The sequence below is a fragment of the Aricia agestis genome, chromosome 11, assembly GCF_905147365.1.
Source record: "Aricia agestis chromosome 11, ilAriAges1.1, whole genome shotgun sequence".
Lineage (NCBI taxonomy): Eukaryota > Metazoa > Arthropoda > Insecta > Lepidoptera > Lycaenidae > Aricia > Aricia agestis.
Window position 1 is genome coordinate 6,716,368 of NC_056416.1, and position 241,589 is coordinate 6,957,956.

At 37.5% G+C, this 241,589-nt stretch overlaps 3 protein-coding genes across 7 annotated transcripts; all 3 read right to left on the reverse strand.

The window, feature by feature from the left end:
- Positions 1–8,258: 8,258 nt before the first annotated feature.
- On the reverse strand, positions 8,259–63,406 carry LOC121731795 (partitioning defective 3 homolog). 4 transcript variants are annotated; one of them, XM_042121424.1, is made up of 20 exons: positions 63,251–63,406; positions 49,372–49,572; positions 44,042–44,182; positions 41,250–41,398; positions 40,237–40,359; positions 39,762–39,853; positions 39,126–39,310; positions 38,472–38,675; positions 37,916–38,167; positions 35,963–36,138; positions 35,193–35,344; positions 34,481–34,946; positions 33,422–33,573; positions 25,906–26,028; positions 23,113–23,236; positions 22,412–22,567; positions 22,003–22,102; positions 21,508–21,575; positions 19,038–19,124; positions 8,259–9,601 (listed from the first exon to the last, which is right to left on the reverse strand). In XM_042121424.1, exons 1-20 carry the CDS (start codon positions 63,368–63,370, stop codon positions 9,475–9,477), a joined length of 3,198 nt encoding a protein of 1,065 aa, XP_041977358.1. In that variant the 5' UTR covers positions 63,371–63,406; the 3' UTR covers positions 8,259–9,474. The 4 variants fall into 4 exon arrangements, with proteins under 4 accessions (XP_041977358.1, XP_041977360.1, XP_041977356.1 ...); XM_042121426.1 differs by having other exon boundaries at positions 8,259–9,598; positions 19,038–19,133; XM_042121422.1 differs by having other exon boundaries at positions 19,038–19,133.
- A 30,530-nt stretch (positions 63,407–93,936) lies between these two features.
- LOC121731867 lies at positions 93,937–95,556 on the reverse strand. The gene is made up of 2 exons (XM_042121540.1): positions 94,987–95,556; positions 93,937–94,011 (listed from the first exon to the last, which is right to left on the reverse strand). Exons 1-2 carry the CDS (start codon positions 95,554–95,556, stop codon positions 93,937–93,939), a joined length of 645 nt encoding a protein of 214 aa, XP_041977474.1.
- A 3,675-nt stretch (positions 95,557–99,231) lies between these two features.
- LOC121731794 (Ca(2+)/calmodulin-responsive adenylate cyclase-like) lies at positions 99,232–238,356 on the reverse strand. 2 transcript variants are annotated; one of them, XM_042121420.1, is made up of 23 exons: positions 238,068–238,356; positions 204,580–204,848; positions 203,933–204,265; positions 175,004–175,153; positions 172,779–172,897; positions 135,766–135,877; positions 132,404–132,531; positions 113,136–113,294; positions 112,569–112,713; positions 111,687–111,860; positions 110,248–110,436; positions 108,240–108,425; positions 107,662–107,940; positions 107,043–107,338; positions 106,443–106,602; positions 105,646–105,729; positions 103,849–103,995; positions 102,953–103,166; positions 101,389–102,631; positions 101,018–101,284; positions 100,737–100,818; positions 100,289–100,599; positions 99,232–99,614 (listed from the first exon to the last, which is right to left on the reverse strand). In XM_042121420.1, the coding sequence occupies exons 2-23, from the start codon at positions 204,793–204,795 to the stop codon at positions 99,524–99,526; spliced, it is 5,085 nt and encodes a 1,694-aa protein (XP_041977354.1). In that variant the 5' UTR covers positions 204,796–204,848; positions 238,068–238,356; the 3' UTR covers positions 99,232–99,523. The 2 variants fall into 2 exon arrangements, with proteins under 2 accessions (XP_041977354.1, XP_041977355.1); XM_042121421.1 differs by lacking the exon at positions 110,248–110,436.
- Between the last annotated feature and the right edge of the window lie 3,233 nt (positions 238,357–241,589).

A 241,589-nucleotide genomic window follows, 5' to 3' on the forward strand; every position in this document is an offset into this window, starting at 1 on the left:
GTTGCAAAAATTAAAAAATGCATTACTTCCGTTAATGCATTGGCGTTTCATTGCTCTTTTTTTAATGGAATAAAAACTAAATTCTCATTAATGATGAGTAAGTTCTGCTTGCCTGTATTGCATTGTAGAGCAAGAAACTAAAGATTCAGGAGGACAATAGGAGCTGGCTGGCTGTCCAGATGTCACCAGGTACCTATTATTAAAACTAACTGGCTACAGTCTACACAGAACTGTTATGCCTTGATCACACCTACCGAGTAGGGTGGCGACTGGCGAGACGGTGCTCTTAGCCGAGCACTCGGTATGCATAAACATACCATAATACATATATAACACCTGATGATGATTTTATCGAAACCGGTCGTGTAAAACCTAATTGTTAATTATTAAAAGTGGAAAAAGTGCATGAAAAGTGTATATTATTACTGTGAAACATGAATTTCCACCAAGAAGTTACGGTATATTCAATATCACATATATAACACAATTACAATTACAATTACAACATATATAAGTGCTACGCCGAGCGCTCGGCCTAGCAAGTAGCAACAGGCCAAGACAATTACTCGAAACCCGTTCTATTTACTAGTGCCGGTATAAATAGTCAGTACTTAAGATGCGACCCGGTCTCGAGGCGCGGTTCGGCTCTGTGATTGGTCCAAATTTTGACAGCCAACCAATCACAGAGCCTGAACCGTGTCTTGAGACCGAGATGCATCTTGAGTACTGACTATTTATACCGGCCTAAGTGTGCACTCGGCGCCGGTGTGTACACTGAAATATTCGTTTACACTTTACGTCATAAAACATAAAAATTGGCCAGGAAATGGGATTATGACATTATAATGAAATTAATTCCGATCCTGTAATTAGCCTCCGTTGTCCTTGGACCTTGCACTAAATTGTCTCGCCAGTCGCCACAATAATCAAGAAAAACGTGTTTACAGTACTCGGCTACAGCACTGTTTCGGCCGAGTTACATTTTACTGTCTCGCCACTCTACTCGGTAGATGTGAACAAGGCATTGTTGGTATAAAACTACCACCTAACTTCACTAAAGAAAACAATAACTTGTAGTTTTGCGTTTGTGTACTATGTAGGTACTCACTCGCCGTCGTCCTTGAATACTGACCACTAGAGTTGGGGTAAAAGGAAATCTTAACCTGGGTGCTGCTATAGTACCTACATACCATCTTTCTCTAATAAAAACCATAGGAAAATTAATTAAACTTACCAGCTGTTCGACCCGACAAGTAAAACTCTACTACTTACTTCTACTTACTCCGTAATATTCCTCTAAAACTCTACTACTTACTCCTACTGACTCCGTTACCTTCCTTTAAAACTCTACTACTTCGTAATATTCCCTTAGGCTAATCGTTCGCTCCCCACAATGGCGGCTGAAATTTTCCGTGTAGTTCTCGTAAACTCGCGTTAGACATGCGAGACCTTGCCCTCCGAGATAAGTGCTACATGACACGACTGTTGTCGAGAGCTGGGAAATATAAATTACTGTCGCATATTTTTTTCCCTTTTTCGTGACTATTTCAACTTTTCTCTGGTCAGAGAGAAAAGTTGAGTTAGGATGGCCGCTCATTTGCGTATTATCTGCATAAAACTACTTAAAAAAGTTGAGATACTATTTCAAGTGGATTCATATTATATATTATGTCATGTAGAGTTTTTCGAAATCCGGAAAAATATTTACTTAACACTAACTAACAAAAAGCTTAGATGTTTCCTTATTAGTCACAACTCACAACAGCTCACAGTTGTCAGCACCTACATAAAAAAGCCTCTGCTACTTTTGTCAAGCAACAGGGTCTCAGAACCGCGTCATTGGGGTTTTCTGGAAACATCTGACTTGAGTCTTGACTGATGACAGAACGATAACAATTTCACAGTGTGTGGTTTCGTTGAAAGGAAAAATACACCACTTACGTACTGCTGGAAAAAACCACACTGATGTATAAATTAAATTAATATTATGATGTTCGAGGTAGAAAATAATACAATCAAATACATAATACTTTTTATTTATTTAGGTACAGATGGCCGATCAATATGATTGCAATTCGCAACGTAACTAAACATTATACAAATTAATTGCTATTTACACTTTAGTCAAATGTTAACAATCGCAATAAAAAAATAATTCTAGCATTTGTTCAATAAACATTCTGGATGTCAAATCACGCACTTGAGAGGGTAGAGACTACAAACATTAATTTAACAAGACTTCTGCAGTAGTCTCAATCCCTTTCTTCAAGTTAGCGCGTATCGGTCAAAATATCTTGAGACTGACGACTAATGACGCCATCACTCATCGAGTCTCAAGATATTTAGACCAGGGCCTCTATCATGAGCTCTTAAATCCATTCACTTTACGTCGTTATACAGTCAGATAAGGACGTAAAAAGAATGGATTTAAGAGCTCATGATAGAGGCCCAGGTTGTACATTTAGATACTTTAGATATTACAGCTGGGTGCTATTTACAACAACTTACTACTAACAACGGCCATTGGCCCTATATGCCTCAACGTATCACATAAGTGAAACTTGTATTCTAGTATGTATAGTTGAATTCTAGACGAACATAATCAGTCCTTACAACATGTCTAACGCTACACTAACTTGTATAATAATACAATTTAAAGCTTTCTTTTATGGACTTATAGTTAAATTACAATGCTCATTACTGGTGTTAACATGTTACAATATAATATTAATAAGTTCACACGATTCGTCGCGTCAGGGTCTGAACTGACCTTTCTGAGTTCAACTCCTGAGTCTAAAATGGCTGCTTTCGGCAATTCATAAATTAAAACACTGTCTTATAAAATTTCAATCTTGAAGTTACCTATTATAATATTTTCATAAAATTATACTTCATCTTATGAATGGTGTTTCATATTACGAATCGAGTAGGTATGGCAAAAGCGGCCATTTTAGACCTGCAGATTTTCAACCCCCCGTCCATAAAACGTCGGACGGGCGTTGAAAATGTCAGAGTTAACACTCGCCGCTGCACTGAAACTACGGACATTAACGAATGTCCGTTATAAAATGTAACAAGCAGCAACATTTTAAACTGCACTTCATTATTACATATTTGATTTTAAAACTTTTGTAAAATAAGTAATTCAATTTTCTTACAAGACATTCAATATTTTTTGAAAATATGTGTAACGTATATAGTTTAATAAAATACATATTTTTTAGTTATGAGAATATTGAAAATGTAAACAATAAACATTAAACATATTCGGTCCTACTACAAAAGATTTAAACACCTGTTGAACAGTTGATTAGAAAAAAAATCAGTCGTATATTGGTCTCAAAACAACTGTTCAATAGATGTTTAGATCTTTTGTGGTAAGACCGATTATTTTTAAATAAATTAACATAGACAACTATTGGCCGCAATCAGAGGCATTAAGTAACCATTAAACTTTAATTTAATGAAGAGTTTGTCAGATAATATTATATGGGGCTTATGTCAAAATCTTCATTCAATTACAGTTAAGTAATTACTGTCTTACCACAAAAGATTTAAACATCTATTGAACAGTTGTGTTGAGACCATTTTGTACTGAATTTTTTTCTAATCAACTGTTCAACAGGTGTTTAAATCTTTTGTGGTAAGACCGTTAATATTCGTCTGAGTACATGCTAACAGTGTTCTTAGTTTCGATGACAAACTATACTATAGTTTACTTCGAGCTTGTAACACAACGGAAAGCTTTTAGGTCATGGGAAATATACAAGCGCAAACTATGTATATTATAAACATTGATAAATTGAGACAAGAGTCTCAAATATGTTTTAACCAATCTAATGAAATAATGAATTTATGAATAGGAGATCGCATTTTAATATTAATTTAATATAATGTAGAGTAGGTATAGATTACTCTATACATCAGACCACATAATATACTTTGTGTTTGATCTTAGATAGTAAGTTTGTAGTTATATTTTTCTAGCATGCCCTAGAAGCTTTAGCGTTTTTTACAAATTAATTAAAACGTCTTATCCGTATACAACAACAAATATTTCTACATCTTTTAATTTTTTTTTAAAACAGCCTAAATATTCTAAATATTAGATGCGAATGTAAATATTGGAATGTTCTGTAATGAAAAATCTCATAAAACTTAATACTCGTTTGGAAAATTATTAATTGTGAATATATTTGACACAGTTAAAGTTGAAATAAAACGGGACGGAATAAAAAGTAAAAACTGAAATAAGTGAAAGAGCATGGGGAATTTTAGTATGAAGCCTGGTATACGTACAAATTCAGATATAAGAAAGTCAGTATACAGATAACCAGTCACACTACAAAGAAACAACTCTTAGTTATGACCACGGAATATATAAGTGTTATATATTCCGTGGTTATGACGTATATAGAAAAAATTCCAATACGTCACTGTATTGTTGTGACGTATTGGATTTTTTTACGTTTAGGCATTAAAAGATATTTTAATGTATTTATGTAGTGTATATTAAATTAGAAAATCCCTGACGTATCCACCATCTAAATTCTAAAACATAAGTATGGATCATTAAGTGACTATTTTGATCAGCTATAAAAATTCCTTTACTATCGAACTTTAAACGGTACCTTTTATGATTTGCTTAGAATTATTATAGCTTTCCTAGGCTTTCCTTAAACTTTATGGTTATAGGTAAATAAGGTAAATAGCCAACGATTAAAGAATGTAGTACAAGTAAATAGACAATAATAATATTACACGGTACGTTGAATGTACCATAATCTCCTTCAAATTCATAACCTCAGCGTAGTGTCAAGAGCTGTGACCTCATTTGCATGACATATATAAATAAAGCATCTGTATATTGAACTTATCAAACGGTAAGGTAACAACTTGACCACTTGTGAAATATAATGTACAACAAATAAAAAAAACAAACGTTTTTTTATTTGTTTGATGAATGTTTCGTAAAAAATGGTAGCTCTGAGATTAAGCTTTAAGTAGTTTGAATGAATAACTTAGCTATGCGCGATTTACCAGCGTTTAAAAGAAAAAGTAAGTCGTATCTACATACTTTCATGCCTACCTAGCATACGCCAACGAGATATCTCACTCTCGAGATAATTAAATTTTGACATTATGAGACGAGTAGTTACTCGTCTCAAAAACAAACTTAAGGTCCGTTCCGATCTTTACCGCGGCTAATCGCGACCGACAATAATTCAATTAAAATGCCACTTTATGACAGACTATAATAATAGACCGTATGTCATAAAGTAGGATATTATTTGAATTTTTAACACTATAGTCTGTCATAAAGTGGCATTTTAATTGAATTTTTCGGAACAAAAAAAGATCGGAACTTAACCTTAAGTTTATCTCCACAGTTTGTCTACTCTATACTTTCGCATTTCTACTGGTGGCCGTGCTAGCCCACCTGCTGGACCCGGGCCGAGAATTTTTACTATGGTTTTAGGTGAGATTGCGCTCACTGCTCAGAGCGAATTTTTGTTATTCTTCTATTAAAGATGATTTAAATATGATTTCTACCAAATATAAAATCAAAGTTTGTATATAATAATACTTCTTAACGCGAGCGAAGCCGCGGGCAAAAGCTCGTCATTGTATATACTTAATACGAACTTGACAAGTTATTAAAAATATATTAAAACTTAGCAAATCGAATATCTGCGCAGATTATAAAACTAAATAATGTTGAAATTTCAAAAGCCGTACCAACCTTCATTAATTCCAAGAAATAGGCATGAAAACCTTTTTTGCGAAAATAACGTACTTACTTAAAATTTTTATTCACATCACATTATGTAAGTATCTTTTAAAATATTATGTTTCATTACGATTTTATCCCCATACGATTAGCTCGGCATGCGCGTAAATAATTTATTTATTTATTTATTTATTTATTTAAAGATACACCAACAACATATTGTGACAACATTAATAACTTAAAAACTAATACATTTTTGTTTTAAACTAACACAATAGTTATTTACAGGCGTATGCAACTGTTTTAGAAGTATTTGCTCCTTTCATAAGTTATATAGTTATATAATAATAATAAGTTATACTTGACTTTATTACCTAATGTAGTACCTACTAACTTTATAATTTAACATGTAATAAATAACTCAGAAATGAGATAAGTTAATAGTTACTAACATGATCATAGCCATTTAAATTGTGTGCAACGGCGGAACATACTATATGTAATAATTTTAATCGTTCAAATGAGATGAACTTAATTACTTGTCCACTGCACTAATTATTGTGAAGCAACTATATTGCATAAGATTCATTGTTTGCTTTATTCCAAGTTTAACCAGGCATTTAGTTATTTTGCGGGCTCCACACTCGCGGCGCGAAAGCCCGCGAAGGCCGCGAACCGCGAGTGTGGAGGGTTTTGCGGCTTCGCGTTCTCCGTCCGCTGTCGTGTCGTCCGCGAAGCGCGAACGCGAACATAATATTTTACACTCGCTTTTATTCGCTATCGCACACAATGTTAGAGCAGCAGCAACAGTGACGTCAACGTCCATTTTACTCAAATGCGCGAATGTAAATGCGAAGATTTCGAGTGTAGAGGGCCGTATTTGTTCGCGTTGTGTTCACGGTGCGTTGCATCCGTGAATCAAGGCAGCAATTCGGGCCGCGAGTGTGGAGCCCGCATTTAACAAACCATTTTAGTTTAAATGAAATGATATTATTCTCTACCTCTATGTTTTCAACTTGGGAAATTAGTAATTACCCTATTTTTTCAAACTAAAGCTAGCAGTTCTGTCAGCATTTCCAACATATTTTCTTTGAAACATCTAATGTAATTTAAATGAAATCTTCGTAATATACATTAATAATTAAGCTTCATACAGCCTGACTTGTGAGACATGATCAATACTTAAGTACTCAGTACTCGATTCTCATTATAATTATGTAATAAAATTAATAAAATTTAGTTAATTTTTGACCAAATTTCCCTATAATTAAATGAATCAATGGACATAAGTAAATTACTATGCGGCCGGCGCGGTGGCGTTTGCCCTTCTCGCACGCGGTGTCCATGCGTTGGGTAAATAATTATATAACTTTAAGCTACATTTACTCAGTGATCAATTGATATTATTTTTTAATATTTTTTTATCAACTAATATAACAGACAAATATCACGGCCTCGAGTATTGAACATGTCTGTCAGCCAGTCATGCTGTACAAATGATCAGTATGTCATGGTATGTCGGTGCTTCACGGCCACAATATATTGTAGCCTTCAGTTAGTTAGTACAATGTAGAAGTTTCATACATTGTTATAGTGAAGTTTCAATAATAGTTTGCTGCGCCACTCGCCAGTCGAGTTCCTACAGGCTACAAGTTACATCGGTATGTTATGAACTAAACAATGTTGGTTCTAATACAACTTGTACTTACTAATTTACACATTAGGTATTTTCACTATTTTAAAGAATTTTAAGTCATTCATAGAATTCTATGCCTGATACACTAGAAAAATCGCTTGATAGAAAAGTCAAAACTTTATTAGTAAGGAATCGTTCTTCCGAAATGATATTTAAATAAACTTTTAGTAAAGACATTGAGAACTTTGTAGCTCAAAATCTATAATCTTAATTGGTAAATGTGGGTATAGTTATGGATATGACAGAGCAATATAAAAGTGGCACACCGGAACTAATATTGAACCATGTAATAATCGCTAAACGAAACAAAAATATGACCAAAAGCTTTAAAATACGAGGCTCAGTTAGGAAACTTGCCGTTCTTTATTGTGACACACTAATTATTGCCGTCTGTTGGGTAACAATAATAATAAATCATTTAAGCTCTAGGATCTATGATCTAGGATCTAGATAAACCCAGGAAGTGCAGCGGCCAGTCACGAACTGGAGCAAAACAAAGCTTAGACTACATTAGTGTTATCTCAGAATTAATGTTCAGTTTAATAGAATAAAGCCTGCAGAATTATTGTGTATTTTATCTCTAACTTTATGCCCAACCCAAAAATTCAAATTTTTCATTTATAATTCTTGTAATCAAAACAATAACGTAACGTAGTTCAGCCTGCCTAGCATACGCCAACGAGATATCTCACTCTACATGTTTTTTCGATGTTTGATGGTTTGTCTCTTCATCTCTATTGACCCTAGCATGACAAACATTTTTCTCGCGTGGATCTATCACCGAAATAACACATTTTTATATAGAGTTTTGTCGAGATAATATCGAGATTTTGATTATCTCGAGAGTGAGATATCTCCTTGGTGTATGTTAGGCAGGCATAAGCTTATTATTCCTTGTTCAGAAATATTTTAGAAACTTTTTTTTTTCAGAAAAATACTTAAGTCACAGGTAATCAATATAATAAACTCACATAGGCAGCATAATAAAAGCTGTTGTTATACATAAGTTTCAATTATACAGTACCGAATATGTTGTTATCGCTTTAGAATTTCAAATTAGCTCGACGTTCGGAACGCTACCACAGAATATATTGACGCTATTCGAATGTTACATATACATACATTCAAACAATGCGAATATGATACATATTTAACGATTCTGTTAATTTATTACATAAATATATTATAATTGCATCGTAATAGATCGTAATAAAACTAATGAACAATTATAGCTGTCCGTAATTTACAATTATTACTTATAAGTAATGCTTTTGTTAACAATGCTAGCCTGAGGCTCTAGAAATATTAACTACTGCTTCGCTTACTAGATTTGACCAGCTCAATATTAGGTTACAATTTTGTAAGCTGATATAATCTACCTAAAGAGTAGTTTTTATTACATTCCTACTTATTTTAATAAATAAAATATTATAATTATTCGTCTTTTCTAAAAAACTGTTAGTCTTAAGTGCATTAATGGCTTAATCTCACTTCAGGGACTTTCTAAAAGTCATTTTATAACTTAACCGATCAGTTAAGTAGATTTTATTAATTCTGAACTTTATTACTAAATCTCTTTTTCAATTTCTGAAATCAAAACGTTTCTGAAGTCACTAATAGATCATAGTCTATTGCATATTGGAATTCAGAAACACATACTTCATAAAATTTTAGAAACAGCGACAAATATAGCAGTTTCTGAATTATTTACCGACCACTTTCTGAGTCTGAGAGATCAGTCACATAACCTGTTCCTGAACAGTCAGTAATAACTAATAGCGCAAGAGCCTGCTTATTTTTCAATCACTCTCTGAACATACAGTAACATAAATTGTTCCTGAACGATAGTGCAAGAGCCTGCTTATTTTTCAATCACTTTCTGAAAACACAGTCGCATAACCTGTTACTGAACTATCAGTGGTAGTTCGGATTTCGAAAGCTTGGGTTTCGAACTGTCAGTGCTTTTTACCGATTACTTCCTGAACATGCACATAACCTGTTACTTAACAGTGAATAACTTTCTGAACATACATATCTTGTTTCTGTATCAGTGGTAGTGCGAGAGCTTGCCGGGTCGTCGCGGCGGCGCAGTGTCGTAGTCGTAATAGTTGGACTGCGTTCGGGCGTCCCTACACGATCGCTGTGAATGATAGCCCGAACCGGCTCGACGGCTGCTGAGGACAAAAAGAATATTAGAAAAGTGTTAGTGTCTAAACACACTAGGCTGATTTATGCCGGCGTAATTTCCGCCGCAAATGTCAAACGCATACAAAACGCGACGTAATAGTGTGTCACCCCTCGTATTCGGCCCGTATCTTGTATGCAATTTAAACGCGGCGGAATTTACGTCGGCGTAATTCAGCCTAGTGTGTTTAGAGCCTTAGGCTTCTTAACTAGTGGAAATACTAATGGCTGTCTAGGGTTAAAATAGAATATTTTTCGCCTTACTATTAAAAAAAATCCACACCGAATACAGACGATACAAAAGTTACAATTACTAGCTGTTATTCATCAAAAACATTTGCTCTCGTCTAACAAGCTGCGTAGCCAAAAGGAAAGTTTGTTGTATGTGCAGTGTAGATATTTTTATAAGTTAGAGGGATTGTATGAAGGTTATAGGTATGTATACAGGATGTAACAAAACTAAGTGATAATACTTTAAGTGTGTATGGGTCCCTTGTACAGAGTTCACGGTGAAAGTAGCAGCGCTGAAAGAGTAACTTTTTTGTTTACTTTTGTATGGAAAAATCCTCGCCCATACAAATCACAATTTTTTTTTCTCTTTTAGTGCTGCTACTTTCACATTGAACTCTATACAAGGGACACATATACACCCCAAAGTATTATTACTTAGTTTTGTTACACCTAGCCTGGCCTTGTACCATGAAACTGCCCTTGTACCATGAAACTGTTTTGAGACTCAAACAATCGGACGAGAGTGCCGCGTCCAGCGGGGCTAAAATGGTCGCTTTGAAGAGTCATGATATGAATCATAATATGATTCATTTTTCTAAAATTGCAAAATGCAACTCTGCAGGGCTAAAATGGTCACATTTAGCAATTCCTCTCAATCAATTCAGCAAAATGAATTGTCAAAACTGTCAAACTGACAAATGTCAAATCAGTACAAATTACTAGACATGAATTGCAAGCAGAGTTGCATTTTACTATTTAATAAAAATTAATCATATTATGATTCAAATCATGATTCTCCAAAGCGACCATTTTAGCCCCGCTGCTTGCAATTCATTTCTGTATTTTTGTACTGATACTGATTTGAAATTTGTCAGTTTGACAGTTTTGACAATTCATTTGCTGAATTGATTGAGAGGAATTGCTAAATGTGGCCATTTTAGCCCTGCTGCTCTAACAACGTCATTTCACGTTTGTTAGAGCAGGACGCGGCATTCTCGTCCGATTGTTTGAGTCGCAAAACAGTTTTATGGTACTTGAAGGCCTACTGTTTTGAGACTCGGACGAGAATGCCGCGTCCTACTCTAACAAACGTGAAATGACGTTGTTAGAGCAGGACACGGCACTCTCGTCCGATTGTTTGAGTCTCAAAACAGTTTCATAGTAGGCATTCAGTATATGGGCGGTTGTGAATAATAATGCGTATTTACTTTATGTAGGAAAATAATGATTTCGATGGAGGTCATTCACCGTTATGTCAGGATTTTTTTTAGATTTCAACCATGCACTATGCAAATAGGTTTGCTGGTGAATATTCTAAGAATTAAGTTTTCAATATTATTATTAATAAGGGTGCCTTTTTTAATGTAAATTCTAGGTTGAATGATATGCGTCTTTCTAGATATTTTCTCTGTCGGACAATTATAGTCGAATGAGTTCGTAGAAATATTATAATTTATAGTTATTATATATACTTAGATAGATAACTTTATCTAGGAACTATTTGTAGGTGCAAAAGAACGTCTAGGTACCAAAACATTAGACAGAATTCGAGAACAGCGGGGCTAAAACGGTCGCTTTGGAGAATCATATTATGATTTACTTTTAAAAAATCACTAGAAAATGGTCACTCTGGTTGCAATTCATGTCTAGTAATTTGTACTAATTTCACATTCGTCAGTTTTAATGTTTTGACGATTCAGTTTCTGAATTGATTTTAGAGGAATTGCAAAATGCGACCATTTTAGTTCCTCAGGTATCTATTACGTAATAAATAATTTTGCAATATTAGCAAAAAGTAAGTTTAAAATTATGTCTTAAAACTTTAATCTTCTTAAGAATTATTTGCATATTTTAATGTGATTTTGATGTTGCAAAAAGTGTAAGTTATTTTTTTGGTTGAAGATAAACGATTTTCTTAATCGCCTCTGTATCGTCTTAATGCATGCATATTACGTTTTTATTGCAAAATTTTTTATCATACCAACAGTTTCGTTTATTTTTCCAAAAATTAACCTCGAAAAAAAATAACTTAAAGACAGCGTTTAACCTCACCATACAGCGTAACAAGTATTTTTTATGTCACAATAAAAACAATACTTGTATTTACCTATTTAGTAACAAAAATAATCTGCAAAACATTATGTTATACCTTTAGATTCCTATACAGGATTTTGGTACTTACTAATTTTGGAAGAATGAAATTTTGTGATCTTATAAACTTACTTACACCATAGAGTAATAAATATACTGGTTTCTGCTTACATATAATATATATGCCACCAATCGGCTTCTGCTATTATAATGCTCGAGTATGAAAGTTGTGATATAATAAATAATAACCACAGAATAGATAATAGTACAAGTTTTACTCCAAATCGAGTAATAATTACTGTGTGGATCGCGAAACTCACAGCTCGAAGGCTCGCATCGAGCCGGCTCGATAAAATTAAATATACTAGAGATCGCCCAATGGTCGAAATTCGACCTTAGTTTCAACGACATTAGGACTACTACCTACATTTTGTAAAAAAATATTGACTTTATCATATTAAGTATATTTTTTTCAACTCTCGTCTCTGGGACTCAGCTGATCTCAGACTGGCCGTGTAAGCATTGTCTAATAGTATCTAAGATTCAATAAAAATACTATTCTTAATTCATTTTCAATTTGTCAACTTGTTGTCAGCAGACTTCAACCATAAATAAAAGAGTATAATTCCTATGTACAGGTTTGTCACTCAAAAATCTGTCATCTTCTTGAGTGTACGTGAGCAATGATGATGTAGTGTGTGTAATGTTTTATTTGTTAAAAAAATGTAAGTATAATAAATTTCATTCACCTACGTTTCCGCATTTTTCGTCAAAAGGGATACAAAGTTTTTCGCTTGCGTATTAATATATAGATTTAGAATAAAACTATCGAGCAATGCTGAATGTGTGGAAAAAGCCCGAGCCGCGGGTTGTGCTCGACGTTAACCGTTGTGAGTACTTAGCCATTAGGTTAACTTAAATAGATATACTTAAACTAATATGTAGTACGACATACTAGGACAGAGATTTAAATGTTGCTAAATACTTGAAAATGTTGCTAGAGTTCATTATAATTAGCAGCTTATAACGGTGCAAATACCCCCCTGTCGGTCAAGGTGCAACTAGAGATGAAGCAAGGATGACAAGCAGCATTCAGATTTATTTTACCTTTGATTTTCTACAAAAATAGTCTATTACGTTAAAATAAGATGCTGGGAGAGGCGATTAACTCTAAGGGCCTGTTTCACCACTTCCTGATAAGTGATGGCTATCCACCACTTAACTTGACAGATAGAGTATGGAGATTCTGTCAAAAAAGTTGTGAGTAGCCTATTCGGCACTTTATCAGAAAGTGGTGAAACAGGCCCTAAATTGACTAAAAGTTACCTACCAGACACGTGAGTCTTCACGCGACCAATTAGAAGCAGGAAACGAAACGTTAATAGTTTAATTATACATAAACAATAGTAATTATAAAGCGTAGTGTAAATGCGCTGTACAAATAGATGTTTGTGTAATGAGGTTACCTACTTAATATAAGAAGGATTTTTATAGTACATAAAAACTTAATAGTAGGTTAGTATAGTCTGTCAAGAAAGTCATGACAGGCGGGAATATTTTTAATTTAAGTAAATAAAAATATGAGAACTTTACTAATTCGAGATAAAAATATGCAAGGTGACAATATTTAAAATGTAATAAGCGTTCTCTGTGAAAATACAAACAAAATACACCTTTTAAGCGTGATTACGTTTAGAAAATTTTCCCGCATGTCATGACTTTCTTGACAGGCTATAGGTAGTCTTATTTCATATTTCACCACTTTCTGATAAAGTGCCGAATAGTCTATTCACAACTTTTTTGACAGATTCTCATACTCTATCTACAAGTTAAGTGGTGGATAGCATATCCGGCACTTATCAGGAAGTGGTGAAACAGGCCCTTAATAAAATTATTTTTTTAATTAATTTTTTAAAGAATTTGACATATAATATCTGGAACTTGTAGCTAAATCTTCATTAAATTAAAGTTAAATAATCATTTAATCTCTTTCGAGTGCGACCTTTAGAGAACATATTTTATTAATGAATACTAGCTAGAGTATTAGTTTGTAGTTTAAAATACGTTATTAATACATCATTTTATTTTGCTTTTTACAGTTATTTTAGTAATAATATTGAGTAGTTTTATCGATTGCAAGCAATGTTTTGCAACCAGCAATATTGCTTATATTGCAGATGTTGATTTTATGAAACGCTTGCCTGCAATTGCTCAGTAAAACAAACTATGCACAATAAAGCACAATTTACTGTACCATTAGTACGATAGCGGTGATTACTGCTTTATGATTGTATATTATGACTTATGAGTAGCGTTTAACTTTAACCTAGTGACTTCTGCTGTTTACGACTTAACTACCAGGGTTCTCTAGCACAATTGAACACAAATAAAATTGTATTTTTCCGTTGTAATAAACTGTAATATGGAAGGCATTATTAGGGGACTTTAAACGACACATATAGGCAATATTGAGGCAATAGCGATCAAAATAAATATAAAACCATAGTCCCTATAGTGTATTTGTGTGTGTGTGAATGTATGAGTGCTGTGTGAATAATATATTAAATTATATTATGTGTGTCTAAGAAAGTGAATTTATGAGCTTGTATCAAAAGCAATTCTCTAAAGCAGGGGTTCCCAATCTTTTCCAGCCTGCGGCGCAGTTACACATCACAATATAATTTTGTCACGGCGCCCTACTTTACCTAGCTATTAGAAAAAAATACACAAATTTATCGATCTAGTTAGGTTAAACAGGTAAATAGTAATAAACAAAATATATTGAATCATCGTTTTGGATAATGATGGAAGATTGACCCGTGGGATCGACTCATCGACCCGCGGGCCACGGCGCACCAGGGCGCCGCGGCGCGGCGCTTACTTTGGCACTTTGGGAACCCCTGCCCTAAAGTGCGGTCGCAAATCATGTCGAATTTCGTACACTGACTCATCACCTATGTATCGCTCCTACGAAACACGAGCTTTGAAATATTTTGAAAATTTTCTCTCATAACATTGAATGTTTAAACCATTTATCCATTAATGTATTCAAATTTATTACTATGTGCACTCTGCTCGATAATACAACGAGACGGCTGACACTAAATTAATTTTCTCATTACGATGCTAATATATTCCCTGCGGACAGGATAATTATTTTCAAATTCAAATTCAAATTCAAATATTTTATTTGCCAGAATATGGTACAAAAAAGATGTTAATAATAATAAATAAGCACAAACATATTCTGCCATACACGGCGTGCAAATATTTAAATATAGATAATACATAATAGCTTGGATTACAATAATTAATTAAAACAGTAAGATTGAAATAAATTAGATACAGTAAATAACATTTTATAAATTCATTAATAACATTTTATAGATTCAATAATTAAATTTTATAACTTTAATAATTACATTTTATAACTTTAATAATTATTACATTTTATGAATTTATTAATTACATTTTTTTTTAATTCTTTATCATTAATATATTCATTTACAGAATAATAGCATTTTTTTATCAATAGTTGAAATAATTGTTTCTTAAATATTCTTGGGTTATTGTTTTTTATTACGTCAGGTAAAAGGTTATAAATTTTAATTCCCATACAGAAAGCATTTTTTTTGAATACGTCTAGCCTTTGTGTAGGTACACATAATTTATTTTTGTGTCTTAAAGATCTGCTTGTGTTGTCCGACTTTTGGTCGAAAAGGTGAATGTGATTCTTAATAAATACATTTATTTCGTATAAGTACATACATGGAAGGGGCAGACAATTAAGTTTTTTAAAGAGCGGTCTACAGCTTTCTGTATAATTTGCACCAGATATAGCACGTATACATTTTTTTTGGGCGACAAATACTTTTTCGCAATCTGTTGAGTTGCCCCAGAGGATAATGCCATATCTTAGCACGGATGCAACATAGCCATGATATGCTAGCAACGCCGATTCTTGAGTGCTCACGTTTCGTAGTCGGTTTAATACAAATACGAATCGGTCTAATTTTAAGCAGGTTGCTTCAATGTGGTTTTTCCAATTAAAATATTTGTCAATATTTACTCCTAAGAATACTGTATTGTCTACAAATTTTACAATTTTACCATCCAATACAATATTTAGATTCATGGATTTTCTATTATAAGTTTGATATTCCATTATATTAGTTTTGTCAATATTGATTATGAGGTCATGTTTTTCTAGCCATTTTTTTGTCAAATTAAGAGTGTTATTAATTTCATTTTCGAATGTCAAAGTATTATTAATTTTGTCTTTAATTATTATAGTAATGTCATCAGCGAATAAAATAGAGTCATGGGGTATACTTATTGGGAAATTATTTATATAGAAAAGAAACAGTTGAGGCCCTACGATACTTCCTTGGGGAATTCCAAAATCGATTACGATGTATTTTGATCTGTAGGTCTTTTTGAAGAACCCATTCTTTTTTTTTATTATTTTAGTTATTACTACGCGTTGTGAACGATTACGTAGGTAAGAGGCAATCCAGCTTAAAGCGTTACCTCGTATACCATATTTTGATAGCTTATCGAGGAGTATTTTATGATTTACACGGTCAAATGCTTTTGACATGTCAAGAAAAATAGAGACTACTCGATTTCCTTGACTCAAGCTTTCCGTAACTGTTTTTGTTAAATTGAAACATGCTAGGTTTGTTGAGCAATTTTTTCGAAAGCCATATTGTTGAGGAGTTATAATATTATATTTTGCTATAAATGCTTCAATTTGTTGGTAAATGGCTTTTTCGAAAATTTTTGAGATGACAGGTATTAATGTAATCGGCCTATAATTGTTCATGTTGTCTCTATTGCCCTTTTTGAAGAGCGGTTTTACAATACAGTACTTTAATCTTGTGGGAAAAACGCCTTCTTCAAATGATTGATTAATTATGTGCGACAGTGGTAGCGCTATAAATTTTGCAATTTTCTTTAATATATTTGTATTAATGTCGTCGTATCCAGTAGATTTTGTATTTTTTAAAGATAAAATTATATTGTGAATGTCAAGAGGAGTTGTCGGTCGTAAGAAAATTGTATTAATATTATTACTAATTGTATTATCATGTCCGTTACTATTATTATTATCATTATTATTATTTTGTAATATGTCAGTATTTTTATTAAGTCGCGTAAAAAAATTGTTAAATTGTTCTGCTATTAGTGTAGGATTCGTGATACTTTCATTATTTTCATCTAGTATCGTGTTTATTTCTGATAGAGCTCTATTGTTTGTCATTGTTTGTTTAATCACATTCCATGAAGCTTTGCATTTGTTAGTAGAATTTTTTATGTACTTTATGTTATCAATTTTCCTAGATTTATGCATGCAATTTTTAAGAATTTTAGAATAGTTTTTGTACATTTTTTTATCATTTTTATTCTTATTTGACATTTTGTATTTAATGTATAAAGACCTCTTTTTTACGCAACATTTCTTTATTCGCCGGGACATTTTGTTTTCAAGGATGGCAACACAGCGATTAACTATAATATAATTACATACTTTATTTACACAAACGGAGAATTTCTGTAATTGGATTTTTAATTGAGAAAATTAAATTTTATTGCGTTTAATTGCAAACTTGTTGATACTAGTTTTTAATTTAAAACGATTAATGTTTTTTACAAATTAAATAAAAACGCACACGTCTGATCGTCTGACAGAATCACGACTGCGACAACTTTACTCGTTAGAGAATTTAATCTTGGAACTGCCAGCATCTTATACCTACACATATTTACGTATCTTATATACACTTGCAGATAGACTAACGGCCGTTCCCAATATTTGATCTATCTCTGGTTTTTCCCTACTAGAGATAGGAATAGCTCACATTAGACATAAGAGACATATATTTTATGTCAATTGTGAGCTATTCCTATCTCTAGTAGGGCAAAACCAGAGATAGATCAAATATTGGGAACGGCCGTAAGACCTCTCCATTTTGTGACCAACCATTAGTCCACGTGTTAGTTTGTTTAGGGTAATAAACTTATTAATAGCTATATACTGTAAGTATTTCGATTTAGACTTTCGTGATGAGCAAAATTCGTCCTGGTCTTAATATCCTAAGATCCGACCATAAAATCCTGCATGAATTGTTTTTTTCGATCAAATATATTTTAAAATAATCTTTAGAACGTATAGAATGGATTAATGTTGGGTTGCCTCTAATTGAGCAAAATGAAAGCCCGTAATACAAACTGGCGTGTATTCAATAGAAAAATAAGAACTAAGTAATGACATTGAGGAATGACAGGACACTACGCATAAAAATAAAAACGCCTGTTAAATAAAAATAGCAATCTTGCGGGTTCTCGACGTCCTCAAATTTTGCCAGGCATAATAATTGTAGGCCTGAACATTTGTCTTAAACAAAAGTGATGGCAACCCCAGTTTGCGGCTATCGTGCAACTGGCAACCATAGATATTCGTGCACAAAATGCATAAAACTTTAATTTTGTATCAAAATTATTAAAAAAATCGATGCTTCAATTTTGATGAAGAACTATGTCTGTTTACGGGCTGGCAACCCTAGGTTGCGGCCGACTTAGAGCTGGCAACTATTTATACCTTATTTTGTCTCGTCATTTTCTTTCAAATGATGTAAAATTTACTGAAAAAAATATTCATACAAATTATGCATTTATCTCATGAACATTAAACTTAATTTGAGGTACTTGCGGCTACTTTTGACAAGGCAACCCAACATTAATCCATTCTATACGTTCTAAAGATTATTTTAAAATATATTTGATCGAAAAAAACGATTCCTGCAGGATTTTACGGTCGGATCCAATACTATAATAAACAAAGACTATTTTCGATCATCACTGGTTTGGTCGGATGCCTCGACATACCGGGTGGCAAGTACAATTTTATACATTGATATTTCCCAACTTATCACTTTTGTTTGTCGTTGTTTCGTTGCCACTTTAAATATGCGATTGTGATATTTGCGCTATTTATTATAAAGGCAAGTAGTGGTACGTCAATAGATAATTTTGTATTTCTTTGTGACCACTGACTGACCACACTATAGCCAGTGAAAGAGACAGCCAATAAGTAATATTCACCTCTCCTCCTCAGCTTTGGCGCGCTGCGCGTCGACCTGCCGCCGCATCTGCCCGATCTGCACCTCGCTCAGCTTCTCCCGCCGCGCGCTGTAACCACTGACACATGTTTAATAACTGCATTCAGGAAGTATAATTGCCGAGGTGAGCGAATGTTAAGCCTGGGTTGATATAATATGTTACTAGCTATCCGATGAAAATGACATTTTCTAGAAATGATTCCTAGCTAGATTGATTTATCGCCCCCGAAACCCCTATATACTAAATTTCATGAAAATCGTTGGAGCCGATTCCGAGACTCCATATATATATATATATATATATATATATATATATATATATATATATAAGTGTTCCTTGTAGAGAGTTCACTGTGAAAGTCCTCGTGCCTGCACGCTCACAAGTTCGCGCACGCCTAATGTGGGGGACGCCTAAATAGACCCACAAGACAACAATATAATATGTTTAACGCAATGTTGACTTTTATCCAAATCAGCGTGAACCTTAGGCCTTCTTGGAGGGATCTTATTTCAACAATTTAAGTAAGCCATAACCAATAATAATTACTTATCAAATTATCAAAACCCAAAAATATCATGTGAAGCTTTAACGATACCTAGCAAGAGTTATTATTTATAGTTATATGATCCAACAGTGATATAACGACAAAAATAATTGGCTATTATACGAATGTAGTCGCGCTAATGAGCTTCATTACAAACTACGATCATTCATGATTACAACACTGTTAATGCTATTGTTGCTATGTAATAGCTAGTTAGCAGTACCAAAAAGATGTTGACAATTGATATACAATCTGCCAAGAAATAGTAGACGCAGTAGAGCTTGTCTAATTCGAAAATTTCGAAATGACCCGCCGCACCACTTCGCTAGTTGATAATATATAAATGAAAAATGTTGTACTGTGAATACGAGGGAGGGTCGCGTCATTTTAAGTTAGACAAGCTCTACATTTAAACATAATTTCGCTCAAAATGTGTTTTTTTTCTCCTTGCATTTCCACAAAGAACGCTTAAACACTTTAAATATTATCACCTTGCACATTTTTATCTCGATTTAATAGGTTTTCATATTTTTTATGTGATTTCAAAATTGTGTACAGCGTGTACGCTTTTTTGACAAGCTATAGTATAGTAGGAATCCCAATTCTACTATAGCAGTGCCTCTTTAGACCGACGGAGTTTAACTTTAAACTTTCGGGGTTCGGATTTAAGAGGTACTGCTGTACCAACCAAGGAACAAAGCTGTAAGTATTAAAATAGTTGTATCGGTGTCATCACTAATTAGCACTCCCTTTAGTAGTTAAGTAATTACTAATTAGTTACAGTATTCCCTGGAGTAGTTAGGGTAAGTAGTAGGGAGTAGTCCTTTCACTGACATTATTATACTCCGTTTACGATCCAATCTAATCTACACGTGTGCAAACTGCAAACAGTACCCCGATTATGATATTTTATTTCCACGTTAACACAGCTTCGATGTAGTCTGTATTCTAATTAACCATCAAAATAGTATACGACAAACGATTGATCATTAGCTCTGACCAATCAGAACACCATTAACTTAAGTTTAACATTTTGTGCGGAGTGGAACAGCGAGGATGACCCATCCTCCGTTCCGCTCCGCCGGCGTAGGACGGGAGTGCGGAGGCGTCGTTACGCGAACCTCCAAACATCCCCCTAATCCGGGGCTCCGGGCAAGGATGGGAACCTGCCCGGCTTAGCTAGTCCCGGCGCCGAGGGGAACGCTTCAGTTTGCCGAAGCGTTCCCTTATTTTGGTGAAAGTCCGGTCTCCTATGAGGTAGACCGGCCGTGGAGGGAGTCCTGTGTTATACAGAGCCAGGACGTTCCTCCGTATACGGCTAAAGACAAACCGCAGGTAGTTTTAGTAGTTAGGTAAGCTCGGCGCTTCTCGCCGGGAGTCCCACATACCCCCGGGGTGCTTCAGCTGAACTGAGTCACACCCCCAACCCGGGGCACCCATAAAGGGTTTCCCCTGCGCATCAAAAAAAAGGTTTAACATTTCGTGAGAATATTATTGTAGTTTTTTTAAACCAAATCTGCATCGAAACCATAAGCGTTTTAATTATGGATAGCAAAATCAGGGTACAAGTGTAATTACCATAAAGTTAACATACCTAGCGAGGCAATGAGTTTCTAAAATACTAGAGTAGCAATGTCTTACAAAAGATTCTCAGAAATGCGTAACCACTTTTTTGTTCAAAAGACAATGTCAAGTCATATATTCGTTATGTCATTATGTATGTGAGATATGCCTGCAGGCATCTTCGAAGTGGCAACGCGTTGCTACCGTAAACTTCCAATCTAGTTACGTTAGTAACATAGAATATCATTGTAGCGAGGTATATTAACTTTATGGTAATTACTAATTACTAATACATAATAACTAACTAATATAATAATAATTAATAAGTAATAAATAGGTACTCACTTGAGGTTGTGTTGTATCTCCTCGTAGTTGACGTAGTGTCCGGTCGGCCCCCAGGCGCTGTCCAAGGCCTGAGTGATTGTTATTAATTAATTTCTTTCATATTGGTAACTGTATCTATTGTTTGTATTATGTCGTGTTCGACAAATAAGCAGGGAAAATGTACTTTGGATCAAATTCACGCTGCACGTTTTCATTTTCGTATTTTGATGTAAAACAACATAATGTTATGTCCTTATTATTTGTTTAATTTTGTTTGGTTAAATGTTGTTGTGGTAAATACTGTAAAGTAGTAGTTACCTATTACATAGTAGGAAAATAAAATTATAAGTACTTACATCAACATTAGTTTTACGTCGAAATACAAAATATACAAAAAAGGTCAGTAGTAAAACAAAATGAAATATCTTTAAATCGTACATTCGAAACATAAATATTAAAAGTTTCAGCCAATATGTCCGTTCCTTTTCTTGTAATAATGTTGTAATATTATGTTACCTGCGGCGCGTGCGAGGGGGCGGTGCGTGCGCTGCGCCGCTCCGGCGGGCGCGCCAAGCGTTCTGTACGCTCGCTGCGCTCGCTTCTTCTACTTTCCTCTCTAGACAAACAATAACAACATTTTTAAATATTATAATAATTTAAATAATAAAACAGATCTACGTTAACTGACTACAAGGATAGTGGTAAGTAATAGCCAATAGGACCTACAAGGCTTTTAGTATGACCGTTTTTAAAGCGACCATATTGTTAACCGTTAGATATTCGCCAGGCAGCAGACGATGTTATCGACCCGCCAAATCATCTACGTAGAACTTAATAGTAATCTACGATAAGATTTTTGTACATAATGTTGTAATGAAGAAAAAAATAGTTTTACTAATTGATCAAGTAAAAGTAATTTACTTACCTCAAATTATGTTCCCTTTCCGAGCTCTCTGCTAACCGCTCGTCTATTCTGCTATGCCTCTCTAGCGCCTCCCTCGATAACGATTTCTCTGAGGACCGCCCCGGCGTCGATCGTCCGCATATTTCAGTGTCAGTCTTTTTGTGGGGCTTGCCGATTCTGAACAGAGAAGATATTTTATTAAGTATAGTTTCATAAAACTGCAGTAACATTTTACAAAGTCCCAAGAATATCGCTAAATGTAGATTCTAAAATTTATTTATATTCTAAAATAATGTAGATTCTAAAATCTATTTATATAGATTCTACAAGTTAGCGCTAAGTGTATCTACATACTCGTTGCGTACCTACGAATAAACGAAACGAACAACACAGAAAAGACATTATCTCGTGTTGTGGATGAAATCTTGAAATGATTTTGAAATATACTATCGTTAGGCCGCGTTTCCACTGACGCGGAGCGGAGCTTAGCGGTGCCGAATTGACCAATCACCATGCTCGAAATCTTCGCTCCTCTTCGCTCATTATGCTGGAATAGCACGATTGGTCAATTCGGGCACCGCTAAGCTCCGCTCCGCGTCAGTGGAAACGCACCCTATAATGACATCCTGTTAACTTTGTATGCAAGTAGCAAACAGCTCATTTAACAAATCTTTTTGAATTAAACCATGGAGGAATTATACATGGTCCATGACTAAACTTACCTAAACATAGTGGAGAGTGATTTCAGCAAGGAAGGCTTCTTGTGCGAGAGTGAGGACTGCTGCGGCGAACCCCGCACGAGTGTGTCCGGCGCCGCGCTGTCGTCCGTCAGCCAGTGCTTCAGAGCTGCAGAGTATTGGTACAGTTAGTATCAGATTGGAAGAGTTAAATATTGTACAGTATGTACAATGGCTGGGCGGGCGGGCTATAACTGAACACTACTATACTCTGGTCTCTGGTGACGGCTGGTTAAGAAGTGAGCGACAGCTCTCCCGTCTGGCGACCATCCCTTCCCAGCCCCACCATTGGTAGGCGTATCCATCTTCATTTATCAATACTTACACTACAAATATTATAACCTTTGTATACAGTGTGTAACAAAAATAAGTGATAATACTTTAGGGTGTGTACGTGTTCCTTGTAGAGAGTTCACTGTGAAAGTAGCAGCGCTGAAAGACGAAATTTTTTTTTCACTTTTGTATGGGCAAGGGCCCGAGCGTCACGAGTTTCCCCATACAAAAATGAAAAAAATTTTTGGTCTTTCGGCGCTGCTACTTTCACAGTGAACTCTCTACAAGGAACATGTACACACCCTAAAGTATTATCACTTATTTTTGTTACACCCTGTATAGAGAAGTTGATTAAGGTAGATGGCAGACCTATGTGATTTAGTCGCGGTATGTCAAATCCAGCCAACAGATCACAACTAAGGGTCAATCAGAACCGCAACGCGACGAGGCGAGGCGCGGCGCGACATAAAATATGGATTTGACAGATTTCAAATGCATGAGACGTCTTGCGAATCTGTCAAATCCATATAAATTTAGAAATGCATATCTACGCGTCGCGTTGCGGTCTGAATCAACCCTAACACTAGACATAGACAGTAGACACATAGGCCCGTCATCGCCTATGAATCAATTTCCTCGATGGTACAAAACTCTAAACTAAGTTGTCTATTGTAGCGGACCAAAAAGCGCAATATCCTGGATCGAGCTACCGAAATTTCTGCAAGACTTATGCGACGTCTAAAATGGCGATAGTCGGCCTGACCGACTATACAACCTCACTCGATCAGGAGATCTCCCTTAGTGGCATGTCCTCTAACAGTGTTAATTGATATATTTAGTTCTTAGTACTTACTTACTATAGTTTGTGCGTTTTATGATGATATGCGTGACACATTATAATTGACAATAGTAGGGAAGTTACCTAACAAAAATTAATCGATAGTTTAAAAATATCGAATCACTTCGTAAAGGAATTGCAATCGAAATTATCGATTTCGTACTGACATTACAGTGGTGCCGGCGATTTAAGATGGCCGCCCTTTTTTATCGATTTGATTTCGATTCAACAGAGTCAATCTCTATTGACATAAGTTCCGTTTAATGCATATGACATTTTTTAAATATTTTCGTAACAATAATTTTATACTCCTATTTCACAGTTAATATTTATAATTTTTTTTAATAAGTTAGCATTTAGCATCTTTTCATTTTTATTCATTTACAATTATTATGGGAAACATTTGTTTTTGTAGATGGAATATAAATTATTACATTTTGATTTTTTTTGTTTTCTTGTAAAAAAACCCGTAGCAAGGAACATGAAAACTGTCACCCATATCATCTTATGGTGCCTTCTCACGGCGCGTATTATCGCAAGCCGCGCCGCGCCCGCTCGAGCCACGCGCCGTGTGAAGGGGTGGCTCGGGCTGGCTCGAGCAGGCGCGTTTAATATCACGCGCCAGCTCGAGCCACGCGCCCGAAGAAAGTGGTGGCGTGGTTGCGTTCTCACGGCGTGTGCTACCACGAGCCGCGCCGCGCCCGCTCGAGCCACGCGCCATGTGAAGGGGTGGCGCGGCGCGGCTCGTGCAGGCGCGTCCCGATCCGATTAAAGTCGGTAACTTCAAAGGCGCGGCTTGAGCAAACAGGCGAGCACGAGCCACCCCTTCTCACGGCGCGTGATATCACAAGCCGCGCCACGCCGACAAAAATTCAAGTAAAATGAAACTTTATTAACACGAAAATAGATATCATTTTGCTCTAAGTCACTATGTTAAATAAGTAAATTTTAATGAAATGCAACTTTATTCACTAGGCAACTAGGTTGCATTTCAATCTATGCCGCTATTGCTCAAAACCTTCCCAGTTCCCCGTGATGCTATACTACTTTTATAATTCACAATAATAATTATTATTATGTTTCCACTCGTACTGGTGGAAGAATGACGCTTCTGTTCGAGCACAACATCACGAAATCCGTCTGTACGGCTACCCTGGGACTAAAATCGCTCTGGCATGATAATTCTACAACACCAAGAGTGAGTGTGAATGGAAATAACTTCATACTAGTTAATCACCTTATACCTTTATCAAATATCTTCGTGCTAGCTACAGCGCGATGTAGCCGCCAAGCAGCGGCATCTGTTATCAAAATAAAGGAATTAAACTTAATATAATAAAATTAGCGGCATAGATTGAAATGCAACCTAGTTGCCTAGTGAATAAAGTTGCATTTCATTAAAATTTACTTATTTAACGTAGTGACTTAGAACAAAATGATATCTATTATCGTGTTAATAAAGTTTAATTTTACTTGAATGTTTGTCAGCGTGGCGCGGCTTGTGATATAACGCGCCGTGAGAAGGGGTGGCTCGTGCTCGCCTGTGGCTCGTGCTCGCTCGTAATAGCTGGCTCGGCGCGGCGCGGCTTGTGATATCACACGCCGTGAGAAGCCAGCCTTAGAACGCACAAACTATAAACTGTCAATAAAGTATTGCATAAACTTACGTGGATGAGCCCGTGCGTATATGGGTTCGTTGCGTGGGTTCCTCTGTTTCTCCTGTATGGCAGTCTGTAGAGATTCCAAGCTAGACGATTTCCGCATACCCAATGACGGACCAACTTGCAGTGCTACAAATAAAATTTAAAAATATATTAGTATTCAAGAAATTTTTAGTAAGTATAGTAATTTGTAAATAAAAGTTCAGACAGTAATCGGAGATTTTGAAAATCGTAATATTGTTTTTAAACTTGCACTACTGTCTTATGTGTATACGAGCTTTTGCCCGCGGCTTCTCTCGCGTTAAGAAGTATTATTATATACAAACTTTCAACCCCTATTTTAACCCCTTGGGGGTGGAATTGATCAAAATCCTTACTTAGCGGATGCCTACGTCATAACATCTACCTGCATGCCAAATTTCAGCCCGATCCGTCCAGTGGTTTGGGCTGTGCGTTGATAGATCACCATGTCAGTCAGTCACCTTTGAGTTTTATATATATTATATAGATTAATATTATATTATACAGTAGAGCAGCCATTCTCAAGGGGCTCCGCGAGCGATACAATCTTTTATTTAAATCTTTACGTGGTAGAGCCATGCTTCGGCACGAATGGGCCGGCTCGACCGGTGAAATACCACGGGCTCACTGAAAACCGGCGTGAAACAGCGCTTGCGCTGTGTTTCGCCGAGTGAGTGAGTTTACCGGAGGCCCAATCCCCTACCCTATTCCCTTCCCTACCCTCCCCTATTCCCTTCACTTCCCTACCCTCCCCTATTACCCTATTCCCTCTTAAAAGGCCGGCAACGCACTTGCAGCTCTTCTGATGCTGCGAGTGTCCATGGGCGACGGAAGTTGCTTACCATCAGGTGACCCGTTTGCTCGTTTGTTAGAAATGTGATTAGACAACAGCACAGAGACAATTTTTTTAAAGACAAAACTGTTAAAAAATATGTAAATTGTTTATGGTAACATCAAATAAGCAAACTAGTATAATCTGTATTTTTTTGTTACTTTTCCGGTCTCTGTACAATCCGCGTTTGCAATAAAGAAGTGCGTTCAACTTTCACAGAAATACGTTGTTTTATTAGGTTATGGGCTCAGTATACGCTTATTAGGGATTAATTCAGTTAATTCAATGAGTAGTTTAGCTAGCATAGAAAAAAGCATCAAGTTTTGCATAAAAATTGTGTTTTGTATAAAACGTGAAAAATTTTGCAAGATGGCTTCGACCGCGTTCCTGACTAACGTGCCAAAGTTAAAAGGGCGCGATAATTATCATGAATGGGCGTTTGCAGCAGAGAACCTGTTAGTCTTGGAAGGTACAGCTAACTACATAAAGCAGGAATGTGCCGAAGACGCAGCTGCAGAAGATGCAAAAGCAAAAGCCAAGTTAATTTTGACGATCGACCCGTCATTATACGTCCACATCAAGGACGCTTCAACTACAAAGAATTTGTGGCAGAAATTACAAACTATGTTCGACGACTCCGGATTCTCGCGAAGGATTACTTTATTACGAAATTTAATATCAATTCGTCTAGACAACTGCGACTCAATGACGAATTATGTGACGCAAATCATGGAAACCGCTCAGAAACTGTCCGGAACTGGTTTTTCTGTTAATGACGAGTGGATTGGGTGCTTAATGCTAGCGGGATTGCCGGAAAAATACTTCCCAATGATCATGGCGATAGAACATTCGGGAATCGCCATTACAGGTGACGTAGTGAAGACAAAGTTGATTGACCTTGCAGCCAATGACGATTCCGAGCAAGGAAATGCTTTTTTGAGCAGAGGGCAGCACAATCGACAAAAGGTTGGCAGCAGTGCCAAAAATGACAGCTCAAATAATCATGGCGGCGGATTGTCAATGTCAGAGTCAGGACCAACGAAGAAAAACATAAAATGTTATCGTTGCAAACAGTTTGGGCATTACAAGTCTCAATGTAAACAAACAGATAAGCAAGTGAAGAAAACGAATGCTTTTTCTGCAATCTTCTTGAGTGGGAGGAATTATCAAAAACAAGACTTTTACTTGGACAGCGGCGCAAGCGCTCATATGACGCCAAATGAAAATATGATACAGAATGCATCATATTCACCGATTATCAAGGAAGTTATGGCAGCTAATCAAAATGTCATTCCAGTATTATGTTCGGGTGATGTCAATATCATAAGTACAACTCCAAGTTGCAAATATGACATAACATTAAAAGATATCTTGTGTGTTCCTGATCTCACAACCAACTTGATTTCCATAAGTCAGCTGATCAAGAATGGAAACCACGTAAAATTCAAGGAGAATTGCTGTTATGTTTACAATAGAAACAAAAGGCTGGTGGCCGTAGCAAACCAAGAAAATGGTGTTTATAAGCTGGCAGTGGAACATAAACATTGTCTGTTTTCTCCTACTTCAACAGTTAGTAGTGAAGTGTGGCATAGGAGATTAGGCCACTTGAATATAAACGACCAGAATAAAATGAAAGATGGTGCAGTTACGGGAATATCATACACAGATAAGTCAGTAATCAACAAAAGTACATGTACAGTATGCTGTGAAGGAAAGCAGTCACGCCTGCCATTTGGTCACACTGGTACGAGGAGCAGTGAACCCCTGGATATAATACATGCCGATGTCTGCGGCCCTATGGAGTCTACTTCAATTGGTGGATCCAGGTATTTCCTAGTTTTTGTTGACGACTTTACCCGAATGGCCTTTGTTTATTTTCTTAAAGCAAAGAGTGAAGTTTTGAAACATTTTAAAGAGTTTAAAAGCATGGTAGAAAATCAACAAGATAGAAATATTAAAGTATTCAGGACAGATAATGGCTTAGAATTTTGTAGTAATGATTTCGAAAATTATTTAAAACAATTTGGCATTGTTCACCAGAAAACTAATGCTTATACACCTGAACAAAATGGCATGAGTGAACGGATTAATAGAACAATTGTAGAAAGAGCTCGTTGCTTATTATTTGATGCAGGATTAGATAAGAGGTTTTGGGCAGAGGCAACAAATACTGCCGTATATCTTAGAAATAGGTCCGTTGCATCTGGATTAAATGATAAAACTCCGTATGAGCTCTGGACAAATAAAAAGCCAGATTTAAGTCACGTCCGCATATTTGGCAGTGAGGCGATGGTACACGTGCCGAAAGAGAAACGGCTTAAGTGGGATACTAAGTCAAAGAAACATATTTTAGTTGGATTTTCGGAAAATGTTAAAGGCTATCGTCTTTATGATCCAATAAAAGGATGTATTGTCACTAGTAGAGATGTAATCATACATGAAAATATTAAAACAAATGAGACAGATAAAGTAGTTGTGTCAGTGCCAGTTGGGGATATTGATTCGGAGAAGTCAGAAAATCCTGATGCCGAAGAAGTGAAGGATGAACTTATTTTGAGTCCCTTGAGTATAGAGTCTTCGGAATCCGACTATTTTAATGCAAATACTGATTTAGATTCATCATTACAGCAATCTGATGACGATCAGACAGACAAGAAAACAGAACTGTCCCCAGTACGAGTAAAGCGACTCAGAAAGCAGCCAGATCGATATGGATGGATCGCACAGTCTAATCCAAATGTCTCTGAAGATCCTGTCAGTCTCCGTGAAGCTTTGGAGAGGCCAGAAAAGGACAAGTGGATAGAGGCAATCGAGGAGGAGCTGCAGGCTTTTGAAGAAAATGATGCATGGACACCTGTAAGTGAATTACCTAGTGATAAAACATTAGTACAGTGCAAGTGGGTATTTAAAACAAAATTAAATAGTGATAATAGTTTACGCTATAGAGCACGTTTAGTGGCTAAAGGTTTCACACAGAGGCCTGGTATTGATTACGAAGAGACTTTCTCACCAGTGGTCAGACATTCTACCTTGAAACTATTGTTTGCACTCTCTGTTCAGTTAAATTTAGATGTCACGCACTTAGATGTTAAAACAGCTTTCTTAAATGGTTTTCTTAAGGAGGACATTTATATGGTTAAACCTGTTATTAATTGTGATTCAAATAAGAATCAGATTGTTAAATTAAACAAAGCAATTTATGGTTTAAAGCAATCATCTAGATCATGGTATGAGAGAGTAGAGCAATGTTTATGTGAGTTACATTTCAAAAAGTGTGATAGAGAGCCATGTGTTTTTACAAAATTGAATAATGAGGTTAAAATTGTAATAGCGTTATATGTTGATGATTTTTATATTTATTCCAATAATCAAATAGAGACTGATAAGTTAATTTCTGTATTAAGCTCTAAGTTTAAGATTAAGAATTTGGGTCAGGTTCAACAATGTTTAGGTATGAGAGTTAAAATTGATAAAGTGTCAAATGTAATTACCTTGGATCAGGAACAGTATATAGACCATTTATTAAGAAAATTTAATATGTTAGACTGTAAAGTTGCTAGTACTCCTATGGAATGTAAATTAGATATTAATAAGTCAGAATACTGTGATCAAGAAATTCCATATCAACAGTTGATTGGAAGTTTGATGTTTTTGTCTGTTCTTACAAGACCTGACATATCCTATAGTGTCAGTTTTCTTAGTCAATTCAATAAGTGTCATACAAAAATTCATTGGAATTATGCAAAAAGAATTCTTAAGTATCTTAAGAAAACTAAGAATTTTTGTTTAAAATATGTTAAAGATACAGCTGGTTTTGTTGGCTATGTTGATGCTGATTGGGCAAGTAATACTGTAGATCGTAGATCGTATACAGGTTATTGTTTTGTATTGGCGGGATCAGCTATATCCTGGGAGAGCCGGAAACAAAGAACTGTGGCATTGTCATCCATGGAGGCCGAGTATATGGCTATAGCTGAGGCCTGTAGGGAAGCAATATATTTAAGATCTTTATTATATGAACTTACTGGTAATCTTTGTACTATAACAATGTATAATGACAGTCAAAGTGCTCAGAAGTTAGTGGCAAATTATGGGTGTAATAAGAAAAGTAAACACATAGATATAAGACATCATTTTATTAAAGATGCAGTCAGTAATAATATTATCAATTTGGAATATTTGCCAACAACAGATATGCCGGCTGATGTACTTACCAAATCATTAAATTCTGTCCGACATAATAAATGTATTATGGGTTTGGGACTTGTGTCTAGAGACAGTGATTAAGTTTAAGTTAAATATTGTTATTTCTTTAAAGGATGTTTGTTTATTTGCTGTAGTTGGGGTGTTAAAAAATATGTAAATTGTTTATGGTAACATCAAATAAGCAAACTAGTATAATCTGTATTTTTTTGTTACTTTTCCGGTCTCTGTACAATCCGCGTTTGCAATAAAGAAGTGCGTTCAACTTTCACAGAAATACGTTGTTTTATTAAAAACATTATTATTTTGCGGGTACTTCAAAAATGTTACTTCTTAAACGGGTTCTGCCCTCAAAGAAGTTTGAGAACCGCTGCAGTAGAGTAACGCAGTGTTGTCATCAAACTCCATGCATTAGAATAAGTTTTGTTTTTGTGTGATACTGCTTTAAAGTTTTTCGAAATCACTATATTAATTCAGCATGATTTCGATTCGGATTTAGTATGAAAAATGAAGGTAGGTAAGTATATTATTCTAATGACATTGCTCTCTAAAGTTACTCGAAACCTTACTTGATAGTGATTAACCTTACTTGATATAATTGGTGTGTGTACCCGATTCTATCACACTAAAGTACCTATCATTAGTCATAATTTTTACGAACTAGACTAAATCTTCATTGTTAAGCTTCGGCCAAACCTGCGCGTCAGTAACGAGCGTCTGCAACTCAAAACTGGCGTGCACACCTGCGCGACTACGGTCCGAACCGTAGATTATTCCCGTTCTTATCAAAAAACTAGAAAACAAAGGTATACGGGGAAGGCCCCTAGATTTGATGTCTGACTATCTTCAAGAGCGAAAGCAAAGGATAAAGATTGGTGAGGTCGTTAGTGAGGACGAGGATATTTGCTATGGGGTCTACAAGGCAGCGTACTCGGTCCAACCTTGTTCCTCGTCTACATTGACGACCTCTGCCGACTCGAACTCAACAACGCCAAAATCTTCTCCTATGCAGATGATACTGCTATTGTTTTCACTGGCAAATCATGGGAAGAAGTTAAACAAAAGGCTGAAGCTGGGCTCAGACTAATATCCGAATGGCTCAATAACAATATTCTTACCCTCAATGTTACTAAAACCAACTTTATGACTTTTACAAAGTACAATAACACACAGCCCCCCACTAACTACAGTGTAAAAATTCACTCATGCAATCGTAATGCTCCTGTATGCCCCTGTCCTGAAATCAATAAAGTTAAGACAACCAAGTACTTGGGCATAATGATTGATCAGCGACTGTCATGGCATGCACAAATAGAACTGCTGGCGGGTAGAGTTAGGAAACTTACCTGGATATTTAAAGGTTTGAGACATTCCGCTACGAAACCTCTACTAAACCCAATTTATACTTCCCTAGCAGAATCAGTTATAAGCTACTGTATAACTGTTTGGGGGGGAGCCATAAAAAGTAAATTAATAGAAGTGGAAAGAGCACAAAGGTCTCTCATTAAAGTAATGTACTCTAAACCATACAGATATCCAACTCACCTGCTTTATACTGAATCAAAATTGCTAACGATCAGAAAATTATATACTTTACACACAGTCTTAAAAGTCCATAAACATTTAAATTATAATAATAGCAAAACAACACAGCGAAGAAATAAAAAAATATCGATAAAGTCACAGTAAGATCCAACTTTGCTGCAAGACAATATACATCACAAGCCACCCACATTTACAACCTAATTAATAAAAACAGAACATTTATGGTTTAAGCAAATATAAATTGAAACAGACCCTAAATAAATGGCTACTACACTTAAGCTACGACGAAACGGAAGCACTGTTTGATAGGTTATGTTAGGTTTTCCTTATCCAAAATGAAATTGTTTTTACCCAGCATGAATTTGGCTTAAATATTTACATTCACATATTATACCGAACATCGTCACACACAACACAGACACACGCACATCACCCACACTCACAACATACATACACACAACACACACACACACAACACACATACACACAACACACATACACACAATACAGACAACACTCACACCCACATTTCACCAACAGAAGTACATACGCGCTCGCTTTCCGAATAGCTATTAAGATATTAGTAATTATAATAAATAAATAAATAAAAAAAAAAAAAATAGTAAACTTTTATACGTCCATGAGTAAACTCTATATTTCTCTTTGTAATAATTACTAGCCTCACTTTTATTGTTTTCGGCAGAGCGAGATTCCCCTAACACAGGTAACTTTACTTAAAAGGGGGTCTCAAACACTGTTATTATATTGTATTTTAAGTTCGTGAATTTTTGTATTATTTTTTTTTTGTATTATTCTCGCTCTGCCGACGCGAACGTCTCGCGTTGCAGACGCTCCCGCTTCGCAGTCGCTTTGGTCGCGTAGGTTTCGTCGAAGCCTAAAGCAATTTGACAATGCACTCACCATGCTCAGCCTTAAGCTCCTTGATCTTCTTGTAAGTGCCGGTAGCGCGCGCGTCGAGCGCCGCGTGCCGCTTCTCCGACATCGAGCGGCGGCCGACGGCGTCGCGGCTGAACCCGTGACCGCTCTCGCTGCCTGACTCGCCCGCGCTGCCTCTGTATACGGGGGACATGTTGTAGAAGGTAATGCAAGGATTAAGGTGTTGAGTTAAGGTGAGACTGCAGTACGCACTAAATGTACTATCAGAGAAGTTGATTCATAAGCAGATGGCGGAGTGCAGGCGGTCACGTTGTGTCAAACCGACCAATTGACGTAGGTCCGTCAACTGTCTAGGAATCAATGTATTCTATGGTGCAATTTCATGCAAAGTACGAAATTGTACGAAGCATATGCGAAATCAGAACTACGCGACTTCACTTCAGTACTGCGGGACGGAAACGTATGCAGCCTAGTGAGTAGTGTGGTTGCACCTTTAGGATCGTCAGTTTATTTTTAAATACATATACGAAAAATTTGGCAAACAACCTACATAATAACTTACATAATAGTGTTACGGATACGTCGTGCCATCTAGCGTCAAACCAGCGAAACTTATCGAGGGAACACAGACAACATAAATCCCCTACTCAATACTAGATGGCGTTAGTTGTATGTGCTTTCTAGAAAAGTCCAACACTTGTTTACGCTAATCATTCAAGAAAGGAATGTTCTCGAATATTCTGAGATTCGATCCGGCCCATATAAATAATCGCAGGCAGACAGGCCGGTAATTCAGTTCGATACGAGCTATCATCAAGGTGACTTCGAAGTGATAAACAAGTGTTCAAAAAGTGATTCTAGTGGAACCTACGACTTGGCTACGACCTAGGACAGTGATAGTGCTTAAGTTTTTGGACTTAGTGCTTAGTGTGACCGTTGTGCTAGTGAAAAGTCTTCAAGAGAGTCAGCAGGTCTTTCTCTTCGAATCCATCGAACCCTAGCACGTAACAATATTATGTATAGTACACACATTAAATATTGTAGCTAAACTTCCTAGGTTATGCTAAAAAATGGAATACCCACCGTGTGACGTAATCCTCCTCAATGATCACGTGATGGTGTGGGGGGGAGCGCGCGTGCGCACGACGTTCGCTCGGCGCGAGCGGCACGTGCGGCTGCGTCGCCATATAATAGCTCTCGTTACGAAGCCCCGTCAGTCTGTCTATCACCGGATTCCACCCATCCAGTCGACTCCACTCGAAACTGTCTCTTTTACTATCGTGGTTGGAATCGTCTCTCTCGAGGTATCCCTTACAATCGTCCGACTGGTTTGACGCCCAACTGCCGTTGCTGTTGACGGTGACGACAGTCGCATGCTTCTGTCGCTCTTCAATCTTCTCGTATTTGGGGTACTCGGGTTTGTTCTCTTTATCGCCGTTGTATATGATCGTGTTGAAGTTCTGCGAGTTGCTGTTCTCGTTCGAGTTTGTTGTGTCGTTCCCGTTTGGCGGCGTATCGTCCTTCCACCTCGCTAGGTTATCCATGCTGTCTGTAAACGAGACAAAAAATATACATACATTAAAATAGAAAATAGCATGAATGAAGAAGTTAATTTGTATGGCATCAAAAGAGCGCTCGCCACAACGTCACGTTACTAAATTTTTGTATTATTTATTATCTTGTAGGTAATAAAACATAATACAAAAATTTAGTTACTTATTATCTTAAAAATACTGTAAAGCTTACAACTTACAAGCCACATTTACCATGTTCTGTCACTCCAACTCTTTCTTACCTGTTCTCCTGGCGACTGTGAGGGATATACTCCCGTGCACGTTGGGTCGGGAGTGCAGCAGGGCTCGTCGCAGCGTCTCCATGGCTTCGGCGTTCGACTGACCCACTAGCGACACTCCGTTCACGCTCAGCAACTGGTCGTTAGTGTGCAATCTGTAACAAGCAAACGTTTGTAACGTAATTAACCTGAAAATACTTTTTTTTTCATTTAGGTATAAACGTAAACAAAGCTCCACCAATCTTAATGTTAAAAAAATAACTGCGCACTAATATTATAATTGTACTACAATGGCATCTTCATTCAGTCAAGTTTCAATGTTTTGTTTATCATTTTGAAATATAGGGTATACTGTACCTATAATGTAGCAAATAATATTACAGCCAAGGCTGAAAGCGCCTTCTAAAAACTCCAAGCGTACTATAATATAACAAATAAGTATGCCCTTTTTTCCGCCGCGCGCCGTAATGAGCTAACACACCATTAGCTATGTCCACACTGTGCACTTTCATCTTCAATTTTCGTCATCAACTTTCATATTAGCGCATTCAATAGTTGAATGCGTCAAGGAACGCAACGCCAATATTGTCATTTTTGAAGTTTTGGATACGGTCAGAGAGCATGCGCCGCGGGCACGTTCGCTGTTGACTGCGCTATAACGCATGCCCTTGACGAACAGAAAAAGCCACAGTGTGGACAAATCTATTAAAATGTTAGACAGGGGAGTGTAAACCTAATTAAGTTTTTGTCGATGAAATAGCACATAACCATACCTTCCGTCCCTCGAAGCGGCGCCACCGTGTAGGACCGACTTGATGAAGATGCCCAGATCATGGGGTTCGGGACCGACGGTGACCTTGCCCTTCACGCTTATCCCCAGTCCGGCCTTCTCCGAGTCGTGCACCGGCACGTCAAGCCGGAGAATCTGCCGGTTCCTTAGACTTAGTAGCTGCAGAATAAAAGGTATATTAAGGAGGCGACCTATGACAGAAAAAAATCGGTTTTCACCCGCGCATTTCATATCCCCCGCACTCGCCCAACGCATTCAAAATGTCACCGCGGCTATTTTGTGTAATTATTCTCGTAATCACTTTTTGTACGAACGTAGTATAACTAAATTTATCAGATAAAATTTTGAGAAGTTCGAGTCACATTTTCAATCTGTACTTTGAGAATCAAATTAATACTTTTTGCCATAAACACTAGTAATACTTTATGATATGTTTATTTATCGAAATCGAAGAGGCTCTGACACTACTGGATCGATTCTGCTGTAGTTGTTACAAAAATAATATTATAACTTTATTTAATATAATCTACTAGCCACGTCTTCGTCCACGTCCGAATTTGGTTAGTTTTTGTGTGTATTTGCGTACAATATATTAACCTTTGTCAGATTAAAATATACAAAATTCTCATGTCACAATGTTTGTAAGCGAACTGCTCAACCGATTCAATGAAATTTTGCATACATACATTCGTTAGGCTTGAGGATAATTTTTTATCTGCTTTTTGATATAATATATTATTGATACTAGAAATAATTTATGTGGTAAACTGACGTTTGCCGGATCATCTAGTCAAATATGTATAGAAAATTCTCGGGTCACAGTGTTTGCGCGAACTCATCCAAAACGGTTCAACCGATTATAATGCTATGTACATTCGTTAGGCCTGACAATAAGATTTTATTTACTTTTTATATTGATAGTATAAAAAATAATAATTGGCAAAACAATGTTTTCCGGGTCAGCTAGTTTCCTCCTTTTAGCTCCTCTCGATTTCTCATGAATTGCACCATCAGATCACCACTTTTGGTAACATGTTACGAAATTCGGACTACATCTTATACAATAACAAAAGAATTTTGCAAATCCGTCAACTAACGGCGGAGCGCCATGGTATCACCAAAATCGTCTCTGATGCTGGTGCTGATTAAAAACCCAGCTCAAATTTCATCTCGATATACTAGTAAAATCACGTGTTCGGGAATGTCAAAGATTTTGTGTAGTCTGCCGTCCAGCTGATATTTTCAAGAAGGACATCCATACACTGCCACTGCGTTCGCAAAGGTGAATTGATTGCACGAGTGATTAGGTACTTTGAATAACAGAAATAAGTGAGTTCGAAATAATCAGCCAAGTGTGAGTCAGACTCGCGTACGAAGGGTTCCGTACGGTTATAGATCTAAAAATAGCCCAAAAAATGTAATTTTTGTATGGGAGCCCCCTTAAATATTAATTTTACTATCCATTATTAAAGTACAAATAAAATTAAGGATTTAGTAAAAATTTCAATCGCTATAGCTATAGCAATTATTGATATCAAAAAAAATATTATTTCATTATTTTTTAAAGTTGTTTTGGCGGGGGTTTTTTTAAAAACATTACTTATTAACTGTGTACTAATTACACATTTAATAATTAACTGTGGGCAAAAGCTCGTTACTAATAACAATTAGTAACGAGCTTTTGCCCACGGCTTCGCTCGCGTTAAGAAGTATTATTATATTAAACAAACTTTCATCCCCTATTTTACCCCCTCAGGGGGAGAATTTTTAAAAATCCTTTCTTAGCGGATGCCTGCGTCATAACACCTACCTGCATGCCAAATTTCAGCCCGATCCGTCGATTGGTTTGGGTTGTGCGTTGATAGATCACTATGACAATCAGTCAGTCACCTTTGAGTTTTATATATATAGATTCGGTTAATATATAAGTACTTACAGATCTTGAAGACGAATTTAGCGCGTCGTTTGAGTTGGAATTAGAGTTGTTCAGGCTTTGGTCCTTCAAGAGATCGTCTTTCGAAGAACTCTTGGGTATCCGACCTCGTATGGAGCTATTCGCGCTTTGGTTGATTGCATTCACCATGTTCGAAACTCGGCCGTTCTCAGTTTTGTTCTCCGTTTGAACTGGCATCTCAGATCCTATGGCTTTTTCGTTATATTTCTTTGGACTAGGCTGTGGTTCCACTCTCTGTAATGAAAATAATTCGCTTAGTGCGTGCCGGGGATGGCCGATACCACGTAGGTAAGTACTAAATACTTACAATATTCGTCGTACCTAATCTTTATCGGAACGCGTCGGTGAATAATTTAATTTAATTTTCCATTTTTGCAGAATAACAAAGATTACAAACTACGTTGCCAACGGTCCTAGTCTGTCTCGTTTTGTCATGGAAATGACAAAAAAAAGCATCCGAAAGCCATTGAGATTGTGGTCGTTCTGTACAGCGACTCATTATTATTGGCTATATTAATTCGCACGTAAATGTACGTACCTGCGTACGCGTGGCGTTTTGCGGGTGCGTAGCTAGCGCGGGGTGAGGGGCGGGGCGCTCGACGACGATATCTACCGCGGCGCGAGGGGGCGTGTTCCGGAGCAGAGCCACCACCTGCTGCTGCGCCAGACCCGCCACCGCCGCGCCACCCACTGACACGAGCCGGTCCCCGGCGCGCAGACGACCGTCCGTCACAGCTGCACCCTGGAATACGAATTATGTATATTATTACTACATAGTAAAGGGTCAAAAAAACGGATTTCAGACAGTAAAAACTATCCCCGCCAGCGGTGTAACTGCACCAAAATTATTGCAAGTGCGCTATGCGTCTGGCGTCTAAATCATTTACAAACACCTATGTATCTTAAAAAATGTGGTGTTTTTTTTATTTTACTGGCTACTTCTAACGCATAATTTGCGTGCGCACGATTCAACGGATATAAAACACTGAGCACGATTCTACGGTTGCTAAATGTCTATACCATCATACTATACCAGGTTTCTGGCTTAGCATAGCCACAATATAAAAGCATAAGAACAGAAACATTATCAGATTTATAGCTTATCTGTCTCTCTCTTCTGTATGTCATCTACTCCATTGTAGATTTTTTTATGTTGTTTGGCAAGCAGGTCTAACTACATCTTTGTACACACCTTGGGCAATATATTCTTGATGTATATAGGACAGTGTCCACCGGTGGGGTTGTCTCGTGTGGTGATGGTGAAGCCCAGCCCTTTGTCGCCCTTCACCAGGGTCACGGAGACGGTCTGCGTGGCCGGCTTGCTGCTGGGACTCACTGGGATCTCCACTCCGGAGACCGCGCGCTCGCTGTTGCCACCTGGACGTGGAAATTGAAAAGATAATACTTAGTTGAAAGAAATACCCGATTGTGATTGACTTTTTATTTTTATATTTTAATTAAAACATTATAAATCGTTCATGTAAAGCAGTTAATTAGCGACTATGACGAGTGTATATTACTTTGACACACTCTACAACGTGAACGACTTGTGGGATTTTAGCTACTTTTTGTGTGTTTGGGATTTGAGTTATTAATCGTCGAGAGTATGGCATCTAATAAGCATCTAATTAAAGCAATGAAGTTTTTATTTTTAACTAATACTTCCTTTCTGATAAAGTGCCGGAAAGCCTATTTAAGCACAACTTATTTGACAGATTCTTCATACTCTTATCTGTCAAGACGGTAAGTGCAGGTGGATAGCCTATTCGACACTTATCAGGAAGTGGTGAAACAGGCCACACGCAGACAAACAGGAGATGGTATGTACCTTCAGGTAGTAAGTCCAACGGCCGCTCCTGGACGGGATGTACGCTGGCCACGTTGTTCACTCCCGACACCCATCTTAGCATCTCCTCCACCCTGTTACACAAATACTGACTCAGCAAAAACCACAACAATAATTGTTACACAAATCATCTAATCGTTGACAATTACTAGCCCCATCGGATATCCATGTATACAAAAGTTATACAGCGATATATACAACTACAATGTTTAGTCAGACAGACTAGGATAAAATATTGTTTGACTATGTATGTATAGTCAATATTGTATACACAGCGTGAATCTATTTATTAATAGGGATAGAGTTTAGTCCGAAAAAACAAGGAAAGTCAATTTTATGCAGTACTATTCAAATGTCATTATTGGCCTCAAAGAGAATATACAATGACAATTAATATTCATTCAAATAACTTAACAATAATTATATGGCAATAAATAATATTAATATCGCAAGTCACCTATGGTTTTGGTCGACGCTGGGGGGCGTGTCCTGTCCCAGAGGCTCCCTGCGAGCGTCCCGCGGGAGACTCTTGCTGCCGTAACTCTGTACACGTTCCGCTGCGTCCAGCCACACACCACTTCTGGAAATATTTATTATTTTCACACATAAATATAAAAATTGAAACAGAATAAAGTCATCGCACATGGAAATGGTGCTACATTACATAACAGGAAAAGAAGACGTGTGCCTAGGGAGGCAAGAGCACCGGATAAAATTGTAAAATAAAGCATTATAGGGGCGAAAATGGCATGTTTGCCTAGCCGCCCTAGGCTAGCTCGCTAGCTCTTTATATAACCTCATCCACCTCTAATACCATATAGAGCAGTTGCAGCTGCAATAACAATGTTTACATAGCCGTGCTCCCTTTAATCTTTACGCCTTTTGCTCCCTAAATACGTACAGTAGTAAGGCTAGCGTGTCACGACTCACACACTTAATTCAAATATTTTGTATTGGTATTGCAACAATCTGTCTTAAGAGGGCGACTAACCCCAAAAATTAAATATCGTCCTTCTCTCTTCACACTCACGCCCGTCTTTCATATGCCAGGTGAAAAAGAACAACGCGGATTCATCGCCAAATTAGTTTTTTCTCAATAACTCGATAAATATACAACATTTTAAAAATCCGCTAGGTCGATCTCTCAATGATAGAATTTTATACAATGTGTTAAAATATTAACTTAGTTCAATACACGGTTATGGCAATAAATGAAAATTAGATGCATCTTTGTGATTTGTTCTATCGAAAAAATTTTAAGATATCGTGTTTTTGCTCAGATCGAATTCTCGGAAATATAATGTAGTATCTAATTTTAGAAAATGAAACAATTCGGAGCTTATTTTCAAGTATAAAAATGAATTATAAAATCGACACTTTAGAGTTAGTCGCCTCTGTTGTTGAGCGTTTGCCCTTTGTTTTACTGTTCTGCTTTTGCCCATCTAGAAGATTTATCTATTTAATATTTACCCCGGTCCGGAGAACTGCATGGAAAGTCTGTTGGAGTGTCGCTGGAAGTGCGGCGCGGGGGCGGGGTCGGGGCGCGCGTCCGGCTTGTGCGGCGCGCGGTCCTCGCGGCACACCACCGCGGCCGACCACCGCTTCGTTTGCTCGGATGCCTGCAATTGGTCATAGAACTCATAGAATTAAAGATAAAAGAGTTGCGGGTGTCATCTAGTATACAATTTCTAACGTAGAATTTATACATCTAAATTGGCTTCGTTTCTCCCAAAATCTAAACAGCTTCAGAGGGCTAAATGTAATTTTTTGTCTGTTTTCACCGTGAGCACGTTTAGGACAATAGGGAACATTAAGCAAAGGTCGGAGCAGAGGGCGTTACTAGCACGTCATACAAATCCGACATGTTGCACACGTCATATCAGAATATTGACAGACACGTTGTCAAACGACGAACAAAACTCTTTGTTTACTGTCTATGCTGGTGCTGTCTCTAGCGTTAAAATGCTGCATTAATAACATATTCCTATTTGCATGGCGTTGAATAACTTTAAAGTTACTTTTGTTTGCCACTAGAGGCGCTGTTTCAATACCATAAAACTATTGTAATTCGGCACTCGACAGCCAACTCCATACAAATTGTCGTTAAAGCCTTGTTGAGCTCTATGGTTATGGTTAAATATGGCGTCCATTTTTGACTTTAACATTAATATTTTGCATTGTAGTTAAAGTTATAGTTAAAGTTACAGTTATAGTTAAAGTAAGTTGGTGCAACCCACCCGCCCTAATTACTTAAATTTTGTAATTAACTCAACATTTTGCCATAAGCCCCATACAAATTACAATGTCTGTCAAACTCTTCATTTGAGGCGGGGATTAATCTCAATCAAAAACGATAACCTTGCACACAACCAAAGACCAAGCGTATACGCATCGCAATAAGATTCATTTTAGCTTAGCATAAAACTGTAACAACAAGGGCGGATCTTCTCTATTTTTCATGTTTTTTTTAAATATCTTTGGAAATAAATATTAAGAAACAAAATTGTTCGGTTAAAGAAATTTTAATATACATTTACTAACAATTTATTCAAATAAAATGTATAATAATCCTGGTTAATACTTATATTTCGATGAAATAGAGTTTTTTCGGAGGTGAGTTTGTAAATTAATTACAGCCAAAGTTTTATTAAAATGTTTACGGTTTAAGGTATTTTAAATATTGTGCTTTATATCTCATATTTTTTAACACTTCGTTATTATATTGGAACTAGGTAAACCGGGAGTCATGGAATAACAAATTGGGGTTTATCCTCGCCTTAATTGAAGGTAATCATAATTAAAATATGTCTCTGAGTACGGCGGTTAGTATAAAATATATAATCAAAGTACTTATAAAATATTTGGAGTGTACTTTAAGTGTACGTGGCGAAAAAAGGAACTAACGCTGTCATCATACAAAAACGCCAATTTTGACAGTTCTCCTGTGCCAGCAGTGCCCCCGCCCACGTTAATTTAAAGCCTTGTCGGACCAGCAACGTCTTCTGTCAAATTCTGTGGTCAAAGTAAAGATTAAGGTTAAATTAGCCTTAACTATAACCATAACTTTAACTTTAACGGTTAACCACGCCTCTGGTGCAACCCACCCTTAATGTTCCACTCTGATTGCGGCAGTTAATGCCTTATCACACTGGCGATTAGCGAGCGATTTGAAAGCGACGCGACTGCGCAGCGCACACGCCGCGATTGCGCGACGTGCACGTCGCGACAGCGCAGCGTCGTCGTGGCGTGGCGTGGACGCCATTTTGTACACTCGTCTACAAAGAATATTATTATATATAGTAGATACGTCTAGGGAGTGACGTCAGAATCCATTTTGCTGCTGAGTGTCCAAAACGTTGAAGGCAAGCTGCGTGCACGCCGCACATTATCTTGTAATTGTGTATTACAAGATAATTTCGAATCTACGATTCTTATGACCGTCAAACAACGAACATATTTAAACGTTAATTAACAATTATACATGTAGGACGCGACTGCCGTCCCACACACCACAGGTGTATTGTTGAGTCACAAGTTCAAACAGTCAATAGTTCATTACCAAATTAGTATTCTTTCCTCTCTCTTACATCAGACAGCACTTTCAAGGTCATGTTTAATCTGAAGTTGGTTCTACTAGATACGCAGCTTGAATGCTTGCAAGTTACAATGGCAATGCAACAGTCGAAAATTATAGAATGTCAATAAAAATGTTATAAACGAAATTTTTATTTGGGAAGTTTCTGAATATTGCTGTCACAAGTCGCAACTCGCATGAAATGTAATCACTAATCAGCCTACTTGAAGTCTACATAAAGGCGCATTATGGACCTGCGTCCTACACATTTGAGGATTAAGGGCACTCTAGTTGCACTTACAGAGCACTTATCTCGCTTTAGACTCCGGTAAGATTACCACCGTTCAATCCTGCACTAACTAATGTAGAGTGTAGACTAATGTAGGTATCTCTGATAGTAGGGAAGTTGATTCTCATTTCTTAGGCATGAGATGGGGGACCTACGTAATTTGGTCGCGTTACGTCAAACCCAGCCGACAGTCTACAATTAACATTGAATTGACATGATCCGACCAAATGACGTGGATCTGTCAACTGCCTATGAATCGATTTCCTTGATGGTGCTAATTACTAAGCATGTTTACACACGGCGTCGCAGCGGCAGCGTTTTTCGACACAAGGAAGAGTAATGGAGCGGCACCGCCGCGCCGCGTTGTATGTGAAAACAGCCTAAGGTAGATTCTCTTACATCGTCATGCAGCGTCAGGGGCAGGTTGTCCTGATGCAGAGTAGGCTCGCTGCCGCGTCGCACCTGGAGCCCACCTCCACCGTCTGCGCCGGCGCCCACTTCGACACATGAATCCGCCACTGTGCCCACGCCGCCACCGCCCTGGAAACAACAGACAAAATATATTTAACATTTCTGTATGATATTATGCGAGAAGGGATAACTATAACTTTAACTTTAACTACAATGCAAAATGTCAGATCTTTGGTTAAAGTAAAAAATGGACGCCAAATGCACGTGGCGAAAAAAGGAACTAACGCTGTCATCATACAAAATCGCCATTTTTGACAGTTCTCCTTTACCATCAGCGCCCCCGCCCACGTTCATTTAAAGCCTTGTCGGACCAGCAACGTCTTCTGTCAAATTCTGTGGTCAAGGTTAAGGTTAAAGTTAAATTAGCCCTAACTATAACCATAACTTTAACTTTAACCACGCCTCTGGTGCAACCCAACTTAATAGGATAGAATAGAAATCCTATTTCAGTACAAATTAATGAGCTATAATCCTTTAGATAAACTACCTAGCGATCTTTCCTAATGGACAAGTTCTAGTTCCCAGCTTATATAAATTTATACCTGCATAACTTATCGATTTATTGTATTACTTTTTAACCGCATTTAATCGTGACTGTGTTATGGTTGTATTACTTTGTAACTGCAATTTGTCGATAGTCATTTTATACCGTTACTTAGCATAATATCGAAGGCTACAGAAATTTACATTTTCCAGAGTAGGTACTTCTAATCTTTCCTGGTTGCTATTTTGCAAAAAAGCAAGCCAACATGAGTCTACACTCTACGTATACTATCTATGTAACATATTATTATAATAATTATTAAAAAAATATCTATATTCAACACGTACGTTACGCTTTACGCCTAGCTGAGTATCTAGGTCTAAAATGATAAAATCTTCAGACTAACTATAAAATATATAAACTATTATGTAGTACTGGAGACCTATTTAATAGTTTCAACTTGGAACACAAATTATTATCATTAAATTATAGCAAAAGAATATTAATTTTACTAGAATATGTAGCTCGCAACGTCGCGTCGTTATAATAATATGCTGAAATTCTTTTAGCGCGCTACAATATTTTCCGGGATAAAAACTATGTTTTATCCTTTTCCGAGAATCAAAGTATGCCATACAAAAGTTCATCCAAATTGAATCAGCAGTTGAAGCGTGAAGTGGTACCCCCTTCCCCCTTATAGACCTCACGTAATTTGTGGACGCCCGCTAACAGACGAACAAATAAACAAAATGTTAAGCAGCCTCTACACGTTGGCCGTGTTTGCCGAACAGAAGGGGATGGCGCTATACCAGAAAGAAAGACGCAAATAATTCAATCTCTTTTTTAGTATAGCGCCGTCCTCTTCTGTTCGGCAAACACGGCCAACGTGTAGAGGCTGCTTAAACATACTTACGCTTTTATAACATGACCCATGGCATGATTATGATTTTGATGATGATGATAAAATAAATTGATGTGTTGGCTTATGCTTTCAGTTCTTTAAACAACGCCGAAATCCCCGAACCCGTCTAATCTATAAGGATTCAAAAGTTCTGTTGAGTACCTTCGGATCCAGGGTATAACCTGATGCGAAATCTTACTTTTTGGTAGCATTTACCTCGAATGCTTCAGAAAAAATTTTAATCACTATATGTTTCCATACAAATTTCAAGGAGTCGATTTCTCCAGGATCCCATCATCAGATCACCGCTTTTGTGAACATGGTACCAAATTTGAGTTAAACCCTATACAACACAAAAAGAATTTTGAAAATCGGATCACAAACGGCTGAGTTATCGTTGAACATAAAAAAAAAAGATACAGCCGAACGTATAACTTCCTCCTATTTGGAAGTCGGTAAAAATTCGTGAAATCTTGAAGGATATGTACCCTTAATTGCCGCTAGGGGACCACTTAGCTTTAGGAGGCAGTTGGTAAAAACAGGCATTAGTCACGTTAAATTATAATTTGTAACAGCCAAGGACGATAACATAATATCTATAATCCTATTAGCCTCATTTTACTACAATAATAATAAAACCCTACTTAGTGTCCACTTACGTATGAAGAAGTGTGTGGCTCAAGCAATGCAGGGCTATAGCAAGGAACGCGGAAATATTTTGCATGATCTGCACATGAAAAAACTAAACAGGTCTGCGCGCGAATCGCGATGGGTGCCGAAAATGCTGGCGCCACTGGACAAGCAAAGTCGAGACACGAGTCACAACTTCACAGTAGTTTTTGGATATCTGTGACGATAATCCAGACGATGTTTTTTCTCGCCTTATTACTGTCGATGAAACCTGGATTCGACAGTACGATCCGGAGTCGAAACAGGAGTCAATGCAGTGGATAGAAAAGGGAGAAAAGCCGCCACGGAATTTCAAATAGGAAAGATCGGCGTCCAAACTCATGGCCACTGTTTTTTGGGATTGTGAAGGTATTTTGTTTATTGATCTTCCGAAAAATACTACGATGAACGGAGATTACTATGCCGTATTGTTGACATAGTTACGTCAAGTGGTTGTTGAGAAACGGAGAGGCAAACTGACAAAAAGAGTTCTGTTTTTGCAAAGCAACGCGCTCGTCCACACTGTGCGAGTTGCAACTTGCAAGGCGTGCCCTCACAGTGACAGGATTCGAGGAAATCAACCACCCGCCCTACAGTCCTGACCTGGCCCTAATTTATTTTTTCAAATTTGAAAAAGACCTACGGGGACGGAGATTTTCCAATGACGAAGAAATGAAGATGGCCGTAGATGAACATTTTGAAGACAAAAACGGCGAATATTTTTTCAAGCTCTTTACAATAAATATGTAAGAACTAAGAAGTGCATTGAAATTTGAAATACAAGGAGACAGGAGACTATATTGAAATATTTGTTTTGTACATTTTTATCAGCCTTTTAATACCTTAACCTTAGGCTCAAAACTTTTCAGTCGCCCTAGTATGTTAGCTCTAATCTTCATATTAAAATGTTAAATATTTTAAGACAAATATAACACGGAACCCTAAAAATGACAAAACAGCTGATTAGTCATTACTCATTAGCTACACTACAGTGCTTGGCGCTTGCAATATTTTACTAAGGAGCTAATAAAGGGAGGCAGTGAGGAGGCACCTACAAATTTTCCTATTTCTTTTCAATTCTAATTTCTTGTTAGGTAAGTATATAAATGAACCGAATTTTATTATTTCTTATTGTTTAAAACTAACACAAAGTATTAAAATCATATCGAACTTTTTTACAACTGTCGAAAAGGTACAAAAATGAATTTAAGTAGCAAAAAATGTTTAATAATTAATTTGGTACGTACCACTTTCATAAAACAAGAGATTCCAGCACAACACAACCCCATTTTCGGTTTAGATTTAATTGGAACAAACGCACGTTTCTCACTTGAAAACATAACTTGAAATGAAAAAGTCTGAAAAAATTTCAAGGGATTTCGATTGTTTCGACTTGCACCTTTTGCAAGTTTCGACAAGTTTGAATTTTGGAACGGCCGGTTTTTTTTTTTTAATATTTGCAATAGCCACTGGTTTATCTCTGGAGTGCTATCAGATTTTTGTTGACTATGAATAATTCTAAATATTATAATATAATGATTGCCTTTTATATAGTCCGTCAAGAAAGTGAAGAAATTAAAAAGTGGCAACATCTAAATCATAAAAAGTGTCATCCCTTTTTTCTCAGATTGATTTGAAAGGGATGACACTACGATGTTGCCACTTTTTTAATTTCTTCACTTTCTTGACGGACTATACTTAATAATATTATGTGGGTACTTACTTATTATAAAAAATATTACCTGAGTTTTTGACCAACTTGATTTCAATATGGAATTAGTAATTTTTTTAGTAAAGTTTACCAATTAGGAAATCAAAATGTTGATGACCTTTATGAGGGTTCCGTACGCACTACAAGGGTAGAACTGAAGCCCTTGAACAAAGGTTCCCAAACTTATTTTGTCTACTTACTTTATGTTTTAGCGCCCCCCACTGTTACAACTTAAATTGCATCCAGATGAAATTAAATTAAAAATCACCCCGCACGGCCCAAGCCACTACACAACACCCCCATTTTTTTCTGGGTCCCACACCCTTTAGACCTGCAGCGCCCACAAGGGGGCGTTATCGCCCACTTTGGGAAAGACTACCCAAGAATGTCTGTCTCTCTGTCTGCCACCAAGCTGTGCCTTGTGCCGTGAATCGTGATAGTTTTGCTTGGAGTCCAAATAAACAGGTAACATAAATTACGTCAAAATGCACATATTGCATTGCATTGCACCTAGATTTTCTCCCATAACCCCACATATAAAATATGTCGTGGTCCGTGGAAATGCAGCCGTTACTGCCGGAATACCGACATATCATAATATACAAGACTAGCGGTCCGCCCCGGCTTCGCACGGGTGGACATTGATTTTTAAATAACTTTTTTTCAATCTTTATTTCTTAGTCAATCTTTATGTTAAGCAGAATATAAAAATGGTTTACACTAAACGTAATGAACTAATGAAGCACTATAATATTATCCCATCAATGAAGCGGCACCCGGCTGTCGCATAACTATTATATTATAAATCTATTGTGTCTGCGATTCCCATGATCGAGGTAATAATAATTAATATTTACGTGGACTCTCCGGGCGAGCACACCCGCGCGGCGCGCCTTGACGACGCGCGACGCCCAATTCGCAACATGCAGCAGAAATGGTAATATTTTAATTTCGCCATAACATTAAAACCAAACGTCCAATTTTAATCATTCGAAGACTAAATATTATCTACATTAACTGTTTTTAGTAATGAAATAATTTATTTTGATAAGAATTAATGCCATGATTAAAATAAAGGCATTTAAATGTAGTCCAAAAACATTTCAAGATTTTTTTATAAAAAAATGGTTATTGTGCCTCACTCAACATAGATAGGTATAGTGTGTCGCGGACTTTTTTGTATATATTTAAAAGATCTACAATTACTTAGAACATTTTATGGTTCTATCTTTTATAGTTTAGGCAGCGTACGCGAAAAAAGTAACATTTCTGGTTGATTTTTTACACCTTGCGTCCGAAAATCCCAAATATCTTACGGAACCCTATTTTTTTCCAAAATACAATTTAGCCTATGTTCAGCAGAATTAATGTAGGATTCCAATGGTAAAATAATCTTTCAAATCGGTCCAGTAGTTTCGGAGCCTATTCAAGACAAACAAACAATCAAATCTTTCCTCTTTATAATAGTAGTATAGATAGTCTAGTAAACTCACTCGGAACATATCGGGCGAGGCGGTGCCGGCGGAAGACCCGCTGGCGCCGTCAGCCTGCGCCGCTCGCGGCTGGGGCTGGTTGCTGCACTCCGCGGTGAGGGTCTCCCGGTCGTCGGCGACGTCGCACACCCTGTCGTCCGGGTCGAGAATGCCACCGCCGCTGGCGCGCAACGCCCGAACGCCGATCCATGTCTCCGGACCCTGGAATCGAGGAGAATTGTGTTATTTTCGGGTTATGTATAAACTAGGTGAAGAGAGAATAACAATGTTGAGTTGTTACTTTTGTAAAATTATCAAAATAATATGATTCGAAATTTTTAATCTTCTAATTTCGAATTATGTTGGCTACTATTACAATTACTGCTTTCGATGTTGTTTTACTTTAAAATTACAATATTGTTATTTGTTGTTCGTTTACGAGTTACGACCTCGCGGTGAACGTGAGAACTGAAAAAGGAACGACAGGCATCTTTGGACGTTTGAACTACTCACACGGAGGAAGCGCAAGGGCGTTTCCGGTCGTAGTTTATGGAACTTATTTCAAGTAATTAGTTGACTAATGAACATGTTTTAGTGACATCAAGTTGCGAATCACAAAAACCTTGCACGATAACTCTAAGATAGCAAGGTTCATTGGAAGTAGATTTGCCAGAAACAAACAATGCTAGAGCAACGTGCGAATTCTCCGATTGGCAGGTTCTACTAAAAAAAACTGGAACTCCAACCCAGTACATTCCCACGTAAATACAGCCACAATGTAATATACTTGGTTACAGTAGTACCTACTAGAATATTATGCTAGACTGCTCGAAAGTCGAATCAGATGCACACACTACCCGCTAGTGTGTGCATCTGATTCGACTTTCGAGCATCGTGAATACAAATTTTATGTAATTTGAAGTAAAAAATCAAAACTTTAGGTCACAAAGCACTTAACATACTGTGTATATTATAGAGTATTATAGAGTATCTGTGCATGTTTACAGGGATACGACTGAGCAGAATAAGATGTTGTGAGATAATATCAGTGGGAGCCCCAAAGAAAGATTCTTCCAACCGAGGGAGGTGCTATGCTCGATCAAACCGAACACCACTGTAGTTACTTCAAATGTGTCGATTAAACTTCGATAGCTAACTTCGACTGAATATTATGCGCTGTTTGGTTCCCTATACTCTACTGTATGATATATTTACTGTGGTACTGTTTTCAGTCTATTCATGAGTATTCCTTTATCAGCCAAGCCTGTCGTGCAATAGATAAAAACCAGTTTGTTCAGTCTGGTTCATTACTCACGATTGTTTAATTGTCGTCTATTGAGTGGTAAATGGAACGGATCATTATTCATACAAGTTCAATGGGTATTCTATGATTTAGTTAAACCAAATACTAATAGCATGGGAGATATTGCAAGGATTCCTATCGTTATTATAGCGATTTCCAAAACTTATATTTCCTACTAAGTACTATTATCACATTATAATATGTAAATTGTAACACGCAGATAAACTTTAACTGGGAGCCTCGTTCCGAACTCAATAAATCCAGGGCACCTAGTTAATTTCTGCGTTTTATACTATAAAGTATTATGACTTAGATTTGTTACACCCTGTATTTGACGACCTCTGTGGCTCAGTGGTGAGCGCGTTGGTAGCTCAAGCCGGGGGTCGCGTCGACGGAACAAAAAGTTTTCAAAGTTCCTGGGTCATGGATGTGTATTAAATATGTGTATCATATACTAAAAATCTTAAATATATGTATACTTAGTATAAAAGTATTAAATATATTTCCGTTGTCTGGTACCTGTAACACAAGTCCTTCAGGTACTTACCACGGGGCCAGACTGACGTGGTGTGAAGCGTCCATAGATATAGATATATAGATATAATCATATTTTTAATTTCATTTTTCTTTAATCAGTGACTACAAAAGTTCCTTTAGCAGTTGCAACTGCTAAAGGAACTTTTGATGTTTCAACACTAGAAAGTATCATCTTAACGTTTTATAAGAGCTTTTTTCTGTGTTTTTAAATGTTCTTTCTCTGTATTACAAATAAAGTCTCATACCCAAGTAACCGATCTTCTCTCCCGTTCTTGCGCTGCTAGCTTGGCCCGCTTTTTGTGACGAGGGGGTGGAACCGGCCTATCAATGTCCATAGTCCATCACAGATTACACACTTTTCGATTGCATTTTAACTTCTTTTTATGTCAAAAGAAATAAAAGCTTAATTAGATAATTCCTTAAAGCAAACGAAATTTGTTCCTAATTCCTATTTGTTGAGCCAAAGGCTAAAAACTCAAAGTAAGGTTTTGGAAAGTGTATGTTTACAAATGATTCATTGATTGCGTCATTAATTTAATCCTTATATTTCATCAAGGTAACTTGATTATTTGCATTTTGAGATCAATGACCCAAAAGATTTTTTACTTTTTTTGGTTAAACTCCTAGGATTTAAAAAAAGTCTACATAATATTAAGATTTTAAGGATGCACCTAAGACATAATATTATGATTCATCCATTGCGTCATTAATTTAATCCTTATACTTCATCAAAGTAATTTGATTATTTGCATTTTGAGATCAACGACCCAAAACATTTTTTACTCCTAGGATTTTAAAAAAACTAGTCTACATAAGGTTTTAAAAATGCACCTAAGTACTAAAGCAGCTATAAGGGCACCTAACGTAAATTCGATAACTTTTGTAATGAAGTTAGAGTTAAAAATGTATGCAATTCGTTATTTGGCAACGCAAATTTATTTAGCGACGCCATATTATTATTATGTTAAATCCCATAAAGTTTATACTTCCAACTTCCCTGTCCAAATTATCGAATGGAAGTTTACTTAGTGCTCTGATCCATTTTACAGACAAACATTGGCTACAAGTATAGGTCACCGGATAAGGCCTTGGCCTTCACAACCAAACGTGGAACCAGATGGTACCATTAAGGATCTGATTCATTCACTTTTTCTCTCGGATCATGTTATTGAACATGCAATCGTGCGATCAAGTGGTCAAGGTAAAGCATTGTTGCAGCTCGATCTATTATATCATGACATCAACATTATATAAACATTGATTGATACTTAAATAATTATTATTACTCAGAGTTTAGACGATGGCTCAAAATTTTGTTGCCATGAGTCCTAACAATTTATTTCAAACCTATAGACATAAAGGTAAAAAGGTAGACTTGCTATAAGGCATTATAATACCAGTCTATCTTTGGGCGTTACGGGAACAAAATTGTATAGAACTACATTGAGCAAACCAAAAAAAATTGCAATTAAAAAAAAAAGAATTTAATATTAATCTTTACTGTTCTTGTTATATAAAATAATTATAATATTGTATATATATGACGTAAAGTACATAAACGCAAGTTAACTAACTTTTAACCGTGTTAAATTATCTTCAAAGTAATAAATGTAAAAGGAACGCCGAATAGTTAATTTTTGTTACGTTTAGGCGATAATGCTTCATGATTATTAATTATTTACCTATTATTCGTTTATCCATAATTCAGTAGCTTTCGTTTATTCTTTGCATTAGCAATGATTAAGTCGTAACAGAAGTGATGTTTGCATTTAAATATGTTAAACAATTGGTCTGTTATCATTTATCAACGTGATATTATGTCGCTGTCCATATACCGACGGATATGCGTCTGGTTTCAGTCATACAACTCATACAACCGACGTCAAACTGTCATACACACTTCCCGAGCCATATTTTAAGTCTAATCAGACAGTTTTTGGTTCGATTCATCAGAATTCAGATCACAATCTTGCCTTGCCTTTGATTTTTAAAAGCCTTGATTTTTAAAGAACCAAGGATTGAAGGATAAGATCTTATGAAATTGTTGTGATCCAAATATTATGTCCTATGTCGTCCTAGTAAGGTTCTAACTTCTTCTGATATAGTATCTAATTAACTCCAATCATACAAAATTGTCTTGTGATTATGTATCATGAACATGATATATTTGATAGTTTTTGCTCTAGTTACTAGCTATTATTTACACATTATTCTTGAAAACTTCTACTATTATTATAGTGATTTTTGCTTAATGACGAAAACTACAATTTAAGATTCTCATCCATACAAATTTTTTAAATGAGAAAGTGTCCGTCTGTACTCTGTATGTTACCTCTTCACGCCCAAAACGCTGAACCGATTTTGCTGAAATTTTGTATGGATATACTTTAAATCCCGAGAAAGGACATACTAATATGACTACTAGGCCTTGATATCATCTTTGGAGGTTAGACCATTTCAAAAACTACTTGTCTAGTATATTCAAGGTGGCTGCTTCATATGCAAATATTAGCATGCAAAACGCCTTTTACTGGTTTATGCAAAAACAATACACGGCTACATAGACCGATTCCCTTCAATGAGTTTACTTTTAAATGTTTTCAAGCAATTTTTTCAAAGTGCAGTGACCATGAAATGGAAAATATTTTTTTTTATTCAGATTTTCACTGCTTATAGCCATTTTTCTGTGTTTGTTGCAAAACAAAATTCGATTCGATATTTAAATTTTAAATTCTAGAACGTGATTTCAACAAGTTAACTTGATAAGATTTTAACGAGTTTAGAATTTGTGGGCGTATTTACGATTTTGCACTATTTTCACCAAGGTAAACGTGTATTTTACTAAAACACTTCACTCCACGATTTCACTGGAACTAGTTACACGTAACGCACCGCGCCGCGCCAACGCGATAACACAACTGAAGTCTGAAGTTAGAACACAATCAAATGCTCATCCAACGCATTTCGTAGGTACCTGTACCGCGATTCTGCTACCTACGTTAATACAGCTTCGATATGAATTCGATGCGGTCTCTGAAAAACTAGTAGAGTAGGGCTTGTCTAACTTAAAATGACGCGCCCCTCCCTTATATTCACAGTACCAAAATTTCATTTAAATATCAATTACTATTCTAAGCTCTACAAAATTAATGCATGATAATGTCGAACGAATTCTCTAAAACTCCAAAAAATAATCGATTGACGGTTGTTTGGCGATTATGAGAAAAATGGGTCTCTTTCTAAAGTAAGCCACAGGAGCTTTGGCTCGCGAGTTGCACCACAGGCTACAGTTAAAGTTATGCTCACTGCAAGTGCAACAGTAGATTTTGGAAGGAATTTTACTTATTATCCGAACGAATTCTCTAAAACTCCAAAAAATAATCGATTGACGGTTGTTTGGCGATTATGAGAAAAATGGGTCTCTAAGTAAGCCACAGGAGCTTTGGCTCGCGAGTTGCACCACAGGCTACAGCTAAAGTTATGCTCACTGCAAGTGCAACAGTAGATTTTGGAAGGAATTTTACTTATAGCCTTGTTGCCATAGGCCACGGCCTCAAAATAAGGTGCTATCCCTTTCGGAATAGCCCCTTATTTTGCTGTTTAACACCCGGACTGGGTTGCAGCTGTTTGTTGGATTGAAGATAGCAAAATCAGGGTGCTGTTTACAATATTATATGCATCATTATATTGGCGTTAGCATGGCGATTGAGTTGCAGTTATGACGTTCGATAAACAGTTTCGTGAAGGTGTGCGGTGAACGTTATGGCCTATGGCAAAGTTCATCTGGGACAGGTTGCTCAAGGCGTGGCCGATCTCCAATGTTATTTGCTCATTATTTAGCAACTTAGCCAATAGTAGTCAATTTGTTATTTGAACAGACAGGCTAGTTTTGCATACAAAAATTTCTACGTATTATACTGCGGAAAGTTTCCAAAGTTTTAAAATTAACTAACAAAATAATAATATACTTAGTATGTAAGTACACATTAAAACGTTTTTAGTTATGTTTATAAATTGAAACGTTTACAGATCCTACTTTTAGTTTTAAAAAAGTAAGTTTACATAATGCTGTATACGGGCGCTGGGTGTCCACAATGTTAACAAAACTCGGAAACTTTTACAATATGTTTTACCTCTCTTTAAAAAAGTAAAAGATATTTATCGCAAAAATATTCAAAAATCCTTAAATCCAACGGTTTAAGATAAGGCGTGAGAAAAAAGGTTATCAGATAAACTTATCAAACTGCTCGTAGACTTGAAATGTAAATATTGGAATCGGGTCATGCTGATTGATGCTAACAGGAGAGTTTGAGAAGAGTGCGTATTGCCTATTGAAAAAAAAGTGAAGTTATGACTTAACTTCTGCTATCTACAGCTGTTCTCAAACATTTTTGGTGGCAGAACCCTTTAAGAAGTGAGATTTTTGAAGAAGTGAGCAGTTTGACTGCCAAGTCACAGTACAAAGAACCAATAAGCTTCCACTTCGGAGTGGTAAAAAGTAAACGCAATTTATTTTCTTGTTTAGTAGCTACTAGATGACACCCGCAACTCCGTTGCGCCAAAACTCGTTTATCGAGCGGGAACCGTACATTTTTCCGGGATAAAATCTATCCTACGTCCTTTCTCGGGACTCAAAGTATCTCCATGCCAAAGTTCAGCAAAATTGGTTCAGCGGTTTGAGCGTGAAAAGGTAACAGACAGACAGACAGACGGACAGACAGACAGACAGACAGACACACTTTCGCATTTATAATATTAGTATGGATTTAACATAAAAATTAATAATAATAATAATAATAATACTTAATAAAAATTTTATTCAAACATAAATACAATACACTGCACACACTAAAGCAAACAATAACCCAAAAGAAAAAATAAAACAAACAACAAACTACAAAAAAAAAAAAATATGGCATCATTAGGCAGTGCATTGTATAATGCCGAAAAGGATACCCACTCAGGTGTATTACCACGGCGCAGAACACTGCACCGCGGTACCTGATCTTCCGTGGTTCCTATACATATTACGCCTGACGCACGACAGATTCAACATAAATAATAATAATAATAATATATAATAATACTATACATAATATAATAATACAATAAAATAATAAAACATCATTTATAATACTTAAATAAGAGTACGGTAGCTGCTATTTACGATACAGCACGGCATAAAACCCGCACCTGTGACAACGACATTCCAGCTTCAGGAGATAAGTGCCTATTTCCCGCGCTTCAGTGCCTGAAACGAAGTTGTACGGGGAGCACGCGCGCAGGTATTACCACACTTTTACTTATGTTGTTATATCGTAGTAGAATCAATTTAACATCAAAACTATGTTTATTATTTTAAAAACCGTCGCAATATAATCAAAATTTCAATTTCTACAATGGTAACCTGACATAAATTATAAGCAAAAAACTTTTGAAAAAAAAGCTTTTATTTAAATATACTTTAAAAAGAAGAAAATAATTTTCCCCTCAAAAATCCTAACTATTAAGTTATAACCTCAATATATTATACAATTTGCATGATAATAAAAGCTTGTCGCGAGACTTAACAATCTGTTAATATTTAATTACTTTAATAAAATAAAATATATAATATCAGTTTATAATAGTATTATTAACGAATCACGCGTCAAGCTTTTATTATCATGCAAATTGTATAATATATTGAGGTTATAACTTAATAGTTAGATTTTTTGAGGGGAAAATTATTTTCTTCTTTTAAAGTAAGTATATTTAAATAAAAGCTTTTTTTCAAAAGTTTTTTGCTTATAATTTATTTTTTGTTTTTTAGTTAAATCTCTGACTAGATTTCTTAAGTCTGCTTGATTGTAGTTTGTTTTGTTTCAAGAATTTGTTAAAACCTGAATCGTATTTAATTTTACGACAAAAAAATTAAATATCACTTAACAAAAATGACCGGATTCAACCAACAAGACACGACACGACACGACACGACACGAAACGACACGACACGACACGACACGAAACGACACGACACGACACGACACGACACGACACGACACGACACGACACGACACGACACGACACGACACGACACGACACGACACGACACGACCCGACCCGACCCGACCCGACCACACCCGATCTGACCAGCCACGACACGACACGACACGACACGACACGACACGACACGACACGACACGACACGTCACACGACACGACACGACACGTCACGTCACGTCACGACTCACATCATGTTACGATACGAAACGATACGACACGACACTGCACGACTGGACACGACATGACTTTTCAATTTACTCTTAATGAGCCTTTTTGTTTGATACCCATATTGCAGAAGTGCTTTAAAAATAACTATATTCCCCTATCTTGGATGAGCCGCCATATTGGATGTAGAATGGCATTACATTAGTTTCCGAGTTACTCTCAATGAGCCCTTTTTTTGATACCCATATTGCAGAAGTGCATTAAAAATAACTATACCTTGAATGAAACGCCATATTGGATGTAGAATGACATTACATTCGTTTCGAAGTTACTCTCAGAGTATCAATGAGCCCTTTCATTTGATACCCATATTGCAGAAGTGCATTAAAAATAACTATACCTCTATCTTGGATGAGCCGCCATATTGGATGTAGTATGACATTACATTCGTTTTCGAGTTACTCTCAAAAAGCCCTTTCATTTAATGCCCATATTGTAGAACTGCATAGAAAATAACTATTTCGCCATCTTGGATGGTCGGCCATATTGGATTTAGAGTGATGTCACATACAATATCATGTATTGTCATCCAAACTAAACGTGCCTGCAAAATTTCAGCTTGATCGGTTAAATATATCTACTTCAGAATTGAGTTCCAAGTTTTCACCCGAACATACATACTTACATACATACAGAGCAAGTTAAATAAAAGCTTTTAATAAAAGTTACAATTTTAATACTTGGTGAATTTACAGCAAATTATATCAATATTTGGCTTGAGTTTAGCTAAGTGTAACCGTATCTCCTCGCTCAGTAATATTTAATCTGCTAATATACTTAGGTAATATTGTCTGCCTATATTCATAGGAGAAGTCAAGTCGGGTCACCTAATTTCTAAGAAAAATGGGGGTCCACGAGTCGTTAACGGGGGGTTAACGACTCGTGGACCCCCATTTTTCTTCGACGCAAGCGTAGACCCCTGTCGGGCCACCCACCCACCTGGACCACTTTGGGAATCAATGATCTAGTTGTTGACCAAACAAAACTTTAAAAATATACATTTTATAATATCTAATTATCTAGTATCTACAATTATTAGGCATAGGTGTGGTTCTTTTTAGGGTGAGTTGAGAGGAAAACTATTAAGTCCAAGGATTAAGAAGTTAGGACACACACGTAACCATATCATTAGTCTATTTATTAAAACTTTAAATATTTACAATTACAGCTTTTACATAAAAAACCAGAGAATTTTTAATATAGTCGCGTTTAAAAGCATTATTCAACAAGCTATTGTACTTGACCAACAGGAAATGCAACAATACAACACCGCCGCGCCGCGCCGCGCCGGTCAGCGGTCACCGCTCGCCATTAGACTACATGTTTATTATAGGCACCTTTAAGAGGATACACCAGGGGCGAGAGAAATTGAAAATAGGTATTTGAAAATGTATTGCTGCCTCACCAATCTCAAGTCTCCCACGGCAGAGCGCGATAGAGACAACACGACAAAAGTTCTAAGAAAAGAACAGAAAATCTTCGATTCGTTGTCCGCTGATTCCTTCTCCAAAACTTAACCGATTTAAGTACTTTTCCATTAAGAATTAAAGCAAGGCTTGAGCTGTGTTCCTATGTTTTATTTTTTTTGTATTTATATTTTAGCCAGTTTTGTTTTCTGGGTGTTTGAACACAGAGGAAAATCTGGCCATTTTTTTGGGTTTTTGGACGTTCTTATCTTTTTTAATAATAAAATTATGAAAAAAAAGAAAACATAGGGACATGCTAATAGTGGCCATAGACATTCAGGAAAAAAATCATAACTCTAGCGGCATTATCCAGGGAGGAAACAGGGGACAGCGTTTGTATGGAAAATCGGTGGTGTGGACTCCTCTTAACACTATGGAAACCTAACACATTACAACCAGCCTGTTCGTCGGATCAGTTAAAAACCTTTACTTTTCTGTTTTCACAGTTCTAAGGAACAGGCGCGGTCGCCTTTTTAGAGGGGGTCACTCACTATAATAAAAAATTATTGGCAAAAATTTCCTTTTATTATTTGGCAAGATTTTGAGATTTTTCAATTTGACCTTAGATTTTGGGGGGGGGGGGGGCATGTCCCCTGTGACCCCCCTTCGGACCGCGCCTGCTAAGGAATACTATAAAAACCTACTCCTATACTTGATTATACTTATTTGCAAAACTTAACTTTTCAAAGAAATGTTGAATGTTGACAAGCAATAAGGTTGATGTTCAACGTAGCCAAAGCCATAGCCACTGCACAACGAATATTCTGGTCACTGGATATTCAAATCAATTTTCCTAATGGTACCACTTTAGTACCATCTAACTTTTACTGTGTTACTTATAAACTGAGTGTAGAAATTATACTCAGAATTTTGACTGGATGACGCCCGCAACTCCGTTGCGCCAAAATTCGTTTATCGAGCGAGAACCGTACATTTTTTCGGGATAAAAAGTATTCTATGTCCTCCCCTAGAACTCAAAGTATATCCTTACCAAATTTCGGCTAAATCGGTTCAGCGGTTTGGGCGTGAAGAGGTAATAGACAGCTGTCAGCTGCTGTTTCATAAAAATTATTTGTTGGCACTTGGCTACTCTTCCATCCCCAAGTATGTAACCTAACTTCGGGGAGTAAGTTTAACTTCCCAGTTCCCACCAATAAAATACATAAACCAAATAGACGAATCACGAAATCGCTATCATCAGTTTATCGCCAGAATTAGTCAACAGAGTTATCGTGAAAGGAATGTTAGATTAGCGCCAACTCCAAGGTTGGTCACTGGATGGTGGTTACTGTTAAACCGGCGTTATTATAATTAACCGACAGTTACACACCGTAACATGACTTTCTACCGCCAAGGCTGGTTCAGATGGTAGGAGTCTACAGATTGCATGAAAATTTCGACCAAACCACTCACTCGGTCTTGTAGAAAGGAATATTAGTACATCTTGATTGTTGACTTGCTTAAATACATAAATAAAATGCAAAACCTAGTTATCACCGTATAATACCACAAAAACAATGTAATTTTTCGCAATAAAAATTAGCGTGTTAATTCGGGCCTGCTTAATTTGTGTGAATCTAATGGAATGTGATGTAATGTCAGTGTGATTAAGTATTGTGATTTAAAAACTCAATCACAATTGACACTTGAACACAGGACCTTGGCAACAATTTGCAATATTGCATTGTATCACGAAATTTCGTAACATCCAGGCCATAGCTGTTAGCTACCCGGTACTAGCAAATGCTAGGCTAAATAGCCTATGAACTTCGCTTGAACTTGAAGCCGTAGGGCCAGGGCAGTGCGTTGCCCTGGTCGCGTGCTGTAACCACTGCAACGTCATAATTGCTGCAACCATACCGATTTAATCAACGACTTTCTAATCTCCAACAATGGTCCCGAGAAAGTCAGATTACGATATATCTTAAGCTGCAATCTGGTAAAACCAATAAGAGCTTTTTACTTATGATAATTATTACCTAATCAGGATTACCCAATATACTTCACTCTACAGAACATGGACTTTGTTTATTTCTTTGCTTCCAGTGCTAAATATCCCAACATCCAAAAACTGGCTGCAAAGGCAGGCTGTAAAGGATTGATAGTTGATCCTCACTATGTTACACCTTCTTTAACCTAATGTGCCCATCACACATTCCCACTATATATCCTTTGTCGCCAGGATCGACAGCGGTATCCAACCACGAAAACCCTTTGATATAATATTATGAACTCAGAGAGCCCGAAGGACATGCTAAAACTTGCATGCATATTATCACGTTATATATGTACATAATATTATATTTCGATTGTATGTCTCCTGTCCTGACTACATTCTGGCTCCTGCCTAAACTAACTTCTGACTCTTGACTCCTTACATAGTCCTGACACCAGCAAAATTCAGTCTTCACTTCTCATGTCTTCACGATGTGTCATTCGTGTTGGCGTTTAGTACTGATCAGATAGTTATACATGGCCTACGGTGGTACATATTACGGTCACACCACTTTGTACAAGTTTTTGCACTTATCCACGCTTAACTTCTAAAGGCTTTTTCATACACATTAAGTTATTTATCTGTTAGGTTTCAAACGTTTTAATTTTTAGCTCAGGCGCGGAAGTTGGACCACCAGTGGTCACTCAATTACGATGGCTCGTTACGATCCCTTATTTTTCTGCCAACTGGGCATTTAGGCTGAAAAAATCAGAAACCTTATTGCCATTCTGAGAAGTTTACTCGAATAATAACTTACAATATAGCAACAAGTAAGTGTAAGTACTCACATACGGTTTTGCTCGATCGAGCAATCATGTAGAGTAAAAACCACGGCTCGGGCTTTCGTACACACATTCAGCATTGCTCGATAGTTTTACTACTTTTTTATCTTAAGGAAATTAGCTGCGAATAATAAAAACTAGTGTCAAAAAAAATGTCAATCCGGCTCGATTCGAGCCTTCAAACTGGCTCGATGCGAGCCTTCGAGCTGTGAGTTTTGCGGTCTACACGGTGGTTTTTGCTCGATTTCGAGTAAAACTATCGAGCAAAACCGTATGTGAGTACTTAGCATAGTAAGTATTACACTTTTGAAAGTTGACGTCAGCAAGTCGCAACTCCGTTCGTCAAAATAAGTTAATCACGCGGGAACGGGAAATGGGAAATACTATTTCCAGGATGAAAAGTATCCTATGTCCTTTCCCAGGACTCAAAAATTTCAGAAATATCGGTTTGGGCGTGATGAGGTAGACACATAGACACACACTTTCGCATTTATAATATTAGTAAGGATACCAATTACAATTCTGCATGAGACAGAATTGCGAGGGAACTTTTCTACACGCGTTATGCATTTTGATCGTGGGACGTTCATGTAAGAGTTATTTAATCGCATTTGCCAGCTAGGCATAAAAACAGTATTACCTACTTAGTTCCTAGCCTGCTATCAGACGGAAATTACCGGTACCGTTAGATTCTTACTCGACATTATAGATTTCGTGTCAGGTTTACCTTACGGTTAGTGTAGCTGTTAAATAATGGGATTTTAATGATCCGTAATATAATTGCTTTAATGTACAAAACAGTAGGTAGCGATTTAAAAGTGAAAATTAACTGTTTTTTGGTATAGCTTACCAAGCTATTCCAAGTTGACTGTGCGAAGTAACATTATGATATTATGTGATAAAACCTTATTCATCGATATAAAGTTTTACTTATTTGCTTCTTATCAGATAATAAGAAAGGTTTTATGCTGATTTCGGCTAGATCCCCATCTACTATGCATGACGCTGTAAATATTATGCATCTTGAATATCTTCGATAATCGATTTGACGTGGGAGAGCCATGCTTCGGCACGAATGGGCCGGCTCGACCGGAGAAATACCACGGGCTCACAGAAAACCGGCGTGAAACAGCGCTTGCGCTGTGTTTCACCGAGTGAGTGAGTTTACCGGAGGCCCAATCCCCTACCCTTTTCCTTTCCCTACCCTCTCCTATTTCCTTCCCTCCCCTCCCCTATTTCCTTCCCTACCCTCCCCTATTACCCTATTCCCTCTTAAAAGGCCGGCAACGCACCTGCAGCTCTTCTGATGCTGCGAGTGTCCATGGGCAACGGAAGTTGCTTTCCATCAGGTGACCCGTTTGCTCGTTTGCCCCCTTATTTCATTAAAAAAAACGCAAATACAGGTGACATAAACAATAAACTCTAGTAATTGAGCAATTTTATCAACACTGTCCTTATATCAATTCACAAATCCCATAAATTATTAGCATCTTATTTCGCTGTAAAAACTACCGACAGCAATTTGTCTGGTTTCTCAAGAACTCACCGTTTCAGTGTACTTCTCCTGTATACCCCTCTGCAGCTTCTGCACGGGGTACGTCTGCCGCCATCCGAACAGCCTCACCAGCTTATCCGCCACGTCCTCGCACCGGGGAGTGTCTTTCATCCTCCACACGAGCACTCTCAATCACTCATGTTTCACTAAAACTAGCACAGTCGCACGTTACGAAACAATTGACCGCGCGTCTGGCTGCCGTGGCGAAAATTTTCGTATTAACTTCGGCTTTGCTATCGTTATCTACGCCCCACCTCTGTTTTAATTAATAGCTATCAGCTGAAACGTGTGTTTTGTGGAAATTCGGAGCGCCGCGCTGACGCGATACGAATTTGTACAAACATGGAAAAAGTCCTGCTGACTGCTGAGTCAATAAGTACAAGTCGATATTCGAATACCTACAAAATTCGGTAAATGTGGTAAGTAATCGTTTTTGTTTGAGTACGTTTATTTTAAATTTTAGTTCGGGCCTTAAAGGCCCATTTTGGGTTAGCATCCATTGGAACCACTAATAATTCTGCCTGCTGAATGCTCTCTAATGCGCACAGGTGCGTAGTGTTTCGTGCTCAAAACGATACCATTGGACGATCTGCGTGTATGGTCCAATGGTATTGTCTCATAGCACGAAGCTTCGTACGATAGACGCATGTGCGGCCGCGGCATAAGATGATAATTACTAATTTACTATTACGTAAATGGTCAATTATAATTTATACATATAGAGATGTTTTAGTTATTACGGTGTTTTAACCCAGTAACACTCGTATTTTATTATGATGAGTCGCAACAAAATAGTATTTGGTCTCCCACGGCCTGAGTTATGTGATGGTATGGAAGTGTTTTGGTTGTAACTTGTACGCAACTGAATCACCGGAAATTAAATCATCTACAACTCTTACTTTTAATTGCTGTAGTCTAAGAATAGATGAGCTCTACCACAGAATAGATAATATAGTCTCTACGTAAGAATTGACTTCGCTGCAAAGTCATTGCAATAGGAATTTAAACATTGGAATGTATAGGTTACTAAAACACTTTAAAGTTTAAAGTGTCTAGACTACTTAAATGTTTTTATAATGGTTGTGGCCCAGAGTCCAAACACTGTCTTTTTGGTCCGAAATGAGTAAGTAACTAATTACTTATGCCGTTTCTTTTCGAATGTACCAAAACGAATGCAATAGATAATGAAAATTAACGCTTATTACTATGCGAATAAATAACAATCCGTGAGCTAAAATCTGAGCAAAAACCACATCGGTATCGGATACGTTAGATCAGACAATTGGCAATCGAGAGGTTGGAAACCATTGTTAGTGACGAGGTTAGCGGAATATGTCGGTGTAAAAACAGTTGGCATTGACGGGCTGTGGCAATTATAACAGTAATGATCTAATTAAAATTATTGTATTTTACTGTTTATTTCGCTAGATTAGATAAAGTTGCCTTGTCACCCCTAATTTAACCACGACTTGCTTTTTAAAGCTCATCCAAGCTTTTTGACAGGACATGATCTGCTGATGATGCCCAGCAATATCAGTTCAGCGGTTTGGGCGTAAAGAGGTAAAATACAGACAGACAGACAGACTAATCAATCTCTATTTAACCCCCGACAAAAAAAGAGGGGTTTTATAAGTTTGATTAATAGTTGGAAACCATAAAACTCCACCAACTATGAACTATCTTTGTAATTACATTTAGATCAAAATAAAACAATCGGCCAAGTGCGAGTCGGACTCGCGCACGAAGGGTTCCGTACCGCTATAGAGCAAAAAATCCCAAAAAAATTGCGTTTATTGTATGGGAGCCCCCGATAAATATTAACTTTATTTTATTTTTAGTATTTGTTGTTATAGCGGCAACATAAATTCTGAAATACACAATCTATGAAAACTTCAGAAGTCTAGCTATAGCTGTTTTTGAGATACAGCCTGGAGATAGACGGACAGACGGATAGACATCAAAGTCTCAGTAATAGGGTCCCGTTTTTACCCTTTGGGTACGGAACCCTAATAAAAAGGAAGTATACGTAAACTCCAGAGTAACTGAAGATAAATTATAATGCTGATGCTGGATCAGATCGGGGTATCTAGATCTGTGCCAGCCCAGTTATTATGTTAGTAGCTGAAAAACTAACTGACACTAATGATGTTAATATAACGGGCATCTCAAACAAAGACGTAACAAGGTTAAAAGAACACTCAATTACCTGAAGATCTGTGAAGAAAAATAATAGAAGAATAGAAGAAGAGTAGAAGAATATGAGGTACCTATATTAGGAGAAATGTTACTGATAGCAAGCAAGATTTAACTTTAAAAAATATTTTTTAGTATTTGAATAACTATTTATTTATATATTTTTTAGTGTTTTACTATATTTTTTAGTGTTTAAATAATATTTTGTAGTAAATTTTTACGCAGGAACCTAGGTAATTACTATTTTAAGCTGAAAAATAACTCGAACATGTTAAATAATTTCGTATGAGAAAATGATTTTGGTATTACGTATACGTATGAGAATTTCGATGGCACCCGGCCACTTAAGCTTTAATATTACATTGGCGAGTTTTACGGAAAAGCTTATTATATTATGTCATAAAAATATTAGTAAATTATAGTAAAAGCTTTTTTTTTTTATGAGATAAGGGGGCAAACGAGCAAACGGGTCACCTGATGGAAAGCAACTCCCGTCGCCCATGGACACTCGCAGCATCAGAAGAGCTGCAGGTGCGTTGCCGGCCTTTTAAGAGGGAATAGGGAAGGGTAGGGATGGGAAGGGAAGGGAAGGGAATAGGGTAGGGTAGGGAATAGGGGATTGGGCCTCCGGTAAACTCACTCACTCGGCGAAACACAGCGCAAGCGCTGTTTCACGCCGGTTTTCTGTGAGAACGTGGTATTTCTCCGGTCGAGCCGGCCCATTCGTGCCGAAGCATGGCTCTCCCAGCTCTGGTAAAAGTAATCATTCAAACTCTCTGAGTGCTCCCGATGCCAGGAGACGTCAATAAGACTTTACTTGCTATACAGTAGGAAGTAATTCGTACTTATTAAGAATTGTTTGACTACAACTACGTTCAGAATAATATAGTGTTGAGGAAAAACGGTAAACCATAGACTACAGTGATTTATTATGACAATAGAATGAATTTAATAAATATGCTTAGAAAGCGATGCAATGTCACAAAAGGAGTGAAAGTAAAAAACAGATATTCGGTAGAAGTTACAATGTTAAAGTTAAAATGGAATCTAATAATGGGTACATTATTCCAATCCAGCGCTGGATTGCTACTGGGTTATTATTGGAATAATATATACCAGCACTGGAATGCACTGGAATGCAATTTTGGATTGGATCACTGGATTGGAACAATGTAAGCCGGCCGCTTCTATCTATCGCTTTTGTCGAAACCTCCAAATCAAGTAAAGTCATGGTACGTTGAGCAGAATTTATATATTTTCGAAAACAACATTACCAGTACTTATAAAATCAAAATCAAAATTGTTTTATTTCTGAATAAATTTAAAATAAATGTTTTCAGAATGTCCTACATGATGCCTACCACCGGTTTGGGAACTAACCCGAGAAGAACCGGCGTAAGAAACTCGCACGGGGCCCACTTTTTTACCAAAAAAAGTGAGAAAAAAATTAATCTTTTAAACACAATAAAGTTTACAATTTTGTAACTAAATATTATGTACAATATCCACATACATAATTGTAAGTCCTATAATAATGAAGAAGTAGCCCTGCAAGAAGCCATCCTACTCCCAAGGAGTTATAGATTTATTATTAAATAATTTAATTTGAATTTTAAGATTTGGTCTAATCACGAGTTTTTTTTTTGGCTGAGTTAGAAAATTATCAGAACTCTACCTATTATTTATATAGAGTTCTGGTTGGCACATTCATATTGACGCTGCAGCCTGCAGAGTAAAAGTAAATCTTAGTAAGTACATAGTACGGTACACAACTACAAATTACAATACCACAGTTTAGTAAACAGTTACTTAAATACGAAGTTAATAATATATATTATGTACTACAATACGCTATCAATCGTACTCTATGGTACAGACTTTCTTATGAGCTCAGTAATTTCCATTACAATCGGTTAAATTGGGATGAAAAAGCTGAAAAACTTCAGTTTAAAATGTAAAATATTTTATCTAAGCTGCGTTCTCAACCTTGTACGCTGTCGCTACACGAGCGCGACGGCAGACATTCGCACGGTAAATTGGCACACAGAATTCCAAATGGGTTTATCACAGCACAAAATTCACAAAATAATCGAGATAGAGGCAGTCTGATAACAGATTGAGCAGTTCAATACACGATTTGGTTATCTTTGTAAACAAACGAGAGGCTACGCGGCGAACCTGGCTAGGTTACTGCGCGGGCGCCGGTCGATGCGAGCGCGGGGGGCGGGGCGCGGCGGGCGGCGGCCCCCGCGCTCCCCGCCCCTCTGTCAACAATCACACCACCTGTACACACAGATACAGCCTTATTACGATAAAGTTATGCTCACATTATCTTCAAATTTACGGATCATTCATATGGAGAGGATTAAGAAAGAAAGAATAGATGGGTTAAAACTTTTGAGGGCTTAGCCAGAAAAATTGTTACCGTCCTAGTTCATCAACTACATGAGTTATGATTTATGAATAACGCCCTAGGAACTATACAAGATAAAAAACTAAATGTTAATAAAGAAGGACTTGACTTTAGAAAAAATAACTTGAAGCAAAAACATACTATAACATTGTTAATGAAGGCTGACGTCTACAGAATTGTGATAAGCGTACTTGAAGCAAGACCTTCAAGATAAGAGTATTTTTGTAACCGCGGTAATGAGTTACACAAAATTAGGATTTAAGATAACTCATGTTATACACTACAGAGTGTTTAACATGAGTTACAGACAATAATTATTACACCATAATCTTTAAATGTTACTAAATGCTAAATAAAATTGAATAATTTCTTATGTTTTACTGTCTTTTCAAAATTTTTAAAAGTCCATTTGTAAGAAGAAAAATCGGCCATGTGCGAGTCGGACTCGCGCATGAAGGGTTCCGTACCGTTATAGAGAAAAATAGGCCAAAAGTTGAGAACCCCCCTTAAATTTTTATTTTATTTTAATATTATTAATTATAAAAGTACACAATATATAATTGAGGATTCTGTGAAAATTTCAACTGTCTGCCTGCATAGCTAGCACAAGCACGTAGACAAACGAAAGAAACTAAATTTTGACAGTTTTACCGGAAAAACACTGGAGAAAAAGTTTCTTTCGTATCTCGATATCTTCCGCTTTTGAAAATCTATAAGTCAAGCATGACGAACCGCTTATGACATTTAGTTTCTTGATTCTTTTTTTATTTTTATTATGGCACTCAGGCGCGGTCGCAGCCTGAAATTTTGGGGGGGTTTTTTATCTGCGCCCTCGGACGTTTCTGGGTTCACAGCAGCTGTCTAAGGTCGGACGAAGTGGTGGCTAGGGGATAGCTAGATATTTCCTTTTATTATTTAGCAAGATTTTGAGATTTTTCAATTTTACCTTAGATTTTGGGGGTGGTCATGTCCCCTGTGACCCCCCCCCTTCGGACCGCACCTCATGGCACTTGGCTATAAAACCATGGCTAGTGTCGAGTAAATGGCAGCAAATTAAAAAAAATCGATGTATAGCAACCCTGTCTATAGCCGGAATTATAGTTTTGATCTACAAACTACGAATAATAAAGTTACTTAGTTTTTATTTTTCGTATTTCGTAGATCAAAACTATAATTCCGGCTATAGACAGGGTTGCTGCACGTCGATTTTTTGAATTTGCCGCCATTTACTCGACACTGGCCATGGTTTTATAGCCGAGGTGCCATAATTAAAAAAAAAAAGAACCAAGACACTAAATGTCAAAAAAAAAATTGCCGTTGCTTTGATTGTTGCTATGGAAAGAGTTTCTTGTCTTTGTCCACTGAAACTCAAGTCGATGGGTGGTGCCATGCTCGGGAATAAGATATGTAGACATGGGAAAGAAACTGCCATTACTTTCTTCCGAAGAATCGACTGGGAAACCCCGTGCTAGCTACGCTGGTGTCATTATTATCGAGCAAAAAAGGCCACAAAAATCACGTTTGTTGTATGGGAGCCCCCCTTAAATATTAATTTTATTTTGTTTTCAGTATTTGTTGTTATAGCGGCAACAGATATACATTACACAATCTGTGAAAAATTCACAACTCTAGCTATAGCGGTTTTTGAGATACAGCCTGGAGACTGACAGACGGACAGACAACGTCCCGTTTTTACCCTTTGGGTCCCGTTTTTTCCCTTTGGGTACGGGACCCTAAAAAAATGTTTAAGAGACAAACAGAGACAGAGAAGTACTCGGCAGTAGCTGCTGCGAAAAAAACGTTTTTCTCTTTCTCCATTTACCCCAGGGCCCAGACTGTACTCCAATCACTGGAATCTAATCTGCGAGTAGAAGACCCACTTTTTATACCGTTCAGAAAAACAATATAAGACACTATTTAAAAAAAATTACATGGAGAAATGCTTTGCACATCCCCGGCGGATCGGGGACGTCGGCCGGGTATGTGGGACAGTCTCACTGGGATTTCACGCAAGTACCCACTAAAGCCCCATAATGCTCCACTCCCTGCTTAGGCATAGTTACGGGCAAGGCACAATTAACCTAGAAAATATCTCTTGCATTTTTTTTTTTTTTTTATGAAATGAGGGGGCAAACGAGCAAACGGCTCACCTGATGGAAAGCAACTTCCGTCGCCCATGGACACTCGCAGCATCAGAAGAGCTGCAGGTGCGTTGCCGGCCTTCTAAGGGGTAATAGGGGAGGGTAGGGAAGGGAATAGGGGAGGGTACGGGAGGAAATAGGGGAGGGTAGGGAAAGGTAAAGGGTAGGGGATTGGGCCTCCGGTAAACTCACTTACTCGACGAAACACAGCGGAAGCGCTGTTTCACGCCGGTTTTCTGTGAGGACGTGGTATCTCTCCGGTCGAGCCGGCCCATTCGTGCCGAAGCATGGCTCTCCCACGTCAGACGTCAGTTGCATAATATTTGCGTACATTTTTACTGGGTAATGGACATGCTTGTTTTTGCGCACACTTTTAAAGCTTCGAATAGACCCTTTGTGGTTGCCACAAGGTCCCTGTCACTCAGAGGTAAAACTCCGTACGTCGTTAAAAGGGTGTGCAGGATCCGGCAAGGGTCATTGGCGTCGCGTCGGGTGGCGTCGGGCAGCGGAGCAGAACGTGTGCACCGCCGGAACACGACACCCGACCCGATCAAGGACACGAGCTACTTTCTAATGGGGATCACCATCCCATGGAAGTGTGATCCCGTTCATTAATTGGACAGTTTTTTAACCGACTCCAAAAAGGGAGGTTATCAATTCGACACAATATTATTGTAGACCGAAGTTCCTTAGTAAATTATGTTTGGCCTGATGAAAAATAAACCTTAATTATAATCACTTTTAGGTACCACATATACTAAATAATGAGATGAAGTATTAGACAATATAATTAAGGTCAAGTAAGTTGATTGTGGATAAGATTTAAGAACTAACGAGGCATCTTTGAAGGTTCATCACAATAAATTGTACAAGACTACGTACAGCGCCATCTACATGAAACAGACTGAACTACTTGCTAGGTCAGACAGTCAACGCACAAGTTAGCAAACAGTGAGTCACATTAGTTTACTCGATAGATGTAGCTGTCAGTTAAAAACTTAAAACCTAGATCCAATAATTTCCCGGGTCTTTTTAAAAATTAAGTAGAAAATTAGCAATAATAAATAATTTATGTAGGTAAGAGTCCAAACTGATCGACAGAAGATATTGTCACTGAGCCAAATCCCCTTCATTTTGGATTTTGGATATCGAATTGACGAAGGTATCTTGAATTAAACTTGGGCCGGTCCATAATATTAGACCAATTAGTTTTTTAATGTAATATTAAATATATATAATAAACCCACCAAAACATTTCATGTAAAATGTTGCCAAGACGACCACATAAGATTTGCCCTGTGAAAAAGATATCAGATCTCATGTAGAGCCAAGCTTCTGAATCTACACGGCCTAGCTCTACCGACCCTAACTTCAACAAATTCTACATAATATTATATCAGTAAATGTATGTTATTTAATACATATTTAGTTTCTGATCTGAAGTAACGAAACAGCCAAGCCTGATATATGTGGAATTTGTTGAAGTTAGGGCCGCAGATATCATAATATTAACCGATTAAATACAAATAGGAGAGCTACAATAGGTAATTGATTCAAATCAGGAATCCTCCGAAGTGCTGGGACCTGGGTAGGTATCATGCTACACGCTGGCCTACTATTTGTTAATTCGATAATAGAATTACAACTGTGTCGAAGTTCAATACTCCTCTGTTAAACTGTTCAAATAACTAGACATACTCCTCTGTAACTGTTCAAATAACTAGTCATATTTAAGATAATTCTAAGTCTTTAATCCTAAACAATTAACTTAAACCTTTACCCTTATAAAAAATATTTTAAGCATTCGCTAATCCATGTGGCTATAAATGTCTTTTCGGTTGCTTTTACAATGTATCAGACAAGACAACAAAAGGTCTGGTATAAACTGGGTTCCTTTTGGGAGATTTTCTATTTGATTTTTACGAATTATTGCTGACGTATGCCGTGTCGAATAATTAGTAAGGACTAACGACCCTAGTTACTCTCTATAGGGTTCAGTGGGCACACGGCCATGGTCTGTCTCACAATCGAGGGCTTTTTTCAAGGGTGATGGAACGTTTAATTAAAGTCATAGGCTGTCTCAACTAGTGTCTGCGCTAGTCTGGGTTAAAATTATTATATTATTATGTCATCTCCATAGTTCTTAGTGTTTATGAAAGAGAGCAAATTAGAATTTTAACAAATGATAATTTCTGGGGTTAAAGTAAGACTAAATTGAATCGAGCAATCTAATAAAGCAAAAACATGTTGAAGAAACGCCTGGACAAAGTCCATAGCAATGTTGCATCTCAACATTCTCAACATAATCATCATCATAATAAAATTATACGCGAACGAAAAACTTTATAACCCTTTTTACGAAAAATGGGGAAACGTAGGTGCATGAAATTTTGCACAGTTATAGTTTATATGGAGAAGGAGTGCATCGAACTAATATTATTTTGAAATTATGCTTTTATCATACATTTTTTTAACAAATAAAACATTACACACACTATACATACGAATTATACTCTTTTATTTATGGTTGAAGTCTGTTGACAACAAGTTGACAAATTGAAAATGGATTATAGTTTTTTTTTTATTGAATCTAAGATACTATTAGACAATTCTTACACGGCCAGTCTGAGATCAGCTACGTCCAAAAGACAAGAGTTGAAAAAAAAATTATAAAGTCAATATTTTTTTTTAAATATAGGTAGTAGTCCTAATGTCGTTGAAACTAAGGTCGAATTTCGACCATTGGGCGATCTCTAGTCTATATATATAAAAATGGATTTTCAAATGTGTTAGTCGCGCTAAAACTCGAAAACGGCTGGACGGATTGGGCTGATTTTAGTCTTAAAATATTCGTAGAAGTCCAGGGAAGGTTTTAAAGTGACACGAAGTTCACCGGGACAGCTAGTATTTTATAAATACGTTAACAAGTACAGAATATTTTTAATTTGTTTGCATCGAATAAAAATTTTATTATAAAATCCTAAGGAATAATACCGATTTCGTAAAAGTTTAGTACAGATGTGACTTGAGATTGCATTACATTCCTTTGAGTTCTCAACATTTAAAGTACATTAGCAAGTTTTGTATTACAACTTGCAAGCAAAATATACAAGTTATATTAAGTACTTAATTGAGTAGGTGTTTAATGCAGAACATGTAAATTTTAGTACCAAAGTTTTAGCATTTCTGTACCTACTATAGCTACCTAGAAATGTTGACATTTAATCAAAGCATTTTCACGCTCGCTCATTTACATTAAAGCTTGAACTGGATCCTGTATCTACTTGTAACGGTGAACGTAAATAAAACAGTTTTTGTCCTAAACCTTATTAGGAATTAAACGTAGGAGAAAAACTCGGCAGCCTCACCCTCCATCAAACGAGGCTTAGAGCTTAGTTTAGCTCCATATTCGGCAGAGTAGTTACTATAAATTCCACTTTTTTGTAGTTGTATAAAACACAAGTCTCTAAGCACGTGTTTTTTTAGTAAGTAAGCGAAACAAAAGACCAATAAAAGGCCACGAAAAAATCGGAGAATGTTCCGGGAAAAGATAAATATAGGAATCTCATGGCAAATTTGGATGGGAGATTTTCAAAAAATATTCTTAATCATTAGATTTTTTTTTCATTTGCTCATGTATCACACACCGAATCAGCCGCTATAAGGAAAAAAAGTATCAAACATTTTGCTGCAATTTCTCCAGTATTGGTAGCGACTAGCGTCAGTTTCTTTTTTCTATTTTTTGCCATCAGATTCTGGTAGACCTATAATTATTGCTTCTTTAAAACTTAGCGATACCGCTGCTGGGCTATTAGATTATCTGAAAGTTGCCTTGCACATTTTTATAGCTCTCTTTTATAGATTTCAAATCGTATCGAATGTAGACTATGCATGTCAATCGTATAGACGTATCAACGCTTTGTTTTTTAATTACCTACCTTGGAAAATGTTTTCTCGTTCACATAGAAACTGATTTTCTCAATACAACAATAGCGATTGCTCTCTATCAACCTAGAATATCGCTAACAAAAAGTAAAACATGTTTTTATGCGTTAAACTTTCAAGAGCAAAGTTTCATGGTCATTCGAATGTTTTTACTTTTTAAATATTAACTCGGACATCTTTGGAAATATTTTTTGTCTCTTCAGCTCTACAATATGTAAAAAAGTTAATCTTATATCTTTAAACGAGCAATTCTTGTATATATATAGGGGGTTTCGGAGGCGATAAATCGATCTAGCTTGGAATCATTTTTAGAAAATGTCATTTTCATCGAATACCGAGCAAAGCTCGGTCAAATAGCTAGTATGACTAAAACAAAAAAACCAAATAGGTTTTTAGGGTTCCGTACCCAAAGGGTAAAAACGAGACCCTATTACTAAGACTTCGATGTCTGTCCGTCTGTCTGTATTTGTTTCTCCAGGCTGTATCTCAAGAACCGCTATAGCTAGACTTCTGAAATTTTCACAGATTATGTATTTCTGTTGCCGCTATACCAACAAATACTAAAAACAAAATAAATTAAATATTTAAGGGGGGCTCCCATACAACAAACGTGATTTTTTTAGCCTTTTTTGCTCGATATCAATAATGGCAACAGATAGGTACTTGATATTTTCACAAAACCCCTAATTATATGTCTACTTCAGTAATTAATAATAATATTAAACTAAAATAAAAAGTTAAGGGGGGCTCCCTTATAAAAAACACAATTTTTGGTCTATTTTTCCCTATAACGGTACGGAACCCTTCGTGCGCGAGTCCGACTCGCACTTGGCCGATTATTTTACTCGATATCAATAACAACAATACATAGGCACTTGAAATGTTCACGAAATACTCAGTTTTATTTTACTTTACTTTCGCTCTATTGTGGTACGGAACCCTTCGTGCGCGAGTCCATCTCGCACTTGGCTGATTTTTAATTTAGCAAAGATAACATACAAATGCCACACATAAAACAAAAAACCCAAATAGCTTTTTGTTAAATTAACTGTAGTGTCATAATATTTTTGTACAAAAACATAACCGGAATTTATACAATGGCACATACCTAACAATATAATATGTACAATGAAACTGGTCATTATAGTGACTAAAGCTCCAGGTCATTGAACTGTGCAGAAATTCAACGCCAAGAACAATATCTAAATCAAGGTCATGTTATTTAATTGTTAATTGTTATGTTTAGAAGACGCTTGAGCAGTGAGCTATTAAGAAGAAAACTTTTTTTTTTTTAAACACAGCGGAAGCGCTGTTTCACGCCGGTTTTCTGTGAGGACGTGGTATCTCTCCGGTCGAGCCGGCCCATTCGTGCCGAAGCATGGCTCTCCCACGTCAAACATGGCTCTCCCACGTCATAACATTTGCAATTTTATATTTCATTTCGATTTCAAAAGTAAATCATAATATTTCAACCAATCATCATCCAATCATCATGACCAATCATCCAGTCCTTAGTCCTTAACCCACGCTAAAATCTAAAGAACTCTGAGAAACATATTATTATGTCCAGCGTTTTTGAGTTTTGGCGCCAGATAAAGCGAAGAAGTACAGCAGTAGTTTAGGCTTTGGATTAACACAGATAGACGCTATTTTTTTCCCGAAATGTAATGTTCCTGTAGGTTATCTAACTAGCTTAGGATCATCGCCATAAGAAACTAGTTTTATATGTCGATGCTTAGGACTATACTGTTGCTCTACCATGAGTTTAAAGCTATAGTATTTATCGATACTCGATAAGTACCGACTACGTAATTTTTTAGTATGGCGATTTTAGTTCCGCAAGTAACCGCTAGAGGCGCTGTAAAATTTGCCATACTAAACGGTAGTCAGTATCGAGTATCGAAAAATACTATAACTTTAAACTCATGGCAGAGCTACAGTATTATCCTAAGCACCGACATATAAAACTAGTAGCAAACTACAATTAATAGCAAAGGTGTTCCACCTTTGCTATTATTAAGAGTCAGACCTATAAGAAAACTAAGTGATAATACTATAGGGTGTATATAATGTGTTCCTTTTCGAGAGTTCACTGTGAAAGTAGCAGCGCTGAAAGACCAATTGTTTTTCATTTTTGTATGGGCAAGCGTCCCAACCACGGAGCTATAATACAAAGGTCCCAACTCCCAGCGTCACGAGTTTCCACGTACAAAAGTTAAAAAAATTGCTCTTATACAGTGTGTAAAAAAAACGTAGTTTTGTTGCACACTGTATAAGAGCAATTTTTTTTGTATATCCATCAAAACCCCTTGGAAAGTTGCGCAAGAGGCCGTTACGCGCATTCCACCCTCGCGAACGGAAGCGCGCAGAAAAGCCAAAGTGAGTAATGTTCGGTTATTTCAACGGGGAACCAACGGACAGTGACGACATTGGAAATCGAGAGTGTTTTCTATTCAATATAACTATTAACTACTTACTTTTGCAAATATAAGATATATTATATACCTACATATTTAACTTGATTTGCTTACAAATGCTGCTACCGAAAACAATAGTGTTGCCCGTCTATCAAGCGACTTTTCCAACGTAGGTATTTGACAGGGACAAAACGTAGTGTAAGGTTTAAATATTTTTAAAATTACTCTTTATGACGAATGTATTTATGAATAAACAAACTGCATAACATAAAACAACTTTGTCCGCGATCTTGAGTGTTATGACTTATGAGTTATGACTTATAAGTGCCTAACCTAACTCAAGAAACAAAAGTAAAACATTATTTAATTAATTACTTAACATACTAAAAACTTTACTTATACAAGCGCTAAGATATCTGACATAACCGAATCGGTTAGTTCGGCCACGTTTAACATTGGAATTCGCTTAACCTTAATTTTGCGCAACAAACGAGTTTCCTTTATCGGACAAAACTGGGTTACGCGTCTGATATCCACAATCAATAAGCGTGGTACATATAATGTAAATAATATGTTTAGTACAATATTGTAATCGTCATCATCATTATCGCTTTGCAAGCCTCGACAGTCTACTGCTGTGCTACTGCTTAAATAGTTTGTAAGCAGAAAAGTAATTTTATATTCAAAGTAAAAATATCATCTCATGCATACAGCATGGCCCATGACCCCATTGGTCAGCGCTCTTGTCAGCGCAAGCTTGTCCATTTGTATGGGATTTTTTTTTATTTTATGAAGTATAAAAAGAGATTTTGAGTTGATCCGAAGTTCCGAACTAACCTAAAATCTCAGAATTTAGAGATTTTGAGTTACTTCTAAATCTAACTCAAAACCTCTTCCATACTCTCTTACCGATGGAATCTCTCTATTTACGGTCGTGTAGTGGAAATACCACAATCGAGTAATTTCTCGTAGATTATCTCGGTAATATGTCTATTGTGATCGTGATGGTGGCACATGAAGCGATAAGAGGAAAGCTCGCTACAATTAAGGTCTAATGAAAGCTGAACATGTGACCGGTAGCCTGTGGGTCAGAGCGCGAACAATGGGTCGTGGGTCTTTCAATCTTTAGGGTTGTCAGGAGGTCTACTCTCCCTGCGTCTTGCAAATATTTGTTTAAGCCACGTGTCCGAGTTTAACATTTTAACCACCCCAAAAAGTGTTTTCACTTGACAGATGCAATGATTCCTATACAGTAAATACTAATCCTGGGTCAAATTTTAATAATCGGCCAAGTGCGAGTCGGACTCGCGCACGAAGGGTTCCGTACCGTTATAGAGGAAAAATGGGCGAAAAATTGTGTTTTTGAATGGGGGCCATTAATATTTTATTTTATTTTAATATCATTCTTAAATACATATTGAAGTACACATAATATAATTAAGGTCTTTGTGCCTAGCTGTTGCCATTATTGATATCGAGCAAAAATGGCCAAAAAAATCACGTTTGTTGTATGGGGGTAAAGGGGGCTTTAAATATTAATTTTATTTTGTTTTTAGTATTTGTTGTTATAGCGGCAACAGATATACACAATCTGTGAAAATTTCAGAAGTGTAGCTATAGCGGTTCTTGAGATACCGCCTGGAGACAGACAGACAGACGGACAGACAGACATCGAAGTCTCATGAATAGGGTCCTGTTTCCACCCTTTGGGTACGGAACCCTAAAAATGATATACTTACGATTATTTTATTGCTTTTAACGAGTTTCCTTTATTAATTTTAATGAGCCGAATAATTAATGTGCTATCTAATACATAACACTAAATCGAAACACGATCCAAATTGCCGTTTCCGGTCAGTGAAACATGTAATACCTAGTAAATGGTAATACTAAACATAATATTATATCAAACAATGTACTAAAACTGGGACAAGTCATCAAAATGATGATTGGATGCGACTTCTATCAACGCGCAACACCTCCATATTCTGCTGATTAAGTGATTACAGTATTGTACCGCACTTGGCCGATTTTTTACCATAAACTGTCAAGGTTTAAAGGGAACCACAGGGTTTCGAGTGCGTAGTAACAAGGGACACCCCTATAGAATTTCGCAATGTTTTCAAACCATGCATTGTGGCAAGCCGTTTATGTGAAACATGGTGTTATTGTTGTACGTAGACTAAACATACCGAAAAACGCACATTTTCGTGTCACCTTATCTTTTATCTTCATTTTTATCCAATCTTTAAATCAATCTTGTTTTTATTATGCACTGTGATTTTGTTTATTTTTATACATTTGAGACAGAGACATAGAGTATAATGATTCTTTCTTATTTTAGGTGTGGTAGTTGGTACCAGAATCCTTACATATTTAGTTTTGCTAGTCATCTTGATCACCCGTCTTTGGTTACGATAGTAAAGGAGAGTAGGTACTCCTGTGTACTACGCAAACACTTGTCCACTACAAAAAACTCCTGTTTATAATAAACCGCCACCGAAACCATTGTGGAAGGCATAGTTTCAAGTGCAGCAGTAAACAGCTACTAGTAGTACTAAATAAATAATTAACATAGACTGGCATTTATAAAACATGTCCATTCGCAATGATTTCAAAACGAGCAAAGTTTAATGAACGAATGATTCAGACGTTGCTCACTTAACACGTGACTCCACAAACAAGTTTCATTTAATCCAAATTGGACCACGTTGCAGACATTTTTGCAACTAGTCTATGAAAACACACAAATATAGAGTAAATTCTAAATCATGCGTTTGGTGTTTTAGGCGTTATTGCGTAATTCAGATGAGACATGATGTAGCAAGATGAGCTATGATGCAATATTGTATCGCAAAAGTGCTGATCATAGAGTAACTTATATATATAATAGGTATCGTAGGTAGTGCTGATCCAGATCCAAGGTTCAGTCATATTATTGTATCAAATCAGAACTTAATACATGCGTCGGAAATCACAAACGTAAGAACATACGAATTAACAGGAAATAATTTACAGTAAACAATAAACGTAAGTTTAGTCATAAGACCTATTAATATTGGTTTTGGCCGCACCTGAGTGCGGATAGAAGTCCTTGCTCTGAAGCAAAGACTTCTAGTTATTTAAACTCAGTTTAAATACCTTAAACTTAGTTTAAATAGCTAATAATTTGACTTAGGGACGAACATTAATTACTTAACTGTAATTAAATGATGATTTTGACATAAACCCCATACATTATAATATTAAACTTCCGTCGCCCATGGACACTCGCAGCATCAGAAGACCTGCAGGTGCGTTGCCGGCCTTTTAAGAGGAAATAGGGTAATAGGGGAGGGTAGGGATGGGAAGGGAAGGGAATAGGGTAAGGTAGGGAAGGGAATAGGGTAGGGGATTGGGCCTCCGGTAAACTCACTCACTCGGCGAATCACAGCGCAAGCGCTGTTTCACGCCGGTTTTCTGTGAGAACGTGGTATTTCTCCGGTCGAGCCGGCCCATTCGTGCCGAAGCATGGCTCTCCCACGTCTGAATTCTGCTGTTCGTCTTCCCATCAACTTACAATAGTAGGTCGCTAACACTCAGACTAATAATGAGAGGTCAGACGTCTTGATCAATTAGACCTAATAAAAGAGTTTCAAATTAAACCAACTTTTTATTAAGTGTCTCAAGTGGCTCGTTATAATTAAACTAGTGATATTTAGCAATACTCGATCATTTTTAGAAAACTTGTGTTAGAGAATAATAAAAGTCTTGAATTATACATATATTTATTCGAGCAGAGTTTCACCTTACATGTCTCAAAGTTAATTAGAGAATGAATCAATCAATGCAATATGGCTGGCTTTTATACCATTTTACACAAGAGAAATGAACTTCCGTTGACAATTCAAATATAGCAAAATCATAAAGAAATACATTAAAATTAAGAATGGCTAAGAATAAGTTAAGTACATAATTCTAAATATTAATTAATGTACTTCTCATATTTTAGATAATATGAGAAGAGGAAGTTATAACGGAAGTAAATAATCCTCCCACCCATTTATAACTAACTAATTGTCAAAATCAAGTACCTTACTTATTAATATTATATATATATATATATATATATATATATATATATATATATATATATATATATATATATATATATATATATATATATATATATAATATTATATATAATAAAATTATATATAATATCATGTAGCTTGTCCATTGACATCCGCTAACACTTGTTAAGTATTAAAAACTTCAATACAGTTTATGTATAAAAAAATTCGGGACAAAAATCAAATTTTATGTCCATATCGAGTGCCCAAGCCCCAAACTTGAATGAACATTAAAAAATTAAGTTAATAGTTGCTTGTTAATCTAACAATGTAAAATTTAAGCTTGCTTTCATCTGCTAACAAGCTCAAAAATTGTATATAAATAGTAAAAATGTACAACATACTATAATGATTCGCATTACGATCTACCCACACTCTTGTAATCATGACACTGGCATTTGCAGCTGGCACACCTAGATTCCTTCGTTCGCCGAGAACAATGTAGCAAGTTTGACTTCAACTACGTACGTATGTTCTATAGGTACCTCAAATTATTCCAATCACAGCTTATTGAAAAAAAGAAATAGAACAATAGCAAGGAAAAATCGAAACTATTTTTTTCATAAATACTATTGGATAAGGTATGTATTTGCAAAGAAACAATTAACAAAGCACGAGAGAGATGTACAAAAAAAGTCAATCAAAAGCTTTTGTAAGTGAAGAAGACAAGCTCTACAAAGCTTATAATATGCCGTACGGGGTTCAAAACCTACCTGGCAAGTTTTTATTATTTTTAACCTTCGTATTATTAGAAGGGATACTAAGAAAGCGAGGTTTATATGAATCGATACGTAGCTGTAGGTCCACCACAGGTGGCAAATTTTGATGGCAGATTTTCAAAAAATGTTTTATTCCAATTACCCCGGTAAAGTCCTTTAATTAGATTAAAAATTACCCCGGTATTGCTAGAGTCCATTTAATTTATCACTTTTTGCCTACAGATTCTGGTAGATCATTGGATAAATTTTTATATTCGCATGTTTCACACACAGAATAAGCCGCTATAAGGAAAAAAAGGATGAAAATGTTTTATTCCAATTACCCCGGTATTGCTAGAGTCAATTATATTCTCACTTTTTGCCTACAGATTCTGGTAGACCTATAACCAAAAATAATAAGCAAAATGGATGTCGCCGAAATCAGAGTATTTTGGAATGTCATCTAGTAAAAACTAATTTAAAAAAAGCTCAAGCTAAATCCATCTAGTTCTCGCCGTTCAGGCAGCAGAGCGAACCAATTTAATAATTTTTATTATACAAAGATACTCGATTAAGAGGAAGGGAAAAAACGATTAAGGACGGTCATGTTTTCCGAAAGATAATATCTCTAAATATACGTAACCCTCGTCGGGTAAAAAAAAAAAATTAGACCGGAAAACTAAAACACTGGACAACTCCTATCATAAATTCAAAACGCGTGCCGTTGCCGAAGCATGATTCCCTTTCCGTGCTTTTGACATTTTTGTAAACTTTAAACAAAAATTTAACTTCCCTTAGCATGCAGGTGGAACGAACGGAGGGCTGCTCCCGGCGGATGTGACGTCACAGACAGTGCCCACTTGTGGACGTTCCCACGCACGTGTGCTAAGGATGAAGTTCAAGGGGCACATGCTCCAGAGTCAAGACTATGTTTAATGTTTATCAAGCAATTGAATCCGTGCATATTATGTATAGTTAATCAGAGTTATAGTTAATCATAATAATATATTTTTAGGTACAAGTTGGTTAGGAGTCAGGACATATTTTGGTCTTCAAAATGTCGACGGTAACGTCGTGTTGACATAACTGGTTTCTATGATATAATGGAGGTAATGAATTAGGATTTATTGTATGGAGCTAGCGAAGGCATGTAGACATTACTTGAATCTTTCAACAATCATTCGCAATCATCCAACAATTTTGCAACCAACTTCTTTAGACTTTTAGATATGGACTCTAGACCTCTAGAACCAAGAACATGTGTAATTTCCAGCGAGTGGTGAAGATAAATAAACTAAGTTGAACATCTAAACAGAGTCATTATGCCCCTCCTCCTTATACCTGCTTCGTGGCAGGTGTGTTTTTATAGCCTATCCAGGTAGCCGAGTAAAAATAGAAGACTGTAATAATACTCATCTGTTCAACTTCCGTTGGCACTTGGGCCTGTTATATAATTAATTCTGGTTGTTTTTTCCGTCTCAAAATAGTTTGATTTAAATTTTAATATGTATGTTTGTCCGCTATATTGCCAGAGAATATTGTAGAACCTACATATGTGGAAGGAGTTTTTGTAGAATTGACTACAATATTTGTCCTATTAGAGGAGTTATTACTTATCAACGTTTCTGATGAAGACAACCTTTTCTAAAGAATCAACCAAGAATGGAAACTAGCATTATGCTGCATTGTTTGGCCTTAACTTTTTGTATAATTTGTTCATATTCTCCGTTTGATTCCTGGCGACTTGTCTATAATAGTAACAATACCCTTTGTTTCACTCCAGGTTGTACTAGCTATTGACTTACCTACTTGGAAATTCCCAGGTGCCTAATCATCTTAGCCGACTTTATGTAGAAAGAACATGTTTTGTTAATGTACTGTTACAAATGTTTTTACAGTAAGTATAACAAATACTATGTAATTATGCTTCATCAAAATTGCCTTTTCCTCTCGTTCGACAAACAGAAGTACCGTAAGATGAAAATGACTATCTTTTGTGAAGTACTATGGTCAAAAGCACAAGACGATTCGCAAAACTTTATAATATTATGGTATTGAGGTATTTCCACGTTCAGCAATCATGAGTAACCATGATTGGGAAGCTGTCTAGTGTCTATAGCATGCACAATCGGCATGGGCAATTGCCCATGATCTAAACTGTAATCAACTAATTACAGAAGAATATGACCCGCTATGTTCGTAACCATAATTTATTTAAATCATAATGAAAGGAATTATTAATTATTTTAATAAGGTAAAATGTAAATAATATTTTGTTTTAATAATGAACAAACTACAATACCTTGACTCAATTTAAACATATTTTATAAAGGATATCCGGTAAGTACAACAGATAATTGGAATGACCCCACTGATATTCTGATCGCCTCCTACAAGTCACATTAATCCATAGTAATATTATAAAAGCGAATGTGTGTCTGTTTGTTACCTCTTTACGCCCAAACCGCTGAACCGATTTTGCTGAAATTTGGTATGAAGAATGAATCTGATATAATGTAAGTACTTTAATCTCGAGGAAAGACAATATCTTGAAATTGTTGAATTAAGTAAATTAGCATTGTGTAGTTTGGTCAAATATATAATAAGTTACTCATTAGCAAGAAGTTATAAACTTCGGTTAATAACGAAATAACGAAACATAATATTTACTTTAAGACTATATCAAAATATAACATTCGTTCAGATCATAAATATGGCGGTAACTGGTAAAGATTACTTCCCAGATTCCATCAGCCACAGCCATAAAATGTTATTCCAAAAAGTGAAATAGGCGAGTTGCTTTGTAACAGAAACCATTGGGCAATAAATTCTAACATAAACTTTAAGTTTAATGGCGATTTTACGAAGTCAACCGCTATAAATTGTGGTCAGCTAAAATTCCTGTAGACCAGCCGACTGCAGATTCACGATTTCCGTTCGACTCCGATTCGAAAATTTTAAGTGGATCATTGGTCAACACTTCGGCGAGCGTTTACTAGATTCCTGAGACTTTCCGAATCCGAGTCGAATTCAGCATCTTGAATCAGGGTCTTGATCTCGTAAGCCTGATTATATTATGTTACAAAATGAATGACGGGCAACTGCCTTAGAGATATTTTTGCACTTAGAGATATTTAATAACTGCTAAAACTTTAATTTGTTTAGGGGCTGTTTCACCACTTTCTGATAATTCGAATGGGCGAATTGGCTATTCACAACTTGGCTAAGTAATCAATAAAATATGTCTCTGAGTAGTGTGTGCGTCTACAAATCTGCATAGTTCTGTATGTCTATAGTATACTTTTGCACATCACCGTTTACTGGATTTATTACTTCAAAGTAATAAGGCCCCCTTTGTGTACATGTCTGATTTATCACTTATTATTGTTGTTTATATTTAAGTTTTATTGTAATTTTTGTGCACAATAAAGTGTATTTGTTTGTTTGTTTGTATGCCAATGTGAAGTTTTCTCCTAAACACCTCGTCCTACAGAAACTGTAGAAGCAGACGCTAAGATAATTTCTATTTGTTTACAATACTATAATATAATTTAGTAAAAAATCATTAGCCTTTTCTTAGATCCTTCCTTAATTATTGAGTCCTCCAGAAGGCATCATTACATACGAAGTTTGATATTACCCACGTAAAAATAAAATAGTATTTTCAGATTTGACTGTCATAGTTACCTGATCAATCAAAGTTACCCTGATTGATTGTATTCATTATTATTAATTAATTATTATTATTATCATCAACATTTTTTATTGAAGCAACTTTTCCATTCTTAATTACTAGGCTCAGTAAAACACGGTAAAAGAGAAATCTATAATAACAGTATCGGTAACGACTAACGAACATACTCGTGAAGACTATCATGGCCATTGCCTATTGACAGTGTTGCCAGCATGGGGGCTTTACCCCATATTTGAGAGGAAGGTAGAAAAGCTCTATACTCAAACCCCCTTACTAATAAACGCTGTATAAGCTTTGAATAGTTATACAGTGTTTTGTCTTCTTCAATCCAATTAAAAATATCACTTGTGTGACAGGAACAAAACACTGTATAACTATTCAAAGCTTATACAACGTTTATTAGTAAGGGGGTATTATAGGTCTATATAGTCAATAATTTTATCTGTTTACTGTTATTATTCAACTCTTTTTAAATTTTAATCATGTATCGTACAAACTATGGCCAACTTAAGAAAAAAAAAACTTTCAGAAACACACTTAGATTATGCTACTAATGGCAGTCCACTTTAAAAAATTTGCTTATTATACATTACTTTATAAATTCCAGTCTTCTAACATAAAATCAAGGGGGTATTTAAAAATTTAGGGGGAAATATTTTAAACAATTGGCAACACTACATATTGATTACTTAAAGGTGATACGCGCATAAATAAATAGATGCGTAGCTGAATGCTGATGTCCGTGAGCTCACTGACTCATACAATTAATTCCCGCACCGAATCACGACTATTATTTGAATTCAACCGTGAATTAGTAATAAAAAAAACTAGGAGCATTATTATCTATGTGAGCAAATAGAGTAGCCATTTGGACGCTATCAATGGAAAAGGCAATAATGAAGTAAGGAAATTTTTTACTGAGGTCACACTTTATTCAGATGTATGTATATACGTGGGAGAGCCATGCCTCAGCACGAACGGGCCGGCTCGACCGGAGAAATAGCACGTTCTCACAGAAAACCGGCGTGAAACAGCGCTTGCGCTGTGTTTCGCCGAGTGAGTGAGTTTACCGGAGGCCCAATCCCCTACCCTATTCCCTTCCCTACCCTCCCCTATTCCCTTCCCTTCCCTACTCTCCCCTATTACCCTATTCCCTCTTAAAAGGCCGGCAACGCACATGCAGCTCTTCTGATGCTGCGAGTGTCCATGGGCGACGGAAGTTGCTTTCCATCAGGTGACCCTTTTGCTCGTTTGCCCCCTTATTGCATTAAAAAAAAACCTATATCGCGGGTTTCCCGGAAACAAGAACAATTTGACACACTTTCAGTAGAAATCCTAAGCTAACAGGATAAAGGCATATAAATCATTGTGTAGTTACTAGTTATGTAGTTAGCCAATTCCAAGTAGCGAGTACATAGATGGTACATAGACGTACATGGTAAGAGCCACGTGCGCATGAGTAAGTCCTACGCAAACTATGACGAACTCGCAAAACAAAAGTGCTTTATTAATTTGAGTAACATTTGTTTGGGCATAAACATTGATTCTTATGACTTTACTCTGAATAACTTTTAGTCTAGAGCTAGACTTAAACAATTAAGTACTTGAGTATTTTTAGATAACTATCATTTCTGTTTAACTACAATCAGTTTTAATATCTTAGATATAATATAATATTTATTAACATAATATAATTTTAAGTTACAACATTGTATACTTACCTTATTTTAAAAAAATAATTTTTTTCTTACTTTTTTTGGTAAAAAAGTGGACCACGTGCGAGTTTCTTACGCCGGTTCTTCTCGCCGGGTTAGTTCCCGAACCGGTGGTAGGCATTATGTCGACTTTCAGAGAAGATTTGCAAAAAATTATTTTGAATAAAAAAAATTGTGTTTGAGTTTTTATGTACAAACAAATTGGTACATGTAATACCTAAATAATTCCGAAGTCTCAGTTCTCTACACCACAGAATATTGTGAAAAATTCTTATCCTAATTTTAATGATGGCAATAACTCACTTAATGTGTTCAAATGTCGTCAATTACAAACCCAAACGATTACTTAAACAGACATAAAGAACACTTACTTATCAACTGGCCTAGTGACCTTATTAGTAGACATTTGATAAGATACGCTTAAAATAAAATACTTAGTGACTACCTAAACTTGTTACATTTAAATCATGTTATTAAAGTGTGCATTATAATTTATACTTAATATCCTTGAGGAGCAAAACCTGAAAAAGATATTTCATAACTCTCCTATAAGTCAGGACTCAGGGGTAAGTAGAGATCATTACCCACTAAAAACCACTCGTGATCAAACTAAAAACTATAGTCTATAAGAGAGCTCTAGGGATCTTCTAGGGATCTTTAATACTTTTTTAACGTTGTTAGTGGCGGCCGAAAAGGAAGATCTTCCGACCGAGCGAGATAGCATGCTCGGTCAGGCCGAAGCCCACTGACGTCATTTCAGACGTTGTATATATCTTGCCGTTCTCCGAAACTTCGATAGCGCGATGCAGGAATGTTAGGCGAATTGTGGGTACCGCCACATCACTCCCCCCCGAAGACTTGTGGTATTCTTCGATGCGCTTGTGTTGTCAGGTGTGGGCCGAAGCTACGCGTGCAATGACCAGGAGAGGGACCCCGTGCTCTGCTTGCTGACCGGTCGTTGTAGCCTATGGCTGCCCCGTTCAAGCCAGACACAGGTTCGACCGGCGCGGACCTCCAACGCGGCTTATGGTCGAGGCGACCCGGTTGTGCTTGATGTCTGCTGACGTGGTGCGGAGGGGCGGGGAGTGTTGATGATGATTGATGTCCAGAAGGATGCGTGTTCTTGTCGGTGGTCACCAATTTAACGTTGTTAGTGGCGGCCGAAAAGGAAGATCTTCCGACCGAGCGAGATAGCATGCTCGGTCAGGCCGAAGCCCACTGACGTCATTTCAGACGTTGTATATATCTTGCCGTTCTCCGAAACTTCGATAGCGCGATGCAGGAATGTTAGGCGAATTGTGGGTACCGCCACACTTTAAACTAGGTACCTACACCCCAATAATATTCATTTATAACTTGCGCAAAATATATGTTTGAACTCCAATATAACCTCCTGTTTTTTGGAAGTCGGTTAAAAAGAACACTTATCCTGCAATAAATTATGGTGACCATGCAGCATCTGTTTTTAATTAAAGCTGTAATTGGATCTTCACAGTCCCATTTATCCACTTGAAACATAAACCATGTGGTCATGGGACTAACACTTTACATGTTACATGATACATTCCTAGTCCTGTTCTATTCTATGGTAATATACTGCAAAAAATGGCAACGAAAAAATAATATACCTGCTAAAGACCTTTTGCTTTTACATATTAGTTAAATATTTTTTTACTTATATTATACAGTGTTTAAATTGCAATCATTAGAAACTAGGTTAAGTACTACTGTAATACTTATTATACCTTAATGGATTTAAGCTATTTCTATTCTTCAGTATTATCCCAACTATAGCCTAGAATCTAGAATAAGGCTTCAGACTTGAAGTAGTCTCTAGGGCTCTATCAAGCATATCGTAGAAGGCAGCTCAACTTGACACCAGGGTTAGGCACCTCTTGGTCAAGGTTTGGTAACATGATGAGCAGCAGAAGTAGGCTTACCACGATCAAAAATATCAAAAATATTTCTAATAGATGACGACCGCACAACCCGACGGCGACCGACGGCGCAACGGAGGAGTTGCCTCCGTTGCGCCGAAAATTTTAAAAAAAGTTTATCGCGTGGGAACGGTTTATTTATCCGGAATGAAAAGTATTATATGTCCTTTACCGGGACCCAAAGTATTTCCATACCGAATTTCAGCAAAATCGGATTAGCGGTTTGAGCTAGAAGAGAGACAACAGTGCCAACAGACAGAGAGCTGAGAGACACACTTTCGCATTTATTATATTAGTATAGAAGTGTGGATGTTTACTGGTTATTTGTTGCTATCTTCTCTTTATAATCTTTATAATAGCTCAAAAGTGACTGACTGACTGGCATAGTGATCTATCAACGCACAGCCCAAACTACTGGACGGATCGGGCTGAAATTTGGCATGCAGACGTAAATGTTATGAGTTATGAACTTATGACGTTGGCATACGCTAAGAAAGGATGTTGATAATTCCACGCCTAAGGCAATAAAATAGGGGATGAAAGATTCTTCTTAACGCGAGCGAAGCCGCGGGCAAAAGCTAGTCCACAATAAAAATCAATTTGCCTTTGTCTCGTCTATGTTACTAGAGTTTCAAGCTACGAATGCTAATCACAGAATGTGATATTATTATTATGGATGCCACGAGCTATCTTGTTTCTCTAACGTATACTTAATACGTCGAGATGGACGCCGCGTTATGGATGTCTCGTATTTTTCTTGGAACCGGTCCACGGAGATATGCATACAAGAGTACAATAGACTATAGAGCCAACTGACTCGCATACCTGTACCTCTACGGTCGATACTGGCAACCTTATGATTATTGTGATAAGGTCGATAATGTCCACCGTTTATCGGCGAAGGTAAATCAAGGGACCCATTGTTTAAAATTAAAATTTAACAGTTTTAAAACATCACGCCTCGATTCTATAGGGTCACGCTTCGTCGATTTAAAATTTTGAACGGAAACCTTTACCTTTTACCTACCTACTTTTCATCAAGAACGTAAGTTTTACTATTACTTTGAAAAATAAACCTGTAGGGATTTTTTTAACATCCCACCACATCCTAAATAATGTCACATTAACAATTCCCAACTTATAAAAGTTTGGCACTTCTACGGGTTCTACCTTCTGTAATATTTTAACAGTCGCACTCAGTAACATTAATTAATGATTACTTAACTTTAATTTTGTGTTTTTTTTAATAAAGCTCTTTTGTTATAACAGTGTACATAAAACAACATTATTATATTTAATTTATAATCATTAATCAACCACGTTGATCTCATTTTCCTTGTGGCCTGTTTCCATAGTGGTAGCAATTAGCATTAATGTACTAGATGCAAATTATATTATTGTTAGTTGTTACGTAATTTCACGACACGTTCTCAATTTAAATCTATTATGCATATTGCATACGGCTTATGATATTAAATTTGTACCCCTATTCTAATAGATCAAGGTTTCTCAAAGTGGGGTGGGGCGACGGCAGGGGGTTCGGGACAAGATCCCCTGCCGTCGCCCAGGAGTCATTATTAGAAATGTCAGTAGATGAAACTCTTCAGGCTGATTTCAAAATTATGTCTATCAAGATTTGGCAGCTAGACGGGCAGAGTATTTCAAAGTTCGAACTCTCACACAAAGCGGTGAATTTCCTTTTACCCTTTGCTACAAGTTACAACATTGAACATAGTACTACAATACTACAATACATAAGATACTTATGTGAGAGTGGATTTCATTATGGTTCGTAAGGGGTTCGCCGTCGCCTGGAAATTTTTAACAAGGGTTCGTGGAGCCGAACCGAAAGTTTGAGAAACCCTGTAACTACATCTAGGAAGAATTTAAAATTACTTTAGAAGTTTAGACCTTAGTTCAGATATTATGTAAGTATAATCTAAGTTTCAAAGTTTTAAAGAAATGAAGCACAAAAACGTCCTAGGTCTACCTATATCTATAATCTAGGTATCTAGTGTTAGAGTTTAGATCATCTATTAAGAGCTCGTTTGCAATCGCTCGACCTTTGACTATGCAGTTGAGAGGTTTAACTCGATGATGCAGAAACTCAAGAAAAAACCTTCGTGTTATTTTTAGTTTTAAACTATATTTTTTTATACTGCGTTTCGATTATTTTAATCTACGTGAAAGCTAAGGATTGCAACTCGACAGAATTATTGACGATATTTAAATTAATTGGTATCATTATAGCCGCTAATACTGAGCTGTATTCTACAATTAAGATCAAAAATTATTTTAAGTTTTAAACATAATGATTTAAAATGATAATATATGATAGTATTTAACTTTGATTGAGTTTTTTAGTCGTTAATCATTTTATCAGCTGCGTCATATTTCCCCGAAATTTCAAATTGTTTTTTTTTTGCGAATGTAATAAATTAAGTTAGAATAAACTGCGGGCACCCAATCTAAACTACTGCAAGATCTAACAACACTACAAATCGATTTCGCGCTAAATTAATTGATTGTGTAACGATATATGCATGCTTTCACACGATTAAAGTGAGCATGATCGTAATAAAATGTTATACCATCTTACTGAATCCTGCTATACACTTTGTACTATAAAGTATAATTAAATAACATTACATTGAGTATTCGTAAAATAACATCCGACACGAACTGTAACAGTACAAAATTGTGAGAAAGTCTTTAGATAATAAGCAGCAACTGTAATAGGTAACCGATTTTGATAAGGTAACGGTGGAATAATTTTCTCTGGCACAGTGGCAAGGTGACCGAGATAATACTTAATTACGAATTTGTTAAGACCATCTCTAAATGTTCGCGCTCACTTTGTCGGCGCGTGCCTAGGCTTGCCGGGGCGGATCGGGGCTCAGCGAATCTCGGGATCAACAGAAATTATTGAAATAAAAAGCCGTCTGTAACCCTATTACCATGCCGTACAAAGATAGTTCGTAATGTGTCGGCACTAAATGTATTCTGTTGACGTAAATAGACAGTCACATGTTGTCGTAAAAAGTAAAAAGAAAAAAAAAAATGAAAACTAAAATCTGCACCCCTTGGAAATTATTTCTGCCGGCGCCCATGTCTGCTGCTGCATGTTTTACCATGATTGTCAGTTGTCACCATAATTTGCGATGCGGTTAATAGTATGTAATAGTATATTCGACGTCGAATTCGGGCAATCATAGCAGAATACTATGGCCACTGGCCTTCTGCAAGTTACACGTACATGTGTATCTCCTTTAATAGTGATTCTATATTATTAAGAGGATACACCAGGGGCTAGAGAAAAAGTCTCCCTTACCTCAAGCCTAACCGCAGAACGCGATAGAAACAACTGCAGAAAATCCAGAAAATCAACGATTCATTGTCCCCTGATTCCTTCTCCAAAACTTAACCGATTTAAGTACTTTTTTCATTAAATATTAAAAAAGGGCTTGAGCTGTGTTACTATGTTTTGCTTTTTTTTGTATAATCTATCCAAATCTGTTTTTTGGACGTTTGAACACAGCGGAAAATCTGGCCATTTTTTTGGGTTTTTGAATATGATAATATCTTATTTAATAATTAAATTATGAAAAAAAAAAGAAAACATAGGGATAGATAACAACTCTACTAGTATTATCCAGGGAGGAAACATGCGACAACGTTTGTATGGAAAAAAGGGCGGTGTGGAATCCTCTTAAGGTTGGCTGACACACATTTACTTCACGCCTAGTACGCTAATATACGTATTCCAAAGGCAAATTCAGTCAACATAATGACTCCTTGTTTTTGTGATCCAGTTCTTAATACAGCGCGTCATCGCGAAAGTGGTAAGTTGCGACAGTCTTCACGATCGGTACCACATTCCGCAGCGAAATGATCGTTAGATACGCAAAAACCAGACGTGATACCACTTGCCAGTCTAGGCATTAGTGGAGTTTACCGGCTTCGCCTTCTAATTATAGCGATGAAACTTGAGTAACTTAATGCCTAGGCAGCCGGCTAATGGCTTGTTTCCACACATTTTCTACATAAAGTTAGGACTTAGTTATTAAGTAGTTTGTTCCGATTTATTGTGACCTTAATGTAAACAAAACAGTGAATAACGTGCCATTTTTTTCTCCAAAAGGAATAGATTTTGTAGCATTTTAAACACCAGTAAGTACTGATGTTTGTTTACATTTTGATCAAAATCAATTAAAAAGTAAAGTTAAAAAAGTGAACATTCGCTGGCGCTAGAACTCTTATGAAATCATGGCGAAATAAGCGTGAAAGCAAATAATAATTATGAATCAGATTCAGCTTGCTGAATCATGAAGCCAGAGTAGTTTTGCAGCTTTGCTACTATGCCGATAGGCGAGATTACAATATCACCCGAAACTGCTTGTTGCTCAAAATACCCAAAAGTACAGAGACGTGGTCACTAATAGTGTTTAATTATTGTACTAATTTTTTAAAATCATGTGAACAATTTTTTTGTTTATTAAACTATGGGTATACCGTATACGGTCTTTATAATATATATTGCATTATCTATGGTATACGGCATACACCCACTGCCCAAATCATTATTCTGTGGGCAAGTAAGGATTGTTTACATGGTTAACTCGCTCATTGTCATTAGTCATTGCTAAGATTGTACTTACCTCATACCTATAATAACAAACAGGCTGCAGGAGTTACATCAGGCACCTCGTTTGGAAACTACGGAAGCAGGTCCAAGTTATGGATACTGAAGTGGTGTAGGCTGTAGTTTTGAAAAAACGCGCGCGATTAGCGTACGTTGATAGGAAGGTATTTAAAAAAAACGACGACTAACCTGCCCGGTAGCTTTTTTGTATCGGTGAGTTGCCTCTCTCACGAGGTCCCGAACTAGGAGGTCACCGGCGCCGCAAGGGACCAGCACTCGCACAGATCCAAAACACACCGTCACTTTCATATTGCCACTATACATGCTACGGTCAACATCTGAGTACCACGGCAACCTTACGGCTCATCACTGAACTTTTGCAACATTTCTGTTTGGAAACCGATAAGCACAACACTATTTAACGCACATGGTAAAAACGAGCCGGAATCGAAGTGCACAAAGCGACGTTTGACTAAAACGAACAAAAACACTGGCCGGCCCGGTCGATCTCATGTCGTCGAGCGGGACACGTAGTTTTCACTGTGTTTGTGATGCACGAAATATTTAAATACACCCACAGTCGATCGACACAAGACACATTTCGATAAGATTACGCGGAATTACGCGCGTAGTTTGCGCGGCGACGTCAACGGTCGCCACAACTTGTATGAATAAAAATTCGTTCGGTTGACGGTTGTGGCGGGGACCGGGGCGCGCCGCGGGGAGGTGCGGGGGGCTCGACCGGTTCCCGCAGCCAATGGGCGGCCGCGTCACCGCAGGCAGCTGTGGCCTGCAGTGGCGGCGCGGTGGCCGGTGGCCCGCGCTTGATAACGCGCGCCGCATACCTGCGGAGTGCCGGGTTCGAATCCTCGAAATCTTGATGTCAGTTACAAAACACAAATTGATGACACAATGGCATTATAAGACTTGTGCGCAACTAAAACCAGCATGTTATTACGCAACAAACTTTTTAACTTACTACTTAACTATAATAGTCCGAGAGACTACTGATTTTCATATTAATATAATATAATATACTAGCTGTCCCGGTGAACTTCGTGTCACTTAACAACCTTCCCTGGACTTCTACGAATATTTTAAGACTAAAATTAGCCCAATCCGTTCAGCCGTTCTCGAGTTTTGCGCTTAGCAACACATTCAGCGACTCATTTTTATATTATAGATTATCAAAATAATAGGTACCTACTTACCGCCGTACTTAGAGACATTTAAATTCGATTAACCTTCAATTGGAGAGTTTGACAGATAATGTATGGGGCTTATGTCAAAATTTTGAATTAATTACATTTACTTAACTAATTAATGTTCCACTCTGAGTGCGGCAGTAAGTCATTAGTCATTGCCAATAGAAAATAACAAAGAAAATATTACCACACTTTCCTTATTATAGGACTAGTCTTTGGATTATCATTCAAAATTCCGACACTGGCACTGGGGAGGCTAAGGTTTGAAATTCAATATTGTCATGCCAACCGACGCGATGCGACGCGACAACATAGTAGAGTGCAGTATGGATGTACTCTTTCGTTTTCTCTACATAGCGTTTTAAAATGATCATAGTTTAGAGGACCGGTTGGTCTCTCTAAGAGTTCACTAGAGGTCGGAGGAGTAAAGAGTAAAACTCGATTTACTGTGGTGAACTGAAGTGCTTTATTCAACAATCTGTGCGGTTTATATACAAAATTTTTACATTATTATTATTATTACGAAACTGTACAGAACTGAAAAGATTAATTTTGATTGGCTAACAACATTAGAAAAGGACATACAGAAAGGGATATGCTATTTACATTATTTACAGTTGACTGCTCGATGATCTTGTCGGCTAGCGCAGCTTGTTCGTCGAGTGTGGTCTTCGACTGGAAAGTTTCACTGACGGCCAGGACGGAGCGAATATTTGTCGGGAGGAGATTGGCCCACATCAGCTGTAGGGTGGAATCGGGGACCTTGTTGCGAGCCAGGTTTCGCATACGTCTGAGTAATTGTGATGGTTTCTGGTCTCCCAATTCCATGTTTGACAGCAGCGTTTGAAATTGCCGGCTGTCAGATTCTTCATATGCGGAGATGAGCCGGTCTTTGAGGGCTTGGTATTCGTTTGTCTCTGGCGGGTTGTACAGTAGGTCGGCGATTTGTTCGATATCTTCTTTCTCCAGACGAGCGATGACCATTTGGGAGAGCTGGCTTTGGTTTTTCTGTAGGCTGCTGGTGGCTGCCTCGAAGGTGACGAACCAGAGCCTGGGTTTGTCTCTCCAGAATGGCGGAATTCGCATCGAAAGTGCGATGCCGGCGATTTCCTGCGATGACGGTGACGTCGCCGGGTTGCTGGTGAGTGCCGAGGTTTCGGGCAGGGATTCGCCTCTGGGTTCCATTTTTCTTCAGTGGTATTTCGGGCAGCGATTTGTGGTGGTGCAGCGTTTCGTCGAGCAGCGTTTCGCCGGCAGAAGTTTGTTGTGCAGAGATTCTTCGGGCAGAGTAGCAGAGTTTCTTCCAGTAGAGTTTCTTCTAGCAGAGGTTGCTTGTTGTCCTTCGGGGTCACCAGTTTAGAGGACCGGTTGGTCTCTCTAAGAGTTCACTAGAGGTCGGAGGAGTAAAGAGTAAAACTCGATTTACTGTGGTGAACTGAAGTGCTTTATTCAACAATCTGTGCGGTTTATATACAAAATTTTTACATTATTATTATTATTACGAAACTGTACAGAACTGAAAAGATTAATTTTGATTGGCTAACAACATTAGAAAAGGACATACAGAAAGGGATACAAAATATTTACAGAAACAAGAAAGAGAAAAAAATTGAATAAGAACTATTTACAAGGTAATTATGATTGCCGCGCGAGAAACTGGACGCACCGCGGCTCGCGGCGCTGGCATCGCCCGAGTATAAATATGGGCTCTCGCGGGCCGCGAATTCAGTCCGCGCGCGCATTCCATACCGACGATGTCTCGCTGCCGGTTGCCGCCGTGCCGGTAATAATTATAGTAGTGCCGCCATTTTGTGAAGATGGAAGCTCTGCAAACGCCATGAAGACCGTAGCCACGCTGCGAAGATCCCTCGCTCGACGTAACCTCGATGTGAAGACGCGTAGTGTTGTTGCGAAGAATTCTTATTAGAAAAATGCCTTTTTCAAGGCCGGTTCATGTCCGGTATTATTACACGGACAGCTGTTTCTCTCGTCATTGCGAACGTACGTTCTTTGCAGAGCGATTTTCTTCTGTGTTTCAACTTCTATAACGAACGTATACAAAGACGGCGTGCGTTCTTTTCAGAGCGCGTTGTTTTCTTTGTTTCAATCGGCGAACGAACGTAGGTACTGCTACAATAGTTTAGATTTAGTTAAGAATTAAGATTAAGTATGTATTTTCAAAAGTATGATCATAGTTTAGATTTAGTTAAGAATTAAGATTATGTATAGTTTTCAAAAGTTCGGTAGCCTCGTACCATACCAATTACATACGTCATTCAGTATCCAGTGGTCTGCGATATTCATTACTTTTCTATGACTCGCCATAGTCAGTATGATCGTATATTTAATATAATTTTATTTTATTTTTAAATCAGTCACTGGGCAAAATAATGCAGAGAATTTAGAATGGCTAATTCAAGATTCTTAGAGCCCAAAGGAGCCCAATCCCCAGCTCCCTGCTTCATGTGCATTATGATAAAATTTGAAACCGAGTACCTATATAATAGGTACGACGCCCGACTATTATATTTGTATGCGAAAAACGATGTTGTAACCGACAACGCGTACCTGACTGGAAAACTGATGTCTTAGTCACTATTGATTATTAAGTCAAAAACTTAGTGAACTGTAACATAATTATTATTAGGTAACTAGCAAAGTCGACGTTAAAAATGTTATAGGTAGCATAAAATATAATATTCTGCGACAAATTTTAGGAATTAAAAAACAAAAATTGAATTTTCTGTAATTCGAGAAACCTCAATTATTTTATAAGAACGAGCGAAAAATATAATACCAAATAAAACCACTCAATGGGTCATATAAACCAGTTTAATTTCATGTCATTAATATTGCTTAATTCCATAAAGAAATAAATAGAAATTACAAATAACACTAATTCCATAAATGGTTATCTACAAAAATAATGATGCATAAGAATATACATATTTGGTTATTACAAAATTTTAAATGTTTATGCTATTAAGTATTAATGTTAAAGAAAAAAAAAATCATTAAATTCAGGAACTGGGCTTTTATCCTAGAGCATATTGGTATACATAAATGAAAATGCCAATAACATACCTACGTAGTCGTTTATTTTATAAGGGTAACCAAGTTTTTAAAAACTTCTATTAAATACCTTAAAAACTCGAAAAACTTTAAATCGATAATGGTGCCTATATTAATAACTTTCAGGATATTCAAGTATCTACAGTAACAGAAAAAACTGCTAATTTTTTTTAACCAGCCAGGAGCCATTTAAATAACTTCAAATAAACAGATTAACAGACACAAATCTATACAATAACAATACTAATAAAAAACGGGAAAAAAGTAACTAGGTATTTTCGAATTATTTTCTAATGGTATTCAGATCTTTAGTCGAAAACTCTAATTTAATTTATAAGTACATTTTATAAGCACGAGTTCTATAAAAGATAACTTGTTGTAAAAATTATAAATATGTTAAATAGGAAAAATATTAAAAAATTGTTATAAAAATAATAACGTAAATCATGATTGCAGTAAATAAATTTTGGCACGGTACATATCATATTAAAAACGTTACAGAAAAAAATTACTAAAATATAATTATAGTACATCTTCACAGCATGATACTACCTAAGAATATTATAGCAGTAAACGACCGATTAACAATATTTACAAAGATTAACAATTGCCTAAATATATCAGGGGAGAGGTATCACTATTTACAAGTTTAGCGTTCGCATGCTCTGTAATGTCAAATGAAAGTCACGAATGCTAAGAGCCCGCAAATCAAGTGCTTGATACAAGCAACACTTATGTCATGAACGGAATCGGCCGCAAACGAAGCAAACTTAGTACCCCCCTACCTCCCGTTTCACTTATCAATCACAGTAGTAATTTCATAAGCTGCTTTCAGTTTCGACTTACACTAAAATGACACGAATTGACATAAATTAAGTTATCATAGAAAACTCTAATGAGAATATTCTACAACAAATATTCGATACTGATTTGTGTGGGTTGTACTTTTGGTATCACTACTTTTAATGCAAGGCTACATAGGGACCGCGACTGCGTCTAAGCAGCGCTTCTAGATATGAACACTTTCTAATCGAGTTATAATCATTAAAATGGTGTTTCAGTATATATACCGATGTAGTTTAGGCACACGGATGATACGTTTAAACTTCAAAATGGCACTATTCTAAATTTAAACATTGACTAGAAATTACAGATTCGCAAAATCAGATGACCGAGTCCACGTGAACAATACGATCGAAACGACGAGAAAACAGTATCGAAAGTTGTAGCAATAATATCATAACCCCTAAATAAACATCGAAATGCAATTATAATACATTTTAATACGTCGAAAGTTAAGTGCTCGAATACAAAAGTTCGAGGTAAATAAGGCTCAGGGACCGGCCCCTACTAAACCACCGAAGGTTACACATATTGGTCGCTCGAAATCGAAATACCTAATCACAAGAAACACCGAATAACTTACCAGAGCACCTTATAATTGTTACAGAGATCATCGCGTATCCTAGACGATTGAGCCATCAGATGGCAATGTACATACTACATATACACAGCGTCTATAGGTACATATTGATACAAGTGCAGTCGACGTCCGAACACCTCTTAGACTATATTTGCAGCATTTCGGCGTATTATTATTATTATCGTCATCTCGTACGCAAGATGATACAGATTGATTGTGTATCTAATCGCAGTGTGATTGTGTATCTAAAGGTCAATTCAGACCGCAAAGCGCCGCGTAGATGCATTTCTTAATTTGTAATGAATTGACAGACTTCAATTGCGTGAGACGTCATGCAAATCTGTCAAATCCATACAAATTTCGAAATGCATATCTAAGCGTCGGGTTGCGGTCTGAATTGACCCTAATGCCACAATAAAATAGGCGAACATTTAGTAATATGTATCTGCTGTTCTATTTGACAGCAGATATTGTTCAATATTCGCTGTCAAATTGCCGTCGCAAAATACATATAACATAACCTGCCGTTAACCAACAGCGATCCGCGCCGAAATGTTACTAACCAATACATCATCAGGGTTACAAGCGTCGACTGCACCCGACCGATTACATAGCAGCACCACAAATGAATGTACAGGGTTTGGAGTATTAGAGAGTCTAGACGTCGCTCTCGGCGTCGGTGACGTGCGCCGGCTGGCCGAAGTTGCGGGTGATGGACTCGCTCACGGTACGGATATTCGCCAGGTACCTACACAATTACGGTTTATTATTAATGACATACATTATAATGGTGTTTAAATATAGGCATTGGTAAATCTTTTCCAGCATCAGTGAAATTTTGCAGTTTATTTTTATCCAGGCCTCTTTAATCTTCTGAAGATAATGAATCCCACCGAAAACATTTCATGTAAAATGTTGCCAAGACGGTTGTCTTGGCAACATTTTACATGAAATGTTTTCGGTGGGATTCAGAAGGTTTGCCTTGTGAAAAAGATATAAAATATCATTTAGAGCCAAGCCTCTGAATCTACACGGCCTAACTATACCGACCCTAACTATTCAGCAAGTTCTACATATCAGTAAATATGTATGGTTTCACCGTCTCGCTACCGTCGTGGAGGTGATGCGAAGGTTTCGGATCTGAAGTATTAGAGCTATTCAATTTATTGACACAAATTATTGACATCATATCCTGGGAATATGAACTATCTGGTACATTGGAAACCAACTCTATGAGGGTACAAAAAAAACGACGAAACACTTCAAGAAAAGGTAGATAGTGCCCTTGCGCTTCGCTTGGCTCGTCTTAGCGGGTCCACTACCGTGCCCCCAGATAATGGACAGTGGCGGGTTCTCCTCAAGGCATTCCCTGGCACCTTAAGAACTATGCTACAGGTTTAATTTTCTTTTTTAGCTATTTACCTATGCGCAGGCTCGTCCGAGTCGTATATCGCGCTAAGCGACTCCAGCGACACCAATGCTTCGGAGTCCAAAAGTCGCGACGACGCGCGCGACGACAAATCGTCCCGATCGAAGTAGCACGAGTTGACGTCGCTCAGGGCTGCCTCCGCGTCCGTTAGCCCCGCCTCGTTCAACATAGACACGTTCTCTAAAGCCGGGTCGTCCGTTGTGTACCCTGTGCTCTCCGGTTGGCAGCCCTCGCCTTCGCCCTCCGAGCAGGACGAACTCCACTCCGATTGGCTCTCCCCGTAAGCCTCCCGGTGGTTTGTCACCTGGGAAAATAGATAAGTAAGACAGTTTAAAAATACGTTTAACTGATTTGCCACTTCATTTTGATAATTTTATTGTCTCCTATTAAAAAATATATCTTATAATGTCAAATGTAATTTTTATTTAATTCTTTACGTACCCGGTTTTGAAGCCTCTCGTGGATATCCTTTTCGATCTTCTCTTTGGTAAGTGATGCCTCCGTTTTCCTCTGATTCTGTCTACTGTAAATCATATAAATATTCAAAATTAATAAGACATTTATAAAAAAGAAAATTTCAAATGTAAGTACTTAATAATTTTATTGCACAACGATAAATGTGTATTATAAGAGTGCTTTATATAAGTTACTTAAGTTTCTATCATTTTATTATTTCGTTCAAGACGTGTAACAAGATTTTAGTTATTAGTTTTTGTCCTTACCTCGAATCCTTTTCGGAGGTGTGCGTCGGCGACGGCAGCTCCACTACGACATCCGTCGGCAGCACGCCGGGGAAGTCCGCGGGCGGGTCACGTGGGTCTCGAGTGTCACGCGGGTCACGTGGGTCGCGGGTGTCACGTGGGTCGGCGGGTCGCGCGGGACTGATCTCCTGGCGGGCGAGCTGCGCGATGGCGGCCAGCCCCACCGCGTGCAGCGGGCTGGAGTTGTTGTTGCTGTTGCGGCTCGCCTCCAGCAGCGAGTTTTGAGCTCTGTCGACGTAGTTAGTTGATATGATCATTCGGACCTCAAAACTTATAATTGAACTTTATAATGAAACGTATTATAAAACAATATAATATATTATTTTACACACCTGAGTTCCAATTTTAAGTCCTTTCTCTCAGTTTTGGGTGAATTCATCACGATGAGGTTCTGGTCGTCGAGCAGCCGCTGGATCTCCCTCTCGAAGGGCGGCACGCAGGCGACGTCGGCGGGGCTGCGGCGGGAGAACGCCTCGCGCCCGTCGCGGCCCAGCAGCTTGAGGTCGGCCGGCCGCCCACCCGAGCTGGAGAACGAGCCCGCCCGCCGCCCGCCGCGCCGGTCCGTCTGGCTGCACCCGTCCCGCTTCACGGCCGCCTGCAGCACGCCGATGATGCTCCGCTGCAGCTTCTCGTCCTCCTTCGGGAAGTCGCCGTCGAGCAGCTCGTCCTCGAGCGCCGCCTTCCTCGCCTCGCGCTTCGCGTACAGTTCGTCGATCATGTCCGGGGTGGGCTTCGCCCCTCGGATGGGCGGGTAGTCGTACGAGTTCCCCCGGCGGGCGGGCGGCGGGCGGGGCGCGGGGCGCGGCGGCGACGGGGAGGCGTCGGTCGTGCGCGAGTAGCTCTCGTCCGACGAGCTGAGTGACGGCGACCGCGTGAGAGAGCTGAGCTCGTCGGCGGACGAGTGCACGCGCGGGCTGCGCGCTAGCGGCAGGCTCTCGCTGGAGCGCGGACGTGGCAGGCGCGCGGGGGGGCGGCGCTTCTGCGCGACCGGCGGGCGGGGCTCCTGCGGGCGAGGCCAGGGCGGCACGAGCGCGCGCGGCGGCGGCCAGCGCGGGCTCGGCCCGATGCCGTGCGGCGGGGGCGGCGGGGGGGTGTCGTCGTCCACCCCCCGTCGGCCCCGGCCGCCCCTGTGGTTGCCGTTCTGGTGGCCGTTGGGGAGGAGGGGCTCGTTCTCGCCAGCGACGGACGCCTCCCGCAGAGGGGGCAGGCGGGAGGTCTGCGCCGCCCGTCGCGCCGAGTTCTGCAGCATGGCGAGCGGCGTGGCGACCCCGCCGTACGCGGAGGGCGGGTTGGACGGGCCGTCGAGGCCACCCGGCGGGTCGCCGGCGGAGGGCGCGCGGTCGGTGAGGAAGTACGTCGTCATCTCACCCTTCCCCTTGACCTTGACCTTGCCGCGGCAAACGAAGGTGTAGGACATGTCCTTGAGCACCTGGTAGACCTCCTCGGTGACCTGGGTGTGGTTGGGCAGGCCGGTGGAGTCCATGCGCGAGGCGACGTTGACGGTGTTGCCCCAGATGTCGTACTGCGGCTTGCGCGCGCCGATCACGCCCGCCACCACGGGACCCACGTTTATACCTAAAAGAAAACAGAAAAATTTTAGGATGTATGTACCTACATAATTTTAACAAAAAAAATCACCTTCATACAGTATCACCTTCCAGATCATAATTAATAAGCCCGTTTAAAATGTCCTCTTTCCAACAAAAAAAGAATCATCAAAATCGGTTCACAAACATCGACGTTATCTGCGAACGAACATAAAAAAGCGATATACGAACGAATTGAGAAACCTCCTTTTTGAAGTCGGTTTAAAATACATATAAATCACATTTTGTACTTACACGGTCTGCATTCAACAAATAAATTATATTCCATTCTATTCTAAATGTATCTTACCAACTCTGAGCATGAAGTTGTTGTATGAGTTGTCGTTGATGTCCTTGAGTTTGTCCCGCATGGCGAAAACGAACTCGACGAGCGTGGCCATGTGACGCCGCGTGCTGGCGTCGTCGGACATCTTTTTGTCGGGTATGAGCCCGACGGCCGCCATGTACGTCGATCCGACGGTCTTGATCTTGTCGATCGCGCTGAAACGCTCCTCGCCGAGTAGCTGAAAAATGAAAGGTTAACGTTGAGTATAACAGAGTAATCACCGTGTTGCGAAAAATGTAAAAGTATTTTTGAATGTTCCTGTGCCAAGAGCCTGCCTTTTAAGAAATTAAGGTGACCGCACATTTATAAGCACGCACGCACTCGTCCGCACCGTACGCACCGCATTTCGTGTACTATGCATGCAATGCGTTTGACGCGTACGGTGTTGACAAATGTGCGATCAGATGTAGCCTGTAATGTGATAAAGTGTAAAACGCCCTTGGAGTGTGTTTCATTTAACAGTGTTTCATAATTTTGACGTGGGAGAGCCATGCTTCAGCTCGAATGGGCCGGAGTCGACCGGAGAAATACCACAGAAAACAGAAAACCGGCGTGAAACAGCGCTTGCGCTGTGTTTCACCGAGTGAGTTTACCGGTGGCCCAATCCCCTACCCTTTTCCCTTCCCTACCCTCTCCTATTTCCTTCCTTACCCTCCCCTATTCCCTTCCCTACCCTCCCCTATTACCCTATTCCCTCTTATAAGGCCGACAACGCACCTGCAGCTTCTGATGCTGCGAGTGTCCATGGGCGACGGAAGTTGCTTTCCATCAGGTGACCCGTTTGCTCGTTTGCCCCCTTATTTCATTCAAAAGACACAGGTCTCCAAACACTCTTTTGTTACATAGAAACTGAGACTCACCTCATCAAAGTCAGCTATGATCTCGTTGAGCAGCCGCAGACACTCCATGCCCTGGTTGTTGCCGTCCAGCTCCATGTAGAACTCGTGGTAGTTGGTGATGGACGCGAACACCACGCCCGCGCGCCCGTACGACTGGTGGTACAGCTCCTGCCAACCGCGCCGCTGTAGTGGCCGTGCCAGACCGTGCCAGATATGCCAGGTACGCCGGACCGTGCCAGACACGCCAAACGCACGCCAGACGCAAGCGAAAGCCATGCAAATGAGGATCGATGACAGACTTTTATTGGTTGAATATGGACACAATGTTTTTGTTCTAAGAGTTTATTCCTTGTTTAACCCCTTAATTTTTTATTTTCAACCCTCATCAATATTGAGCACGGGGGTTGAAAATTCAGGGGTTGAATACGGAATGAACGGTGCTTCGTATGTTGATAGTATAATGAATGTATAAGTCTGTCACGAAATCCTGTACCATGTGCCGTGCAACACACAAGCCGCTGTGATGTTGGTGAAATGGACAAGTGAATGATGAATTTATGAGAAAATGGCAGTGATGGTTAGTGAGTTTGAGAATGAGTTATTTATGTGAAAATGGCAGATTAACACCAGACTTTTTGTACAGCACCTTACATTAAATCTACACAGGTGCATATTTATTTAATAAATAAGTTAAGTTTAAATTATTTAGATTTTTTAAGATTTAAACTATCGACATTAATCTGCTATATAAGGCTTCTTAGACGAACGGCACTTGTCGACGGCACGCGTCGACGGCAGTCGCTGGATTTTTTTTAATGTTTTTTTTTTACGATACATGCCGCCGAATGCCGTCGACGCGTGCCGTCAACTAGTGCCGTTTGTCTGTAAGCGCTTTAACGTTCCCCTATAATTTGTCTGCATTTTGCACGAAGCTTGAAAGCGATATAATATCTATTATTTTCTCTTGCTAATAAGTCAAAGCGGACCTGCGAGGTATTTAAACGTCGCTTCATTGATTTCTTATATCCTCAAAATGTACTAAATCTTCGCAAGCAGAGCATTTGTCTTTATTATCTGTTAGCTTAAAGCAGTGTAATGTTTGAAATGGCAATGCGAGTTAATGCAATGAAAGCAGTATTGAGCGGAGACACCAAATTGAAAAGAAATTTATACATTGATATTAAAAACTAGTTGTTACTAAGGCTGGTATAAATAGTCAGTACTCAAGATACTACCCGGTCTCAAGACGCGGTTCGGCTCTGTGATTGGTCCAAATTTTGACAGCCAATCAATCACAGAGCCTGAACCGTGTCTTGAAACCGAGATGAATCTTGAGTACTTACTATTTATACCGGCCTAGGTGTGCATCCATTTACAACTCTTATAATAATCGTTTCTTTATTTATTAGAGCAACAAACTTTTTGATGTAACAATGTGCCTGAGGCAAATAACGCAGCGCGTTACAATTTCCAAAAATGTTATTAACTTTTCGTGATTGTCTGCTTTATGTACTATCAGAGAATTTAATTCATAGACAGATTGTGGACCTACATAATTTTGTACCGTTATGACAGTTCATTCATGAGTAATATTGAATTGACATAACTCGACCAAATTATGCATGCAAATCGCCATCTGCATATTATGAATCAATTTCTTTGATTGTACATTGTACAGAGCATAATATACTGAACTCTGCACGTTACATAGGTGAAAGTCCAATATGTCTATATTATAAAACTTATTTCGATAGAGATAGAGCTAGCATCTTGGTCTGTCAATGTATAAATCTCCTTTAGCTGGATGCCGAGTATTACCATGTTGGTCCGGAACTGATTGTCGAGGAAGTGCGTCGCCACGTGCGCCGGCAGTAGGTTGAATAGGATACGACGGTTGGACGCCTGGAATTGACAAGTTTTACGTTGTGTAATGTAATTGGCGACGTTATAAAATGGAATTGGGTAGGTAAGTCATAAAATACAATTGGCACATATTTTAAAATGGAATCGGCGACGATATAACATGGAATTGGCTGAGTTATTACACGGAATTGACTACGTTACAGAATGGAATCGGCAACTTCAAAAAAAAGTCATAACGCTGGAAAATATTCTCCGTCGTAAACCAAGAGTGGACGATTCCTACCAAAGGACGTATAAGCGAGTCACTTACACTTAGCGGGCTCCTAGACGAGCAATTTTATCGCGCAATATCATGTATTGCGTAATATTATTGACCGTCTAGGGTTGATATTCAACATCGCGCGTCTTCAATCTAATTGTTAAATAAACTGTTCAATAAATATGAAGCGTGATATTGCACAAAACAATTGATCGTCTAAAGGGCGGGCTTAAGCACTTATTCATCAATATCTCTCGGAGGCCCAATCCCCTACCCTATTCCCTTCCCTACCCTCCCCTATTACCCTATTCCCTCGTAAAAGGCCGGCAACACACCTGCAGCTCTTCTGATGCTGCGAGTGTCCATGGGCGACGGAAGTTGCTTTCCATCAGGTGACCCGTTTGCTCGTTTGCCCCCCTTATTTCATAAAAAAAAATATATAGACGGAAAAAAGCCCGAACGTTTTGCTAATTCATAGACATTTTATCTCTACCTGCAGCGCGTCCATGTCCCTCTTCTCCTCTCCGGCCTGCAGCTGCCAGAGGAAGTCGAGTCTGGCGGTCCACTCCGTCTGGCGCGCGTGCAGCAGCACCGCCAGCCCCAAAGCCGCCGTCCACGCGCACGCCACGTACGCTGACCCTATCGCACCCGGCCTGGGAGAAAGAGAGAAAATATTCTTTTTTCAAACAAGTAAAATACTCGTAACCAAAACTGTTTTGGATAAGTTCATAACCGTCTGTTTTCCAAATAAAAAAAAAATTGAATGAAATTAAATAATATCGAAAGATACACTTTCTAAGATGGCGACGTTACCTCTGAACTTTGGCTTTTTGTAAGACTGGTGCCAAAAAAAACTTATGCTCAAAAACTCATACTGTCTACTACGTACGACAAGGTTATAAGCTCGTTTGCCTGATACTTAAATCGTTAGTATCTCATCACTCTGTTTTTAATTTCAAGATACCTAAGTAATACCTCGATCGTGGGAATCGCAGACACATTAATAGATTTTCAATTGTTATGCGACAGCCGGCTGCCTTTGGGGATTGATGGGTTAATTAACTAAACTCAAGCTATATTATAAACAACTTACTCAGACATTAAATCGTAGCAGTCAAACAGCTCCTTGTGGTAAGCGAGGATGACGGCTACGTAGCCCGCTGTCATCGCAGCTAGCAGCACTCCCTTCACTAGTATCGGCAGTCGCAGGAACACTGCCACTGCCAGCATCGCCAGGCAGCAGCCGAGAGGTATGTAGAGGGGGACAGGACAGGCCCTATGGTCTGCAGCCCCCCATAAGGCTGACAGTTCAGTTCGAGACCGTATAGCGGCTAGCGTTGTTACATTCTCTGTTAAATTCCGACACACGTCGATCTCTCGACATGTTATCTGGAAATGGACAATTGATGGGATTGGAAAAAAACATTTATTATAGTTCTCGATTATGATTCAGGTTTTATAATATGGAATAGATTTAAATCGTGAATATTTCTGCATCTAAAATACTGTTTCTTTTTCAATGTTTTATGAACGACTATAGTACGGTTTTCGAAAGAGGGTTTAACGCTGACAGATAGAAAATGTACTTCCACCCGGCCCCCATTGCCACAGCTTAATGACGACACACGCCACAAGGCTATCTGCATAGCCCAACTCCACTAACCCTGCTTATAGTTTAAAATTAAATCGTTAATTAAGTATCATTTACTCACCACATTAACTTGTCCAACGGCGTAACCGAGTACGATAGTGAAAGTTGTAATGGCGTTCCTCAGCGCGAACGGGCGGGACACGTCGCACGGTATCAGCCGCAGTCTAGCTGCTAAAGTCAGCGCTAACACCGCTGCAGACCACGCGAAGGCCGTCACGAAGAGAAGTAAGAGAATAGTGGTTCTCGGCAATATAGCCGCTTGCAGCGCCCCCGACGCTGTTAGCGCGCAGAGGGCAGCGCTCAGCGAGCCAGCCCATCCACCGTCAGTTGATGCTCGGTACTGTAAGCGACATTTACAGAAAAGTTACTGTACTGTGTCTGATTTAGGTGCATTTAAATCTGACCTAAGAGATGCTGAAGCATTGGTCAGTTTCTAGCTGTACTTTGTCAATAAACATTTCATTTTATGTCAATGAATCATTGGCGTACAGAGTTGATTTTATGTACTTAATAGGAGACCCAATAACCAAATTTTGATGTTAGTTACCAGGGTCAGTGTTGGTATTCATACATTCATTCCGAAAATCAGATACTTCTAGTTTTCACACTTTTATATTCACTATTCTAGATTTTTCATACCTGTGCCTCCTTCTCAGCATCTTTGAAGCATAGCGTCAGGAGATGGACATGCGTGGCCTTCTCCCGGTGCACGGAGCGGGCGTCAATGGCCTGCGCCAGGTACTTGTTCACGCGGTTAGTCGGCTGGTGGTAAACAGAAGAGTGACGCTTTTTCAACGGCCGCTTGCTCTTTTCCGTCACCTTATTCTGTAGAAACGACACCAAGTTAGAGAAGGAATTGGAAAGATCTAGCAGGACGAGGGTCGTGAAGGACCGGGTACACAGAAGGTCCATGCTGCGTGCTCCAATGTAACCTCAGACTGACCTTTGGAAAAAATATTCCGGAATCCGAAGCAGCATCACAGTATTAGAACAGCAGTAAAAGTAGATTATGGACTTCCTTGATCTTATGTACACATTTCAAAAGATTTTTAAATCAACTTGTAAAATATTAAAGAAAATTTTATCTAATTTACATACAACATCGTAACTTATATTAGTAGATGCACATAAAGTTATCTTAGTAAAGGAGAAAAGGAACGCATGCACACATCCAACATGCCATGCCGAGGGCGCTATGAGGAAGACAGTAAAACACAATTCGGTGCGGTCGCTTTATTCTCAAACAGAATCTCATAAACAGTACAACTAAGGTTACATCTCGAAGGGGAATAGACCGTCAGTGTGTAGGTTCACTCGATGTTTACTCGACGCTAGGATCGTGCGTACCGCGGGTGCGTCGCGAGCCTACACTGGGGTAGTGTCACCCGGTGTGAAAATGGAATAAAACACATTAACAACATTTCTGTCAGCGCTTACTGTTTCGGTTTCGAGTATTTGTTGTGGAACTAATGTCCAAGAGCAGAACATCTGAAAACAACGAGCACGACCCATTAATTGCCATACCAATAGGGACGAGACTTCCCGTACGGGACCCAATTTTGAACACCAAAGGAAACATCTAGTCGGAAGTAACCTAAACACCGACATTCAAGTGCGGCTAATCGTGAGGGTGCTCCTAGTGCGCCGTGAGCTGTGAGCCGTGAGCCGTGAGCCGTGAAAGCCGGTCTGTGCTGGAAGGAAGCTGAGCGAATTCAAAAATCAGAAAAGCAGCGTATTAGATCGAATTCCGAGCTACTCTAAAGCGTTTAGTGACGTGTTCGAAACGTTTTGCGTTTTCGACGATTCAGAAGCGAAAAGATATTAATCGCGAAAAAACTTGAAAATAAAAACTATTACTTCACGCCACGCGATAAAGTGGGTAAAGGATGATTTATCTGTTATTCTAAAAACATTTAAATGCAAATAATTTTAAGACAAAAAAGGCCAACAAAAGAAGCAATTTTCGGTGTATTTATGGTCTCTAAACGTACTTTTTGTACTGTATTGTTTTTGTAACAAAAATTCATAAGACCTTAATTTAAATATACATTACAGTGATCGTTATCTTTAGACATATCTAAATTGCATACCTACTACCACCAAAAGTAGTATTCTTAAACATTTAAAACTTATTTATTTATTTAGAGAGATTACTTGTTTGTTGAGAGATTGGAAACGGAATTTTCCTCTCTATGAGAACAACAATTTGGTATGATAATAATCATCCTTTACATCCACTATCTAAGTCATTATGCACCCCAAACGTAACTCACAGCTGCTGTTTCTCATTATCAAACTGTGTGGATAAAACAAGGCACAAACTGATGTGTACTTTCACGAACAATCTACAATGTTTATTGTAAGCATATTGTTTTCGGAGTTGTGCCTTGAATTTATCTATGGACTATTCATTACCACTTGCGAGTTCCAGCAAGTCATAATCAATAACCATATTGGGACGACATTTCTACCACTTTACCAATATAATCTGCCAAGTCGCTTTGACACGAGGAATTCATCATTTACCACAATTTAGCCGATGTGACTCGGCAAAATAGAATTACTATTAAGAGCCACAAAAATTTGGTAGCAAGGTACAAATATCGTCGGATGTGTCGTGTGTTGTAATGATCGTGCGTTGCTGGACCGTGTGGGTGCGCAGCGCGTGGTGTTGCATGACGGCGTCGAAGGTGTGGTGGTGCGGGGCGGAGGCGGGGTGTGCGGGGTGCGCGGGGTCGCGCAGCGCAGCGCTCACGTCCTCGCCGCGCAGCGCAGCGAGCCGCAGCGCCTCGGCCGAGCCCGGCTCCGCGTGCAGCGCGCGCCGCAGGTCCAGCACCTGCACACACCGCGCGTGGCCGAAACTCATCCGGGGACTCGGTATTTGGGTCGAAACTCATGGACTCGGTACCGCGAGTGGATAAACTCATTCAGAAATGTGTTACCGCTAGTGGCCGAAACCCATCCGCAACTTGATACCGCGAATCCGGGGAATACATACCGCGTGATTACCCAAAACTTATCGTTTGCGTTAATGATAGCCGATAGAGACTTTCACACAATTTGTACTATGTAACCGATTCACCATTTTCAAATCCTGCCGCAGTGTTTCACCGATTGCCCTCTTCAGGGGTGAGTAATTGCCTAACTCTCATCGCAATTTGCCAATTTCATCCGGGGTTAAATTTGAAACGGACGGCATACCTTTAGTCAAAATCCTAAATGTGACTCTCGAATGACTCTACATCTAAAGTAACTACAGCTATGTTTATTATAAATTGCTCCTACCTACATCATTCATAATAAAATATGTTATCAAATAATAATATAAAATATTAATTTAGATTAAACTACTTTGCCAAAGAATTATTACGCTTAAAAGTAGGAAAATTATATTTCACCATCACATTTTCTATTTAGAATTTTGTTTACTCAAAGAGTTTTCCGTTTAAATCGTTGACAAATCCCTCTAGGCGTAATAATTCAACGTAGATAGATACTTGGAGCTAAAATAAGTTATTTCTAAATGTCATGGGCAAATCTACGGGACTTCAAAAATTGTTGCCTGTGGCAAATGCTGCGTTTAGTACCACTTCGTCGGGGCAGTTATTACATTAAATACTATGTGTATTTACATAAACAATGGGCACTTATTACAAATATTATTACGTTAAACGGAATGTATTTACAAAGTAACATTCATAATATAAAAGAAAATGGCTTACCTTGCTTTAACGACGTTTATATAGAAGATAGAGAGTAGAGACACAAGAAAATAATTCGACAAAGCGATTCTAATTCTTGTCTATTTCTTCTAGCTGTATACTAACTTAGCAGTATACCAGTGGTTTATCTGTGCAGGTAAACTGGTGTATGTTGGAAACGGCGCTGGTTCCCATACTAGTTCATACATACACAGTATATTATCTGTGCAGGCAAACTGGTTGGGTATATCGAAATAGCTTTAGGACACTCATGTTTTTGTCTTTTAGTCCAATAACTTGTGTTCAAAGTCACACTTTATTTGACATAACATCATCATAGCGATCTAATACTAACATTAAATTATCGTTCAACTACAATTTATACCTTTCTGGCGGCATTCGCTTTGAGTTCCTGTGGCGAGGCGGCCATGTTGGAAAAGGGTACGTCAACGTTGAACTTGATGGAGTGCAGAAGCTGGACGACGACGTTGGAGACGTTCTTGAAGGAGAGCTTGCGACGCGACGCCGAGCCCAGACCCACGCCAGAAGGCAGGCACATCTGAAAACGGTATTTTTGTTAGAAAAAGTTAAGGAAGACGGTGAAAGCGGCGTGGCTGCTACACACATACTCTAATCAGCAATTCTAAAAAAAAAAACTGAAACATTGAGTGTAACGTACGTTTCGGAAATTACTTAACTGCCGCACTCAGAGCGGAACATTAATTACTTAAATGTAATTAATTAAATTTTTTTACATAAGCCTCATACATTATCTGTCAAACTCTCCATTAAATTGAAGGTTAATCGTAATTAAATGTCTCTGAGTACGGCGGTTAGAGTCTTACAATTTACCAAATTGAAATTTAGCAGTTTATTTTTCTATCAAGCCCATAAACTAATGAAATTCTTTATATTATTATCATAGATTATTATCATTGACTAAAACTATATACTGGCTAAAAAGCAAAATTCTTGTCTTTCAGTCTTCTTAAATGGCGTCTTATTAAATGTTGTGTTAATGTTTTAAGTTAATTTAACAGTAGGCTTTACCTTTATTATTCGTAGGCTTTACCAGAGTGTTACAATCTGTAATCACATAATTAGCGAGACGAGCTTTTGATAGTCTGCTCAATCATCTATGAACGTCCAACATAGGTAAAACCAGTAATTTTTCTATCGCCATTTACAACTGTATTATAACGAGTACATCTAGTAAAATCACACTTTCCCATAACGACCGGAACTTCGCCATACAAGGTCAACTCACTTTTCTCCGTCTGGGCGGCGGTATGATGAAATATGTCTGTATGGAGTGGTCGCGCAGGTACGCGTTGCGGCTGGCTCCGTGCCCCGACTCCACCTCGTATGCGCCTCCCAGACACTCCAGCGTCGCTTGAGTAATGTGGACACGTCTGGAATTACCAGAAGAAACATCAGACCAAATGAACTATTCCAAATACCAGACTAGAAACTAAACGAGCGCTCAACCAGTTTTAAAGAAAAGTTTGGTGGAAATTACAAACAAAGAAAGACGCACAAGTTCCAATTCTTATGTCGCGAGTCGCAAAGATCGCAGACTATCTCGCGCGCACAAACATGTTGTTGGCAAAAGTGAGTCTCGAGCCGTATGTTCTTTTCGTACATGCTCAGGCTCACCTGGATTTACAGTTTTGACACCTGGATTCTAAAACTGTTGTACTTACCCCGGCTCTCCTCCTGCCTCCATTTTGTTAGCAAAGGTGACATCGCGTGCTGTAGAAACTGGATTTACAGTTGTTACAGTCTACCTAGATTCTTCTTCCTTTAGAGCTTCTTTTTCTCTTAGAGAACTTACCCCGGCTCTCCTCCCGCCTCCATGTTGTTGGCGAGGGTGACGTCGTTGGACCAGACGTCGTACTGCCACTTGCGGAGGCCCAGCACCCCGCACAGCACGCGCCCCGTGTGGATGCCCACGCGCATGTTCAGCTGCACGTCCGTCGCCTCCACCACAGACCTGGAATAAGAATATTTTTACGTAAAGGGGTAAATCATTAGATACTAATAAATATATAGCTCCAAATTTACAATCCAATATTAATCATATTATACATTTAAAAAGCGCTATTTTCTGTTACTTGTTTACGAAATTCGAAGAGGAACAAAACTGGGGAGCACCAGCATCTTCTCATAGGGTGATAACTGATAACCCTCAAATGCTTAAAAACTAAAAAAATATAATGTGTACTGTAATACTAGTCCATTGAAATGTTACAATTTTAGGACCGAATATTGCATTTATTAGAGGACACAATTTTATTTTTGGGATATGTTGGGGGGGGGGGGGGGGGGTCAATAGAAGCTTAATCACAAGTTTGTGTAAGAAAAAAAGTGAAACATTTTTAAAAGGTTTATTATCACTGTTTAACTTTGTTTAATACATTGGATATATATATGGATGAAGACGTTATCATGAGTGACATGACTAAGAAATAAGGTTCGAATATTATTATAATAAATAAGGTATCATTTTAAAATACATATGATTATGATAGTTATTCCAAATGTACAGAGATAAAATATTTTACTCAGCACAAGAAAGAATTTATGTCGGAAATAAAATATCTCTTATCATAAATTCATTGTTCTTCGTATCTTAACAGTGGTTGGTAATACTAAAAATTGTAATTATAATTGAGAAACTGGCAACTGCATGTAGACAATAAATCATAAAGATGCACTGTAAAATATAATGTACTGGTAATGTGATCATAATTTAAACATCGTTATGATGATCAAAATAATCGGCCAAGTGCGAGTCGGACTCGCGCAAGGGTTCCGTACCATTAAAGAGCAAAATTAGGCCAAAAATAGTGCTTTTTTTGGAAAAGGACTTTGAGCAAAAATTCATGTACCTACCTGTTGTGTACCTAAGGTACACATTTTTGACAAGTACCGTATTGTATAACATGTTTTTTGACGGAGTTACTTTTCCTTAGTTTTTATTATTCGTAGACTCCAACTTATTCTACTGTCAGTGTAATACTGTGGTCCGAATGATAAATTACAGCCACAACTCACGGAACTAATAAACACAGACACAGAGATGTTTCCCAGCATTCACTAGCTAAATTTATAGCAAGGTAAAGTATATTTGTTTTGATACGTTAAAACCGAAGTATTCGGTTAGTTTAATATACATTCGGAAAAACAGTTTTATTTATTTGTGTTTCAAAGTATATATTTTCTCTGCGCTGAAAAAGCGCGTTTAGCCCGGCCGCACATTGTCGGAATTCTGATCAGAAACAGTTGAATTTCGCCGGACCGCCACCCCGCACACTATCCGAAATATCCTTCCGGCGAGTTCGAGCTCACTCGGTTCAGTACAAAATGTAAGAGACAGCGCGGACGTTCAACTGTTTCTGATCAGAAATTTCGGAAAATGTGCGGCCGGGCTTAATTAGGTAGGTACGCAAAAGTCTTAGGCTGCGTTTCCACCAGAGATGTGTTGCGAGGAATGTGCTTTTGAGAACCAATAGAATAGCTTCATTGACGTGAGGGGCTCAGCGCCGCGATGCTATTGGATCTTAATAACTTAAGGCCCTTTCAACGTAGGGCTACAATAGATAGATAGATAGACCATAATGGTTATGGTTATCTATTGTAGCCCTACGTTGAAAGAGCCTAAGGCTGCGTTTCCACCAGAGATGTGTTGCGAGGAATGAAAGAATGAGATGGCATGGCAAGATGGCAAACATGGTTATTAGCTTTGTCCACATTGTGCCTTTTTTTGTTCAACAAGGGCATGCGTTATAACTTATAGCGCAGTCAACAGCAAAGGTGTGGCATACCCGTGGTGCGCGTCAAAATCCACCCGCGTTGAAGGAAAAGTGTCATAGCGCGAGCTATGATTTCAACGCGCGTTACGGGCATGCGTCACGTTCGCTGTTGACAGCGATATAAGGCGGCATGCCTTATGAACTTGATGAACAGAAAAAGGCACAATGTGGACAAAGCTATTGATTAACCACGTTTGCCATCTTGATTATTCTTAACTTGACATAATCCGATCAAATTAAGGACTGTCATCTGCGTATGAATCAATTTATTTGATAGTTTCAAAATATATTTATAAGTAAACTACCGACACCACAAATCAGCCTTACCATTTTTGTGCAATCTAAATTTTTACAGAACATTTAATTTTACAGAAAATAATTTATATATACATGGGCGTACCCAGGTTCTGAGCCAGGGGGGGGGGCAAACTACCCAGGTTCTGGTGGCAGGGGGAGGCAAATTACCCAGGTTCTGGGCCAGGGACGGGGGCAAATCAGATTTTTCATTTATCAAAAATTATTAATTTTTTATTCTATATAAACACCTATGTATAGAATAAAAAATTAATAATTTTTTTTTTTTTTTTTTTTTAAATGGCCCCTATCTGGGACCTCTTGTTTCCCCTATACATAATACAGGACAATTATTACATGATTTTGCCTGGTTACATTATGTATGATTATTTTTAATTACTATTAATTTTTTACGTCTATTTTAAATACATCTCTTATACATTAATTTCAATACTAAACAGGTCTATCTGTGTTATTACGTTATACATACTTTATCTATTTACGCTAGGTATCTATATTTATTTAACTTCTTCATCTATTTCTTTCGTACTTACATTTTTCTATCTTATTCATGAGAATAGTCGTTCCCTGTTTGTTATTACATCATTACATTTCTTACTTCGATGGATGTTACAATAATAGACACAGCCTCACACGTGTATCCGATTCGACGTTGATTTATTACATTATAATTTTTACTAAATTACAATATCATACCGTAAGTGATTTCCATTTTGAGTAGTGCCGATTATATTTCATCACGCCTTATATGCCGATAAAATAAACTAAATTATATATGTTACAAACAATATTAAATAATGCTATTTTTAGTTGTAAAAATATTGTATTGCAAACAAATGGCAAAAATTCGTTTTCTTAATTTTTAATTTCTATAGATAAAAGTACTAGATAATATACTTAGTAGGGACGTCAACATGATCCAGCCATCCCCCTTCCCCCCCCCCCCCCCCCTCTGTACGCCCATGTATACATACATACTAGTAACCGATTCTCATACGTAAACTACCAAAACTAGAATTCTTTCAGCTTTTTGGTGGAATCATAATATTCTCTAAACTACGATAAAGTTATCATTCGTATATTAAAATAAGTTTGACCTATTTAAAATAATTGATGTGCACTAACTTCTGAGGTAAGTTTGCAGATGCTACTTGAAAACGGCTGCAATCCTCCGAGTTTCAAACTCTTTAGTGCTGCAGAGGTAAAACTTAGCCAGATTACAACTTTGCTGAACACAGCAGTATTGTAAATGATGGCATAATGACGAGACATTATCTGTCTACAATCTGTTATGTTATAATATGTATATTTTTAATAAGCATATAATTTAATTATTTTGTAACAAATAGAAAACCTGTAAGTACTGCAGTAAACATACACTTACAAGTTTTGTATTTTGAGCTGGCCGCGCGCCGCCGGCATCCTAATTCCTAAGCTTAAAAATTAAAAAAGCAGGACATATTAGGTATGTATATAGCTTATTTTATCTGCTTCACTTACTACGTCACGTCTCAACTTTTAAGTAAGCAATCAAAGGAGTGCAGCATTAGACCATGAACAATATTTACTTGTTGAAGCAGCATACACGAACATAGCTCCTGATTTACCTTGTAATAATATGACTGTATTCTGTGCTTGCGCTAAAGAGCAGTGGTGATTGTTTAAAAATAAATTGTTTATTTAAATGTTAGCGCTCCGTTAAACGTGTTTATTTATTTAAACACACATCTCTATCAACTTCACTACTAGTCTAGTGTTTAAATAAACGCTAGACTTTCCAAAACCGATCATGTGTTTGACTTATGATAATATATTCAAGTACCTACTTTTTTGCGATCTACGAGTATAATAACCACAGCAAAGTGACAGCTGTCAAAATACATCAGCTGCTTGTGTTAAACGCTGTCCTAATTTCTTTACAGTCGGCTAGGCATTGAATAAACTAGATTGTTGAATTAATTATTGTCTGAAATATTTTTCACATTCGAATAATACAATCATCATCATCATCATCGTTGGGTTAACGCCAAGTTGTCGGGCTGGATTCTTTGGCCAATGAAATCCTAGTTTATCCTCTTCAATATAAACAAAGTTAGGTTTCGTTTACCACAACGTGCCACATCCTTCCTTTAAAGCTGAAATTGTTTTAGACTTGGTGACATCATAGTTTTTAAACTTTCAAACCTAGAGGTTTAAAACATCTGCCTTCGTCAATTCATATTTTGAAACACAATATTTTTAAATTTGGATCTAAAAGTGTAAACTATCTTTAAACAAACCTTAAAGGTAAACAGTACATTGCATACTTCTAAATATAACTTAAAATATAACAAATCATAATATTAACAGAGGATATTACGTGATCGTTGAAATGTGATAGAGCTCCCTGAACCATATCTAAGAGGCTTAGAACGTTGGCTATACTGTTAAGACCTATATTGTAGTCTATTACAATAAATGATAATAATGTATTACAATATCTAACTCAAAACGTATATTATTATAATTTCAAGAAGTAAGATCACAAATATAGTACTGGAGCTTTAGAACATTTTTTTTTATTACTATCAAGCCAAAAAATTTGCTATGAATAAAAAAAAATGTTATAGGGCTCCCTGACTCTACCTTCACCATCGTTTTCATTTTTGCCTTCTGATTTCTAAGTATTAAATAATTATTTTCAACAAATAAAACCTAGTACAAATTATGTCGGAAAAAATTGAAACTGTAGGCAAATACGAGGTTCATTAAAACGGAAACGAACAAAATGTCGGTGCAGCTCTACACACTAGTGAGTGTCGCAGCCTCGCTATTATATAATTAAACATTTCAAGGGTTTGTCGCTATTTTCATAAAAATAAACTAGCCAAGTGCGTTGTTGTCGCATGGAGTTCCATAAACATTGCTGAAGATTTCAGAATGTGACAAGTTACAAATGTCGGTAGATTTTCATCGCTCAAATAAATTTTTTTGGAATCTTACTTATGGTTTATAAATGACTTCCAAGAAGCCTCAAATACCCGTTATTGATTTTTCGTAGTAAAAGGGAAGAAATAATATATAAATTATGTATTTGAATACTTACAGATATACATAAATTACTTGGCTACCATTTGGCTATCACAATATGTTTTTATTATTATAGACGCTTCTAAAATTATTTGTAAACAAACATCTCAATTTCAAAACTGCTCTGACCCAATTTCATTTATTTGTAATTCATTTAAAATTTACCACAATTTTAGTGTAGAGAATTGAAAACATCGATAAAATACATTGGGCTAAGACGTGTTTGTTTTTACTTTGTATGTTAATTTGTTTTAAACAAAACATTGACCGTGAGTCCGTGACCATCTGTAAACACGGTAATAATGTATGCACCTGCATCGCCCAATGTTTTAGCTCACAAACGGACTTATTTAATCTTTAAAAAAGTGACAAAAGTTTTTTTAAAACGTTCGAATTTAAAAATCTTAAAGCCCTGCACTCGAGTTTGGGTTAGGTTAGAAACAAAATTGAATCGTAAAATATCAATTTTGAACCAATTTTGTTTTATATTATCAACAAAACGGTGGTTAGGAAATGCACATATTTTTTAACTTTGCTTTGTTGTTAGCTCGTACGTTAGTGATTAAACTAGCCCTGATGGATGGAGCCATAGTTACGTACACGGAGCTCATACTAAGTAGTTATGTTGGATCCATTACACATAATAAACTGAGTCGAGTTCTTGGTTAAAGTTGTATGAAGGCAACTCTCCACCTTGGATGATGACGATAATAACCAAAATTGCCACCATGTTTGCGAAACATGTGCATTGGATTGCCACCATGTTTGCAAAACATGTGCATGGATTGCCACCATGTTTGCGAAACATGTGCATGGATTGCCACCATGTTTGCGAAACATGTGCATGGATTGCCACCATGTTTGCGAAACATGTGCATGGATTTCAGCAAATAATAATCATAGTCGAATATAATATGCCTCTCTATACTGTACTCGGCGAAACATGGCGGTAGCGGTCGTTGACTCCCTGTCAAAAACTTGTCATTTTCTATACAAAGCCGCGATTTACAACATCTGACACTTCACTGTCAATCGCGGTTTATATAGAAAACGGCAAGCTTTTGACAGAGAGTCAATGACCGCTACCGCCATGTTTCGCCGAGTGTAGTATAGACATTCATTATCGCTTCTATCGGTTAGACTACTCGTAACATAGAGCGTACATAACTGAGATATTCTAGACGCGTATTATGTTCGTTACTTGCAGTTATATTGAAATCTTACGAACTAGTATTTTTCATACTGGCCTACTATTTATAATTTATACTGTGGTCGAGTTGCAGCCACTTGCTTTAAGTGCTAGGTTGATCGTATTAATTGCATAGTGCCTATTTACTATACATATATTTACTTCAAATTCGAAATCCATACTAATATTATTTAAAAGCCTGTCTGACTATTTGTTACCTCTTCACGCTTAAGCTGATTCTAATGAAAATTCGTGTAGATACTTTCAGTCTCGGAAAAATGTGGGAGAGCCATGCTTCGGCACGAATGGGCCGGCTCGACCGGAGAAATACCACGTTCTCACAGAAATCGGCGTGAAACAGCGCTTGCGCTGTGTTTCGCCGAGTGAGTGAGTTTATCGGAGGCCCAATCCCCTACCCTAATCCCTTTCCTACCCTCCCCTATTCCCTTCCCTTCCCATCCCTACCCTCCCCTAGTACCCTATTCCCTCTCAAAAGGCCGGCAACGCACCTACAGCTCTTATGATGCTGCGAGTGTCCATGGGCGACGGAAGTTGCTTTCCATCAGGTGACCCGTTTGCTCGTTTGCCCCTTATTTCATAAAGAAAAAAAACTAGTTTTTAACTCGGAAAAAAGGTAAAGCTTAAACTTTTATGACACATTTAATATTTGTAAAAATTACTATCGGAAAACAACTTTAGTAACTGATAGATGTACTTAACGTACAGAAAACTTATCTCGTCAGTATTAAATGAATCTTCTATCGTGAGACTTACGAAACAAGGTTTGAATTATTAAATAGTAGTTTTGAGCGGGAGCTAGGTAGTATGCTTGGGAATGATGAGGAAAATTCCAAATGTAAATTAATGTCGAGGGAAATCTTCACATCATCAAAGAACGAGAGTTTTTTACTACTTGTAAAAAGAAATTAAGTGTCATTTTTATCCGCCACGGGCCACGGCGCGACGCTAAAGAATCCATCAAAAAAATCTCGTCAATAGCCATGTCCACACTATGCAATTTCATCTTCAATTTTCGTCATCAACTTTCATATTGGCGCATTCAATAATTGAATGCGTCAAGGAACGCAACGCCAATATTGTCATTTTTGAAGTTTTAGATACGGTCAGGGGGCATGCGTCGCGGTCATGCCTCACGTTCGCTGTTGACTGTGCTATAACGCAAGCCCTTGACGAACAGAAAAAGGCACAGTGTGGACAAAGCTATTGAACTTTAAATAAACTTCCATAGTCCATACTATCCATACCTACTAATATTATAAATGCGAAAGTGTTACCTTTTTACGCCTAAACGACTGAAACGACTTTTCTGGGTATCAAGAATGAAAATACTTTGAATTCCGGGAAAGGCTATGTCCTTTTTATCCCGGAAAAATGTACGGTCTTCGAGCGATTAAGGAATTTTGGCGCAGCGGAGTTGCGGGCGTCATCTAGTTTAAGATCATAATCGTTAAACCATCTGCCCTAGTAGACGAGTGGCAAACGTTTATCGTAAACGCTAACAAAATGTATGCGATTGACATACTTCGCTAGCGAATATTAATGTCAAATTCCATACATTTAGTGGCGTTGGCGTTTTCGATAATCGCTTGCCGCTTGTCTAGGCCCTCTTATCTGGGGTGTCTGAAATGTAAAATCGAGACGTCCAAGATAAATTATATTTCAGATTTGCGGTCGACGCTGGATTGCGGCTGCACTACCGACTGTTTCGGTGAAGCTGTTATTAATTTAAACGAGACGAACTTGTATATTACTTTATAATAATCGATTTCATGGCGAGAGCTTCAAGTATTTACTTGAAATAAATATACTTACCTAAATAATGACGAAGAAAAAACGATTAAGTCTGATAACAGTAAAATCTCTAATAATTATATTAATATATTAATTATAAAGTAATTATATTGAATACATTAATATAATAACATTTTTTTTCCTTTGCACTCCTAGCGAGTAGCGACGCGCTGTCTCCCAGGTTTATCTAATTAAAAATGTTAGATCGAGTATTATAGAGACGTAGCATAAAGGCAGAGTTTATACTCAAAGGGACATAATATTAACAACATAGGTAACGTTATTCCAAAATTTAATAAACACTTCTCCCTTTACTACGTTTTGGCTTTTAATTAAAGTTGAGAAGTTCAAAACTCAAAAAATTGATTTCAACTGTTTTACAGTATACCTATTTCAGTTGTGTATTGTAAGTTTTTGTATTTATAAAGCTTTTACTATGTAGCGTAGGAGTAGCCGAATTTTCGGTAAAAACGCTCGAGTGACGACGAATGTAGCGTAAAATATTTGAACCTTGTAATATTTGGGAGTTAACTGGACTATTACATACAGGAATCACCTCGCCATATGCTGCAGATGAGTTTTCAGACAGAGTCCTTTTTTGTATGAATAGCGAACACTCGCGTGAAAGACCTTTGAATTAGTTTAGTTTGTGAAAATGTGTATTATGTACATGAACAGATGGTCCATTTAGTTATTTCAATTTGACAACAGAAACTCTGAATTTCCAAACAAATAACAATTTAAAGTAATATGTGACTCGTACGGACCGTAGTAAATATTTTAATTCTTTTCCAGACTAATGGCACACGTTTTAACACGCACACTCACGTGTTGTAGGAAAAACCCGTGTTCCTCGTCACGTTTCTACCCCAGCATGGACGGACATCTGCCCCAAATGACACAAAATACTCGTAGGTAATTAAATTGTTTTGATGAGGTAATGGCAAATTAAAATATTGAACTTATATAATTATTATGTTTTGTTTTGATAAGGTAATGGCAAATTAAAATGTTGAACTTACATTATGTTTTAACGCGACTGTGTTAGAAGAATAGTTATGTTTTTTCTTCTAATGTTTGCGCTCTTGCAGACTTGGGTCCTTGTCGAGTTTGATAGGTATCATTAGGTTGTCATTGCCGTCAGAGTGGTATTTACTGGATAATCACGGTCTGGTTTTTGTGGTTAGTTTTTTTTGTTTATTACATCCATGTTCGAAATTATATGAATACTTTACGTTCCAATTCTGTTCGACAGACTATTATAAAGTTATATTCTTTTGTAATTAAAACTTCAATACTTGCAGATTAATATCGAAGAAGTTGCATAGCCAATTCCTTGATGCCGGCAGGCCGCAGGACCCCCATTCCCCGCAAGATGCTTAAGAGGATTCCACACCGCCGTTTTTCCATACAAACGCTCTCCCCTGTTTCCTCCCTGGATAAGGCCGGTAGAGTTATGATTTTTTTCCTGAATATCTATGGCCACTATTAGCATGTCCCTATGTTTTCTTTTTTTCATAATTTTATTAATAAAAAAGATAAGGACGTCCAAAAACCCAAAAAAATGGCCAGATTTTCCTCTGTGTTCAAACACCCAGAAAACAAAACTGGCTAAAATATACAAAAAAAATAAAACATAGGAACACAGCTCAAGCCTTGCTTTAATTCTTAATGAAAAAAGTACTTAAATCGGTTAAGTTTTGGAGAAGGAATCAGCGGACAACGAATCGAAGATTTTCTGTTCTTTTATTAGAACTTTTGTCGTGTTGTCTTTATCGCGCTCTGCGGTGGGAGACTTGAGATTGGTGAGACAGCAATACATTTTCAAATACCTATTTTCAATTTCTCTCGCCCCTGGTGTATCCTCTTAAGGGCTCATTTTCATTAGTCGTTAACTCGTACGATATACTTACAGCATACGGGGAGTCTATGACAACGAATGGCGCATGTCTATTGGTCATGGCATGATCTCCCGCACCCCGCATGCGGGCCCTATCGAAGAAAGGTATTTTCTCGGCGAAAAAAAGGTCTCCTCAAAATATTGGAAAACGGGAGACACTTCAACAACCGCAAACGTTGGACTACGTGTTACCATGTGCACGTGCTCATTTTACGGCGCTGCTAAGGGATTTTCTTCGTACGCCTCGATATCACGACGGTCGTAGACCTAGTTTAGCTAGCGCGGTAATGCGATAAGCTATCGCCACGTCAACCTGTGGCTATTGTTTGTTTTAGTTTACCTACAAATAAACACTAGAAGTTGCCCACAAATTCGTGCACGATGAAATTCTTTCTTCGCATGACCTTTGAATACTTCTAAGGGATAGATAGCTTCCACACCAGTTTCGTGACGGTGGCCAGTTTCATTGAAACCAGGCCAGCTACGCAGGAGTAATTTTATAGTGCCCAAGTGTGTGTGTAGTACACAAGAGCACTCTCTATTCCTTTACTCTCATAACCCAGTGGGACGGAAGACCGACACGAGCGGCGAGAGATCAGGCGCAGGGCCGACTTTTTACATGCCCATCCGACGCATGGATCATCTTACTTGTCAGACAATCAGGTGATCAGCCTGCATTGTCCTAACCAAACTTGGAAATAACATGTTTCCAACGCGGGAGTCGAACCCACGACCTCCGAGTCAAGAGCCACGCTATACCACTAGACCACGGAGGCTAGTACTCAGTATACTCATTCAGCGCCCAAACCATTATCGTGTGATAATATACGATCAAAATCCTTTCAGTAAACAATAGTATTATGTATTACTACTAGAAGATGACGCCTGCATCTCCGTTCTACCAAACCCGTTTATGTCGCGGGTACCGTGAATTTTTCCGGGATATTTAAAAGTATCCTATGTCCTTTGCCCATACGAGAATTCAGCAAAATCGGTTTAGCGGTTTTTTTAATGAAATAAGCAAACGGGTCATCTGATGGAAAGCAACTTCTGTCGCCCAGGGACACTCGCAGCATCAGAAGAGCTGCAGGTGCGTTGCCGGCCTTTTAAGAGGGAATAGGGTAATAGGAGAGGGTATGGATGGGAAGGGAAGGGAATAGGGTAGGGGATTGGGCCTCCTAAACTCACTCACTCGGCGAAACACAGCGCAAGCGCTGTTTCACGCCGGTTTTCTGTGAGAACGTGGTATTTCTCCGGTCGAATAGGTCCATTCGTGCCGAAGCATGGCTCTCCCACTTTTGGGGGTGAAGAGGTAACACACATACAGAGTGCAGACATACATTCCCATTTATAATATTAGTATAGATGCCATGTATTGTGAAGATAAAGTAGGATTAACGTGAAGAGCTAATTAAGTGGTAACTCTGCGACGTCTCCAGCGAGTAACTCTGCAACTTTTATTAAAACGAACTGCATAAATTGCAACACTGTCTGTCTGCCTCTGATTATAATGAGACTACAAATTCGCTACGAAAGTAAGATTTATGCCTTTCTGAGGTTTCTGACAAAATCCCTTCTTCTTTATTTGGAGAATATCTTGGAGAAATCGGTCTCACAGACATTTTTACCTAATAAACTTCGGACTGGGAAACCGAGCATAAGACTAATTTTGTTACAGTGGTGATATCACATTTTTTATCGATTTGAGTTAAAATGTAGAATATTTTACATTTTAAAAATGCGATGCATAATATTAAAAAAAAAACCTTAAAGTTACTAAGTAATTGGTAACTTTTCTAGGCAATCTATAAGAATATCACTGCCTAGTGGCTAGTTATGTAATGAAAAATCGAGAAAAATCGATATGTGCAATCGTACAGTCACCCCCGAGCCAGCAGCCACTCACTCGCATGACCCAGAAAGCCATAACCTCAACTTTTAATATAATATGCAGCTGGGAGAAGGAAATTTTCATTTAACACCAACACGCGGAGCTTAAAATTTTATTCCATCTTTATTGGTGCAATCTCAGACCGATTAAAAGTATGGAGTACAGACAGACCGTTTAGCCAAGACGTTTTCTTTATTGCTTTGTAGAAATCAAACCGATCAAAATGTATGAAATTGACTTAAGTGGAAGCTGACGTTCGACTCGTGGAACGTCAATTTCATACATTTTTTTTATGACATAAGGGGGCAAACGAGCAAACGGGTCACCTCATGGAAAGCAACTTCCGTCGCCCATGGACACTCGCAACATCAGAAGAGCTGCAGGTGCGTTGCCGGCCTTTTCAGAGGGAAGAGGGGAGGGTAAGGAAGGGAATAGGGAAGGGTAGGGAAGGGAATAGGGTAGGGGATTGGGCCTCCGGTGAACTCACTCGGCGAAACACAGCGCAAGCGCTGTTTCACGCCGGTTTTCTGTGGGCCCGTGGTATTTCTCCGGTCGAGCCGGCCCATTCGAAGCATGGCTCTACCACTTGAATATAATATTTTGGGACTCGTGTTGTAGATTGAATTATTTAAGCATGTAAAGTGTCAATGATTTCTACTGTACTCGCGCTATCTCGTCTATTAATAACCGCGTCAAGATGTCACTCATGTGACAGGTACATACATTTAAGTGCCCATTATCAGACGTTAATTGACGTACAAGACAGGCGAATAGTGTCGTATGCATAAACTTATGTCGTATGTTTAGCTGCCGAATAAAGTTCATACTGTACGGCGGTGCCGCAGTAAGATGATTTGGACGACTCTTTATAAGGTATATTAGGATTTAAATCAACATTTAACATTAATCATTTAACATTATGAAAATTTCGACGGCGAAGTTTAAGCATTTCAGAGCTATCGCTCAGTGACATGTCCTATGCCTAATCATTCATCATTTTGTTTTAAACTACCGTTATAATTTATCAAATGCATTTTGACTAAGCTTCCAGTGACCTCGCAGTTTGCTTGCCTCGTATTATATTAGCGTAGCCTACGGTGCCTATCTACAAGGTGTAACAAAACATTGTGATAATTATTTAAGGTGTGTTTGTGTCCCTTATACAAAATTCACTATGAAAGTAGCAGCGCTGACAGAGCAAATTTTTTTTGTAACATGGGCATTGGGCAAGCGCTCCAGCGTCATGATTTTTCCCTACAAAAGTATCATTACATGGACAGACATTTTCGAAAACATCCTATACAGTAAGACTATTGTGATTGGCCATCATATTAATATGGAATCAAATCGAGTTATCGTCGTGGTAGTCTAGTAGCGCCTTAACAATACGACAGACAGCATTACAAATCGACAGATACTATCAATAATTTATTGGTCTTGATATTAATAATTATGCCAACTACACAAGATTTATTTACTTTCTTATGTACATTTGTTTATACTTTATGTACTTGTATATGTAATAGACATATTTAAGAGCAGTTTATCAGTTTTTTTTATATCTATGGACGCTTCACACCACGTCAGTCTGGCCCCGTGCTAAGTACCTGAAGGACTTGTGTTACAGGTACCAGACAACGGAAATATTATATTTAATTTTATAATATACATATATTTAAGATTTTTATTATATGATGCACATATTTAATACACATCCAAGACTCAGGAACTTTTTGAAAACTTTATGTTCCGTCGGCGAGATTCGAACCCGCGACCCCCGGCTTGAGCTACCAACAGCCCACCAACTGAGCCACGGAGGTCGTCAAAGTCAGTCAGTTGAAAACATAATTACTTAGGTAAGTTATTCTAAAGATAAGCAAAACTTGAGCCTAAAGATACAGACGTACAAGGATTTTAACTAAACAAAGAAAGATAACTAGCCTTTGAGAGCTGCAACAATAGCATATAAAATAGCAACTTCTAAACGTGGCACAACTAGATTTTGATCTCAACCTGATTCATAATACAATATTCAACTAGGATTGGAAAACCCTCGTAACAGCCAATAGCTTTGTCCACACTGTGCCTTTTTCTGTTGGTCAAGGGCATGCGTTATAGCGCAGTCAACATCGAACGTGAGGCATGCCCGCGACGCATGCCCTCTGACCGTATCCAAAACTTTCCCTTTGTTATTAAAAATGACAGTTGGCGTTGCGTTCGTTGACGCATTCAATTATTGAATGCGCCAAAACGACAGTTGAATGAAAGAAGATGACGAAAATTGAAGATGAAAGTGCATAGTGTGGACATAGATAGCTAAAGCGCCAGCTGCTGCTTGCGTTGACCAATAGCAACGCGGTAAGTTTTCGAAATTTCAATGGGGCTGGCATACCATGTATGGCAAAAGCCCTTTTTTAAAAGGTTTCGAATCCGAATCGACTGGAAATAATCGTAATAAAATCGTAATAGGCCCCGTGCTAAGTACCTGAAGGACTTGTGTTACAGGTACCAGACAACGGAAATATTATATTTAATTTTATAATATACATATATTTAAGATTTTTATTATATGATGCACATATTTAATACACATCCAAGACCCAGGAACTTTTTGAAAAACTTTATGTTCCGTCGGCGAGATTCGAACCCGCGACCCCCGGCTTGAGCTACCAACAGCCCACCAACTGAGCCACGGAGGTCGTCAAAGTCAGTCAGTTGAAAACATAATTACTTAGGTAAGTTATTCTAAAGATAAGCAAAACTTGAGCCTAAAGATACAGACGTACAAGGATTTTAACTAAACAAAGAAAGATAACTAGCCTTTGAGAGCTGCAACAATAGCATATAAAATAGCAACTTCTAAACGTGGCACAACTAGATTTTGATCTCAACCTGATTCATAATACAATATTCAACTAGGATTGGAAAACCCTCGTAACAGCCAATAGCTTTGTCCACACTGTGCCTTTTTCTGTTGGTCAAGGGCATGCGTTATAGCGCAGTCAACATCGAACGTGAGGCATGCCCGCGACGCATGCCCTCTGACCGTATCCAAAACTTTCCCTTTGTTATTAAAAATGACAGTTGGCGTTGCGTTCGTTGACGCATTCAATTATTGAATGCGCCAAAACGACAGTTGAATGAAAGAAGATGACGAAAATTGAAGATGAAAGTGCATAGTGTGGACATAGATAGCTAAAGCGCCAGCTGCTGCTTGCGTTGACCAATAGCAACGCGGTAAGTTTTCGAAATTTCAATGGGGCTGGCATACCATGTATGGCAAAAGCCCTTTTTTAAAAGGTTTCGAATCCGAATCGACTGGAAATAATCGTAAAGGTTTGTTATAAAATGTTCAATGGGGATTGTCCATTTTTTTTAATTTTGCTCATTACAAAAACATTTCGAGGAATAAGGTCAGTGATCGTTTTTCTGTATATAAACGAAAAAATACCCATTAGTTACTTATATTTTTGAACAAATATGTTTAACCTTTGTTTGACCTTCAATGGCGTTAAATTAGCAATAAATTCGACCAACATTACGTTTCGAACTTTTGGTAGGCTTCTCGTATCAGCTTTCACATAATAAGAACTTGCATTTGACGAACCAGCCATTATAAATAAGATTGAAAGGAAAAAAACAAACTGCAGAGGTCAATTATTGGCCGCCGATGATGACGTCAGAGCGAGACTTTAAAAATTTATTGAGAAAAAACTAGCCAATGAATTTCAAAATTATTTAATTTATATTCTTAAAATACCCTATTTTAACGAAAAAAAATATAAAAAGTACATGTGATTTTTTTTTGGACAATGCCCATTATCCACTTCATCTACTTAACTACCTCTTCGATTCTGTAATATAAATATTGATTTAATCATGTTATTAAACACTATAGTAATTTCTATGTAGAGTTTCACAAAACTTTGCAAAGCTTTGTGCATTGCAGCTTCGAGAAGCGTTTGAGATATTATTAAAGCTTTTCTGCAAAGTCATTTAACTCATAAGCGGTTTAGGAGAATTGCGCATTATTTTTGCATCTCTCTCGAGGTCTACCGGTAATTTAATAATATAAATTGCAGATTAGTAATATACCTGATTAAAAAATTATTGCACAGTATGTATGTAATATGTATCTTGTAGTATTTTCTTGAAGGTTTGCAGGTCGCATCGGTCCGGAAATACTGCTGGTGACAGTTCATTCCAGAGTTTTACAGTGCGCGGCAGAAAGTTACGCGAAAAACGCATTTTAAGCACAGCATAACCTTTACGTCAGTATCACTCGATTCCTACTCTGGATCAGAACTGTATAATCAGCACTTATTTTTAGCTAGAATAGGGTAATTTACAATTTAGTCCATAACGTAGCGAGTGGAATTTTTTTTTCGTAAAACGTATTTCCAGGCATCGTTGATTGGATTTGGCGCTGGCTGACGCACATCGAGTTATCACACATTCAACTGCAGTTAGACATTAACTACATTAGCTTGTTACGCTCAAACTGGAATATATGCTGTAATCAAATTGTTTATTCCGATATGTGGAAACGCAATTTAAAAAAATTAAATCTATATATAACATGAGAAATAACACAATCTTTAATGAACTACACCCTCGTGTGCAATGATATTCTATGTTGCTCGTGTGTTATCCCTGGGGATGCTGCGATAGCAATACTAATTTTGTTAATTATAGTACCCACTGGCCACTACAGACGTGCGCGTTTTCTGCCCGGGCGGATTTATCACGCGTAGCGCGTTTACCTAGACGCTATAGCATGTTGAGTGTCTATGCTAAATAGGGAACATGCAAATATAATATTTATGAAAATTTTGCAAGGTTAATATTTTATAAAACATTGTTTTTTTTTTTACAAAAATTACGAATTAAAAGTAACTAAAAACGGAACGGATTTCAAAACACCAATCAGCGTTCAGTGACGTCACACATGCTATCCCCGCGTGCCATTTAGCGTTAAAAACGATCAAAATGCTTCCATTTTTACGCGGGGCATGGCAACTTTTTGAGAGGTACGATCAGGTGGGGCCATTGTCAATAATTGTCAAACAGTAGTGACGTAATACAGTCTTTAGATCCGTTTTGGCGCCAAAATTTAAATTCACAATTTTAAACCGCATTTTTTGCAGTAAATTCCAGTGTTTTCATTTTTTTAATTTACTTGTGGTCTATTCTACATGGAGTTCATTAAAATACACACAAAAATAACAATATCGCATCTTCCCTATAATTGCATCTAGATTCTATACAGTATACACTCAAGACAGTATGAGCATTGAGCAATATTATGGTTATGGTATTCAAGGCGTGTATGACGTAGTAGGCCTCACGTAGCTCGCGCTACGATCAGCTACGAACTTTCGTAGCACTTGTAACTGAAATTACAAGGGTCTACGAATTTCCTACCGTTCCTACGCTTTTATGATATTTTCTTCCGCTTATTTAGTCCGCTTGATAAAGTCTTAATTAAATTCTTTATTGAAATCGGTTGAAATTAATTCCAGTTTAGACGGACAAACTAACCCGAAGTTTGCTTACGAGCACTTAACTCTTATCGATAGGTACTAACAACGTTACTACGGTATCTCAACGTTGTTTTTTTTTTAACTTTTATTTATCAATAAAAATTACAAAAACAATGTTATACGGCGCAATATAAGCTTAAAAGTACAAAAATAATCTTTTACCCATTTAAATTGAGAGCGCAAATTACAATATTTCGATTAAAAGACTAACAATTGAACGAACATCAAACAATGGCGTACGTCGGATACGTTTTTCGATTTAAATGCAAAATTGAGCTCTCAGGTGTAATAAAAGCGTTAAATGTGCAGGTGTCATTAGCGAACTGGTCCCAAACGCGGTGACGAGGTGAGCTCGACTCAACTCGAGTGAACCACAACATGTTCAAACGCACCCAAATGAAATGAAAACATTTTATATACAAAATTCATCACTTAAGTATCTGAAAAGTAATTAAACTTTTTATAGCATGTTGATAGATAGATAGAGAGAACTTTTTGTATGTTAAATTTGGATATAGTAACGTGAACAGCGGGGCTAAAATGGTCGCTTTGTAGAAACATAATATGAATCGTAGTATGATTCATTTTCTTAAAATTGCAAAATGGTCACTCTGCTTGCAATTCATGTCTACAGATCGACAAGGCTTTATATTATAAACGTGGCGAAAAAAGGAACTAACGCTGTCATCATACAAAAACCTCATTTTTGACAGTTCTCCTTTAAGGTGGACTTTCAAAGTGAGCGTCAGTGACGCCGCGACTGTAAAAATGTATGTAAGTGACGTAAGTGACGTCACAGTTGCCGCGTAAGCGTCACTGCGCTCGACCTCAAACCATACATTTTTCACAGTCGCGGCGTCACTGACGCTATAGACGCTCGCTTTGAAAGGCTACCTTTACGTGCGGCGCCCCCGCTCACGTTCATAAAAAGCCTTGTCGATCTGTAGTAATTCGTACTAATTTGACTTTTGTCAGTTTGACAATTTTAACAATTCATTTGCTGAATTTATTGAGAGGAATAATTGCTAAATGCGACCATTTTAGGCCCGCAGAATAACATCTGAATTCTGAACCTTATACCACAACGCTAGCCCGGAGTTAGAATTATCGTATTACAAATAAAGTGAAGAGAGGTATATTATTCATCTATGATTGCTCATGATCGACGTCGATTGTACAGACAGCTTCGTAATCATGGTAGCAATCATAGTTATAGGGAAGATTTTCCGAACGAGCGAGGTAACTTATGCTCGGCCAGGTCGATGCCGCTAACATAATTGGAAATCCATTTTTATGTATTACTAGCAGTCCGGGTGAACTTCGTGTCACTTTAAAACCTTCCCTGGGCTTTTACGAATATTTTAAGCCTAAAATCAGCCCAAACCGCGTTCAGCCGTTTTCGAGTTTTAGCGCGACTAACACATTTGAAAATTCATTTTTAGATACCGATGCACTCAGAAAACTTCAATGCGAGATGCAGGTTTGTAGCGCTAGTTATACCACCAAATTCATCCATATTGCGTCTGTTTCACATGGAGAGATAAGCCAAGCAGTGTTGTGGTACTCACGCTATGGCGTCGATCATGTCGAGGCCCATCTCGACGGTGCACCGCGCGTGGTCGGAGCGCGGCTCCGGCAGACCGGAGACGCAGTAGTAGCAGTCGCCCAGGATCTTGATGCGGAGGCAGTGGTTGTCCTGCACAGGGGAACGCACAGGATAATATTACATACATACAAGTAACCAATAGCTAGTTATAAAGTCTAGACTCTAGACTAAGCAGGCAAGAGTCAATCGTTGTGTTGTTAGTCAATAATAAAAATATCGTTTGTCAAATTTTCGTGCCGTCTCTTTCATTAAGACGACGAACCAACATGTCATTTAGGTAATTCACGATACACATCTATTTAAGTTCGGTTGCCGCAGGGCCCGATCTAGGGGGGGGGGGGGGGGGGGGGGCGAGCCGGGCATTTGCCCAGAGCGGCAAAAATGAGGGGCGGCGAAATTGACTTATTCCTATCTTCCGACCTAGCCATCCACCACTTAAGTTTGAGAATTTTACCAGCTAACCTACCTTAAGTTTGCTAGTGGAAATAATATTTGAGTATTTTGCTTAAATATTTCTCCCATTTTCCCCTAGCAAATATGTTTCCTGTATATGTAATGGGCGGCGAAAATGATCTTTGCCTGGAGCGGCTAAATGGCTAGATCGGATCCTGTCGGTTGGTTTAAGTTTTGAGTTAAGCCCAATATAATGTGATGTGCAGTACATTACATGGTCCACCTTTGGACCAATTTATAAAATGCCGAGTTTAGTATCTGCGGGGCTAAAATGGTCGCATTTAGCAATTCCTCTCAATCAATTAAGCAAATGAACTGTCAAAACTGTCAAACTGACAATTAATGTTAAATTAGTACGAATTACTGGATCGACAAGGCTTTTTACGAACGTGACGGGGGCGCTGCAGGTAAAGGAGAACTGTCATAAAATGACGTTTTTGTATGATGGCAGCGTTAGTTCCTTTTTTCGCCACGTTCATATAATGCCTTGTCGATCTGTTGACATGAATTGCAAGCAGAGTGACGATTTTGCAATTTTAAGAAAATGAATCATATTATGATTCTACAAAGCGACCATTTTGGCCCCTCTGGTCTTCAAGCGTATTTATGATGACGAAATAGAAAAGTCCGTGAATTAACGGCATGAAAATAACCGGAATTACAGCGAAATACGTCTGAGTTATTCTGAACTAAACAAAGGTTTAAATCAGACCTGCCGAGAGACACAATACCTTCGGTTGTCTTTTCTATTTTCTTCCAATCTTTATTAAATCCCTTCTCAACTTCATCTTTTCCCTTTTGTTGAACTTTCATAAAACTGTAACAGCTAAGCCACTATGCCAGGAAAAAATATTGCGATCCAAATATTTGACGTATTTGTCAGGCTTTTATTTAATGTTGGCTTTATCCCAAAGTTTGTTTGCGTGGGAATTCGTTATTGCGCAATTTCTTCAACACACGAGCTCGACATGACGAATAGTATTAAACTTGTTTTTGTATCCCTCGGGAACAGGATAAAAGGTTATAACCCTGCTATCCCTAATAGTGTGTCCATTACCCGAAATGATCAGAAAGGTCGCATCCAATCAGGAACTAAGTTGATCAACACAGCAAAGAGTCCCCAATACCCCCCGAACAGAAATAGGTTTTCCAGGCTTTAGCCTGTCACCAAAATTCATCACCGAATATTGGGCGCTCAAATTCCAGGAACCCCGATCTCTGTGTGAATACGCCACCGTAATAAGGACACGAAAACGGAAGGACGGGAAAATATGAAGCGAGCAATTTACGAAGCAAATTATGATGGCGGCCCTTTCCAGAAAACGCCCCATGTTTTATTATTTATCACGAAAGAGAACAATACATATAAACTGTATTTTTATGAGTTGTTTTCTTTTAACATTGCGTAATTAATAAGTTTAATATTTGAAATTGAAAAAATAATGTGAAAGCCTGAAAACATATTGGCAATTGGTATTGCCAGGGTAAAAAAATATAATATTCCAGACTGATAAACCTTAGCTTTGTAACACGGTCGAGGGGAAAAATTCGATAAAAGTTTTTCACGCTCAGTGATAATAGGGTAGGGTCAGCTGGCTAATACTGGAATAAAAGCTCGCGTATCGAAATAAAACATTTCTGCTTTATATATCCGTCACGGATGATAACAGATCAAAAGAATACTGCTGGCGAGAAATATGAAGCAATTTTGTCCGAAAAAAGATAGATATCGTTTCACATCTAAAGGTTGAAAGTCGAAACTGTCTCCGCAGTTTGCTTTGATTTGTTTTGAATTATTTTTATTTACAAGACGTATCAAGTATATTATTATTTATTACTTTATTTGCCCTACTGGTCACTGGTATGCTACTTATACAGATCAGTTTATGTTTTGAATTTTTTATAACTCAATTGCAAATGCCCTGTCGTGTTATTTGTATTGAATTGTAATTAGTGGTATAATAGTTTGCCCCTTTTATATCACTGTATATTATGTAAAAAAAATCTATCCGTACTTTTAATATAAATGTGAAAGTCTGTCTGTTAACTCTTCACGCCCAAATCGATAGCCGATTTTGCTGGGTGTGGACTATGGACTGTGGAGATTTTCGGGGAGTGCTCTGAGGAATTGTTCGGAATCATACCACCTGCAACTTTTCGCTATCGTCCCACGCGAAAAACATACCATCCTCATCACCTTGATGAGTGGCAGTCTTCCACAGTGCGTTTTTCGCGTAACTTTCTGCCGCGCACTGTAAAACTCTGGAATGAACTGTCACCAGCAGTATTTCCGGACCGATACGACCTGCAAACCTTCAAGAAAAGAGCGTATTCCCTCTTAAAAGGCCGGCAACATACCTGCAGCTCTTCTGATGTTGTGAGTGTTCATGGGCGACGGTAGTTGCTTACCATCAGGTGACCCGTTTGCTCGTTTGTCCCCTTATTTAATTTTTAAAAAAAAGATACTTTGAGTTCCGGTAATAGGAGATTATCCCGGAAAAATGTACGGTTCCCGCGCGAAATACGAAATTTGGTGCTACGGAGCGTCATCTAGTATTATTATAGGTTGTTTTCCCGCAGCAGAACGATTTACCTATAGTAGTACACTAGTACTAGATCGAATCATGCAAGTTATTTTTTGAAAATAAAAAATATTTTCTATGACGTACTATGGCAACTTTATGCCGATAGGCGCGAGCGGCTATGACGCGGCCTAATTTTATTTATATTTTGAATAAAAAAATACTTCACAAATCTCAATAGATTTGTGAAGTATAAGTAAGTAAGTACTACTAAGATAGAATCATTTTACTGCGGGAAAACAACCATTAAAATTTCACCCAGTATAGCTTAAATACAGCTCGTACTCACATTAGCGAGCTGGTCGAACCGGCCGAACAACTCGTTGAGCAGCCGCACCAGCTCCTGCGCGCTGCACTGCGACGCCAGCACCGTGAAGCCCACGATGTCCGCGAACAGGATGCTGGAACAATCACACAGGTCAGAAAGGATGATAAGACGCACAGGCGGGAAAGGATGGTGAAACAAACGCTCAGGTGACGAAATCCTGAATGCTAGGTAGAGCGACGTGCTGATAGTGTAGGTAACCGAACTAAGTTACTAATATGGACTGCAAATGAGGACAGAGGACTACTAAACATGAAGTTGTTTTGTGTAAAGATGTCGCAATAGAATAGGTATTATATGCCTAATGTTTTATCAAACAAAATATCAAGCTCTAATAATCAACAATAGTTGCACACTTGAACAGCCACAAACGTTCACTCTTACACTTTACGTACAAATAAGAAGCATTTTATTAACATTTAAATGCCATAAACTGCTCCTTTTATGAAAGCCTGTTAAAAAATCCGTGTTGACAACGTTTGAGGAACATCCCTGTTTATAAATTTTCAATAAACTGAGGAGACGTGTAGAATATCTTAAACTGTTTCTAATTACTTAAGTGTGTTTGAAACAAGTAACATTAGAGGTCAGGGATCGATGCCGAGGAGGCTTTACAAGTTTACAGGGTCTCTACTTAGGTTAAGTAGAGACCCTGTAAAGCCTTCTCTTCTCCACTACAACTTAGTGAACTCGAGTAAATGCAACCCTAAGTACCAACTGTGATTGGCCGTACAAGATGTTGTGGCTTTATTTGAGTAAAGTTTACAGTTTTTACAGGTTAGAAATGTTATAAAATTTCTGTTTCACTTCTGGATTTGTTGATCCCAAAAAAGCTTAAAATGGACTAATGTGAATAAATTGCTCACAACTTTGTTGCGCAAAAATCCGTATATCCTACGGGAACCGTATATTTTTCTGGCATAAAACTTCCGGGATCTCACTCAAAGCATCCCCATACCCAAGACCAGGGGTCACTAATTAGTTTCGCTCGGAGTCCGTTTCAAGACATGAAATGACCTTCGCGGTCCACACATTTTATATAAAAAAATGTAATAATCAATGGCAATTATGGAAATTACAAAGGTATTTTTTAGATATTAATGAGAAAAGTAACCATTTTTGTAGCTAATTATCACCCTGAAGTTTGAAGTGAACGACTGGTGCAAGCTATAGATATTGACATTAAATCCTGGAGATGTTGAAGTTCTTAGATGAACGAAGATCATCTTCGAACATGCTTGGTCCGCACACAATGGGTCGGCGGTCCGGATGCGGACCGCGGTCTGCCATTTGGTGACCCCTGCCCAAGACACTTAGTTCAGCGGTAGCGAAAGTGATGTGGCGGTATATCCACGTGCCATAATCCTGCATCGCGCTATCGAAGTTTTCTAACTTCGGCAGCTGAAATCAATTACGTGGGCTTCGGCCTGACCGAGTATAGCACCTCGCTCGGTCGGAAGATCTTCCTTTGCGGCCACTACGCCTATTCCCACAGTCACAAACTGACAGACACATTATCCCATTTATAATATAATAGGTGTAACATATAGATAACTAGATACAGTGTATATGAGAGTGAATACGATTAACATAATAATTAATGAGCAATTGACTGCTGTATTCATATTCTAATGCTTTCCTGTATATAAAACAATGGACATCGATATAAAACAAACGATCCGGCGGTGTAAAGTGCACGGGGGCACGCGAACCGGCCATGTTGGGACCATTACCACTATTGTGCAACGGCTATTACATACAAATGGGTTTCTAGCTTAGGGCATGTCTACATTGACACTAAAGTCGCCTAAAGGTTTAGTAGGGAGCTTTGCGTTGTGCCGAAAAAGAACTATGCTGCCAATATGACGGACCCACTTTACAAACATTGCACGAGAAAATCGGTCCGTACAATTTGCAACAGTCCTTACAATTATTCTTTAGAGCAATGAAGACGTGGGCTCAGTGATTTGGGTTTAAAATTCTTCTTCAAAGTATGAAATATTCATCAAAATGTGATAAAAATGTCTGAGTCCTGACCAGTACAAGGGTATGAATGCGCACTGAGTCACGTTTACGCACCGTTTCACCTGGAATTGGTGACACAAATGTGGACAGGCCCTTACCGCCGATTACCGTTGGTTTTCCCTTGAATTGTCTGTCACTGAAGCCCTACGGCCCACCTGTGACTCATTTTAGGGTTAACCAATAAACGTTAAGAATTACTCCCCAGTGGATAGGCTTACGACTCATCGATTTCTTTTGGCCCTGTATTCTTTTAGTTTTAGTAAGGTTTAACCCTTTATATTATCTTGACATAACCTATTCTAATTTTTTGGTGCTCCCTTACTCTTTTAGTTATATATAATCTATATATATATATATATATATATATATATATATATATATATATATATATATATATATATATATATATATATATATATATATATATAAAAGAAAGTCGTGTTTGTTACAACACTTATAACTCGAGAACGGCTGGACCGATTGCCATGGTTTTTGATTTGTTGGATTTGTTTCCGTCCCGAATAGCAGAATACATCTTAAAAACAATGAAAACTCGATATGTGTAATGATTAATGAATACTTTATCATTTTAATAGATGCTGATTTGTTTATTACATGTCAAACATTTGTTGTCCAATTCTGTCAAATAGTGTAACAACTATTTTTTGGAGCTTATGGCCTGGTTGCTGAGACCTTTAGCCCGGCCGCACACAAATTTACCGGCGAAAATTACCAGCAGAGTCACCGGGAATTTTTATAATTTTGTAATTTAGAAGACAAGACTTATTTTATTACTTATTGATTATGTTTATTTTTATGAAGCATTTTTAAAATAGGTTTTGATGATTATTGCGCACATGTTGCCTCCCCCGGGAGTGTATTTATTTTTTGTAAAATGTCTACAAAGTTCAGGTACTGTTATATTTGTTTGTTTTAGACATTAATTTTCGAAATTTTTTTATTAACCGAAAATAATACCTAAGATTGCCATTATCTATCTATCTATCTATCTACCTGAAGGACTTGTATTACGGGCACCAGACAACGGAAATATATTTAATACTTTTATACTATACATATATTTAAGATTTTTATTATAACACATATTTAATACACATCCATGACCCAGGAACTATGAAAACTTTTTGTTCCGTCGGCGAGATTCGAACCCACGACCCCCGGCTTGAGCTACCAATAGCCCACCAACTGAGCCACAGAGGTCGGTATTCTTTTAGTTATGTTATTTGTTTAAGTTTCAACCCTTTATTTTAGACAATATCCTGATCTTTCCCTCGACGAAGTATACTTTTGTTTAAGTTAAAAATACACAATAGAAAATATATTTTCTAGATAAAAGCGGAGCACGATATAAAATTACAGTATAATATAGTTGATGTTATTTAAATGGAATCTATTGTTAAGATATTGATGTTTTGTGTGACGCTGAGGAAATTCTTATGAACGAAAGCGCTAGTCCTCACAATGTTATATAATTAGCTTCACAATAGAGATTTTCCGAGCGTATCTATCGTGGAATTTTGCCGTTATTTTATTCAATAACGGACACGGCAAAAGAATTTTTATATGGATGATTGAATAATATTTTGCCGACCCAGCATTTTAAAGCTTAAAGACACAGAGATGAAACCGACATGACGTGTTTTAACTTCTATTTATATGACTTCTCTTGTTCATCTCTAAGGGCGTTCGCTGCGTTAAGCGTGCGCCCAAGGTCAGAGACAAAAACAATATGTCAAGAGGCAAAGCGTCATAGTAATACAAAATGGAAATATGTAGCTGCACAATTGACATTCAAATGCATTACTTTTAGGCATCGCCAAGCCGAATTCCCTTAGTTCAGTAGGCCAAGCTTAACTATCTTATTGTTTACGAAAACTATTCTAACTACACTCACTATCTCAAACAACAACAAAGTCAAACACTTGTATTGACAGTGATTTATTCCTTGCCCTATAAATTTTAAATTGGTTTTATCATATGTAGATACCCCATTTATTGAAATTTTGTGTACATATATTCGTGTTAACAATATTATTATTCATATTAGAATTCATTGGAGAAGGTCTCTGAATGGGGTAGATGTAACTTAGTCCAATTCAACCCCACCAAGACACAAGTCTGCGCGTTCACCACTAAAAAGTCACCAATGGTCGTTTATCCTCGTTTCGAGGGCACATCTTTAACCATCTCCCCTAGCATTGAGGTACTTGGCGTCAACATATCGAGCGAAGTCCAGTTCCGATATCATCTTGAGGGTAAGACCAAATTAGCCTCGAAGAAGCTTGGCGTTCTTAACAGAGCGAGACAGTACTTCAGTCCGGATCAACGCCTACAACTCTACAAGGCGCAGGTTCGGCCTCATATGGAATATTGTTCTCATCTCTGGGTAGGGGCGCCAAAATACCAACTGCTCCCTCTGGATCATATCCAACGAAGGGCTGCTCGAATTGTTGACTGCCATAGTGTTTCAAACAGCTTGGACCCCCTGGAATTACGCCGAGATGTAGCTTCACTCTGCATCCTCTATCGGTTGTATCACGGGGAGTGCTCTGAGGAATTGTTAGGAATCATACCACCTGCAACTTTTCGATATCGTCCCACGCGAAAAACATACCATCCTCATTACCTTGATGAGTGGCAGTCTTCCACAGTGCGTTTTTCGCGTAACTTTCTGCCGCGCACTGTAAAACTCTGGAATGAACTGTCACCAGCAGTTTTTCCGGACCGATACGACCTGCAAACCTTCAAGAAAAGAGCGTATTCCCTCTTAAAAGGCCGGCAACGCACCTGCAACTCTTCTGATGTTGCGAGTGTCCATGGGCGACGGTAGTTGCTTACCATCAGGTGACCCGTTTGCTCGTTTGCCCCCTAATTTAATTAAAAAAAAAATTGATTGTGATGTTTCTACTACAATTTGTGTTTATGTTTGTTTTAGGTCAATCAACTCTTGTAAATATGTAATTTTGTTATGTAACCGTACACTCTTCTTACTTCACCAGACCTTCATTTCATAGAGCAAAGACAGCAGCAAAGTCTTTCAAGCCACTCTGACATTGGCAACTCACTGAGTCGGCCATTTGTAAAGAAGAAGAAGAACAAGACAGTGATTTAGTATTCGGGGAGATGGTGTACTTTCCAGCTGTGTTTCCGGGTAGACGTCACGTCTCAACTCTAATAACTTCCTTTCCCCAACAAAAAGGGTACGGACGTGCCACAAATTTTCCCCCCTAATTTTACTTTAAGTAGCCACTTAATTATCTATTAATTTAATATCAAATTATTTTTATTTTGATATACGTGCTTCAAATAAAAAGATCCAAAACTGTTTATATTTTTGTTCGAACACAGGCGGTGTTCAAACTATAATATTATAGCCTGTGCTTACCGCTGTTCATAGTTTATTTAGATATACGAGTACCACAATGTTGAGAGTTGTGCAAAACTTTCTTTATTGCATAAATAAATAATAATCCTACGAATAATAAAATAATCATAAAATATACAATGATTCTCATAAGAAACTGACAACTCAAAGCAATAATCACAAAACTAAGCAATCTGTTTTCAGCAATGTTCGCAAGTCACCCAAAGATGCTGCATACTATATTATGATGCGTTATAAAGCTCAAAAATACATTATGTATGTATCTCCTTATACAGGACAATCTGTAAAATAAAATCAAAAAAATTCTATCATCACTAAATTGGTTAACATTAATTAGAAATTACAATAAATGTTTTTTTCTTGGTAGAAGAAACGCTTTATTAACGAATTTCCGTTTGTCTCGTCAGGCAGGAAGACACGATAGAGGAAATTGGAGAGGTTTATGCACGAAGTTTTTCCGACCGAATAAACCCGGAAAAGTGGTCTTTACATGACAAAGGACAACATTGATTGACAGAAGGTTTGTTGGGAAAGGGAATAACCTCAAAACTAGGAATAAATTTATTGGATGACTTTGTGATACAAATTACAGACGAAAAGCTTGTAAAGTTTTCTTGCGTTATTTTTCCTAGAAATTTTGTGTTGTTGTTGTTCGTAAGATAAACGTTAAAAGAATAAGTAGTCGAGTTTAGACATAATATAAGCATTTAGCTTAATATTATGTTTTTATCTTCTTTCTAATAGATATAATTCATCTACATACATAGCACATTCCGATATTACTATTAGCTAATATTAAATTGACAGTAGCTAATGAACGATTTGCCTTATTATTCACTGTTCTTTATGTCCATTATTCTAAGTCATTTTATCATAATAATAATAATAATAATAATTACTTATTATAGAAAGAGAAGGGGAATAATGTTTAGAAAAACTGCTAGGTGTGCAATTAATACATTTGGGACTGTGTTAGTAGTAGTTATTATATAAAATGTTTTTGCTTATGCAAAGACGTATTTAAAAAAACACGTATTTTGTATTACTACTAGAAGAATGCGTGTTTTTTGGCTATTCGGTGTTGAGGTGTAGTTTTTACATAGATGTAACTTTTCGTAGTATAAACGTTTCGTTTGTATTAATCGTGTAAACATCCTGCGTTCTAAAAATTAACCGACTTCAAATAATCGGCCAAGTGCGAGTCGGACTCGTGCACGAAGGGTTCCGTACCGTTATATAGCGAAAATAAGGAAAAAATTGTGTTTTTTGTTTGGGAGCCCCTCTTAATTATTTATTTTATTTTAATTTTATTTTTTCATATTAAAGTACACATATAATTGAGGATTTTGTGAAAATTGCAAGTGTCTATCTATACTAATATTATAAATGCGAAAGTATCTCTGTCTGTCTGTCTGTCTCGCTTTCACGCCAAAACTACTGAACCGATTGCACTGAAATTTTGTACACAGTTATTCTAGAGTCTGAGAAAGGACATAGGCTACATTTTGATGTGGGAAAATATCTTATTTCCATGACAATATCGATGAAAATTTATTCGCATTGCGCGTGGCCAGCGCTCATCCTGGGGGTCCTGGGTTCGAGTCCCGCAGGCGGAACAAAAAGTTTTCAATGTTCCTGGGTCTTGGTTCTGTATTAAAATAATATTTCAAAAATCTTAAATATATTTTATGTATAATATTATAAAAATCCAGAAATATATCGATGCAATGAACATTTTAGTTCTAATACGATTCAACAGATGGCGTTTTAGTTTTTACATTGTAACATAGAACTAATCATACTTATTAGTTATTATGTTTTTGTTTATAGTTTTTAATACGTTAGAATATTATGTTTAATAATATTATCACTTGGTATAATAATAATCAATCTATCTTATCTTATAGAACTCCTACTGCATTTCTAAGGAGTTCGAGTGTACCGTGTTGGCCTATATTCCATCCAGAAAATATATCAATGCAATCAACATTTTAATTCTAATACTTATATGAAAACAGATGGCGTTTTATTTTTTACTTCATTATTGTAACAGAACTAATCATACCTACTTTATTATATAATATTGTTTTTATTCATAACTAGCTGTTGCCCGCGACTTCGTCCGCGTGGACTTTAGTTTATAGTGCGCGGTGTCAACAAAATTTGTGTCAAATTTAAAAACTTTTTAAAACCCTGGTAAGTGGTACCCCTCTTAGGGCCGCGCTACACCGGAATGGCAGCGCTGAAAGTGCTCGCCTCGCCGCTGCCATTCCGGTGTAGCGCGGCCCTTAATTAATCAAAATACCCAAAAATTGCTGTGCAGTGTGCACATAATCTATACTAATATTATAAATGCGAAAGTATCTCTGTCTGTCTGTCTGTCTGTCAGTCTCGCTTTCACGCCAAACGCCAAAACTACCGAACCGATTGTAATAAAATGTTGTATACAGACAGTCTAAAGCCTAAGAAAGGACATTTGCTACTTTTTTACTGGAAAAAAGGGTTGTAAGGGTCGTAAATTTGTTCAAAAAATTCATAATAGATGGCGCCGTGCGGCTTCTACATCGCGCTGACGCTTGCTCAAAAGTCTTTCTATAAGAGGTGGTATCATCTTACATTTAAGTCTCGATTTTTTTCGATTGTTATATCTATTCTACGGTATTAAATAACTCAGTACCTACTTTATCTGTGCAGGCAGTGACGTAACCTTAAGACCAAATTTCACCAACGACTGTTAAAGTTAATGCTCGAATTAGTATCACGTTAGCTATTTCGTTTTTCATATGAATGAAAGAGAAGACAGGACATTTTAACAAGCAAGGGCTAAACCTTTCAATGATAAATAGTTTATGGGTATAGTTGTGTAATTGGGGGGCTAAATAAGCTTTAAAATTTGGCATAAAATATAAAGTTTAATATAAAAAAATGAAGTACTTATTGTGTGTACACTGCACAGCTGTATTGATTTAAGGGGTACCAGGGTTTTTTTATAAAAGCTTTTGACACAAATTTTGTTGACATCGCGCGCTATAAACTGAAGTCCACGCGGACGAAGTCGCGGGCAACAGCTAGTAATCTATATGTTGCCATTATGGATAACGAGCCAAAAAGACCAAAAAATAACGTTTGTTGTATGGGAGCCTTTTTAAAATATTAACTTTTTTAAAAAGGCTCCCATACAATTTGTTGCTATAGCGGCACCAGAAATACATAATCTGTGAAAATTTCAGAAGTCTAGCTATAGCGGTTCTTGAGTTACAGCCTGGAGACAGATAGACGGACAGTCATCGAAGACTCAGTAATGGGGTCCCATTTTTACCCTTTGGGTACGGAACCCTAAAAATCACGATGTTATAATATGTTCGGCTGTATTTTTTTTAATTTATACCTAGCCATTTAGGAACTGAATTGCCAAACCTTCAAATTAATAGTTAATGATGCTTTGACGTAGGTAGTAACCTAAGTAGTGAGCACACTGAGACGGGCCGTGCCGGGGCTCAGCTTGCCTTGGCTCATCGCAATAATCCGCCTCCATACAATTTGTATGGAAGCGGATGATTTTTATGGCGATGAGCCCCGGCACGCTGAGCCCCGGCACGGCCCGTCTCAGTGTGCTCACTCCTTTACTAGACATTATTAACATTACTTCAGCTGTAATAAAAAGTTTGTTTACGCAATTATATGTATTCAGCAGTGGCGAAGGGTGAATATTTTCGGAAGGGAAGCCGGAGTATAAAATCTACTTACCAAAATGCTCAGCACTGATGTAGGTACATATTATGTTCGAGTTTGAAGTTTGATAATGATGCCTTAAAAAAGTCAAAATAAAAAGTTTACTCTATCTGAATTAATGCCGTTTCCGAACTACACGATTACGTATGACACACAAATCACAATAATTATAAATTAATTTAATTCATGACACACTTCTAACACTAAAACAAATAAAATTCGACAAAACAAAACTGAAAACAAACAACAAGTTGTTTACACAGTTGTTTCGCAGTTATCCGCCATATTATATCAAACTAAAAAACCAGCAAAATAAAAATGTATTACGCGCCTATCATTTAATTAATACCACTATAGGGATTCCTAATAAAGTCGTATTACAAAAAATCCTACCAAATAAAATGTGTTACGCGCCAGCAAGAGTATTATGCCGCTACATTCATTCTTAATTCGTATCATAACAATTTTACGTCATGACTCATCTTTCTCGCTTGCACCTGTGCGTTGCTAATTAACCTTTCTCCGTAGTAAGCCCATTTTGATCGGCTTATTTCTGAGTATTATTGGCGCGTGCTAGAACGAGACAGAACATGACGATCAGTTCACAGGAATGAAAAGGACAGATGCTTACTATGAAATATTGTTCTATGGAGAAGTAACCCGCTAATCTAATTTATCGGCATGTTCTGCGCTTGCACAATTTTGTAGGCGCGTTATTAAGGCCCGCTTATTCCAAATTCACGTTTCTAGAATGAGTTTTTTTTAAAGAAAGCGTCATTTAAAAAAACTGAAAAATATATACATGTATAGATGCATCTTTTAACTAGTGCTTTCATTGGATAGAAACACAATACAGATAATTTTGTTCGATAGAAAAAAATTCCGAAACAACATCGATTTTAAAAGCATTTTGAGTTTTATAGGACTTACAGGCACCCAATCGAAAAATAATTTGGACAGTTCGATTACTAATAAAATTTTACAGGGCACTCATTGGATAGATGTTTAGTTTTATTATTTTTCGATTCAATATCAACGAAAAATACGGTTTACGCGCACCACGCCTGAATCCACGTCGCATCAGTGTCCTGTCGGACGTCATCGATGTCGGACCTGTGCCAATTTTGCTCGTCACTACATTGTCGCCGCTGATTATTATTATTGCCTCTGTGTATTATATTGTAAAATAGTTTGTATAGATAGGAATTAAGGTTATTGTAAATTTAATTGGTGAATTAATATATTTGAAATGGCAAATAAAAAAAATAAAATCAAGAAGACAAGGCTGTCGGAACTCAAGAAGCTCCGAAAGCACTTTGCGTAAGTACCTATTTATTCTATACAATGTATCAAAAATTGTATAGTATACATTTTTTGATAAGTACCTTTGTTACCTTTTCGACGATCGATAATAATATTATAATTATTATTACTAATATAAAAACCAAGATCATAATAGTATTGTAATATTATAAAATTATTTCAATTCATTTTAGTGCTGTGAGACAGCGAACACAGAGAGGAATTTTTGCCAAACAACCCAACGATGATGATGGACAAGTCTCGTAAGTACCAAGACAGTCAGTACATACCAAAATATTAGCCATTTCAAGTACTATAGCATAGGAATTTCAGCTGATGAACCTTACATAATTATATTATAATAATGTATTGTAAATAAGATAATACAAATAAATAATTTTCCAAATTTTCAATCTAATCTACTCTAAGATGTCACATTATTTAAATAACAGCGATTGTTATATTCTATATGTAGATATTTATAGACATATGCAATAAAGCAAAGAAAATACTATTATAATTTCCCTCAAAGCACAGAATATATAATAGTACTCCGTACTCAAAGTGACACAGACCACAGTCTAAGAATAGCAGTAGGACTAACTAAACTTTTTTATATTTTATTATATTGTGGTTTCTGATTTTTGTTTTAGATGCAAAAATACAGAAGATGTAAGTAGAATATTTGAAAATGAAGATGTTATTAACATAAACGGAAGTAAAGATGTAAATAGAACAAACGAAGATGCATTTTCGTCGTTATCGTAAGTACCTACATAGATAAAATATGACAGCTAGTCTATCTATACAATTATAAAGTTGTTATTTGGATGTTAAATGTTTGTTTGTCGGTTTGTTTGTCTGTTTTTTAGGGTTCCGTACCCAAGGGGTAAAAAAAGAATAGCAGTAGGACTAACTAAACTTATTATTAGGTATATTATGGTTTCTGATTTTTGTTTTAGATGCAAAAACACAGAAGATGTAAGTAGAATATTTGAAAATGAAGATGTTATTAACATATACGGAAGTAAAGATGTAAATAGAACAAACGAAGATGCATTTTCGCCGTTATCGTAAGTACATACATTATAAAGTTGTTATTTGGATGTTTGTTTGTTTGTCGGTTTGTTTGTCTGTTTTTTAGGGTTCCGTACCCAAAGGGTAAAAAAAGAATAGCAGTAGGACTAACTAAACTTATTATTATATTATAATATTATGGTTTCTGATTTTTGTTTTAGATGCAAAAACACAGAAGATGTAAGTAGAATATTTGAAAATGAAGATGGTATTAACATAAACGGAAGTAAAGATGTAAATAGAACAAAAGAAGATGCATTTTCGCCGTTATCGTAAGTACATACACAGATATTAATATGACAGCTAGTCTATCTATACAATTATAAAGTTGTTATTTGGGTGTTTGTTTGTTTGTCGGTTTGTTTGTCTGTTTTTCTGTTTTTTAGGGTTCTTTTCTTAGCGAAAAAATCCTTTCTTAGCGAATGCCCACGTTATAACATCTACCTGCATGCCAAATTTCAGGCCGATCCGTCCAGTGGTTTGGGCTGTGCGTTGATAGATCACCATGTCAGTCAGTCACCTTTGAGTTTTATATATATTATAGTTATATACAAATTTTCATCCCCTATTTGAAACCCTTGGGGTAGGAATTTATCATAATCCTTTCTTAGCGAATGCCTACGTTATAACATCTACCTGCATGCCAAATTTTAGGCCGATCCGTCCAGTGGTTTGGGCTGTGCGTTGATAGATCACCATGTCAGTCAGTCACCCTTGAGTTTTATATATATAGAAGATTATGTATATATTGTTTCAGCCAGTATGAAAATGATGATTATTCGTTAGTCATAGAACTTGAAAAGCAAGACGATGACTTTCAGCCTGTCTCAGGACGACGGATTGTCGACATAAATTATGTTTTAGAACAGCTTCAAGAGAAAGGACGTCATAATGGCTTATTTAACTGTGACAAAAACAACTTTCAATTGATAAGTGAAAAAAGAACAGGGCTGATATCAACCTTTAAATTTAAGTGCAACTTTTGCAAACATATTTGTTGTATTGATTCGGAAAATATAAACGATAATGAAAAGGTCAATTTGAATATAGCTGCAACTAGTGGTATAATAGCGACTGGTATTGGATTGTCTCAGTTTGATGAATTGTGTGCAGCTATGGACATTCCCGTATTCAGCCCAAACTATTATTCTAAATTACAATCTGAAGTTTTAGAGAAATGGGAAAAGGTTGCAAGTACCTGTATGGAAGTTGCTGCACAAAAAGAGAAGGAGATTGCCATAGCGGAAGGGCGAACTAAGAATGGCTACGCTTTAGTGGATGTCTACACTGATGGTTCATGGTGCGCTAGATCATACGGTTCTAATTACACAGCTTCATCGGGAACTGCAGCTATAATTGGTAGAAAAACTGGCCAAATTCTGTATATTGGAGTAAAAAATAAATATTGTCTTGTCTGTGCCCGAGCTGAACACAAAAATATTACACCAGCGGAACATAAGTGCTTTAAAAACTTCAAGGGTTCTTCCAGCTCCATGGAAACTCAAATATTGGTCGAAGGATTCAAATTATCTATGCAGACGTACGGCATTATATACCACCGTATGATAGGAGACGGAGATGCATCAACGCATTTAAATATTCTTAAGGCTAACCCTTACAAATCGCAAAACATAACAGTTGAAAAAATTGAGTGCCGAAACCACATATTGAGAAATTTTTGTAAGAAACTGCGGGCTCTATCAACTGATACGAAGTATCAGTTAGCGCATCGAAAGACCCTGACTAATATTAAAATCATGACAATGCGTAAAGTGATAGTTAAATCGATAGTACATCATCACGCATCAGACAACAGGACACGGGATGGTGCCATAACATGTCTGCACAATGACATTGTGAACTCCGTGTCTCATGCTTTTGGTGATCACAAAATGTGTCAACCGCATTACTGCGACAAGGATAAGAATAGTAACAGAGAGTTCAAAACTATTCAGAATTCTATGTTCTTTTTCAGATTAAATGCAATAGTGTCACATGTTGCAAGAAAATCACGCAGTTTGATTGAAAATGTAGACACGAATAGGGTAGAAAGTTTTAATAATGTTATTGCCAAATTTATAGGGGGAAAACGAACAAATCTTGCTTTGAAAGGTGGATATCAAGGTAGATGTTCTGCAGCTGCTGTGTCATTTAACACAATGTCTGCTATTTCTACTGTTCAAAAAGCTTTTACAGAAAAAAGTCCTAGAGGAAGGGTTAAAGAGATTGAAAGAAGAAGAACATTAAAAAGAAAATTAAATTTCGAACGTCCAGTAAAAAAATTTAGAAAACTTAAAGAATCCAATCAGCAACATGATTATGGAGTGGCAAGCTCAGCACCAGATATGTCCCAAAATGAATTTGCTGCAGCCAAAGAAGAATTTTTAACAAATCTAAAACGACTTACTGCTGACAGACATTGCATAGAAAGAGCTACGGTGTTGCAACGGGACTGTAGTGAGTGGCTAGAAATAAGAAAAAATCTTATCACTGCTTCTAATTTTGGCCAGATTTGTAAGAGGAAAAGTACTTTAGATACTGCACCTTTAGTAAAAAATATTTTGTATAAAAAAAATTTGGCAAATGTTGCGTCTATTTGTTACGGAATAGAACACGAACGCCAAGCCCTTCAGCAGCTTCAAGAACAAGAAAATGTAAAGATTGACCCTTGTGGATTATTCATCGATAAAAATCACCCATTCATTGGAGCTACTCCTGACGGCCTGATAGACGATAATATATTGGTGGAAATAAAATGTCCCTTCAGTGCCTCAAAAAAAGGTTTATCCAATTTGTTCAAAGAAAACAAGATTGAAATTTTAAAATATGACAAAAAAACGGGCACCAGCTTAGTTAATAAAAAAAGTAATTGGTATTACCAAATACAGGGACAACTTCACGTTACGGAGAGGCAAGAATGTCTTCTTGGAATCTGGGGAGGGGAAAGCGAACCGCTATTGACGTTACGAATAGAAAAAGACGACGATTTTTGGAAGGCGAAAATGGAACCAACACTTGTTAAATTTTATATGAAGTGCTTACTACCTGAAATTGTTGACAGCAGGCACTCAAGAGGAATGCCTATAAGAAATTTGACGTTAGAAGAAAATTCTAACACAGGTCCTTCTAACACAGGTCCATCATCGTCTCAGCCACAGCCAAATCTAAATGCTGGGCCCAAGAAAAGTCTAATTAATTTTGAACAATTTTAGCACATATTATGTAAAATATAATATTTTCGATTACTTTTTATTTTTTTCTTATTACCCTTAAATCTTTATACACAACTAATTCAATTTCCTATAAATTTGTTTCTAGTATAAGCAGGTATTTATGAAATGGTTACTTACAAAATATGCTTTTAGAGCTCCTTTACTTCCAATTTCCTTTTATATGTTTTATAATATACTAGTTGTCCCGGCAAATGTTTTTGTTTTGCCATATAAAGTATTTAGCCCTAAATCTTTGAGTTTTTCATATAATATCATTGCCCTGAATATTATTTTATTGAAGTGACTAAATAATTAGTATGTCACACAGAAATAAATCAAGATAGAGCGGCTAAGCGGGTGGAGTACGCGTGTTTTAATCTTGCACAAGTGTGCAAGATTCGTTGAGCATTCATTCAGTCAGCGCGCACTTCCGACATGATTACACTGGAGCGGTTGTGTAAAAATGCCTCATTGTGTAGTGTCTAATTGTAAAAACAGAAGTACGAAAGTCAATTGGCCAAAAGGAGGTATTTCTTTCCATGTAAGTTACTTGTTCTTACTAGAACCAAAGCAAAAATTTCAACTCTCTAGCTATTATCATTCTTGAGTTACAGCCTGGAGACAGACGGACAGACATCGAAGTCTCAGTAATAGGGTCCCGTTTTACCCTTTGGGTACGGAACCCTAAAAAGTACCCAGTAGCCGATTCTCAGACCCACTGAATATGCAATATATAAAATTTGGTTAAAATCAGTAAAGTCGTTTCGGAGGAGTACGCTATCTAACATTGTGACACGAGAATTTTATATAATATTATAAGATTTTAATTTCAATTTTAAATGTATTTACAATTATTAGTTTAATACAATAGCTCAGACTAAAGTAGGTAATGTTTAAAATAAATAATGTTATTTATTACACTTATATTATTATATTATTATGGGGTTATGAATTATGATTTGTATTTACTCTTTCACTTTTCATTAATGTAATAATAATACCATAGAAAAACTTAATCAATTACGCATTACTGATAAATTGAAAGAAATCACAATTTTATACTGAAGTATTTACTCTGTGACATCTGATAGCCGGCTCCCGGGGTCAAGTAAGTTCATCGGCGCTGCGTCCGCGCGATGTATTTTACGCGCGAAATCAAACAGCGCTAAACACTGGCGCGGCGGAATAATATGCCCTTAATTCAAACTATTTCAAGTGAGTGGAAAATTTATTGCATATAAAAAAATTGTAGGCGTTTTAAGTGAATTCAAAGTTTTTTTTTAAATACGTAAAATATTTATTAGATAAAAATGTCGTTGGCCCAAATATTCGGTTTTTCTAAGGGAAGCCGACGGGAATCGGGTTATATGGACTCTTCGCCACTGGTATTCAGTAATCTTCAAACCATATTAATGCCATAATTGGATGAGGGGATTTAATAGATTACGTATTAATTGTTGTGGATTATGGATATACTTCGTTACAAAAAAAGTAGCTAATGCTAAAAGTAGCTAAATCTTATACGTGGGAGAGCCATGCTTCGGCACGAATGGGTCGGCTCGACCAGAGAAATACCACGTTCTCACAGAAAACCGGCGTGAAACAGCGCTAGCGCTGCGTTTCGCCGAGTGAGTGAGTTTACCGGAGGCCCAATCCCCTACCCTATTCCCTTCCCTACCCTCCCCAATTCCCTTCCCATCCCTACCCTCCCCTATTACCCTATTCCCTCTTAAAAGGCCGGCAACGCACCTGCAGCTCTTCTGATGCTGCGAGTGTCCATGGGCGACGGAAGTTGCTTTCCATCAGGTGACCCGTTTGCTCGTTTGCCCCCTTATTTCATAAAAAAAAAAGATAATAATATGTTTGTGACGAACAGAAGATATATTAGTTAGTTACCTTACTCTGCTTTTTCTAAGCGTTTTATCGCAAGGATACAAAATCCATACTTCAATATTAGTATGGATTATACTCCATACTAATATTACACATAATATCAGCTAGTCTCTGATTACACTTAAATGCAAAGTGTGTCTGTCTGTCTGTTATAGTCCGTGCAATCCACGAAGACGCGCCCCACCACTTTTTGGGTGAGCATTTTTCCCTTTGACCGTGACCTTTTTCTTAATTGGTCTATATTTTATTTTAGTGTGAGCGTGCACTCATAGGTAATTGTACCGATAACACTCAAACATTGGCGAAAGCTTGCACACATATACTATTTTAACGATTAGGAGGAGTAGTGGGGCGCGTCTTCGTGGATTGCGCGGACTATTCCTCTTCACGCCCATTATACCACTGAACTGTGAACAAATTTTTCTGAAAGGTATAGAGATACTCTGAGTCGGAAAAGAACTAGGATACTTTCATCCCGGAAAAATGATGGTTCCTGCGCGTTTAACTAATTTTGGTGCAACGGAGTTACGGGCGTCATCTACTACAAATATGCGACCTATTAAATAATAGGTGGTAGGTACAGATCTATTTGATTTTATTTATTTATTTATCTACAGTACTGAAACACACTTCTGATCAGGTCACAGTCATAATAATCTGAAGCATTTGAATTCTGAACACAATCGCGTCTCGCGACGCGTAGATGCATTTCTTTTGTACTGGATTGACAGATTTCGTGAGCGTTGCTAGACGTCTTGCAAATCTGTCAAAACCATACAAATTTAGAAATGCATCTACGCGTCACGTTGCGGTCTGAATTGACCCTTCGTTTTCTGTTTAATATGCATTTTGATTGTAAGAGACAAGAGTGTTAACTGACCTTTGCTCATGATCTGGGCCATGACCTGTCTTGTTTTTGAGGTCATTGTCAAGTTAGAGTTCCAAATTACACTAGTGTTAACGAATCTTTCATCTCACCGTTTTCTTGTCGATAACAATATTTTTCACTTCCTTGAAAATTTTATATTTTGTGTTTCAAAATAGAATTTTAAATACAGAGACGAAAATGACAGCAACGAATGTGGAAGCCTGGGATTCAACGATGCCGTACCTAAAGCGATTAGCAAGTCGTGTTGGTAAAGCAATTTTGTCGATAGCTCATAACTATAACATTACTAAATAGTAAATACACTTAGTGCTTGTTATAATAGTTAATCAAATTTGCATCAAACATTTTCACTAATTGAAACACGAAATGGTATAAAAAAGTGGCGCACAATTAAACAAATGGACGCACCATTAGGTGTATATGTATGTCCGGTAACACAATATTCCCTAATTGAATTTTCAACGGCTGTTTACTTTGAAATATTAACGAGGGCCGGAGCTTTAAAACTAATTCCACGCCCGTGACACATGGCCTTTTAATCCCGTTTTGCTGTTTTCGAATTATGTACTATTAGGTTACTGTGGTCCCTGGATGTTACGATGTTACAATCGGAAATCGAGGTTTCATTGAAAACTGAAGGTATTTCAGAGCTGTGGGGCTAAAATGGTCACATTTAGCAATTCCTCCCAATCAATTCAGCAAATGAATTGTCAAAACTGTCAAACTGACAAATGTCAAATCACTACAAAAATACAGAAATGAATTGCAAGCAGAGTTGCATTTTGCGATTTTAGAAAAATGAATCACGTTATGATTCATATCATGATTCTTCAAAGCGACCATTTTAGCCCCGCTGATGTTTAGAAAGAATTTCGTTTTTTACGGACAAAGCTTTTCTAATCTAAAAATGTATAGGTTATTTAGATAAGGAGTTTAGCCTCAACGCAATAATCAGAATACAACCTGAAAAATTAATTTTAACAGTCTACAGATTCTGACCTGTAGATATGAATTTTGTAAAGAGATAAATAAATGGTTCTCTTAAATACGAGTTATTAAATATTTATTAAACATAGCTATATAAACTGGAAGGGTTGAAAAAAAAAGGAAGAATGATGATTTTATACCTAATCTTACTGATGCTTTGTAAAGTCGGATTATCTTCGATAACTATTAATAGTATTGCTACAAGATGATGTGGATACAGCTAACAAAATAATCCAAAGCTTAAACAAAAGTTAAAACTTTAAACAACGTTCAAACTTTACTCGCGAGGCTCGGACCACACACGAGAATTTACTAAACATTCGATGATTAATGATTGATCATTAACTAAACTAACATACATAAATAACTACTAGACACAGCATACCTATACCGCTATGCATTTTAAATTATAGCTTCACTGTTGAAACACTAAGTCATTAATAGATATGTAAGTTAAATAATAATTTTCATGAAAATTAATTAATAAAAAGTTTCGCTACTACTATACGAAAATAAACTTAAAACAAAATTCCGCCATACTTGATGAAAGTAATTAATTCTTTGAAAATCGTTGACAGCATGCATCATCAGATCTGTTTTCAATTAAATTTGAAAAGCCGTGAAGTGGCGGCGACAGGGTGTTACCCCGCATATAAATGTTATATACATAACGCGCGGCAAAGGTGAATGAACAGCATAATATTGTTGTTTGAGAGCATGTTCCGCTTGCTACAGAGTACTGAGTTGCACGTGACAGGGCCATGAAACACGGCAATATGGCGACAAAACGCGCGAATAGATGCGACCAAAAACTCTAAATAGATGGTCACTATAAGGGAGATCGCAGACGACAGACTTTTTGTGCGATCGAGTCTGCGGCGCCCATACAGTCGGCATGGTGGCGTTCCATATTGTTTGAAATATATGTTTTCTAATAATAGTAGTTATTTTCGTTGTGTGTTGTATTCGATCTATGTAGAGTTCCTAGACAGACATTAAATTTGAAAACTCAAGCTCTTTTGGACCAATGTTCAAAACTGCTTACAGCTGTGCAGTGTGCGCTAATCTAGAGATTAGCGGTAACGGTAGACCGTTCTTTATTGAGATCACGAGTTACTGTAGATAAAGTAATCTTAACGGTATTGCAAACGACTGGTATAAAAGCTTTGATAGCTCGCACACTTTTGATATTTGACATTCGATAACTTTACAATTACATAGCTGTTAATATGTCTACTGTGCAGTTTGAAGTTTCTAAATTTGTCAGGAGTTTATCGACTCAACAGCATTGTTGATTTGTTAAAATTTTGACGTAAGTCAATTAAAAGTGATATATTGTACTCGGCGAAACATGGCGATAGCGGTTATTGACTCCCTGTCAAAAACTTGTCATTTTCTATATATACCGTGATAGACAATAAAGTGTCAGGTGTTCCTAGTCCATTGTCAATCGCGGTTTATATAGAAAATGATAAGTTTTTAGACAGGGAGTCAATGACCGCTACCGCCATGTTTCGCCGAGTACAGTATAGATAGAAAAATTCCGTTAAAAACCCTCAGAGGTGCGCTTGCTGACTCCTATAGCGTTTATTCGCGCGGCTAGTCGCTTATGGTTCGTGGCCTCCTGTAATTTTATTCAAGCCGGTGCACGCGCGAGTTTTAATCTAATAACCGAGTACAAACCGCCACGCTTTCCGCTCGCTTCAATGGTTCATGTTACAAATGCGACGTATACAACTTTTATATTATGGAAAAAATATTACATAATATATCCAGTGCTGGTCGTTGGAGTTATACACTAAAAAAACTCAGACCTAAAGGTATTCACCGAAATAAAATTATAAAAGTTTTTATAACAATAGGTATCATATCTTTTACAATGCCTCCGTGGTATAGTGGTTTAGGGCGTGGCTCTTGACTCGGAGGCCGTGGGTTCGTTGATAACATGCTATTTCTATGTTTGGTTAGGACAATGCAGGCCGACTAAGGCTGTTCAGTACTCAAGATGCATCTCGGTTTCAAGACACAGCTCAGGCTCTGTGATTAATAATAATAATATCTATGGACGCTTCACACCACGACAGTCTGGCCCCGTGCTAAGTACCTAAAGGACTTGTGTTACAGGTACCAGACAACGGAAATATATTTAATACTATTATATATACTATTATACTATACATACATTTAAGATTTTTATTATATCATACACATATTTAATACACATCCAGACCCGGGAACATTGAAAATTTTGTTCCGTCGGCGGGATTCGAACCCGTCTTGTCTATTTAATGCGCACACAGCTTTGTGGTCTCGGGTTTCAATGAAACCGGCCACCGTCACCGAAACCGGTGTGGTGTATTATTTTAATATCCTGTACTTATACCAGGAGATGCAGCAAAACTGGTTAACTTAAAACGTGCAATGCCCATACTAATTACTATCTTTTTTTTATTATGAAATATGGGGGCAAACGAGCAAACGGGTCACCTGATGGAAAGCAACTTCCGTCGCCCATAGACACTCGCAGCATTAGAAGAGCTGCAGGTGCGTTGCCGGCCTTTCACGAGGGAATAGGGTAATAGAGGAGGGTAGGGATGGGAAGGGAAGGGAAAAGGGGAGGATCGGGAAGGGAATTGGGCCTCCGGTAGACTCACTCACTCGGCGAAACACAGCGCAAGCGCTGTTTCACGCCGGTTTTTTGTGAGAACGTGGTATTTATCCGGTCGAGCCGGCCCATTCGTGCCGAAGCATGGCTCTCCCACGTATATCTATTTATTATAATTTATTTACCGATAATAATCATGATTATTATAAAGGTGTTGTTAAATGTTTTATCCAAAGTATCTTTATTTAGTTTTTTTCAAGGCCTTAATAATAATTAGTACCAATACACACGACAATAGAAGTGTTTATACATCTCCACCTAAAACTGGTTGTTATTAGCTTAAATTAGCAAAAAATATTTAAATACAATTTAGCAATATAATACTAGAATATAATTCTCATTTCCCACACGGTTTGTATTAGGATTAGGATTAAATTGTTCGAAATATTTATAATACCGCAAAACTGAAATAACATCTCAGTGTATGGAATAAATCATTCCACTATGAATAAAAACTTCCCAGACAGGAGAATCGAAAGAATTCTATATTATTCTTTTTCAGTGTCGCGTTGAGGTTATGAGCATTTTTAATACATACAATATACAGGTCAAAATCATAACCCACCTTTTTGCTTCGCCATAGTCGGGTTAAAATAGATACTAAATTAAGACGTTTGTGGACAAACTGGGTTATTAACAAATTAAAATTGATCGTTTTTAGGGTCCCGTACCCAAAGGGTAAAAACGGGACCCTATTTAGATTAAGACTTCGTTGTCTGTCCGTTTGTTCTGTCTATCTCCAAGCTGTAACTCAAGAACGGTCATTAGAGTGTTGAAATTTTCACCGCTTTTTCTGTTGCCGCTTTAACAACAAATCTTAAAATCAAAATAAAATTAATATTTAAGGGGGGCTCCCATACAATAAACGTGATTTTTGGCCTTTTTTGCTCTATATCAATAATGACAACAGGTAGGTACCTACTTGAATTTTTCTCAAAGTCATTAATTATATGTGAACTTTAATATTTAATAATAATTTTAAAATAAAATATTAAGGGGGGCTCCTATACAAAAAATACAAATTTTGGCCTCATTTTGCTCTATAATGGTTGGAAGCCTTCGTGCGCGAGTCCGACTCGCACTTGGCCGTTTTTTTGCATAAATTGAGGCTTTAGTACCAGGAAAATTATTCGAAATACTTAAAAAAAATGAATTTTATGTATAGCTAGATGATGATGTAGCTACTCGTTACCCTTAGGGATCATTCAACAATTACGTGATCACCAGAAGAGGGGGTCTTACGTCATCATCATTTTATATAACCTAAATTAACTAAATATTTACGTCCAATTTTGAAGTCTATTATTAATATTATATTATAGATTTAACTAGTCCTGTCACATTTTTAAAAATGACACACCCTCTTCCCAAAAGGTCATTTAAGACTAGTTTTAATTATTCGTAGTTTAAGACCCATAGAAACCCATACGTGTCAGTGCTAATTAAAACAGAAAACATTCTACGCACGGACGTAGATTGTTGAACGATCCCATATGTTATAAAATATTAGTTATCAACTTTAGACACTCATATCTTCAAATATTAATATGAGTAAACAAAAATACCCATACCCAATCATAATATTGGCGCTTATTTAGTTAGGAATTAGAAAACATGTATTTTACTTTTGTTATGGCTTGATAAACAACTTGAGAAAATAATTATTAATTATTGATGTTTTCGTCTGGCTGTCGAAGTTTTTCCTAGTCGATAAACTAATGTTTCGAGTATAGTTTTCGTTTGGAATAACACGTTGATACTTTGCTTGGCTGTTTAGTGTTTACATGATTTCACGTTACGTCACGAGATTTTCTAGTTTTTACAATATTTTTGTTTATTCCTCTTTATCTTTACTAATATTATGAAGCGGAAGAGTTTGTTTGTTTGAACGCCGTAATCTCAGGAACTACTGGTCCCATTTGAAAAATTATTTCAGTGTTAGATAGCCCATTTATCAAGGAAGGCTATAGGTTATATTTTATCACACTTAGACTAATAGAAGCGAAGAAATAGAGGAAAATGTGGCAAAAATATTATTTGAAATTCCTTATTATCTTAGGAAGTACTAGAGCAATTTTTATGTTATTTGGCATTGGCACACATGAAGAATAGACCACGTGAAGGGACATTGGCTATTTTTTGCGGAAAAATGTACGGTTTCCGTGAAATTCCTAAATTACGCGGGCGAAGCCGCGCGGATCATCAAGTTTGTACTAAAAATGTACCTATCTAACACCGAAAGAATTCCCTAATCACCTCTTTCATGTGTGCACACACAGAAATAAAGTTATCACGCCTTTGAGAGTGTGCTCCAGCTCACACACATGGAAAGGAAATATGTATCTAATAACAGTCATGCTGGATTTATATTTTTTATGAGTCTAGGCCGCTTTATTTCCGCCGATCCATGTACGAAATCTGCCGCCTCCCAGGATGCTGCCGCTCCTAGGCAGCGGCCTATACGGCCTATTTATAAAGTGCTGGAAAATTTAAAATAAATATTAGTACTCGAGCGAAAGAGCAAAGTAGCGATAGGCTGGCTGTAATTCAAGACTAGGATATACAAAAGTGAGTGGCCAGCCTAACACTCGAGTACTCAGAGTTGGTATTTATTTATACTGTAATCGCGAATGTAAAGCAGACCACGGATTCGGATTCACATTACCCTGAATTGAGAACATCAATCAATATAATATATTTGTTCGCGTATCATTTACCTGGCTGGCTAATATAATACTCCCCGCACCGATTTCCTTTCGAGGAGCACCGGACAGTATTCTCGTATTATCAGGGTTCAAGTGAGACGAGAGAGAAGTGAAAAGTGGTAGAAGTGAGAAAGCATAAGTTTTGCTTGTGTCTTCTGGAATTTATCTACCTGTATGTACTATTAGAGATATCGATTCCTAGGCAAATGGGGGACCTACGTAGTTTGATCCCGTTACGTCTAACGTAGCCGTCAGATCACAACTTATTCTTTGTTCAAACCTACGCGACCAGGTGACTGCGAAGCGGAGCGTCAAGTTGTCAAATGTGTGTTTTGTATACAAAAAACACATTTGACAACTTGACGCTCCGTCACTGACGCGTAGGTTTGTTCTAAAGGTAAGACCGCACTAGGCGTAACTGAACTGCAGCGGAACTGCGCGACACGACGCGTCAAAATATTCTTTGTATGAAATTATATGAGTTCTATTTGATGTAATTAAATGATAATATTTTTTTATCAAAAGAAATGATTTTTTGTTGTTCTCAATTAAGCCAGATTAAGCTATGAACCAAACAAATGCTTACAAAATTTTACACTGTCATGTCAATTTTTGTCTTGTGAGTTGTGACTAGTAGGTTGTGAGTTGTGACTATCGCCCCGTGTTTTGGGCTATAAAACTAATAATATTATGTATGTTTAATGTTTATTATTACTATCTATTTGATCGAGCTTTGCGCGGTATTCGATAAAACACGAATAAAATGACATTTTCTAAAAATGATTCCTAGCTAGATCGATTTATCGCCCCCGAACCCCCCTGTACACTAAATTTCATGAAAATTATGATGAGCCGAAAAGCATCTATACGGCGTGCGCGATTAACTTGTCTATTGGCAACTTATTTTGAGATAAGTTTCATAATGTATTTTTTAATAAAAAATAAGAGGGAATAGGGTAATACCCTCCACGGGTAGGGAAGGGAATAGGTTAGGGGTTAGGGAATTTGGCCTCCGGTAAACTCAATCACTCGGCGAAACACAGCGCAAGCGCTGTTTCACGCCGGTTTTCTGTGAGAACGTGGTATTTATCCGGTCGAGCCGGCCCATTCGTGCCGAAGCATGGCTCTCCCACGTATGTATGTTATCTGTTGGAGCGGCCAGTACCGGATGGGGTTTTGAGTGACGCTGTCTAACTGACGATGGACATTTTGATAGGTGACAACCACCATCTGAAAAATGCCGAGATTGTTAAGAATGTCGGGAAGTACGGTGGATGCTCCCAAACCCATCGGCTCCAAATCTGACGATATCTGGTTAATCATAGCTTTATTTCAGCACCTAATGTACGCCCACAATCATGGAGGATGAATGCAATGTTATTCCACAGTCATTGAATCAGTTTAATACCGCTCGACGATCCGATATATATATATATATATATATATATATATATATATATATATATATCGGTAGTAAAAAGGAACTTCATCGGAAAAGCTTTAAAAAAGTCTTCGTACCAGTAACAAGCGTTTAAAGGCCACGCATACACAATTTGACTAGTTCCCAAAACACTTCGAGTTGTAGTGGAACAAAAGCCATGAATCAACTTCTAAAATAAACTGACAGAAGCTATTAAATGGTATGGTACAAGTGACGCAAACTTGGCCTTGTCACAGCTCAGTTTCTGTGCACGCTGAAAAAACTAAGGCCATGTTTATTTGTGTTCTCTATATTTTAGATCTCTTTGTCACCAACCAACGTAAAAATATGTAATGAGTATGGCACTGTTTTTCAACCTGGGGTCGCGAATCTTCTGGAGGTCGCCAGTGGTCAACGAACTTTTTCAGTATAAAATTAATAATAAAGTTAAAAAAATTATACATTAAGTAGGGTAATTTCAACAAAAGGATATAATATCATATCCTCATAAACATACTTGATAAAAACGTTTACGTACCTTAGCGAAATCGGTATCAATCTATCTACCTTATATCCTAATTACTAATTAGCAATTTGAATTTATTTGACTTCTGAAAAAACCTATTAACGCACTTTTAGTTTTTGTTTCTAGGCAAACGCGGATTTATTCTGAAACCCAATTCTCGTATTTAATTTAGGCCTTCAAATCATCATTTACATGTACCAGAAAACATTAAGGCACCTATTTGGAACAGATAACAATCTTCCAAGTGCGAGTTAGGATCGCGCACGAAGGGTCCCGTACCATTATTATAGAGGAAATAACCAAAAATTATGTTTTTGTATGGGAGCCCCTTTACACCTCCATCGTGGGTATCGCAGACTACGAGCGTGCGAGAGATGACGAGCCAAAAATGACAAAATATCACGTTTGTTGTATGGGAGCCCCTCCTCCCCTAAATATTAAATTTATTTTGTTTTCAGTCTTATTTGTTGTTATAGCGGCGCTAGAAATACACATTCTGTGATAATTTCAGTAGTCTAGCTATAGCGGTTCTTGACATACAGCCTGGAGATAGACAGACAGACAGACAGACGGACAGACATTGAAGTCTCAGTAATAGGGTCCGTTTTTACCCTTTGGGTATGGAACCCTAAAAAAAAAGATGGCGCCATTTCATATCCGGCCATCAAGTTGTCAACCGTCATTTATTTATGACGAGCCATTTTGGGCACCCACGTACAGAATAGATAGCGTGCCATACAATAATTAAGTGAGATTTATTACGATATTAATTAATTTCGATCTAAATGCAACGGTCCTTGTGTACGAGTAGTGAGGACTTCTAAAAATAAACGCTCCAAACGTTTTGGTCGTTTCAATGTGATTTCGATTTCGGACTTAAAATCATGTTGAACTACTTAGATGACGCCCTTTGCGCCAAAATTATTATTCCGGAATAAAAATTATCCTATGTCCTCTTCCAGGTCTCTGTCTGATACCAGAGTTCTATCTGTTACCTCTTCACGCTCAGACAGACAGACACACTTTCGCATTTATTATTATAAATGCGAAAGTGTGTGTGTGTGTGAATTAGAATGAATGAAACCTTGCAATTCGTACAAGTTACGAAGTCGTACGAAACTGATAAAACATTTAAAAATATAATTACTATAAAAGTATCTTCTTATAGATGGCCTAATTATGAGATTTCGGATTATTAGATGCGGATTCAGAAACTTTAAGTGCGATCATTGGTCAATGCGCGGCGAGTGACTTATTGGATGTAAAGTTGAAATGAGGTAAAGTTTCCGAATCCGAGTCGAATTGCGCATCGTGAATCAGGTCTTTCCTTTTAGCCAAGACCTCTTTATCGCTTCATTATAGAATCGCTGATCAAAATGTATGGAATTGACATTACACGAGTCGAACGTCAACTTCATAATATCTAATAGACTAGCACGAGTCGCATGAGTACCGAAAACTATTCCACCTCAATTTTTTTTATGCGATCCTCTTCAAATTGCCCTCCTGATGATATAAATGCATGTTGCCTGGGCGCAACCCGGTGCCATATTGTTTAAACAAACATTGCTGAAACAATTGCAAGGAATTGTTATTTTTCAACCGAACAATTTTTTTACCACGGACTAAAAAGTGCGTCACGGACTATCCGTGACGCACTTTTTAGTCCGTGGAAATAGAACCTATGCAATTGCCAAATTATATGCAGTAACGCACACGTCTGCGCTGCGCGTCGTGTGCGTTACTGCATATAGGTTCTATTTCCACGGACTAAAAAGTGCGTCACGGATAGTCTGTCGTATGCGCTGCGCCGATTTTTATGTTTCAAAAAACTTGAATTTGTAAAAACTGAGTTTGTTATGTTTTACATAATATATAACTTAATATTAAAATATTGGTTACTATCAATTTGCAGCAAAAAACGCATTTTTTTTCAATTATTTTGCTTAATCTTGAAAATCCCGAAAATCTTGATTCGCGACCATCTTGGTCGCGAATCAAGATTTTCGGAATTTTCAATCTCGGTCGATCTCGACCCGAATCTCAACAAGATCTCGAACTGACCAATCTTGGTTCAGAAAAGAAACGCCAAGATCTTGAGTAGTCAATCTTGGCCCAAGATTGCATTCCCTATGTCAATTCCATTCCATTTTGATCGGTGATTCTATAACGAAGCGATAAAGAAAACGTCTTGGCTAAAGGGCTAAGTCTGAATTTATAAAAGTGTATGTTTATATGTTTGGTAGCCAGCCATTAGATTACTTATTAGTTATTACTCAGGTAATAAGTAATAATACAAAATGTACATTACAAATTACATCATTGTGCAGTAATACAATAAATCATTACTGCGGAACTTTCAGCGAATCAATTCACAATCGAGCAATTAATTACATAATATAAATTGTCTGTCAAACTGTTTGTACAACGTCGCACTTAATAACGGTATATTGTCTATATTGGCCTTGTACCAACAAAACTTCATATTTAATGATTTGATTAAATTACTAATCAACACTTATCAATTTATTAGACGCCAATGCGCCATACACGAGTATTTAGTAAGTTAATTACAGAAAATGATGAAGAACATTGAGTAAAGTACTCATAGCTCTTCCTCATCTGAAATATCTACTGTAATTCAAACTTAAAAACTCAACTACGAAGAAAGTATATACGTGGGAGAGCCATGCTTCGGCACGAATGGGCCGGCTCGACCGGATAAATACCACGTTTTCACAGAAAACCGGCGTGAAACAGCGCTTGCGCTGTGTTTCGCCGAGTGAGTGAGTTTACCGGAGGCCCAATCCCCTACCCTATTCCCTTTCCTACCCTCCCCTATTCCCTTCCCTTCCCTACCCTCCCCTATTACCCTATTCCCTCTTAAAAGGCCGGCAACGCACATGCAGCTCTTCTGATGCTGCGAGTGTCCATGGGCGACGGAAGTTGCTTTCCATCAGGTGACTCGTTTGCTCGTTTGCCCCCTTATTTCATAAAAAAAAACGTATTACATACTTTGTTATACATATTTAATTAAAAACTGCCTACTTGTGACTAAGCAGCAGTCGAGTATACAGAGTACCATAATATTATACAAATTATATAGCCGAAGAGAAAGCTCCACCTTTTTAATGTCGGTTAAAAAATAGGATCGAGCTTCCCTCGCCGAGTTACAATGCCCAGGCAATTGTACTTCCACTAGTAACCTCTTTAAAATGTAAATAATAATAAACAATCAAGAACGTGTGCTATTTCCACTGTATTATTGGAGTCAACAGCCGCGTCGCAGCGCTGCCAATTGCAGACGTCAACACTGACTTCTCCTATAGGACCGTATGTCAAAGATATAAAGATCAATTTTCTGTTAACGAGGGGGAAAATGAGTCTTGTTAGATGCGCTGAATTGGCTGTGGCCTAATCAACACAAGCGATGTGCATTTTGTATCTACTGTCTAGACTCTAGAATACGACAATGCACTAATTGTCTATGGTCATCTCAATGCTTAAAATTGAAATAAAAAAACTTAAAGCAAAATTAAGTTTTTAAATATGTAAATAACTCGAATCCTACTTTGTAGCTACAGAACTCTAGATGCTTCAGGTAGAGCAATTTTTTGTCTGCCAAATTGTCTCTACAAAATACAAATTCCACGTTTTTGGAATCTAGTAAGTAGGAGGGTCCTTCCCGTTTCATACCACAAATTTTTCATACCGCGGTATGAAACAGCAAAGTACTGTTTTTGAATTGCTTGTTTCATACAAAAAAGGTCTTCGCTGTCCGAAACAGCAAAGACCTTTTTTGAATTAGTCGATTCGTACCGCAGAGCAGATTTTAGTACAGTCAAGCTCAAAATATCTATTACATATTAAGTATATAAATTATTTAATTTTATTTTATTATTAATTATTATTATTTATTACATATTATTATTTTATTTGATTATTTAAATTAAATAAATTCATCTCAGAGAAACCAAATACATATTGGGCTATTTATGGATGGTATATGATAAGACTCTAAGTATTATTGTGCTTTATTAAAAAAACCTGATGATGTGAAAATTCAAAAAGATCAACACATTCAATTGAAATAAATCAAAGAATATGAAACGAGCAAATGGGTCACCAGATGGAAAGCAGCTTCCGTCGCCCATGGACACTCGCAACATCAGAAGAGCTGCAGTTGCGTTGCCATCCTTTTAAGAGGGAATAGGGTAATAGGGCAGGGGGGAGTTGGGAAGAGAATAGGGTAGGGGATTGGGCGGTGGGCCTCCTGTAAACTCACTCACTCGGCGAAACTGTTCCACGCCGGTTTTCTGTGAGCCCGTGGTATTTCTCCGATCGAGCCCGCCCATTTGTGCCGAAGCATGGCTCTCCTACGTCACAACCATTCAAAATTAAAAAAAAACTAGGGGTACTACGGAACCCTACCTATATTGCGCGTGGCCCGACACGCACTTGGCCGATTTTTTTATTTGTATTTTCTGAACTATCTATTTTCATAAAAAAAATCAATGCACACTATGAGGGCACTTTTGAGATTGACAGCTCAGAGACCATAAGTACATTTATATTCTTTTTGATAATTTAAAATTAATTATATAGAGTTTAATTTTAAAGTTATATGTGTAATCAAGCTGTGATTTTATTGTTAGAAGTCTGATAGTATATAATATATTTTTTGATTTTGAAAGAAATGACATTTCTTTATACAAAATATTTTTTTATTTCTTCCTGTTACCACTTTTCTATACGTCAGTATAAATAAGTGATTAGACTAAAAATATTTAATAAAATTCATGGTACGAATCCACCCATACCAAAAAAGAATTCGTCGTTTAATACCACTCCAAGCACCACGGTACGGTACAATTCAAAAACAGTACTTCGCTGTTTCATACCGCGGTATAAAAAATAAGTGGTATGAAACGGGAAGGACCCGTAGTAGTCTTTGATTAAAGGTTCTCAATCACTGACCTCCATTATATAGGTACAGCGTACTTGTATAATGGAGGTCAGTGTTCTCAATTCATAATATCATACATATTTACAAACAACAAAACGCTAAATGAAAGTTAGAAATATTTCACAAAAAGATAAAATTAGCATTGCTGCTTAACAAAATTAGGAGACGTTCAGAGTAAAATCTTGCCTACAATTTTGCCTACAACTTGCTATTAAAACGGTGCGACAGAAATTTAAAATGGCGATAATATAATGTGCACGGTCGTTAATAAACTCGTCAGCAAATGAACTGCGAACGATTTACCGATCGCAATCAGTTGACAAGTAATTAACTGCAGGATATATGAGCTTTAAACGAGGATTAGCAGTATCAATATGACAAAGTTGACCGATTTCCTCATGATGACGATAAATATGAGAGCTAAATCTCGCAGGGTTGCCAGGGTTACCTTACCATGTAGTCTTATTCCAAAGTCATACTCCTAAAATTATTTTAGAAATTGTCACAAACTAACTTAGTTTAATGCACGGTTATGGCAATTTGTAAGTGTATGAAAAATTCGTAAAAATTAGATGCATCTTTGTAATTTTTTTCTATCGAGAAAATTTTAAGATACCGTGTTTTCGCTAGGTCGGATCTTTGGAAATATAATGACGTAATATTTATGTTTAGAAAATGAAACAATTCGGGGCTTATTACCAAGTACAAAAATGAATTATAAAATCGACAATTTAGGGTTAGTCACCCCCTTAATATTTTAATACTGAGACAAAACTTGATGGTCTGACCGATTGTGACATTTGGTCGAAAATAACTCACTTGAATTTAAATTTAGAAGGGTACTTAATAATTCAAATCTTATTGGGCAACAAACGTGACTAAACTCACGTGGTGTCTGAGATAACACAACTGTTTACGGGTCAACTTCGAACTAATTGTTTTATCAATACCCAAATACATTTAATAGGCATGAATCGTAATAATTTTAGAACTGTCTAAACATAATAGCTGGTTTATTGGTTTTTATTTTTGTTATTATAAATAACTTCGCCATCGAAAAAAAAAAAAACAGATCAACATCGGTCCACCCCTTTGGATGCTACGATGCATAAACCTATGATGCTTAAGACCAACAAAGAGTGCGAGAGAGAAGAAAATCCTTTATGGAATTATAACAAGATGAAAAGAGAGAGGCAGTCTAATAAAAATTGTAACCACTTTTATTTGACAGGTCGTCAAAAGTCGTCAGTCGTTTTTATGCCCTTTCGGTATTTCCAATATATTGTTCAATGTGTTTGTTATTTCTTATAAATATTATTATATTTAAAAATGTTGACTTGTGCTGTAATTGTTTGCAGTGTAAATCATAAGAATAATCCTGAAAAATACACATTTCACAGGTAATTAATCTTCATGTCCTAATTGCTACGATGTGTTTATTTTCGCTCTATTCTGTCTTTAGTTCTCTATTTCAAATAAAATATTATGAATCCTCCCTTTTACTTTCATATTTTGCGTAACTAAAGGTACTATTGTTCTTATATTACACAAATTTTGAAGAACATTTTTTCATCAAATTTTTTTACATATACGCTAGTGCTTGAATCAAATTTATCGATATGCTTATCGATATTTTACAATAACATAAAACTAAAATTAAAAATCATTTATCTTTATATTTATCACCTTAAGCCCGGTCGCACATTATCCGAAATTTCTGATCAGAAAAATTCGGACGCCCAGCGGAACGCCCTCTGTTCATACATTTTGTTGTAGACCCATCATACTAAAAGAATTTCTGACGTGTCAAAATGTACGAGCGGGGCGGGGCGTCCGAATTTTAGTGATCACAAATTCGGATAGTGTGCGGCCGGACAAAAAGGACATATTATCTTATTTTAACTAATAGTATATTATAATATAGCTAATATAATATAACTACTATAATATAGAGTGACTCTAAAACTAGAGGAAGGTTTATATTTATATATCATAATCATTTGTTTTACAGATTCCCTCAAGATCCTCTAATAAGAGGAAAATGGCTGAAGTTAATTGGGCGTGTTGGTTGGAATCCCAAGAAAAATTCAACAATATGTAGCAAACATTTCATTGAAAATTTTTAAAGAATAAGTAGAATAAATACTATTTTGGTTAAAGGAGCTATCCCAACTTTATTTGTGCCAGTAAGTTTGACATACTGTTGCACTTGTTACTGAAGCAATTATTAAAAATAAGCAATTATAAGCAATTATTGCTTTTTAGTTCATTTAAGATTATACTTAAATGATCCTTATTCTGTACTCAATCTTCATAATTTTGAAGTCGGTACCAGTCCTAAGTATATAAGTTGCAGTTATACCTATTCTGTCAGAGAACTGGCGATTAGGTTAACTGGTACCGATTGCAAAATAATGAAGATTGAGAACAGAATTAATACTGAGTACAGAAAAGGAATTGTCATTACCTTGGAAGTCGGTTTTAATTTTTTGTTAAAAAAATGATAAATTTACTCTTTTTAGCTGTCGTTTTCTATACCTACAGTTGGTGTTTTAAAAAATCAAAATCAAAATTGCTTTATTTCTGAACAAATCTAAAATAAAATATATTTTCAGAATACATGGTGCCTACGACCGGTTCGGGAACTAAGCCGACGAGAAGAACCGGCGTAAGAAACTCGCACGGGGCCCACTTTTTACCAAAAAAAGTGAGAAAAAAAATAATCTTTTAAAATAAAATTTACAATGCTGTAACTAAAAATTATACAATGTAAACATAGATAGATACATAATAATTGTAAGGCATGTAGAAGTAGCCTTGCAAGCAGTAATTCAGCATTCCCAAGATGTGTCATCGTTTATGAAATCATTGACCTTAAGGCTTTGGCACAAAACGTTCTTTGACTACTTTTTTAAATTTATTAATCGAAAGATTTTGAACGTTTTCTGGGACCATAATATGTTCCCATTTGAATATCATGGAGTCACCTCGATTTCTCATGGTTTCCATCACCAGACCACCACTTTTGTGAACATGATACCTACTCGGAACAATACAATGTACAACAAAAGAAAAAATTTGAAAATCGGTTCATAAACGGCGGAGTAATCGTTGAACATACATAAAAAATATATCCAGAGCCGAACGTCTAGACTCCTCCTGTTTGGAAGTCGGTTAAAAATAATTGTAATAAAAAATATTATGATAATAAGAATAAAATATAATATACTAGTATAGTGTGTTGTTTACTTTCAATGTAAGGACTGATTTACCAGATAGATTTTACCTGAGTAATAAATAAGTAACTTTATAATGTGTTATGTGTATATTATTTACCCCTATAAGAACCTCATGTCATAACATATCCGACGATTGAAAAATCATTTCAAAAGAAAATGTGTATCTACTTTTCAATCGTCACCTTTTTTTGCCAATTAAAATTTATGATACCTAATTTGAAATACAAATCTGTCAAAGTTGCATATTATTTATTTCTTATAGAAACTCAGGTAAAATAACTCGAACGGACTATACTATCGATAGCAAAATACTATACTATCGATAGTAAAATATACATCACTAGCACACGCACACATCGACAGATCGAAAATGGTCACGCATTTTCGGGTTGTCAGGTGGTCTTTACGACAGTATATATTAAGTCTATGCTACGATGCCACGGACAGATACACACACAGACAAACAGACAGACACACACGTCAAACTTATAACACCCCTCTTTTTGTCGTAGGTTAAAAATTTGCGACTACTTAGATTATTCTTAAGTTGATATAATTACTAAGTACCCCATGCCTGTATGGGCTGTATCCACTGACCTCTATAATACACTAGACAGGCGATCGCTATTAATAAAATGTTCCTATTTGAAAGTCGCCATATTGGCGCTGATTGCTATGTGAAAGCAGTAGTGAGTGTACTTGGAAGTTGGAACTACTATTTTGCAAATGGCGGTTGTAATTAGTTTCACAGTACGCTCACCGCGGCGCTTCAAATCGGCACAAAAAATAGCCGTCATTTTGTACGGCATAGCCTGTCCCGTGTATTATAGAGGTCAGCTGTGGCTGTATCCCTTTCGAATCGTACACTTCTTCGCGAGAAAATAGCCCTGGCTTTTATCATAATATGTGTGTGTATTTTTTGTGTTAAAAATGAATATCTTTACAAACATGTAAGTACAGAATTTTGCATTTCTAATATCAATAAGATTCTCTTTGATCCTTCTGTCCTTATTTCTTTGCTGCTTGTAAAGATTTTTTTAACCTTTTATTTTAATGAACTCCTTCATATTTATAAATGAAAAATATTTTTAAATTTTGCTAGTCTCGCTAAACTGGAGAACCGCTGAACCTATTTGGCAGGTCTTGAAATGTTTTCGGAAGTCCAGGGAAGGTTTATATTAGAAGGAAAGTGATACAAAGTTCACCGAGTCATCTAGTCACATAATATATTTTTATCAAACACGTTCTATACTGTACTCGGCGAAACATGGCGGTACCGGTCATTGACTCCCGGTCAAAAACTTGTCACTTTCTAGTTTCTATATAAACCATAAGAATAATATACCTAGCGGAATAGAGCAACAATCTCGAGCTGGCAAACGAAACCGAAATTGGTTTCATTTGTGTGTAAAAATATGTGTACGTATACACTTAAACAAGCATTATTGAACATGATTTCTATGAGATTAAATCGTCAACGTGCGGCACGTGCCGACTGGACGTCAAAAACAGAGTGCTGCTGTCATGCATCACACGTTTCTTTTTACTACGCAGTTTTACTGATAGTGACATCTCGCTTGGTCAGGCCTTTGTTTCTTTATTCCGCTAGGTATATTAACTTCATGCTTTGTATAGAAAATTGCAAGTTTTTGACAGGGAGTTAATGACCGCTACCGCCATGTTTCGCCGAGTACAGTATAGGTAACGTTTACGTCAAGCAAGAACAATAAGCTGTAAAATATCTCGCGATACGCAGATTAGGTTCCGTTGTAAAGTAATACAAGCTAACAAATATCATATTTAATACATAATTAAACATGAAAATTAATATTACAGTTAAATATAACTGACGGGCTTGGATTTCTGCCATCGAGTTAAATATTTAACTTGTATTGTAGGAGCACTGATGACAATTTATTATCGTTGGCTAAACTACCTTAAACGTTACCACTGGTGTTCGTAACTTTTACCTCCTCATTTTTTAGTGAACTAGACAACCATTATAGTAAAAAAAAATGTATTTTTCTTTAGTGTCTCGTGTTTAGGAAATATGCATTATAAGAACGTGACAAAAAAACTAGGACCCAACCGACCGTTCCGATTGCGGCAAGTAAACGCGACTGACAAATAAAATAAAATGGCACTTATTACGTAGAACATAGGTCTCATTTTGCTCTACGTCATTACAACGCTAGACTAGCCTAGAAAGATCGGAAAGACACCTTTACAGTCAAGGGCTGGCTGCAATCTCTATTCATTAACGATAAAATATATGCATTTAGCATATTTACGTGTACTATCTATCCTTGCAAGACGTTGCCAGTTTGGCCGATGATCAAACAATCCACTAAACAAACAAGATAATGTAATCAATTTGTAATGCCTAAATAGCCGAGCAATTGTTAACTTATTTTGGTACGATCGAGCTCAAAACCAAATGCTCGGGTCGGCAAAAACTCGAGCGCTGCGCTGGTACATTTAGTTTATGAAACGTTGTAGGGACAAATGGTATTAATACATAGTCCTAAAATAACAAAAAGGCCTGTTTCACAATCGCTTTATACTAAGTGACGATCAACTTAACCGACATTTTTGTCTTTAATAACGTCGAACTGCAAATTCCGGATTGACTATTTGTTCGTCTGCATTCGTCTCTTATTAGGCTAAGAGTTGAGACACTGGCAACAACAGTTTTAAAATCTTGCAGTAGCAAGTACATTTTGCACTCTGCCTATGGCCTACCTTATCTGCTTATTACCAAAAAAAATTTAAAAATCGTCTAAGCAAAAAGGCATTATAACAGCATAATTGAAATGTCGAGATGGCCCCAAACAATACCGTAGTAGATCATTTTTGGCCACCCTTTTTTGCTTCGATGCTATGTCCATTTTATAGATACATCTAAGTGCCTCCAAATGTTACATGCTACTCACCTAACTTGTTCGTGTTTCTGTATGTAGATCTTGTGGAATTGGCCCTCGACAGGTGATATAATGTCGTTCTTCATTTCCATAGCGACGTGTTGGGGCAGCACTGATAGCAGTAACCTTTCCTGTGAAAAAGACAATTTCTTAGTACAACGACGCACTAAGGAATTCGACCCAACGAATAAGAGTCCTCTTGCGGCCCAATCTCCTAGGATTTCATCTACATGTTCTTAGGACCTAAAGACTTTGGTGACCGCATTCTACACTCAGCGAAAGAAAGCGGCTGAATAAAACTTATAATATTGAGGTACCTATGATATATTTATATACCTATAACATACCTATGTATAGATATAGAGAGAGTAAAATACGCTAGACATTATGCTGCGTGTTGGTATTTAAGCTACCATAAAAGGTATTAAGTACTTTCTTCATAGACCAGCCTTTCCCAAAGTGAGCGATAACTTGCTGAAGGTCTACAGGGGGGCCGGGCGGTGTGGGACCCAGAAAAAAAAATTGGGGGCGTTGTGAAGAGGCTTGGAGGGTAATTTATTTCATCTGAATGCATTTTAAATTGAAACAAGGGGGCGCTAAAACATAATCTTTCTTCAAAGTGGGCAGTAGACAAAATAAGTTTGGGAACCCCTGGTATAGACAGAGACAGATTCACAACGAAATCTGTAATTTTGTCAGTGTTTCTATTCGCATTTCTGCTTTGGCCATGCGAAGTCTGCAGTCATAAATAAAAAAAGTCCAAGACATATCTGGTACCTGATGAATATTTCATCAGAGTCTAGGCCTTAGAAGTCCATAAACCGATATCGTGTAAACAACAGTTGTCATGAATATGTTACAGTCTTCTGGGACTATCAGATCTGTGATTGCGGAGATCTCAGATGGCTGTATTCCAACAACCTAAGCGGATATTCATAGAATTTCATTGAAAACGGGTAGAGTTTGGATGTTTTTGTGATAATTTAATAATACGTCATAGTTACTTCTATTTATCTATCTATACTTATAAAATTACATGTCCTGACTGACTGACTGACTGACTGATTCATCATCGCTGAGCAAAAACTGTAAAAGTTACAGCCACGAAATTTGGTGAGTAGGGTTGTTTTATTAAGTAGACACCCACTAAGGAAGGAATTTTGAAAATTTTACCCCGAAGGGGGTAAAATAAGGGTTGAAAGTTTTAATGAAAGTCCGTCATTTCTTGAGTTAGAAACATGAAACTTTATTTTTGGGTTACTGATTAAAAATGATTGGATACGTGTTTAAGCGTTTCTGAAAATTCTACCCCCAAGGGGGTGAAATAGGGGTTGAAAGTTTAAATGAAAGTCCGTCATTTCTTAAGTTAGAAACATGAAAGTTTATTTTTGGACTGCTTATTAAAAATGAATGGATAGGTATTTAAGCGTTTTTAGAAATTCTACCCCCAAGGGGGTGAAATTGGAGTTGAAAGTTTGAATGAAAGTCCGTCATTTTTTGAGTTAGAAACATGAAACTTTATTTTTGTGCTACTGATTAAAAATGAATGGATACGTATTTAAGTGTTTCTGGTAATTCTACCCCCAAGGGGGTGAAATTGGGGTAGAAAGTATCAATGAAAGTCCGTCATTTCTTGAGTAAGAAACATGAAAGTTTATTGACGTTTGCGTTTGACGTTTGCTTAAATAGGGTCCGTTTTTACCCTTTGTATAAGGAACCACAAAAACAAAAAGGAGAAAACTATCCATCTTTGTTATTATACTATGTTAACGCGGATGAAGTCGCGGGCAACAGCTAGTATATATATAAAACTCAAAGGTGAGTGACTGACTGACATGGGGATCTATCAACGCACAGCCCAAACTACTGGACCGATCGGGCTGAAATTTTGCATGCAGGTAGATGTAGGTATCCGCTAAGAAAGGATTTTGATCAATTCTACCTCCAAGGGGTTAAAATAGGGGATGAAAGTTTGTATATAATAATAACGCTTAACGCGAGCGAAGCCGCGGGCAAAAGCTCGTTTACGAAATAAGGTGCTTCTGATGATCAAGGTTAAGTAAACATGTAACCAAGTTAATGTTAATTTGGAGTGGGCTATTGAGGAAGACTTGTTGCATGTGGTGTAAGGCTGCCTATTCCAATTTTGAATAGCTCTTGCAAAACGTATCGCATCACCTCGTTAAGTCGTCACGTTGCATTTTCGACTGACACTTGGTTAATTACTTAGTACTTACCAATTTCTCATTCTCATCCTCCATATCCAATCTGGCAGCGATACAGTTCCTGGTGTCGAGAAAGGCACGGCGCTGGGCTGTCTCCATGAGCGAGTGCATCAGCGCGCCCACGATGTTCACGCACACGAATACCACCACGTTGGCTACCATCTGGGGACGATGTGCAAGGTTAGTGAGGGTCAAAGGTTTAGGGTCAAATGATTGTTGTCTTGTGTAGTACTGCTATATAGCGGTCTACTAAAAGTAGACTATTCTCTTGGCGTTTGGCACAATGTTTTTACACTTTGGCCATTATTCGACTGGAACCCTTTACATGATATCCCGATTCAAGAAAGAGGCTTTTCTGGAGAGTTTCGCGCTTGTATTCAATCCAGTCTAGAAAACTATTTTTCAACGCGCAACAGCCACCAATAAGTATGTACTTATATATAGTATAGGTATTAGGTACCTACATTTGACATGTACTTGTGATAGCACGTTATTAAAATTATGTTTGTTATACTATGAATATTATGTTTATTCTTCATTAAAAATAGTAACCCTTAAAAAATTAAAATATTACCCTAAAATGTAGAGTTCCTAAAAGAACGTGGTGATTAATTAGCGCTTTCCCCAAAATCGAAGGCCCTATGTGGTCATTATAATTGAAAATCATTGAATCTCTGAATTGAATTAATTTCGTTGTCCTTTAAATGCCTGTCTGCCTTTTATACGCAGCTTCAGTCCGTTCAAAATTATTCTACCTCGGGGTGTCTTTGAGAGTAGTCTTTATATCGTTGGCATAAAGCTTACTCAGAGGTAACTCGGAACTTGTAGTAAAGAGCAAATGAAGCCCTTTTCCATAGTCACGAATACCTTGACATTTCACGATTTTCTTTGTGATTTTACTGTTTATCCTGTTAAAGTATAATTTATTTATTATTTTATTACTATCCTTTAGAATTATATTCAGGTTATTCTCATAACAGAATATTAGATTATATTGTGAATAGACGATGCGGTCGTGTCAGCCATTTACAACTCAAGAACAACTGGACGGATTTCAATGATATTTGGCACGCAGATATTTTGTAATTTAGATTGAAATTTAGTCCACTTCTGTCTCGGTTTAGTTCCCGTGCAGTGGGACAAAACATCATGCAAATGAAATCTATTCTAGATATTAATATATTGATGTTCAACTATTATATTGGCAGCACATCCAATAGCTATGTCCACACTGTGCACTTTCGTCTTCAATATTCGTCATCTTCTTTCATTCAACTTTCGTTTTGGCGCATTCAGTAATTGAATGCGTCAATGAACGCAACGCCAAAATCGTCATGTTGTTCAGTTGCAGTGTCTGTTAGATGTGCGACGAGAACATTTTACAGGGTGGAAATATGTGCGGCTTATTTGGTCATAAGAAATTCCAGAAAAAAAGAACAAAGCGAAAGTTTTAGATACGGTCACAACTCACAGCGCATGCGTCGCTGGCATGCCTCACGTGCGCTGTTGATTGCGCTATAAGCATGCCCTTGATAACAGAAAAAGGTAAAGTGTGGACACAGTTGGACATGATTGTCCATATAAGACCATAGTCCATACGGAACATTGCTTTTACTTTCCAATTCTATACATTTCCGAAAGTGTGTCCATCAGGTATCTATTCTCACTTAAATACCTTCTATTGAGCAATTTGAGTGTAGTATTAATAGAGATTTATACGTGGGAGAGCCATGCTTCTGCACGAATGGGCCGGCTCGACCGGATAAATACCACGTTCTCACAGAAAACCGGCGTGAAACAGCGCTTGCGCTGTGTTTCGCCGAGTGAGTAAGTTTACCGGAGGCCTTATGTTTTTCACGCAACATAAGGCTTTCTAACCTAACTCACGTACAAAATCTAGTGTCCACATAAAAAAATCATTTATAAATGGAAGCCTGTAAAAGGTAGCTTGGCTGAGAGATTGATTCGGACACTGGTAAGCCTCTTAGCGCCGGCCAGGGTCAGGTCTGATTTATCGGAGCTCAGATTACCAGACATTGATGGCTGGACATGAATTATTCAGGTTTTATCGCGTTATGGACGATAAATAATAGAGACAAATTGTCCATCAGAATATAGAGCTTAAATGATCAATCATCCATCAAATCTAAGATAAGTAATACAAACAATTTGATTGAAATCTTTGTTGAGAGCTCGGAGTAGAATTTATAAATAATAGACGTTCCGCCCGGCTTCGCCCGCGAAAATTAGATATTTCACAGACAAATTAGTCCACGAAAAATAGCGTATGATCCTTCACGTGGTCTACTTCTTATCTGTGCCAAATAACATAAAAATGCTCCAGTAGTTCGTGTAAAAGGCTCTTTCAAATAATTTCCCCCCGTTTTTTTCCACATTTTCCTCTATTTGTTCGCTCCTATTAGTCTTAGCGTAATAAAATATAGCCTATAGCCTTCCTCGATCAATGGGATCGAATTTTACAAATCGGACCAGTAGTTCCTGAAATTAGCGCGTTCAAACAAACAAACAAATTAGTAAAGACTATACGCCCGCAACTCAGTTGCCCCAAAATTCGTTTATTGCGCGGTAACTGTATAATTTTTCGGGAAAAAAATCCTATGTCCTTTCTCGAAACTCAAAGTATGTTCATACTAAATTTCATACAAAATGGTTCGGCGGTAAGGGCGTGATGTGGTAACAGATAGACAGACACATTTCCGCATTCATTAGTATGGATAGTAAACGATTTGATTGAAATATTTGCCAAGGACTCAGCGTAGAATTTATAAATAATAGATTAATAATAAAATAAAAATTTTAAAATTCTTGAGCATAATAATGATTACGTGGGTCACACTGAAAGTGTTTAGAACTAGCCAGTTAGAAACATTACTAATGAAAACTTTGTTTGAATTACAATTTTAGAACTCTTTGGTAACATAATCTGGTATATTACATTTATTTGTCATTTATTTTGGTGAATTGGCGGCAAATCTAAAACTCTTGTTACACGTGAAAATGAACTTAACGCGAGAAGATTTTCAGTTAATGATTTTTTATGACTTTCGTTGTGGGCTTACTCAATAACAAAGCTTTGATAGGCTGCTATTACCATTTCATAATGAAGCCCCATCTCGTGTCACTATTTACAATTGGTTTAACGAGTTTAAACGTGGACGTAGCAATCTCATTGATGATCCGCGTGCGGGACGTCCTTTAATAGCGACTACTGAAGTTAAGAGGATACAACAGGGGCTAGAGAAATGAAAAAAAAGTACGTGTAATATCTATAGCTGTCTCTCTACCTCAAGCCTATACCGCAGAACGCGATAGAGACAACTGCAGAAAATCCAGAAAATCAACGATTCGTTGTCCCCTGATTCCTTCTCCAAAACTTAACCGATTTAAGTACTTTTTTCATTAAAGATTAAAAAAAGGCTTGAGCTGTGTTCCTATGTTTTGCTTTTTTTGTATAATCTAGCCAAATCTGTTTTCTGGACGTTTGAACACAGCGGAAAATCTGGCCATTTTTTTGGGTTTTTGAACTTATATCTTATTTATCTTATTTAATAATTAAATTATGAAAAAAAAGAAAACATAGGGACATTGTATTAGTGGCCGTAGATATTCAGGAAAAAAATTATAACTCTACTAGCATTATCCAGGGAGGAAACAGGGGACAACGTTTGTATGGAAAAAAGGGCGGTGTGGAATCCTCTTAATATTAGTGTTGTGCGACGCATGATAGAGGGAGATAAAAGAGTGACCTACCAGCAGATACGGGCAAGCCTAGGCATTGCTATGAGTCAAGTTCAACAAAACCAAAAGACAATCAGCTCAAGGGGTGTTTCCTTTCGAGGTTTGGCCATCTAAGGTAAAGAAAGGAAGAAGTCAAGGCAAAAAGATGATTGCCTCATTCTTTGGTCGGAAATGTAATTTTGCGACAGTTGTGCTAGAAGATGAAAGGACAATTACTGCAGAATGGTATGTCAATCGCTGTATGCCTGTCGTCTTGGAAAAATTTTGACAGCAGCGCCCTCGAAGCAGGACACTCCTTCACCACAACAATGCTTCAGCGCACTCCGCGAGACGGACTGTTGAATATTTGACTATAGCACCTGTTGAGATATTGAGTCATACGCCATATAGTCCTGGCCTGGCGCCCTGCGGCTTTAATTTACTCTCAAGAAATAAAGTTAAATTCGAGGTACTCGCTTTACGAGCCCTGAAGATGCGATAAAAGCGTACGAAAATGCCACAGAAGAGGAAGACTGGGCCCACTGATTTTTTCGGGCCTCTCTACACATCGAATGCGACGATGTGTAGAGAGGAACGGAGATTACTTCTAAATACAACAAAAGTATTACCAACTTTCTACATTAACCCGTTTTTCATTTTCTAAACATTTTCAGTGTTACCTAGGTATATGTATAAATAGCAGTAATAATTAATAATGGATAATATTGACGAGGAAGCTAACAATACTGTCGAGATCTCTTGTTTATTAAGGTGACGCCGCGTTAAAGTAAATAACCGTGTTGGATATGTTTTAGATTGCTCTCATATAAAACAAGCAATGGAACAGCAAAAAATGAAAAGGGCGTAAGCGACAAAATGGTTTTTGTCGCGTAATTTAAAAACCATAAATACATTTCATTTAAGCTATGGGCAAATTAAAGTGTATGCTTGAACCAATCTATGTACAAATTTTGGAAGCTTAAATTACTCTCCTTTGTTGGCATTTTTCTGTGTTATAAAATTGACCAATCGTGTTATGCTATGGCCTATGGGACATGATGAATACTGACAATGAACTTTAATTTCTTAGCTTTAGTCATTGCTGAGAAAAATCGATATCGCTACTGCCAAATTATCAAGGCGTCGCCTTAAGCCTGATGTCTTAATTAATAAGCTTTAATTTATGATATTTCCACGTTTTCGCTCATGCTTTGTATAAAATAATATTAGTATGTCTTGAAGTTGCGAAAAAAGTGTTCTAAGCTATGAAAACTGTTACTTAGAAAAAAATTTAATCAATATAATTACCTACTTCAATTTTTGTCAAAGATAAGGCAATATTTTTAGTGAAGTTAATCCATCATTTCCTTGCAAAATTCAGTTATCTAACACTCTAGTCTAGTCTGAAGCGATAGGCACAGATAACACGAATTATTAGAAAAGACATACATAAAGCTCTCGGGAGCTTTTTCACTCGTCAAAGCGTCGCTTAACTTTGAGTTAGGATTTTATTTTCAACGTACGCTGTATAGTTTGAGCACGTACGCACGCTTCTGTGTTAATTTTTACGACCATGTTTTTACAAAAACCACACGAGGGTAGGTACCCACAGTGCAGTATTTGAATGTGATTTTTTTTACATAATGCAAGTAAAAAGATAGTCGCCGCTCACGATCTTAAAGTCGACATTTACTATTCTTTCGCTCACACTCACTCAACTAAACACAACACAAACGTCGTTTTACGCTGGTTTTGATGAGGCTGTAGACTGTGGTCACCCGGGCTTAACATTAATCCGGCGTATCATTATTTCTTAATCAAGCCAAATCTTACATTTCCCACTTTTATCTACAAGGTAATTCTTCAACAACGATACCTTTAAATGGACTAAATGAATCATAAAATAAAACGTTCAACATATTTTCCGTGTTAATAACGTTATAACTCCTGCTCCGCGCAGTTTACATTGAATTAAGTCGCAGTATTAAGTCAACATTTAATTTGGTTATTCGGGTTAATCCTCGCAGGATTTGAGTAACCCAGTTCTCGGAGTTGGCAGGTTGAAATGATATGCGCTGGGCGGGCGGTTTCCTGACGCTGCACTGATGCGGCGCCGGAACTGCCGGTGCCTCCGGGATACGATTACCGAATACAGAGTGGCATATGACGTTTCATAGTTTCGACATCATCATCATCATATAGTTTCATTTTTTATATATAATATAAGGGGGCAAACGAGCAAACGGGTCACCTGATGGAAAACAACTACCGTCGCCCATGAACACTAGCAACATTAGAAGAGATGCGTTGCCGGCCTTTCCCTCGATCGCGGTTGCCGGTGTCCTTATGGGGGTTGAGAGGTTAAGAGGGAATACGTTCTCTTCTTGAAGGATCACACTCTCTTCTTGAAGAATCACCTTGAGCGTTATAATAATGGAAATAATGACAATATTACGTTTTCAAAGTAGTTTTGGTCATAGCTTCAACCTTCTTAATAGTTAGGCACTCAAATATCTTGTTTTTTAAGAAGATTATTTGGCAGCACTTCAGTTTTTAAGTGCTCTTCAACAATATTAGTTAAAACTTTTTAATTTGTTATACTTTGAAATTTGGATAATAGACATTGTAAAGGAATTCATCAGCATCATCATGGTTGCTACAAGACATTTCATGTAGATAATACAAATGCAAACGGTATCAAAGTATCTTAGCTATATGTACTAAATATTGACTTTGTTTTTTAATATTTTTGGGCTATATTATGTAAATATTTTCATATAGTGGAGTGCTGTGCACTGTAAAGTTCTTCGATTTGTTCCAAAATTATTTTGTCAGCCCGCTAATATACTTCCTAATACATTTTAATTACTAAAATGCATTAGCGGAATAATCTTCGTTACGTTCCGAAGCATTTGAAACAATTACAAGTCTATTTGGCAACATATTACATCGCTTCTCGGATATCGGATAACTTCGTTCGTACAAGCCGCGGGCGATTTTGTTTCAGTGGTTTGTGGAACACAATATTTTTCCACTTTATCAATTTGTACAAAGCTTTGACGGGAGGAAAGACACGTTAATTGCATTCTGGTCTCGATAATAACGAGCTGGAACTCTTGAATTAGTGACGATAAGGTCGGTGTCACACTGCTCCAATTATTATTATAATAGCAACCGCAACTCCGTTGGTCCAAAATCCGTTTGTACTATTATCTATTCTGTGGTATCGTGCAGGAACCATCAATTTTTCTGCAACAAGTTATTGTGTCCTTTGACCTTTCCCGTCCCTCCATACTTTTATTCTAAATCGGTTCGGATGTTTAAGCGTGAAAGGTAACATACATATAGACAGACACATGAATTTATAATATTAGTTAAGATTGCTATCCTAACAATAATTCGCATAAGAACTCTCGGACGGAAACGAAGACGGCTTTTTTTTTCGAGTTCCCAGCATGGTTCTCGTAGAAAAAGTTGTTCATTTTGACGGGCTCATTTGATGGTTTTAAGGATAACGGTGTTAACCCTAACAACCTGTATAACTCGACATAGTATCAAAATAACATTTAAACGGAACCCGCGCCTACAATCCGCGCTCAGTTTTCAAGCTAATGAATAAAAATAATCGGATTTAGGTAACCTTTTAGCTACGCTAAAATATTCAAAAGCTTCCTGCATATTGATTGATAAATTAATGTACGAAACAGGATGTGCATCATGCAGTCTGTTTTCGATCGCAATTCAATCAAAATGCAATTTAGTTTCAAGTGCAGTACGCGTCTATTTACGGCAAAACAATTTGTATTGTGCAGTGCGAGCATTGCGAATGCCGCGGTAACGAAACTTTGTTTAATCGGAAATACTTTGTCACTAGCTGTCCCGGTGAACTTCGTGTCACTTTAAAACCTTCCCTGGACTTTTACGAATATTTTGAGACTAAAATTAGCCCAATCCGTTCAGCCGTTTTCGAGTTTTAGCGTTACTAACACAATAGATTCGAAACATATAGCATGTCGAGATAAAAAGTGCGACTAGGAAACTGCCTTTTGTGCGTTGGGGAAATGCGTTTACGCATTCCCGGCAGTCTGGGCAGGGCTACCGGGGTACGTGGGACCCCTTGTAGGCGGAGGGCCGCGCCCGGGCATACCCACTAGAAACCCCAACCTGTGTTCCTGCTCTTCCACGGGATACGCGGAAATCACATCCACGACGACATGGAAACTGCCTATGGCACTTTTGGGGCCATCCTAACATTTGGTTCTACATAACTTTTCTTGTTGATTTCTTTGCAAAAATGACGTGATGCCACATTTCTGTAAGTTTAGAAAACTAAGGAAAACTGATTTTAAAGTAAAACACAAATCTAGTAACATTCAAATAAACATTTTTTTTGGCAATTGCCAAAAAAACATGGTTATTTTTCCAACGAAATCGGCTAACCTAAATTATTAGACGTTTTCCTTCTAAATTGCGGTATATTTGATTGTAAATGTAAACAATCATTGCTCCCGGTTCTGTTGGCTAAATTACATCCGTCTATACAAAGTTATCAAAGAATGTAATCAAAGTTTAACCGTCTGAGCGGTGATTAAAACGTTTCTTTGTGGCCGCGAATTTGTGCGTAAGATAACGTTTAATGAGAAAGGTGGATCCGGTAGTTCAAAGGCGACTTTTATTTTTGAATCAGTTACTTATTAAGCATTAAATTTAAATGGGATTTAAACTGCCCAATGATTTTGTATTTGAGCAAAAGTTTGTTTATATGAATAATTTTTTTTAAATGAGATTTGACAAATCATTAAGTGCATGGCGCTTGGGTTGCTCAAGGTATATCAAATTTCATCTATTGCAAATTTTTGGTCGATTAGTTTTGTCTAGGTTGAACGTCATACCGGCGAATCGTCCGGCAGTAGGTACATGTATCTTGCGACAGCTATGCAACAGCCGACTTCGACAGCAGATAATATGCTGTTGCATTGCTGTCGCAAAAATATCCTGCAGAGTGCGGATATCCAGTAGAACGTGGAATATTATGTTGCGCGTGTAGGTTTGCCAGGTGATATGGAAAATGATTATTTATACCATTCCGTCGGCGGCGACCCGTGCTCGTATGTAAATAGAATGTCCTTTACCACCACCTCATTAACTTTCCCTGATCCCTATAATAAAACTAGGTTATTGGAGCTTACAGCTGGCCAGGTATATAACATTGGAAATTGGATTTTTCCCGCGATTTAGTGTCGGGAAACACGTTTATGTTATACATCTCATACCATTGGGCATTGAAGTTTTTTTTTTAATGCAATAAGGGGACAATCGAGCAAACGGGTCACCTGATGGAAAGCAACTTCCGTCGCCCATGGACACTCGCAGCATCAGAAGAGCTGCAGGTGCGTTGCCGGCCTTTTAAGAGGGAATAGGGGAGGGTAGGGAAGGGAATAGGGTAGGGGATAGGGCCTCCGGTAAACTCACTCACTCGGCGAAACACATTAGACAGCGCAAGCGCTGTTTCACACCGGTTTTCTGTGAGAAGGTGGTATTTCTCCGGTCGAGCCGGCCCATTCGTGCCGAAACATGGCTCTCCCCCGTATATTATGTTACAAGTTATTTTAAATGCGAAATAATTAATTTAAAACCACCGGAAAACTAGTTGTTTACAATCCATCTCTTAGTCATATTACAATCTCGCGGTGTTTACAATCGTACGGTGACATATACAATGATTAAATAAATCTCAATTTCATTTGAGTCAATCGTCTTCCGGGATCGTTATACTTATTAGAAAACACAGCAAAATTTGACAGCCCGCTCTTATTATGCTTAAAGTGTGAAGAGGTAAGGCAGATACACAGACTGTCGCATTCGTAATATTATCATTTAAGTATTTAAATAAGAAAGGGTGTGTTTTTAAAGTCGTTATGAAGTAAAAAACATAATCAAATAGAACCATCACAATTTATGTACATAGAAACAAACAAAACGTTGCAGGTATAATAAACATTTCGTCGGCTCTCGCAAAACTGACTTTTATGTGGTTTTATGTTAGCATCGTAATAATTTTGGCGAGAGCGAAGTACTTAATCATAAAATCTAGCTTCATTTCCACACCCGGTGATTCCAGTCAGACACGCTCCACTTCACAGATATTACTAAAATGAGTAAATATTGGCGGCGCGGTACGCATATTATAACGCAGATTACAAAGCTGCATCAGATATTTTTGATACTTACTACTATTTTTACCATAAACAATTTAAGCTGAAGATAATTTTGATAAAAAATATAATTTTAGGATAGTTGCGAAGTGAGCATATAGATGTATTTTAGTAAATCATACTTTTGTACCTATTAATACTTTAAACTTCAGTATTTTACAAATAAATTCGTCCTTGTAAGCAATTAACACTAGCTATAAAAGTTTCCTTATCCAATTATAAAGGTGACGATATTTTATTATGATTTATTCGTTTATGTTTGTGTTTACATATCGAAGGTAATTCACACGAAGCACTGTCAAGGGCAGGGGAGCCGAAGGTTACGCGCCCCTGGCCTTCTGTCACGCCATAAGCGATTTATACACCTATTATCAATATCAAGGATATTTCCTTCATATAGTGGAGTGCAATTTCTATAATCGGAACCCATTATAACGCGGTGAAATATAGATAGGAAACCTACCCCATGGTTTATGGTTAGTAGTCATCCTATTATTGGAACCTTAATCTACTCTTTCAAAATGCCATAACATACTTAAATTTGCTTTAGCGTAGAGCTTATGGTAAGTTCAAATACAGAGTAAGTCCAGTTTACTTGAATTATTCGGATTTCGGACTTACCCAAAGTAATCGAAGTATATCACATTCAATCAATCATCAATCTTAAAGGCTTTATTTCCCGAATGCAATATTCAGAACATAAAGAAATACAATAGGAATACAAAGTATTCAAAACTCCAATCCGCTCGATACGTGAATATGAAATGTTTCATCTTAGTGATTGAAGTTCAAAGACTGCATCAAAGCCAAGCGCTAGTTCATTCGTTCTTTATTTTACATTTCCTTTGAATCGCTCCTGCTCTTTTGCTGAAAGGAACTTTACAAGTCGTTATTCCGTGTGTATAATACACAATGGCGGCGCTTGAACCTCAATTAAGGTGTATAAAGCTATCAAAATATTCGCCCCACTTCCACAGTTTCACCTTTATTGCAAAAGTTCGCAAAAAGAATTTAATTACTGAAATGAATGGTTATTTTTTGAAATATGGAGCAGGATAATGGGTGAATTCCTCACATACTTTGGCACAATAAAATTCGTATTTGCGTACGGGAGTCGTGATTTGTGAAATGTCAAAAATGAAAAAGATACTCTGGGTCTCGTAAAGATACAACAGGTTTACAAAATAAATTCTGCTCAAGAACAACTGCGTCTTTGTTCAACTACAGTAATGACCTTTAACGTGATTTGACTCTCTCTCTTCCCCCCCCCCCCCCCCTATTAAACTGATAGATGTGTAGCAACGGCTAATCTGTGGTAGCAACCTATTCCTTTATATTCTCCTTTCAAAATGTTTTTCATATTAATTTCACTTCAACAGCACCCGAAGCAATTTTATTAGGGAGCCGTCTGAAATGTTTTGTTCAATCACATCCCGACAATTATAATAACTTATTTTCCCTGGAGGGTAGGATTCCGAAAATAATAATATCGTTCCAGCTCCATCGAATCCGGGAACTTACCCGGGATGGGGATTTCTGTCATGAATATTAAATTGACTCCAAGAAAACATTTTTATTCTCTCTATTAGATATACAAATTATTATTTATGAGTGTAGTTTGTTTGCTAAGCCAAATTGCTATTAATCGAAAATTTGTTTACCTATATGATGTAGCGTGTTTTGCCAAATATATAAAGTATTTTTAAACCACCAAAAACTTTTTGTATTTCTACAGCTCCGTATAGAAAATAGGACGTAATAAATTTTCAAAAAATGGGAACTGAACAACAGATTGACGGACATGTTTTGTTAGATTATGCGTCAGCTTCTGACCTTGGTCGTTGGGCGGCGAACAGTCCACCCAGCAACCACAGAGATCTAGGGTTGGAAATCATCTTTCGTTTTCCTAGGAATACCGTGGAAGACTATAGTTGATTAAAAAAATATACGTATATTAATTTGAAGTGTTTTAAAGTTTAAACATACAATATTTTGGTATCTTCTATCCCAAAGTTACTTATACCAATTACCATAATATGATAATATTTAGGCTGGATTTATTAGCGCTATATAAGCGCGCTTTGGTTTGGTTATGTTGCGGTGTAGCCGCCGTACCGCGCGTTCGGGCGGACGCATATAAATCCACCCATTTTTGGCTACTCTACATTTCATCCTACACCTCATTTCAGTCAAAATAGTATTTTTAGGGTTCCGTACCCAAAGGGTAAAAACGGGACCCTATTGCTGAGACTTCGATGTCTGTCCGTCTGTCTGTCTCCAGGCTGTATCTCAAGAACCGCTAAAGGTAGACTTCTGAAATTTTCACAGATTGTGTATTTCTGGTGCCGCTATAACAACAAATAAGTACTAAAAACAAAATAAACTTAATATTTAAGGGGGGCTCCCATACAATAAACGTGATTTTTTTACCTTTTTGGCTCGTAATCTACAAAGTCAACATGCAGATACTTGAAATATTCACAAAATCCTCCCTTAATATAAATAATTAATTAAGGGGGGCTCCCATACAAAAAAACTATTTTTGCCCTACCTTCGCTCTGTACGGAACCCTTCGTGCGCGAGTCCGACTCGCACTTGGCCGATTTGTTTTATTTAATATCCTGGTGAATCCTGTCTGAATTTTTGTCAACCCTGGACAACATTGTCATGGTAATGGGCGGCGAAATGTATAATTTTGTGGGGCGCGACAACTGGAACAAAGCTTGTTTATTCTATTGTTATAGTGTCATATTATACATTCTATCTTTTATTTACTTTTATGGGCCTCACGTTTACGTTATTATAAAGTGTCGAATTAAATAATTGTAAACATTTTAGTTTTACGTGAAGGGCGAGGTTTCCCCTATTGGGATTACTGCTAGGTAATTTAATAATTAAACTGTTCTAGTTTAAAACAATCTACAACGGTTTTCAAAGTTCGCATGCTACGTCACAATTTATCTGATGGTAGGTTCCCATTGGGATTTGTACTGACGTGTTACATATAATATAATTTGATAATATTTAACCGTTCACTTGCACCAGCCAGGGTTATTGATAGCTCTGAATTAAGTATTATGGGATTTCATGCGTTTCTCTTATATAAATGAAAAGGCATGAAATTTTGACACAGACTCGACTTTAATTGGAATTATTACGCAAAGGTCGGAGCAGAGGGCGTTACTAGCACATACAAATCCGACATGTTGCACACGTCATATCAGAATATTGACAGAAACTTTGTCAAACGTCGAACATAACTTTTTGTTTACTGTCTATACTAGTGCTGTCTCTAGCGTGAAAACTTGAAGCAAGTAAATTTTAGTTTAAGGTTAATCTAAAATATTTAAATAATGTTTTTGAAGTTGGCGTGTTGCGCCCTGTATGATGTATCTGATGGCGCACACTCATCGATCAAACTTTATCGTGCTTTATCCGACCATCTTTTCAGTTTCAAATTATTTTACTTCTTAGTTTCTATTATGACCTTTAGGGCCTTATCACACTGGCGATTAGCGAGCGATTTGAAAGCGACGCCATTGCGCAGCGCTCACGCCGCGATGACGTCGCGATTGCGCGGCGTGCACGCAGCTTGCCTTCGGCGTTTTGGACACTCAGCAGCAAAATGGGTTCTGACGTCACTCCCTAGACGAGTGTACAAAATGACTTCCACGCCACGCCGCGACGACGCTGCGCTGTTGCGACGTGCACGTCAGTCATCAGTCACGTGCAGTCGTCGGCATAAGGTCCTTTTAGAGGAGTACGTAATGCATTAAAAAGTAAAATCCCTCCTTACAACACACACGGGAAAAGTAACTTTTTTTTTTGATGCGCAGGGGAAACCCGTCATGGGTGCCCCGGGTTGGAGATGTGCCTCAGTTAGCTGAAGCACCCCGGGGGTATGTGGGACACTTACCCTCTAAAACCACCTACGGTTTGCCTTCAGCCGTACACGTAGGGATGTCCTGGATCTGTCTAACACAGGACTCCCTCCACGACCGGCCGATCTACCTTAAAAGGGACCGGACTTCCACCAAAGTAAGGGAATGCTCCAGCAAACTGAAGCGTTCCCCTCGGTGCCGGAACTAGCTAAGCCGGGCAAGTTCCCATCCTTGCCCGGAGCCCCGGATTAGGCGGAAGTTTGGAGGTTCGCGTAACGACGCCTTCGCACTCCCGTCCTACGCCGGCGGAGCGTAACGGAGGATGGGTCATCCTCTCTGTTTCGCTCCGCGGCCTCTTTCTTCGAAAGGACGGTTTCGCAGAAAGAGACCGCCGCCTGCCAGGCCTCATCGCTCTCGAGCATGCAGCGAACCATGCTCGAGAGCGAGGGGCCCCTCCCAAGCACCGCCATGAGATCATGGCGCTGCACGGCCCAACGATCGCACACCTCGAGGGTGTGCTGGGCCGTGTCCTCATGGCAGGCTGGCTTAGGCTCCCTCCTGGCGACCTTACATAAGTACGCACCGAAACATCCGTGTCCGGTGAGTACCTGTGTAAGGCGGAAGGGGTTTTCTCTTGGGACGCATCCACGCCACAAGAACAGGACGCAAAGCCTGAGCAGTACGTTTACCGTACTGGTCCTCACCCCACCTCCTCAACAGCCACTGCTCTCCTAGCCTTCGGACCCGCCGGAGCTCCGCCCATTGTAGGCCTTCACCCCGCGACCTGCTCTCTGAAGCAAGGAGGTGCAACTCGGCGAAGACCCTTGCAACTAGCTCCCACGGCGGGTCTCCCACCAGGGCAGTAGCTGCCGCCCAGGAGACCATACGGGGTACCTGATGACCCTCACCACTATGACCCGCTGCGCACTTCGCAGCTGGGCCTTATTACGAGCGGTGAGGGAATCCGCCCAAATTGGGGCACCGCACATGGCTTTACTCCGACAGGCTTCGCTGGGCCCTCCTATATTAGGCAGCGGCCCAGCGCTGACGCCGCCCTCACGATCTTCGGTCCCAGCTGTTGGAAGTGTGGGCCGAAGGTCCACCTCCCATCCAGGATGAGCCCAAGACATTTAAGCGTCGGACTCATCCTGACCTCCGTCTCTCCGATAAGGAGTCGAGCTCTGGGTGGAGGACGGGAAAAGTAACTAACTCTAAACTCTAAGGGTAGGGCCAAACAAACGTATTTTTGTGAGTCGTGTGTCGCAGAATTTCGGTCGCGTAAATATTTTTTCTCACCTCCGGGCGGAAAACGTCGACTTTCTTCCCGCTGCGCTTACCGATGTTGCCGTTTTCCGCCTCAATTACATTTTTTATTTTCCTGCCCTAGGTGCGTAATGTACTATTTCATACAAATCATGACTCACTAGTCACAAAATTACGCTCGTGTGAATGAAGTAGGAATTTTCTATATTACCGTTGGAATGCAGAATACGTTAATGTGCACATTACCTAGGTAATCTGCAGACTTCCTGATACCATCCGTAAAGTGTGAAATTTTTAAATAAAAAAAGCTCATATTTGCACTTTACCTAACTAGTTTGCATTTTCTTGCTTTGCAAGTCCTAAAAACTTTGAGTTAAGCTTGTCGACCCAATGCTAAGTACTCACATACGGTTTTGCTCAATCGAGCAATCACGTAGAGGAAAACCCACGGCTTGGGCTTTCATACACACATTCAGCATTACTCGATAGTTTCACTCCAAAATCCAAATCGAAGGAAATTAGATATATTTAATTCCATCGAGCCGGCTCGATGCGAGCCTTCAAGCTGTGAGTTTTGCGGTCCACAGTCCACACGGTGGTTTTTGCTCGATTTGGAGTAAAACTATCGAGTACAACCGTATGTGAGTACTCAGCAATAAGACTCTTGCTGTTTTGATAGTTCTTTTTCTAGTTGATACGATCTGTTATATTTTATTAGTGGAGTACTATTTTCTCTAAAATTTAATAATCTTTTCCTTTTTTTATGTCCAAAAAATTATATTAAATAATTCTCTACAACTAAATAATATGTTTTATTCACACAAGAACCTGTTTTATGTAATTTATTGAAAACAGAATAAACTTTTTGCACTTTAACTGACTCACCCAGATAATCAGCTGCAGAAAACCTTGTTAATCTGCAGTCTAACTGGTTTACGCACATACACGGTAACATAATTATATATTAGTGATAACTGCGAAGCGGGAGCGTCAATACAAAACACACATTTGACAAGTTGTCAAATGTGTGTTTTGTATTGACGCTCCCGCTTCGCAGTCGCGTGGTCGCGTAGGTTTGGCCTAAGCCTTATAATGCAAAAAAATCTAGAACGTTCTCAGAGTAAATCGCCGACTTTTCTGTAGAGCCAGCCAGCGCAGCCTTAAAAAATTTAACTTCTAACTACTTAAGTACTATCAGATAACGTTTAAATACACGTGAGCTTTCAAGAAAAACTTTGAGAAACAGCGTCGGCGGAAGTTACGTAAAAGTTCTAACTTAAGGGTTTCCGTGCAACGTGTTCGACTGTTCCAGGAGCTTTCAGGTTAAGAGCTTTATGGCTCTAGCTCATGATTAAAACTTCGGTGATTCAATCTGATTCTAGTTTCTTGGAAATGGTTAACAGCTTTAGAAGTAGAATAAAGGCTGTATATAAATCCAGGATATAAATTAGTTATCTCGCTGTGTAGCGGCCAAAGCGCATAATATAAAATCCAGCCTTAAGAGGATACACCAAGGGCTATAGAAAAGAAAAGCAAGTATTTGCAATATCTATTGCTGTCTCTCTAACCTCAAGCCTCCCCCCGCAGAGCGCGATAGCGACAACTGCAGCTTGAATTGAAAATTCTAATAAAAGAACAGAAAATCAACGATTCGTTGTCCCCTGACTTCTCCAAAACCAGTGGCAAGACCTAAATTTTATGTGGACAAGATATATCTTGCGAGGCCTAAAATATATTTTGCGAGGCCCCTTGATGGATGACGAAAGAGGACGGATTTGTTGAGAGTACTTACGAAACTTTTATACACAAACTTTCATTAATAGTTTTTTTATGAATATTAATTGAGTATCAAAACTTGTAAATCTTTAAAAAAACCTTGTGCCACAAGGTTTTTTTGGGCAAAGCAAAGCAAGGGAACCTCGCACCCCTTGGACCACAAGGTTTGTGGTCCAAGGGGTGCGAGGCCCCACAGACCGCGAGGCTGTGGGCGGTCGCCCACACCGCCCACGCCTTACGCCGCCTCTGTCCACAACTTAACCGATTTAAGGACTTTTTTCATTAAATATTAAAGCAAGGCTTGAGCTGTGTTCCTATGTCTTATTTTTTTTTTGTATAATCTAGCAAAATTTATTTTCTGGATGTTTGAACACAGCGGAAAATCTGGCCATTTTTTGGGTTTTTTAACGTTTTCCTCCTTTAAACTTATTATATTATAAAATACGTAAGTAATTTTTAAATTAGTAGATAATATGGTCCCTTTGACTTAGAAACTAAGCAAGCTTTCAATAAGTTATCGCAGTAGCAGTAAGTGCAAGATCGACTTTCGACAAAATGTTACTCCAGTTTGGTCGAATCCGCCACGTATAGCTCCTGTCTCTACCTATTAAATAAACCTTAGATCAGTAAAAAATTGTAAACAGTTTATTGTTAATAGCAGTATATATCTCACCAAACCCTCTTACCAAGATCAAAGTTTAATTTAAGACAAGTGACAGAATTTAATGGCAATTAAGACCGGTCATGGTGCGGTCCATCATTCTTATTAAACGTCATATTGTTCCATTAGTCTAAATAGCTTATCACGTAGCTTATCACTCACATAGATTGTTTAAATGGAAACTAGCCCATTATATATTTTTTATCGTGTGGCACTCGGGGCGTGCCGCGGTAAAGCTATTGAATAGCATTTTTAGGGTTTCGTATTTATCAACTTATTCAATTAAAAAAATGTTAGGTTTTTTTCGTTACGGAATTTTCTAAACTCCGCACCAAATACGGATATTAGGTACCATGTACGTGGGTATTATAGGTTTTTAATAACTAGCTGTAGGGGAGCCCAGCTCAAAGCGGCCATAGGAGGCAAAGCGGCCAACCTTAATATTTCGGTTATTTATAAAGGCAGAGCAACGTTGCTGCTCTGGCGCATAGTGAACATCCCGCCCAGCCTCGCTCCATGATGCGGTAGCGGTTGGGGAAGGAGCGAGCTTGTAGCGCCAAAAATATTGGAATTGCACGTTTTATTAAAAAAATTCAAGATAAATTCTTCCTGTTTTAATTATTTTCTTGTATATTTGAATGCTTCTATATTTCCGGTGTCGTTGCTTATCTATTTAGCTTTATCTATGTTGTTTTTATTCTGGGATATGATAAAAAATGCGAAAGAAAATTATGTTTACAACAGAACGGTTGCCAAAGGGCAAAGCGGCCAATAGGCCGCTAAGCTAAATGATAGTTTTTATATGATAATTACTTAAAACTATTATTAGATGGTGAACAAACTTATCAAAAGAAAACTATCCAGGGGTCATGGGAAGAGACTACGATGGCGCGAGCTATTAAATAATATGTTCAAAAAATCAGGGTTCAGTCAAATTAGTAGAAAACAAACATGGTCATACTTTAAGGAGACATTTAAAAACAGGAATATATCGATAAAACAAAGTTTTATTGATATATTTTGACTATTTTTATTTTAGAAGAGTTGATTATTTTTTATAAAAAATATTGTGATTGTTGGAAGATAAACTCCTGTCAAAAAACCTCAGAAACCGATAGAAACCGATCAGGCAGAAGCGATATAAGTAGCAGTGTACAGAATTATTTTTGATAAATACCTATTTTTGAACATTTTTAGCATTTATAGTATAAAAAATATATTTATTTAATAGAAAAAAATACCATTTCGTGTGAACATTTGGGCTGGCCATGTTGCCCTTACCACTATGGCCGCTTTAGGCGGAACCTCGGGCAAAGCGGTTTTTTGACAGGTTGTCGTAATATGTGAATCATGAGCTAAATTTGGCTCAATATGAATCACACATAGCAGAAATATAATAAATGCACTATCTAGTAGCACATTTTTTATTTTTAAATATATAATATTTCGTCTTTTTTTCAAATTGAAAGTTAAGGTGGCCACTTTGAGCTGACCTCCCCTAGGTATCTCTCTCTCTGTAGCTAAATCGAGCTATATCTCTAAATGAAATTATATCTATGTCATCAGAGCGTGCATTTTTCAACAGCCTTGTTGTAGTGTTTCGTATTTCTATCTAATCTATCTATCTTCGAACTTCAGGAAATGCTCCAGAGTCTAGGCGATGGTCGTAAAGTTCTATACGTAGATACGTAGGTATAATATATCCTTTTAAAATCTGAATAGAAGAAATTGCAATTTGTACTTGCCAATTGTTTACATTTATCCCGAATACCTTTGACAGGCTTTTTGGGAGCAATTGTTGAGCTTATAAAGCTGACGATTGTCCGAAAGCTCGACCCCAATTTTCCGAGCTTCCGCCGCTTCGTGCAGTTACAAAAACCCGGAAAAGGAAATTTACTTACATCGCTGATAAAACGAAGGCTATCTATATACAAACTCTAGGCATTTAGGACTTTCAGATACCAGCTTGCTTAGCACGGGGATTGAAATTTGTTTCCGATCTTCGTAGACAAAATATAACTATATTTTTTTTGATAAAAGATCCTACGTTTAAGTAAATAAGGTCGTAGATTCATTGTCAATGTTATTTTATTTTGAAGTGCATTTTGTGAACTGTTTTTATTACCCATTGTTTAGCGTGGGAAAATTGATAATTCCACCCTCAAAGAATCTACATCGCCAAAGTGCTAGACAAATTGTGTAACATTTTATAAAATGTTTATAAATCCGAGCTCGCAAAACAATAGGTCGTAAAAGTTGCTCGAAAAACTTACATAAAAAATGATTATTGTTGCCGATGAATCTACCACCTTATTTACTTTCAATCAGGAACTATTTTCCAAGAAACTATAGTTATTTCTTGTTTTTATCTATTTCTTCTAGATCGACAATCCCCGTGCTAGGACAGCAGGTACAGGTACCTACCCTCTAGTTTTCCACGTTATCTGAAATTACTAAATTTTCAAAGATACGTGCAGAAGTTGTCAGGAGACCAATTTTACGTATTTTAATATTCAAGATTGTCCTTTTGAAATTATATTTGTTTTATAATTTAAATGAGATTATCTTGAACGTTTGAGTCAAATAAATTCAAATAATTCTGTGCCGCAACGCGACGCGTAGATGCATTTCGAAATTTTTATGGATTTGACAGATTTCAATTGTGTGAGACGTTGTGCAGAAATCTGTGGTCAAATCCATACATTCAGAAATGACCCTCAGGCATCGCAAGCTACCTGTTGCTAGGCGATTACGCTATTAGACATTTTTAAACGACACTTGACCTTGAATAAATAATAAAATTATGTCACAAAATAATAATTGTAAGTAATAAATAATAATCCATAAATTAAGCGATAAATTAATACTACTAAGCTCACGCTATTTTTGTAACGTTACTATCATACACTACAGTCCACACCAGCGGTCGGCAACCTTTCGGCAAGCAAGGGCCACAAGGTGGTAAAACAAGCTAATAGCGGGCCGCAGGCCTTATACTCGTATTAACCGCAGAAGCCCAATTATATACCTACTCATAATGAGGGCTTTTCTAGAAAGTTTTTACTACAAAGTGACACAAACAGCTACGTTTTTAAGTTGTAATAACTACTAGCAATATTAGAAAACATTTTTATACTTACTTAAACTTATTCATTCATTCATTCATTCACGGGCCGCAAGTTAAACGTTCGCGGGCCGCGTGTTGTCGACCGCTGGTCAACACTGTTAATTTGCTATTTATACATTTCTATTATCAGCAGTATGGAATTTTAGCTAAATATATGGCGCACTTGCCGGGGTGGCGCACTTTGCCAATTATTAACAAAATAAAAAATAATAAAAATTGGCCAATGCGAGTCAGACTCCGCGAGGAGGTTTCCGTACCGTTATAGAGCAAAAATAGACCAAAAATGATGTTTTTTGTATGTAAAAGTATACTTCAATAATTAATAATAATAAAATAAAATAAAAAATTAAGGGGGGCTCTTAATTTTTTATTTTATTTTAATATTATGATTAATTTTTGAAGTAGACATATAACTAATTGTAATGATAAACTCATTGTAGTTTTTGCGGCAAGATTTCTTGTATTTTGTAATATTATTGTATACAGTATTGAACAAAATAAATATATAATAAATAAAAATAACTAAGTGCATACCAACCTACCCTAATCAACACTTTTACAAGTTTAAAGATATAAGATAATAGTATTAATTCTTATTATTTGGAAATGCAATAAAAGATAATGAATAGACTCAATACCGCTGGATATTTGTGTCAGAGCCGAGCCATAAATTAGTCTCACCGAATTGCTTATGTAGTCATAAAAGTCAAATACACCGAGACAATAGATATATTACGACAAAAACTTGACTCGTTACTTAATCACCGGTTGTAACAGCCGATCATTAAAGATAAAAGATAATAAAAACGTTTTACTATCGCCATTTCTTTGGGAACAATGGTAATTACAAAATATTGTGCTATTGATTGCGCTAGGTTCTTGAGGGGTGGAAATTGAAGGCTGTAATTAGAAATGCCTAGAAATTGTATTGTGCGTTTCAGAGATTATCAATTATTATCATATAACTTACAAACCTTGACTACAAGGTGCTTCAATCTGATTTATATTTCGGATGTTTTTTATAAAGACGTTAATTTTTGGAACTTTTAGGGCTCAATATTCAAGACGTGAGTGGAAGAATCAGGTAAGTAACAGTAAAAAAATGCCATTTTTTGCTTTAGTGCCAGAAAAATAATTTGAAATAAAAAAACTGGAGATTTTATGTGTACATTAGACTGCCACACAGTGTACAGAGGAGACGAAAAATCGGAAATTTTCTATTTTCTTCCATTTTGAATAGGCATTAATATCATAAATGCAGGAGTAGAACACCCGCGTGTCAATTCGAAATAGTTTTGATGCTACGAGTTACCAAAGTTTAGCGTTTTTTTGCGGCCCGGAAAGGAAAAATCCATATATCTCCAAAATTTTTACGTAATAAATTAAATTTTTTATTCCACCTGAAAGCCTATTAAATAAGGTATATTTCAAGCTTTTTTTCTGATCCGCATTGTCGATATTTTACCTACAATAAAATAGTTTTCATTTTTAGTTTTTTATTTATTTAATCCAAAACCAAACAAAAGATGCAATCGAAAATATCGACAAATTAAAGGTATACAAGCATTCTATACGCGCAAAAAAAATCACCTGTAAGATCCGTTTACAATTGGAGATATTTGATCGTGAAATCCTACGCTAGGGCTGCCACTGTGTGCCGGTCTGGTCGCGACTCGCGAGCCGCGCGGCAGTCGCGCGGCTACCGCACTACTCGCGACTTTATGTGAAGGCAGCCTTAGCCAGCTGCCAGATGATGAAGTAGATAAGTTACAAAATTTGTTCAAACTATACTTGGGTAATAAAAATGAATAATTGTCTTTATGTTATAAAATGTTAGTTATGTGGTTCATTACTTTATTCCACTCACGTAGTAAAAGTAAAGCGCGAAAGAGAAGTAGAATGTAGATTGTGGAGCTTCTAAAAGCTCTACATTTTTATTTTTTACTGTTACGGGTAAATAGCTGAACATACAAACTTATATAAGACGAGCTTTTGCCCGCGGTTTCGCTCGCGTTAAGAAGTATTATTATATACAAATTTTCATCCCCTATTTGAACCCCTTGGGGTTGGAATTTATCAAAATCCTTTCTTAGCGGATGCCTACGTCATAACATATACCAGCATGCCAAATTTTAGCCCGATCGGTCCAGTGGTTTGGGCTGTGCGTTGATAGATCACTATATTATCAAGATAGAATTTACCAACGACGTAACCATTTTGAGAGCCTCTTGGAACATGAAGCCCAATGTAATATTCACAGCAACAACAATATTTTAAAATAAACATTTCCCTCCATAATCGATGTTGTAACAAAACGTTTCTATGTTTTAGGATCAATAAACAAAATGTATCCCGGCGGTAAGATATTGCGCGGTCCACGAGCACGAGAGAAGGGAACCATTTGTTACATGGCCCGTCGTTTATCATAGTCGACGATGTCAATAAAATCAATGTTAAGTCCTCTTTGAAGGCAATTTCTGGGATATAAGCTATTTATTATGAAAGAGCTCATATAGCCACTTTCATGATACCTACTGTGTTGATGTAAACCACTACGAAAATATAAATTGTTAGTTACCTTATCTTATATCTTTAAACGAGCAATTCTTTTACACGAGCTCGTTTAATTATATATATACAGTGTGTAACAAAAATAAGTGATAATACTTTAGGGTGTGTACGTGTTCCTTGTAGAGAGTTCACTGTGAAAGTATCAGCGCTGAAAGACGAAAAAAAAATTTCACTTTTGTATGGGCAAGTGCCCGAGCGTCGCGAGTTTCCCCATACAAAAGTGAAACAAAAATTGGTCTTTCAGCGCTGCTACTTTCACAGTGAACTCTCTACAAGGAACACGTACACACCCTAAAGTATTATCACTTATTTTTGTTACACCCTGTATATATTAAACGAGCAAATCTTGTATAATATATCTCGAAATCGGCTCCAACGATTTTCGTGAAATTTAGTATATAGGGGGTTTCGGGGCGATAAATCGATCTAGCTAGGAATCATTTTTAGAAAATGTCATTTTATTCGTGTTTTATCGAATACCGAGCAAAGCTCGGTCAAATAGCTAGTTTTATTTTAAAATGCAAATGTCTGTAACTGAAATTACAAATATTTCGGTATAATTCTATGTTTGAGAATTAAATTAAAATATTCCCCATATCTGACATGAAGAATGTGAAATGTCTGTTTGGAATTGAAATAACAAAGTCGTTTTATATTTTCATTTATGTTTTGATTATAAGATTCTTAAGACTTAAAGATCGAAGTGGTATTTTTTCAGAATCAAAAGGTTTCGAAAAGCAAAATACATATCTATGTACTACACAGAATGTAACAAAACTAAGTGATACCACATAATCTATACATCTATACATATAAATAAAATTGGAGTGTCTGTTTATAATATTGAAAGAATCGTTTTTTACTACATGCATATGAATATATACGCTACATACACCAAAACAACATTTTTTACAATTTTTGTCTGTATGTCTGTCTGTTTGTTCCGGCTAATCTCTGAAACGGCTGGAGCTATTTTGCCGGGACTTTTTTTGGTAGATAGCTGATGTAGTAAGGTGTAACATAGGCTACTTTTTAACCGACTTCCAAAAAGGAGGAGGTTACATTTTACTTTTTTCATATTATTTGTTAGCGGACTATCCATCTTTGTTATTATACTATGTTGACGCGGACGAAGTCGCGGGCTACAGCTAGTATAATATAATATTAGTAGTACCAAGTGACACTGATAATACTTTAGGTTGTGTATGGGTTCTCTAATGCAACCATTACTGAAACGTTGTATATTAGGTTTGAAACAAAAATAGCCACAATACAAACAAAATATATTTTTCGTTGCTTTTTAACTTTATGAAAATTGCTTATTAGTAATTAGATATTTCAGAATTACCACAAATATTATTTTACCTTTTATTAGCTTATTGGCGTTCCGTAAACCATTTTAAAAGCCCCAATATATATTTAGGACCGTCCCCTTTAACAAGCGTAAGCTCGTTAGTATAACAAAGCTTAATAAAAGAAAACATCAAAGAGATACGTAACAGAGGCCTTGTATTTCCCTTCCATGAAAATATATATGTTTGGCAAATATTATTATTATCTGCTTAGAAGCTAAGGCATATTTCTAAAATTCACGGTAAAGGCACACTCACAAAACTGCAAGTAAGCAATGAACAAAAGTGCAATATCGTACGGCAAGTTAAACCTTTCGAATAGGGAATATTATTACGCAAGGTCAGAGGGCGCTACTAACACATACAGTAAGTAACCCGACCAAAATTCGATATGTTGCTGTGCACACCTCATATTATAAGAGCCTGTCCACACGGCGCGTTCAGTCAGCTTTGTGTCGACGCAGCGCTGCCGTTGCGTTGTTTTACATACAAATAACTAAGGTGTTCACACGGATGACGGAGCGCTGCGTCGTCGCAACGCACACATGACGGTCAGCAGCCCCCGAGACGAAGCAGGAGGGGGTGTTGACGTTAAGACTACATCATAAGGGCGCGATCAGACGTGCGCGTATTCTGCGCGGGTTGTACTATAGCGCATGGGAAAACACGCGCGCGGGCTCTGCGCGGGTTCAGCGCGTGCTGCGCGCGTGTTTTTCCATACGCTATAGTAGAACACGCGCACGTCTGATCGCGCCCTAATGCGTCAAACGCCAGCGCTGCGTCGACGCAACGCGCCGTGTGGACTGGCTCTCAGTATGTTGACAGCTGTCACAACTCACACGTCGAACAAGACTTTTTGTTTACTGTCTGTGCTGGCTAGGGTGAAAACATTGCAGTAATATTATATCCTAATGTTTTTGTCACTTCTTAAGGATTTTTACTATACTTTGTATTGATTCAAAACATACCCCTAGTGGCAAAAATAACTTATCAGACACCATACAAATTTCCGTCCTTGATCTACACTCTACGACGTATATAAAATGCGAATAAATTGTGAAGACCGATGCCGCTAATAAACGTTACCTCCCGCGACCGTGCCACTAAATTTTGGCGGTCGCTTGTTATTGTTCCCGACGGCTATTTAAGTTTTATATGCGTTTTATTCGAATGTTATGTCCTTTTAATGTCCACACATACTGTGAAGTAGGAAGTATAATATCTTCTGGTTTATCTTGTTGAGTGGGAGTAAATACAATAATTGTGGATGATTTATTTACTACGAAATATTTTGAGCATCAAGCCAACTTGTCATCGAATTTTTGAATTACGATGAAGGGAAACATTAATATTTATGGGTTTTAAATCACTTCGCATATTACCGTGACTTCGCAATCCTCAGATCGAATCGTATGCATTTTCGCCTTTGATCTTGTTCGTCGTAATTAGCTATAGGCTATAGCTAATAATTGGATAACTGCCGCATGAGGCAAATTACTTATCTTTAATTAAATTAAGATTTTGAATTTCAAGTGGTATAGCCATGCTTCGGCACGAATGGGCCGGCTCGACCGGAGAAATACCACGGGCTCACAGAAAACCGGCGTGAAACAGCGCTTGCGCTGTGTTTCGCCGAGTGAGTGAGTTTACTGGAGGCCCAATCGCCTACCCTTCCCTGAGAGTCCATGGGCGGAAGTTGCTTTCCATCAGGTGACCCGTTTGCTCGTTTGCCCCCTATTTCATAAAAAAAAACCCATACATTATGATCTGTCGAACTCTGTATTTCATTTTAATTCAGTCATCATTAAATGCCTCTGAGTGGGCCAGTTACAGGTATTGTTGTGTTAGTTACAAAAATTATTTAAAGATGTTGATCTTTGGTACACTTTCCGTACAGTAATTTAATTTAAATGTCTCTGAGACCTGAGTGCGCCAGTTAGAGCTCTCGCCTCTTGTTTGTGTTTATAAAATGTATGTAAAGACATTGCTCCGTCTTTGGCAAGCTTTCTGAAAACAAATTACTTTAATTATTTAGAAAAAATGCTTCGTGAACCATGATACCTAACGATGAGTGATCATGAGTGCACTACAGAGGTCGATATCGCCCATCAACCATAGATCGAAGCGACGCACAGATATTTCAGAGGAGCTATTAATTATGACACGTTCACGTAGATAACGTCAAAGTGACTTTAGTTTGACAGATTAGGATTAAATTTGACAGGCAATATTTTTTAATGGGAAAACTATTTACCTACTGATTAGGGATTTGACTATTTAAGATGAGATTTAACACAAGCACAAGTTTTTTATACAGTTTAGTATACATTTTAAATGAGTTATGAAATTATGATTAGGGATAACGACAAGGTCAAAGATTAGCTGATTTTTAAATAAAATAAAGACATAGCGATAAAATATAAGTATTTCCAAAATTTCAGCTTCATAACTTATGTACTTTTTTATGAGCCTTCAAAGTTGGGTAGTCAAGTCGAATTTTTTTTATAAAATGCCATAATTTTTGTATACCATTCGATAAGTTATGCAATTTATAAAAAAATGTTCTTATCAAACCACTTTCATAAACGCAATATTTAACATATACAAACTACTTAAGCGTGACGTCACAGTTAGGTAAAATTTTGTATGGATATCTTGGAGAGTTTTTAAGCTATCGAATTCATTTTTTCACCGATATTCCTATTTTTGAATGGTCCTTCACTTACCAACAAGAAAAAAAAATTCGTCATGCCTATTATACGAATATGAAGATAACAAATATCTTTAATGCAAAAGTGTGTCTATATGTCTGTCTCCTCGCCCGTATATAATACGGGATACATCTAGCATCTATACAAAAGCGGATAAGATTATTCACAATATGATAATGATATTTACTCATAGACACAGTGTACACACTACACAGTGTCATCGCCACACCCATATGCTGTCATCCTTCCCATATCCGGAGTCAAGTGTAGTTCAAGCACTGCCACAGCGCCAGTCAATATTATGTAAGCATACGGCCGTGTTAACGCCATGGTTACTCTTGTTTTTTACGTAGTCGGCTGTTACAATATTCAGGAGGAATTTAAGTTTATTATATTTTATTTATGTTTGTGACAGATAGCTTAATATTATGGAATTTAAACATAATATTCTAAACAATATTACCCATTTTCAGCTTGGTGCGAATTTATGCAAACTTACAGGGGTATTTTGGTCTAACTTGACTGGGGTAAAATAAATTATTGTACTTTATTTACAAATTGTTCCGAAATTTACACCTACGTGGCCTATTTGAGACCCAAACTGCGTAAGGAACTCGAACTCCAATGTCAATGCCAATATAATAGCTTCACTCAATGGATACAACTCTGTTCTTGTAGTAGACTAGATATAATTCAGGTGATCATGATGATGGTTAAAACAGGTTTAAATTGCGAATAATTTTGAGGTTTTCGGTAATCTGATAGGTAGAATGGCACACTGACCACATCTACACCTGCGATCGGCAGAACGATGCCTGTCGCGGTTTTGTACATCCTACATAGATAGGTAATTATAATGTTATATACCTAGTTATGTGAATTTAATATCCATACTTCCATACATATTATAAATGCGAAAGTGTGTATGTCTGTATATATGTCTGTTACCTCTTCACGCCTAAACCATTGAACAGATTTTGCTGAAATTTGGCATGGAGATACTTTGAGTCCCGAGAAAGGACATATGATTCTTTATATCCCGGAAAAATGTACGGTTCCCGCGTAATAAACGATTTTTGGCGCAACGGAATTGCGTGCGTCATCTAGTTTAAAATACTACGCATTTAAACAAACTTTAAAACACTTTGAAACCTCAAAGTTTCAAACTGCCTCCCACATTGTCATATCACAAGGAACAAAAGACATCCTAACTCCGAAGGCCGGCTACGTCACACTCTCAGGGGCAACGAAGAAATAGACCGATTGACGTATTTAAATTCATCCATTCGAAGCCGGGGCTCGAGCGGCCAAGGCTGCGGCCTCCAACGACAAATTACGCCCAAGTCAATACAACCCCTAGTTCATTTACCTAGCCACTAAACCACTACAGCTCTGTCAACACCTCGCCGTTGCCACGTAATGTAATTACTTAACAATATTGTTATGTTATGTACTCATTACTTAACTAAACTTTACGAGGTTCTGTATAAATTACCTTTTAGTTACTAGTTACTACAGCTTTATATTTCAACACCGCATTACTAATTAGCGCGGTTAGATGGTTTAGAATTTAGATTCATAAATCAGCCAGGTCAGACAACGTCTGTCGGATCCGCTAGTATAAAATGTATAGCCAAAAAACTTACTTGCTGCCACACATGGTATGGGAAGCGCGGCGCGACCAGAGCAGCGGCGACGGTGTGAGCGACCGGCAGGAGCAGACCGAACGCCGCCGCCACCGGCGCGCCGACCGGCAGCAGCGCGTACGCCGCGAACACCGCCCACACCACGTGCACGGCGCCCTCGGCCGCCGCCCCGGGGCTCCAGGCCGGCAGGGTGGCAGCCAGCGCCGTGCCCCCGCCCGCCAGCGCCAGCCAGCACGCGCGGGGCAGCCGCCGCTCCGGGGCCTCGCCGCCCGCGCGCCCGCACCACCACGCCAGTCCGCCGCATAACACCGCGTGAGCGCTTAGGACGCCAACCTGCAACAAACAGGACAATAATGATACTGGTCATCACGTCGAAGTACACAAGCAAAACCGACTTTCGCTGATGGTAAAATTTTATTAACAAAAAAATATCTAGCCGCTACCCTTGGTAAAGAGGTTTAAACTTCCAAGAAACCTTGTTAGAGCTATATAGCTAGGCAGCTATGCAACTAATGCAAGTGTTAGAGACTATTCAGAGCTGCTTCAACTGGGAGTATATATAATGAGAATCGTGCTCATCATGCGTTGGCAGATAAGCCCTATCATAGACTCAATAACACTGAACTCTCTGAGGCATTTGATCTCACCTGTGGCGCTCTCCGCCAGCCCCGCGTGGCGTCGACGGCCGCGAGCGCCGCCGCCAGCGCCGCCCACAGCGCCAGCGCCGAGCCCACCGAGGACCGCTGCAGCTTGCACGCGTATCGCGCGTACAGCTCCTCCAGCTCGGCGGACTCGAAGCGGCGCCGCGCCAGCAGCCGAGCCAGTGGCCCGCGCGCCGACATCGCCTTCACCGCGTGGTCCATCGCGACTTGACCACCTCTCACCTCGCCCGAGATCGCACGCACCGCCGCTTCATCTGGAAACGACCGCTTTGTTAATTTGGAGCAGGTGGTGGGCGACAAAAACCACTGTTGGACATAAAAACAATATCATACAGATAACTCTGGATGAGTCGGAGTCAGAAGATACTAATGCTTAAGAGGATTCCACACCGCCTTTTTTCCATACAAACGTTGTCACCTGTTTCCTCCCTGGATAATGCTAGTAGAGTTATAATTTTTTTCCTAAATATCTACGGCCACTAATACAATGTCCCTATGTTTTCTTTTTTTTCATAATTTAATTATTAAATAAGATATAAACGTTCAAAAACCCAAAAAAATGGCCAGATTTTCCGCTGTGTTCAAACGTCCAGAAAACAGATTTGGCTAGATTATACAAAAAAAGCAAAACATAGGAACACAGCTCAAGCCTTTTTTTAATCTTTAATGAAAAAAGTACTTGAATCGGTTAAGTTTTGGAGAAGGAATCAGGGGACAACGAATCGTTGATTTTCTGGATTTTCTGCAGTTGTCTCTATCGCGTTCTGCGGTATAGGCTTGAGGTAAGGGAGACAGCTATAGATATTACACGTACTTTTTTTTCATTTCTCTAGCCCCTGTTGTATCCTCTTAAAGCTCCTTTAACTTCATACGACTTCAATGGCAACGGGAGTACCTTAGTAGTAGTGTGGTTATAGATGGAATACTTTAGCTCTTAATGCGTACAAATCGATATTCCCAAATACCGGCAAATCCGAAATCCGAAAGATAATATCCAAGCAATTATCATCCCATTACACCCATTTCCTCCCCCAACTCCAAACACTCGAGTATATTTTCTTGCTTCGGTTTTCCCCAAATGTATATTTATCCGCGTTAACCGACTTGATTATTACAGAAAGAAAAGATTTATGGGAACGCGAGCAAATGTATTGGATATTACAAATTACGTAATGACATAAGAACATCTTAAAATGTTTGTAAAGTATAAACCCTGCAAGCTCAGCAGGATTGAAAAGAAACACTGATAGATCTTACAGAAAAACTAACCGACTTCTCGATCCGTCCTTATTGAGATTTTTTTAAGGTGGTCATTTTAACCTTGCTGGGCATTATAAAAGCGATTTGAGTGAGAGAAGTATCTCCTACTCTATAAGTGCAAAATAATGACTGTCTCTCAAAAGCAATATTTCAATTCCTTGAAGGTAAGAGAAATGGACTCGCTATGTAAATGTAGTCCAGAAATGCATTGACCTTTTGCGGAGTTAATGTATAAAGCTATGTAGCATAATAAAGATGGTCTGTACAAAGAGATTTAAATACTAAAGGATAATAAAGAATGCACTTGTTTTAATATTTTGCGAGAACTTTAAGGTACTCCTGTAACGAACCTGAGCACAATGGGATGGTTTTGTAAGAAGTTTTGGAGGAGCTCATTGCTTAAGTACATAACAGTTTAAGTTCCACTAATTAGTTAAAGCATTTCGGGTCGTTGGCACCAAAGTTATCATTGTGGCCTATTTATTATTTAGTTTATGTTATTCTAAATTTTTATCTACGCACTGCTACAATTATATTAAATGCTAAGCATAACTTCGTTTGTCGCACTGTACCGTGCATCTTGCCAAAAAATAAAGTATCTTAAATGTGTTATGTGAAGAACTTATAAGGACATCCAAATTGTCCTCATACCAGATTGATGCTATAATTATGCCAATGATTTTTTTAATAATATAATATCATTGCTAATATGCGCATTTTTTCTTCTATATGATATATCTTATAAAACAACCTTCTTTCTTCCTTCCTTCCTTCGATCACATATTTGAGAAATAGGCAAATATGATCGAAAGATTAAGCAAAAAAACAAGCATGTTTTATTTCTAAAAGTATTTTTTAAAGGAAAAAAGTAATTCAGTGGGACGATTGCTCTGTTAATCGTTGGATGTGGATAATTCAGTGAGGCAATTATGATAAACGACAACTTTTATCCTTATTGAATTGGACGGCGTCGCTATCTGCGTTGACGAGCGTCGTGCGATCGATCATCCACATACATATTTATAAGCCTTAGGGTTCTGTTTTCAACGACAAAGCCTTGTTTGTTCTGATGATAGACGTTAAAGGGCTATACAAAATATACGCAGCAGCATTATCAACAGTCCTTAGGAGTGCTTAATATCACACTAATGACACTAATCTTATCTTATATCTTTAAACGAGCAATTCTTGTATAAATATATAATTGGAATCCCGGAATCGGCTCCAACGATTTTCATGAAATTTAGTATATTGGGGGTTTCGGGGGCGATAAATCGATCTAGCTAGGAATCATTTTTAGAAAATGTCATTTTATTCGTGCTTTATCGAATACCGAGCAAAGCTCGGTCAAATAGCTAGTATTATAAATGCGAAAGTTTGTGAGTTTTATGTTATGGTTAGTTGGTTACTTCTTCACGTCTACGGCTGGAACGGCTTTAATAAAATTTGGTATGAAGTTAGTTGATACCAACGTTTAACAAATAGGCTAATTTTTACTGCGGCAAAATATCACAATTTCCCTAATAAACCGCGCGTATCACCGCGGGGCACAGCTGGTTTGGGATAAACGGAAACCAAGAATTTCTTAGCTTTAGGTTCCCTTTTTTGCTCCCGACGTGTCGGCTACTTTACGACGGCCTTGGATGGACCATAAAGTTAATATACCTAGCGGAATAGAACAACAATCTCGAACTGTTAAACGAAACCGAAATTGGATTACATCTGTGTGTAAAATATGTGTACGTACTACATATACACTTACAAGCATGATTTAACATGAATTAGTATGCCGATAAGTGCCGACTGGACGTCAAAAAAATTCGTTGTGCTGTCGTGTATCACACGTCTCTTTTTTAATTACCACGCAGTGTTACTGATAGTGACATCTCGCTTGCTCAGGCCTTTGTTTATCTATTCCGCTAGGTATATTAACTTTATGCGATGGACTGAGGTTAGACGTCCGACTTGCTGAAGTTGTAAAGCTATCCGAAGTTCCAATCTACGCAGAACGCACTCACACAGGAATGAGGAAAGTGCTCCGCTATAAAACCTCCATATTGCTACGATTTACGAACTATGGAGTCCTATAAGTAGTTTTCTTTTTCGCGTTTTGGATAATTACCGTAACTGTTTTAATAGACGTTTGAACAACCAATTATTTACCAAATTTTTATATTACAGAAATAGCATTACAGTTAAATCATAATACTATTAATCAATTTTGTTGCTATTTAAAAAAGTACGGAACTCTACATTTCAGAAGCTCCAACTTCGTTTTCCTACTTTCGCTTACACTTCAATAAAAATGGGAACACCTGTCATGAAATGCCTTTTGGAAATTTCAGCACAAAAAGTCTGTATGATAATAAATACCAATAATAAAACGTATTGAATATTGATAACTCATAAGAGTTTTGTCGTTTCTTTGTTTTTGGGATTGTGTGTCAAGGTATCCAACATGTCGAGCTTTTTTACGTTTCAAAGCCCACGAATAATTGCAATAATTTCGATTTTTGCAATTAAAAAAATATCATTTGACATTGAAGAATTTCTCTCTCATACATTGAATACACAATTTGTCACACACAACACAGACAACTTTTATTTTTTACAATTTGCATATTATTACGATATACAGTTATAAATTATAATAATACTATTTTAAAAATAATTAAGGCAAAAACCTTGGAACTGGAACATAAGACTTGAAAAGACTGCCTAAAATCTACCTCCCTGAAACATAAGACTGCCTAAGATCTTAATAAGGCCAGGCTTATAAATTGCCCTAAAAATGTGTTTCTGTCTAACTGTTGCGTCTTCACGTTTAAACTACATACCTTTGAGTCTCGCACAAGGACATAAGATAGTGTAGTAAATTTTTAATGCAACGAAGTTATGGTAACATCTAGTTTCTTATATTTTCTAAGAATTTTATCTGATTTCGTTCAAATTAATTGTTTTGTAGAATTCTTGGCACACGCGTCGTCTACATCCGTCGGAAGCCATTTTTGTGTACTAATACGGCACTGGATGCAGATGTAACCTTGTTATCGATAATTTTAACAGCTAAGTTTGAAATTGACAAGGCATAACAAGGGCCTTGTCACTTATCGACGTATAATGTCAAATCCCATACATTTTTTACTTCCAACTTTGAGGTCTTATCGAATGCAAGTTATCTAACCCTGGTTATTTCAAAACGCAACATATTACAGTTAATAGCAGACTTAACTGCGGTAAGTTACGTACATGATAGCACGTGGTAGCCTGTAATTAAGGAGAATTATTACCGCCAAGGGAAATGTTTATTTCTCTATCTAGCCTGGGTTTCGAAGAATGTAAGTAAAAGGAAAACGTGGTTCTGAGAGCTGTGAGAAAACTATCATGGCTTGTTATGGTATAATGATGATGAATCCTACCTATTTAACCCATCAAGCCCCATAAGCTCAACGGTGAGCGAGACACAATAGAATAACAATAGATTTCCAAGAATCCACGATCGAAGGATTGATATTTATCTATCAACTATAATAATATAACGCCCGCAACTCCGTTACGCCAAAATTCGTTTCTTGCGCGAAAACCGTACATTTTTCGGGATAAAAAAATAGTATCCTATTGTCCTCTCCCGGAACTCACCATACCAAATTTCAGCAAATTCGGTTCAACAGTTTGGGGGTGAAGAGGTAACAGACAGACAGACACACTTTCGCATTTATAATATTGGTATTGTATCTTTACTTCAAGGGTGAGAATAAGTGCCAAATTTCGTTTATCAATTACTTTGTACGCGCGTACGGGGTGGTACGGGTACTTTTAAAAAGAACAGCATCTCAAGAATTATTTTGAGTACAATCTTAGAGGTACGAGCGGTTTATTAATGGCTTAAAATATAAAACTAAAACTAAAATGCAGTATGAAGCTACTTTATCACGTTCAAGGCAATTTTATAGTGTCATTTCACACATTACTTCCGGATAGTTCTCGTTTCAGAGCGCTCGCGCTAGCAATTATGAACTCTACAATCTACATAGAATTTCACATTTCTTCTCAGAAGTTTTTGAGGTCTAACAATTATACCGTCGTACAAGTCTTACCCATAAAATAAAAATATTTAAAAGTTTCACAATAAAACAAAAAATAACGGAAAACGCCATTTCATACAGACTATTTCATGGATCGGGGATCATTTCCATAAACACTTATTTTCGTGACTACTGACTAGTTTCCTGGATTGACCCATATCAACCTATCCAAGTACCTATTTAAGAAAGCTACATTTTTCGCTACCACCTGCGTCCTGCTCTAGCAGTAATTAATGCAAGTACTTTTTTTAAAGCATTTAAAGCACCTGCCGAATAATTTCGAAATATTTTGTAGATGATGCACATGAATAGACATTTTACACCTGTACCTCTTCACTCCATTTGTGGACTTCCATTACATTAAAAGCCCGAACCCCCGCTTACTGAAATAACTCGACTTTTAGGGGACGGGCAACACACATTACAATTTAAGTTTCACCACTTTTGAAGCGAATATAAAATGTACGAATAGTTTTAGTTTTATGTATTGAGATATATATAATATAAAAATGAGTCGCTGAATGTGTTGCTAAGCGCAAAACTCGAGAACGGCTGAACGGATTGGGCTAATTTTAGTCTTAAAATATTCGTAGAAGTCCAAGGAAGGTTTTTAAGTGACACAAGTTCACCGGGACAGCTAGTTATTATAATAAAAATAAAGTAATTGAAAACCTCTAGGTACCCGTATTATTTATTCCTCAAAGTTAGTCATATGTAGCTCCTAACTTCACTTATAGCTTCTAGCTCTTCTTAGAGATTCTAACAGTCTCATTTAAACGAAAGTAGTTTATTTTAAAATTGTAACAATATATTTCATAAGCATGAAAATCCAACGATATACGATGTGTAATGGCCCTAAAATACGTTGCTAAAAATTGCATGACATTATACATTAAGTTGCAGTTATTGCATCAAATCGCATTCGGAAATGTCAATTTGAAATTTGGAACGATACGACTGGGGGCGGGGGGCGGGGTCACGGCCGAGTCAATAACCCAGCTCGCTAGACGGAGCTGCAGCGCCCTTTGAAATGTACATTTTTCAATGCTTTGCAGCCTAGCCCAAAAATTATGTAAAATTTTTAGGCTCAAATCAAAGGAAACTGTTTTTATACGTGTGCGTCGCAGTTTTTAAGGTTTTTGAAAAGGCTTTGAGTTACGCACCTATTAGATCTCAGACTACCTTTGATGATGCGGATGCACGTGAAATTATTAACTTTTCTGTGAAAAAAAAACTATGAATTCACTGACCCCGCGTTCCATTAAGCGTTAAAAACGATCAAACCGCTCAAAATGATTTTGAGCGGGTCACCCCGCGTTCCATTGTTGCAACTTCGTTCAAGAACTGTAAAATCCGGGATGAAAAAGATTCTTTGTCTGAAGTATGTACAGCGGTTTCAGACAAATACTTTCAAAATTATAAAATTATTAGTACGAAAAGAACAGTCTATTTGCTTTCAAATATCTTCGGAGCTCCGTCGCAAAATGGAGAGTTAAAAAATATTATGTCTTAATGTGTTTCTTAATTATATTGTTACATTTGAGTTTGTAAATAGCGAACAATTCGAGCCATGTAGACCGTAGACGTGTGCCAAAACATATCTCGTACAATATGATATTCGAGTTAATTACATGCATTTAGAAATTAATGTGTTTGTGTTCTGTATTAACTATTAAGTCACCTTTTTGCAAGATTTGCGCAGACGAAATACCATATTGTTACGGTACATGGTATACGGACACGTGTTGCACGTGGTGCGCAAGTACATACTCGAACCTTCTAAAAAGGTCCAATGTTTGTTTACGTGTTTACCCTTTATTTGTTAGCGTGTTTGAATTTAGACCTTATGACTGAGTCCATAAGGTCTAAATTAAATTCAACTTACTGCACTTATCGCAAGGACGGCAGTTTTATTGTGGTACATGCCCGAGCCGCCTAGAAATTTCCCACGGTTGTTTACTTGTTTACGTGAATCGGGAAATTTCTGGAATTCGTCTCGCCATATAAAAAGAGCCGCAGGCAGGCACGGCAAGTCAGTTCAATCTGAGCGATCGACGCGACATCAAGTGATCAATAGTGAGTAAACCAGTGAAACCTGCGACTTGGCTACGACCTAGGACAGTGATAGTGCTTAGTGATTGGACCTAGTGATTTGTGTTTGGACTTAGTGCTAAGTGTTGTGACCTAGTGTTTAGTGCAGTGTTAATAAAGTCTTCAAGAGAGTCACCAGGTCTTTCTCTCCAAATCCTCGAACCCTAGCACGTAACAACTGGTGTCAGAAGTGGGATTTGGAGATGCCATTGACTCCGAGAGAGGACTTCAAGGGGAGTGTCAGGACAAGGGCGCAGCGAGCTGCTGCCATTGACTCCGAGAGAGGAGTTGCGGAGGCCACACCCACTGGGGACCAAGCTCCGCCCACTGAGGGACAGGCCCCACCCACTGGCCCCGCCCACATGGCTCCGCCCACTGGCCACGCCCACCAGGATCCGCCCACTTTGGATGAAGCCACGCCCACTGGCTCCGCCCACCGGGACACGCCCACTGGCCACGCCCCTCTGGCTCCGCCCACTTTGGACATGGCCACGCCCACTGGCTCCGCCCACCAGGCCACGCCCACTCAGGCCACGCCCACTGGCCCCGCCCACCAGGCCCCACCCGTAGCTCCTACAGCCCCCCAAGTGGCCCTTCATTTAGAAAGTTTAATTGAATTAATGGAGCTGCAAAGGGCTGAAATCAGAGCGATTCCAGAGGCACAAGACCGCAAGCTCGGCGCTTTGCAGGAGTCACAAGACCGCAAGCTCGGCGCTTTGCAGGAGTCACAAGACCGCAAGCTCGGCGCTTTGCAGGAGTCACAAGACCGCAAGCTCGGCGCTTTGCAGGAGTCTCAAGAGCAACAAAAGGACCTCCAAGAGAAAGCGCTTCTGGCCATAAAGGATGTCAGTGACACGGTGACTAAGCTTCGTAAAGATGTCGACGTAATGAAAGAACGAGTTACTGGGTTAGAGACGGTTGTGGAAAATTTGAAAACCGGATTCACAGAACTACAGAAGAGAGTAGTGCGCCTAGAAACTACGGGAGTTGCGGTGTCTAGTGGAGTCACTGGTGTGGCGCAAGGACCAAGAGTAAAGGTGCCACCGTACGACGGCACTACTTCTTGGAACGCTTATCGTCGGCAATTTCAGACTGTTGCTACCGTAAACGGATGGACGGAGGAGCAATGCTTGACCGCTCTCACTGTTGCACTCAGAGGGCAAACTGTGTCGGTTCTGGAGGCACTGCCACATACGGGAAATGGTTTCCAAGACCTGATGGAGGCACTGGAATCCAGATACGGGGAGCGACACCTGGAGCACGTGTTCCGTGCCCAACTGCGTGACAGAGTCCAACGTTCAGGAGAAGGACTTCAACAATGGGCGTTGGAAATTGAAAAACTCGTCAGGAAGGCATATCCAGGAGCCGACACCAAGATGGTCGACACAAATATTGTTCAAGGATTTGTCGACGGAATCAAAGACTTGGAGGTCAGGGCTGCAGTAAGACTTGGTCACCATACCTCGCTAAAGGAAGCATTAGCGCATGCTTTGGAAGTCGAGGCTGTGCGCCATGACATACGGCAGACCCATAAGATCCACAAGGTCTCTGAAGAAGTCAAGGAAGTTAAGGCTTCTACGAGGAAAAGATTTGAAGCCATGTGCTATAAGTGTGGTGAGAGGGGCCATCTTCAGCTAAACTGTCCGCAGAAGAAGACCCAGATGGCAAGGATAAAAAGGATCTAGGAACAAATGGAGGAGTTGAAGAAGCAAGCGGTTTCGTCCCCTACCCGGAATCATGCGGAACGAATAGAATCCAGAACTAAGGGGCGAGTACTGGATGACGCGGAGAAAGCCCCGGTAACTGTTACCTCCCAGGCACGGACCGGAACAAAGAGAACAAGTAATTTGGGGCACATGGAGAATGAAGGTATGAGAAAGGCTCAAGAAAGAGATGACGACCTTCGGCACATCATCACATGGAAGAAACGGGGTGACATAAAACCAATCTGGAGTGAGGTTGCACCCACTGGCGCTGTCACTAAGGCGTACTGGGAGCAATGGGACAGTCTGATACTTCAGGACGGACTACTCTACCGGAAATGGCAGAAGGCTAACGGCAGAGAGTTCTATTTTCAGATAATTGTCCCAAGGGCAAGAGTACCAGATGTTCTCCGCGAGATACATGAGGGCGTATCAGGGAGTCATCTAGGCGTCAAGAGGATGCTAAGGAAAGTGCGAGAACGATTCTTCTGGTTGCATTGGAGAGATGATGTGCAGAATTGTTGCCACAGATGTATTACTTGCGCTGCTGTAAAGGGACCACAGACCAGGAGTAGTCGTAGGAACAGCCTGGCGCGTTACCATGGCAGTAACAATGATGCTCGGGACGAGCATCTCTAAGAGGGGAGTAGTGTTACGGTACATGGTATACGGACACGTGGTGCGCAAGTACATACTCGAACCTTCTAAAAAGGTCCAATGTTTGTTTACGTGTTTACCCTTTATTTGTTAGCGTGTTTGAATTTAGACCTTATGACTGAGTCCATAAGGTCTAAATTAAATTCAACTTACTGCACTTATCGCAAGGACGGCAGTTTTATTGTGGTACATGCCCGAGCCGCCTAGAAATTTCCCACGGTTGTTTACTTGTTTACGTGAATCGGGAAATTTCTGGAATTCGTCTCGCCATATAAAAAGAGCCGCAGGCAGGCACGGCAAGTCAGTTCAATCTGAGCGATCGACGCGACATCAAGTGATCAATAGTGAGTAAACCAGTGAAACCTGCGACTTGGCTACGACCTAGGACAGTGATAGTGCTTAGTGATTGGACCTAGTGATTTGTGTTTGGACTTAGTGCTAAGTGTTGTGACCTAGTGTTTAGTGCAGTGTTAATAAAGTCTTCAAGAGAGTCACCAGGTCTTTCTCTCCAAATCCTCGAACCCTAGCACGTAACAATATTATAGTTTAAGAGTAGAATATTGTAATTTTACTTTTATAATGACTTACAACACTTTAAAAAAAAAACTTTAGTCTTGAATTAATTACATGCATCAAAAAAAGATAATCTTCTGTCAAAAAACCGAAGCTGGACATTAAGCGGTTAAGGTTTTTTTTTATAATTTCTAATCGCCCTTTAAATCTTAACATAAAAATTACAGCAACTTCTCTGCTATCAGAGAAGTTGACTGTACATATGATAATAATCTAATTAATAATGTAATAAATGAAGCGTAAAATTCAATTAAAGGCTCTTAAACTAGTTATTCGTTATATAAGCCGGTGGCGTCATTCCAAATGTTCAGCTCGCCATAAACTACAAAATGTATAATATTAATTATAATAGTCCTATTAAGTATTTAGTATACAAAATGTAGAGAACATTAAAATATGTAACATTATAATATGATTTTTAATTTATAATTATTACAAACTAGCTGTCCCGGTGAACTTCGTGTCACTTTAAAACCTTCCCTGGACTTCTACGAATATTTTAAGACTAAAATCAGCCCAATCCGTTCAGCCGTTTTCGAGTTTTAGCGTTACAAACACAATTGAAAATCCATTTTTATATATATATATATATGTATATATATATATATATATATATATATATATATATATATATATATATATATATATATATATATATATACTAGATGTCCCGCGCGGCTTCGCCCGCGTAAATTAGAAATTTTACAGAATCCGTAGGTACATTTTCCCATAAAAAATATTTCCCCCGTTTTTCCCACATTTTCCTGAGTTTCTTCTGTCGTATTAGTCTTAGAGTAATAATATAATATAACCTTCTCGATAAATGATGAGTCTTACTCGATAAATGATCTATCTAACACTGAGATAAGTTTTTAAATTGGACCTGTAGTTTCTGAGATTGACGCGTTCAAGCAAACATACTCTTCAGGTTTATAATATTAGGTAGATATAGATTTTTTTTAATTATCGCTTGACAAACTCGAGTCTCGATCTAAAAGACTATGAAATGGTATAATATGGTAGTGATGATGATGATGATGATGATGATGAAGAATGTAATTTGCATAGTAGCATATGCTTTCTGTTCTTAAAACAACGCCGAAACTCCCAAACTTGTATCTATAAAGAATCAGGAATTCTCTCAGCACCTTCCGAACCACGGTATACCAGGTATATCTCGGTGCAAAATCTTACTTGTTGGTAGCATATGCTTAGAATACTTCTCACGAAACCGAAGTCACCATATGTTTCCCTATAAGTTTTGAGGAGTTCCCTCGATTACTTATGGATCCTTCATCAGATCACCACTTTTCTGAATATAATACCAAATTGGGATGATACCCTATATACCAAAAGAAAAATTTTGAAAATCGGTTAACAAACGGCGGAGTAATCGTTGAATATAAGAAAACGAACATAACACCTCCCCCATTTTGAAAGTCGGTTAAAATTGTAGCCTATGTGTTATTTATTTAATATTTTAATCAGCACATGAATTGAATAACAAAATTTTTTTCAAATTAATCGTAGCACCATCTGTCAGGACAAACTAAAATTGAAATAGAATAATATTGAATGCGATGATAGCGCCGTCCGCCGGATCTAATGTAAAACATTCCAAAATCAACAACTCCTTATAAATAAGAAATTAATTGAAAAAACATTTTCCAGTAGACCAAACTGTAAATCTAAACCATTCTCGAATCTCCACGAACACACACAAAAAATTTCATCAAAATTGGTCCAGTCGTTTAGGAGGAGTTCAGTCACATACACACGCACACAAGAAATATATATATTAAGATATATATAGATATTACATATATAGATATTACATATGGAGATACTCTGAGTCCCGGGAAAAGACATAGGATAGTTTTTGTTGGGGAAATGTGTACGGTTTGGATAAACTAATTTCCCCCAGGGGTCGCGCGTGTGAACAGATACTAAAGTTATGAACCTTCTCGAAACATATTTCCAGTTTTAATTTTTAATGCGTTGAAAACAATATTATACAACGTATTTTGTCGATAAGTCTTTACTTAAAAATACTACATTATTGTTATTAAGTATACATTTTCAGCATTTTATAGTCACTAAAATTCTATAAGTAGAAATAAAGTGGACATATTTTATTACATGTAATGGCATAATAAATTTCAAGAAGCAAAATAAAACATCTGAATGCGGAGGAGTGGCATAAAAACTGAAAAGAGAACAATTAAAAGCTAATTCCTTAATTAGCAATTAATTTTCTTATTACTAATTAACAGAATTCATCTGAACGTCTAATTTCATTTCCTCTTGGCAAAGTGTAATTTTTTTTAGTTTTTTATCCTTTTAGTCTGGCTCTGCTGGCAAAATTGTAGCAAAGTTAATTGTTGGTTACGGTTCTCTAACTGTCACGATTTAAAGGGAATTTGACGCTGGTAAATTGAGTTCGGAGATATTTAAATTAATCCATACTATAATCCAGCCTTTCCCAGAGTGGGCGATAACGCCCCCTTGTGGGCGGTGAAGGCCTAAAGGTGAGGGACCCAGAAAAAAAATAGGGGCGTTGTGTAGAGGCTTGGGAGGTGATTAGTAATTTCATTTCATCTGGATGCATTTTAAAATATAAAATTAGAGGGTGCTAAAAACGCTAAAAAGGCACTACTATAATCCATATAATGAGACTATGAGTATGTCTGTCAGTTACCTCTTCACCCCCAAACCGCTGAAGTTCTGAAAGATCGTTATGAAATTTGGTTTGGAGATAGTTTGAACCCCGAGTTGAGGACATAACTTGTATTTAAAAATAATTATTAATATTTGATACCTAATATAAAATATTATAATATATCCTAATTTTTAACTTCACCGTCGCGTCGCGCCTATCGAATGCCATTTGACTAAGTACCCAACAGTCAACACACGTAAACACCTCATTATATTCATGTATCTGCACAAGACGTCCCGAAATAATCTATCAGCCCTCGCACCCACGAGACAACACGTACAGCACATGAATTATTTAATAGTCCCATATTACATAATGATGACGAGTTTTTTTTATTTATTAAATACATACCGAATAAAAAATAGGTAGGTATGTCGCCTTTTTCTATAAAATAAGGGGACAAACGAGCAAACGGGCCACCTGATGGAAAGCAGCTACCGATTCTCATGGACACTCGCAGCATCGGAAGAGCTGCAGCTGGTGCGTTGCCGGCCTTTTAAGAAGGAATACGTTCTCTTCTCGAAGGTAACTTGCAGGTCGTATTGGTATTTTGTATGAAAGTGATAACACCTTTGAGTGGTAGGTAAAGCTCTAGATCAGTCATACTCAAAATGTAGGTACTCCGCGGAGCCCTGGGGCTTCAGCAAAGAGCCAAAGACCTTGTAGAGGCTCCGCGAGCCATACATAAATTGTTTCTAGAAATGTCATCAGACACTAGCTTGGAGACAATCCATCCAAATACAAAACTTTATTTATTTTAGGATCCGTCAAAAGTGAGACTTCTTAAAAAGTTCGGCCACCAAAAAAGTTTGAGAACCGCTGCTCTAGACAGGTTAGTTTTAACACGGAATTAGACTATGAGAATACAAAATATTTAAGTATTTGCGTTCTGCGCATCTTCATGTATTTTCTATAGTAAAAGTTTGGAGACTTGCTTTATAAAAAACACTTGTCGTGTCTCAAGTAAAAGTTAGCCCTAACGATTACGCTATATATACTTTTCAGTCCAAAAGAACATTATTCCCTCTACTATACTGTTAAAAGCGACAGCCGCCTCTTTTTAAACTTTCTTAAAATATTCTAGAAACATTTAGGTAACAGGGCAAAACATTTTGTTATCCAATCCAAACATTTGTATTATAAATTGTTGATTGAACTTGAAATGTTTGCTCGGCCGATCACAGGCTGTCGCTTGTCATAACATTTCTTCGTCGTGTATTTCTGTGCCATGTTTGAATGCCATTTGGGATTTATTAAACGGTCTGAATAACTTCGATATTTGATAATACATACATATTTGATAATACATACATATTTGATAATACGTACAGTTGAGCCTCAGGGGTCCGCGGAGCACACTTTGAGAATGGCTGCAACGGAAATAAATTAAAATCGTAACGGCTGTAGATAATCTTCTTATTGTTTGAACTTTGAACGTAGCACACGTTTAAACTAGGAAAATGATCGTAACAATGAGTTCAATTGGTAGGTATTTTTCAACTTTTTAAAGTATAGTCCCATGAGATGATGAGAAACTTCCTTAAAAACCGTATCGAAAACTCAGAATAGATAATACCTAGTACTGTAACCGAAAAGCACTCTACCGCTACCCAATAGTAGGTACATACCGCCCGTACTCTTCTTTTTACGACTCGAGAACTCCAGACATAAAGGTTGAGTAATCAGCGTGACAACCGGGGCTCACTTTCATCGTCACGTATGTGTCACGCCGTCGGTGTCACGCTATATTGTGTTTGGCGTGAAGTCAACACGTCACGGATGTCGCGGCCAAGGGCGGGCTATTACCATCGCCAATATTCACTCATTTTGTGAACTTAAGTGCGCCATTTTTAGACTTCGCCTCTAACGATTGTAATCGTGTTTCACTAATCGCCTTCGTGTTTTCATCGATTGGATTAAGATACTCTACTATTGTTATTGTGTCTGTCTGCATGGGCGTACCGAGGGGGGGGGGAGGGGGGGATACTTTCATCTATGTATAATTTGAAAAATTACGCAGATTCTGGGTGGAAAATAAGTTGGCGTCTCATCAAGGTCTAATTCCAATTTTCTAATTATACAGTTTTTGAAGTGAAAACTTCTTTAGCGGCGTTAAGCACTTTTGTGGGATGGGTAAAAACTGTGAAACTCGCGTCAGATTCTCGTGCTGATCGAAAAACCGTAAGACGGTTGGAGAGTAGTGTTGTAACATCGAAATCGATTAATCGAACAATCGATTGTTTTTTTTCGATTGTCGATATTTTTTAATCGATTGTAAGGGTTTTCATTAATTAAAAAAATCGATTTTTTAAAAATCGATTTTCATAAAAAATGGGTTAAAAAAAATAATGCACAACGTTAATAATCAAGTTTTTGCTTCTGCCGGCACTCCCGGAGTGCAACCCGTCTTTTTTTTTATTTGACAGTAATCGGACTAGATCGCACAGGGATTAAACAGTTAAGAGGATTCCACACCGCCATTTTTTCCATACAAACGTTGTCCCCTGTTTCCTCCCTGGATAATGCTAGTAGAGTTATAATTTTTTTCCTGAATATCTACGGCCACTAATACAATGTCCCTATGTTTTCCTTTTTTTCATAATTTAATTATTAAATAAGATATGAACGTTCAAAAACCCAAAAAAATGGCCAGATTTTCCACTGTGTTCAAACGTCCAGAAAACAGATTTGGATAGATTATACAAAAAAAGCAAAACATAGGAACACAGCTCAAGCCTTTTTTTAATCTTTAATGAAAAAAGTACTTAAATCGGTTAAGTTTTGGAGAAGGAATCAGGGGACAACGAATCGTTGATTTTCTGGATTTTCTGCAGTTGTCTCTATCGCGTTCTGCGGTATAGGCTTGAGGTAAGGGAGACAGCTATAGATATTACACGTACTTTTTTTTCATTTCTCTAGCCGCTGTGGTATCCTCTTAAGTATAGAATCGTGAAACTGATCATAAACTTAAACGTAGGGAAATTACACAAACGTTTATCTATTAACTAAAAAAATAAACTATACCTTTATGATTATCATGCCATCATCTACAAAGGTTAATACTTAATATTATAATATATAATTACGGTTTAATGGTTATATGTAGGTCAAACTAGTGGATTATAATAATTCTCATTTCTCGGTAGAGAAATCATAAAAATCTGTGCCGGCAATGTCAGGCAATTAAAGATCTAACAATCATCCATATAACTCACAGGCTAGGTATACCGTATAAGGTATAAGTATACCTCGTGCATAATTTTAAGATTGCTTGAAAAAAACGGAAGGGGGATATGTAATTGAGGATTTTGTTGAAATTTCAAGTGTCTTAGATATGTTGCCATTATGGATAACGAGCCAAAAAGACCAAAAAAATAACGTTTGTTGTATGGGAGCCCCCCTTAAGAGGATACACCAGGGGCGAGAGAAATTGAAAATAGGTATTTGTAAATGTATTCCTGTCTCACCAATCTCAAGTCTCCCACTGCAGAGCGCGATAGAGACAACACGACAAAAGTTCTAATAAAAGAACAGAAATCTTCGATTCGTTGTCCGCTGATTCCTTCTCCAAAACTTAACCGATTTAAGTACTTTTTTCATTAAGAATTAAAACAAGGCTTGAGCTGTGTTCCTATGTTTTTTTTTTTTGTATATTCTAGCCAGTTTTGTTTTCTGGGTGTTTGAACACAGAGGAAAATCTGGCCATTTTTTTGGGTTTTTGGACGTTCTTATCTGTTTTAATAATAAAATTATAAAAAAAAAAGAAAACATAGGGACATGCTAATAGTGGCCATAGATATTCAGGAAAAAAATCATAACTCTACCGGCATTATCCAGGGAGGAAACAGGCGACAGCGTTTGTATGGAAAAGCGGCGGTGAGGATTCCTCTTAAATATTAACTTTATTTTGTTTTTAGTATTTGTTGTCATAGCGGCACCAGAAATACATAATCTGTGAAAATTTCAGAATTCTAGCTATATAGCGGTTCTTGGATACAGCCTGGAGACAGACAGACAGACGGACAGACATCGAAGTCTCAGTAATAGGGTCCCGTTTTTACCCTTTGGGTACGGAATCCTAGAAACGCACGGTGAAAGACCAATTGTATGATTTATGATAATCTCTTGGCCTCCTAGCGTACAGTTTGAATGCCATACTAACAGTAACAAGTGACTAACTCACATTCAGCCCTGCATAGGTCAGGCTTAGAACTTTAGGTTTCAAATATCGTGCCTTATATCATATTCAATATCATTTCATTGAGTAATATTAGATTTGAATTGCAAATATTAGAAACCTAAGTCACCCACTACTATTTCACGAGGTCATAGAGTCTTTGAACCTCATTTAAGAACCCATAGTACGTTAATGTATTGTTACTTATGTATTGTAAGTCTATAAATATTTATAGAAATACTAGATGTTCCGCGCGGCTTCGCCCGCGTTATTTAGGAATTTCACGGAAACCGTACATTTTCCGCAAAAAATAGCCTATGTCCCTACACGTGGTCTATTCTTCATGTGCGCCAAATAAGAAAAAATGCTCCTGTAGTTCTTAAGATAATAAGCAATTTCAAATCATTTCCTCCGTTTTTTTTTTCACATTTTCCTTTATTTCTTCGCTCCTATTAGTCTTAGCGTGATAAAATATAGCATAGCCTTCCTCGATAAATGGGCTATCTAACATTGAAAGAATTTTTCAAATCGGACCAGTAGTTCCTGAGATTAGCGCGTTCAAAGAAACAAATAAACAAACTGTTCTGCCTTCATTAGTAAAATTCCGCTTAAATTAGTATAGATAATATGTCTTTAGTATCTTTTGTACGTAGGTACAGTAAACTTTATAATATTTTAATTAAGAATAGTACCCATATTATATTAATCTTTTTTCGACAAAGTCCGTTCGAATAAAACAGACTGCAGACATGATCCAATTTTCTCAAAAACTTCTAAAGTAAGTTATGGTTGCCCCATGAATTCAGCTATAAAGCATTGAAACGAGCTACAAAAACTATACACAACTACAAACTAAACTTAAAACAGCTTTAAATGAACTCTACAAACTTAGTTTTCATTAAAACTTGCGGCGCATTTTTTATACGTTCGAGGAAATTCGAGAGCTAGCCGCTAGGCAATAAGAATTTTCAGGTTTATTCAATATCCACCACCATGGATATGAATGCGAAAGTTTTCTTCTATATTTCATAGCTCATTTGCCTACCTAGGTGCCTTCTTAGTTATGCGCTTGTAGCTTAAGCCATCGATTACACCTTATTTAAATATTATGTTTACTTAATATTATAGTTACAAAGGTAATTAGGTCTAGATACAAAAATGACTTCAAGAAGTCATTTTTGTATATTAAAACCGAAATCCGGATTGTCGACACGATAGGGGTCCAAATGTCGAATACCAGATAACCCTGTGGGCTGTGAACTTCTTATAACTTCCTTCCTAATATAAACATTTCCTAGACTTCCACAAATATTTCACTAAAATTGGGCAAATCGGTTCTGTAGATCTCGAGTTTTAGCAAAATTTACAAAATTTAAAATTCATTTTTATGTAATATGAATTATTATACAGGTGTAACAAAAATAAGTGATAATACTTTAGGGTGTGTACTTTCACAGTGAACTCTCTACAAGGAACACATACACACCCTAAAGTATTATCACTTATTTTTGTTACACCCTAAAGCCGGTAGACCACCAACATCCGTCGATAGAGAATTTAATTTTTTCTCTGAGCCGATTTTGCTACGTAATACCATATGTATGTATGTCTGGTCTCTGGTAATACATATAATCTGGCTTTTGAAATTATAGTAGAGGAGGTGGTGCTCATTTTGAAAAGTTATTTCATAGCGAAAATCGTAACGGAAAAAACTGTGAGTGAAATAAAAGCCAAGCCTTTATGAGGGCTCGCGTCGTTTTTCTGCGTGGTAATATAATCTTTAAGGCATTTTTATATATATTTTAATAGTAACCAAACCTTGACTGACCGATGATAACACATCTACACGATTTAAATAAAATTACTAGATAATTTTTCCGTAAAGTGTACCTACCACAAAAGTGCTCAGGTTGTAGGACATAGTAGGGCTCGCTTCGCTCGCCCTGATGAACAATTTACCAGAAAATAAAAGGAGTTTATTTTAAATGTTTATTTCATTTATTTAAAGTTAAGTAATCATTAAATCCCGGAGTGCGGCCGTTATTCTGTTTATATCCATCCTGTAGACACCTACGCGCTCAGGTGCGTTCACATAAAATTTATTCGCAGCCAAAATAATAAACAATCATTTCCTCCCCTTTATATTTTTATTTATTGACCTAGAAAAGGTTTATGATTGTATTATATTTGAATATCGACAACGGTATTCAACGACTTTCCGTAGGGACTTAGGAGTTAGGACTCTAAGAATAGGTAACATATGCGCCTTTTTTACCCGACCACAACCAAAAAGGATGGGTAATATATTTTGAGACAGACTAGCTTGTAAGTTGTAATATTAATTGTACATTATCGGATGGACCAGATCCAAGGGTCTTCGGGCAAAGATGGAAAGTGTTATGACACAAACAATGTTCTTTCAACAAAAACAAGACCTCAGGTCAAAATACTAGCTTAAGGGCCTGTTTCACCACTTTCTGATAAGGCTATCCACCAATTAACTTGACAGATCAAGTATGGAGAATCTGTCAAAAAAGTTGTGAATAGCCTATTAGGCACTTTATCAGAAAGTGGTGAAACAGGCCCTTAATATTTTGATCATGGATACCTCTGGAGATATTGTTAGTCAGTAATTCATCGAGCCCCATACGGTCACCGGTGACCGAGACATAATAGAAATTCTATTGTGTCTCGTTTTTCCACGATCGACGGGTTTAAACTCCTAAGCGGTCACATTCGACCGCGATAACAATTAACAATATAATTATTTCCACGAATCCACGATCGAGGGATTAAAGTATAATGGTACGAAAATCCACAGCCGAATAAAGAACCCTCTTCTTTTTTGAAAGTCAGTAAAAAGTTCCTTCAAGACACGTTTTATTATCTCACAAGTCATCTAAATGTACAACAAAGTTAAGAAGACTACGCCAAAGAACTCGCGACATTAAACTTGCACGAGCACTCACAACAGTCACAAGTGCAACTCATAACGAAGAATTGAGCTTAATGTCACTTTATTTTTTACCCGACTACACAGGAAGGGTAATAATTAATAAATAAAGGTACAGTGCTCCCAAAGTCATGGGCGTATATGAGGGGGGTGTCCTGGGGGTCCGGACCCCCCCATTACTATCCATCTTACTTGTCCAATTTCGACAATAATATTTGTACCTCGCCGATTAAAATCGGTGCGGTACATGTATAAAAAAATATTTTTGATTTCCTAAACACGTTGCCTATTTGCTGCTGCGGAAACCTTCATGGGCGATTCCAACTCGCACTTGGCCGATTTACACCCGTGCCCAAAGTGACAATGCGCATAGAAATTTTCAAAATTTTACGACAATGGTCGTATTTCCTGAGGGCCGAGCGACGGTAGACGATATTGCATTGTCTAATTGCATTGCGTTTAAGATACATGTATTGGTCAAAGTTCGTCGTGATATTCCTGTAGCTTTTGTAATATGGTCATTATTCACGGTCATTCATGCGCATTATTAATTTGGGAGTACTGTATAGCAGTATAATTCACACGGATTAAAGCCCACCACACATTCCCACCACTATCTGCTATGTCGCCAGGTACAACAGCGGTATCCAACCACGAAAAACCTTTTATATCAGGGAAACCAAGGGACATGCTAAAGCTGTCTTGGGTCCCGCAAAGAAATAAAGTTTTTTTGGACATAATATTATATAGCTTGATGTAGTAGAGTTGCCAATAGGGAATATTACGGAAAGCTCGGAGCAGCTACTACCACATATAATATACTATAGTAGGTACCTAGGTACAGTAAATAATCCGAATTCCGACATGTTGCACACGTCATACCAAAATATTGACAGAAAGTTATTATAAACGTCGAAAAAAAATTTGTTCACTGTCTTTGCTGGTGCTGGACTCTAGCGTCAAAACATTGAAGTAATAATATCCTATTGATTATTTGAAAATGCCTAAGAGAACCAGGTCGGACGATCATGGCGCCATACTTATATTTTAGTCACTTCAATAAAATAATATGGACAAAACACGGGACAATGTCGGGACAGCTAGTGAGTTATACATAGTAGGTAAGTTAGCCTAAAATAGATACCAATTATTTACCGACATCGATTCAACAAACTTTTGCAGATGAATCCATACTTCCATACTAATCCATACTAATATTATAAATGCGAAAGTGTGTCTATCTGTCTATAGACCTGTCTATCTGACTGTATATTGTCTGTCTCATGTCTGTCTGTTACCTCTTCACGCCCAAACCGCTGGACAGAATTTGCTGAAATTTGGCATGGAGATACCTTGAGTCTCGGGAAAGAACATAGGATACTTTTCATCCCCGAAAAATGTGCGGTTCCCGCGCGATAAACTAATTTTGGCGCCACGGAGTTGCGGGCATCATGTATATTACTAAACGGTTATTAATAAGTATCATTATCGTAATCGTACAAATAAATCGAGCCTCGAGGGCACAAACGTCAGAGCACAAATATATGTACAGTAGATCATCTTTGAACTAAAGTTTAAAATGTCCGAATCGATATCGCACACAAACGTGATTTCATAATGTTACTTATTACGCAGAACAATCCACTCAAGCTATGCAATTTGATTTTAAGAACGTCTTAGTTAAGCGGTTATTATAACTATTAACTTCGTTGAGCCAAATTTTGTTTTTCGCTCGGGAACCGTACATTTTCTCAACAAACACTATCATTTGTCCTTTCGCGTCTCTTATAGTAGCTTCATAACAAATTACATCAAAATCGGTTCAGCCTTTTAAGCTTGACAGACGGACAGACACACTTTCGCATTTGTAAGTAAGAATAGCTGCCGTTTGTGAAGCTCTACGCTACTTTACTGTGGTGACAACAAATAATAATAATCGGCCAACTGCGAGTCGGACTCGCACACGAAGGGTTCCGTGTACCATTATAGAGCAAAGTTAGGCCAAAAATTGTGTCGTTATGGGAACTCTTAATCCGTCGATCGAGGAAAAAGGAGACACAATATAATTTTTATTGTGTCTCGGTCACCGGTGACCGTATGTATGAATTATTTTTTTATTTTATTTTAGAAATAAAATTAAATATTAAAGTACACATTATAACTAAGGACTTTGAGAAAAATTCAAGTATGTACCAACTACCAAGCCGTCGCGTTGCCATTTTTGATATAGAGCAAAAAAGACCAAAAAAATCACGTTTGTTGTATGGTAGCCCCCCTTAAATATTTAATTTATTTTGTTTTTAGTATTTGTTGTTAAAGCGGCAAGAGAACAATCTATGAAAATTTCAGAAGTCTAGCTATAGCGGTTCTTGAGTTACAGCTTGGAGACGGACAGACAGACGGACAGACGGACAGACTACGAAGTCTCAGTAATAGGATCCCGTTTTTACCCTTTGAGTACGGAACCCTAATAAAAGTTGAACTTAACAGAACTGTTATCTTTATTGTTGTGTCTCTTTACGCCCGCGCGTGCTCTACTTATTTTATTCCTCGAAGCTAAAATATTAATTTTACACAAACTTTAAAGAGATTGTTTTAAAAACATGTACCATCTAAACCAGGGGTTCCCAATCTTTTTCAGCCTGCGGCGCAGTTGCACGTCACAATATTTTGTCACGGCGCCCTACTTTACCTAGCTATAAGAAAAAGATACATTTAAAAAACCTTTAATAACCTTTAATGATCATAGTTAAGTTGCATAGCTTAACTATAATCATTAAAGTTAAGTTATGTTGGTTTGATTATTACTATTTACTTGCATAGGTAAATAGTAATAATCAAATATTTAATCATCTACCTGTTTCACCTAATCAATAATTATTTTTTTAATAATTCGTTGTTTTGGATAATGATGGAGGATCGACTCACGGCGCGGGCGCCCCTGTTGCCTTTCCACGTCGCACCAGAGCGCCGCGGCGCACAGTTTGAAAACCCCTGATCTAAACTAAGCTTTGCCCATTTTTACATAATTTAAAAAAATATGTATGTGATCATTTAGCGCTGCTACTTTCACAGTAAACATAATATAAGCCACACATAAAGTATTATAACTTTGTAGTTACACCCTATAGATATTTTTATAACTTAGAAGGATTCGTTTACTTATACTTACATAGTAGACGAATTCAATGTTCACATGCGGGCTTTAGTTTTAACTTCCTACATAAGAATTAAAAACTAAGCGTTGATTAAAATTGAAGGTTATATTTTTTAGACTTAACATCTGCAATTATTAATGTAATTTGACGGTTATTTCCTTGCTACTTTTAAGGTATCATTATGATCCTAAAATTACCATAATATAGTCCATAATATCAGTATTGATTAGCGATTAGTGATTAGTTGATTGCCATAATATTATAGTATTGAAATTAATATTATCTCATGTTACATAATATTAAAAGTGCCTTATGATATTTTGTTTTATGTTATGTAAATAAAAATGAATTTTAAATGTTGTTAGTCATGCTAAAACTCGAGAGCGGCTGAACTGATTTGGCTAAATTGTCTTGAAAGTCCTGGGAAGGATTATAGTAGGAGGGGAGTGATACGAAGTTCACCAGCGGGGCTAAAATGGTCGCTTTGAAGAATCATGATATGAATCATAATATATGATTCATTAAAATCGCAAAATGCAACTCTGCTTGCAATTCATTTCTGTATTTTGGTACTGATTTGACAGTTTTGACAATTCATTTGCTGAATTGATTGACAGGAATTGCTAAATGTGACCATTTTAGCCCCGCGGGTCTAGTTCTAGTTATTTAAATAAAACCACTATACATATTACGAGTATATACAGTGTGTTAGTGTAAACACCGTTGTCCTTGAAACCATCATATGAGCCCGTCAAAATGAACAACCTTTTCTATGAGAACAATGCTGGGAACTCAAAAAAAATGCCGTCTTCATACCCATACGGATGCCCGAATCGACAATTTGTATAGATATGAAGACGGATTTTTTTGAGTTCCCAGCATTGTTCTCATAGAAAAAGTTGTTCATTTTGACGTGCTCATTTGATGGTTTCAAGGATAACGGTGCAGTGTTTACACTAATATTATGTATATAATGGGATTGTACGGAGTGCACCGAAGTCTAGAATAAAATAACATACTTATTCTTGTTTACTACTAGCAAGGCCCAAATTTTTTGCGCTTTCAAAAACCTGCTAAACCTGATATTCAATGTATTTAATAATAAGCAAGATCTTATCTTGTTAAAATTGTTGGCTAAATTGAGCTTAAGCGGCTAGAGGTTGATTTTGAGACACTTTTTGTCGAAAAGTACTGCCATATTTTGTGTCTGTGATCTTAAATACTAAAGAAGAATATTACATTACAATCTGAATGAAAGTTTAGTTCATTTACCTGAGCACTTGTTTCCAAAAACTATCAAACAACTCAGGTCTAAATTATACCTACTCTTATCTTATATCGTGGCGCCAAAAATTTTTGCATCCCGAAAACCTGAATAGACCTCAGGTCTATTCAGGTTTTCGGGATTCAAAAAATTTTATTGTCAATATTAAAGTTACATAATATTATATTGTAATAAACATTATTACAATATTTTATATATTAATTTAATATAATTAAATGGTACCAGTTATTCCTTGTATAATTAACGACTTACTAGAAGAATATTGTTACAACGTACTTATTGTCAGTGGTTACAACATAATGGTCATAAAATGTGGGTTACTGTGTAATTAGTTAATTACAGTATCTAGCAGATATTATATTAATGCCACCAATATTCGTTTAAATCGCACGGATACCGTTCAGGTTCAGGATAAATAGAACCCTATATGTATTCCTTTCCCGGATTTCAAATTTGGTTGACGGTTCAGCGGTTTGGGCGTGGTCGTGAAGACTGAAGAGGGGACAGAAAGACATGACAGAGAAACTTTTGCATTTATAATTTTAGTGTGGATTTTGCCGGCTGCGTATTATAAAAGTTCTCGTACTCTACTAAGAGTTCATAGTTTTAAAAAGTAAAGGTTCATCTGATTGGGCCATGATGGATAACAAATCGTGCAAATGCACTTACTGTACAAAATTGGAAAATAAGACTTTATAACAACTTTTAACAAACACCAAATATCTGTTGTAAACAAATGTACTAAAATGTTACTTGGAAAATTTAAATAAATAATCGATTCTATCTATATCTATGACATATTATAAAACAAAGTCGCTTTTTTCCCTCATGTCCCTTTGTTCCCTTTAAAATTACGCAACGGATTTTGATGCAGTTTTCTTTAATAGAAAGAATGATTCAAGAGGAAGGTTGTATTATAGGTATAATAAAAATCATTAAATAGTCGAGAAATACTGTTATTGTTGGGGTTTCTAATGTGATGTCGTAAATAATTTAAAAAAATTCCGCTTACATTGCAAACGCAGGCTGAACCCTACGAGATTTATCAAAATAATGTACCAAGTATTATATATATTGAAAAGTTCTACAGAAAACTCCGCGATGGTATATGTCTATCTCATAGATATCCCACAATAACATTTTTTGACATTTTCTTTTTGCGACAAATAATGGCAAATTTTCAAAGCAATTTTAATAAATATAATTTTACCACACATCATTTTAATATTGCAGGTTTACCTTGTTAAATTATGAACATTTGAGGAAAATTCAATAGCGCGGTTTCCGTGTCCATTTATTTTAATTTTAATTAACTTTGAGATTTAATAAAGAGTAAACCTCATTATGAAACTTAGGTGAGTGACGTGACCGACTTTTCAATTCGAATAATTTTTCTATTTGGTTAAAATTTTGTGACCCAAGAAAAAACTCTTAAATAAGCGGGAAATGCACACGCTATTCAGCTTTGGTTTATGATTTATGAGGTTGTAGATCATCATTATTATCATAAAAGATCCATAGGACTCTGTAGTCGGTTTATCTATCGAATTAGGCTTTGGTTTATTGAGTTGTAACTAATTGTAAGTCATACTTTTACTGATCATAGTTTGTAGTGATATTGTATGTTTCTGATAAGAGTGATCATTAATTAATAATTATGTAGATTGAATGCAACAATTGAATACTATGCGATAGGAGAAAACCGGCCAAGAGCGCAGAGCGCACAAAGGGTTTCAAATTCCGTGCCAAACAAAAATTCACATATTTTAATGTCTGGAAACCTCACGTACCAATGTGACTAAACGGAAGAATTGCATCATTTCTGATGTTGCGATCACTATTCTTTAGAATCAGATTTAGATTCACAGGAAGGTGATGAACGGACAGACAAAACTTATATTTAGGTGGAAGATCACATTATTGCTAAATGTTACCATAAGAGTTCTTTCGTCAATAGTATAGACAAAGTATAGACATACGTGGGAGAGCAATGCTTCGGCACGAATGGGCCGGCTCGACCGGAGAAATACCACGTTCTCACAGAAAACCGGCGTGAAACAGCGCTTGCGCTGTGTTTCGCCGAGTGAGTGAGTTTACCGGAGGCCCAATTCCCTTCCCTATCCTCCCCTATTCCCTTCCCTTCCCATCCCTACCCTCCCCTATTACCCTATTCCCTCTTAAAAGGCCGGCAACGCACCTGCAGCTCTTCTGATGCTGCGAGTGTCCATGGGCGACGGAAGTTGCTTTCCATCAGGTGACCCGTTTGCTCGTTTGCCCCCTTCTTTCATAAAAAAAAAACAAAGTGACAGATTTATAAAAGAAAATGTGTTACTGCCGCACTCAGAGACGAACATTAATTACTTAATTGTAATTAAATGAGGATTTTGACATTTAAAGCATTAAGCCCTATACATTATCTGTCAAACTCTTTATTAAATTGAAGTTTATGCAACATTAAAGTATGTCTCTGAGTACAGCCGTTACTCCCTATTCCCTAAAATCTGACTGTTGATATTCTTTTTCTACTGTAATAATGCTTACCAGGCTAAGAAAACAAAAGTCAAGAAAGAAGGCAAAACAAATTTGATTTCATTAACACGAAAACTAAATTAACATGACGTGTCCACTGTCCAGCCGTCGCATACGTCGCGTGTCTCGGAATGGGAAGCCATAAGGAAACCTGCAAGTGCTGCCTGTCCACCAATTTAGTTATTCACACGGCGTCCCAAGGTGATCGAGTATTAGAGGTCAAACATTCCACACCAAAACCTTTGATATTTGTCTCGTTCTTGACTTTTTTCATGCACAACCCTTCAATTACCTTAATTACGGCTTCTAGAAGGTTCGGATATGACATGTCACAAACCTGCTCCGACGTCGGAAGCGTTGTCATCGTAGAGAACGTGAAATCATCAAGCCCGATTCAGATTTCTGATTAATCCAGTACCGTCGAAGAAATTGATTCCTAGGCAGTTGACGGACCTACGTGATTTGGTCGAATTATGTTAATTTAATGTTAATCGTGATCTGTCAGCTGGGTTTGACACAACAAGACCAAATTACATAGGTCCGTCATCTGCCTATGAATCAACTGAACTCAAAACTCAAACTTTTTTACTCCGAATATCACTGAAAGTCTACATGATGCCTACCACCGGTTCGGGAACTAACCCGGCGAGAAGAACCGGCGCAAGAAACTCGCACGGGGCCCACTTTTTTACCAAAAAAAGTGAGAAATAAAATGTTGCCAATTCGATTCGTCGATGTTTTTACTACAGATAGTGAAAAAATCCATACTATCCATACTAATATTATAAATGCGAAAGTGTGTCTGTCTGTCTGTCTGTTACCTCTTCACGCTCTAACCGCTGAACCGATTTTGCTGAAATTTGGCATGGAGATAGTTTGAATCCCAGGAAAGGACATAGGATAGTTTTTATCCCGGAAAAATGTACGGTTCCCGCGCGATAAACGAGTTTTGGCGCAACGGAGTTGAGGGTATCATCTAGTAGAAAATAATTTACAAGATTTAGTAACGACGCGAGATAATATACTTAAGTTTTATTACTGCGTATTGGATTAGACAGCACTTAGACGCCATATTCTGATTACGAGAATCATCTTACCAAACATCGATAATGAAGAATTACGTCGTTAAGATTAATCCATTTTCTATGCGATAAGTAGGAATGGGAGTTGCGCAACTATTGTGTTCCATAATCCAATAATCCATTCCAAGATCGTGACGTTATTGTAATTTATTTATTTATTTGCCATTTGTTTCAGGCGGGCATATTACAAATACCTCACAGACTAACATACGTCACAATATAATAAATACCTTATGGACCAACATACATAATATTATTATTATCCATACTGATCCATACTAATAATATTACAAATTCGAAACTGTGTCTGTCTGTCTGTTACCTCTGCACGCCCAAACCGCTGAACCAATTTTGCTGTGGTTTGGAGATACTTTGAGTCCCAGGAAAGGACAATATATGAAACTTTTTATGCCATGCTTTGGCACGAATGGGCCGGCTCGACCGGAGAAATACCACGTTCTCGCAGAAAACCGGCGTGAAACAGTTTCGCCGAGTGAGTGAGTTTACCGGAGGCCCAATCTACTACTACCCTATTCCTTTCCCTACCCTCCCCTATTCCCTTCCCTTCCCTACCCTCCCCTATTACCCTATTCCTTCTTAAAAGGCCGGCAACGCACTTGCAGCTCTTCTGATGCTGCGAGTGTCCATGGGCGGCGGAAGTTGCTTTCCATCAGGTGACCCGTTTGCTCGTTTGCCCCCTTATTTCATAAAAAAAAGGTAATGGAGTTGCGGGCATTCCAATATGACTTATAAAACTACAAGTTTTGTTATTATCACAGGTAGGTATTTTGATACGCATTCCCGACAAAATATGTGACTCAATCGCAATAAATATATATAACGTAAATTATAAAGTGTCGACAATAAATGCTTAGCAAAGCTCATGTTAACTACGGCCACGGAGCTCTTTGTATTAGCTCCGTGACTACGACTACATGCAGCAGATTGAATGAACAGCAGAGTCATCAACAAAATTTCTATTACACCAGTCCCAAAATTTCTATAACACCAGTCCCAAAATTTCTATAACACCAGTCCCAAAATTTCTATAACACCAGTCCCAAAATTTTATCTTCGCACTTTTGGACGTGAACTACGAATATTATATATATTCGTAGTCGATATTATAGTAACTATTTTAATACACCGAACGAAATCTTCCTTAACCTCTCGACAGTGCATAGATCTACATCGAGAACACAATATCTCCCAGATAGATTATACTATTTTTATAAGAGTTGGCATTTCTCAATATTGGTATGTGAAGGTTTACTGCCGCACTTGTGACATTTAATGATGATAAATTGAATTCAATGAAGAGTTTGACAAATCATTATGAGGCTAAAATATGTCAAAATCTTCATTTACGACTTAAGTAATTACATATTCGTCTCTGAGTGCGGCAGAGTCAATACCAAAGCTTGAACTTTAGTCGAGCCTTTTAACTTAACGATTTCTTAAGTTTATGCGAGTATCATTCATGGTATACTTATTATAGGTTGATTAATAAAAGTGCTCCGCGACAAAAATCCGTAAGTGTTCCTTAACCTATAATATCATGAGCCTTTTAACTTTTAAAACAAGGGTCCGCTCCTTTTGATTTCATTCAATTCAGAATATTTAGTGACTAGGCCCAGTTTACTAATATACTCTGACATCATCTCGGTTGTGTAATTAGTATCAAAATGTATGTCCTATATTTGAACATTGTAACACATGTGGACACAGTGTGACGCACATGGACTGGGATCAGGGTTACAACTAATTAATCTACTTATATTCCCACTGTTGTATCCTAGTTCCTGGAACCTTGTACTATTATCTATTCTGTGCTGGAACTTAATTGCTTTCATGATCAAAGTATGACTGTAGACTATAGAGTATCTAGCAAATCCAATGATCGACAAAAAAATACTGTCTCCAATATTATTCCATTTTCTAGCAAAACTGCTGACACGCGCTCCATAGTCACATCACATCACATAGATGATAGAAGTGACCTCTTGAAAAACAAATAAAACATAAACTGAGTTAATAGAGAAAGATCTCTTGTTACTAGGTCAGCCTGGTTTCGATTATTTGTTCTTTTCAAATTCCGATTATTAGCTGAATTGGTGTAAAGCTTTAAATGTGGGATTTTAAACTGGCAATTTTGTTACAACAGTTCTGCCATTTTGAGAGAGAGGGAGAAATTAAGCCCAGCCGCACATTATCCGAAATTTCTGATCAGAAAAATTCGGACGCCCGCCGGAACGCACTCTGTTCATACATTTTGTTGTGGACCCCGCATACTATCATTGATAAAAGTTGCATTGTTCTATGACATTCTTGCACCCAAATGTGGACATTGCAGCAGGAACTAATTTAAATACGTTATTCAGCTCACAACATTACGTTGAGGACAGGAAAACTGTGGCCATCCTGCTATCGAGCACTTAACACTCAACACCGTACCTTCATTAAAAATACGTGCTTGCTCGCTTTACGGCTCCTCTGGGAAGTGTATTTTTAAGCATCTCTGTAGCCCTAGCACGGCCACCAGTAGAAATGCGAAAGTATAGACAAACTGTGGACATAAACTAAAGATCTTTACCGCGTCCAATCGCGGCCATTGACTTTTATAAGTGGACGCGGCATAATAGTCTCTACCAAATCAAAATACCGTGGCCGGTCCGCCATTTTATGTTCCGGTTCTCCGAGGTACATAAGCTGTCAAAGTGTCGTATTATAGGGATGTCGAAATTGAAAGAAAATATCGATGTATCGATACATCGATATTTGAAAAAACATCAATATCGGTCTCGATATATCGGTCAAATTTTTGACCAATTTGCTTTTTTTAAAATTAATTTATAGTCCGTCAAAAAAGTGAAGAAATTTAAAAAAGTTTATCCTTGGCTCGGTGGACGTTTATATTTTTACTAAAATTTTTGTTATTTCACCGATGTCTTGACTTCGTATGTGCTAATTTAGTTAATAATTAGACAATAAAAAAGATTTGTGATAGAATAGAATATAACATGGCTTGATTTTCGATATTTAATCAACATAGAAATTAGTAGATTTGATGTTTAGTGATGAACTTTTTTATCGAATTTAAAAAATATAAGATGAAGAATCTAATCATTTATTTAAAAGATTTTAACCTTAATAGCTCCCTTTAACATCTTACTTATCGATATCCTCGACAAATATCAACCGAGTGTCCATCACTTTAGGCCGCCATGTTTAGTTCTTTAGTTTGCTGCCAGATGTGTTCCTTATAAAATATTGGTTGTCTTAGATGTTTGTTTGACCGTAGGTCGTTTACAAAGATAGCAATAAAACTCCTCAAAGTTTGTCATAGGCGCAAATTCGCTATAATTCCGACGAAAAACTTTTACACAAAGTCTCTTTTATCGGTAAAATTCACGAATTTGTTAAGTGTCGGCGCATACTTGTCTAAATTACTTCGTCTTGAAGTTTATGAATTCTAAATTAGAGCCATTAAAAGATCCAAGCTCAATTTATGGTCTTTACAGTCTAACTTTACGCATAGTACCTACGCTAGATGATAAGGGCTAAGGCTTTAAAACTTTTAGAATATGTAATGGGTTCCAAGTCCCAACAATTGAGATTTAAAAGAAAAAGAGAAACCACAGCTTAGCAGCTTTAGCTAGATGCAAAATCATCTTTAGGTATTTCTGTCTTAAAACTTAATTAAATTATCTTGTGTCAAATAACATTTAATTTAGTTCTGGTAGTCTTTTAACACTAATTTTATCTCCGATAATTCATTATTGGTTGACGTCATCGAAGACAGCCATGCGTGATGGTTTTTATGCTCCATTGTGCCTAACGAAATAGTCTATTTCTGGTCCAGACTTGAGTTGGAGACGCCTAGGGCAAAAGCTCATGAACCACATAGGTATATTTATAAAATGTTTAAATGTTAATATCGCTACAGAAAAGACGTATTTAACCCAGTTCTTCCTAATCCTATACCGATAGTTACTTGACCAATATGCCCTGGAGTTTTTTGTCCAGTATTTCTGTGTTGATTTTCTCAGACTTTGTACCAATCAATATGCATTTCCTCATTGCTAAGATGGCACAAGTGAGGCAGCTGCTGGTGTATTAGCAACAACCTTTCCACCTTAGTATACATTAAATATGTATGATCCATTGTTTATATTGTGTATGAGCGTGCGTCACAATGGCATGTTTTATTCGAATTTAATAATTTATCATTTTTAACTGACATTCCCTATTCCTCTTGTTTTTTACCATTGGATCAGAATTAATCTAGCAAGGTTAAACATATTGAATGAGACATTCAAGTACTGCGATCATTTCTTAAAAATCTCCAAATAATAGTTCAACTATCGTTATTGATAATCTTTAATTATACACATTCATAATATGCTGTAGGTAGGTGTGTTAGCAATTATACTTACGTAAGTATCATGAAAGTATTATTCTGCTATACATCTTAATATTATTAACCTAACTAACTGTACATTATAATTACATATTATAATATACAAGTTAAAATAAATTAAAACTGTCAGGTCCTATTCGAAACAATACCTATATCGAGGTTCATCACTTGGATGGATTCTCATTGTTTACATAATCCATGATGAGTAAGTACTTAAAATTTTATTTCTAACAGCTGAGGACTACCAATTATCGTCGAAGCCACATCTGCAAATACCTTAGATTTAAACAGTTTTTTAATGTTAGCACTAATTTTATATTCGAAAGCTCTAGTAAACTAGTTCACTCAAAGCACATCAAGAGCCAACTTCAGCCAAGTGAAATCAATGTTTTTAATATCAATGTTTTATTTCTAACAGCTGAGGACTACCAATTATCGTCGAAGCAACATCTGCAAATACCTTAGATTTAAACAGTTTTTTAATGTTAGCACTAATTTTATATTCGAAAGCTCTAGTAAACTAGTTCACTCGAAGCACATCAAGAGCCAACTTCAGCCAACTAAGTGAAATCAATGTTTTTATCTACTTTTTACGGCTCGCCGACTACAATAAAACACGAAATCTACACCAAAATGTTCACCGTAACCGGAATCGCTAAAAGTTCAAAGACTTCGGCAGCAGCGTCGCGAAGCCCATCGTAAATCACTTCACATCAAAGGACTCCCAGCACGCGCCAAACCGAGTTACTGTTATTTGAAAATAGTTAAGTTGGCGCCTTACCTCTATAGGGACTCCTCGGGGGCGACGTCCCTCCAGACCGACGGACGGAGCGGGCGCCGCGCTAACATAAACACACCACAAGCTCGAGAATGAGATCGGTTCTAGGAACTTTATAGTAAAATACCACCACACACTCACAGTCGTGCACTGAAATCCAATTTTCGTGTTTGTTATTTAACAGGGGTTAAGGTTTACAAGCGCGCATGTCACTTAAATTCATAAATGTTTCGACGCGCTCTAAAACGGCGTCTCCCGCGGCGGTCGCTCGATGACTGCCGGGTTGCGGCGGGCGGCGCGGCGCGGCGAGCGGCCGCGTCGCGCGCCGACGGTTTGATACCATTTCATTTTGGTCGCATTATCGCACTCGACGGAGGTAGGAGCACAGATTACTAGGGTAGGAGCCCGCCTGACCAAGGGAGAGATGAGAGGGTTGGAATGCACTGCAGGTGCCACTTCAACATGGATACTTTATATAGGAGTCGCATACAATAACATTATTTGAATGAATGAAAAGTGCTTGAATTGTGAACGACATTTGAAGTGCAGATAAAACTTTTAAACAAGTAGAAACAATTAAGTAACGTAAGTAGGTACGAAATACCCACGGAGTTAATACAAGGGAAATACCGTTTATGACCACAGTAACAGTTTTGATCTTTTTAAAAGTGATTCATAACATAAATCATAACTAGTAGGTACACAGGATCCGTCTGCCACTGTTCATAATCTACATTCTACCCCATTATAAATCAATAAAGAATGACCTACTTATGTAGGTAATGTTTAATTGTTTTCATTTATCATTTGTATCAGCCTTCATTCGAAATTCCAGTGAACCATTTCATCTCCCTTCCAGCTTATGAAATTTTAATATGAGGGTGAGGCGCTACCGGTTACACAAACCTTCCTGGATATCCTACCCCCTAAAAGATTAAAAAATATAGAACAACATCCTGGTTTTTGATGTTATTTATCAAGAGATCTAAATTTTTGACAGGATTTAGAGTTACAGATACCCTAGGAGTAGGACTTATCACGTTAACCATTCACCAACCAAAAAAGTTAACTCCTCTAAAAATCTAAATTAATAAGCGGTTTCTGAGGTCTTTTCAGTCGAAAGTTTATCTGTCAATAGCAGTTATGATTGGTTAATACGTTTGCATCATCCAAGAACGCTATTGAGAAGATAAACTACTAACAAACCACGAGTAAAACTCGTAAACTATCAACTCGCAATTCTGAATTAAAAACTGTCACAAAATTTTAAAGGCATATCTAAATAAAAGGTTCAGGGGTAAGTATGCCTTTTTAGAGTAGCCGTAGCCAAATGACAAAAAATGGAACCCTTATAGATTCATCATGTCTGTCTGTCTATCTGTCCGTTCGTATGTCACAGCCACTTTTCTCCGAAACTATAAGAGCTATACTATTGAAACTTGGTAAGTAGATGTAGTCTATGAACCGCTTTAAGGTTTTGATACAAAAATGGAAAAAAATTTAGATTTTGGGATTGGGGATTGGGGACTCCCCATTCCCCAATCCCCATAGATACAACTGATACAAAAAAAAAAAATTTCATCTAACCTATGCGTGTGGGGTATCTATGTATGGATAGGTCTTAAAAAATTATATTGAGGTTTTTAGTATCATCTTTTTCTAACCTGAATAGTTTGCGAGAGAGACTCTTCCATAGTGGTAAAATGTGTGTCCCCCCCGTGTCTAACTTCTAAAGTAGGGGCATGATAAATCTAAATAAAATCAAATTAAGAAATTTAAAAAAAGCCCCCGCCAAACAACTTAAAAAAGTAATGAAATAATATTTACTGCCTTTAAGTTCAAATAATTCCTAACTTGTATAAAGTAATATTTAGTCCATAATTGTTGTCACGGTGTGTCGGGGGACCGCCAAGTAAACTACATAGTATATACCCCAAGTCGCTGATTATCTCCACTCGGTTCGCTGTGAACTGATCCTTAAACTAATAATGTTATGTGAAATCTCAATTCAAACATCTAGCGGTCCCCCGACACACCTTGACAACAATTATGGACTAAAATATTACTTTACACAAGTTAGGAATTATTTGAACTAGGCAGTAAATATTATTTCATTACTTTTTAAAGTTGTTTGGCGGGTTTTTTTTTTTAATTTCTTAATTTGATTTTGTTTCAAACTTTTTATTCTTGTATTGGTTATGGTGCAGAATAATATCTATCAACATTATCATATATTCTCATGATTACCATCTATCAATGTCCTTTTCGATGAGGCCGCAGTCAGATACACACACAGACAAACAGACAGACAGACACGTAAAACTTATAACACCCGTCTTTTTTGTCGGGGGTTAAAAATATACCTATATGATGTACATTACTACAAAAACTACCAACGAAAATTGGTTTGAACGAGATCTAGCCAGTAGTTTTTTTTATACGTCATAAATGGTAAACCTTAATTAAACTTTCATTAAATCAACTGAAATATGAAAATAAATCAAAAACCTTAATTTCATAAAAAATAAACATTATTGCTGCTCCGGAACCCTTCATCGGCGAGTCCAACTCGCACTTAGCCGGTTTTTCGATTTGCCTTTAAAATATTGGTAGGGTAGTCGATATGTGTAGGGTATTCAGGTCTCCTGTGTAGGATAAGTCTCCAGACCCAAAATTTTAATGTCCCTTTGACTCGTGCCGTACAAGGGCCTAAGGGGGATAATAAACAGGTCAATGCATCTGATGCACTATCGAGCAAATCAAAGGCGGCGCTAATCTATTTGACAGATACCATGCGAACGGAAATAGCACGCACGTCAGAAGCCGCTGCCCTCATTATTGTCTTAATACCACTCCAATTCACTCAACAATAATATATAGTGTTAAAACTTAAAAGTGGCTATAAAATATATAAAGTTGTTTTAATACAGTGACAGTTGATTGTGGGTTGTTCTACTCTATACCTATCTACTACTTACTCATTCACAAAGAATATATCTTATATCTTTAAATGAGCGATTCTTGTATATATATATAATTGGAATCTCGGAATCGGCTCCAACGATTTTCATGAAATTTAGTAAATAGGGGGTTTCGGGGGCGACAAATCGATCTAGCTAGGAATCATTTTTAGAAAATGTCATTTTATTCGTGTTTTATCGAATACCGAGCAAAGCTCGGTCAAACAGCTAGTTATTATATTATACACTCTACGAATAATAAAAACTATATACCTACTTACACTAATAATTATTATTGTCATTTATTAATTACCAACAGAGATAACCCATCAATCCCCAAGCGGAAGCCGGCTGCCGCATACCAATTGAAAATCTATTGTGTCTGCGATGCGATACCCACGGGCCACCATGGAGATGCTAATGTTTCACATTGGAAATAATACGGTAGCATTTAGCAAGCCCCGGTCGAAAAGCTTCATTTGACCCTCGACAAGCCGATAATTTTCAAGAAAACACGACTCCTTTTGAAGTTCATCGTCATTCCTCTCTACTTAATACCACGCCA

Excerpts from the sequence above, each read along its gene's own strand:
- LOC121731795 (XM_042121422.1), bottom strand. The coding sequence starts at position 63,370 with ATGAAAGACACTCCCCGGTGCGAGGACGTGGCGGATAAGCTGGTGAGG. Across the intron at positions 39,311-39,761 it reads GTTGGACTTACTACCTGAAG|GTGGCAACAGCGAGCGCGCG; the intron begins GTACATACCATC and ends TTCCACGTCCAG. Across the intron at positions 34,947-35,192 it reads CACAGTCGCCAGGAGAACAG|ACAGCATGGATAACCTAGCG; the intron begins GTAAGAAAGAGT and ends TCTCGTTTACAG.
- LOC121731867 (XM_042121540.1), bottom strand. The coding sequence starts at position 95,556 with ATGGAACCCAGAGGCGAATCCCTGCCCGAAACCTCGGCACTCACCAGC. Across the intron at positions 94,012-94,986 it reads AGATCATCGAGCAGTCAACT|GTATGCGGCGCGCGTTATCA; the intron begins GTAAATAATGTA and ends GGCACTCCGCAG.
- LOC121731794 (XM_042121420.1), bottom strand. The coding sequence starts at position 204,795 with ATGGACCACGCGGTGAAGGCGATGTCGGCGCGCGGGCCACTGGCTCGG. Across the intron at positions 172,898-175,003 it reads AGGATGAGAATGAGAAATTG|GAAAGGTTACTGCTATCAGT; the intron begins GTAAGTACTAAG and ends TCTTTTTCACAG. Across the intron at positions 110,437-111,686 it reads AAGCGAATGCCGCCAGAAAG|GTGCTGGACCTGCGGCGCGC; the intron begins GTATAAATTGTA and ends CGGTGTGTGCAG.